Source organism: Podarcis muralis, chromosome 3 (genome assembly GCF_964188315.1).
Source record: "Podarcis muralis chromosome 3, rPodMur119.hap1.1, whole genome shotgun sequence".
Classification (NCBI taxonomy): domain Eukaryota; kingdom Metazoa; phylum Chordata; class Lepidosauria; order Squamata; family Lacertidae; genus Podarcis; species Podarcis muralis.
The window spans coordinates 50,324,792-50,613,149 of NC_135657.1; the positions used below are offsets into that span (position 1 = coordinate 50,324,792).

General features: G+C 43.1%; 2 protein-coding genes and 1 long non-coding RNA gene across 11 annotated transcripts; 2 read left to right on the forward strand and 1 right to left on the reverse strand.

The window, feature by feature from the left end:
• The first annotated feature begins 26,962 nt into the window (after positions 1-26,962).
• On the forward strand, positions 26,963-212,423 carry PDE10A (phosphodiesterase 10A). 9 transcript variants are annotated; one of them, XM_028723861.2, is made up of 24 exons: positions 26,963-27,464; positions 64,431-64,499; positions 160,130-160,258; positions 166,022-166,050; positions 170,860-170,980; positions 172,932-172,981; positions 176,111-176,251; positions 176,738-176,893; positions 177,293-177,343; positions 183,822-183,901; positions 185,587-185,638; positions 189,942-190,084; positions 191,355-191,447; positions 192,197-192,383; positions 192,806-192,948; positions 195,101-195,184; positions 197,354-197,458; positions 198,837-198,987; positions 202,778-202,933; positions 204,674-204,846; positions 205,608-205,719; positions 207,482-207,562; positions 208,478-208,566; positions 211,838-212,423. In XM_028723861.2, exons 2-24 carry the CDS (start codon positions 64,472-64,474, stop codon positions 211,950-211,952), a joined length of 2,469 nt encoding a protein of 822 aa, XP_028579694.1. In that variant the 5' UTR covers positions 26,963-27,464; positions 64,431-64,471; the 3' UTR covers positions 211,953-212,423. The 9 variants fall into 9 exon arrangements, with proteins under 9 accessions (XP_028579694.1, XP_028579690.1, XP_028579692.1 ...); XM_028723857.2 differs by lacking the exon at positions 26,963-27,464 and adding an exon at positions 27,642-28,799; XM_077925838.1 differs by lacking the exon at positions 26,963-27,464 and adding an exon at positions 27,645-28,799 and having other exon boundaries at positions 183,843-183,901.
• A 2,949-nt stretch (positions 212,424-215,372) lies between these two features.
• On the reverse strand, positions 215,373-217,730 carry LOC114594322 (uncharacterized). Its single transcript, XR_013392206.1, has 2 exons — positions 217,625-217,730; positions 215,373-216,591 (listed from the first exon to the last, which is right to left on the reverse strand). It is a non-coding gene; the product is annotated as an uncharacterized LOC114594322 (long non-coding RNA).
• A 50-nt stretch (positions 217,731-217,780) lies between these two features.
• Positions 217,781-235,302, forward strand: C3H6orf118 (chromosome 3 C6orf118 homolog). The gene is made up of 10 exons (XM_028723864.2): positions 217,781-217,844; positions 220,040-220,744; positions 223,289-223,411; positions 224,247-224,306; positions 225,277-225,401; positions 227,183-227,241; positions 227,530-227,717; positions 229,168-229,221; positions 230,481-230,542; positions 234,252-235,302. The coding sequence occupies exons 2-10, from the start codon at positions 220,055-220,057 to the stop codon at positions 234,346-234,348; spliced, it is 1,458 nt and encodes a 485-aa protein (XP_028579697.2). The 5' UTR covers positions 217,781-217,844; positions 220,040-220,054; the 3' UTR covers positions 234,349-235,302.
• Positions 235,303-288,358: the final 53,056 nt, after the last annotated feature.

The following is a 288,358-nucleotide window of genomic DNA, read 5'->3' on the forward strand; positions in this document are numbered from 1 at the left end:
CCCTGCTCCTGCCAACCTAGCAGTTCCAAAGCACATCAAAGTGCAAGTAGATAAATAGGTACCACTCTAGCGGGAAGGTAAACGGCGTTTCTGTGTGCTGCTCTGGTTCGCCAGAAGCGGCTTAGTCATGCTGGCCACATGACCCGGAAGCTATACGCCGGCTCCCTTGGCCAGTAAAGCGAGATGGGCGCCGCAACCCCAGAGTCGGCCACGACTGAACCTAATGGTCAGGGGTCCCTTTACCTTTTTTTTACCTTGTACAGGGCATCTACCAGGCTGAAATGTGGCTTTGAACTATGATCATGCCTCTTGCTTGCCTAGATGATAAAGAGAGGTAGGTGTGCATGAAGCTGTAGAAACCTCTAGCTTCCGTGTGGCTGGAATGTAGTCTACCATACACCAATAAGTGACACTCTCATTGCTCCACCCATGTTCTGCCTCTGGCCATGCCCACTGCTTACCATTGACATGCGGCTCCCAGAAGTAATGTGGCTCTCAGGGTGACATAGGTTTGACACCACTGGTCTAAATAAACAAGACGTGGGGCCTGTGTTCTCAAAATCCCAAGAGCTCAAGGGATCCATTTGCAAGTTTGATCAAGAGGTTTCGCAGTCCAATAAAATAGCTCTATGGAAGAAAGTTCCACCATCCTTTCATGTCTTCTGTTGGTGCATTTAAAGCCACACCCTGGCAGATCCAGGAACATGGAATGCTGCCTCATCCTGAGTCTGAACATTAACCCATCCAGCTCTGCCTGCACTGACTGGCAGAGGCTGTCCAGGGTCTCAGGCATGAGTTTTACCTAGGTCTATACAGAGAAACCAGAGAATGAATCCTGGAATTTTCTGCATATGAGGCAAGGCATGTGCTGTACCTCTGAGCTATGGACCTCTCAGTAGTTACAATTCTGGCCTGACCAGATCAGTTTCTTTTGTGTTCCAGATCTCTCCTTGACACATACAGTTCTCAAATCACATACAGTAACTTTCTTTTCTGCAATGCCCTTTCAATGCGGAACAGATTTAACCCAAAAGCTGCAGGGAAATTAAATGTACTACTCTTTTAAAACCTATGCTCCTAAGCCAGAGACACTCTGTCATTGCTAAAACACACGCACCTTAAATGGAGATTACAAAAGGTCTCCAAGAGGGCAAGAGGAAACAGAAACAGTACATATAATCTCTCCACCCTTATTCCGACTCTGGCAAAGAGTAGTTTGCAGGCATTGCTTTCCTTTGCTGAAAAACCACAAAACCTTTGTTAATAGGTTGCAGGCAGCTAGATGGCTCCATTCCCCGGTAATTGCATCATTCTCCATATTGGTGGAGACCTATTCAGGAAAGAGCGTTTAACTACACCTCTGCCAGAACCAGTGCAGAACCACATTCACTAGAAGGGTGAGGAAGCCGCAGAGAGGAGCTGCAGCAAAACTGAGTTGGTGCTCTGGTTTGCAAAATCTACAAGGGTTATAAATTGGTGGTGGTGGTGGGGAATTTCTTGTGTTTCTGCAGCAAAATTTCTTTGCAACATGTACTTTTTAATATTACTTATTACTATGTACTTATTTATTATTATATGTACCGTTGTTCGGTCCCTGCTCCTGCCAACCTAGCATGAAGTGCAAGTAGATAAATAGGTACTGCTCCAGCGGGAAGGTAAACGGCATTTCTGTGTGCTGCTCTGGTTCACCAGAAGCGGCTTAGTCATGCTGGCCACATGACCTGGAAAAACTGTCTGCGGACAAACACCGGCTCCCTCGGCCTGAAAGCGAGATGAGTGCCGCAACCCCAGAGTTGTCTGCGACTGGACCTAAGGGTCAGGGGTCCCTTTACCTTTATGTACTTATTAATACATATTTGTGTTAAAATATCTTCCCATTAATGGTAACAGCCTCAAACATTGTTTGATCCTGATTGTCTGATCACAGACATCTTTGGGGGAGCCTTTGTTTGTGGTCCTCCATAATTAGAATGCAAGGCTCATATCCAGAGGAGCCCTGTGTCCTCAAATTGGGTCCTCAATATTATTTCTTTATTACATTCATATCCCACTTTTCCCCCCAAGGAGCTCATGGCTCTCCCCATCCTCATTTAATCCCCACAACAACCCTGTGAAGTAGGTTAGGCTGAGAGTTAGTGACTGTCCCAAGGTCACTCAGTGAGCTTCATGGCTGGGTGGGGATTTGAATCCCGGTCTGTCTGGGTTGTAATACAACACTCTAACCACTACACCACACTGGACCTCTTTGGAGAATACCCTTCCAGTTGAAGTCAGACAGACACTTGCTCCCCACTCCCCCCCCCCCCTTGAACTTCTGATGCCTCCTGAAGACTTTTCATTTTTATTCCAGCAGGCGTTTTAGCTGAATTCTGACTGTATACTTTCTTTTTTTTAAAGATTTTTTTATTAGCTTTTCAAATTTTACATTTTTAAAAAACAAACATCAGAACATATACCTCATATCCATTGACATCTACCCTTCCATGGCATTCTTTTCTTACCTTATAAAGCTGCTGTACTACTTATATTTTACCCACTGTATACGTTAATTATAAATTATTAAACCACCTCTTCTCATCTGCTGCTATATTTCAAATCCTGCATACGTTTTAACATAACATCAAGGTATTAAGACTTTCCAAAAGCATCTGTCCATTTCAGTGATGGGAACATAGCAATTAATAAGAGTTTGGATTTGATATCCCACCTTATCACTACCCTAAGGAGTCTCAAAGCGGCTAACATTCTCCTTTCCCTTCCTCCCCCACAACAAACACTCTGTGAGGTGAGTGGGGCTGAGAGACTTCAGAGAAGTGTGACTGGCCCAAGGTCACCCAGCAGCTGCATGTGGAGGAGCGGGTAAGCGAACCCGGTTCACCAGATTACGAGTCCACCGCTCTTAACCACTACACCACACTGGCTGAGAGATGAGATACGGAAGAGAGATTCTTTTCTTTTTTAAGGGTGACAGCAGTAGCAGCAAATACTGCTGTGGTGGGTGTACTTTCCTCACACCAGAGTCACTGTGATTCACCTGGGTGGTCTAGAGTCGTAAAAACATAACAGCCTGCTGGATCAGGCCAGTGGCCCATCTAGTCCAACATCCTGTTCTCACAGTAGCCAATAGATGCCTTAAATGGCTCAGGACTGCACTACCTCAAGGACTGCCTCTATCCCTATGAACCTACCTGGACCCTGACATCATCCTCTGAGGCCCTTCTTTGTGTGCCTCTTCCATGAGAGGTCCAGAGGGTGGCAACATGAGAACAAGCCTTCTCTGCAGTGGCTCCCCATTTGTGGAATACTCTCCCCAAGGAAGTTCTGCTGGTGCCTTCATTATACACCTTTAGGCACCAGGCAAAAACATTCCTCTTCAACCTGGCCTTTGGACGGTTGACATCTGATGCCCTTTTAAATGAGGGAATTATTGGTTTGCTGTTGTTCTTATTTTTTAAAAGTCCTGGGGAAGGGATTACTTTTACATCTAACCTATGAGGAGTCTATTAGCTCATGGTTGAAACTATGGCCCGAAAAGCCTCTTCGACTGGTCTTTCAGCATCCTTTTTACATTATCTGGACTATGATATTGCCCTTAAATCCCCGAGGCAGAGGTTATGGGATCTTTCACACAGTGATCTTTGCTCTAGATCCTATGTAACCTGTGGACCGTTTGCATCTGGAATCCACCATGGCCATGATTTCCAGTTACCATCATATTTCATGACTTTGTCTGTACCTAACTATTGCCAATTATTCACCAGAGCTAGACTAAATGTATTTCCATCAGAAGTACTAAACAGCAGACTGTCTGGTATTCCCTATCAGAATAGGCTCTGCTCATGCTCTCAGGGTGTCGACTCTGTGAAGCATATCCTACTACACTGTGAGCAGTTCAAACAAGCCAGGGATCAATTAATTAAACCCCTATTGGTGAACTTAACTGGAAAATCCGAAACCTTCCACCTTAAGTACCTCCTTAGCTGTGGCTAAGTTCCTCTTAGAAGTATTAAGAAACAGAAACTTACATGCTCTGGATAAAACATAGCAACCACCTTGGAACCCTTTCCCTGCATTTCTGCTTTATTTTGCTTTTGAAAATGTTTTTGTGGGTCTTTGGACTCAAATAAAGAATGTGAGTGTGTTCTTCCTTTTCCTATGTATTTTGTGGTTTTTCTATTGTCATTTTATGCTATAGACCACCCTGAGATCTGCAGTTGAAGGGTAGTATAAAATAAAATTTTAAAAAAATAAAAAATAAAAAAGTATCAGAGCGAGCCAGGCAAACACACTCCAGAAGGAAGCAAAGCAGGGCTGGTGAGAGTGTGTCCTTGGGAGTCTTGAGGACCAGAGGCCTAGAGGGCCAAATTTGGTTTCCAGGTCTGAAACTCCCTACCCCATTGCCCCTACCAATCTCATTCTGACCCAAGGCAGCCTCTACCTTCCTGCCTGGCTGGCAATTTCCTCCTCAGTCTCAGTTTTGCCCTCGTAGAATTCAGCAAAGAAGAGGATGGGGGCGGATGGGATTAAATAGTTGGCTTTGGTCATCATTGATTCTAGCTCCACCTGCTGTTGGCCTCCGCACCTTCCACCCACCCAGCACCACCCACCACTGCCTGAGACTGTTTAACATGCACTCCTAAAATTCACTTTGTTTTGTGTGGGTGTGCACAGAGGAATATTTTCCCCTGGTGTTGTCGCTGTAGGAGTTACATTACTGAAACAATAATAATCAGGGTTCTGCAATATAACATCTCTGCAACTTTGGAAATTTGCACATTTGCAAAGTTGGTTCTCTCTCTTTTACACAAACATAACACCAAAACTCTCAACAGCTTTTAAGAATTCCCCCAGTTAACCAACTTGGCATATAGTGAGGTTATCTGGGGTCCTCTCTGCCTGGGTGTCTTTTCTAACTAACAGCACATTTGTAGTTAAACAAGTGCAGCCCTTGGACTGCAGTCATTTTGATTTATAGCAGCAGGGATAAAACGAGAAGAGTACAGACGTCAGCGGCGCTTCTGCTGATCTGGCAACAGAGACTTCCTAATGTACAAATGATGTCTTTCACCACACAGCTCCCTCTCTTTTACTAACTCAGGGCAGGGAACGTGCTGTTATTGAGTGCAAAGTGCAGGATGTGCAGTGCGAACACTGGATTTTCTTCAGGCTGCAGAATCCCAATGATGCATAACTGATCAGGCGCTCACACGCCCCTTTAAAATCTCATTTTTAATTTCTGCATGGTAACCTGAAAGAAGAGGTGAGAAAGAAACAGCTAATGTGATGGCTGAAGAAGTGCCTGAGGAATGGTTTACCTGCGAGACACACACACCCTATGGGCACCAGCAGAAGAAAAATCCTTACTGAGAACTGGTAATGTGCTCCAGTCTCAAAGCCGAGAAATCACCACTAGGTCTGTGTTGTTAGGTGCTTGTTAAAAGATCTAATGCTCTTATTGAAAGAGGATCAGACTAGCTGTGATGGCTTCACTCCTGGAGGAAGTATGCTTCTGTATACTAGCTTCTGGGAATCACAAGGGGTTGGGAAGGAGTGCTGCTGCAATCGGGTCCTGCTTGTGGGCTTCTCATAGGCACCTGGTTGTCCGTTGTCTTCTTATGATCTTGCAATATAACCATATATGGCTTAGTCCTAGGCTATCTGAAGGACCATATTCTCCCATATGAACCTGCCAAGCTCTGAGATTTTGGGGAGAGACCCTTCTCTCCCTATCACCCTCAAAGGCATGTTTGGTGGGGACACAGGAAAAGGGCTTTGTGGTGGCCACTCCCACACCTTGGAACTCCCTCCCCCAAAAGGCTAATCTGGCTCCAGCTTTGTTGCTCTTCCACTGGCAAGTGAAGACTGTTTTATTTCGGTAGCCTTTCAGGAATGGAGTGTTTTCAAAGGAAGAGCTGTTAATAGGGCAATGCTGGTTTTTCTAAAACTAGATTTGTTTTCTAGATTTTCAATCATTTTTAATTTAATATTTATTCACTGATTCAGGATGAAGCAGTAAGAGAAATTAGAAACCGCATAGAAAGAAAACGAAGGAAAGTTTTTAGCCGACATTTCTTTGGATACAATGTCTAAGTAATGTACATAAAAGAGCAGCATCCCTTACATCCAGAGTTGCATGAGATACCTTTATAGCCTGAAGAAAGCTAGTAGCGATCTTCAGGAGATGCATGCAATGAATGAATAAACAGATAAACATGTGCCTCCTGTGCATCATGCCAAGGTGTATGTGTCTTTTTCCATGGTTGAGGTAACACAGAGAGAGAGGCTGCTGTTTTTTTCTGGAAGAGGCTAACCTTGGCCTCTCAGAGAAGTGGTTTGACAGGACCCGCAATGAGGCTACCTGCGGCTGGCGGCCAGGTCTTCAGGACCTAGAACAGCAGCCGCTTAGCTCTGATGTTGTTCCAACCAGGGCTAGAGTTTTGTGGAACCCTTCGAAACTTCTTCAATCTCAAGCACTAACATCAGCCTCCTTTAACTGGAGACTTGTAGCTTTGCATTCCAACAGCACCAAACAGCCTGCTCATACGCCATCTACGGCCTCTGATCTGACCTCCCTGGGAAAGTATGGGAGTTGGATTGTTATTGAATTCTCAGAGCTGAGGATTTGAGCTCTCCATTTGTGTTATTTGGTGGCCTTGGCCACAGAGCTGGATGTCTGGGCTCCACCTTCAGGGGGAATTCTGAGTTTCTTCCCCTCCACCTCTCTTGGAGCCAATCTCTGAGACCCATGTCAGCCTCAACTTGCCCCACATTAGTAGAGATTCTTACCATATCAGAGTCTCTGTCTAGCACTAGTAATAGCCAATAGGGTTGGTTTTGTGGTAGTCCAGAAATTACACTGAAACCAAATGTTTCAATAGAGATGAACAGCACTATTGTATGCATGTCTAGTCAGGAGCAAGTGCCAGTGAGTTCAACAGGGCTTATTTCTAGGTAAGTGCATATAGGGTTGCATTCTAAATGAATTGTCTGATCTGAATGTGATTTCCATTGCTCCTCCCATTAATGTTTCTGGCCCTGCCAGTCATGGGCTTATGGCCCTCAGAAGGCTGACCAGGAGGGAATGTGGCCCTCATGCAGGAAAAGGTTCCCCAACTCTGGTTTAAGGACTCAGATGATTTTCAGCACAGTCTTTGCAGCCGATATATGGGCATCATGTTATATCCTCCAAGACTGCTCTTCACACTGCTCACAGAGGCAGCATTGTGGGACCTTTGTAGGTTCAGCACAACCAGCTTCCATTACTGAACCTGGAGGAATCCAACCTACTTGTTCTCTGCAAAGCTCAAAGTCAAAATAAAGCAGTAGTTGTCAAATTTTGGCCAAAAGAGATCCACTGCCATGCTGCCTTTTTTAGGTTAGTGGCAGCTCCAGTTCCTAAGTTGATCAGGACATATACAGATTGTAAGATCTTTTGAGACTTGGTGATGTTTTGTACATGTGAATTTCAAAGTGGCTCTTGCTTCAATCATTTTGTGATGCAGATGGGAAATTCATTGTCCACTATGCTATTTTGCATGACAAGGGACCTCATTCTTGGGTATTAAAATTGGAAGAGGGGGCATCTTGGTCATTCTGTTACCCTTGAAAGTTTGGCATGGGTGGCAGACTGGGAGATAGACAGTATTATTGACACAAAATAAAATAAATAAAATAATAATTTAAAAAATACATTCCAGTAGCACCTTAGAGACCAACTCACCACTTAGTTGGTCTCTAAGGTGCTACTGGAAGGAATTTTTTCATTTATTTTCATTTATTTTGTTTTGTTTCGACTATGGCAGACCAACACTGCTACCTACCTGTAACTAGCATTATTGATGGCAGCTTCTAAGCTATGAAATTCCCTTTCCACAGGGATGCACCTTGTATAGCCTTCATCATGTGCTAAACACGTATCTCTTTATCCTGCCTTTTAGGTCATACACACCCCCACACCCTATTCTTCTGATTATGAATTGTTTAGCTGATTTAAACATTGCATCTTTATATTGTAACATACCCTGGGATCATATGGTGAAGAGCAGGTAAGAAATCCAATCGAGCAATAATGATAAGGCCTCTCCTCCACTTTTTGTTGTGTTGCGATAACAATGGTTTACGCAGTGAGAAGGAGCAATATGGAGAACTCTTTAGAGCTAAGAAAAGTCTAAAGCAACACATAGCCCTCTCTTCATGTTCCCATTTGCAAGCCGTCACCTGGGTGGCAGGTCCATGATGCCGAAGGAGATATTCTACAACTCCATCTTTATGTCCACTGTTTGTCTCACACTGATCATCTCCTAAATGGCTACAGTCATTTGGAAACAGGAAGTCCCAGTTGGGACTCCTTGCCAAACTCTTCATAAAATCCTAGCTGCAGTGTGGAGATACATTTCCATTTGAATTACATGGGTGATCCACCAACCATGCCACAAGAAGTGCATGTGTGTTGGAACTATCTTTATGGGGGTGAAGCAGGGGAAAAAACAGCAGGGGGCAGTGATCGGAACCATGTGGGCATCAGACCATTGCTAAGAATAAGCCTCTCTAGCAACAGACGCCCTGTAAGCTATCATTGCCACATGACATGGCCGTGGTACTCCCTTGTCTAAGCAGCACCATGATGGGGTTTCTTGTGTACTCTGCTGGGTACAGTGGATTCATATTGGCAGAAGCAGCTCTCCTGGAGGGGTGGAGCCACTATGCTAACTTCCCAGCAGGTGGGTCACTGCTGATTACTTGGAAGGAGAGGGGTGAGGCAGTGGGGAGAGAGGCGTGATGCAAACACAATGGCAGAGCCAATCCGGCACTCCTGCTGGTGCATTTGCACCATGCTGCCCTCCCCGCCACCATACCCCTCCCAGTACGCAACAGCATCCCAGCCTGGCAGAAAGCTATGGTAGCTGGGCTGCCCCATCCGATGAGCTGCTTCTGCCTACTGGGCAGTCACCCACGTGAGCAATATGAACATTCATTTTTCTCCATTTGCTGCAATGGAATCGGGGTACAGGCAACTCCCCATTTATGCACATTCAAGGCACATGCAACCTCACATGTGTGCATTGCTGCAAACCTGGAATTAGCATGAAAATGGCAAAAATGGTGTGAAAACAGCATCTAGCAATCCCACGAGCCTTTGCACCAACCTTTGAGGCCTGTGGAGAGTTGAAGTTTGGGCAAGGAAGTTTGGAGGGAGCCATTGGGGTATTTGCAGGCTTTTTTATGGTGTTCCCAATATACACGCTTTCATTTCCAAGGCATGGTGCCTTGGAGCGTAACCCCTGCATAAATGGGGAGTTGCCTGCATTTCTGCACTGGCCCAAGGAAGGCTCTCCAAATTACGGTAACTTAACTGTGCCAGTCATGCTAGCACTATAATCTCCACTCCTCCCCACTCTGTGCCTGCAAGTAAACCTGGATTCAGCACAAAAGGTAATGTTATTTCAGGAGGCCTTTGCACCACAAAGATTGTTCTAATGTTTCTGATCTCTGATGTTTCAATCTATGTTGTAAATTCTGTACGTGGTTTTGTTCTTGCAAGCTGCTTTGAGAAATACAGTGAAAAGTGGGCTATAAATCCAATAAGTTAATTACATAAATAAATAAATTAAATAGTATGTGACACATCAGTGCAATTCCGATGTGGATCCGAAACCCCAGTTTTCAGAAGCTCCTGGTGTGGTGGAATGGAGTCAACCTTGGGACAGAGGCATAGAGGCAGCTGACCTGTACGAGGCAGGATGGCAATGAAATTATGGCTGGGCAGATTCAGCAGCTGCTGTGCCAGACTTGCTGCACTGGTGTACCTGCATAGCCCCAGCCTCATTGCATCGCCACCAGAGGCGGATTTAGGGGAGTGTGCCACTGGGCACGGAGCCTTGGGGGTGCTGCAGGTGATGCCACAACTATGATTTAGGATGGAGCATGAGAGGTGGGTTGGGGCATCGAGTTGCAGCGATCTGGGTGTTGGGAGCTCAGCTTCACCCTGCCCAAAATGGCTGCTCCTGAAAATCTGCCCCCAATGCAGACACATCCTTAGCCTCGGGTTCCAGTTTAATCAAACAGAACTGGGGATTCTCAGACCCTTCCATTGGCCTTGAAGGCTGCTGCAGGAACAGTGCAAATATACAACAGGCAGCCATGCTCAAACTTGCCTATAGCTTTCCTTATGTTGTTGTTGTTGATGATCTAAATCTACTTAGTTGCTTGAAGAATGTGACAATGGGCGCATGGGAGCCAATTCCTAGGGGCTGAGGGGTATTTGCCCCCCAATAAAATATTGAGGGAGTTGCCCCCCCAGTTGATGGGGACTGCCATTCAAATAGTCTTCGTGCACCGCATCATGTGATCGATTATGCGGGACGAGGCTTACGTGAGCCCCCCCCCCCCGATTTTATTCAAGTTGGTACCCCTGATGGGGAGTTTGGTGGTGGGGCAATGGGATTCTGGCACGAGCCTTCTTGAAGCCGAGACTGTGCTTATTCCTATTAGCTTGCCCCGTGGGTTTTGTTCCTGAGCGAGCAGGAGGAGAAATCGAGCCAGAAGCCTTTACAAAAAAGCGAGGAGGGGGTAAATCAAGAGAGTTTCGCCGCAGTCCTCTCTGCCCGTGTATTTTTATCCCGCATAAATATAGACACACAGAGTCGCCGTGTGGTATGGCAGGCACCAAGAGAACACAAGAAACGTTCTCTCTCTCTCTCTCTCCAGAATCTACCCAGAAATACAGAGTTAAAGAGAGCGGGGGCGGTGGTGCGGGGGGTGAAAAGAAAGGAGAAAGGGGATCATCGTTGATTCTCAACGTGCCAGCAGCAACAGCAGCAGCAGCAGCAGCAGCAAGTTGCCCTAATGGTTTGATTTATAAGCAGGATAATAAAAATCCCATTAGGCTTCTCATTGAGAAAAAACACAGAAGAAAGCAGCAGGGGGAGGAGGGAGAAAGCCCGCACGTGTGTCACTGAGGCAAGCATTGACGCAGGCAGCGCTGACGTCAGCAGCCTCAGCAGCAGGGACAGGACTGGGTGAATGGAACACGAGCGCGCGAGGGGAGGGGGGAGCAGGCGCCTCTCCATTCACTCCCGCAGCCAGAGCCGCTGCGCCTCCCCTCCCCCAGCCCCGACCAGGCGCGCAGCCTACGAGCCCCGCAGCCTGCATCAAGGGGCCAGGCACGGAGAGTAGGGCCGGGCCGGCTGCTCCCAATCTGTCCCTGGGGTGCGTGGGTGGGGGAGAGGCTTGGGCGGGTTGTCCTGGCTCCTGGAGACAGCAGAGTCCCGGGAAGAGGGATCCAAGGGAAGGATGGGGTGCAGATAGCAGGCTGCAGGGGAGGCCAGCCTGGGCTTGGAGGAGCGAAGGCAGCAGGCTTGGTTCACTTGGTGAGGCGGGAGGCATCTCAGTCAGTAGAGCATGAGACTCTTAATCTCAGGGTTGTGGGTTCGAGCCCCACATTGGACAAAAGATTCCTGCATTCTCCTCCTCCTCCTCCTTCTTTGGCGATCACTCGTAGCCGAGTAAGATTGTCTTCCATAAACACGGTTTTAACAATGAGTCCGTAAGTGACTGTGGAGGCCAATTCTGGATCCACACGTCCTTCCACAGTGGGGACATTGGTTTCTGGGCGGGAGCTGATCACGGTGTGGATTTGCCAAGCGTGCCTTCCTCCTAGCACATTTCTCCCTTGCGTCCTGAGTTCGAGTGTCTTCAAAGCCCATGACACCTTTGGTAAAGGCTGTTCTCCAATTAGAGCGCTCACAGGCCAGTGTTTCCCAATTGTCAGTGTTTATACTACATTTTTAAAGATTTGCCTTGAGACAGTCTTTAAACCTCTTTTGTTGACCACCAGCATTACGCTTTCCATTTTTAAGTTCGGAATAGAGTAGTTGCTTTGGAAGACGATCATCAGGCATCCGCACAACATGACCAGTCTAACGAAGTTGATGTTGAAGAATCCTTGCTTCAACACTGGTGACCTTTGCTTCTTCCAGTACACTGATATTAGTTTGCCTGTCTTCCCAAGTGATGTGTAAATTTTTTTGGAGACACCGTTGATGGAATCTTTCGAGGAGTTGGAGATGGTGTTTATAAGTGGTCCATGTTTCACAAGCATATACAGTGGTACCTCAGGTTAAGTACTTACCGGTAATTTGTTCCAGAGGTCCGTTCTTAACCTGAAACTGTTCTTAACCTGAAGCACCACTTTAGCTAATGGGGCCTCCTGCTGCCACCACGACACCGGAGCACGATTTCTGTTCTCACCCTGAAGCAAAATTCTTAACCTGAATCACTATTTCTGGGTTAGCGGAGTCTGTAACCTGAAGCGCATGTAACCTGAGGTACCACTGTAGTCAGGTTGGTAGTACAATAGCTTTGTAAACAAGCATTTTGGTTTCCCTGCGAATGTCCCTGCGAATGGACATGGGACATTCCTGCCAGGGGGGGTGGGGTGAACTAGATGACCCTTGGGTTCCCTTCCAGCTCTACAATTCTATGATCTGCAGCTGGGCATCCAACCATCAAGGGCCTAAAACTAAAGCAGGACCACCCCAGTCCTGAAAGCCAGTGCAGTGTAATGGTTGGGCTAGGAGCTGGGAGACTATGATTTAAATTGCCACTTGGCCTCGGAGCTCAGTTGATGACTTTGGACTGGTCACTACCTCTCAGCCATATTTACCTCACATGGCTGTTGTAGGGATTAAGTGAAGGGGAAGAACCATGCTCCTTGGAGAAAATGGAGGGATATACCGTATTTTTTGCTCCATAACACTCACTTTTTTCCTCCTAGAAAGTAAGGGGAAATGTCTGTGCGTGTTATGGAGCGAATGCCTACGGATGGCAGGGGGATCTGCAGTCGTGAGCAGAGGATCCATGGTTCCCCTTCCTTCCCTCCTCCGTGGCTCGCTTTGCTCGCTTTGAAACAGCAAAGCGGGAGAAGAGCCACTGAATGGGAAAAGAGAGGGACAGAGAGCCTGGTAATAAAGCACGGATCCACATGAATCCTCAGGATTTTTGCACTGGGTCACCCCAAATTCACCATCAGATCACATAGCATGTCCATGGCTACAGCTTGCACCAAAAAAATAATGCATCCACTGTTGCCTGGGGCGGCAGTGGTGCAAAAACATGGTTACAAAGCATGGATCCACATGGATCCTCAGGATTTTTGCATTGGGCTACCCCAAACTCACCGTCAGATCACATGTCTGTGGCCACAGCATGAACCACAAAAATCATACATCCACTGTTTCATTTAGAATATTTTTTTTTCATGTTTTCCTCCTCTAAAAACTATGTGCGTGTTATGGTCGGGTGCGTGTTATAGAGCGAAAAATACGGTAAATGCAGTAGACCAGTGGTTTCTGGCTGGTGGTCTGCAGACCTCAGGGGGTCTGCGTATTCCACCCAGGGGTCTCTGGCACCATTCACATAACAAAAACTACCATAGATATATCAGAATTTTCAAAAGTAGGGGGTCCATGGCTTGGCTTTTGAAAAACAGAGAGTCTGCAGTACTTAGCTAACTGGGAACCACTGCAATAGATAAAAGGCATAGCCACATCTACTCTCCTCATAAGTTCAGATGGGAACATTCCGGTGTTTTCAGATAAGGCAGCTGCTCTTCTTTTGGCATTTTCAGATTCTGCAGTATCAATGTTAAAAGCTTCACTGGCCGGAATGAACAACTGATTTATGAATTCTCTCCTCCCCCCCCCCCATCCTGCAGTGACACCATTCCGATTGTTTCCCCAAAGGGGCCTTTGAACATTTCATGCACAATTTGATTTGCGTGTGGTAAATGTGCATTCGAATGGAACAGAATGAGGATGAGAAGGGAAGTGGAATCTAAGTTCACCCTGGTGTAGGTTAGCATTCTCACCACAGATGACTTACAAATCTGGGTGCCCAGGAACATCCCTATGCACACCACAACAAATTGCCAGAGAGAGGTTCAAAGGCACTTTTAATAGTTGTATAGAAATAGGTCTCTAATATGGTCTTTCAATTGGAAAACCCACCCTGGTGAGAAGGCCCATTCACTTTCTCTTCGGCACACTTTTCTGCACGAACACCATGCATACAGTAGTGTGCCGCAGATGAAGAACAAAAACCAGCAAGGGTTAGCACCCAGAGGAGCCTATGATGACAGCGTATTATGCAACTCCGGCCATGGGAGTAGCTGGGGGGACAGGAGGGCAGCTGCCCCTCCCCAGATCAAGTAAATAAATAAAAATATCTAACTGAGGTTCTGCCCCCCCGAAGCCTGCCCCCCATCAATCCTGGCTACGCCCATGACTCTGGGAGAGAAACCCCAGGAAAATGATGGGACGCTGTGAGTGCAGAGTGTGAATTCCTAAGGTGTCAGTTTCACTTCAGAAACAAGACCAGTAACAGAACAGAAAAGAATGTGCTATGTTGATGGTTGTTAAGTAACACTTATTTGGTTGCACATTGTTATGGTTTACTGTTCTTTCATTTTTTGTGTGAATGAAGATATATTGATTCAACTACAGTAATGTGTCCTGTCAGTAAAAGACCTGTGCAAGAACTTCCACTTGTGCAACAGAGTTTCCCCCGCTTCTCCTTCCCCTATGGCCCTGAAACTGTCATGGGGGGGGGAGGGGGAGGGGTTGAGGGTTGCAAGAACACCCAGAACAGCATTCTGTCAGGTGAGCCAAATTCCTTGTGTTGATGGAACAATCACAACATTGAATTCCACACACACCTTATGAATAGTAAAGAAGAAACAGAAAAGAAGTGAAAAGAACAAACAGAAACCAGGTACGGTAATTCCCAAACTCTCAGAAGATATCCATATACGAATTTGAGAAGCCTTGGGGGGGAGGGGGCGGATCCTGTCACAAGGATGTAAGAAAAGCCCTGCTGGGGCAGGCCAAAGGCTCATGTAATCCAGCATCCTGTTCTCACAGTGACCTACCAGATGCCTATGGGAAACTTCTGAGTGCTGTGTATTATCTGATTTCCTCAACATAACTCTTGGCAGAAGAGACAAACAGTTCCATAGCTTAAACATATGAAGTCAATGGGAACGTGGGCCGTGGAGCTGCCTTTAAAATAATTCACCAATGCCTCACTTCCTACTCAGGACTTTTAAATACCCAAATGATTTTTGTCATGTGTGCTGTGCTCACTGAGGGATGTTGTTCTCCTTGAGGATTAACTTTCTGAATATAAAATTCTCCTCTCGCTTCTCAGGACATGAATGGAAATTTACTGGGGCTGGGGTGGCCAAGTGAAACCTTGCCCTTGAATAGTTGTGTAGAAGAGGGAATTTTCTGCTCTTCTGCAGAACTATTTAACGTCCAGGAGACCTGACCCCTATCTCACCTGGCCTCCCTAGGGAAGGTGTGCTTATACATGCTTATAAACATGGGACCCAGTGATGCTGAATTTAATCCTGTACCATGCCTCACACTGATTGGTCTCTGGATTGTTCATGTTCCTTTTTCTGCTGCGTTCATATCCTGCTTGCAGGCTTCCCATAGGTATCTGACAGGCCAAGGTGAGAACAGCTTGCTGGACTAGATGCGCTCTTACGTTCTAATGTATTTGAGATGCTCTATGTGGTGAGCATAGGAAGCTGCCTTATACCAAAACAGACAACTGATACCTTTAGCTCAGTATGTGCTGCCTATAGAAACTGGCAGCGACTCTCCAGGGTTTCAGACAGGTAACCTTCCCAGCCTACCTGGGGATTCTGGGGATTAAACCTGGGACCTCCTACAGGAAACACACATACAGTGGTACCTTGGTTCTCAAACGCCTTGGTACTCAAACAACTTTAAACCCAAACACAGCAAGCCCAGAAGTTAGTGTTCCGGTTTGCGAAATTTCCCCAGAAGCCGAATGTGCTCCGTATTGATTTTTACGCTTCTGATTTGAGTGCCACACTTCCATTTTGAGTGTTACGCTAAGGTCCGTCTGTTTTTGCTATTTATTTTGCGTATTTGTTTTTGCAGCTTTTTTGTTTTGTTTTTGTGACTGTATGGAACCCAACTCAGCTACTGATGGATTGGTTGTGTGACTGCAGTACATTGTTTATTGCTTTCATTTTATGGATCAATGGTCTCGTTAGACAGCAAAATTCATGTTAAATTGCTATTTTAGGGGTTGTTTTTAAAAGTCTGGAATGGATTAATCCATTTTGCATTACTTTCTATGGGAAAGCGCGCCTTGGTTTTGGAATGCGTTGGTTTTGGAACGGACTTCTGAAACGGATTAAATTTGAGAACCAAGGTACCACTGTACTCTACCTGTAAGCAATGGCCATTCTCTCTCTCTCTCTCTAAAAAAAACAAAAAAACAACAACTCTGTGTGGTCTCAGCCCAAGGAAGTCTCTCCCACCACCTAGTACCCAAAATGCTTTTAACTATGGGTTTTCAATCCAGGACTTTCCACATGGAAAGCTTGTGCTCTACCTTGAGCTGTGGCGTCTCCTCTGGCGTTTGATCTGTGATGGTGCATTCACCTGAGGAAGTGGGTCCCTGGTGCTGCAGCCATCTGGTGAAAGGATGTGTGAATCAGCCCTAGAGAATGTCCAACCATCGTATATCAGGCTGATTCTGATGTCATACCATTGCTCCAGTTAATGAAAAGGAATAATGGAAATGAACTACTTTTGATCACAACTAACTTTCAATGGCAATGTATTGTTCCCTTTGTGCATCAGTCAAAATCATTGTGCTTGAGAAATCTGGTCTATAGATTCACAGCGCAGCATCTAAAATTGGCACCTCTTTTGCATTTGAGTTGCAGTCGCGCACAAAACAAACTGACATTTAAAAAATAATAGTAATGAAGGTAACTATTGTTGCATAATTATGGCTAGCTGTTTTGACAAGACACATGGCAGATTGTGGTGACAATAAATGTTGGCTACATCCGAACAATTTCTCCATCCTGCCCTCTCCAAATACCTTGCATTCTTTTGTGGATGAGGAAACACGTTTGTCAAAGAAACTGATATTGTAAGCCAGAAGAAACTTCAAATGACACATCTCTAGATTATTGGCACGAATTCTTCCTCTATTCCATTTTTGTGAGGAATTTTAATTTAATTACAGGACTTGTTCCAGGCTGGTATGTCATTACCTTTACAAGAAACCCAGGAACACAGTTTGGTTTCCAAAATAGGCCCTGAAAGAGTTCCCTGGAATTGTTAAGTTGCACGCTTCTCTAGAATGTGCAGGGAGGCCTGTGCAGACAACGCTTTCTAGAATAATGAATGTTTTATTCTGGCCCAGCGGTGCTGTCAGGGCAAGACTTCAGGGCAGACGTCTTGAGCCACACTCAAGAGAATAAGCAAAAGGGCCCCTAAAACAAAACAAAGCTGGCTTCCTACATTTTGAAGTAAGTGAAGTCTTTTATTTAAATATCTTATTTTGATATTTATAAATTGCACTTTCATACTACAGTACAGCAAGGCAGTGTACACCATACAAAATTACAATAACAAAAAATTAATGAAAGCATCACTGAAAGCAACAGGAAAACATCAGTAAATGAAATAAGTTCATATTCCAAAGAGCTGTTTGAATAGTGCCATGTTTAGCAGGCATCTCATAGCAGAGGCAGGGCCCAAGCCTCAAAGTCACCCAGTGGGCTTCATAGCTGAGTGGAGCTTTTAGTCCAACGCTCTAACCACTGCACCACATTGCCTTTCATTCCTTGCAGGACAAGGAGCTTCCACAGTCCTTGTGTTGCTTTGCATCCTGGGTCAGGGCAAAATGGGTACATAAACTAATTGTGGAAATGCAGCAAACAAATATGTAGAGGTGGTTTTACGGCAGCGCGACCAATTCGGCCACACTGGGTGCTGCGCTGAGGAGGTGCCACAACAATGCTGTAGAACAGAGTGTGAGAGATGCCCTCCCCCTAAAAAGTTAGTGTCACACAGGGCACTACAGTGGTACCTTGGGTTAAGTACTTAATTCGTTCCAGAGGTCCGTTCTTAACCTGAAACTGTTCTTAACCTGAAGCACCACTTTAGCTAATGGGGCCTCCTGCTGCTGCTGCTGCACTGCCAGAGCACTATTTCTGTTCTCATCCTGAAGCAAAGTTCTTAACCTGAGGTACTATTTCTGGGTTAGCAGAGTTTGTAACCTGAAGCGCATGTAACCTGAAGTGTATGTAACCTGAGGTACCACTGTACTGAAATTGGAGAGCCCAAGGTCTGCCACTGCAAATATGTGGCCTCAGTCACAAGAAACATAAGGTATGGTCTATGTCAGTGTTTCCCAACCGGTGTTCCGCGGCACACTAGTGTGCCGCGAGACGTTGCCTGGTGTGCCGTGGGAGGGAGGCGGGCGAGTCGGGCGGCGAGAGGCGGGGCGGCGGCGGCGAGGATCCGCGTCGAGCCGGGGGCAGCTCCGCGGTGGTGGTGCCGAGGTTTCTCTCTCCATTCTCCCCTCACACACACACACAGGAAATAACACAGGATCAGCTGACAGGACCCGGCCAATGGGGCGGCGGCGGGGCAGCGCGCGCAAAAGGGAGGAGCGCGAGACAGCGGACGAGGAGGAGGCCGGCATGTCCGGGCAGCAGCAGCAACAACAGCAGCAGCAACTCCCGGCGACGGCTCCTCAAGCCCCGGGCAACCCTACTCCCTCACCGGCCTCGGCCGCCCTCCTGCTCCACCCGCCGCCGCCTCCCCCGCCGCCGCCGGCCACCTCGGCCCCGCCGCCGCCCCCTCCTCCGCCCGCTATCGCCGCCACCACCACAACAGCCGCCGCCGCCTCAGCTGGGCCCATGCCTGCCGGGAGCGGCGGCGGCAGCAGCAGCAGCGCCCCGGCGCCCTTCCCTCACGGCGGCGACCCGGCCCTGAACGAGCAGGAGAAGGAGCTCGTGCGTCCCTCCCGGCGTGACGCTGCGCGCTGACATCACGGGGCTGTAATGGTGGTGTGCCTCGAGATTTTTTTCATCAAATAAGTGTGCCTTTGCCCAAAAAAGGTTGGGAAACACTGGTCTATGTATTAAGGTTAGCACCACAATAATGATAAATGAGCTGAAATGTAATGAAAATATATGGAAACAAACTGAACCGAACTTCCTTTGGCTACAAAGTCCCAGTGGCTTTCACCAGCAGATGCAGGAAGTGGAGGAAAATGCTTTCTGGACATCATTTCCCAAGGTTTTAGTCCTAATATAAAATTTAGGGCACACGTTTTCATGCTGTGAAGACTTAGTTTTAGAGAAGGGGTAAAGGACCTCTGGGCCTCCAGCTGATGCTGGGCCCCCATCATCCATGCTGGCCAGGCCTCATGAGAATGGTAGTTAGCAATATCTGGACGTCCTTCCTCCTCCTTTTGTAGAGAGTGTGAGAGAGTAAGAACAACCTGCCCTTAGAGAAGCCCACCAGCATGGTTGAATTTCTGCATGATTCATTCTTCTGGGCATGGTTCCCTTGAGGGCAGGCAATTGTGCTCGCCTCCTGCATGAGGAGTGATTGACTGGCCTAATCACACCCAATACAGAGACATAGAAGAATCACCCACCTCCAATGAAAGCAGACTGGAAAGAGGCCAGATGTGGTGGGTGGCCTCCTCTGGGAGTGGGGGTGGGGGAGAGAAGAGAATTAGAGACTCATGGGAATCTTTAATTATTGGATTACTTTCTCACAGCACACAATTGGGGAATCCCTGTTCTAGGAAAAGGCATCAAGTAGCAAGGATGATTTAATGCTGCCGTTATAGACTGAAGCTGTACCATGCATGGCAGCTTGCTTGGCTGCCACCAGCCGAAGGATCAGCAGGTGGAATACAAGTGGCACCCAAGAAGGGAAAGAAGAGGCAGGCAGGCAGGCAGGCAACCACCACCAACACACACACACACACACACACACACACACACAGAGAGAGAGAGAGAGAGAGAGAGAGAGAGAGAGAGAGAGAGATGGGCCCCTCTTATTAATTGAAGGAAACTACATGCAAAGGCTAACAGAATCATAGCTTGGAAATTAAAATCAAGCTGCAACCCTAAGGGTGCTTACACACCCTTCAAAATCAACGGAGCTTCATTCAGAGAGAGAATTTAAAAAATGTGATCATTAATGTGAAATCAGCCACTATTTGTCTTTCAGAAATCTGACTTGTGGACAGTGGAACCTCAGGTTATGTACCGTCCTCCTTACGAATGCTTTGGGTAATGATCTCCGCTAACCTGGAAGTAGGTGCTCCTGGTAGTGATCTTTGCCCCGGGATGTGAGCAGAAGTCGCATGCTGGTGGCACAGCAGCAGCGGGAGGCCCCATTAGTGAAAGCGTGTCTCAGGTTAAGAATGGTTTTGGGTTAAGAACGGACCTCTGGAACGAATCAAGTTTGTAACTGGAGGAACTACTGTATAACATCACATGGTATTATATCATCTTTCAGTCTTAAGCTCTTGTGTCTGAACGTTTCCCTCATCTGCCCCTGGGCGGAATGTTTTCTTATGTGTCTCTGTACTGTCTTAAATTGAGAACAGGGATTGCCAGGCACTGCTGTTTGTCTCTCTTGTCTGGTTTTTAAATCTTATGCCCTTTAAAGCATGGTGCAGTCAGTCCTGCCGAGCCAGTAAATAACGTCATGAAGTGCTCTTTGTAAGTCAGACTGACACCAGCTCCTTTGATTTAAAATAAAGTGTTTGCAAATTGAGATGTGTTTATGGAGGGGCCTTGTGATGAGGCAAGAATTTGAAGACAAAAAGCTAAGGAATACCCCAGTTGATTCATGATATTAATAGCAATCACAGCCTTGGTATGAATTTTGCAAAGCCTTCAACTTCATGCCACAGGGTCTGGAGTAACTATTTGGGGCCTGATTCTGAATCCATTAAGAGGCTCTCTTTATACCTGGTTTGTGGAACATCCCCCAACAAGACCACCATCCCCGGGTACAGATCTGCCCTGTGATTTACTGTATTTTTCTGTCTATAAGACGCCCCATGTATAAGATGCCCCTTATTTTTTGTAAGGAGATGTATCAGTGTATAAGACGCCCCCTAATTTTTGACATTATTTTTAAGGAAAAAAACCTAGTCTTATACATGGGAACATATGGTAATTTTATCTTGCTCTTAGTATCTGGAGTAGATATGTGCATGACAATAGATGGTATTCTAGTAGCAAGTTGTGTCAATGCATTGATTTCCACTTGCACAGCAGAAGACTTTCCTTCTCCTTTCCTCACGCATACTTCATACCCCTTCACAAATCTGCTCCAGAGGGTTGGGGGAACCCCTAGAACAGATTCAAGGGGTGCACACGGGAAGCAGAGAAAGAGACATCCCATTACACCACAAAATACAAGCTTGTTAAAGCATCAGTGACACACTGGTCAATAGATATAGGACACAATATAGACCTAAGCCTCTTGGAGAAACTCTGGAGAAGAGATTTGAAATTTACTGTGTGTTATTCTCTGAAAGAGAACTATTTGAAAACGATTCATAGATGTCATTTAACTCTGAGTAGGTTGGCTAAGATGTGTAAAGCTGAATCAGATATGTGTTGGAAATGTAAAGATATGGGAGGAACTTTTTTCATATGTGGTGGGCATGTAGAAAGGTAAAATAATACTGGGAAATGATTTATGATGAGTTGAAAAAAATGTTTAAATCTACCCTCCAAAAAAACCCAGAGTCCTTTTTGTTGGGAATAACCCAGACAGAAATTCACAGGTGCCAGAAAAGTTTACTTGTGTAGGCAACAACAGCGACCCATGTTCTATTAGCCCCCAAATGGAAAGTGAGCGAGATCCCATGTAAAGAGGATTGGCAGCTTAAGATGTTAGAATATGCAGAACTTGCAGGTTTAACACACAGAATAAAGAGCAAGAAGAACATATATTTAAAGGAGAGTGCAAAATATTTATTGAATATATGGAAAATAATTGTACACAGCTGAAAACGCTGACAGCATTAAGAGAAATTCAACAGAGCAAACAATATTTGAATGATATAAAAGTGGGAAATTGATTTGAATGGTTAGATGTAAAATATGCAGGAATGTCTGGTATGTAATTTGAACCATGGAAGGAGAAGAAGGATATTTAGGATAGGATAGGATATGTTGAAATTTGTAAAATGTTTATTTTGAAATGTAAAAAACTGAAAATTCAATAGAAATATTTATAAAAAAGAAAAGAAATTGCAATGGTTTTTTAAAAAAAACCCCAACAACCCCAGAAGGGGAACACTTTAACCTTCCCAGACACATAGAATCATAGAATCATAGAATCATAGAGTTGGAAGAGACCACAAGGGCCATCGAGTCCAACCCCCTGCCAAGCAGGAAACACCATCAGAGCACTCCTGACATATGGCTGTCAAGCCTCTGCTTAAAGACCTCCAAAGAAGGAGACTCCACCACACTCCTTGGCAGCAAATTCCACTGTCGAACAGCTCTTACTGTCAGGAAGTTCTAACTAACACATTGTAACTAACCTTAAGGTGACCACACTGTAACAAAGAAAAGGGAAAGAGAGACTGGTTGAATTACAATATATCAAGAGCCTCAGTGCTATCAGTTGTGCAATGAATCAGCACAATGGATTTTTATCACACTACATGTATTTCTAGGTTTCCTGTACCAGGATGCCTTGGTTACAGACAAAATTGTTTAGTGTGTGTGTGTGTGTGTGTGTGTGTGTGTGTGTGTGAATAAAGGTAAAGGTAAAGGTACCCCTGCCCGTACGGGCCAGTCTTGCCAGACTCTAGGGTTGTGCGCCCATCTCACTCAAGAGGCCGGGGGCCAGCGCTGTCCGGAGACACTTCTGGGTCACGTGGCCAGTGTGACAATGCTGCATCTGGCGAGCCAGCGCAGCACACGGAAACGCCGTTTACCTTCCCGCCAGTAAGCGGTCCCTATTTATCTACTTGCACCCGGGGGTGCTTTCGAACTGCTAGGTTGGCAGGCGCTGGGACCGAGCAACGGGAGACCACCCCGCCGCGGGGATTCGAACCGCCGACCTTTCGATCAGCAAGCCCTAGGCGCTGAGGCTTTTACCCACAGCGCCACCCGTGTCCCTGTGTGTGTGAATGGCCACCATTAAATATGTAATTATCATCCTCTGTACTTTTTTGCATTTTGTTTCTTTCCGATTTCATTGTTTACAATCCCCAGGCCCAAAAACTTAGGGTGGCACTTCATGCACTTGTTGAAATGGTCTGTAGCCCTAGAAAGTTAGTGCCATAATAAATGTGTTAAGTTTTTAAGGTGTTACAAGACTCTTTGTTGTTTGTGTTTTAATAGACCAACACACCTTCCTGTCTGGAGACTATCTCAGTTGAGCATAAGCTACACATGAGCCAGGAGTAAAATGCAGCTGCTAAGGAAGTAATCTTGAGCTCAGCCTGACACCCCCTGACTCAGATGGAATCCTGACACTATGAATCTACCAAAGCTCTAGATCGATGTCTACATCTTTTGATTCCTGCTATGCTTGTTTGGGTGTCCCTTTGTATAAAGAAACTGCAAGTGTCATTACAAGGCTTGCTTGGAGTACCGTACTTGTAAGGGAGCTCAACATGTACGAAGCCCAAGACAAGGGCCCAAGCCCTTGAGAAAAAAGTTAAGCTCTGTACTACACAGGGCACACTGCTCCACTTCTTTCTATTGAGTGGGCTTAGAATACATTGGGTGTATGCTTTCTTAATTTGTTTTCTTAGGTTCTTGTACTTATGTTGTTATACAGTGGTACTTTGGTTCTCGAACTTAATCCATTCTGGGAGTCCGTTCAACTCCCGAAACCATTTGAAAACAAAGGAGCGTCTTCTGATTTGCTGCAGGAGCTTCCTGCACTCAATCGGAAGCCATGTTGGGCGTTCGGCTTCCAAAAAATGTTTGCCAACTGGAACACTTAATTCTGGATGGCGTTCTGGAGCCGATTTGTTTGACAACTAAGCCGTTTGGAAACCAAGTTACCACTGTACTATACTTTAGGAAGGCATTGTATAAATAACTTGGGACCAATTTCCTCCCGGTTTCTCCCATCCCTGCTTTACACAAACTTCTGTCCTTATTTAAACCTCCACTTCCCCCCTCTCAATGTCCCTCCGTTCTCACTCACTTGCACTGGCCATTGCTGTTGTACAACCTGCCTTCACTGCCCAATGGGGCCTGCATGATAATATGAGAGAGAGAGAATGAATGAATAACAATGCTATCACTTTATGGCACAGACAGAGGGTGAGGGTATATGTCTTGGGTGCAGGTGGCAGGTAAATGTATTCACAGCTCTGGACTGTAGTTACACATTTGATCCAGGATTCTGCAGTCTGCTGGTGGGCAATTAATGTTCTATTAGCTTTCTTTCTTCTATGACCCAGACGCTGTGGAGTGAAGATGGTTTTGCCTGGAATCCATGGCTCTGCGATATTTGTGGCAACATTTGGCTGTCTTCATAGTTAGGTCCTTGGCAGGGAGAAGGACAAGGACCCCAAGCTTCTTACTTGAAGAGCCAAGCATTCCTCCTGCTACAACATTGCCCACCCCAAATTGCCCTTCCAACATAAGAAGCTACCCTAATACAGAGTCAAGATCAGATCAAACATATCTATTCTTAAGGAAATCAGCCCTGAGGGCTCACTGGAAGGACAGATCCTGAAGCTGAGGCTCCAATACTTTGGCCACCTCATGAGAAGAGAAGACTCCCTGGAAAAGACCCTGATGTTGGGAAAGATGGAGGGCACAAGGAGAAGGGGACAACAGAGGACGAGATGGTTGGACAGTGTTCTCGAAGCTACCAGCATGAGTTTGATCAAACTGCGGGAGGCAGTGGAAGACAGGAGGGCCTGGTGTGCTCTGGTCCATGGGGTCACGAAGAGCTGGACACGACTAAATGACTAAACAACAACAACAATACAGAGTCAAACCATCTAGCTTAGTATTGTTGACATTGATTGTCTGCTGCTTTCATGGGTTTAAGACAGGGGACAAAGCTCTACCTGGGGATTCCAGGGATTGAAACTGGGGCCTTCAGATATCTAAAGGACTGACACTGGATGATGGAACAAGCTGGTTTTCTCCTGCTTTGGAGGGGTAGGACTTTAACCAATGGCTTCAAGTAACAAGAAATGAGATTCTGACTAAACATCAGGAAGAACTTTCTGACAGTAAGAGCTGTTCCACGGTAGAACGGACTTCCTCAGGAGGTGGTGGACTCTCCTTCCTTGGAGGTTTTTAAGCAGAGGTTGGATGGCCACCTGTCATGGATGCTTTAGTTGAGATTATGGTATTGCACATGGTTGGACTAGATGACTCTCCGGGTCCCTTCCAACTCTACAATTATGTGATATAGAGGCCCTTCTCTTTCCATGCAAGTGTAGGTAGCTTTATCTTTCTGGTCTCCAACCCCACACTTGACTTTGGTTGAAATTCTTCCTATGCCTGCTTCCTTGGACATAAGTCCCATCGAACTTAATGGAGCTTCCTCCTGAGTAGACATGTCTAAGGTCGCACTCTTAAAGCGTGAACACGGCTGATACGTGTGTGTTCCTCCCAAGCCCCTAGACTTTATGGACCCACGCCTGCCACGGACGCATTCCACAACAGAATGCCATGCTTTTCCCGGATTTTAAGGAGCGGGGGCGGAGGAGCGATTCCCGAGAGTGGCCCCGCTTGGGGGGCGGGGGAGGGAGTGCTCTGCAGTGGAGAACGCGTGTCTGCTTGCGTGCGTGTTTTGATTCCGCGACGTGCAATGGGAGCGCTGGGCAGCGCTGATGCGGCCGGGCTTGCTCCTATCCTGGAGCAGCGTGCTGTTGGCAGGCAGTTTCTTTGGGTTATTGAACATCTTTCCAAGCTGTCGTTTTTTTGAGAGCAGGAGAGCGGCGGCGGCGCGTGAGAGAGCGCGAGTTTGTACTTTAGCTGGGAATGACGAAGGACCTGGTGAGGGGGTGGGGCGGCCGGGGGTGGAGGTTACCTTTCTGGTTTCCCTCTTCTTGGCTGAGATGGCATTTGGTGGGGGCACGTGTGTATTCTTTATTTCTGCAGTGCGTCCAGGGACGTGGATTTAGAATTGCGATGCCTTTTAAAGTACACATACACGTCGCTAACACAGAGTAAAGGAAGCGTCTCCACCTGCGTCACACACCTGTGAAGCTTCGCCACGTTCCTCCTCACCCTGCTGCAGCAGCAGATCCATAGCCAGAAACGGGGCCATTGGTAGCCAGAAATGGCTCCTTATAACAAAGAAAGCTGCCTTATGCCGAGTCAGATCCTTGGCCCATCTAGCTTACTATTGCCCACACTGACTGGCAAGCGACTCTCCGGGATTTCAGGCAGGGGACCTTCCCAACCCAACCCGAGGATCGAACCCAAGACCTTCTGAGCTACTTCCACCCCTTCCCCTCATTTAGCCGATCACAATATGGGGCGGGGGGGGGATTGGGGCTCGCTGCTGCGCCGTTCCTCCGGGCAAACTACGTGACGTAGATTCAGTAGGGACCAGCTTCCTTGATGGGGAAAAGCTTCCCCTGTTGGATTTCTGGTCTCTTGAGCGACTAATAAGGTGCCTTGAGCCCTTGGGAATAGAAGGGCTAAATTTTAATATTAGGGAGATTTCCCCCATCTCCCAGCCTGGAAAGAGACAGAAAGGGCGTCGGATCACTTTCAGCCTCTCTTCATTTCAGCCTCATCAGGTTCAAGTTCTCAGCCGGCTGTAAGGAATCGTGTGTTTTTGTGGCTCTACAGAAGCGTCGGCGACTGCAGAGATCCCTCCCTCCTTCTATCTCTCTCTTTCCCCCCGCTCCCCAACTCCAAGCCTTTTCCAAACTGTTTTACGTTTGTTTTAGGAAGGGTGTGAGCGCTGCTGCAAATCATCTCGGCTTCCAAGTCTCTTGCTGAAAGGGTGCAGGTTGCTTACGCCCGAGCGCCCCTTATCATTTCAATAAATGCCAATTGCAGCCTTGGCGCTGTTATAGCAATGGAGCTACAGACGTCATTGCCTCCTCTTGGACGTGAGATGCGGCCAACCCCTCAGCCCCCTTCTCGCGCTCAAGAAAAACTCTGCAACTTCCAGCCAGGCGCGCAGTCTTTTGCCGAGAGATCCTGGGCACAGCAGCCCGCTAACAGACGGACCGGAGAGGGATCAGCCAGCCCAGTTCTTTCTTTCTCTCTCTCTTCGAGGAGAAAAAGAAGTAATCATGAACTCAGTCGATTTGGGGGTGGCTGCCTTGCAAAAGGGCTTTGCAGAAGCTTCCGGGCAACGGATGGAGAGGGAACCAAGCAGCCAACATGTCTTAAAGCAAGACTTGTCGAGCGCGGGGTTCCCTCCTTGGGGCGTCCAGGTCCCCTTGGGGCACCTGCTGCTCTTACTGTCTGCACCAGCAAAAGCTGGGAATTGGGGTGGGGGGGACCTTAACTTCCAGCCACTTCTCCCCGATTTCGTCTCTCTTTTGCCTTCCGGACTGAACCCCTTTCTTTCAAACTTGCCCCAGAGGGCGAAACAACCGAGATCAAGCTCGCTGCGCAGTTTTGGATGGTAAGTGTCCGTGAAGAGCGGGGGGGGGGGAGGCGGCGTGGAGAACGCAGCAGCCTCGGAGGGCAGAGCAGGTGGTAGAAAAGCCGCAAAGGTTGGCGGGGGGGGGGGGGGAGAAAGAGACAGAGGGAAAGAAAAAGTGTGGCAGCTTCTGCCAAAGCATCGAGGCAGCCTGGAGTGGAAAGGGTTTCAGAGGCATTTGGGGCAGGTGCGGGTGGTGGTGGGAGAGAGAGCGGGACAGGGCGCAGATCCTGTCCGACTGCTGGGATTCCACCTTCCGTAACCGGGGAGCGCGCGTGCTTAGGAGTCGAGTTGCGCGTGAACTCCTGGTGGCCAGCTGCGAAGCGCCGGCTGCCCGCAACCATTCCTTAAGAGTCCGGCGCAACTTCCTTCGAGGGGACTGGCTCTCTCCTAGGCAGCGTGCTTCGGCGCTAGCAAGCTGAAGGGATCCGGGATCGGAGCTGGGAGGAGCGAGCAGGCTCCTCCCACGCGCCCCGCGCCCGATCCGGCTTTCCTGCCCGCTGCCCCCCTTCCTCCGGCTGGACGGATCATCTGGTCCCTCTCCGCCCCCTGGCGTGAATTTCATCCGCTAGGACTCGCGCTCCGCGCACCCCACACCGCTTCCTAAAGCAAAGCGCCCCCCCTGCAGGCGACTCGGGCCCCTTGCAGCCCCGTGAGTCCCAGGCTAATAACTCCTCCTCCTCGCTCTCTGCAAGTCCTCCTCACCTTCATTGAGGTTCACTTAGAAACATTTCGCGCTGCACCCCGTCCCTAATATATATATGTATATTTTAATATATTTAGAAGGACTTCCCTATTGCTATTACGCAGCGTTCCTTAATTTTTAACACCCCCCCTTCCATGATCAGTTGGCCACTTTCTGAATTTCGCACCTCCACTTACTAGTTTCCCCGAAAAAGGCTATAACAATAATAATAATGGTGGTCTGGAGGAGGGTGGGGAGCAGATCCCATAACCAGGCAACCCTCCTTCGACGCGGGGCTGCGCGGATGGGCTTGTGATTTGTAGGATTGCTCCACTTAGACCCTGCCTCCTCCTTGCTCTCCAGCCACTCTAAAGTCTCTCCCCCTTTTTAAGCAGCGATTCTTTTCCATCCGCGGCGGTGTGTGTTACGCGCGCGTGTGTCTCGCTTTCTCCCTCCCGATCTCCCTGGAGAGAGAGAGAGAGAGAGAGAGAGCGAGAGAGAGCGAGGGGGGAAGGAAACTCTACTCCCAAGCCCCGTCCAGATGTCGAAGAAACGCAAAACCCCCGAGGGTGGAGGATCCGGCCTCCCCGAGGAGGAACCCAAAACCCAGTTGGGGGACAGCGAAGAGCAAGGTAGGAGGGGGGCGGAAAGCTGGTTCGCCTGCCAGGGGAAAATATTAAGAGTGGGATCCAGCATAGGAATGCATCTTTGAGCCGACCAGGTCCCCCACCAGCTGCTTGAGTTGGGCTGGCGATTGTCAAATTTAGGCCAGATTCCCTCTAGTCCAGGCTCTGTGATTGCATATATACTTCTATTGTGTGTCTCGGGGTACTGTTGAACTTTTGGGAGTGAGGGGGTGAAAAGGCAGGAGAGGAAACAAAAGGGACGATTGATTGATTGATTGGCTGATCAAGTGATGAGAGGAGGGGCTGCAGCGTGGCTGATCAATCGTCCTTCCCTCCCCAGCCTTTTTATTTCAGTTGCATATGGTGTGCTCCTTTCGGTCTGTCTCTGGAGCATTGGGAAAATATTATATGGAGATCAGTATGTTTGGCGGTGTTGTGGGAGTGGGGGTAGCTGGTGAGTGAGAGTGCATTTCTCTGTGGGAAAGACTGGTGGAGGGTCTCCTTACTTCCTCCTTTGGCAAATCCTCCATCTCTGCCAAGGTGCTAGTTGCAAGATGCCGATTGCTGCAAATATTGTACTTGCATCGCACTTGAGAGAAAGTTGTGGTTTTTTCTTTGCTGCATTCCCCCCCCCCCTTTTGTGTGGGGAGCTGCCATGCACTTTAGCAGCTGGTGTGGGAAAGCAGATCAGCCCTGCCCTCCTTTGATCTCTTAGGCACTTTTGCAGTTGTTTGTTCTTTCTTTCACCTGCTCGTTTTCTTTCTCTTTGGTGCTTATTCTGCTTTACTGGGGCCTAGGTTTCACTCCAAGCCAAGGCACAGTCTTGAAGGGCTTGTCATTACAATGCAGAGGAGGGATTGGGGTGTGTTAGGGGGTCAGTGGTCCAAGCGATGGTTGTGAAGAGCAAGTTGGAGATTGTGTGTCCCCCATGGACTGTAAATGTGTTTCTGCCCATGGCAGAATTGAGACGGTGCATTTGCCTTGTTGGCAGGTGAAAAACCTGAGACTGGAGCCGAAAGAGAGGGAATGCATGTCATCCAATATGGAGTCAGTTGTCCTTGTTCTCAAAATGTTGAGGCTCAAAATGCCGTAAAAGCCGATCAAGACTTGGGAGATTCAGTCTCCGCCATGGATGTGTTTCTGGGGGGGTGATATGATGTGGGTTTTTGTCTGTCTTCATTGCATCAAACCCGGTTCTTGGTGTGCTCTGCAAACATTTTCACAATGACGCAGTCATGGTGTTCCACCATTTGCTTTGAAGGGGCTTCTGGAAGGTGTTCGTTCTTCCTCTGTATTAGAGTCCTTCAGCATCAAAATTAAGGAAAGCCATCCTCTCCAATCCTAAATTATTTGTCTGTGTGAACAAGTCCAGTCACTTGCAGGCAAACCCAAACCTTCTGTGCATATTTCTATGCAGTTTATTTTCTTTTCAGTTGCTTGGAAGTGAATAATTTTTTTCAGAAAACCTTCCTTCCTTCATTGAACAGAGACCTGAAAGCTAGATTGCAAGTGAAGTGCTATTTACACTACTGGGTTGCTTGCAATGAACATGGAAGCTCACGGAGAACACTGGCGCGGTGCAAATGTGATGGTTTCAAAACCGCTGCTTGTCAAGAAACCTCATGTAATGGCGGACAAAAGTACATTATGTTAGCAATGACACCTTTATTTGGAAACAAAGTAGAACTGATGAGCATACTTCCCCAGATTCGCAAATGTTTAATTAGCGAGTGATCGCCTAGCCTCTGCTCTGCTCACCTAATTTCTGACTCACTTCCATTGCAGCCAAGGTATTGAGCATGGTCCAGATTATCTTTTTCAAAGCCTCAATGGCTGCTGGTCCTTTGTAGGCTGGAGGGTTCAAGCTCCGAATGCGTCAGCTCAGCTCTACCTTATGCTGGGCAGTGGTGAAACAAGTGTCTGCAGGGCACTCAGTGCCAGTGAATGCCACAAGTACTCATTTCAGAGAGCAGATAAAGCTTGTGCACCTATATTATGTGTATCCACTGCAGATTCATGTACGTTCATTGATACTGTAAAATCATGGAACTAAACTCAGAATGCTTGCCTTGCCACACTTATTTTTTACATAAACATATTTAAAAGTCTTTCTTCCCAGTTGACAGGAAAAATAATTCTGTTTGCTAATTTTGTGAAAATGTAATTGTGTAAACCATTTCAAGTATATAGGATGCCACAATATCTGAGTGTATGTGGGGGTGTGGGGGTGGCTGTTCTGTTTTATATTACCACCATGGATTATCCTAAAATGATTTGCTGTATACAGTGGTACCTCAGGTTAAGAACTTAATTCATTCTGGAGGTCCATTCTTAACCTGAAACTGTTCTTAACCTGAGGTACCACTTTAGCTAATGGGGCTTCCCGCTGCTGCCGCTGTGCCGCTGCACAATTTCTGTTCTCATCCTGAAGCAAGGTTCTTAAACCAAGGTACTATTTCTGGGTTAGCAGAGTCTGTAACCTGAAGCGTCTATAACCCGAGGTACCAGTGTACATACAAAACACTTGTGTTTTACAGAGACAAAATACTTACTAGGCTCCAACATGCATTACATTGGGATTATTCAACCCAATGAAAGTCTGCCAACAGAAATTTCCAATCTACGTTTATCCCTAGTTTTGTTTAATTTAGACAGGTGATATTATTTATTAACCCTGCTAGGATTTCTAGAAATTGCAAAAATGCAGAGGGACTGCAAAAACCTTCCTGCTTTGCATGTAACAACAGGAAAAGAATAGATGAAGGCTGGAGATTGGAGCAACCGATCAAAGCTTTGCTATTGTAATTCTTTACAGTATTTGGTAAATAGAGGGTATAATCTGCTAGTAAGCAAATTGACTCTTTGTAAGGACATGTGTGGTTCTTAAGTATCTCTGGCCAACACCACTTAATTCATACATAACATCACAATGAGTTCTCCTCTCTTTGCCATTTATTATATTAACAAGCCCATGCCGTATAATTTTGACATCCTGAATCTTGCTTTTCTGCACATGCAACAAAGCAGACGACTGAACGATGGTCTGCTGAATGCTGGTGGTGCAGACACAGAATCTCTCTTAGCGTTCTGAGCTGGAGAAGAACAGGATTTGATTCATAATAAAGCCAAACATGATGGACTGGACAAATTCATATACTGAACTAGGGGCTGTTTGATGATGATCTTCAATGACATAACTAGTTTATATACATAGAACTTATTACTAGTTAGATTTGTGTGCTCCAAATAATCCCAGGAGACTCAGCTGAATATCTGATGTTCAGATATTACTGCTTTTTTATTACTGGATATTTGCAAGTATGAATGATTTTTTCAGCTTAAATATTAGATTAAAAGTAGTGTCTGAAATCAGCCATCTATGAGAATAGGAAGGCATTAGCTAAATGAAGCAAATGTTTAAAATGAATGTAGTCTCTACTGCAGCAGGAAAACATTCACTTCTTCAAAAAATGTGCAATATTTATTTTGTGTATCCTACCCTCCCACTGTCAAAACAGTGCTTGCACCATTATAAAAAAGCATAATAATAATAATTATTATTATTATTATTATTATTTCAATAAAATCAGCTTTTTATGTGTCATTAAGATTAGACAACTCCAGTGGCAAGATCAGCTGCTAAAATTTCAACCAGGCAAGCAAAAGATGGTCAAAATATAAGAAATGTGGAGCAGGTGGTAGAATAGAGACGAAAGGAGCCAAACAGTTTTCCTGAAGATTTCCACAGTTTTGGTACAATCACACAGAATATATTATACATCTCAAACAGTCTTGCGTCTGTTTAGTTGGGATGCAGAAATTGGCCTTTCTATGGTCCTTCAGTTAAACTTGGCCCAAGGCATTTGGGAATTTAAAGGTGTTTACCAGCACCCAAAATTATTCCCAACTGGTAACCAGTGCATTGTTGCAGAATGGTGCAACCAAGCACCCGCAAACAGCTGAAACATCTGGAGACTTTTGAGAGATAGGTAGCCTCCTGCAAAGTGTCACATCTAGAATGCAAAAAATAAAATAAAAAATCAGTGTAGCCATCTGATGTTCATCTTATGTCTCTCGCGATGCAGACAAACCCTTACTGTGGTCTTAAGGAGATCAGTATATATTTAAAAAATAATGTTAGCGTAATAATAATAATAATAATATATTTTAAGGCAGCTTGTGGTTGAAGCATCTCATTTCCATGTAGAATTCGACTGGAGGAGTGAAAACAGCATTCCCAGGACAGCTTAGTTTGATGGCAGCTCTTGCTTCCTTAACACCCAAATTTCTGGAAGCATTCACATGGGTCCGGATGTCCAAGGGCTGAGCAGTTCCTGGACTGATCATGTTGTATATGGATTCACTTAGGCACCTCATCTCCCTCTGTTCCATGCAGGGCATCCTGCCTGTGGTGTTAAGGATGCAGCAAAGTCGGAGGTCTCTGGCTGCAGGCATAAGCCAAGCTCTAACACATAATGGTGGGCTTCTGAGGGTTGAAGTGGATGTGGTGCTATGTGTGCACACTTTTTAAAAATGCAAATAGAAGCTGCTGAGGGAGACTGATTATTACTGGGATCTGGAAACAGCTTTCTTGGGTAGTCTGGAGCCACTAGTGGACTCTAGTTTCCTGGAAGGTGTGTTGCTGTTACCAGGAGGGGTAGTTGCTGCTGTGCAAATGCATTGGCAACCGTTGCCTGACTTTGCTGGTGCAGTTGCACCAAACCACCCTTCCCTGGAATCAGCATAGTGGTGCCATCTCCTCAGGTGAGCTCCTTCTGCTGGGATCACAGCAGGGGAAGGGGAGATTAACGCTTTCCTTGCCTCCTGTTGTCTATATAAAAGCCACTTCTTTGAAGTGGCAATTTGCACTGTAAGGAAATCCCCCCCCAATTTTTAGTTAGTTTTTTTAAAAATCTCCCCTCATTTGATGCCACTGGGGGATTCCCACGCCAGAGTAAATACTAGCTTCAGAAAATGGGTTTTCTTCATGTTAGCAATAGAGAAAGAAAGCGTTGTACTTTTCCCAATGTCCAGTCAGCTCTGATTGCATTATTCACCAGCCTCCGCCAGAAGCTATGTCTACATTTTTCAAAATATGTTAAATGCAGAAATGCATTTAATGCCACATCTAGTCTGACCCTGACTTTTCCCTCCCCTTTCTCGTAGTACAGGAAAGTATTATGAGTACCTGAAACTTGTACGGCTTTAAAAAGGGATTAGACAGATTCATGGAGGGTAAGGCTATCAGTGGGCACTAATCATGTTCTCTTCATACTGGTGTGGTGTTGAGAGTCAGTGTCTAATGGTTAGAGTGCTGGAATATGACCTGGGAGATCAGGTTTCAAATCCCCACTCAGCCATGAAGCTCACTGTGTGAACTGCTCAGAAGCAAGTCCTATTAAATTCAGTGGAGCTTACTCCCAGGTAAGTGTGGTTAGGGTTGCAGCCTTTATCTGGATCCAACCCATGGTGTAACTGCAGCTGTGCCTTTTGGCTTGTGGTGAGAGGGTTGCAGTTGTTTGTTCTAACCTGTTGACAAAAGGGCAGAATAACTAAAATATTCCATGGCTAACTGAGCATAACCAGTGCTTTTTTCTGGAGGGACGCAGGGGTATGCATACCCCTAAACATTTTGTGAATCTAAGTTTGGCCTCATTGAGGGGCAGTATTTCAATATGAGTAGGAAAATGAGAGTACCCCTAAACATTTTTTTTAAGGAAAAAAAGCACTGTGCATAACTATTGGTTTTGTAGCATGTTTATTTATAACGAGGCTTATCCCGACCTTGATTCTTTCTCCTTTATTTTCAAAATAGTTTGCCTTATATGTATAACAGTAGCTGGTTGAATTCTGTGATATCCTGCAAGTTATCAAAATAGTGCCGATTGTTCTTGGTAAAGTAAAACTATGAAGAACACAGTCAATATTTGAATGTTGTGGTAGTGGTGAATGCAGCTATGAATATTTTGTTTATCACTAGCCTTTTAGACGAACAAGAGCAATTTACATTCCACCGGCTAGGGTTGTAGTTTTCAGTCCGGACTCAGGCACATGAGTTTTCTTAGAAACCTCATTTTTAAAGCAATCTTTGTCATCAGATCCCAGGAATAGATTGAGAGGAAGAGTGCAGTAGCCAGATTTGCAAGTCTGCTTTGGAACTGGGCAAGAAATTCAGCAGTAAGGGATCAGCTGCCTTGGACTTGGCAGTGTAGAAATTTTGCACTGGATTGCCAATAAACCAAAAGACTAAAATCTGTGTTTGGAAGAAATCATACAGCTTTGAACGAACATTTTATGCAGCATCCTGCTTTTCTCTCTCTTTTTTTTGAGGGAGGAGCTTATGTTGTACAAGATAGGAAAAAGTAGTGTAGCAGATAAAGCATTGGTCTTGATTCCCACCCCCTCTGCACCTTCCTATACAGTATCTAAAATGTTGCCAAGCAGTTTTAGTGTTCTTATTTGCTTCCTCCTTACCTTTCTTTTCATCAGTAGCATTTTAAATTCACCTTTCACCAATATACCGTATTTTTCACTCTATAACACGCACTCGACCATAACACGCACGTAGTTTTTAGAGGAGGAAAATCCGTAGGCATGCGACCTGTAGGCATTCCCTCCATAACACGCACAGACATTTCCCCTTACTTTTTAGGAGGAAAAAAGTGAGTGTTATGGTGCAAAAAATACGGTAACTATTACTACTGTTATCATCATTATTTTGCTATTCTTATTTAAAGCAGCGACAACAGTCCAGCGAGTTAAGAGCAGGTAAAATACCGGCAAAACACAAAATAAAATTTCCTGACATAAAAGTACAACCAATTAACAGCAGCAAAATGGTATCCCATAAATGCTTGGGAAAATAGAGGTTTTAAGCAGGCATCGGAATGTCAGCAACGTTGCTGCCAGTCATAATTCTGTGGGGAGGGAATACTCCAAGTAGGGCACCTTCATCAAGAAGGCTTCTGGTGGTGGGACAATGAAAATATTATCCCCGAGGTGCTACATGCAAAAATTGAGGCAGGCATCCTGTTTGTTGCACCCTAACTCCTGGGCTAAACCTCTTCACATCTTTAGGCCAAGGTCTTTATTCTCTAAAAAACCTTTCGGTCACTGAAGAAAGAGAATGGGTTGCTTTCCTTGACTTTGCAATTCTGCAATGGATTCGGATTGTTGCTTTTGACATAGTGTTGATTTTGTTGTTTTATGTAGTCTCCAAGCCATTTCAGGGCTTAGTACATGGGGCACATCTTTCTTTTTAGCTGTATTAATAAACAGGCTGTGAGGGCTCTTCACTGAAGTGTATTCACTAAGGTGAATTCAAGCAGAGTGAGCCTATAATCTGAATAAACTACAGAATGAGTCTTTGGAACACTTCTGTGTTTTGTTTCTCTTAAATCTCTGTCTACAGTGCCCACTACCTTTCCCACAAATTGCTTTTAAGTTCTTCATAACAGGAATTATATCACATTTTGTCCGAGACTCACCTTATTTGACTTTTTCCTTCTTCCAATTCATTCTGAGGAAAGGAGCTGAGTCACTGAGAGGCAAACCTAGCAACTGTTGAATAAGACACAAGCACAGATAATACTAACGTGTAAACAGGAGTACAGCTTACAGTTTTGCCACTTCACTTTTTTGGAAAATAATGAAATGTGCCTAAACTGAGATTGTTACAACTTTGAATATAAAATATGCTTAAGGTCCAACACTTAGCTACTCACCCCCTACTCACCCCCTACTGTCTGTTGCTTCTGAAGGTATGGTATATTGAGATCATCATTTTTGTGTGCTCTGTTTTCATAAACTGTAAACTGTTTTCTGACACACAGTCAAATTATTTGGTAACTTCTTGCTGGCATTGCTTTTGACACATTTACAAATTCAGGGTTACCAGACCTCCAAGTGTCCCTATTTTCCAGGGACAGTCCCGGATTTACAGAAGCTGCCCTGGTTCCTGATTTGATTCCAGAATGTCTCACTTTTCCTTAGGATGTCTCTAGTTTCATTGGAGAAATGTATGGAGTTATGTGTCCCCTGAGCCAAGGAGAGAAGTAACTATACAACCTTTAGAAGACATCTGAAGGCAGTCCTGCGTAGGGAAGATTTTAAAAAAATGTTTAATGTTTTATTATGTTTGGAAGTCACCCAGAGATGGGTGGGATATAAATAATAAAATAATCGTTGTTGTTGTTGAATAGGACATCCCTATTTTCATCAGAGAAATGTTGGAGGGTATGTATTACTTTGTAGGCTTGGGAAATGGGATTTGATTTATGAAATGGAATTTGGTCTTCAACCAGTTGGCCTGGACCGCAACCAGGCCGCAACCTGATCTAAAGTGGCTCACAACAGCAGCACTACCGCCATAAATGTACATGGCTAAGGATGGATCTGGGTTCTGAGAAGGCTGAAGATTACAGGTTTCGGTGAACAAAATAGTTCAGGTAAAATTTAACTTTAATGGTACTGATCTGTGATTGCAAATATTGCTATCTCATGAGTATTTATTAGAATGTTAGTCTAAATTTTTCTTTTAAAATGCCTGTAATTAGGTTCTGAGCCTTCCCTTTAACTGTTTTCGTTTGCCCCTGGATTTTGTATAAGCTTTTGTCAAACCACAAGGCATAGTGAGCGTGGTGTAGTGGTTAGAGTAGTGGGAGATGAGTGTTCAAATCGCTGGTCAGCCAGGAAGCTTATGGGTTGACCTTGGGTCACTTGCTATCGCTCAGCCTAATTTGCCTCATAGAATTTCTGTGGAGAGAAAATGGGGGGGGGGGGACAACGTATGCCACCTGGTGCTCCTTGGAAGAAAGGTGAGGTGTAAATGTCAGAACATTTTTTTTTTAATGCTCAGAACTATTTTTTTCTAGACTGCTCTAGAAAAACTATATTGAGAAAACTAGGATAATGAAGAACTCATAGAATCAGAGAATTGTAGAGCTGGATGGGAAAACGAGGGTCTTCAGTCCAACCCCTTGAAATGCAGGAATCTTTTTGGCCAACGTGGGGCTCAGAATTAAGACCCTCAGAAATACCCAGAAAAGAAAAGCATGATGACTGCTGGCTGGGATTAGGGACAAGAACATTATTGACGTATTGCTGTACCTTGGCTTTTGGTTTATTTATTTTGTCTGCAAAAACGTCTACACCACCAATATTAAGAAAAAATGTCATGGTGACAAACAGCATAAAATCAACAAGTAAATTGCATCCGTAAAACAAATGAATACAGGACAAATCTGTAGATCACATTAAGACATCAACATGCCTGGATCAGCTCTCAGGGCAAGGCTAGATGAGCAGCTGTGGACCAGGTTTCCTGAAAGGCTGACTTCTCCTCCAATGCCTGGTAAGGGTATTAAAATCAACCAATGAAATCTGGTTAGTCTTGTCAGTTGCCACAGCCTAATGGTTATGGAGGTGGGATTTTTCACTGGTTGGCCCTGGTGTTAAATGCATTCCCTACTGAAATACAAGAGGTCTCATCTGTATTGTCATTCTGTTGGCTTTGAAGATGCATCACTGAGCTATGGCCCTCGCCTCCCCATTTATTAGTAAGAAGGTTTGGTAACTTGGCTTGGACTGGACGTGTCCACCCTACTTGCTCATGAGCCAGTGTGATGTGAAAACCTCCATTTGACCAGGAAGTTCCCTGGGTCGCCATGGGCCAGTTGCTGCCTCTCAGCATAACCTACCTCACAGGGTTGTTGTGGGGATTAAATGAGGGAGAGAACCATGTATGACAACTTGAGCTCCTTGAATAAAAAGGTGGAATGTGTATGCAATAAGGAAATGAATGAGTTAAGGAGGGGAAAGTAAATTTGTCACCTCCTGTGGCATGACTGGAAGAACTTGTGGCCTCCCAGCTGTTTGACTCTAGTTCTTTTGATTGCAAACGTTCATTTTAGTACAGGCAGGAATTGGTGGTGGCCATGTGTCCTAGTTTATTGCTGACAATCCTTTGTTTGAAGGGCTGGTCAGGCCCAAGCCTGGTTACAAGATAAAGGATCCTAAGTAGGGAAAGCAGGAGGTGCCTTGAAGTTTCCCATCAGCTGATAGCAGCTGGACAGCAAACTAAACAGGCTGTTTCCCATTGCTATGGTAAATCATGCAATGTGCTTAAATTATGGCAATTATTTCTAAATTTGCATCTATCTCCGTAAATTAGCATATCCATGTTTTCAGGAAATCTGTATTTCCCTTAGTGGAGACTCCTAGTGGAGTTTCAGATTTTGTCAAAATGAAGCGGACAAACCAAATTTACCAAAAATAATTTCCAAAAATTAGTGTCTCGGGAGTTGGTCTTTAGCTTAACCCTGTCCCACCTCCTGGGATAGATAAGTGGAACACGAAAGTACCAGACCCAAGTGACCTGAATTTTTTTTATGGTAGAGTGCAGCACAAGATTTTCTAGACTAGATCAGAATGCCTCAATAGACCAGGTAGGTAGCCGTGTTGGTCTGACGCAGTTGAAATAAATTTAAAAATTGTCCGGTAGCACCTTAGAGAACAACTAAGTTTGTTCTGGGTATGAGCTTTCGTGTGCATGCACACTTCTTCAGATACAGTGACACAGAAGTCACCAGACCCTTATATATAGTGGGAGGGTGGGATGGGGTTTTTCTCAGAATAGTAGTAGGAGATGGGTGATTGACTCAATGGGTATGGTAAACCTGTTGTCTCATTGTCTCATTACATATGCTGAAGCTATTTTTGGTCATCTGCATACTATCCCTTTCTTTTTCCTGTAGGACTAATTGCAGTCGTTAACAGTCGTCAACAGGTTTACCATACCAACATTTGCTCTTGCTTTTCAACAGTTACATTCTGCTCAATCAGCTCTTTGAAATAAAGAGCAGTGTGCTATACTATGCGGTTCTGCATCCCCATTCATATTGCTTCCATAGAATATCACAGCACATGCTTCTCTCTCTTCAGTGTTTTGGAGCACATGTGAAAAACCTCCTATGTCTGATAATTTGACCTTCTTGTTTTAACCACCCAAGCAAGATGGAAATATTAATTAGGGAATTGTTTTTCTCAACTACAGAACAAGTTGGCTTGCTTAACTAAATAATGACTGGATTCATAGCATGTCATATGTAGGAGACTGCAGTGCTGGCAACTGTAGCTGCCCACTGATTCATTCCCATCTGTTCTTGCCTTGAAAAACAGTAGGTGAAACAGAGAAGGAAACAGAATGCAATACCTCTGCATAATATGGGATTGGCAGGTTCCTAGTGGTATAGACGAATTTAGGTGGGAGTACAGGAAAACATTGGACACGGGTGGCGCTGTGGGTTAAACCACAGAGCCTAGGGCTTGCCGATCAGAAGGTCGGCGGTTCAAATCCCCCGACAGGGTGAGCTCCTGTTGTTTGGTCCCTGCTCCTGCCAACCTAGCAGTTTGAAAGCACGTCAGAGTGCAAGTAGATAAATAGGTACCACTCTGGTGGGAAGGTAAACGGTGTTTCCGTGCGCTGCTCTGGTTCGCCAGAAGCGGCTTAGTCATGCTGGCCACATGACCCGGAAGCTGTACACCGGCTCCCTCGGCCAATAAAGCAAGATGAGCGCCGCAACCCCAGAGTCAGCCATGACTGGACCTAATGGTCAGGGGTCCCTTTACCTTTTATTACACAGAAAAGGCCACTCAAAAGTGAAATGGGAAGGGCAGGCTTGGGAGGGGTCCAGCTTTGGGACAAGCTCAGACCTGGATGACCTGGAAGCTGTACCCTGGCTCCCTCGGCCAATAAAGCGAGATGAGTGCCGCAACCCCAGAGTCGTTTGCAACTGGACTTAACTGTCAGGGGTCCTTTACCTTTTTACAGGAAAACATAGGCTTAAACTAGCTTTTAATAGAGTCCAGACTGTTAGAGACTGTAGCTGTTAGAGATACAATATTTTCTCAAATACCAGTAGTGCTATAGTAGTAAACTTTGAAGAGTACCATGACAGCCCTTAGGAATACGTGAAGCTGTCTTATACAATGTCAAGCCACTCACCCATCTAGCTAGACTGGCAGTGGCTTACTGGGGTTTCAGGCAGAAGAAATGGAAGAGAGAGAAGCTTGAATACAGCAAGAAGGGAAAAACACTGAAAGGAGAAAAAAGGTGGCTGTTTTAAATGGTGGAAAAAGTTTGTGTAAACTGATTGGAGAGTCACCGAGAGGCGAAAAATGATTGTAAACAATGGTAGAAATTTGAGTAGAGCAAGTGGAGGTGACACGGGGGAAGTGGCAGTTTTAAAAAAGTTTGAGTATGGCAAGAAGGGAGTTTAGAAAAGTATTGTGTTAGCTTTTTGGTGCTGGCTTTGTGTTGCATCCATTTCTGTTATTGGTCCTTGGACTCAGCTGCACTTGCAAATTATATTGTTATAACTGTGTTATAAACATCCGTCACCAGATGGCGATGTAGAGCTGTCATCTGTTACCATTGAGATTTTCCATTAAGAGCTTTATAATGCATTTTTCAGTAACTTTTTTTTTTATGTGTATAGATCCAGCCCTTGTTTGTTTTCATATAAAACAACCCATCAGTATTCCTCCATCCTTGCTTTTCTCAAATGTTCTTTCCTCAAGCAATGGGCTAAGGAAGGAGAACTGGAAGTGAGAGCAGTGGCTGAGTCCATCACTTCCTTCAACAATATTAAATTACTAAACAATAATTAAAACTGATCCATAGCTGTGCCGCTTTATTCCCAGGCAAATACGTTTTCTCTCTGTGTGTGTGGTGATGAATATTATTCAGGAGGACCTGAAATTCTCCAGTAGTTTGGAGGGAATTCCTCCTGCTACTGACATTTTTTGACATTTTACCTGGAAAATATTTTCTTAGACTTTTTGAGCAAGCCAACCCTAAGGAAAGTCTTGCATATGGGAACCCCATGCAAAAGGTAGAAACCTGGCCCTGGATGGCTTTGCCTCCACTGTTGGAGATCCCCTGAAAAAATGCAGTCCATCACTGGTCCTTGGATTAGAACTCCTTCTACTATACTTCCCATGAGAATGATGTGGATTTCTCTGTTTTTTAACATAAAGCTGAAATAGCAATTTTGACTGTGCTGACAGGGCCGGCCCACTCACCCATGAGGCAAGATGAGGCGACCGCCTCAGGCAGCAAGGTCCACCAGAGCAGCAGATCCTGATATTTATCTTTCTTCCATTCCTCGTTCCTGATGTAGGTCTTCCCTGACCCCTTCTTCGCTGATGGGGGCGGGGTGTGTGTGACATTTTGAAGTCTGCCTCAGGTGCCAAAATGTACTGGGCCGGTCCTGTGTGCTGCTATTCTTAGACATACAACATGCAAGTTAATTTGTGGCTAACACACTCTACCAGCCCTTATTTCAAGTGAATAAGTCTTCAAAGTCTTGGTTTTAAATACATGAGAAGTTTTGGCTAAACTGTGGAGAATGGAGATGTGCTTCTAATAGTCTGTAGCTGCAGCAAGCTGAAAAACAAAACATATATTATTGTGTTAAGCAATTTTAAAATGAACAGTGCCGAAAGAGGGAGCATATTTTAAAACAAAATATCAAAGCATAAGCTGAAAACCAGGTGGTTGTTCTTCTAAAAAAAAAATCTTAAGCAACTTTTGAATATGTGTACTATTGCCCTCTGCTGGACAACTTGGGACTGTGATCAATATTGTGCTTGATAAGGTGCTTTTTCTGTTCAGAAAATACTTTTATGATTTATGAAATAATAAGGGAGTAAAGTCTAAATGGCAAGGACAGATGGAGCAATGGGCTTCGGATCACTCAATAATAGTCCCCAATTGACAAGGTTTGCCTTTACAATAAAATAAAACCTTATCCAGGATAATGCAGCTCCCATGTAATTTGTCAATTAAAACAAACAAATAATGTAGCAGGGTGCTGGCAGGAAGGCATGGTGGGTTCTGCATTCTTCATTTGGTCCATACAGATCTTTAGAAGAGGATCCGCAGGAAACATTTCTTATGGTTCATGTGGAAAGATACAAAGGGTCACCAGGACAAAATGAAACTTAGTGGTGATGCCCTTTAAACACTCTGAAGCTTTTTCTGTTCATCCAGGCATAAAGGCAGCTTGAGGTCCTGAAGATTTGGCGTTCGGATGAATTGAAACCTACTGTGAAATTGCAGAGAAGCATGACAGATGCTGTGGCCATTTCCAACCGCACCTAGATTGCTTTCCCTATTGCATCAGGCTATGTAAAGCCAGCCTAGAAGCTATGGCATGTACTACTAATGCCACACTACTAGTGTGCACTAGAACCTAGAAGAGATGGCCAGTGTTTGGGGGCCTGTGAGCAGCTTTGCAAATGGAATAACTTGCCACAGGTACCACACACACTGCAACCTGCAGCCTTTTCTATTCAGGAATGCTACTCTGAAGCCTCATTTCAGCAGGGCAAGGGGCCCTGTGGGTGCCAGAGAAGACACCTGTGGGAACATGGGTGCTCCTGAGTGCTGCACTGATGAGCCCTGGCCTAGAGGCTACCTGTTTCAGATTGCACAGCATGGATCAGATCATTTTGGCCATCCATCTCCCAGGTTCCATGAAGCATAGCTTCAACACTTAGGTTGCAGAGGGGCAAAGGAGGTATTGATACTCACAGGATCGATGAACAGCTCTTCACTGTATGTTGCATTATGCTTGTATGGCAGTCTGCATTGTGCATCATCACTGGCATATGCCAAGGTCCAGAGGCCTCTCTCATTATCAGACTCTGGGATAACAAATCAGATGGCCAGCAGGTGTCTGAAAAATGAATGTGAACTGACAAGGCTCACCTTTCCCTTTTGTCTACTGAGGTTATACTGTCAAGAGTCCCTTTGCAGCTACTCTGGACTCTGGATGATCAGAGGTGTATGGAAGGTGTGTTTGGTCAAACTGTTCATCCTATCCAAGCACATTATCTGTATGTAATGGACCTACTATGAACAGAGAACAATATTTCACAGCCTAAAAGGGCCATAAACATGACACTAACAATGCAGCTATACATCACTGATTGGCAGTACCAGGAGGTTTGCTGTCACTGGTGGTAGAGGAGAAATTCATGGTTGCAAAGGCAAGGGTGTAAATATGAAGAGCTGCTTATTGAAAGCCAGCAGTAATCTCCTAATATGTTTCGATAAGTGGATTAGAATTTGGAAATTTTAGATAAAGCTGTCTGGTTGCAGACTTGCGCTGTAATAAATCCTGAGCTCCATTCCGTCGTCTTAAGAGGGAGAAAAGCTAGCTAGCCTTTCTGTTTCTTAATAATACCTTGTGCAGAAGAATTTATGAGTTCTCTATATGAATATGAAGCGGATGTGAAACTCAGTTTGTGGGTGCTACTTTTAAAGGCTGTGATACACAGCAAACATTGCAAACACTATGTTTTAATAATGTAGGACAACTGTTATACAAGGCTGACATCTTAGGCATGGCTGCAGTCCCACTGTATTTTTCCAAGTAACTAGAATTTGGCTATAAGCCTAAGAACCGCACAGAACATTCTTCTGAGACATACAAGGCCCCCATTCTACTTTTTTCTAGGCTTCTGATCAGGTTATTGCCCCACTCTTCACAAACCTTTCGGAGCAAACTCACTTGGTCCCTTAGACATCATCTTGCTTCAGGCACTGCCACTTCCAACTCTGAGGCACGTCAGCTTTTCCTTCTCTCTGTTCTCTCTGACATGGACGAGAGGAGTGATTACGGAGCAGTTGGTTCATTTGTCTGTAGTTCCTTAGTAGAGCTCATGCTTTGCATATAAAAGGTCCCAAGTTAGGGTGGTCACATGTCCTACTTTTCAAAATACAGTCCTCAGTTTGAAGGGCTATCGAGATCAAGCCCAGTTTTAAATAAGGGACCATAAGAAAGGAAAGCAGCTTTGAAGGTGCTCCAGAATAATTAGTGGTTGGACAGCAGACTGAGTCGATGCTCGGGTCATCTGCCCTTGCCTGCTATGGTGAGATGTACTGCATTTCTGTGCAAATTATACCAGCATGTGCAACTGTTCTGCAAATATGTCACCTTTTGTCCTCTTTTTCTGGTGATGCATGTGTGGCTGCTCTATTTCTTGTTCAACCCCTGCCACCTCCATTTTAAAATGAGTCCTATCATTGAAAGCCCTGTGCGAGAACTTCTGCTTGCACGAAGGGATTTGCCCCTCTTCCTCTGTGTGCTCCCAAAATTGACTTTTTTTCCCCAGGGTGTGTGTGTGTGTGTGTGTGTCTGGAGAATCTGCAAATTGGTGTACGGACAAGAAGAGGGAGTATCATTTCATCTGGCAAGCCAAAATGCTTGTCCTGACAGAACAATCACCTTAGGGCAATGCTGAATTCTTCTCAATGAGTGGACATCCTTATACATATGGACCTAATACACAGGCTCAATTATAAGAATGTCAAAAGCACCCATCACTTTGTCTCTTTGCTATATACAGGCAACAACCTATTTGTGTGTGATTGCACACATGCACATGGTGCTGAACCCAGAAGTGACCCTAAAATGTTACTAAAAGTGCAGAACGGTAGCGGAATGGAATGCTTTACGAGGTCACTGCTGACATGCACAGGGTCCAGAATGTAACCCCCGTGCAAACTGAGGATTGCCTGTAAAAAAATGACTCTTGACAACATGGTTGCAGTGGATTATAACAAGTATCTCCTCAAATGTTTTTCTTTGACACTTGCTCCAAACCACGTCTTCATACTGTGAAACTTCCCTCTGGCCTCTTTAGTTTTATTATAAGGCTGAGGAAATGGACACACTAGTCTTTACTGTATCCTAACTGGATATGCATGTTCAAGACTTGCACTTTCTTCATTTTCTTGAACTTCTAAGGAGCAGCCTCTGTGAAGCTCAAAATTTACAGTTTTAACCATCTCATTATAGGAAGAGAGGAAGAAACGCACACCTTAATTTTAAATTGTAGTTAGGATACCATCAACCACATGTCTCCGGTGTAAACATCTTGCTGCATTTTCCAAATTTATACAATTGATGCCAAGAAGACAATACCCAAAATAATGCCATTTTGAAGCATAAAGCTTGATGGCTGCAGGACAGCAGAGGGAGGGGACTTATCCAAACTTCCTTTTGTGCTGCATTTCTAGGCACAGATCCATGTTTTAAAACTTCATGTCCAAGTGATATATATATATATATATATATATATATATATATATATATATATATATATCCCCAGCACTTTCTCCATGGAAATCTGCTCTTTACTGCTAAATTGGAGCAAATGGCGATCCACAGAAAACTCAGAATTGCTGTTTGTTCCAATTCATCATTAAAGAGCCACTTTCCCTCTGGAAAGCAAAGTGGCAAAAACAGCACACTCAGACATACAGGTTTGAAGCACGGAACTGTGCCTCGAAAGCACAGGATAAAAGGTAAGTGTGGATGAGCCAGAGAGAGAGAAATGGTTGGCCTAGTGCAGTACAGCAGGCCAGTGGCCAGGACAGGAAAAAGATGGGTGGCCAGTTCTCTACAAAACCATTGGCACAAGCTGGCTAAAGCCCACATGAAACACCTGCTGCATGCATTGGCTGTGCTAAGCTTGTTTCATGCCGGTGTTGCCGTTGGCAGCATTACATTTTTTGTCCTCCCTCTACAAGCAATCCTCTGTGGTTTAGCAGTGGTGATCTTAAACATGCTGCACGTAAGGAGGGAGCTAACAGATAAAGCTATTCCAGAAGGCCACCACATGGCCGGATGATTGTGAGAAGTAACCTCCAGATTCCAATAGGTTTTCATACTGTTTAGGCTCAATTCACAACCATGCCTCCATTATCACTTCAAGCAATTGCAAAAGGTCATGCAGTCTCACCTGGCACTGTTTTGCCTAAGATAGTGATGGGGAACCTGTTGTTCTCCAGTCCTAGCCTGCATACCAAATGCTCAGGGCTTGTGGGAATTGTAGTGCAGCTACATCTGTAGGGACACAGGTTCTACGCCCATTTCTGCCATCATGAAATACGTAGAAACAAAGCTTTGTTGTTCTGCATATGTAAGGCTGAAACTGACTGAAATTCAATACAGAAATGAAAAATCCAGATCCTGCATGGTTGTTTCTAACCACACATAATATGTCTTGATTACTATGTTGTGTGTATATAAGACATCATAGAATAACAGTTTGATTTTTAGAATCAAGTTGTACTGGAAAAGGTTGATGCCAGTACCTAATGTTCTGTCTGCAGAACAAAAATAATGTAATGCATCAGAATATGTAAAAACACACGCAGGCTAGTCTGCCCCAACCACTCTCCCTTCTTGAGAAAGTTTTGCTGTAATGGTAATTTATGATTGCATGAGATACTTGGTTTTAAATGCCACTCTTAAATGCAAATAGTGCACTAGATCACGTATGGCCATTGCCAGGATCTCCAGGTCTCATGGTTGAAGCGTTTTACCTGGTTCCAGATTTTTGCCAGGTTCCAGATTTTTGCCAGGTTTTTTTTGGGGGGGGGGAGATCTCACACTTCTGGATCCAACAGATTGCAGACCAAGAATTGGCTGTGGTCTTCTCTGCCACAATCTGCAATGATTATTTTCTCTTGTGACTTAATTATTTATTCCCACGTTAATGTTCCCATAGCAATGTTAGCTCTGCCACAATGCACATATGTAGCATTATCAAGAACTGCTAATTTATGCTTGTCTACATGCTGGGACTCTGATACACACTGATTTCTTTTTAATAAAAAAAGCCCACTCACTTTTTTATGTGGGATACTTTTTGAGCATTGAATATGCTTATCACTGAGGTATTTCAAGGCCTGCTCTGAAGGGAATAGTGAGCAGCAGGAGGCCCAAGGTGGTGCATGAGGAGCAGAAGCTGCTTGTTCTTTCCCCTGGACTTGAAACAGCAGGCACCTCCAGGCTGTCACTATTTTCTGGAAGAATTTGACAGAGGCAGATTTAAGGCAGCAAGACCAGCTCCCCTGCACAGGGTGCTGAGCCAAGCGGGTGCCTTCCTGCCTCCTTCCCAAAGTCTTGTTAGTGCCTTTGTAGCTTTGGGAAGGAGACGGAAGGGCTCTAGGACCCTGCCAGAGCCCGCACACCCCTTCCCCAAAGCCTGGTGCCTCTCTTACCCAGCTTTAGAAGGTGGTGTGAGAGCTGAGGTGTGTATCAAATTTTGGTCTCGCATATGATGCCATATTACCAAGGTCTGCCCCTAGAATGGTCATGTGCTCAAAAATTCAGGTTGCACGGTTATAGCTTATCGGGTGGTCCTGCAAAACAAACCCCTTTCCTTAAATGAGCAGACTTTTTGTAATAAGGAAAGTGATGGGGAAATGCACAGGAAAGTGGGTGATACTACTTACTGAGACACATTCTCTAACCTCCCTGCAAACAAACCAGAAGGAATGCTCCATAAATGGTCAACGTGGTCTAACCTCATTGCAAACAAATGGGGATGCATGCTCAAGAAACAGGTTATCTGGAAATGCCCAGTATTGCTTCAAAACATCCAAAGTCCTGCCAGTCCTGAATCTCTGCAATCTTGTCTACAGTGGCCCTGTGTTTGCATGCAAAGGTTTATTATTATTATATTTATGTTCCCTATTTCCTCCAAGAAGTTCAAAGTGGCACACATGTTTACCCCGCCTCCCTATTTTGTCCTTAAAACATGTCTGAAATTTCTGCATAATGTTCATTGCTGTAGAAAGACATGATCAAGAGGCAGAAATGGCGCTTCTATGGCATGATGGGAAGATCGCGTGCTCTTCATCTCTACAGTATGCATTTTGCCTTTAAAGAATATCTATAGTACAAACTCATTCTTTAACATACTGCTTTTTCCTACTTCCCTTGACAGTTGGAGAGATGTGTGGAATAGTAAAGCTAAAGGTACCCCTGACCGTGAGGTCCAGTCATGGATGACTCTGGGGTTGCATGCTCACCTCGCTCTGTAGACCAAGGGAGCCGGCGTTTGTCCGCAGACAGCTTCTGGGTTCCGGGTCATGTGGCCAGCATGACTAAGCCAGTTCTGGTGAACCAGAGCAGCGCACAGAAATACACAGACATGGGTGGCACTGTGGTCTAAACCACAGAGCCTAGGGTTTGCTGATCAGAAGGTTGGCAGTTTGAATCCCCGCGACGGGGTGAGCTCCTGTTGTTCGGTCCCTGCTCCTGCCAACCTAGCAGTTTGAAAGCACGTCAAGTGCAAGTAGATAAATAGGTACCGCTCCGGTGGGAAGGTAAACGTGGTGAAATAGAGAGCCTAAATAACTTGTCCTCAAAGCTTTACAGAGTTCACCAGTGTTGTCACTAGTAATTAGGTGAGGACAGATGTTTCTGGACAGCTACATTGGAAGGAAACTCAACGTGTTTCTAGTGATAGTTTAGTTCACTAGTGATGACGTACTATCACTGTCACCTAGGAAATGAAACATGTTGCTATGGGAACCTCAAGGCTGCATTATTACACATTCTCAAAATGTTGACACTTAGAAAAAACGACCTGTGTGTGTAATATAAACATTCCCAATATTTGTCTTTATCAGTGTTGCAAAATAAGATGATTTCTTTTATTTGTTTATGTTTCACACAGTTGCTGGAATTTGCAGGTGAAAATGCCTAAAGGCCTCCCATATGTGTCCAAATGCTTCAAACACTTTGGAAGGTTGTGTTGGTGAAATGTATGGCATTGTAAATAAGTTTCTTGGGGTGTGTATCTTATTGAGTGATTATTTGCTTTTCCTTATTGCTGGAAAGGATGCAATGTTAAGGATCATATTTCCACCTCTGGTGGGAAAGCCTGAAAATGCAAGACCTTTGGGCTTTAGTTCACCAAATATTATTCAAAAATTACAGGGGATAATATAATTTATGCACTGGAGTTGTTTTTTGCTATCACTGTTTTGCAGGCCAAACAAAGACGTTACATCGAAGGATTTACTGGTATTTCTTTTAATTGTTGTCCGTCAAGCTGTAGTCCAACAGTTGGGGACTTTGGACAATTTGTCCTTACGGGCTTGGTCTGAGAACATCTGTTTTATTGTGATCTCAGGAAAAATAACACACAAGATACATTTGATACAAGACAAGAAAATAACACAATCACTTAGTGCCATATGGTGGGCCTTCATCTTGTATACTTCTAAACCGGATGTACAGTGCTACCTGCCAACAGCAGCTGAAGACATGTGGACAACATAACAATCCTTTGTACAATCAAGCAGACGTTGTAACATGATCCATACATAATCTCTTTGTCTCCTGTCTGATCTCATCCCCCATGTTGTGGGATGTTGTTATTGCACTGTGTGTGTGTTTTGTTCTTTTTAGACACAAACTCTTTAATAATTCAAAAAATGATGAATGAATAAATAATATGGCATAGTTTACTTGACTTGAAGCATTTATGAATTTCCACGATGCGTTTGTTAGGGTTGTATTCAACTTGGCGCTAAGTAATTCCTTGCGAAAATGGAACAGCCTTCACTTGTGCAACTGGAATTATGCCATCTCCTCCCCTGCATGCCTCCGAAGTTTGTTGTGGGGTTTCCTCACAACCCTATGGAGCAGGCATGGCTTTGGGTTGTTGAGTTGTTGTTTTAGGGGGAATTTAGGGGGGTAGATTTTGGCAGATGTGGGACACATTCCGGCCAGACAGTGCCTCAGTAGCCCTGAGAAACTACTCCTGCCTCTAAACTAGCCTTCCCCAACCCGGAGCCGCCTTCTGTTGTTGAACTTCTCCTTCCTGAATGAAAGCACTCTTGCCTCAGTAGCTTTCAAAAATACTTTACTTCCTGGGATGTAGAGATTTGGTTGTTTTCTGTGCTCATGTACAACTGAAGAAGACCAGCTAAACAATCCTTATATTGTTTCAAAGGTCTATCATCATACAAAAGTTAACCATCTGAACTGGGAAGCTTTACATTCCAAAATAGTGAATAAATCAAGAAGCTTATTTCCTTTAAAAATTATGTACAGTGGTACCTCGGGTTAAGTACTTAATTCGTTTCAGAGGTCTGTTCTTAACCTGAAATTGTTCTTAACCTGAAGCACCACTTTAGCTAATGGGGCCTCCTGCTGCCACTGCGCCGCCAGAGCACAGTTTCTGTTCTCATCCTGAAGCAAAGTTCTTAACCTGAAGCACTAATTCTGGGTTAGTGGAGTTTGTAACCTGAAGCGTATGTAACCTGAAGCGTATGTAACCCGAGGTACCACTGTATTGTATAAACAGTCACTTACTCATTTTTCATATATGGTTAACTTTCACCAATGGCCAAGTCCAAAATGCATTTACTTGAAGTGAACCTCACTGATTTTTAATGGAAACTACTGTTGCCAAGTATGTTTTCATGGGACTGCAGCCTAAAGTATTGCAAATGTCCGGGTTGATTGTCTTGTCTTAACATGAGTCAAAATAACAGATTTGAGGACCATCTGGGAAACTAGACAACTGTGCTTCAGGCAGCAGTTCACCTTGTTTTCAGCAAATGCTGAAGTTTGCCTCTAGCATTATTCTTTTGGACAGCTTGGAAGAGACAACTGTTTTGTGGGTGTGGGAAGCTCAGTGCAACAGTTCTTCACACCACTGTTCTAGGCTGTTCACTCATTTAGAACAAGCTGCCAAGCTTCTGCAAAATGTCAGGGATGGTATAGGCCCTGTTAAGGACATAAGAAGATAAAAGGAGTCCTGCTGGATCAGGCCAGTAGCCCATCTGGTCCATCATCCTGTTCTCACAGTGGTCAACCAGATACCTATGGGAAGCCTGCAAGGAGAACCCATACTGTCCCAAACATTTGTGATTCCCAGAAACTATTATACAGAGACATACTGTATTTGATGGTGGACATTCACATGCGTTGGCAAATCTGTGACTGGAATATGCAACTTCAGGTGAAGAAGTGGGGAGGGGGTCAAGGAATTTGAATGCCCCTTCATACTGAAAAAATATATATTATTGCATAGAATATTAGTATATATGGGAGAAAGGCTGTTTTCTATATGCACATCTTGTTTTTTGTTTATTTGGAAGAGCATTCAAGAATATGAGCCCCACCTCCAGTGTGAAGTGATACACAAGTTTTCCACTTTATGTACCATTTCGTTAGAACTCTGAAGAAGATTCCATCAGAATGCACTATGTCTTATTCTGTTCAGCTCTCTACTCAGCTTTGCTTGGCCCATGGAGGGACCTTTTCAGGTTTGTGTGTGTGGGGGGAGAGGTTTGCTGCCTACGGATGGGCTTTTTGAAAATGGGGTGTGGGGAGGAAAGAGAAGAAGCACCAGAATTTATGTGCCTCCTGTCCACTTTGCTGGCCTAGTGAAACAGGCAACAGGCTGTTGACCTGGCCATAGAGGAGCAATTGGAAAGTGTGTGTGTGTGTGTGTGTGTGTGTGTGTGTGTGTGTTGGAAGAAGACGTGTCAGGATTAGCTAATTTGCTGCTGTATTTGTTTTGCTGCCTACCAGTCATGTCAAACAACTACTTAAGAAGCTTTTGCGTGCATGAGAGTAGGTTTGGGGGGAAGCGCAGCTGTTTGCTTTGCTGCCTTCCAGGCACGTGGAGCAGTTGGCAGGCAGCTACTTGAGGTACTTTGTGAATATGTATGCATATTGGCCGGCATTTTAGAAATGTGGGAATTGGAGGAAGAAGAAGATACTCAAGTTGGGCCATACTGGGGCAGGGACAATACAACAATCCTTTCTTGTTCCTGCTGCCTGCTCCACAGCAGGAATTTCTCCAAAGTTGTTGTTTTGTTTTGTTTATGTGGGGCAGCCCAGTTCAGAGGCATCATTATAATCATTATCTTTTTCCTGTTGTCTTCCCCACATCAGGCTTGAGGGTTTGCTCCCAAGTTGTTGGATAATGGGGAGCAGAGTGCAGAAGCATAATCATCATCATTACTATCATCATTACTATTACCAATGATAATATGGAAGGGAAATCATCATTATTTTTACAATTTTATATTCCTGTCTCTTTTCATTTTCTCTTCTTTTGGAGGTGGTGGCCATTTTGTGTTAGGCCACTACAATATTTCTTTAAATAGTATGAAAAGTGGTGTATTAAGAAGGGCATGAGATGAAGCCTGCAGGCCTGTTTTATTGCCTGAGTGTTTCTGTGGTTTCTTATTTTCTTCTTCTTTAAAATATCCATCACAAATATTGTTGGCCTCTTTCAGTACAGCTCTTGTATAAAGCTTGACTATAACTAATCTTCTGTATTAGCACTGTCTGAATCCCAGTTCTGAGAATTTTCTCCCTCTCTGTGTAGGATTCTAAATATCATGGAATGTGACTCTAAGCAAGAAAGCATGCATGCACACACAAGGAAAATGCACAGGTGTGTGGACACAAACGATAATTCCATACCATTTGTTGTTGTTTAGTCATTTAGTCGTGTCCGACTCTTCGTGACCCCATGGACCAGAGCACGCCAGGCACTCCTGTCTTTCACTGCCTGGTCAGACTCATGTTTGTAGCTTCGATACCATTGGGCAGTTCTAAATTTTCTTTTAAAAGAGCCCTGCCCCACAAACCATATTCTAAACATGCTTTTTTGCACAGCAATTTACAGCAGAATCCTAACCATATCTACTCAGAAGGGAATACTGTTACATTCAATGAGGCTTACTCCCAAATCAGTGAGATTAGGATTTCAGCCTAGATATCTGAGAATCAGAGGAGTTTCCACTGTTCAGATTTCTCCCGTTCAGTCCGTGTGCTTTGTTCACAGACTTGCTCTCATGCGAATGATTTTTATTTTTTGCTCTGAGTCTGAAGCAGGCCAGGAAGCAGCTTTTAGTTGTTGAATGGGTTTGCGAGTGTGCCTTATTTTGTTTTTGTGTGTTGGCTCATTGTTTTTAATTTTGATTATGGGTTGAGGCCTCCAAAGCTTGAAGTGGCTGTGGCTTCTCTGGATCTCTGAGAGGCCCTGGAGAGCAATATGTGAGCATGTGCAGAAACTAGCCTGCTGTACAATGAAAACATTTGCATGTCATAGAATCACAGAATTGTAGAGTTGGATGGGAGCCAATGGGTCATCTAGTCCAACCCCCTGCAATGCAGGAATGACAGCTAAATATTCCTTTGTGGCATTGCACACTTTGGCCCCACCTGCTAAATCCATGTGGCTCCCAGAAGCCTGCCTAGATAGGAATGGAGCACTCAGTCTGACAGTGGTTCCACACCCCTGTCATAGGGTGTATGTAAGCAGACCACACAGGCCCAAAAAAAGACCCATCAGCTTTTGAGACTCTTGAACTAACTTGTGAGAGGAATTCCATTTTCAGGGGCAAAGGAATTCCCCTTGAAATAGCTTCCGTAGGTAAACTAGCATTGCAAGCCTAGTCTGATCAAACTCCCCTCATTTCTGTAGGAACTCATGAACTTTGAGGAGTTAAACATTTGCTGTAAGAGGGAGCTGCACAACCTTTTTCAACAAATCCTTTTTATAGCAGTTTCCCCTTAGTTCGATCCTTCCTACAGTCGCAGTGATCTCTCTTTCAAATAGTCACCTGCAAATGGATTCTACTGCAACGTTAGTGGGTTGTGCTGTTTCTGCAGACTGACTGCTCTGAAGGCCAATGAGAAATGAGAGAACAGGGACACTAAGAAAGAAAGAAAAGCCCAACAAACAACAACCAGCACAGGTTGCTGAGCAACAGTGTGACATCAGCATGCTTGGTCTATTTTTGTAGCACAAAGGTTGAAGAAGACTGGAAAAATCATTTCTTTCTTAGATTGCTGAGCGAAACCAAGAGAATGACCATCTTCTGAAGGAGAGACACTCACAAGGATGACATCCCAGAATAAATCCTGACTTGCCCAGTGCTGCACATTTTCTTCAAAAGTTTTGTTCTTAATCTTGAAAGAAAAATGCAAGACTGAGTTTCTCTCAAGTGTGCTTCTCTCATGTGTCTGCATGTGTGACAAAAGTACTTGCCTGTTTTATCTGGTGGAGGTAATTCCAGACAGACTGAAATCTCAAGTTGCTCGTCAAATGCGCCTGAAAATTTAGCCCCTCTTTTCTTGTGTTCTTCCGTTGCTCTTGGCTTCTCACTCCATATAGCATCACATGATGAAGCTGAGTTTAGAAAAGAGAGCCAATAGGTTTCCTAAAAGAACTCTCCCCACTCATCCCCCCCCCCCCCGTATTTACCTCCAGTCTACTGGAAAAGTCATGAAATTTCTGGCTGGTTCAGCCACTCCTTACAAGTCAGTCGGCCATCATTTAAATCAGGGATGGGGAACTAGTGGCCCTCTCTGGACATTGTTGGACTCCATCTCCAATCAGTCCCGATAATCGGGCCAAGTTCAAACCCAAAGTTTATAAACAACAATAAGAGAATGTTCCCCAGCTCCCTGTGTGATTACATATATATTTGTCACATTGTATAATGGATACCTACTCTTAAAAGCATTTTGGGGGCTGGGGGAAGCTAGGCATTCCCAAGCCTTGCTTCGGAAATGGCACTTTTTATCAAAAAGAGTGCAGCAAAGGTGCCTGACTGATGTCAATAGGCAGAGAGTAACTTTGCCATGCTATCTTATTGGTGCCAGAATACCTTTCATTTCTGCACTATGCAAGGAGCTGTTGCATTATGTGATCTGCGGTCTACTTCCTATGTTCTTAAATCTATACTATTCTCATATTTGATGTCCTTTGTTTATATCTCTGTAAATATCTTACATTGCCTCTCCTGTCAGGCATTGCCTCACTCCTCCTACTTAGAGGATGCAAGCTTAAATAAGCTGCTTTTGCAGTGGATCCACTCATCCAGCTTTATGGAAGTTGCTCCTTTTGATTTAAATCTGAATTTATAAAGGTGTCCACCTTGTCCACCTCATTAATCTCTTCTGCTATTTTTTTTTTTGGGGGGGGGGGGAGGAGGAGGTTAGAATATGAGGAAGGCACTGTGCCAGCTATTTCACATATCAACACTCCCCTTTCCCCTCTTTTATGCATAGCATCAACATGTTTGGGCTGGTTTGTGGGTATGAAGTATGCTTGTGCTTATTCAGTGCTGTAAAAAAATTAAAATCCCCGAAGCCACAATTTCGAGAAAGGAAGCGTGTATAAGTGAGGATTTTGCACAGATTAGTTCCAGGATCACAAGACGCAAGTTGAAAGGAAACAAATGCGGCAAGAGGCTGACTGGTCTAGAATACTCGAAAAAGAGGTAGCTTGGCTGTTTGGGTGCTCAAGCATCTTGAATCTACCTGCAAGCATTTACTGCCACCTTGCGGTAGACAGAGCAACAGATGCTCAGTTTTGCTAATCTGAATGTTTTATCCATAGCAAAAATGGAGCAAATAGTCTGCTGTTCGTGTGTTAACTATTGATGGGCAACTTCAAGGCCGGTACTCTCTCCTCTTATGGTTATTTAAATTGGACTTGGACCACACAGCCCTTCAAATAGAAGATGTTAGCATTTGAGTTGAATGCCAGTAGAAGCGGAACTGAAACAGAAGAGCTGTTGGAGGAGCACACATACCCTGGGTACCATCACGCTGAGACTCTATGTTTAAGAAAACAAGAAAGCGAATATTTATCACTGGAAATGCATGTTGATTTTGATTTACTCTACCTTTTTTGTTGTTGAGGCGGAGCCTAGCATCAGTCAGTTACATGGTTGACTATGCAGAGGTCCTTGCATGCAGTTAAATGCATATACTACTGCCATTATGTGCAGTGATCTATGGACTAGAGTGCTAATCCTCACTCTGGTATGAGAGAAGGAATGGAAAATAATTCCCTGACCACCGCCTACATAGCCTTATACAAAGGGAATATAATAAGAACAAAATCAGGGCTGTAACCAGCATTTCTCACTAGGTGGGGCCTGACACATTTCCATGTGGGACTAAATATATGTGGGAAACCAGCGAATCATCCCCCCCACCTCCACAACATGAATTACCATTAAAAGAAATAATACATATTGCCATATAAAGAGTAGGCCATTTAGGCCAGAGTCTAACATTTCATAAGCCTGCTAGAGTGAAATGCTGTCACTTTAATGTAGGGCACAGAGCCAAGGAGAGAGTCAGATTTCTTAATAACAGTGTTGAGAAATGTGGTGTCTGATTGATGGTTATGAAAATTCATTCTGTGTCAGTAAAGCAAATCATTGCCACCTTCTTCTTGAACTTGGCAACTGCAGTGTCATGCCAGGCATTTAATAAAGCTGAGGCTTCCAGGAAAATTGGAAAGGTGTGAGTGTGTGAATTGTGCAGTATGAATTGTGCAATAAGTGTAGGGTTGCCATATTTTGAAGAGCAAAAAAGAGGATGCTATAATGACTCTTATTTCAAATACCCCTACTCTATGTAGGCTGTAGAACTTGTGATATATTGTTTGGGGGCGGGTGGAGTGAGGAGGAGAAAAGAAGAGGAAAGGAAGTCTTCATCCACCAGTTATGTCTGTGTCTCATCCAGAAAGTACAGCCAGAGACATTTTGGCAAATTTAAAAAATCTTGGACAGAAATTTTACCCCTGAAAAAGAGGATGTGTCTAGGAAAAACAGGACACATGGCAACCCTAAGTGCATTGCAAAGGCTGGTTTCGAAATGAGCCTCAGTCTAATTTTCTCTGTGAGTACGGTATACTGGTGTTCTGGCTGTTGATCTGCCCATGCTGTTGATTGACAGGTGAGTTCCTTCCACACCCCACCTGGATCACACAGCTGGCCCTGAGGAAGAGCAGCCACTAGAAATTGACAAGTGAAACACATCTGGAAGTTAGCAGCCTGCTTATGGGTCCAGCTACTTAATATGTTACAAGTGTGCAGAGGAGGGTGACCGAGATGATCAGAGGTCTGGAAGCCAAGCCTTATGAGGAACAGTTGAAGGAGTTGTGTATGTTTAGCCTGGAAAAGAGGAGAGTGAAAGCAGATATGATAGCCATCTTCAAATATCTAAAGGGCTGACACACAGAAGGTGGAGCAAGCTTGTTTTCTCCTGCTCCAATGGGTAGGACCCGAACCAATGGCTTCAAGCTGCAAGAAAGGAGATTCTGACTAAACATAAAGAAAAGCTTTCTGACAGCAAGAGTGTTCAACAGTGGAATGGACTCCCTTGGAACATGGTGGGCTCTCAGTTGAGATTCCTGCATTGAAGCGGGTTGGACTAGATGATCCTCGGGGAACCTTCCAACTTTACAATTCTAAGTGGATAACATGACCCAAGTTCAGTTTAAAGATAAAGAACCATAAGAAAGGAGAGCGGTTGGGGGCTCCTGAAGACAGTGACCAGGTCACCTATGTTTCTGCTCAGTCTGTTGTCCAGCTATTACCTGGGGAGAGGGTCAGGTTAGCTTCAAGCCTCCCTCGCCGTTCTCTTCTTATGGTTATTTTTAGATGTACTTGGGCCAGACAACTCTTCAGATAGAGGACCCTCTCTCAGTCCTTCAAACAGAAGAGCGCCTTCTGTAAAGATGGTCAGCCTACATTTAATGTCTTGTTCCTGGTTTGGTCCTGGGTTTGTCTAGAGTAGCAGTGACGTACTGGGACTGGAAGAGACATGATGGGGAGGCCTATATGGTAACTTCCAGAATTGTTCAACCATCAGCTATCCTCACATGCAGGTTTCAGGTCTGTGACTGGAGTTTATGCTTGCTTGCCTTTTTTTTTTTTTTTTTTACAATGGTCTTTTCTTTATCTTTTTCTTGCTTATATGGCAACTCTTCAAGCTGTCCTTTTTGGTTCTAGCCTGAATCATTCTCCGGATGTTTTTCTGCATAGTGCTTGCAAATTTGAAATATTAATAATATTTGAATGCCTGGCCAAACCCATCTTTAAAAAAATAAAAACGGATGTGTTTATAAAATATTTAGTCACAGTGTTATGTTTAGGAGAACACACAGGCAAAGGCTCTGTTGAAATGTAAGCATAGCCTGAGTTATGACCAACTTCAATAGCTACCACACTGCAGTCTCTAATGAGATGAGCAACAATGCCATGACTGCTTAAGCTGTTTGGGGGGCATTGTGCACTCTTTGCCTTTTGTTTCCTTTTGTTGCCCTCTCTTGATTTTAGTTTGTACATAAAAACAGGGAATGTGTTTCTTTATTTACAAGACAAAGACCCCCTTGTTCTTGACCCCCCTCCAAATCCACAGAGCAACCCAGGACTTTATGAACAACAACAAAAATTACCAGTCCTGCAGAATCACTGAAGCAGTGTGTAAACTCTCTAAATAGGAGAGTAGAGCCAGTGTGGTGTAGTGGTTAAAGTGTTGGACTAGGACCTAGGAGACAAGGGTTCAAATCCCCAATCAGCCATGAAGCTCACTAGGTGACCCTGCGCCAGTCACCCTCTCTCAGCCTAACCTGCGTCACAGGGTTGTGGCTGGGATAAAATGGGAAGGAGAACTAAGTACGCCATCTTGAGCTCCTTGAAGGAAAGATGGGATATAATTAAGTATATTAAAACAATCTCCAATCAGTTTCTTCATGAAATGTGGAGTTCAGAATAGAACAATTGGTGATTTTAATGCTCCGTTTTTACACTTTGCCGTTGAAAATGGTTGAATGAAGAAGATGGGAGGTATGGTCTACCAGTTAAAGGTAAAGGTAAAGGTACCCCTGCCCGTACGGGCCAGTCTTGACAGACTCTAGGGTTGTGCGCTCATCTCACTCTATAGGCCGGGAGCCAGTGCTGTCCGCAGACACTTCCGGGTCACGTGGCCAGCGTGACATCGCTGCTCTGGCGAGCCAGAGCCGCACACGGAAACACCGTTTACCTTCCCGCTAGTAAGCGGTCCCTATTTATCTACTTGCACCCGAAGGTGCTTTCGAACTGCTAGGTTGGCAGGCGCTGGGACCGAACGACAGGAGCGCACCCCGCCGCAGGGATTCGAACCGCCGACCTTTCGATCGGCAAGTCCTAGGTGCTGAGGCTTTAACCCACAGCGCCACCTGCGTCCCATGGTCTACCAGTTATAGTCCTGTAATTCCAAAAAGAGAAATCTGCTACAGGTAGAATAATGGTATTTCCATGATCACCCAAAACAAAAGTGAGGATTTTGTTGTACTGAACATTTGCTTCATCTTAGACCCAGAACATGCTAATAATATAGATTCACTATAATGTAATGGCAAGCTTCCAGCAAATAGAAACATACTAGTTATGTATTTTCAAAGGAATAAAATTTGGATGCCAAAACATGCTTTGTCTTTGATCTCCGTTGGGAGGAGTAGCTGGCTTAGGAACAGCGAAGGCCTCTGTGCTATACTATATAATCTTTGTTGATGCTAACAAATCCAACAGCAAAGATTCAGAATGTTAATACACAGCCCAGCACCTTGTTGTGAGAGCTGCCAAGAGAAGAAGAAAGAGTCCACCCAGCAAGCAGGCCTTAAAACTAACGCATCACCTCTCAGCAATCCTGGGGCAACACCTTTCATCAGATGTCAGTTCTGAAGGGAGAAAGAGTTTGTGCACCTTGCAGAGGCAAAAGGCTTTTTAAAAAAAAGAACAGTAGGGTCCCTGTAGAATAACCAGCAATGTGTCATTAACAAGCAGTGCCTGTATGCTTGCGACACCTCTGGCAACTTGCTTCCTTACTCATAAAACAGAGAGGTTTTTGCTTATGAAGAAGGCATGCTGTGTATGCTATACTGCAAAACAATGAAAGTGAAGTTGGGAACTTCTGGAACATTATCTTAGAAGGATCATGTTACTATATAGGCTGCTGTTCTGCATATATAACAAGGACTCATCTTGAAGACTAGCACCTGTATTCTTGGATAAGTTTAATCAATGACACTCCATTTCTTCAGATGTATAAACATTACCTGATGGGGATAACTCTTCATGCATCTGATGGATTGGGCTGTAGCCCACAAATGTTTATGCTGAAATAAATTTGCTAGTATTTAAGGTGTCATAATAATGAGGGTGAAAGAGGAGAGTGCAAAATATGGTCTGAAGCTCAACATAAAAAAAACTAAGATCATGGCCACTGGTCCCATCACCTCCTGGCAAACAGAAGAGGAAGAAATGGAGGCAGTGAGAGATTTTACTTTCTTGGGTTCCATGATCACTGCAGATGGTGACAGCAGTCACGAAATTAAAAGACGCCTGCTTCTTGGGAGAAAAGCAATGACAAACCTAGACAGCATCTTAAAAAGCAGAGACATCACCTTGCTGACAAAGGCCTGTATAGTTAAAGCTATGGTTTTCCCAGTAGTGATGTATGGAAGTGAGAGCTGGACCATAAAGAAGGCTGATTGCTGAAGAATTTATGCTTTTGAATTATGGTGCTGGAGGAGACTCTTGAGAGTCCCATGGACTGCAAGAAGATCAAACCTCTCCATTCTGAAGGAAATCAGCCCTGAGTGCTCACTGGAAGGACAGATCGTGAAGCTGAGGCTCCAATACTCTGGCCACCTCATGAGAAGAGAAGACTCCCTGGAAAATATCCTGATGTTGGGAAAGATGGAGGGCACAAGGAGAAGGGGACGACAGAGGACGAGATGGTTGGACAGTGTTCTCGAAGCTACCAGCATGAGTCTGACCAAACTGCGGGAGGCAGTGGAAGACAGGAGTGCCTGGCGTGCTCTGGTCCATGGGGTCACGAAGAGTCGGACACGACTAAATGACTAAACAACAACAACATAGAGATATCTCTATGGAATTCTGCAGATAGATTCCTCCAGACAACCTGTTACAAGCTTTAGAGCATAATATGAGCCTGTTGGATTGGACCAGTGGCCCATTTCGTCCAGCATCCTGTTGTCCCTTTGGCCAACTAGCTGCCTATGGGAAGCTAGAAAACAGGACCCAAGTACAACATAACTCCCTGCATTTGTGATGCCTGACAACTGGTATTTGGAAGCATCTCTGACTGTGGAGGCAGAGCATAGCCATCACACTTAGCAGCCACTGGCAACCTTATACTCCATGAATTTATCTAATCCTTTTTTGAATCCATCCAAGTTGATGGCCATCACTGCCTCCTGTGAGTTCCATCATTGAATTATGTGCTGCATGCAGAAGTATTTTCTTTTAACCATCTGTTAGCACTCAGCTTCATTGGAGTTCTAGTCCATGAGTTCTAGTGTTACAAGAGAAGCATAAACAATTTCCTTCATGCCATGCAGGGTTTTATAAATTTTATCTTACTCACATTTCTAAAAAGTCTTCAATATTGCAACCTTTCCTCATGGGGAGATTCTCCAACCTGTGATCATTTTTTTATCATCCTGATTCATCTGCACAAAGCTTATGCAGAGTTTAGGCTATGTCTCGTCTTTAAGGAGCATTCATTCTGAATTTTTTGCAGGGAGGTTCTCTAGCTTGAGCACTCATCCTGAATTCGTTCTGATTTGCTTGCATGGTAGTTACGTGTCTTCTTTTCAATCATCTGTCACTTTTCAGTGCATTCCCCATCATTTTCCTCACTGCAAAAGTCTGTTTTTTTTAATTAAAAAAGTGGATCTGTTGCGCTAGAACAACGGAGTGGTTTGAACTGCCTACATTTCCAGTATTTGCTTGAATTGAATTGTTGCAAAATACTGGCAGTCTGGAGGCAACTTGCTTCAATCCCACTGAATAATAATAATAATAATAATAATAATAATAATAATAATAATAATTTATTATTTATACCCCACCCATCTGGCTGAGTTTCCCCAGCCACTCTGGGTGGCTTCCAACTGAGTGTTAAAAACAATACAGCATTAAATATTAAAAACTTCCCTAAACAGGCCTGCCTTCAGATGTCTTTTAAAGATAAGATAGCTGCTTATTTCCTTCACATCTGAAGGGAGGGCGTTCCACAGGGCAGGCGCCACTACCGAGAAGGCCCTCTGTCTGGTTCCCTGTAACCTCACTTCTCGCAATGAGGGAACCACCAGAAGGCCCTCGGCGTTGGATCTCAGTGTCTGGGCCGAATGATGGGGGTGGAGACGCTCCTTCAGGTATACAGGACCAAGAAGTCAACCAAGAGTGAAGGAGTATGCTGGATGGCAGTTCAACTGCTCAACCTCATGCTTTCTAGGCATGGGGCAACTAGGAAGTGTGGATGAGCCCACAGCCTAGCATTTTCTTCATAAGCAGATGCCCATGGGAAGTCTACAAGCAGGACATGACCATATAAGAGGAGACTGTAGTCCAAAACTGCAATCCCAAGCACACATACTAGGGAGGATATCCCATTGAATAGAGTGGGCCTTACTTCCAAGAAAACGTATGTTTAATTGCACTGCGAGTGTGCACTTAATACCCACTATTATCGCTAAAATCTGGACACCACTGCTTCATTTCTAACTATTCTTCATAGACTTTTTGCATCTTGTCCTAAATTGCCCACCAAGAACAGGCAGTCTGTTGCAACACATGGTCAATTGGAAGACACACATGTTTGTGTAGCCTAGTAGCGAAATAAGCTTTGAAGGAAAAGCAGCCTGGATTAGAGGAGTAGGGGACAGATTTGCTGTTATGCTGGCAATTTAATATTTGGCATAATTTATTGGAGGATGGATTAGCATCTTTTTAATATTTTCATAAATAACTTGCTAAGCCCAAGATTTGTTTGCTCCCAAGTCAACAGTCTAACCCAAAGTCTGGAATTTTAAGTCTATTGTATAATAATTCTGTACAGAAATCAATGTAGCTTGTTGACTGAAGGTTTTTGATTTAGTTCTTTTTATCCAAGTAGGAACTTCAAAACAGAATTGGCTGGGAACACACTATTTATGATGTGGTGCTGCAGTGGACAAGCTTTATATCCTCTCGTTTTGTTTCCCAAGTTTATGCAGTTATCTTTATGCTAGCATAGAATGATGTAATTTTAGAGTGGACCATGAGGTCATCTAGTTCAACCCTCTACTCAGTGTAGGGTGTATGGCAGGGTTTGGGAACCTTTTTGGACCAGCAGGCCAGATCTTTATACCCCCACCCCCATGACTGCCACCCCCATAAGGCAAAGGGGCAGCCACTTCAGGCAGGATCCACAGCAGTGGCAGTCTTTGGAATCTCAAATTTCAGCAAGGATAATAGGAAAGATTTGTCGTGCAACAGCATTTCAATATATTATTTATATACCCACAATAATTTTTATTTACTTGTGATACTGTATATTGACAGGACACAGAAGTTTAAAAGAAGCTATTTTGGCCACCCACCTCCCAGCCATCTGACATCCTATTGACATCACAAAATTGGCAGATGGGTCATCCCACTGGGGTGGGCAGAGATGTGGCACAAAGCAGGATTGAACTCTCCATGCATCAGCTGATGCGTGGAATGTTCAGTCCTTGCTTTCTGTAACTGTGTCTCTCCCTCTCTATCTATAGATATATGTTAAAAGAATTTAATAATATTTAAATAAATAAATACTACTATTACTGCTGCTATTATTACTACCAATGATGGTGTGATTGGTATGTGAGTCCTGCAATTCTTATTAGTATGAACTTGGCACTTGAGACTATATCCCATTCATTAGAAATTTTGTAATTTTTTTTTTTACTGCTGTAAGCTGCCTTGGACAGGCATTGCCTAGAAAGGTGATGTAGAAGTATTTTTTTAAAAAATAAAATACAAACAGTGAAGGAGAAAAACGTTTGCACCAATGGCTGACAGAAAAGGGGAAGAATAAACAGTAGAATTTAAATCTAGAATTCCCTGACCCTTTGCCTAAGGATGTTGTGACCCTTCTCTTTTGTTTGCTATCTTTGTAGGAACAAACTCAGAAAGTACTTTTGGGGCACAGAAATGCCTGATGCAGCGCACTCTGCAGCAGTTAACTGGTATAGTATATAATCATTTGCTATTTGGAAATTTAATAAAATAACAGTAATTAGAAGGGCTGAGCCGAATTTATTAGGATCATTTTCTGCAGTGTTAAAAAAAGCACTCATGTTTTTCAACAGCTTCATTGGCATTGCTTCCAAAAATGTTTGTTTTATTCTTATTGCCCTTTCTTGCTATCAGTGACATAATCACATGGCCATATCTGACTATTTTGCATTGTGACATCATCCTGTTTACTATATGGTGATTGGCTGGTGTCATGCATGTGACCAGTCTCGGAAGCAGAAGGAAGGGATAATTATCAGAGCTGAGAAACAATGTGTCAAAACAGTGGTGGGAAACAATGGTGCCAAATAGTATACAAAAGATGACTATTTGCCCAAGCAAATTATTTTAAAAATATCCCCAAGCATTTCCCCTATGATCTACTGCTTGTGGCCTAGAGAATATGGAGAATATTCGGCACAGCCCAACTAATTATCTATATCTTATAAAATAAAATATATCAATAGAAACATGCCAAAATAATTTTGAATTACATTCCTAGCTATTATAAAGGGCTCTTGCCTCATCAAGTTATCTTCTCCATATAGTGTTAATATGATGTGATTTAAGTTTTATAACCTGACGTTCTTCTCAACCTGGAATTCTTCAGAGATGCTTTCACTAAACTGCTCATTTCCTCCACAGTGATTTTGTCTTTTCCATCTTTCGGTGACATTTGTCATTTTAGGTTTATTTGAATTTTGCTGCAATGTACCATTGATGTTCTGTGGGTTGCTGGAGTTGGGGTGGGTTACTGTTGCATCTACAGTGGTACCCCGCAAGACGAACGCCTCGCAAGACGGAAAACCCGCTAGACGAAAGGGTTTTCCGTTTTGGAGGCGCTTCGCAAGACGAAGTTCCCTATGGGCTTGCTTCGCAAGACGAAAGCCCATAGGGAAATCTCCGGGACAGGGGGGAAGTGCCTCCGCTGTCGCCCGCCAGCATTTTAAAAAGCCCCGGGACAGCGGGGGACTTCTCCGCTGTTCCGGGGCAATTTAAAAGCCCCGGACCATGCCCCGATGCCGGGCGGTGGGGCGGGAATGCCTCCCCCCGCCGCCCGCCATCAGGACCATGCCCCGATGCCGGTGGACGGGCGGGAACGCCTCCCCCCGCCGCCCGCCATCGGGACCATGCCCCGATGCCGGGGGCGGGGCCGCGAAGCCTGGGCGCGCTGATCTCGGCGCGCCCAGGCTTCGGCATGCCGGCATCTCTCCGCAAGCAGCGGCAGCGCTGCCGCTTTTTGCGGAGAGGTCCACGAAGCCTGGGCGCGCTGATCTCGGCGCGCCCAGGCTTCAGCATGCCGGCATCTCTCCGCAAGCAGCGGCAGCGCTGCCGCTTTTTGCGGAGAGGTCCGCGAAGCCTGGGCGCGCTGATCTCGGCGCGCCCAGGCTTCAGCATGCCGGCATCTCTCCGCAAGCAGCGGCAGCGCTGCCGCTTTTTGCGGAGAGGTCCGCGAAGCCTGGGCGCGCTGATCTCGGCGCGCCCAGGCTTCAGCATGCCGGCATCTCTCCGCAAGCAGCGGCAGCGCTGCCGCTTTTTGCGGAGAGGTCCGCGAAGCCTGGGCGCGCTGATCTCGGCGCGCCCAGGCTTCAGCATGCCGGCATCTCTCCGCAAGCAGCGGCAGCGCTGCCGCTTTTTGCGGAGAGGTCCGCGAAGCCTGGACGCGCTGATCTCGGCGCGCCCAGGCTTCAGCATGCCGGCATCTCTCCGCAAGCAGCGGCAGCGCTGCCGCTTTTTGCGGAGAGGTCCGCGAAGCCTGGGCGCGCTGATCTCGGCGCGCCCAGGCTTCAGCATGCCGGCATCTCTCCGCAAGCAGCGGCAGCGCTGCCGCTGCTTGCGGAGAGGTCCGCGAAGCCTGGGCGGACAGCTTTTGAAGGCAGGGGGGGAGCAAAGACTTTTGCCCCCCGCTGGCCTTCAGAAGAGGTCCAGGACCTCTTCTGAAGGCCGGCGGGGGGCGAAAGTCTTTGCTCCCCCCTGCCTGCCTTCCCGGGAGAGCGGAGAAACGCAGCGCGTTTCTCCGCTGTCCCGGAGGGCTTTTGAATGCAGGCGGGGGGGAGCAAAGACTTTCGCCCCCCCCCAGCCTTCAGAAGAGGTCGGGGGACAGACTGTCCCCGGACCTGGTCTGAAGGCGGTTTCCCTAGGAACACATTAATTGATTTTCAATGCATTCCTATGGGAAACCGTGCATCCCAAGACGAAAAACTCGCAAGACGAAGAGACTTGCGGAACGAATTAATTTCGTCTTGCGAGGCACCACTGTATTGGCAACCACAGTTCCGACAGATTTAAAGAGATACAAAGCGATGTTACTTCCTCTGTTACCTGTATCCTTTACTCAACAGCAGCAAAGAGTTGAGCTGATAACAGCCTTTGGAAATAGCAATCGAAAACCCACACTTCCGCACTTGCATGTGACACTTAGATAACGCAGGAATGGGGGCACAGCAGATCTTCCATACATTCAATATTCAGGTTAGAAACAAGATGTGTGATGCGATGGAGCTGTGACAATTAAGAGCCAGAAAAGGAGCTAAACCCATCAGTTCAAAATTTGGGGTAATGCTGATGAAAGAAGCATTGCCCTCACTCTCAGGTCCAATTGGTTGCCTAGCCCTGTGATATCCTTATGTGAACTGTATGGTTCTCTATTGATTGGAATCACTGGTCCCAAGAAGCAGACCCGGCTTAATGAGAATGGCACTGAAGCAAAAGCCTATCAGGAAATGTGGTGTGTGCATGTGTGAGAGCTCAGTGAATACTGTGGCCCCGAAGCATTGCATTCACTCCCATATTGGAACAAGTGAACATTGGTGCATCCCTAACATGAATTGCAATCCCAAGAAAGACAGAGGATCTGAAAACTGTTCTGAGCAGTATTTTCGATACCCAGATAGTCCACTTCAAGAAGGGTGATACTGCAGCTCAGATCCTTGAGAATTTGGAATTGTCTTATGGATTTGCTAGTAAATGCTCTGACCATGCCTGGGTAAGAGACTTATTTAAACTAAAGCTTGTATCCACAGGCAGGCTGGGGTAGTGGAGTAGGGCAGAGCAACCCCACGTTGATTCCTACAACACCCTCCTCAGTGTATTTAATGCTTCTTCTGGTCACAAACGGGACGTGGGTGGCGCTGTGGGTTAAACCACAGAGCCTAGGACTTGCCGATCAGAAGGTCGGTGGTTCAAATCCCCATGATAGGGTGAGCTCCCGTTGCTCGGTCCCTGCTCCTGCCAACCTAGCAGTTCAAAAGCATGTCAAAGTGCAAGTAGATAAATAGGTACTGCTCCGGCGGGAAGGTAAACGGCGTTTCCGTGTGCTGCTCTGGTTCGCCAGAAGTGGCTTAGTCATGCTGGCCACATGACCCGGAAGCTGTACGCCGGCTCCCTCAGCCAATAAAGCGAGATGAGCGCCGCAACCCCAGAGTTGGCCACGTCTGGACCTAATGGTCAGGGGTCCCTTTACCTTTACCTGGTCACACACACTTGGGTAGCAAGAGCTGCATCTGAAGGTTTTTCTGACTGTTTACATTTGACATTTCTCTCTTTTCTAGCTAGGAAGGTACAGCTGTCCCTGCTACTCCTCTGTGCATCAGTGCCTGAATTTTGAGAGTTTGGTTGGGAATGTTGTGCTTTCTGTGAAGGATTTTAAGAGTCATTTTTGACATGCTCTTTCTGTTGCTTATTTTGGTTTTGACGGCTTTCCTATTGCTCTGCGATGGAAGGCAAATGTACCGTATTTTTCGCCCTATAGGACGCACCATCCTATAAGGCGCACCTAGTTTTTTGGGGGGGAAATAAAGGGGAAAAAATTATTTCCTCCCCAGGCGCGGGGCTGGGGAAGCTCAAGCTTCCCCCGACCCCAGCCCCCAAACAGACAGCTCTCTGCAAGCAGAGGGAGCACTCCCGCTGCTTGCTGAGAGGTGCGCGAAGCCTGGACGCGCTGAGCTGAGCACGCGCAGGCTTCAGCATGCAGGCAACTCTCCGCAAGCAGCGGGAGCCCAGCACTGGGCTCCCGCTGCTTGCGGAGAGGTGTGCGAAGCCTGGAGAGTGTGAGGGGTCGGTGTGCACCGACCCCTCTCGCTCTCCAGGCTTCAGCGAAAGCCTGCATTCGCCCCATAGGACACACACACATTTCCCCTTCATTTTTGGAGGGGAAAAAGTGCGTCCTATAGGGCGAAAAATACGGTAATATTGCACACACACGTACACTCACATGCTTGAAGCAACTGATAAATGGTTCGATGTAAATGCATAGAAATGTAAAACTGCTATTTATAGTTTCAGGTAGGTAAGCGTGTTGGTCTGACGCAGTCGAAATAAATGGGGGAAAAAATAAAAATTGTCCAGTAGCACCTTAGAGACCAACTAAGTTTGTTCTGGGTATAAACTTTCGTGTGCATGCACACTTCTTCAGATACTTCTTCAGTGTATCTGAAGAAGTGTGCATGCTATTAATAGTGTGCAGGAAGGATAGTCCTAACAAAAAGGGGGCCTGTTTGTGGTTTAGTGCGTTGGATGTTGAATTTTGGCTTGGAAAGCTTTGAGTCAAACCTCTGCACAACCACATACATGCTGGGTGGCCCATTTCTGTGTCTCGGGATGACTGGGATGAACAGGGAGAGATTTTAAAGGATTCTCCACATTAAGGTGCTACAGGAATGGGTATTAATAATAACAGGCCGCATACACTCCACAGAATGTTGTACAATGAGGAGATGCCTTTTATGGGTGGCAGAGCACCGCTCTCCTCACTGCTATGGCTCAGGCTACATGCCATGATTTATCAGGACCACCTCTATTTCAGCCGACTCATTGCTTCTGCACACAGAGTGACTATTATTATAAACAAATGGATCTGCTTGGTAGGTGCACAAGCCAAAGGCACAAATCCCTTCAATGAATAAAAAACCAATGATCTCACTGTGTTTCTGACATGGTTGTATAATTATTATGAAGGATTTAAAAAAGTAAATAGGCTCTTTGTGATATTGTCCATTGCAATCCAGTTGCCCTCCCCATTGCTGTGGTGCACACCATCCCGATCTTCTCTTATTTAATTTTTCTCTGCATGTGTATTTATTTTCACAGCCAGTTAGGGGTCACAGGATGAGTATGAGGTCAAAAGATTCAATCGACCCATCTCCCTTTTCGTTTCACACTCTTACTTCTGAATCTCACAATGCAATCTTAATATCGTGTACTCAGAAGAATGTCTCATGGAGTTTAATGGGGCTTACTCTCTGATAAGTATGCTTAGGATTGCAGCCCAAACAAACGGCAAAGGTAGAGAAGGGGGCATTTGTTTTTGCTTGCATGTGTTTCCTCCATGAGGATATTTTGTGAAGGGTTGAAAGACGTACAGGGTTGAAAGATGGGCGTACTGCAAGAACCAGAGCTGTTCATGAAATTTTCTCACACCACACACATCACTGAATGAAATGTCTTCACCCAAGTGATTTTGCACAGAGCCATTTTACTTGATTCCAAACGTACATTGCTGTTTTGCTTGTTGTGTTTAAATTGAGAACAAAGAGGGATCTTATAGACTAATTATGGCAAGGATGTGCCTTCATTTGTGCTTTATTATATCTCCTCACAAAAATACTTACTGTACCTTTCCTGTGCTTTCTCTAGCAAATAGCATGCTACAAATGCTGTTGTTATTTTGTGCACGAGAGGGCAGCACGACCTCTGTGTCTCTGCCTTTGCACTGTTCTCTCTTCTGGACTGAACACCCTTTTGCCTGCGCATCCATTCAGTGGAGTCATGGAAGAATAATATTTGGAAGGCTGGGAAAAATAAGAAAATGCTGTTTTGTTATGAGCGTACCCTGCACACACAGGCAGAAAGGAAAACAACGTGCTACAAATGAGAGGGAATGTGTAATTAGTTTTTCAGGAGCAGGCAGTCACTAGGCTTTCAGCTAATCGGGATGGGGTGGAGGAGGAAGCCTAGTCAAGCCAGGATTGTCTGGCATGTTTCTGGGCCAGTTGCCAGAAAAACATGATGGGCTTTCCCCCCTTAGCATGTAGTTTTGTTTGGGCTGCACAGCATTGGTGAATATAACCAACTAAATAATCCCACAGAAGTTAGTAGCCTCAAAAAAGTGTTGTATGTTGTTACATACAAGTCTCAGTTAACAGAAATGTGTTTGTGTTGGAAAGGTTGGACAAAACCTTTATCATGTCAAGTGTTGCTCTTCATAGAGCAAGATGTGACACAAAAATGGGGGTGAAGGGGCTACACACACACACACACACACACACACACACACACACACACACTGGTGCTTTGGGTTAAGAACGTAATTTGTTCTGGAGGTCCGTTTTTAACCTGAAACTGTTCTTAACCTGAGGTACCACTTTAGCTAATGGGGCCTCCCGCTGCCACCATGCGATTTCTGTTCTCATCCTGAAGCAAAGTTCTTAACCCGAGGTACTATTTCTGGGTTAGCGGAGTCTGTAACCTGAAGCGTCTGTAACCCGAGGTACCACTGTATATTCTTTTAAAAACTGTTCAATTGTCAAAGGTTTCAGTGTCTGAGGGCTCTCCCTGTGATGGCCCCAGTTGGGTCGAGCCAAACCAAGGCAGGCCAGCCAGTGGGAGGTCTGAAGACTTTTATTCTTCTCTCGCCATGAAAAGCACCCTCTTTTTTCAGTGACTCAGTGATTGCCCAGAGATAATGAAGAGAGAAGGCACCCCCTCATCACTGTGCCCTCCACACACCTAGCATTCAGGAAACAGCATCCATTGTGAATCTCTTTGCAGCTCTGATTGGCTGAAGCTCCAAACACGACTTTTTCTTTCCTTTGTCCTTTTTCTTCATAACAGCAACATAGTCGCATCCTTGACAACGCCTTTGAGAACAAATGGAGCTCATTCAGAGTGAGAGCATTTCCCTCATTCTGAATGATCTTACTTTCCCCAAGTTAGGTCAGATTGCTAAATCTAATCAGCTGTGTGATTGTGCTGCTGTTACTATCGTGACGCTGTGGTTTCAAAACAAAACAAAAACGGTGTTAGAGCAGCAGATTATCTGGAAGGAGGGCAGCACTAAAAAGATAAACTTGGAAAGCTCCTAACCTCCAAAGCACTTCTTTTGGCAAAATTAACTTCAATTATAAGATATCAATCAAATCAAAAGTTAAGAATGGAGTGGAAGTATTTTGAAGATTACATGTCAAAATATTGTTCTAAAAATGACATGCTAATAGGCTTAGAATAAAAAAAGTAAGCAATAACAATAAAGAAAGAAGGAAAAATCAGAATGTAACAAAAATAACTTATTATAGAATGCAAGGGAAAAAGGTAGAAAGAAATATAAAGAAAGTCAAAATGCTGTGGAGGGAAGTAGAGGGTGGGTGGTGGGTTTTTTTAATTAAGTGTATAATTAAGTAGCTGTTGTAATTTAGATATTATATTTTATGTGAGGGAATCATTGGGAATTTTGGTTATTATGTATATATGTTAAGTTTCAATAAAGATCTTTTTTTTGGGGGGGGGGGGAAATGGAAAAAAATAAAAATAAGAATAATAAAAAGATAAGCTTGGGAAGCCCCTAACCTCCAAAGCGCTTCTTTGTGCCAAAAAATGCACAGTATTTAACTCAGGGTAATTTCACAATATTAGTACATAGTAGCTAGGAGAAGGAAATGCACTTTTCCCAGTGACTGTATCTTGCTGATTGGGTACTGGAAAGATGTGCTGTCCTCACACAACAAAAGCACAATTTGACAGGGAAGATGACTGAACCGCCCACTAAAAATTGCAATTGTGTAGCAATTGTGGTTCAGCAAGATGATTATTCTCAGGACATAAAAGACAGTTACTTCCTCCAGCTGATTTACATTTACCGTCTTATTTCTGTCCTCTCCGTTTTGAACATCATAATTTTCCTGCAGAGATCATTGCATCTACACAGGAAATTCCAAGTCCGCCATGTACATACCACTGTGTGCAAAGAATACACTCGTGTCTCTTTGGCCATGTAAACAAATGCTGAAAAAGACAGACACCTGCTTTAAATAAAACCCTACACAGGTTTGTATAGGAAATTCTTCAGATACGTGGTGCTAGCAAAATCTGCATTTGAATAGCTAAGACATTTCAAAAGTAACTTCTATTGCGTGAGTTCAAGCCATCACAGATCTCTCCCCCACACTGGCAGAGCTGTCAAGCAGGAAAATGTTTGGAGTGCAGAGAAACTGAAATCATCTTCTTCTCCCCCCCTCCCCCATAAAACTAATTCAGAATTAGTCAGAAAGCTGTTAAGTGCTAAGAGAAAGACTTGCATGGAAACATAAGCAGCACAGGCAATTTCCCCTGAATAATTCTGGAAAGGATGTGAAACAAGGAAGATGACTTTTTATGTGTCTGCATCTTTAATCCCTGTAGATCAGAGTTATGAAACTGTGCCCTCCATATGTTCTTGGTCTACAGCTCCCATCGTTCCTGACTATGCTATTTGGGGCTGATGGGAATGGAGCCATTATCATATGAAGAGCCACAGGTTCCCAATCCTAGATGTAGAAATCGATTAGGAAAGGAATGCTGCAGGGCCATTTTTTTAAGCTGTAGAATTTAAGAAAAAACCCAACTGATCAGACCAAAGTCCAGTCCAGTCCAGTGTTCTTTTCACATAGTGTCTGTGATGTCAACATATGAGAGTGCTGGAGGTGAAATAGTTAAACAAGTTACCCAATCAGAACCCATGGGGGTGGAGTCAGAGGGACTATAAAACCAGCTCTGGGAGGGGTAAAGGGGGAGTTCGTTGGGAGTTGGGTGGCTGGTTGGAGTGGGAGTGAATTGGGATAGAGTCTGTGGGGAGGTTGAGTTACTGTAGCGAAATAAGCTGAGTCAGGAACAGTTAGGAACTAGGAAGAAGAAGAGTTTGGATTTGATATCCTGCTTTATCACTACCCGAAGGAGCCTCAAAGCAGTTAACAATCTCCTTTTCCCTTCCTCCCCCACAACAAACACTCGGTGATGTGAGTGAGGCTGAGAGACTTCAGAGAAGTGTGACTGGCCCAAGGTCACCCAGCAGCTGCATGTGGAGGAGCGGAGATGCGAACCTTGTTCACCAGATTACAAGTCTACCGCTCTTAACCCCTATACCACACTGACAAGTAAATATCTGAGAGGCAGTTTAGTGAGTGAGAGCAGGTAGCGGAAGTTATAGGACTGGATAGGCATCCCATGTTTGTAATTGACCGATACCGTTTATGAAACCACACGCTTGTAAAACTGCAATAAACCAACAAAAGTTTATGTTCCAATTTAACCCTGACTGGGCTCAGTATTGCACCAGGTAGGGCCTGGGTGGTGGCAGCGAGAAATAAAGTGGTGGCACAGGGATCAATAGACGGTGAAACGTCCGGGGACCCTGTGTGATCGCCACAGTGACCAGCCAAATTAGAAGCGGGCCAGCACAAAAAGCTGTAGCTAAGTGGTACAGTGCTGGCTCAAGCCATTTTGGCATCTGAGGCAGACCCCGAAATAGAGACTCACTCCCTGCCAGGGAAGATCTACATCAGGAACAAGGGGAAAAGAAAGGCCAACATAGGGAGTTGCTGTCCTGGTGGACCTGCCATCTGTGGCAGTCGCTTCACCTTGCCTTATGGGTGGGCCGGACCTGCTTTTAAATGGTCCCAAGTTCAATCTCTGGTACTTCCAGGTCGGGTTTGGAAAGATTCCTGCCTCAAACCCTGAGGAACTGTTGTTAGTGTCAACAGTACTGAGCTAGATGGACCCATGGTCTGACTTGGTATAAGGCAGCTTCTTCCTCTGTTCCTATGACACGACCATGACTGCACTCTTCTCCCAAATGACTGATATTCAGAAGTGCATTGCATCTGATACAGGAGGAAATATATAGCCATCGTGACTAGTAGCGTTTGCTAGCCTTATCCTCCATGAATTTGGTCTTATCACCCTTCAAAGCTGTCTGCGTTAGGGACCATCACTACATCTTGTGGCGGTACATGCCAGAGTTTAGTTACACACTGTGGGATGAAGTATTTGCTTTTCTTTATCCTGATTCCCCCATCCTTTAGCTTAATTGGGTGAACCTGGGTCTTAGTAATATGGGAGATGGATAAAATTGTATCCACTTTTTCCACACTACATGAATAATGTTATACTCATCGGCAGAAATCACCTTAGCTTTCTTTTAGATGTCTTCTGAAAATGAAATTGTTCAGATGGGCCTTTGCAATAGGAATTCCTGCTTTTTAACAACCCAGTATTTACTGTGTTGTACAATCACCTTGTTACACTTTTATGAAAGTGCAGATTATAAATACTTCAAATGATTGATTGAATGAATGAATGAATGCATGCTGGCGGAAGGTGACTTTGAAGTAATTGGCTGCAAGCTATTACTTTAAGCAAGCTTGTATCTCTTGGCCTTAGTTTGGGCTCCAAGGGTCAAACCGCACTTTCAGGCCCTTGACAGAGAAAGTCAAAAGAGTAGACCCTTTTTCTGAAAATGTATGGCACTAAAAATAGAGACAAGGCCATATTAATGGGGCAAGTAGTTTGCAGACAGAAATGTCAATCATCCTCAGATGGGGAATAATGCTTTCACTAAGGCCTCTTTTGCTGACTGGGCAATTGCTGAGGTCACACATGAGATCCCAATGAAAATGAGCTGGGAAAAGACAGAAGTGCATCCAAAGTTTCATCTGGTCCATGCTACAGACCCTGACACAGTGAGCCAGGAAAGCCAGAATTCATTCCAGCTACTGAAATGTCAGAGGGAAAATGTCCTGCATGAGTGGCTGGCAGCTGATAAGGCAATCATTCGTTTTATTGCAGGTCACACTCTCAAGGGCATTGCCTGCAGACCAGCAGTACCCCAGAACAAATCCTCTCACACATGCATAGGAAAAACCCACTGAGATGGTTTCCTAATGAGAGCTTTATGTGGGGCTGAACGTACCATTAGGTAGAATGAGGCAGCTGCCTCAGGTAAATGATAAAAAACTGTCAGTAATTTATTATTATTGCTTGTTAAAATTTTTTTACTGTTAGAGAATGAGAGAGGTGATTGTGGTGCTTTCTGACTCAGGTACCATGATAACTCGGTTGGCCTTAAGCACTGTGGGCTTTGACTTAGGGGAGGAAGCACTCTTTGCTGCTTGCAAAATGTCTTAGGTAGGCGTTGGTTTAGGAGTATCCAATGGCTGCTGGTTCAGTGAAATGGGACAGGAGGCATTGGAACAGCTCCCATGTACTCTGGCAGTGAAGGGTGTTCCTCGGCATTCTCACAAGTATTCAGACCTTATGAATAAGCACAGAAGAAGAGCCTGCTGGGCTTGAATCAGTCCAATGGTCCATCTAAGTCAAGCATCCTGCTCCAACAGAAGCTACCCAGATGCCTGTGGGAAGCCTGCAAGCAAGACCTGAGTGTAACAGAACTCTCCCACTTCTGATTCCCAGCCATTTGTCCCCACAGGATTATTGCCTCTGGAGATTTACCTCTTAGGCCTCTCCTGCCACCAAGAAGTGGAGCTAGCTGCTCCGGCACCTGGAACAGCTTGTGGGGTGGGCCTAGCCACCCGTGGGGGTGAGCCAGCAGCGGGGAGCATCCCAGGGGGGTGCAGGGAGCATCATCAAATGTGTAATAGCTAAAAGAGGTACATCCATGTGTGATTCAGTCCACAGTCTTGAATACTCTACCTTTCCTTCACCTGGGATGTATTTGATATAAAACTTCGCTTCTCAGCCTTTTGGCTAAGATCAAGTGTAGATATAAAACTTCAGAATCTTGAACTGTTGTTGCTACTGCATTTGAGTATAATTTTATTTACAGCCAAACTAAAGAATACACGAGAGACATGTAATGAGCATCCCAATCTTAGTTTACTGCTGAAATGCTGCTTTGGTGACCTACAAATTTGATTGCTGTAGCAGCTGTATTAGCTTAACTCCCCCCCCCCCCCCCGAGGTCAGGTCTGTGCTAATAATCGTGGACGAATACATTGCTTTCCTACAAACCAGGGACATTTTTTTGGGGGGGGAAGGGTTCTCTGTTTTGCCCCACTGCAAGTTGGGGGAGAACCGTGCAATATGTGATTCTGCTCACAAAAACACCCATGGGGAAAGGGTTAAGCACCCCATGCCAGCACAGTTGCTGCAATTAAAAGCACAGCCCTCCAAGCCTGTGTTCCAGTTTAAAAACAAAAAAACAAACAAACTGGAAATCTCAGCACTGGTTTCCCGTGTCACATGCAATTTCTCCCTTTGTGGTGATCACCCACCTTAACATAAATCTGCATGCGCATCTAAAGCTTTGTGGTGGAATCTTTGGAGTTGAAGCACCAATAGTTTGGGGCCAGTGTGCTTTGATGTCAGGACAAGCATGACGCTGAACTTGCCCTTCTGCTCAGTCCAAATGCTGGGCATCGTTTCCACAGCATGTAAACATTCCTTCAAATGATGCTGCCTCATTCCGAATATCCCATCTCACGTTACAGCTGGAATATGCCTTGTAACTCTTACCCTTGCACATATCCTGCTATCCTTGCCACCGCTGTAGCTAATCCACGATGACTTGGCAGGAAAACTGTTTATCCATTCTGCCGCAGGGCAAATCTCTAGGATTGTAGCCAATGAAGGTTGTCCAGATCATGGGGAGACAGCAGTACATAATAGTTCAGTTAATATGGGGCAGTTGCCGACTTGAATTTATTTGTGACGGGGCGTATTTTTACAAGTACATAATCTTTCCCATAGTATCAGGTATGCTGCTACAGTTGTTAAGGATTGCCACTATTTGGACTTTGGTGTATCTTCCAAGCAACAGTGGAAAAAGTTATCCCTTCTCTCCCCGACCACATAAATTCTATGGCTCCCAAATTCAAAGGCCATTGCAGAGCACACACATACACATAAAAGTCTCCGAATGTTTTTAATTTTTTTTTGTGTGTGTGTGTATGTGGATATATGCTGGAACAGGGAAAAATCACAAAGTATTTTTCCACTTAGGCTGTTTGCACCACACATTCAAAGCGCAGTGGGGAAACACAGAGACCCCCTCAACTGCCCCTGCTTTGTAGAAAAGCATCGTACAAGGAAAATCAAACATTACCCAATGAAGCCCTTCCTGTCTTAACGTGGATATGCTTGTGTGGCATCTTCACTTTCCTGAGCTGACTGGAGCTTACGCTTAAGCCTCCTCATTCCTCCTCAGTGCAAGGCTGCACTGAGCTATGCATGTTTGACCCCATTAAGACAATGGGGTTAAGCATGCAGAGATGAATGTCTGAGTGCCGCAAAAGGGAACAGTGTGCTGCTGGCAGCTTCCTCCGCTCGAGGCTTCTGTCAATTTAAGGAAGCCGGGGAAACCATTTTGAGCAGCTGCTTTAACTTTCACTGCCTTATCGATAACTTGAAAACCTGGAAAGTGTCGGGAATTGCGTCAATGAGGTCAGATTGAGGGCCTTATTTGATTCCACCGGACGGAGCGGGTGCTTTTGAGGACAGCGTGTTTATGGCCGCCTTATCTCACTTTCCCTTAATTCTTGCTGCCCTCGTGTTTATTTTGGCTGACCCGGGCCTCAGACAGCAGCATACTTTGCTGCCACATAAGTTGCATAGCTCCGCAATTAAGGAGGATGTGAAGCAAGTCAGACAAAAGGAATGTGCCACGGTGACAATGGTCTTCCTTTCCTTCCAGCTTTGCCTTGTAGAACAAACAGGCCATTCCAAATAGTCAAATATAATCAAAATAAGGAGGAAAAAACCCTGGATCAACGGGGGTGGAGTTTGATTGTCACCTGCTCACACCCAAAGACAAGTATGGGAAATTGGAAAGTAATGCTTGTCACTTTATGAAGCATTATCACCTAGTTCCTAAGTACATTCATGTTCAGAAGCTCTACTTGGTTGTAGATAAAGCCTTCCGAAAGTCAAAATCCAAGTTTTTCTAAAATTTACTGCCCCACCTAAACTAAAAAAAGAGCACCGTTTCGTAGAAAAGCAGGATCTAAATGTAACAAGCAAACCAATCGATCCAATAATCCTAGAATTTATATAGGTGTTTTATATTTGAAGTGCTTCACATTACCTCAGCAGTGCTTACAGCAACCCTGAAAGGTAGGTCAGCAGTATTATTAGCGCAATGCAAGTGGAAGCTGAAGCTGAGAAAATAGCAGCTTGCCTAAAGCTTATTCATGCTCAAAGATATTTTTTGTGTGTCGGTTGGTTGATGGTTTTTTGGTTTTTTTGCATTTTCAGACAAACAGTAAAATTAAATTTCAGTAAATACTTGAATTTTCACACAGTTATTCTTATCTTTTAAAGAGACCACACTCTTTTTTTGTGCAGTTAAGAGATGCTAGCATGTGATCTTCACAACTATCCTATGAGGAAGGTTAGGCTGAAAGATGGTGACTGGCTGAAGGGTGCCCAGTGTGCAGAAAGATTGGTTAAGGATCTGAAGCCAAATCTCCCTAGACAAAGTCCAATACCAGAGTTAGCCAGCATGGTGCCCTCTAAAGGTGTTTGAACTACAACTCCCAGCGTCCCTGATTGTTGCCCACACTGACTGGGGCTGATGGGAGTCCAAAAAATCCTGGAGAGCAGTGTTGGTTACCCTGCCCTATACAACATGACTGTTTGGCACCTGTCTTGGGAGACAATGGAGGAGTGTGCCTTTGGGGGTGAGGTCAAGCTCACATGACTATCTACCATAAAGCTGTAGGAGACATCCGTAGTGTAGATATACCCTGAGCTTTCAGCATTTGTGTTTATGTCTAGAAAAGCACATCTCATTAATTTCCTTTCAAATACTGATATTTACATAACCCTATCTTTTATCACACGTGAAACTGCTTGCGCTTGTGTGTGTTTTTATAGTCCAACTGCACACTGTGGGAATCTTATTGTTATCCTTCATATTTTTTAGCTATTTGTGTCTCATTATTCCGTTATGCGCTTCAAAAATCATCTTTCCTTTCCTTCTGATGTTCCTTTTAAAGCTAACAATACTGTAGTTTTCACGTTCTCTTCAGTTTTAAAGAACTTCATTTTTACTTGCAATTAAGTTAAGCAGCTTGTCACTCAAACACTTTGGTTGCGAAGAGTCTAAGCTTAATTTCACATGAAGCCTCCCCCGAGTCAACTTTTCGAGCTTTAGCAGCTGGTTTTCTTCTATGTCTTTTGCTCAAAATATTCCTTCCTTTTATTCCTCAACTTGTTGCTGGCCCTGTTTGCATGAACATGTGAAAATCCCAGTATGTGACAATCTATAACCTGGAATCTGTATGCAAAAACCTGGGGGCAGCTGTTTCTAAAACTGCTCTGATATTCCATTCAGACCCCCATGACGCCACCCTTTGCACCTTTGGGAGGAAAGGCAGGATATAAATTTAATAAATTAATAGTTATAAATTAAAAGAGGGAATGGTTAATTATAATAAACTCTGATTATGAATTGATTCCTAATTTGCATCCCACTTTTTCTCTGAGGAGATCGAGGTTGTGTTTTAGGCTGAAACCATGACTTCATGGAGGAGAAAAGCTATCAATGCCTATGTTGTTATTTCTCTCTAATCTAGAGGTCTCCAGTCTTTTGGGGCTTATAGATATATCTGAAAATCTAAGAAACTGTTGTAGGTACCACAAAATACCTATTTCAAAGAAAAACTGATGGTGTTCAGACACCCCTCCCCCAAACTTTCAAAACACTGAAATTTGTTTTACAGTAATGTAATTCTCAGTTTGATTCTTAACTGGTTTTGACCCAGGCCGAGTCCGTTATCTGAAAGACATTTATCTATGATTCAGTCTCATTGAACTCAGTGGGGCTTACTTTTAAATAGTCAACTATAGGACTGACCTGCAAGGTAGATGGACTTAATTAAGCAAAGTCATCATGACTAAACTTGTCCTAAGTAACTTCTGTGTGTCCTGAGTTCAACCAACTTAATTTGGAGGCAGCCCACTGTTTTTCAAAATGTTGTTGTGTTATCTGTCAAGAAAGTGCAGCATATTATTTTTAAAAAAATAAATACACATATTTTTTAGAGGTATTTAATTTTAAAAAGTTCAGCTTGGATCTAGCTCATCACAGAAAGTACCCCTTGCTCCCTTGTGACAGTGGGGAAAAAATGCCCCAAAAGTAGAGTTATGGCCACTTGACTTACTACACAATGACAGCCTCTTGTTCTCTACTACATATTCATGCAATTGGGAGACATGCTGAGCCCTAGGTCTCTGCCACATGCACCTGTGCCATGAACATGATGTTCAATGCACAGTCATCACATGCGCATGCATTTTAAACTGTTAAAATTTTCCATTTCCCCCTCCCCATGAATGCTCCTTAGACTTGGTATTGACAGGTCAGTGTTCAAATCATTGTCTAGTCCTGAGCAGCTTTGACCATGGCACTCTCTCTTTGCTGCAGTTCCTCCACTTTGTAAACCAGGAATAATCATGAATATAGGAAGCTTCCTTATACCAAATCAGACCATTTGTACATCTAGCTGACTATTGTCTACACAGACTGGCAGCAGCTCACCAGGGTTTCAGATTAGGGATATTCCCAGCCCTAGCTGGAGATGCTGGGGCTTGAACCCGGGACCTTCTGAAATCAAAATAGATGCTCTACCACTAGGAACAACTTCCTAGGGTTGCTGGTGATGGTGGTGAGTTATGAGATGTTGTTGCCAGCCCTGAACTTCAGGATATAAATAGCAGCAGCAGCAACAACAATCACAGAAAACCATTTCATTCTGGTAACCCTTAATGCCTTCTTCCATTCTTCCTAGTGATCCATCAGCACTCTGTCACCTGCTTATTCAAAAGCGCTTCTACGATGCTATTTATTGTTGTGCCTAATAAAAGTTTTTATTAGGTTCTAAGTAATTGGATACTTCAGTATAAACCACAGTCATTTTGTGTGTTGTTTTTGGCAGTTCAGGTTTAGCAACAGGTATTCCAATATCTAGAAGAGCTTGCCTGTAAAATTCATTTTCCATAATGTTTGGATGATGGACCATTCGCCTTTTGCCTCTCGAATGTTCCTAAAATAAAATAATTTCTCAAAGTTATGCAATGATCCTGTTGAGTTAAATTCCATATTTGGTCTTCCAATCCATGCTAATGGAAGCAGTATTTTTCCAGTAGCGTTGAAAGTTCAGAGCCACCAAAGTTTTCACAGCAGTTCAAGAAAGAAAAATGACAATGTAGCTGCATTAATTTTCAAAGCATTATTAACTGGATAGCTTTTTAGCAGGGCCGACTTAGTAAGATTAGGATTTGTGTACCAAGCTGAGGGCTTCATTCCTCGCATCTTCCCCAATATATGTATTTACTGCCTGATGCATATGCTCATAACAGCAAAAGCACATATACGCTGCAAGTCAGATGTTATGCCGTGTACATTTCCTATATGGAAATTATCTCTGCATTGTGGGGAAAATGTAATCTCAAAAGCAACCTGGAGCCAAGTATCTGGACAAGCCATCCTTCAACCATCTCAGTTCCTCACTTGCTAAATGAGAAAGGTGATACCTCCCCTTGGATGGTTGTTGTGAGGGCAAGCGAGGGAAAGAAACATTGTCACCCACTCTGAACAATACTTGGTTCATATTGATATAGGAGGACACACATGTGATACTGCAATTATATGAAGGTCAATTAGAGAAAAAGTGTGTGTAGAGTGTGCATTTATTAATTTGCATTGGTTTGACTCCAGGGCTAGTCATGCCCAGAGTAGACCCATTGAAGTTAAAAGACATGACTTACTTAGGCCTATTCATTTTAATGGGTCTACTCTGAGGAGAATTTAGTTGGGTACAATCTATTGTTTGCAAATACATGTTTAAAACAAAGCCTCCAAAGGCATCGTCCAAAATATGCGTAGTATAAACCTGGTACAAGTTTAAAACCATACCATATCATAAAAACAGAACTGATTAAAAAAACAACAAGAACTGACAATAATGCTAATCTCAAAGGCTTTGAAATCACACCTGCAAGCTCCTTTAGTACACTTAGATGCAGCTTATCAGGCCCTGGAGATTTGAACTCTTTTAAAGTAGCTAAGTCACTGGCGGAGGAAGAGGAGTGCGGGGGGAGCGCATCGCCCCCGGCAGCATGATCCCGGTAGGGTGCCATCGCGGCTGCCCGTGCTGGGTGCCACACCCCCACAGGCGGCGTGTCATGCCCCCAGGACATGCACCACATCCCTGCCGGTGGCACGCCACGCCTCCAGGATGTGCACCAATCCCGCCCCCACCTGCTCTCCGCCCCCTGGTGCTGGAGCATGAAGTTCTGCCACTGAGCTAGGTGTTCCCTTACTACCTCTTTTTCTATCTTGGGCTGCAGCTCCCTCCTTACATCATGTATTCTGTTATTACCAGGTTGGGCATCACTTTCCTTTTGGGTGAAGACAGAGGCAAAGTAGGTGTTGAGTAGTTCCATCTTTTCTCTGATCATCCCTAATCATCTGTCATGGATGCTTCAGCTGAGATTTGCAGGAGGTTGGACTAGATGACCCTTGGGGTCCCTTCCAACTCTACGATTCTGTGGTTTCCCTTATTGTACACCAGCGATTCCCAAGCTTGGGTTGCCAGCTGTTATTGGACTACAACTCCCATCTCCCTAGCTAGCAGGACCAGTGGTCGGAGAAGATGGGAGTTGAGGTCCAAAACCAGCAGGAGACCCAAACTTGGGAAACACTGCTCTACATTAACTTGCTCTAACCTGGTGCCCTCCAGACCACAACTCCCATTAGCTTCAGCCGACATGGTTGTGCTGGCTGGGGTTGATGGCATTTGTAGTCCAAAACTTCTGAAGGACACCAGGTTCAGGATGGCTGTTCTGTGTGTATACCTCTGTTTATGCAGAAGGCTCCTTTCAGACCTTATGACAAACCTGTGAAGATCAGGCACATGCAACCTTGCCTCTTCAGCCTCCGTATCTTCATATAGTATCTGAAGGGGGCTATTGTTTTAGGCAGTGTGTGAATCATGCAGCACTGAAAGAGTTGTTCTCATTGAAAGATGTATTAAATAGTTTGGAGACTAAGCTGCGTGACCAGATTTGTGGGGACAGAATTCATAGTTCTGATTGTACACTGGGCTTGAGAAAGGACAGCTCTGCATTCTCTTGAAGTTAGATGCAACATTTCATAGTATCCAGTAATAGAAGGTGACGATGCAAATGTGTTGCCATGGTTTGTAAAGTAAATCTGATCAGGTAGGGTTTGTCAGGTCTCCAGAGGTTGGTCTGTGTGGGTGTTGCAAATGTCACACTGAAGACATGTCTAAAATTTTCAAGGGAAAAAAAATGCTTCTTTGAATATGCAACCCACCCACCCAGCCTTACATTAATTTGGAAGCTTTAATATTATTATGAAAATGAATAATTCCCAGCTGCAAGCTGTTAAATGTTCAAGGCCTATTTCTGTTTGCTCTTTGATTATTCCCGTCTCATTTTTAGGTCAGCTTTCCCTAACCCTATGGCATTGCCTAATACATTGTTTTCAAAAAGAAATTTATTTTAAACATAAAAAAAGATTCCTTTGAAACACCAAATCCAATCCCCTTATTAAACAATTGCACTTATCAGTTTTCCTATGCTACTTTGGTGCTTGCTGCAGTGAAGATGTGGTGCCATTGAAGTTACCCTGCCATGAGTTAGACCAATGGTCTATTTAGAGTCCAGGCTGAGTAGCAGTGACTCTCCAGCAACTTAGCACAGGTCTTTCACATTGATTGCCACACAATCCTTTGAACTGGAGATGCCAAGGACCAAACCTTCAACATACAAATCATACCACTTAGCTGTTACCCCTCCAGCAATGTTTTCTGGACATTTTTTCCTATTTCCCCAGTGTTTTACACTAGTGGTGCAACAGTAAAACTGCTAGCACATTTGCAGAGCTAAGCAGAGTCCAGTATGGGTTCAAATTGAATGGGGGACCTTGTGCTGAGATTCCTGCATGGCAGGGGGTTGGACTACATGACCATTGGGACCCCTTCCAACCCTACAATTCTATGAGTCTGTGTTTTCTTAAACATGCAGTAGACATGTGCCAGGGAGCTGCATTCAGCCAGTGCATGCTGACAAGTTGAGAGGGGAATGTGTGTTCCAGTTGTCCATTTTGGCAATATAGTGACTGGCAGTAATGAAGCAAACAGATTTGGTCTCCTGGTATGGAAGGAGGCTTTTCTACCTGCTGCCCCCAGACAATAAATGGTCATTGTGTGGCGTTTGGGGTCAGGGACAAGGCTGCTCCCATGATCCTTCTCCAAATGCTCAGTATCAGTGCTATGGACTAACAAACTAGATTCTTGAGGTTTGTGTGGGGGGGTGTACTTTAAATTTATGGTGTGTACACAGCCCAATACACTGACTGTGGCACAACAAATGAGCTCCCACCCCTGGCAAATGAGGGATACAGCACCTAAGGCCAGGCATATTATTTTATTTTTGGCAGAAAACCTTGTAGGTTCCACTCATCCTCCCTGGCAGTGAAAATGCAACAATAATAACATAGCTAACTATTTGCTGGCCTTTCATGACACTCGAAATCAGCTGCCAGAGGCAGCTTCTTCAGTGTGTCTAATGATGGGTCCAGCCATGCTTATGTCCCTGAGACTTTGGAACACTCCCCAACCCCATCCGTCTCAAATCTCTTGTCCATCTGTCACAGGTCAGTCATTTTTATATCATGTTGCACATAAATGCTGTGTTATATAAGAGTTGCTGCAGTAAATGTAAGCATGACTGATACAATTCACAGAGGACCCTGCAGGATATATATTTTTAAAATTACTTAACAGAAGATAAAGAGCTACTTGTAAAATGAAACTAGATGGCATGTCACTTCATTTAACATGACGCCTACAGTTAGCATTTTAGATCAGTTTGGAACAGAAAGTAGAGAGCAAACTAATTCAGCTTGTACTGCAGCCACATTATCTCGATAAATATTATTAGGAGTTTGTGGGTGCCAGACCTCTCCAATCCCTGGATCCAGTAAGTGTTAGAATTTAATCAAGGCTTGGGGGTGTTACCCTGGGTGTCAGACTTCTAATCCCTGGACCCAGCAAGTGTTAAAAGCTAATCAAGTCAGGCTAGCCTCCAAAGGAAGGGGCTCTCTGGGAAACGTCCCTCAACTCACAGATAGTGAGAAGGAATAAAGCCAGAGTTGAGAGTTTGGAGTTATGTGAGCTAGAAACGGAAGGTGAGAAGCTGCAGGCAAAGAGAGTCATGGCTGATTTCTGCTTGAATCTAAGGCTGTGGCTATGGGAGAAGCAAGACCCATTTAGGGTGTTGATGCTGTGAAACCTCTCCATCATAGGCTCAGGTTGTATAAACAAAATATATATCCTAAAGACACCACACCACTGTCTCCACTGTGCCTCCCTCCAAAAGGAAGCATGGATCCTGAGTAAGTGCCTGGAATCTCGTATTGCTCAGAGATTCGAGAGGCGTGCAACAACATACAAAGGTAGAATAAGAATGAGTAGAGGAACCTCTGGTCAGACAGGTTTCCCTATGGATTCTAGCACAAGTCTAGCTGGCCATATATTAATCTTCCTTCCACCCACCTGCACTTGTTCTCCTTGTTCCTTCATAAAATTCAGCTGCTTGAACTACACATTGCTATTCAGTAAATGAAACAAAATTGTTCATTTTAAAGTTCTGTATCCCCGTCGCAGAAGCTCATCATTCTGTCAGTAGAACAGCTTTACTTTCCTCTAATACACAAGATTATTAAATCCCTGAAAGCCTGAATTAGAATTAAGTCACGACGATATTCCAAAAGCTCCTTCGATGCCGATTCTGTCTTCTGCTCAAATGCTTCTTTTGTGCTCTCATTGTCCAGGGAACAGCTCAAGGCGAAAAGGGGCTAAATTTACACATACAAGAACAAACTGTCACCAACAGATTGTCTTTGTCTGAAGTGTTGTGCCCAGTTACTCATATGTAAGTGTTATTGATTTAAAAAATGGACTTTCTCGTGGAAAACTTGTATGCTAGACTTTTATTGTGGAAAGTTGTTGACAGATACAAGGAGAGAGAGTATATTTACAATGGAGCAGAGGAAGAGGCAACAAAGGCATCACTGCCCTCTTTCCCAGAGAGTTCTAAGCTTCGGCAAGAAGGATGTGGTCCTTCACCTTTCCTTCTCTATTCTCCCCACTTCCACTTGTCAAAGCTTAAATTGTAAACTTATCGGGGCAAGGATCCTTTTATTTTTGCTTGTGTTATTCTGCGAAGCATTGCAGCACTGTATAACTGAACAATCCAGTCTACACATTCACATTAACAACTCTGCAATAAAACATGCAGGGAAGCCTAATTTTTAAAGGAAGATTGACAATAGTTTAATTTTTTAAAAGAAAAAATATACCCTATTGTCTGTCAAAATAGCAATCTCCACCCACCCACCCACCCACAGCACAGCCATGAGATCATTCAGACATCCAGTAGCTTTACTTTGGGCAAGAATCATTCTCTACCTGAGGTTCCTCTGACCACCACAGCTGACATCAAAAGCAGTCTACAAGAGCAAAACTGCAAAACAGTCAATGTGCAATCAACTGGCCCCCAAAAGTCTCTTGCATGGGGCTCCATATTACCAAAATGGAGGACACTGTAGTCCTCTCCTTGCAGATAGGGCAGGATTCTATGCCTTTAAATGTATAGTAAATGTGGATCCTGAACCAAGGAAAGGCATAGGATCCACATTCAGGCCCCATCTGAACTGTATGTTTAAATGCAGCTTGAAGAATCTGCACATGGACACAGGCTTCTTGTACTTGCATTATCCTTCTAGTTTGGGTCCTTGTAAAAAGGGTGGGGTGGGGTGGAGGACTATCTAACATTTTGGGAATGCCAGGTGATTCCATTGCATCATCTGTATGATTGGTACTATCCTCTGTCCACCAGCATTGGTAATTCCATCTCCTTCCCTTCCAAATACCAGCTAATCCTCTTCACCAGAGTGCAGAATGTAAGAGAAAATGGGAGGTTCTCTTTCAGGGAGAGGGGTGCTTTAGAGGTCAATTGAAAATGATCTGATAGAATCTGGCTGGGTAATGAATGGCAAAAAATTAACTAAAGGGTGATCAGATGGGTTTGCGTTCTGTAAAATGGGTGTTGTGATGCAATTGTGGGATCAAAGGAGTACTTTAAGTTTCAGAATCAGTGCCTTATATTCTGCTTGTGGCTTGTCCTTGATCTCCAGCACTCTCTTTGCTACAGTGGTCACCTATATTGCCTCTTGAGAAGCTTACGTGAACATCACGAGTGCAACAGTGTTCATTGTTGTTTGCTATCTCTCTCTTTCAGAGAAGAGTGTATAAGCCATGCCTGTGTCCATGAGATACATAGGATAACATGAAACTGCCGAATACCAAGTCAGACCACTGGTGTATCTAGCTCAGTCCTGGCAACATTGCAGCTCTCCAGACATCTTCCCCAGCCCCACCTGGATAGGCTGCAGACTGAACCTGGAACTATTTACATGAGCTGTTCTTCTTCTTTGGCAATCACTCGTAGCCGAGTAAGATTGTCTTCCATAAACATGGTTTTAACAATGAGTCCATAAGTGACTGTGGAGGCCAATTCTGGATCCACATGTCCTTCCACAGCGGGGACATTGGTTTCTGGCCAGGAGTTGATCACAATGTAGATTTGCCAAACGTGCCTTCCTCTTAGCTTGTTTCTCCCTTGCATCCTGAGTTCGAGGGTCTTCAAAGCCCATGACACCTTTGCTAAAGGCTGTTCTCCAACTGGAGCGCTCACAGGCCAGTTTCCCAGTTGTCAGTGTTTATACTACATTTTTTTAGATTTGCCTTGAGACAGTCTTTAAACCTCTTTTGTTGACCTTCCCCAACCACTGAGCTATGACTTGTTCACAGACCTCCTCCACGTCTTTGTACTTATAGGTCAGGGGTCGGCAAGGTTTACCTCGCCTGGGCCAGTTCACTCCAGCGGAGATCCCTCTGTGGGCCAGATCGCTTGTGTGCATGAGCAGGTGCAGCCATGATTTCCAGCGTCTGAGCATGCGCAGCCATGATTTCCGCCACTGTGGAAGCTAGTCCTCATGCTGCACTGCGCCGGTTTAGTGCAATACACAGGGACTCGTTGAGTGGGCGGTTCAGTTCAGGGGCGGCTCGTGGGCCAGTTAAACGACCCCTGTGGGCTGCTTGTGGCCCATGGGCCTTAGGTTGCCCACCCCGTTATAGGTAATGCTCCCCATCTTTATGGGTACATGTTATTTAGAAAACCCTTGACACGCTTAATTCTGTGATCATTAAATATATGGCTTGGTTTCCTTCTTTGATGTGTTTGTTCTACAAGTAGTTTATTTTCTCCATTCTTATTGTGGCACAGTGGTAATTTGGATTCTTAGGTTCATCTGTAGTGGCCTGATTTCAGGATTTCATGCTTGGGGAACAGGGAGCTTGTGAGCCCCTGCAATTGCTGAATGTGCTACCAGGTTCTGGCTGGCCTCAGTTCTTAATCTGCCAGGCTCTGTTGGTGGGGGCGGCTTAGAGGAGTAGGTGGCTTTCTAGCAGTGGGTGTGTCTATCAGTACATGGCTTCCTTTGAGAAGTGCAGTGATTTTTGTGAAGCTTCAAAGCTGCTACTGAGGATGACAAACTCCTGGAAGTTGATTATCTTGTCAGTAATTCCCATGATAACTTAATCCCTTCATTGTGTTGTTTCATGCTTAAACTTCAGTCGAAGTTGAAAATGAGAGTTAAAATGTCTGTTCCAAAGTAACATGTAGACTTTTTTGTTCTTTTTTTGCTTGAAGGAAAAAATATTGAAAGTATTTGCTCAAGGACCACAGGGAAACACATTATTCTAGTTTGTACCTTTCTGATGCTTCTGAGATAAACATTTCTTATTGCTGTTTTTGGCTATGAAAATAAAATTAAACTTGTAGTTCTAAAAACACATTTATTAGGGAATAAACCCCAAGGACATGATCTACAGAGAGCTGGCTTCAGGTACCAGGCCCATTGTCAGACAAACTCTACATAACAAAGATATCTGCAATTGTGACGTGTAGGCTAGCAATGTTAACTTCACTGTGTGGGAATCCCTTGCAGACAGCTGCAGTTCCTGGAGAAAGACAGTTAGATTGTGTATCCAGAGCAGTGACCAGAGGAGGAATATCCTCTGGGAGAAGCATAGAAAAAAGAAATGCCATAGTACACCTGCATCATCAGCACAAGTGGATGCCTTCATCTGCCCCAGCTGCAACAAAACATGTCTCTCCAGTATCAGTTTTTATAGCCACAGCTGAAGCTGTAACTCTCCAACAGTTTGACTTCAGCCCTGGAGGTGCACACTGATGGATGCCAACCACAAACCTCATTGAGCACACTGGTATTTGCTGATGCATAGGCTTCTGCTGTAAGAGATACATAATTTTAGGGGAAAGGTTAAGATTCTCCTTACACGCAAAAAATAGATGGCTGAAATGAACTTACAGTGGTACCTCATGTTATGTACCGTCCTCCTTACAAACACTTCGAGTTACGCACTCTGCTAACTTGGATGCCCCTTGTTGCGAAATTTGCCCCATGATGTGAGCGGAAGTTGCGCTCCGGCGGCACGGCAGCAGCGGGAGGCATCGTTAGTGAAAGCGTGCCTCATGTTACGAGTGGTTTCCAGTTATAAATGGACCTCCAGAACGAATTAAGTTCATAACCAGAGGTACCACTGTAGTAAGAATTTTTGTAGTACAGTGGTACCTTGGTTTACGAACTTAATCCGTTCCGGAAGTCCATTCTTAAACCAAAGCATTCTTAAACCAAGGTGTGCTTTTCCATAGCAGTGGGGGACTCAATTTACAAATGGAACACACTCAACAGGAAGCGAAACATGTTCTGCTTCCAAGGCAAAGTTCACAAACCAAAACACCTACTTCTGGGTTTGCAGCGTTCTTAATCCAAGTTGTTCATAAACTAAGCTGTTCTTAAACCAAGGTACCAATGTATATGGCTGTGTAGATGGTAGCTATTGTATATTGGTTTATGAATCCATTAGAGATCAGTTGACAGAACAGAAATATAGAACAGAAATATATAGAGAAATCCCATTACGGGCCTTTTATTGTCAGAGATGGAACTTTGGGAACTACATGCAGAGGTAGTTATGTGTTAAAAATTTCCTTGTGTGTTTGGAATAATAGAAAGATGAGTCTCAGCTGAAATCTATTCAGTATTACTGTGATAATAGACTCTTCTGAAAGGAACTCCATATAATATTGTACATCAAATAATCAAATAATGCATACAAGCATGCATATATTAGGAGAAAGTGTGTCCAAACATGAAAAATTCCTTCCAGTAGCACCTTAAAGACCAACTAAGTTAGTTCTTGGTATGAGCTTTCGTGTGCATGCACACACAAAAGCTCATACCATGAACTAACTTAGTTGGTCTTTAAGGTGCTACTGGAAGGAATTTTTTTTGTTTAGACTATGGCAGACCAACACGGCTACCTATCTGTAACTGTCCAAACATGTACATTCATGGAAATAACATGCCAAAATGCATCACATTGGGGAATATTGTTTGCCCCCAAAATGTATATTCATAATAGTTAAATACATTAAGAAACTACTTCTCAAACATTATAATACAGTGTTTACATATACTGTAACATTTTAAAAGCTTTTAAAATGTATGTAATAAAAAGACTTCAAAAATGTGTGTATTAGGCAGAACTGTGAACAGAAATTAGGAGAAAAGCATGAAAGTGCATGCAATTCTTTGTGCAGACTTAACAAAATAAAAATTCACACCCTGGTATGGATTTCGGTGAACTGAACTGAAGATTGGGAAAATGCAAAACTAAGAGAAACTGAAATGAACTGATTTGTGCATCACGACCTCAAAGTGACTCTTGTACTTCAAAGATGCCTGTGTCCAAGAATTCCAAAATGGAACAGAATGTTGTACAGAGGATGTGTTGGGTCCAGCAATAGTAGGGGGAAATGTGCATAACAGATGAGAAACACTGAATAGGCATGAAGGGGTTTTTGGAGGGACCAAAACAAACTGTGCCCAAAAGTGCAATCCTGGCTTGACCACATTTAACCACATACTCCCCCTCCGCAACCTTCCTTTACTGTCACTCCCTGTCTTTTTTTGGCTGTTTCTGTTGTTAATGGGACATTGACTTATGGGAGGGGAAGAGAATATTTGGGAGGGATAGGATAGACCTGATCTCTGTGCTTCAGATATGTAATGGCTGATTTCATTGCATTGCTATATTGGGAATTAGTAACATTTGCAAATAGAAAAGAAAAGCATTCCAAGGGTAGCTGGAAGAAGAAGCATGAGGCACTTCCAACATACCACCCCACTTTTTCTGTCAAAACATTTTTTACCCTCCAGGAATGTTTGCAACAGTAAGGGGGAGAGGGGAGAAGAGCTTCCCCACAAGATGGAACTGAAGGATAAGTCAGAATGGATGAGTCAGCTGGATGACAATCTAGATTCAGTCAGCAATTGACTTGGCAGCTATCTTGAGAGTTAGAAATTCTCAGCAACTCCTTGTTTGATGCTTGTACTTCCAGACATTTTTCCAATCCATATTTGGGTGTATTTTGGTTCATTCATACAAAGTTAAGATTTTCAGTTATCCTCTGGGTAAGACCTGTGAACAAATGAACTTTAACATTTATGATTCAGATGGCTCCCCTTTCTCCTTTTAAAAATGAGAGCTTAACATCTTGGAATTGAAAATAGATTTTCCTAGGGCACTTCCAGGCTGTCACTATTTTGGGATGGGATTCAATCACATACCAACAAATTTGGGTCACATGGTTATAGTTGATTGGGAGCTCTTGTGCAACAAACCCACTTCCCCCAAAGACAGGACTTTAAAAAAAGGAAGTGATGGGAAATTGCACTGGAAATTGTGGGATAACACTTGCCTTGACAGAATGCCATCTCATCTCCCTGAAAACAAATGGGAATGAATGCTCACTATACAATCAACATCACCAAACCTCCCAGCAAACATACCAGGATGAATGCTCAATAAACAGGTTGTCTAGAAGCACATTTAGAGAGAGTGAAATTCTCACAAAAACCCTTTGGCCAAAATACTTTCAAGAGTATTTACCAGCTGTTTTTATGGCACCAGTCACTCTACTGTGGATTTAGCCTTAGATATAAATTAATAGAGTGATTTAATATTCTGCCTACAATTTTGTGATCTATATTTGGTGACTGGGGGAGTTTTTTTTGGGATGCTTTCTTCAATAGCAATACATTTCTGATATCTTGGGGAAAGCATACGGAATATGTTCAAGAAAAAACAGACAAAGACTGTCAATATTTTATGGTGTGGATTCAAACTCATGCCAGAACCTTGGACTCACATCCACACCACATATTTAAAGCAGTTTTATACCACTTAGCACTCATGGCTTCCTCCACAGAATCATAGGAACTGTATTTTAGACCTCACGGTTAGAATTGCCAGCACCCATAACAAACTACAATTCCTGAGATTCTTTGGGGGAAGCCTTGTGTTTTGAAAGCAGGAGTGTGAACCTCCAGCCCCAGGTCCAATCTTGGCCCACCAGGTCATTTCCCCCAAACCATGGCCACCTGCCCATCAGCTGAAATCACTGGTGACAACAGCAAGTGGGTGGGAGAACAGGGTTTAATCCTGCCTTGGCTGTGCCGCCCTATTCCCAGCATCATATAGAATCTGAAATTCCAAACAAGGCCTTGGCATAAATGTTTGGCAGTCCCTGATTTTAAAAGGTTTCATCAATTGATTCAGTGAATTTGGTGCATCGTGAATGTAGATTTAGTAGCTGTAGCTTTATCTCATTTATGGTGCAGCAAGGTTCGCTTCACACACTCAAAACCACATGTGAAATGCTTCTTTGTGATTCCATCCACTGAGGCTGTGATGAATGTGTGTCTGTGTGTATACTTCAGTCTCCTGGATGGGCTAATCACATGGGCTTAAATCCCTGATCTTGTCAGGGCTAGCAAAATCATGCTTTCAGGGAATCAGGGCAGAAAGATTGGCCAGGATGCTGCTGGAGGCAAGGAAGTAACGGGCAGGCAGACTTTGGAAAACTGGGAGAGGAGCAAATGGAGACCTGTAGAAAATCCAGGGCTCTTTGCTGTGTAAATAAGCTCAGCTAGGAGTGTGGGATGTAGCAGCAAAAATTAATTCAACATGAAACCTTTTCCCCAGGTTAGTAGTTACTAAAGTTATTATAAATTTAATAAATAAAGTATAAGTAAATAGCTCAAAATCATATGAGACATTCACACCATTACCTGACACTTAAACTAAATAGAATAAGATGTAAGATTATTTATTCTGCATTCTTTTATCCCCTTTAAAAAAGAATTGTCATTGTCATTGCTTGTGGATTTTTAGCATGTCTGAAGTCCTTGTCTCTTTTAGAAATCAGGAAACTGAATATTATAGGCAGGTCCCCCACCACCATGTATAATGACTTCATTTCCTGGGTTATATAAGCTGCAAACCTCCAAACAAGTTGACTGCAGGAACTGTTTACTGCATTACTATATAATAATTGTATTGATGGGGAAGACTTGACCTGGTTGGAAAAGTACTTACATTACAGTGAAGTAGTAACGTTAATTGGCAGAGCCTTTTAAAATATTATAGTAAGGTAGCTTAGAGTCTTGACAACCTTCATCCTAATGTTCCTACCTAGAGCCTTAATTTATTGGGCAGGAACTGAAGTATCAGAAAAAAACATCTTGTATTAAAGTTTCCAGTCTGATCAATTATTACTGAAGTGTTATTAATTTTCTTGAAGAAAAGGAGGCCACAGACGACTTTGATCCACCTTCACAACCCAGCAGCTATTTAGATGGTGTAAATGAGATGTTGTTTTTCTGTAATACACTCCCATTGGCTGGCTGTAAAGGGCAGTAAAACAAGCACAGAAGACCTGGGAGGCTGTGGGGTGTGGAGAGAGCTTGCCATTGCCTGTTCCTCAGCATCTTCTTTTAGCAGCTGCTGCCACCACCACCACCAAACTTATTTGGAGGAGAGATGAGAGAGCCAGCTGTGAACCACATAGCCTGGTGATAAGACCTCACTCCTAAAATAATCTGAACTGTATTTAAGCCAGCTGCTTTGGTCTCTTGGATGCTAGAAAGACTACTACTTGAGAGTGTGTGTGTGTGTGTGTGTGTGTGTGTGTGTGTGTGTGTGTGTTTGTTTTATAGCCTGTTGCATAGGCCCCAGTTCTTAGGGCCTGAGGTATTTTTGTCCCCTACCCCATGTTTGTTTGTTTTTTGAGGCTGGGCTCTCTCAATGTTAAGAGAGTGTTTCGCTCCACCCTCAGCTCCTAGTGGCATTGCATGTGTTGCATCAGGATATTGTGTTGGGACCCTTCAATCATCTTGAGAAGATAGTGCCTCTGGCCTGTTGGTTTTGATCTGGGCACACTCCACTGTGGAAAAATGGCATATCACAAAACCAAACCATAATGGAACATATCTACCATGAAACTACTGGGTAAGATCATCTGCATGTTTGGAGTGCAGTGTTATCAACATTCTGGTGGCACCTAGCTCTATTTCCATTCTGCTTGGATTCGGGAATAATGTTTCCCTCAATAGAACTTTGAAGGCCGTTATGGGCTAGATGGAGGCAAATAATCAAAATGCTGAAGATCGTGGTCAGTGTGATTCAGGAATGCTTGTGGCATGCAGTGGTGGTGGTGTCACGGCAAGACTTTGGGAGAGGGTTCCAGGTGAGCTTCCTAATGTAGCAAGACTGGCTTACAACATTTTGAAGTAAGTGAAATAATACACATTGCCATCCAAAGAGGTGGGAAGACTGTTAAGACCAGTGACTAAAATTACCTAACTGCACCACTGAAGATATATTCTAGATGCAATTTCATCCTCTCCTTGTCAAAATAATAATAATAATCAGACTTTCAGTATAGAAGGTAATTTTGGATCTGGTTTTACTCCTGGATGTGAAGGTTGTTCGCATGGGGTTGTGTCAGCTACATCCCCTTTTCTCTTGGAAGGTGAGGGTTTCACTTACCATCAAAGATCCCCTGGTAAGTTTGGCAGGAGCAGGAGAGTGCCTCTGTGGGAAGTAATCATTTGTCCCACCTGGTTCCAGTTTAAATGAAGTAGCATGAAACTAGACCAGGCACCCCCAAACTCGGCCCTCCAGCTGTTTTGGGACTACAATTCCCATCACCCCTGACCACTGGTCCTGTTAGCTAGGGATGATGGGAGTTGTAGGCCAAAAACAGCTGGAGGGCCGAGTTTGGGGGTGCCTGAACTAGACAGTACAGAGGTGGCTTCCAGCCTTTAAAGCAATATTTTCATTGGCTGTATTCTAATTGGCTTGCTGATCAAATTGCCAGTTTAGAAAGTGCTATGCAGCTTGAGGGTATTCTTAAATAAGGCACACCTGCAATGCTTTATGCTAACATAAGGGGTAAGGTTAAGGTAAAGGGACCCCTGACCATTAGGTCCAGTCGTGGACGACTCTGGGGTTGCGGCGCTCATCTCGCATTATTGGCCGAGGGAGCCGGCGTACAGCTTCCGGGTCATGTGGCCAGCATGACTAAGCCACTTCTGGCGAACCAGAGCAGCGCACGGAAACGCCGTTTACCTTCCCGCCGGAGCGGTACCTATTTATCTACTTGCACTTTGATGTGCTTTCAAACTGCTAGGTTGGCAGGAGCAGGGACCGAGCAACGGGAGCTCACCCCATCGCGGGGATTTGAACCGCCGACCTTCTGATCGGCAAGTCCTAGGCTCTGTGGTTTAACCCACAGCGCCACCCATGTCCCTATAACATAAGGGGATTCCCCTCCAAAATGAACACTTTGCTCATGAGAACATTGCTGGCAACCCTCTGTCTTAAGAGACAATGGAAGAGTGCACCTTTTGGGGTAAAGTCAAATCGTTGAAGAGATACAGCACCTGCTGTGGTTGTAGAGACCGATATGAGAGACAGATGTGCAGGTGGGCAGATGAAGGTGTCCATGGCAATTCTTCTGTCTGCATTCCTCCTGTAGTTCTAAAACAGAGTATGTAGTTAGTTTGGGACATGCACAATTTAAAATATGAATCTTACACCAAGAGAGCCTGTAATGAATTGTACCCTTTAAATCTACTTCAATTTCACAAGTACTAGTCTTGCACATTGTTTCAAACATGGGAAGAAATAATTGAGGCAAAATTAAAATGATTATAGAGATGCCTTCAAAACTAGAATGTTTCACTGCACAGAAATAAGCTAGAAAGATGTTTCACTGTACAGAATTACACTACATTATGTGAGTTGAATAGCTGGTTAGATGTACACAGGCAAGAACTGCCCCTCCCTGCATAGTGTTTAGAGATAGTGTTTGAGCTGCTCATATATACAGAACAATGTACTGAGATTCTCCTGTGTGTGACTTTGCCATAATTATCCATGATACTTTGTGGATGAGTTCATAAAAAAGGACTGCACTATTTTATGACAATAACATTTATATTTAAAACTGCTGGAAATGGGCATTAATTTTCAAATACAGGAACTGGGAAATGACAGTTAATTCTCTTAACTACATTAAGTGGACACAAAGTATACTATCTTGAGTAGATACACACACACACACACACACACACACACACACACACACACACACACACATTTTAAGGCTTCCTTATGCTGGGTAAACAGGCTTTCTCTGGTGTTGTAAGTTCAGTTGTTGAAGCTCCTTCACATATTTAAGGCTTCCTACAAGTTATTAAAGTCATTACTGCCTAGCATCAAAGCTCCCCCCCCCGAACTCTGCCTCTTTCCCAGTCTTGTGAAGAGTTAGAGAGCTGTTTTGCCGAAGACAGCAAGCATGCTTTCAGGGTCTGTTCTGGCAAAAAAAAAATTCTCTGTCATGCACTTGACATGAAAACAATGGGAACTAGCTGGAGCCAGCTTGACTCTGGCATGCGCTGCCCAGAACAAGTTTGGAGAGGGTGGGAGGGAAAGATGCACGGAGTCAGAGGAGGATGTTCAGCAGACTATTTGCATCAGTGATGCAGGGCCAGCACAATAAAAGTGATAGCATAGACAGTGCCGTAGTCCAGCAGTCTGTGATAAACTTACATTGCTGGAATAGGAAATAAATTTAGTTTCAACACTATCCAGGCAGTGAGGTCATGGATCCTTCCTCTCTTCCGGGGGTGCTGACATGCCAAGGGGTTATTCTCTGCTGTGTGACAGATACAGAATATACAGCTTCTGTGTGTGTGGATATGGGGCAAAGTATGTCTTGGTGGCATACCTCTTTGCTTTTTATCCTCTGTTTATCTCCTTTGGCTGTACCTACTCTAGGTTCCTCTCCAATATGGTCCTCTACAGGAAGGAGAGGGGCGTAGACCAGACAGCTATTGTTGAAATACCACTGTTTGTGCTCTGCTTCCATTTGCTAACGTGAAACAGAATGCCTGTTAAAGTGGTGCACATTTTGTACACTTGGTGCAGACTAAATCTCACATAATGCCTTCCTGGCTATTGTCCTTCCCTTCCAGAGACGAGAACCTTTCAACCCTGACTTTGCCTTTCAACTCTAACATTGCTTTACTTCTTCTGTGTGTCTTAATGAACAAAATGTATGTAGCCAAAAGCTTGGCAGCCCTAATGTATTGTTTTGTACTGTTGCCTTTATTTGTACAGTGGCTAAGAGAGCCATTTCAACGCTAGTACCACTCTGCTCTGCCTTGGTCAGACCACACCTGGAGTACTGTGTCCATTTCTGGGTGCCACAATTTAAGAAGGATATGGACAAGCTGGAATGTATGCAGAGGAGGGCAACCAAGATGATCAAGGGTTTGGAAACCAAGCCTTATGAGGAACAGTTAAGGGAGTTGAGTATGTTTAGCCTGGAAAAGAAGAGACAGAGAGGAGATATGTTTGCCATTTTCAGATTTCTAAAGGGCTGTCCCATGGAAGATGGAGCAAGCTTGTTTTCTCCTGCTAGGACCCAAACCAATTGATTCAAGTCACAAGAAAGGAGATTCTGACTAAAAATCAGGAAGAATTTTCTGGCAGGAAGAGCTGTCCAGGTAGTGGAACAAACTCCCACGAGACTCTCCTTCCTTGGATGTTTTTAAAGCAGAGGTTGGATGGCCATCTGTCATGAATGCTTTAGTTAGGATTACTGTATTGCACGTGGTTGGACTAGATGACTCTCGGGGTCCCTTCCAACTCTACAATTACATGATTCTGTGAATCAAATACAAAACAATATCCCAACAAGTACCCCAAAGTGAAACAACATAATGTTCCAAAAGCCTGTTGGATAGATGTGTCTTAAGTTGATGATGAAAGCTAAAGAAGAAACCTGATACAATTCCAGGGGTAGGGATCTGCACAAATGGGTGCCACAACAGAGAAGATCCTGAAATGAGTCACCACACAACAACCCATGTCTAGTGGCAAAACCACAAGAAAGACCTTGCCTGCAGATCTCAGAGACCAGGGCAGAAGGTAGAGGGTGAGGTGCTTCTTTAAATATTTGCACCCCAAGCCTTTTAGCGATTTATAAATTGTACTCATACGGACTATAGCATGTCTAAGTGTTGCAATATCTTGTGAGATTTCCTGGAGCTAATCAGAAACAGTGTCAGAACAGAACAATGATCTGAACAGTGAGCTGCCACAAGAAATGTTAAGATAGTTTGAGAGATGACTCCCTATGTGATATGCTGTATTGAGAAATCGGCTCCACCTCGTTGTGGGGACACTTTGCGGGTGAGCCGCCAAGCCTCCCCACTCAGCGTGGGGGGCGGGACTGTGTCCCACCTTACCCTGGGGAGGCCCGGTCGCGCCAGTTAGCCAAGCAGCCAATCAGGCAGCTGGGGGGGGCGTGCCCGGGACCAATTGAAACCACGGTGCGACGCTGAATCACCCCTTTTCAGCCTTGTGCCACAGATCTCCCGCCCTCCCACCCTTTGTTCAGGTTGCATCACTGGCCTTGCTATGGACTTTAGTTGGTCGCCATTGAGGGCCTGGTAGGACTTTTTCCACTTGGCAAATTGGCACTGGCCGCTTGGTTTTCGCCTACTTCGTAGCAATTGTCGCAACTTTGTATGGTTTGGCGGTTAGGCATTGGAATAGGAATGTGGGGGGGAGGGGAGGTGAAGCCGTCAAGGGTATTCCATTAAAGGAATCCGGGGGTGTGGATCTCGTCTGAAGCCCGGGGAGGGGCTAGGCCCATGCCACAACCCCAGTGGGAACCCAGGGATGCTCAAGTCAATCCACATCAGCGGGGCTCCCCCTACTGGTGGTTTACCCTTACCAGATTCCCTGCAAGGCGGGCAGGAGTCAGATACTGTATAGTCTGTTGATGCCAATGCCTAAGCCAATACTGCTCACATTCTGTAACCAATAAAGTTGTGGCCGAAATTTTGCCCATTAACATTAACCTAGAATTCTGTGTCCTTGTGTCTTTATTCTCATGGGGGTGGCTTGGGGCTTTGACATGCAACTATAACTTTGAGTTCCTTAGCTCCTGTTGTCATTTTCTGCATATGGAGAATGAGATTGCTGGACCGGGGTAAATGTGAGCCATCCCAGCAAATGTGAGTAAATGAATTAGGCTCCTGATCCCCAGAGAATACAGAAAAACCTGATACTAGATCCCAGGGACGGGAAATAAATGGGTATTTTATGAGTAATGAATATACACCCATGGCATCCTGCTGTGTGAGAGTATAAATACAAGCCAAGCAGCCCAAAATGTAAGGAGATTAAGCAAGTGGACCTAAAGAAACTTAAGGACACAATTCAGCGCTCCAGTTTCTGAAAAGAGCTTTCCTTGGGCAGGGGGGAAGGGAAAGTGGTCCATGTTGCGTATTTGTATGGGCTCAGAGAAATAAGGCTCTGCTAGCAATATGTTTCCTCTGAATAGCCAATATGAGAAGAATTATAACGTTTCGCCAAAGCTCAGACTGCATCAATATTCTTCCCTTGTACAAAGATATAGTTCTGAATAATTTAGCACTGAATACTGCAGGCAACAGGTGGCAGTTTTATTTCGAATCCATTGTTTTTCAGAATGAAAACTTTATGTTGCTCAGATTGGTGCTAAGAAGATTGGTGCTGGGTTTATTTTGAAGAGCAGCATTTGCTTTACATAAGTCTCTGTTTCTATGGCACTCATAAGCAAACAGTGAACTAATGTGGAGAAATGCGGGGCAATAGATTTTTTTTTTTATGTAACATCCTTTTTGATGTGCTGTGCTGCAGAATATTTCCATGTAAAAAGCAATATAAAAATATGGGAGTTGGGTCTGGTCCCTTGTTCATTAACAACAACGATGATGTTCTACTATACTACAGTAGAATTCCTTTTGCTACACCTAAATGCATTGGGGGAGTGCACTCATCTCATGAATCCAATACGAGTGAATTACTAGATCAAATAATCATTTTTTAATTGTCTTCATAGGGTTGTCACACTCAGAATAGCCTCATTAAAATTAATGGGCATGACTAACTTAGATTCCAATGCGTCTACTTCGAATAAAACGTAGGCTGTGTATACATCATACCTTTGAGGCACATTCAAACCACATTCTTTCCCCCTCAATGAATTCTGGGCACTGTAGTTTGTTAAGGGCAGCTGGGAATTGTAATTCTGTGAGGGTTAAACTGCAGTTCCCAGAATTCTTTGCGGGAACTAATGTGTTTTGAATGTGCTTTAAAGCTATACTGTGTATGCAGCCTATGCTGAAGACAACCCTCATAGATTTTAACTTCCCTGGGCAATGATCTCCCCTCCTTCCTGGATTTGTAACACACGGAAGAGAGCAGAAAGTTGTTCTCAACGTTTTAAATTTCTGAGATCTGAGATTTTCCATTTGCTCACCTCCTCCCCACCATAAAAAAATAAAGCAGGCTATTCTGCGGAATTTTCTCTGAATGTTCTCCACCACCACCCTTTTCTCCCTATGGCCTGGAATGATGCTAGGGCGTTGCAGGGAATGCAAAATGGCTGTAAGGTTGCTAGCATCAGTGCTGCTGCTACTACTACTACTTGCAGCCTAACAAAACAAAGCACCTTAAGCAAAATGAAAACAACTGTGCTATTGCCACTGTGAATGACGAGTAGCACACTTGAGAAACCACAGGAAATGCCCCCCTCCCCATAGCCCAAAGCTCCGCTCACTGACAGGGTGGATTATTTTGAGAGGCCATTTGCACACAACACTAAACATATTTTCACACGGGTATCTTTGCTCTGGTTTTTTTAGGTGTAACAACTTAACAAGTGTGTGGAAGGTTAGAAGCAAAGCATCCTGCTAGTTTGTTTTTCGGCAGGGATTTTATTAGCTTACCCACCACCACCAGGCGGAAAAGAAAACCCTCCCTGTCCTCCTGTCACATTTTAGATTTCCCCAAATTTGACAAACATTTCATTTGAAACTCTGCAGGAAGGAGCTTGAACTTTTGGGGAAAGACTGTTTGTGTCTCTCCTAATGTGACGTCTGAGTTGATTTATAGCATGCAGAAATTACGCAGCCTGTTGAACAAATTTTACTTCCACGTTAGTGATCCCAACCAGATGCACATCTCCAGTTCTGACACTGTGCAGATGTAAACATGAAAATACGAAGCTCAGCATTGCCAGAGACTTATTTGTTGGCTCCATTTGCAAACGAGTCATTTCCATCCACCACCCAACTTTGTTACTGTTTGTGTGACAAATTATTGGGGATTACTTATGCTGGCTTGATGCTTTCTGTGACAAATTATTGGTAGTTACGTATAGCAAGCCAATTAATAACATGACTTTTAAAAAAATATATAAAAAGAGATATTCCACTTCCAGCCTCCCCTCAGGCTTCGTTTACACAGGCTAAACTGAGAGACAGTGATGGATAAAGGAAAAGTCGCACAATAGACTTTATGGCTGAGTGGGACTTGGATGAAGACTAAGACACAAATACAAGATACAAGTCCAAGTCCCAACACTCTCTCCTGAGGGTGGGGAACATTAGGCCTGGGGTGGGGGTGAATGTGGCCATCCAGGCCCCTTTATTTGGTCCTCAGGGCTTATTCTAAGCCATGCCTCCTCCCTAGTCCACACCCATGGCAGATTCTGTTCAGCAACCTCCTCAAATGCTAGAATGTGTCCTTGAACTGTGACAACACTTCTTGCATGCCTGAATGGAGAGGGACATGTGTCTGAATGGAAAAGGGTGTCTGACTTGAGTGAACTGTAGTCTGCTATACAAAGGTAGGAGTCCCATATTAAATATAATGGTTTAATTGGCACAGAAATGAAAAAATGGCTGAAGGGTTGCTAACATGGGGATTTTCCATGGGACTATATTAAAACCAAGGAGAGGACTCTGAGCTCTTGCTGAGTTGATAATTAACTAATTGTTGTTCTCTGGTAACTAACATGTGAGTGTTGTAACCTTAGATCATGTGATGAAGTTATTGGGTTGCAAATCTTCATTTTGAAGGGGCCTTTGTGCCTTTTGTCTCAAGGCTCTGTGAAGTAAGGACGTGCAAAAGACTTTCTCTGAATGAGAGAGAGAAAACGGTTCCAGGCTAAAAAATAGATGCTGTGGGAAGAGACAGACCTCTGCTTCTAGATCTGTTGGAATTATTTCACAGTTAGTAAGATGCTGAGCACAAGACTTTGTACAGATATTTTGGATGTATCATTTGATGTTTCTGTTTTATTTTGAAGAGTTCTGCTAGTAAAGTTTTAATAATATTTGTATGGGTCTGGATAATGCTTCATTTCCAAAAGGAGTCAGTTTTCATGCACCTAGGCACTTCAAACTGTGTAATATTAATATCTGCAACATCCCAGTCATTTTCCCATTTAGATTTTGCCTCTGGTCCCACTCACTGGTAAGCAGCCTATGATCTCCCTCAGACTGAAAAAAACTTCCCCATCTCTGTGCTATATTAACTAGTCTTAGGTTTAGATGCATTCAGTGGTGAGTGGCATGGAGGTGTGGTGGGGTACACATGGCCTCCTGGCAACGTTGTCATTGTAGCTTACTAGGAGGGGAGAGCTGATGTGGTGAGGAGGGCAGTACTGTGTGGCTGCACTGGTGGAAGGATCAGGAGGCCAGGCATTCCCCAAATCCACTCTGAAGGGTTGGGAGAACCCCTAGAACAGCACACAGGGGAAGGGAAGGGGAGGGACCATTCTTTCTGACAAGCAGAAATGCTAGCACTGATGGAACCATCATAAGGGTGTGATATTGAATTCCTCCAACTGGATCAATTCATGCAGCTGAATGAGTTGAGGTGGTAGAATGGTCTTGACTGTGCCACTTCAGATTACAAGTATGGAATGCCACACAAAACCAAGTGAAAATAGAAAACTAGCCCATGGGGGAGGGGGTTCCTAGTCCAGCACTTAGCCTGCTATGCTGGTTTTTCTGCTTTAATATTGGGAAGCATTAGAAATGTAGACCCTGCAGTCTGAAGTGCAGCAGCCCAGTCTACCACCTAAGAATTAATCTTTCAATAACAGTATCCTGTTTTAAAGCACAATATGTTTAGAGTTGAAGGGTGTCTTTTTATGTTTGGGCTGGTTATTTGGTTGCCGTATATCCTACAGTGGTTTGGCAATGTTTGATTGCTGATAACAATGGCGATGAGATGAAACTGCAAAAGAAAGTGTGAGTGCTGACAGCCCCACCGTCTGGTCAAAAAGGCATTTCCTATTGAGAGTATGTTTATTTCTCCATCTGATAGCCTTCCACTTGAAAGAGCTGTGTTTGGTCTAGCTGGATGCTTTTCAGTGAGGGAAGAGTTAAGCCAAGTGACGCACAGTTCAGCTGCCTCGGGTTAAATCCCATGTGCTCGTTTGTTTAGCGAGGCTTGGCTAAATATCTTCTGATGTCTGCAAATGTTGGTTTATACTCGCAGCTTTCATATCTGGTTTATAGTAAGCTCAATAAATTAAACAAAGGGGGAACGTTTCGGATGAAATACAGGGAAAAACAAGTTATAAATGACTCTTGATATTATCCATATGCTTCAGTTAGCCTTGGATGCTTTCACCTTTTACAAGATTTCTGCCTACTCACCTTGGGTAAATACATGCTCAGAATTGTGGGCTTTCAGACATTAGGAATGCTCCACCACATTCTAGCTAAGTTTTCTCCTTGGTTCTTTTCATTTCCCAATTAAGCCCTGTAGCATCTGCTGTGCTCACACCACTGTGGTGTTGGCTCAGAATTCACTATCGGAGAGAAGTTTGTGATTCATTTTCAAAAGATCCGAGTTATAAAATATAGCTCTTTTTTTGCTGTATGCAAATATATATTTAGTAGTTTGTTGTGATGTTAACAGATTTTTAAAAATCTTCTTCTCTGATTTTCATCATTATGATAAAGCTTTATGAAATTTCCATGGGAGTTTTTCTTGGCTCTCTAGTTGGGAAAGGGTGTGGAACACCGTGTCTTTAATTTCCCCCTCCCCGCATCATACAATGAACTTGAGAGTTCCCACAGTTGTTTCAGAAGCAGCTTACGTAACTCCTGACATGCCAGCCATAGATGACACTATGAAATAGTTGAGCATTCCTTTCTTGCTGTTTTCTCTCCATGGGGATTGCATCATTGGAGCAGGTTTTACAAAACAAACTTCAGGGAAAATGATACATCAGCACTTTTTTGTTTGTTCATTTAGCTCTTCTGCCCTCATTTCCCCCTGCCCCACAACCCACTCCAACTTTACCAATTGCTCAAAATTTATCTAATCTTCCAAAGACCATTATTGCTGCACTTTTCCCTTCTACACCAAGTCCAACCGTTACCATAAACTATACAGCTGTGAACATGGTTGACCAACACAAGTGCACATGAAAATGCATAGTAAAAGTTTTGATGCAATCCTGTACTTAGCAATAAATTTTGCACTGTGACCTGCTGTAACCTAAAAGACTGATTGATACTAGTGCAGCCATTAGCGAAGATATTTTACCATGTGACAATCTGATGGTTCTAAATCTGGTAGTAATTTTGAAGTTGCTGAAGGACTTGTGCACTAAAATGGCATCTGTCTACCTACATATTTATTTATTGAATATTTTTGTAAGCACATCATCTGAATATATTCAAAAAACCAACAGTTCCTTTTGTAGATGGAAGGGTGAACATTTAAATGACATGTCACTCCTCCATAAGTAGTGAAACGTTCAAAAATGCAGTTGATATGTTTTAAACTATATCACGAATCGCAATGCTTCAGCTCCAGAACAGTACAATTAATTAGTACATCAATCTTCCAGTCCAATCCACAGAGACGTGCATATATAGATGCTCAAGTTATTTTCTGAGTTTCCATTCAGCCGCTCCCCCAACCATGCCTCTAAACTGCATTTTAAACTCCCTTGCGGGTGGTGCTTAGGACTAGAGCTGCTTGCTGAAAGGACACCATGAGTTCACCGAGAAAGTTTCTTTAACAGTTGTTCATGTTTGCAACTCCTTAACTAGTTTTTAGCTTTGGAAACAGAGTGCTGCTAAATTCAGAATGCACAAAATAAACTAAGTTCTTGCATCTATGAATTTATGCCTGCTGTAAGTCCTACAAGTAAGTAAATTGTGCCTCACAATAAGCAAAAATAATACAAATTGCACCAGTATAGGATTGCCAGCTTACCTGGGATTGATCATGTTGTGTCCAGTGCTTTCCCCCCTAAAATAAAATGTTTAGGGGTACTCTCATTTTCCTACTCATATTGAAATACTGCTCCCCAATGAGGCCAAACCTAGATTCACAAAATGTTTAGGGGTATGCTTACCCCTGCGTCACCCCAGAAAAAAAGCACTGGTTGTGTCCATAGCTGTTTAGAACAGAAGCGGCCCTTGCTAGGCCAAGATAGATGTGCCAGCATAGGTTGGTAATCCTAGAAATGGTGGAGGCCTGCTATATTATTTTCAGACAGTCAGTGAAGTCCAGCAAAATAATCCAATATATCTGAGTTATTTCTGCACAAGAACCAAAGGAATAGTGGCATTCCTATAGTGTTGTCAGGGGTCTGTGGGTATGTGCTGGGTGCTCCTTTGGATGCATGTGGGAACATGACTATCTTCTATCTGCACTGTGTTGCTTTCAGTGGGACGTATGCTTGGCTGCACATTGAAATCTGCATCTGCATTCAGATTCTGGTGTGACTAGAGATGGACTTAGGTACTGTAGATTTTTATCCCTGGCAGAAGGCAAAGTCAGAAAGCTCCAACTCCTCTTTTGGGAATATCTCAGTTTGGGCTGCTCACTGACCCTTCAGAGTGGATGAAAATGCTGCTGTGCATTTGATGGGGAGTTAGTCTGAAGGTCAGGTCAGGGATTCCTTATAGCCCTGTGACTCTTGGTTCTTCGACTAAAGTTTAGTAAAGAGAGGGTTAATGAGATTGGTGGAGGTTATCTTGAAGACTCTGACAGAGTGGTCAAGTGGTCTGCTTCCAATAAGGAGATATCTCAACGAATGGGAAAAGATGTCATTGTATTTGGTTTTGGGAACAGCCTGAATAAAAGGTGAGAGTTGTACAATTTCTTGGGAGCTCTGAGGGACCTTGTGTTATCCCTAATGGGGGAGCAGGTTCTGTTGGAATGTTAACGTGGTGAGTCTTCCACTTTGTTGTTGTTGTTTAGTCATTTAGTCGTGTCCGACTCTTCGTGACCCCATGGACCAGAGCACGCCAGGCACTTACGCTCAGCCTTTACGGATGTGTAAATAGACTTTATAGCAAAAAAATGCCGGAATCCTCCAGTGACCTCATTCCTAATGAAATGGAGCCCTAGGTGAATTCTTCCCCCCTCCCCGAAAATTTTCACTGCTCAGAAGTAGGGTGCACACGTGTAACAATGCTTTCTGATTACTGGCAGTTAATTTAACCCAGTAGTAAATATATAGGAAGTTTTCTTACAAAAACAAAGTCATTAAAAAAAATTAAAGTCATGCCCCAATAACTATCAATATTTCTGGCTGGCCCATCCATTCTGGTCTTGGCTGCTGCCATCTCAGAACCTGTCATTCTCTGCATGCTTTCAAAGTTGCTTAAGATTTTGTTGCTGCTACTCAGGGCCACTGCCTTTCTTATTATTGTTGTCACAGTCATGCCCCATGAAAATAGTGAAATCTATAGAAAATAATGTTAACATACAGCTAAACAACATCAAACATTTATTTAAACCCCTCACATATTTTGGGGTTAAAGTAGGTCAGTACCTTTTCCCTATAGAAATGTAATTTTATATTTAATAGTGTCAGTTGACTATACTGCACTAATTTAAAATGGCTCCTGGGCCTGGGTAGTTTAGATATTTCAGATGCCTCTTCTCTTAATCATTTCCCGCTTAGAATGAAATTGTTTCATTCTTCTGCATGCAGCTCCCTTGCCTCAATTCATCATACTAATAGTTTTAGGCTTTACTTTCTAAGGCTTTTATTTCACAGCTCCTTAAACAATGTGGCTCAAACTCAAAATGGCTTCTCGGCTGTTCTGGAAAAGTATAAATGTATGTCCTTTGAAGAAAGAAAACCTATTTATTCACCAATTATATTTATTCCACTTTGGACATTGAATTGTAATGTCATAATTGTCTGTGTACCCACACTATCTTTATTCCTTTATTCAGGTTTTTTTTAAATGTTAATAATATATGTGTTTTCTCTGCTCAAGAGAGTTTGCTTTTGTCTCTCCCCACCCCGGGAGCCATTGTTTCAATATAACATGTATAGGGATGAGAGATATGACTGTGATGTGTTCTCCCAATGATGTAGACCTCTTTTGACAATTCAGCTGTAGCAGCACTCTGGGACAGGGAACTGCGTAGGCCTGTCCTGTGTAGGGTGTCACAAAAGAGATATCGTTCAAAATAAAAGGACAAAAAAGGGGTGTTAATTGGCATAAAATTTCCGTATATTCATTTATATGTATTGGTGCATATTATATACAGTGGTGCCTCGCAAGACGAAATTAATTCGTTCCGCAAGTCTCTTCGTCTTGCGGTTTTTTCGTCTTGCGATGCACGGTTTCCCATAGGAATGCATTGAAAATCAATTAATGCGTTCCTAGGGAAACCGCCTTCAGACCAGGTCCGGGGACAGACTGTCCCCGGACCTCTTCTGAAGGCTGGGGGGGGGGGACAAGGGCTTTTCTTCCCACCCCCAGCATTTTAAAAAACCCTGGGACAGCGGAGTACTTCTCCGCTGTCCGGGCGATCTTAAAATGCTGGCGGGCGGCATTTTAAAATCGCCCCGGGACAGCGGAGGACTTCTCCGCTGTCCGGGGCGATTTAAAAGCCCCTGGGAAGGCAGGCAGGGGGGACAAAGACTTTCGCCCCCCGCCCGCCTTCAGAAGGTGTTCCCGCCCCCCCCCCGCCCGGCTTCGCAGCAGCGCTACGAAGCCCGGCGGCTGGGGCAGGTGTTCCCGCCCCCCCACCCCGCTTCGGAGCAGCGCTACGAAGCCCGGCGGCTGGGGCAAGTGTTCCCGCCCGGGGCGATTTAAAAGCCCCTGGGAAGGCAGGCAGGGGGGACAAAGACTTTCGCCCCCCGCCCGCCTTCAGAAGGTGTTCCCGCCCCCCCGCCCGGCTTTGCAGCAGCGCTACGAAGCCCGGCGGCTGGGGCAGGTGTTCCCGCCCCCCCACCCGCTTCGGAGCAGCGCTACGAAGCCCGGCGGCTGGGGCAAGTGTTCCCGCCCCCCCCGCTTCGGAGCAGCGTTCCGAAGCGGGGTGGCTGGGGCAGGTGTTCCCGCCCCCCGCCCGGCTTCGCAGCAGCGCTACGAAGCCCGGTGGCTGGGGCAAGTGTTCCCGCCCCCCCCACCCCGCTTCGGAGCAGCGTTCCGAAGCGGGGTGGCTGGGGCAGGTGTTCCCGCCCCCCGCCCGGCTTCGCAGCAGCGCTACGAAGCCCGGTGGCTGGGGCAAGTGTTCCCGCCCCCCCCACCCCGCTTCGGAGCAGCGTTCCGAAGCGGGGTGGCTGGGGCAGGTGTTCCCGCCCCCCCACCCCGCTTCGGAGCAGCGTTCCGAAGTGGGGTGGCTGGGGCAGGTGTTCCCGCCCCCCGCCCGGCTTCGCAGCAGCGCTAAAAAGCCCGGCGGCTGGGGCAGGTGTTCCCGCCCCCCCACCCCGCTTCGGAGCAGCGTTCCGAAGCGGGGTGGCTGGGGCAGGTGTTCCCGCCCCCCGCCCAGCTTCGCAGCAGCGCTACGAAGCCCGGCGGCTGGGGCAGGTGTTCCCGCCCCCCCCACCCCGCTTCGGAGCACCGGGAGAAGCGATCTCCCCGCAGCCCCTTGCTTCAAAAGAGGTCCGGGGGCAGACCTCTTTTGAAGCAAGGGGCGGTGGGGAGAAGCGATCTCCCCGCCGCCCCTTGCTTCAAAAGAGAAGACCCGCTGTCCCCGGGGCAAGCTTCGTTTTGCGAAGCAAGCCCATAGGGAAATTCGTCTTGCGAGGCAACTCCAAAACGAAAAAACCTTTCGTTTTGCGAGTTTTTCGTCTCGCGAGGCGTTCGTCTTGCGGGGTACCACTGTATATATATATATCACAAATAAATAGTTAAAACAAAAGGAACTAAACAATAACCTCTGTCATCTTGCATATCTTACATCAATAACAATATTGCAAAATACAGATGGCAACATACTGCCATAAAGAAATCAAAGTTAGATTGCCTCTTTTTATTAGCTCTGCTCCTAAACAATGAACAGCAACTTCATACACAAGAGTCTAGCAGGTAATGTTTTTCGCACTACTTATCTCAACACCAGGAAAAGTGTCACTAATTTTCTGTTCTCGGTTTGCTCCTAACATCACAGAAGCAGGGGCTGTGAACAAATAAATAAAATGTGGTGGTGATGGAATAATATCTTGATGGAATAAGTGTTTTAAATTGATCAAAGGGAAGTGTCCAGTGTTGGGGGCCTCCCTAGGGACAGAGTTGAAGTTCTATTGGAGCCACAACAGAAAAGACCCTGTCTTACATACGGTACTTGCTGATTTAATATTATGGAATGTAAAGTATGTCTCTTAATGGGCAGGAGAATGCAAGCATCATTTTCAAATAAGTATAGCTTTTCTGCTGGTGCATTCTTGCATGTAAAATCCATCTTTCTGGTGAAAATATTCATCTGTTTATTAACGTCACTCTTAATTGCTTGGAGGATTCACTGCTGAGTAATGCAAGGCATTTCCTTCCTGCTTATGAAAAACATATAAACAAACCTTCAGGGTGTTCCCCCCCCCCCATTAATGGATGAAAACAGGCATTTAAAACTGTTTTTCTGCTACAGCTTGTTTGAGAGAAGCTGTGCAAGTCTACCATTTAATTTCTCAAAGCTGTCTGTTCTGTTGCCAAACATGTGTGCTATGCAAATGCATACAAACAGAAAGCATATTTTCCATAGCTCTGTAGTCATCTCAGAACAAGCATCCCGCTTTCTCATTAAAATGGCACTATGTGGACTGTTAGTAGACGAACAGAATGGATTTGTTTCCTTGTGATACCAATTCTTTCCAAGCGAAAAAGATCTAGGAGGCAAAAAGTGTAACAGTTGCTACTTGTAGTAAGAGCGTTGACAAAAACAGGGGGCCAGACTTAGCTAAACTAAATAGTTCATGATTCAAAGCATTTTCCCACCAGAGAGCCAGCGTGGTGTAGTGGTTAGAGTGTTGGACTAGGATCTGAGAGGCCTGGGTTCAAATCCCCATTCAGCCAAAAAGCTCACTGGGTGACTTTGGGCCATCCACTCGCTTTCAGCTAAACTTACCTCGCAGGATAGTGTTGAGGATGAAATGAGAAGGAGAAGTATGTGTGCCATCTTGAGCTCCTTGAAGAAAAGGTGGGAAATAAAGGCAGTAAACAGTAGAACAAATCACAGCATGATATGAATTGTCGCCATCGCTACCACCACTGAGGGTGGCTGGGGAAACCTTCCAAACCTTCCACTACCACTAGAAGGAAGAGTGCATTTCAGGAAGTGTACTTCTGTGAACAGCAATGTGGGGCGAAGGGGGAGAAAGACTTTTTTCTCTTCATTCCTTTCTCCTTGGTGCGTGGCGGCAGCAGCAGGATCTTGGGACCGGGGCGAGTTGTGAGGGGAGAGGAGATTGGCAACGTGCCAATAGTGGGGTAGATGGTGTGAGGGTAGTGGGTAGGTGGGGATGTGGGAGGTAAAAGAGCTGTGAGTTACCTTCCCACACGCATAAGTGAAATTGTGTAAAGTGAGGTAAAGGTAAAGGTACCCCTGCCCGTACGGGCCAGTCGTGTCCGACTCTAGGGTTGTGCGCTCATCTCACTCAAGAGGCCGGGATCCGGCGCCGTCCGGAGACACTTCCGGGTCATGTGGCCAGCGTGATATCGCTGCTCTGGCGAGCCAGCACCAGCGCAGCACACGGAAACACCGTTTACCTTCCCGCTAGTAAGCGGTCCCTATTTATCTACTTGCACCCGGGGGTGCTTTCGAACTGCTAGGTTGGCAGGCGCTGGGACCGAGCAGCGGGAGCGCACCCCGCCGTGGGGATTCGAACCGCCGACCTTTCGATCGGCAAGCCCTAGGCACTGAGGCTTTTACCCACAGCGCCACCCGCGTCCCTTGAGGGGATGGGGTTTTGGGGGTGATCTGTAAAGGGAGAGGGTGGGTGGTTGATGGAGGGTAGGCAGGTTAAGCGAATGCAACCCCTGACAATAGTAATGTTTTTAATATAGTGGCATCTATATACATGGCACATTACACTGAAAAGATATAGAAGGTCTGTACCCACAGGATTACAGTCTATAATAGAGTGGTCCTCTGGTTACGAACTTAATTCGTTCTGGAGGTCCATTCTTAACCTCAAACCATTCTTAACCTGAGGTACCACTTTAGCTAATGGGGCCTCACACTGCTGCCGCGCCGCCGCACGATTTCTGTTCTCATCCTGAGGTAAAGTTCTTAACCCGAGGTACTACTTCCAGGTTAGCAGACTCTGTAACCCGAGGTACCACTGTACAGTGAAATAACAGAGGAAGGAGGAAACTGAGGTATGGGTAGGCAGGGGAATAAAATTGCAGGCATCCCTCCACTGGCACTCAATCAACATGCACATGACTGCATATATGTGCAGCACTGGGAAATAAATAAATAAATAAATAAATAAATAAATAGAATTTGACCAGGATATGGCGGGAGAGAGCTGGAGAGTCCTTGTGGCTTGCAAGGAGACCCTCTCTGGAGCCCAAAGGGGACATCAGTGATGATGGAGGAAGTGCCAAAGAGATCTGAGGTGCACCGGGCTTTGTTTAGGCTGCTCAGCATCTTCACCTAACAGCTGATGTGCGGGCTAGCGCAATGGCAGCTGCCGCTTTCTCATGTGTTCTCTAGTCTCCAGCCAGCCTCAGAGCTCAGATATTTTGGTCTGGAGAGTGGGAGAGAGAGCTGGAGAGCAAATGAGTGCTCGAAGACTTTTTAGAGGGTGCTCCTCACTTTACGCGGGTGGCGCTGTGGGTAAAACCTCAGTGCCTAGGACTTGCTGATCGTAAGGTCGGCGGTTCGAATCCCTGCGGCTGGGTGAGCTCCCGTCGTTCAGTCCCAGCTCCTGCCCACCTAGCAGTTCGAAAGCACCCCTAAGTGCAAGTAGATAAATAGGTACCGCTTTATAGCGGGAAGGTAAACGGTGTTTCCATGTGCGGCACTGGTGCTGGCTCACCAGTGCAGCTTCATCACACTGGCCACGTGACCCGGAAGTGTCTCCGGACGGCACCGGATCCCGGCCTCTTGAGTGAGATGAGCGCACAACCCTAGAGTCGGACACGACTGGCCCGTACGGGCAGGGGTACCTTTACCTTTACCTCACTTTACACAATTTCACTTATGCGTGTGGGAAGGTAACCACCATATAAGCGGGGGCGGGGGGGGGAATGAGACACCTGTATGTGATTGCTTCAATTAATGTGTGCTTTGGCTTAGTTACAATAGGAACTAAGGGTTTTGAGGCTGGACTTAAAAAACAAAATGAAAGAGGTGGTCCACGTGGAGGCAGTTTGGTGGGCAGTTCTTGACATATGAAACTGCAAAGGGGAAATGGGCAGAGTCATTTCAGGGAGGAGGAGATCTTTGGATGGATGAAGGAGCTGGATGAGCAAAAGTCACAGGAAGCAGTAGGAAATATGTGCAGGGAAATAAAGGATGGGCAAAGCCACAGAGGGTTAATGCTGTATTGGATCAAGTCCTCTGTGCAGAACATAGATGGTCTTTTAGGACTCTGATTTCATAAGTCAGAATTTCCCACAGAGGATCTGCTTGTGCCTTTTACCAAACTGAACAATGCACTGAGCAACAAACCAAGGATGGACTGTTCTTAAACCATTTATGGTGTATTATATTTAAGGGGCAGGGGAATGCAGTACCTAGGGAGGGGGGAAGACAGAAACAAGTACCAAAAGTTCCTTGCTCATATTGGCCTCACATTACATGGAGAAGCATAAAAGTGGGAAGCCTGTTTGCTTTGTACATCTTCTGGCACGTCCCATGGCTTGTTCATTTGTAACTGAACAGATCAGTAAGCTGTAAATATAGCAACAGTGCAACAGAAATCCTCCTGCTTCTTTGTTAAGCATGCCTCATCATCTGGCAAAGAGACAATGGAGATTCGTGAAAAAAGAAATTTCATTCTGACATTCAGCATTTAAAATGGTAAGTGATTTTTTGTCAGGCAGAACAATTAACATGCAAGCCCTTGAGGAAGAACACCCCCCCCCCCACAACCTTGGCATAGCAACTCTCAAGCCTCTGGCAAGCAGCGCATACCAGGGAGAAGATGGACAGATGTAGCAGCCAGGGCCATAATCCTGGAGAAATGGAAACTTGGCCTAGACCTGGTCTGCCTTCCATATTCTTAGGCCAATGGAGCTAGAAGAAGTTGGGAAGGTATACAGAAGGTACGGCCCAGGAGGAGGGAAGGGCAGAACTTCCATCTTCAAAGAGAACCAATAGGTCCCTTCTTTTGCTGGACAGGCAAAACAGTCAGTCGACGCAAGGAAGAAATGGGGGCACAAGAGCTCAGTTCTTCTTGGAAGGCTGAAACTCCAGACAGAGGGAAGGTATGCAGGTAGAGAACCAATCTCAGAAAACTGGGGGTCTTGGAGAGGAATCCAGAGCTCCCAAAGGAAAGCAGAACTTCTTGCACTTCTTATGTTTCATTTGTTTGTGGAGACACTACTGGGTAGAGGGCAGGGATGGGCAAATCTGACCATTTTTCTTTCTCATTTGTAAAATTTGTCCAACAGTTTGCTACATATTGACATCATTTTGTTCACCATGAAAACCAAACAGGGCTTTAAGTGTGAATTTTGCCTAATATAAAACAATTTTGTGTGCAAATCTGCACACTATTCACATTTTTGCAAAGCACATTTCACATTTTTGTATGTTGTTTGCACTAATAGCTGCGTTTCTAAGCCAGGGGAGGGTAGCAGATGGGTTTCAAACCCTTGGTGAGTTAGGGACTTCCTTTGTGTGTGAACACTGGCTCTGGCAGACTGAGCAGATGAGACCAATAGTGGGTCCAGTGGTCAAGAAGGTGGTTTCTGCACTTGCTGTAGAGGGAAGTGCATGGCAGATGGGAAACTCTGATCCTAAACCTCCGCTGCCTTGTGGGACATATTTGGGATAAGAAAAGGCTAAGGAGTAAATTATACAAATCTAGAGGGGAGCCCTAAGATGTTTGGATGGCATCTTGTACGCCTTCTTCCGGCAACTGCTGCAGCCAAGCTGGTGCCAAACGTATTGCTCTGCTTTCCTTTGGGCCATATCAGTGAGGCCAAGAGAGGGGTCTTGTCGTCTGGGCTGCCCAAGACCTCCATACACACTGCCCTGACTTGCCTCCCAGAGCAGTGCCGGATTTACGTATAAGCTAAACAAGTTATAGCTTAGGTCCCACTCTCTTGGACCCCCTGGATGTACATTTCCAAAATATAACAATTACTTTGATAAAATACATATTTTGTTATGTGCAAATGGCTGTAGATACCTATAAGGTCCTTAAATTACCATATAGAATATATTCAACAACAAAAAAACGGCGACAATTTGTTGTTGACAGAGGACAGCTGGACATATAAAGGGCCCCATTACTTTCAGTAGCTTAGGGCCTCATCAAACCTAAATCCCAGAGTGGTCACTTTGGTGCTGCTAATACAGCAATTTGACATCAACCCCAGAGGTGGATTCCATTCTCTCTCTCTTGAGACAGACATGTAATAACAACAAGAATAAGCTGCATTTTTGTGCACATTTAACCTAAATATCTGCATTTTTTGTACACACTACCTGGCTGGAGAACTGCATCGCAAAATTCAGATAACTGCAAATTTTGACGGGTTTCTATGTTTCACATCACATTTATTTCGGAAAGTGTGAATTCCTTCAGAAAGTTTGCCTTTAAATGCAAATTGATTTGAATTTCTCCTCCTTATCTAGAAAAGGGCTGGTATCTAATCACTGGTACCTAATTTTGGGGATTAGTGTAGGGCCCTGGGTGTCTTTGGGAGCCCCAAAACTGCCGCACAAGAGCTATCAGATGTTTTTCTGCCTCTTATTCATTTGTCCCCTGTAATGCTTTCAGCAAAATATAGCCAAGTCTGAGCTATATATACAGAAGAAGGAGGATGATAGCTTTACAAAAATTAACAAAAACATTTTGATGCTACATTTGTGTATGAAATCTTTCTGTAGTTGCTTAGATGACATAGCAAAATTCCACTCAATTTACTTATCTAAAAATATATGGTAGTGTGTTGAAAGCCTGTTTTTACCAAAGCAATACATAAAATTTGCCATTTGAAACAAGATACATTCCACTGGGACCATGACTAAGGATGACTTCACATGACCACTTTGTACAATAGTTGATTTCATATAAAATAGTTGACTTGTATAAAAGTAGTTTGAAACGAGCAGATTTTAATGTGCATTAAAAGCATAGGTTGAGCACCAATGTTAGTCATTCTCAGAGTAATCCCACTGAAATCATTGGGTCTACTCTGAGTATACCTTAATTGAAATAAATATTTTAATTATTTCTTATATTAATATATGCAGTTTTACATAATGTAAAAGCAGAAAAGTAGCTAATCTTACTAATACTGACTCCACTTTACGTAGCTGGTAGACTGTAATGGATCCGAGCTGGTATATATTGTTTCCTTCTTAAAAGTGTTTCCAGCTTCTTGCCATTTAGCCATAGTTAGGATTAGTATTGTACTGGCAGGCTCAGGTGGAGGAGGAAAAGGAAGAAATTGGAGGAGAGAGCTGAATGGTAGGAGCTTGAGTTGGAGGAGGGAGGATCTACTCTTTCTGTCCTGACTTCAGCTGCTTTGGAAGGGGGAGCCGAGAGCCTCAGTCAGCACTAGGGAGGGCTTTGGTCAGCTGAATTGGAGGCTGAACAAGACACAGCAGTGACTGAACAGGAGTCTGAAGGTGAGGGTACAGCCTTGTCACTTAGAACCATATGCCATCTATGCAGATGGGAGCAGAGCCATGCATCCTGATGAAGCAGGCACTTCATCTACAAAAACTTGGCAAGATAGGTGGGGAAACTCCTTGGGACATCTTCATTGCTTCCATCTAGTTCTGAATATCTTGCCCTGCTCTTGAGCTCCTGAATCGTGACTCCTGAGCACTGTGTTTGCTGCTGAGCCCATGCTGCTACTTGCCTGAACAAAGAGTTCTTTCTTACTTATGAGTAAGGTCCTTTGCCTGTGTGCTTTGAATGGAAACCAGGACACTTCTGTTCAGAATATGAAACCTGGGATTGAGTCCCTTCTTCTTGGGGAACAGTGTAGGTAGTGGAGTAGGGCAGATGAAATCAAATACTTTTCATAATTAACACAAGTGTTTTGACATACTGTGATTATAAAAGGAAAAACAGTTTTATTTTGCTTGCCAAATGTCCTTGTTCAACACTAGTAATTTGAGAGCAGTACTCATGATGAACAGGATGAACTCAGGCCATGCTCATACAAACTAAAAGAAAACAGGATCAATATTAAAGGGTGATTTAGAACAAGTAACACTTCAGAGCAGTGTTTCTCAAGAGTGGGTTTTGTGCCACTTTTAGGTAGGCCTCAGTGCTGAGGGCATCCTTACTTACCTGCCTTGTCCCCTAACTGTACTGAGGCTTTTTGGCTGAACTAATGCCAGCAGCAGCAGTTTGTTGCCTGCTGAGTAAAGGTGGCCAGGAGACAGAGAAGATTTTTTCCCCGGGGGGTGGGCATTTCTCTTATTGGAGGCGAAAGAACCAGGAGAGTTGTTGAAAGAAATTAAAAAGTGTACTTAAAAATTAATATTAAAGATTAAAATATTAATAAACTGGAAATAGAAAGGATGGGGATAATAGAGGAAAAGTGTTACAAGGGGAAGAAAGGAATGTAAAAGACCAAGGGAGGAGGAGCAATATAAACTGGCAGGGTTTTTTTGGGGGAAGGAATAATTTATAAGTTTAGTGTGAATGGAGAATTGGTAAAAATGACAGGAGATGGGTAAAAAATACTTTGAACAGACACCTGGGATTTGGAAGGGGGAAATGTGAAAGGAAAGCCCTCCATTTAGAGTCTCTGAATCAACAATTTATGCCTAAAATGGGGGTAGGGGCCTGAGTCATAATAGCTCTAGAGAAAATGTCTGTACTTTGAGGAAAGCTGAGCTATGGAACTCAGTGTCACAAGTTCCAAATAAAAAACAAAAAACAAAAACACAATTTCAAAAAACGGATTAGATATCAGTAAAAAGTGCTGCCAGGAATTGCCAGTTGATTATGCTGAACTCTGCTTACACCTGCCACCCTTTTGTGATTGGTGGACCTCACTAACTTTTAAACATGTCAGGTATATGCTGGAGGCAGAAGGTTTGAGAACCCCTGCTTCAGAACAATATGTTGAATAGGTGCTATTGATGAAACACAGTGTCTACATTAACTGAGTAGCTAACGTCATTTGTATACCAGCCAATAAACAATGTTCTCTGGGTGATTAACAATAAAAGATAAAAACCATAAAAACAAACAGAATCCTGAAAACCAAACATTATAAAATCCCAGCAGAAAACTACATAAATGAGACCACCACCAGCAAAACATGCATAGAAGCAGATAAAAACTCTGAAGGTCTTAAATTGATATTTAAAATGCTTGGGTTTTCACCTGGTAATGAAAATGCTATATACCTCGGTTTACGAACCTAATCCGTTCCGGAAGTCTGTTCTCAAACTGGCATCGTTCTTAAACCGAGGTGTGCTTTCACTAATGAGGCCTCCCACTGCCGGTGCCCTTCCACCATTCGGATTCTGTTCTTAGACCGAGGTAAAGTTCGCAAACCGGGACACTACTTCTGGTTTTGCGGAGTTCATAAACCGAATAGTTCGTAAACAGGGCTGTTCTTAAACTGAGGTACCACTGTAGTAGGTGCAAGGCAAACCTATCTGGAGAGGGTGTTCTATTGTTATGGTGCCATCACCGAAAAGGCCGTTTCTGTAGCAACTTCCTGCTGTAGATCATTTGCTGAGGGCGCCTGTGGAAGGGTCTCTGATGAAGACCTTAGGGTCTTGGTAAGGTCGGATAACTGGAAGGGCATGTTTAAGAGCATTCCCAGCTAAAGAGGTTAAGAGTGTTATATATGGGAATGGGTAAGTTAGGGAGAGACAATTTTACTTGTGTATAACCAGTGCCATTTTTCTAGAAAAAGAGGTGCCAGAACTCACCATGAGACCTCCCTTGTTTTCTTAGAATGGCAATAGGTCCCATCTGAGAGGTGCCAGAATTGAGTTCTGGTGAGTTCCAGCTGAAATGAGCTCTGTGTATAACTGTCAAATTCCTTTATAACAACCACAAAATTGGTTTGGATTCAGATGTACAAGAGAAACCCCCAGCAACAGGGTTTACTGTCCCCCTTTCCCTTCACCCCCCCAGCTGAGGTCCATAATGGCATAGAATAAGGTGGCTTATAGTGGGTGAAGGAAGTTCACATATAACATGGGGAAACACCTTGGGTGAACCTTCCACTTGTCTGGATCCCAGCCATTATAAATGTAAAAACGATTTATGTATGGATAGGAGGTATCTAATAGAAAAGTGAAATATTAAGGGGAATGACCAGTGCTAAATGTAGGTTGTGTAGTTGGGCTCATTTATTGGTGCTTTTTTCATTGAGATGTTTCTCCTTTCTTAGCAATACATGCTAAAGGCTTATTCATAATCACTAGCTGATTTAATTTTTTGTTTTCTTGTCAGGGCATTTAAGGGACTAGGAGGGTGACACTGCAAACATTGCTGGAGGCTCTGGCATCTATAACTGTCTGTCAGTGGTGGAGAGAAGTATTCTGAGCATTGGGAAGTATCTGGAATGCAAGGATGTGATGGGCCTTTAGAACACAGAAATGTTGCTTCAGTCATAACCCAACCTCTTCTGCAGAAGAGCTAAAAATAATATCTTGTAGTTCCGCTATACTCCCTGTATGTAACATTCAGGACACCTCCATTTCATTTCTACTACTTCAGTTCTTATTGAGTAGCTGCTAAGCCATTCCCCAGGAAACTTAACCTTTCACCAGTTGGTGTCTGATGAAATCAGATTGTTCTATTCATGGACATAGCCAAGGGGGGGGGGGCAGGTGCCCCCTAAATCAATACAAATCTGAGCTTCTACCTGCTCCCCTAACAAAAATCCTGGTTATGCCCATGGTTCTAATTACAACAAATTTTGTGTACAAACTTGAAAATGGAGATTTGCAATTCCATAGTTCCATAAATGTACAGTTGGCTCTAAAAATAAACCAAGCTCATGCTCAGTCAATAAATTATTTTATTCTTATTTGTCATTTTAGACCCATTTTATTATGCTTAGAGGAGTGGCTACTGTGTCTTTGATGTTAGGAATTACAAAACATACATATTCGGTATAGAACATGTACAATACTAAAAATTACTTAATCTCAAAATGATTGTGTAAAGTTAATATTAACTGGCACATTCTTACATAACAGATTTGTTTTCCTGAACCAGCTTTCCATGGCAGGGGTACCCAACCTGTGGTCTGCAAGCTCCAGGTATTCCATGGCATATCCATATCAAATATTCCTATTGATTTTTAATTTTATTGTTTCTTTTATTTCTCATATTGTATTTTATTGCATTACAATTTGTATTCTATGGAATGCAAATTTTAATATAATTAAATACAAAATAAGAAATTGAAGGATCACTAACATTACAATTAAAAACACAGCACATAAGTCAATTGCATCTGCAGAAGTAAGCTGTAAAGTTAAGGCTGCCATCTGAAGCACCCTCAGAAGTGCTAGTGAAATTAGTATCAGGCTGTAACTCATCTACAAAGCAAATGTAATCTGTGCAAGATGTTGTAGTATTCAAATGAATGTTTTAGCTTATTAGGCAATGGAAATTACATTTTTAAAATGTTTTGACTGAAGGCAAATTTTAGGAATGGCAAAGTTATGTAAAATCATAATAAAACCAACGTTGGACTTTGTTGTTTCTTCTTTTTAAATTCCTAAATATAGAAGTAAACCAACACCTTATGAATAATATCCATAACTCTTATTTTTCTCCCATCTGCTTTGACAATTTGATTTCAATAACTGAGTAATTGACAAAAACATGTAATGGAAAGATTGTGCATTCTCATGAAATGAGCAAAATTATTTAGTTGTAATGTTGGATAATAATGAATGCCTTGTTCTTAGTACTTAGAGGAACACTGAAGTATGCAGAAATGTTATTTCCAGCTACAAATATGTTTTGCACATCTAGTGTCTGAAAATGTAACACGGTTAAACAAATAAACTGAGCAAATTATACATTTAGTTTGAACTGGATACTTGATAGTTTTCCTGGAATGTGTAGCTGAAAACACTGTTTTGATAAGGGTATACATAAGTCACAACAGTTATGCTGTAAATCTGACCAATTCAATTATTCTTTAGAAAAAAGTAGGAAAAAGAAGCAAACAATTTTGCAGATTTCAGGTAGATATGTGTCAGGAGGAGACAATAAGATTTTAAAACAAAAAACTGCATGCCATTTTTAAAGTCATCCAATCATTTTAGTTTCTTCAAATTATTCAAATAATGTATAGAAGATATCTGTGCATGTGAATAAGTGACATGCAAGCTCTCTGTTTTATAAATATTTGTAAATAACCACGTGCACTGTTTTACTAATGCCAGCATTAGATTCCAGGAGGCATGTTAAATGATGCTATTTACCAACGTGACAAACGATTATGGAGACAAAAATCTGCCCTCTTGGTAAGTTTGGGTAGCCTCCCGTTCTTTATCACAGCTGACTGAATAAGGAAAATAAATGGAAAGGCTTTCCAACGAGACCCTGTGTGTATTTCTACTGAGTGCCAGTGCCCACTGCACAATTTTAAACAGAGCACCAATTACTGATTGAGAAAACAGATGAAATATCTCGTTTTCAAAACGGTTACAGACATATAACGCAAAGGCAATAACAGATCCACCCCCCACCCGTCAGTAAGGAAAACTTCAGGACTGAAATCAGGTTCATGAATGTACCATAACAGATAAAAAAGAATTCTAACAGTTATCTTCCAGTCATTTATATAACGCTGTCCTTTTTTCATTTCAAAATGTCTCTTTTGTCCGTATATACCAGTAAGGATCCAGAAATCAAATAGATGAAACCTTACAACTAAGATCGGACCAGTTTTAATGAATACCAAATTGTATTATTATTCTTCTTTCTTCTTCTTCTTCTTCTTCTTCTTCTTCTTCTTCTTCTTCTTCTTCTTCTTCTTCTTCTTCTTCACAGAAACTAAGTGATCATTGGGATGAGGAAATAGGGCAACTATTCTCATCAAAGGAATGGGGGATGTAAACCGCTACCATGTGAAGATCGGTGCCTTTCTTCCTTTGCGACAGGCTTTGGCACCGTTTGTGGGCGAGGTTCTTGCCCTTAAGGAGCCGCCTTGACGCCGGGCACCGTGGACTTCTGCGAACGCGATCGGCTTCGCGATTGGTTTGCTCCCGACGAGCCTCCTTTTAAAGCACCGCTCCGCGAAAGAGTCGGCGAACGTTTTTACCGGGAGCCGTGGGCTCCCTCAGAGAGGAGCCGCCCGCGCAGAGAGGCGGCTTGCCAGGTAATGGCCGTTTGAGTCCCACCTTCCAGGGTAGCCCTCTCCTAGCGCCCCTCTGAGCGAGAGAGCCGGAGGAGGAAGGAAGGGAGCGGGAGCCAGGCTTTTCAGTCCCCTTTCCTCTCCCGTTGGTGCTGAAACGTGAGCTTGGGCGCGCGAACGAAACATACAGTTGCCAGCCTACGCAGCCAAGCGCCCCGCGCCCGCCCGGAACTCTTGGCCGGAACTGCGTGGCGAGCGGCTCCCCCTGGACAAGCGCACCTGCCGTGAGGCGGGCTGCGCCCCGACAGACTGAGCGCTCAGGTGAGGAAGAAGGACGCTGGCTGGGCCAGCCCCCTTCTTCCCTCGCAGTCGCGTTGTGGGCAGGGCGCGTGGCCGCCTCTGGGACCCCCTCAGCCACGAGCAGCGAACCAGACACGTGTTCCCAAGTTGGGAAACGGGAAGGAGCGCAGGTGCCTTCAGCGCGTGGCCTTGTTTCTCGTCGTGGGCGGGAAGTTCGGCGCCAGACTCTCTTCAGGGCGGAGTCCCGAAAAGCGCGCCCCTCACCAGTGCAGCACGTTTGCCTCAGAAGCTAGTTTGGTTCAAGGCGCCTTCCCGCCAAGATAGTGTGCGCGCGAAGGCAGCCTCAGCCTGAATGCCTTTGGGGACGTGCAGAGTGCTTCCCGCCCCTCACAGGCCGAAGTTGTTGGGAGCTCGCTGGAAGCCCCTTCCCTTCCCAAGCTTATGTCTTTTTAGAAACTGAGCGCTGAAGTCAAAGCGTGACACAAAGGCGAGCAAGAGAGCGCTCCTGCGCTTACGCTCGTGGGCTTCCCAGGGGGACGTGCCGGGCCTTTGGGTCGGACCCAGCCGGGCTCTGCTTAATACGCTCTTCAGTCCTGTGAAGGGGAACTCTGGGTGTTTGTGAACTTGGAAGTGCTGAGAGGGCGCAGAGGCGGCTGAGGGGCAAATCCCTTCGCTTCCCGCGCTTTCTTCAGGCGGCCAGTCCGCTGCTTGCCTTGCCTTCGCTGCGGGGAGGTGAGCAGGGAGGCGGCTCTGAGGCACCAGGCTCCGCCAGTGGGCGGTTTTTCTGGCGGCGAGCCGGGGTTGGAAATTGGAAGCAGCACTGCAGTGAACTATTTTTTTCCACGCTCCTCGCTCTGCCTTTTTTACAGACGGAAAGAAATGTTTGCATTGCTGAGAAGGAACCAGAGGAAAGGGGTGGATTGTGTGTATTTGCGCGCGCGCGCTTTAACGCCAAGGTTTGAGGGGTGGGGGTCGCCAGCAGACTCCTCGTTCTCCTCAAAGGGCAAAAAGCAAGATATTAAGAAGATTCTTCACGGCGGATCCTAAACCCGAGGAAGGCGGCCGGCCACCCTTCGCGTGAAGGGAAAGGGGCGGAGCAGCAGCAGCAACCGAACCTGCCCCTTCGCCTGCCTCTGCTTCCCTCCTCGCCGCCCCGCCGTGTGACTCTCGGCAAAAGTCCTGCCTTAAACTCGCGCGGAAAGGGCAGGAACGGAGCTCGACGGCCAACCCGGAGAAAGCGCGCTTAGCCCGCCCCCAGACCCCCCCCCCCTGGCTGCAGGGGCGGGAGGGGAAAACCCGGGCTCCAATCCTAGCCTGCTCCACTCCCTCGGCCAGGAGAGGGGCGGAGGCGGCGGGGGGCTTCCTTCCCCGGGAAGGGACCGGGCTGCTTGCGGCCGCACTCGCATCCTCGCAAGGAGCCGCGGGGACAGGCTCCTGCAGCCTCTTCTCCAACCCAGCAGCAGCAGCAACTCCTCCAGTCGCCTCCGTTCCCTCCCCTTCTCCTTCCTTCCACTCCTTGCCGCCACCTCCGTTCCTCCCCTCCTCGCCTCCCTTCCACCTCCCCAGTCCCCGCGGGAGGGAAGGAGAGGGGAAAGCAAGCACGGCGTCGGCAGGAGATGTGGGAGCAGCAGCAGCAGCAGCTGCCTTGATTGCCTTCCCCGGCAGCGGCGGAAGCAGGAGGCGGCGGCGGCGGCGGCGGCTCTGCCTCCCCTTTTCCATCCTGCTCCCATTTCCCAAGAAGGCGCCGTCGGGCAGCGTCGTCATCGGCAGCAGCGGTCGCCCTCGGCTCCTCGCTTCTTTGCCCGGCTTTTTCTCGCTTGTGGTCCTGTAATCGGGTAGCTACAGGAGGAGGAGGAGGAAGAAGAAGAGCGGCCGCCCGCGGCGACGGCCCCAGAGGCAGGAGCCGGGCTTGCAGGCAGCGGCAGCAACAAAGAAGCGCCGTCTCCACTTTCTCCCCGTTCTCCGCTTCGCTCTTGTTAGGGCCAGACATGGAAGATGGATCTTCTTCGGGCAGCTGTTTTAGGCGGTTTACCGAGTGTTTCCTGAGCGCAAGTAGGTGGCTTCGCGTTTTGTTCTACGGCTGATTGCTTTTAAGGGCGAGGGCGAGGGGGATCTGGATGCGGGAGTGCCCCCCCCCGTATGTGTGTTTTGTAAAAGAGATGGGGGGGTGCTTCCAGGGAAACTTGGTCTCAGGCGCCGCTCTTTTTAGAAATAAAGCACTGCTGCCCCTGCGATGCGAGGGTGGTACCTATCTATTGATGTGGAATGGGATAACAAAAGGAGGAGGAACAATTGCTCGTCAGAAGATAGTGCGAGAAATAAATGGGTTTAAATTCCAGGAAGGTAGAGTGAGATCAAACCACCGCCAGAAGCAGTGTGCTAATAGATTAGCTAGGGAGGACGCTTCTTTCAGGAAAGTGAAATCTTCCTTCAAGAAAGTGAAATCGTCTTCCTTGGATACTTTCTGTTCAAGACTGCATAGCTGTCAGTTGAAGATGCTTTAAACATGGGATGTCCTGTTTCAGAGCAAGTTTGCTTATTAACGCTGTGGCAAGTCTTTACTAGGGCATGCTGAAAGCAGCACAATAGATTTCAGAATTTTTCTTGTTGGAAACATTACAAGAAGAAGGAAAGCACACCAGAGTACAAATGCCAGAGAATAGTTGGTTACGGGAAGGAATAATGAAAAAAGAAACAATCATTTGTTACTTTCTGTTGCACTCACTTTCCCCCTTTTGTTCTCTGATTCGCATTTCAGTAGAATTGAACACATTTGTGATGTGGTGGTAAATTATTTATTTTTTAAAGCTATTTCCACAGTGTCCTTCACCAAAAATAGTCACAGGTCAGTTTACAAAAAATAACGTACTCTAAAACAATAAACATGATAGTAATTTGCATAATTACATGAATAGCATAATTAAAAACACCATAAGAATTGTTTAACCCATCAGCCACTAAAAAGGTGGGTTTTACTTGGCACCTGAAAAAAACATCATAGTTGGGGTGAAATGCACCTCAGTGGGGTGGTCATTCCACAGATGTGGAGCCACCACTGAAAAGGCTCTTCCATGGGTCCCATCACTACACTTCTTTTAATGCAGGAACTTGAATGGCATGGAACCTGAAGTAGACAAATGATGTGGAATAGTCTTGTCAAGTGACCAAGATTTATTAGGACTTAGGACAGTCGTAGGTCTTGGAAGTTAACAAATGAAAAATGGATGAACATGGAATAATATTAACCTGCCACATACTAGCAGAGACATATAAAAACAAAATTTGTGTTCTACCATTTAACACATAATAAATCTTCATTCTTGAGTAATTGTTGTAGTGTATTGTTTCTATTTCTATGGTAACCTGATTCAAATGTATATTGGTAATTGTGGTGAAAACAGAATTAGGGGGTTGTCATCGCTTCACATTAATACAGCACAGGTGCGTGATCTGTTGAATGATCGTCTCATTGTGAAGATGTTGATACTTCATCTTCATTATTGGACCCATAACGTATCCCCCATTTATTTATAGTGACTAGATGGCTATTTAGATAGATCTCCCAAAGTTTATATGGAACACAACTTCCCTTACAAACTTCCCTTAAACACAACTTCCCTTAAAACCCATTTTAATGTTTATTTATTTGTAATTGGGAAATGTGTACAAGTGTTCGCTCACCACTTTAGGGAAAATGTAAATGGGATTATTAGTTTGCTTCTGACCTCTCAGGCTCTTTGGAAGGGTGGCAAATAGTTGCATATTTTTAAAAAAAGTTTTGGGGGGAAAAAGCCTGACAGTAGAGCTACCATAAAATGTGATGGGCGGTGGAGTGGGGAAGAAGAGTTTTGAGGGAAGAAGAGCACATGGTGTGACAAAATAGATGAATTAACAAGGTTGTGAAGGGTCCCAGATGCATTTGGCTGAAAAGCCACAAATGGCCACCACTTCTTGCTTTCCCACCTCCCTTCACCGCCTTGGAAGTGCTTTGCATGAGGGTTAAAAGGAATGTGTAACTTCAAATGAGTTTCAGGGCCATACTGGACTTTCAGGATTGGGTTATTCCGGATGCAAGTTTATGTGTGAATAACCCTTTCTCCCATGTTTCCTTCAACTGCTTTTTAAAGCTATTTTCCTCCTATGAGAGGATTGGAAGTTACCCACCACAGGAGAAAAACCTGTTAAAAAGGGGAAGAAGTTGGGAGAAATGTGAGTAAAGGGAAAATTCGGCCTCCCTGTTTCAGTCTCTCCTACCCCACAGCTTTGTAGGGATTCAGCACAATAACTTGTGCTGGGTCACAAGGCTTTCTGGCTAATTTGAACCTTTCCTTTTTGCTTCCAAGTATTTGCTTACTTGTGGGGGTTGTGATAACTCTGCAACCATTGGTATATTTTCTACACTGTATCTACACTGTGTCTCTTACTACACTTCTTTTTTCTTTTTTAATGCTTCATGTAATAGCAAACGTTAACATTATAAATACATTCACTGTATTCAAATTAACTTCTTTTTATAGAATTATGTTCCTTTAATTCTGTGCTTATAGGTTTATGTTAAATGTGTAATAGATCACTTTAAATAGGTAAAATAATATTTAAACCCTTTTACAAAATCTGTATAAGTAAAATAGATAATTGATTCTAGTCATTTATTAGCAGTGAAAAAGTGTAAAATAATTCCAACTTAAACATTTATTTCACTTTACCAACTGGGGAATCATGTTCGTTGTCCATCTTTTAACTTTACTAAATCTGAAAGTTGCTGAATCATTTTCTTTCAGTGAGAATTTTATCAGGTTGCCATTTCATAGCTGACAACATCTTGGTTGCTCTTAATAACTAAAGGAATATGATTTGGTTGAGATATCCCAATAATACTTGGATGGAATTTAATAGTACAGAATAACTTTTCACATTCTGCATATCTCACCTTCGGCATACATGCATGTAATCAACACCTTCTTTTACATGTCCAACATCTGTTAACAGGATAGATTTTAGCTAAATTTTACTGTATTTTTGGTTTCTATGGAAGCCGCCCAGAGTGGCTGGGGAGGCCCAGCCAGATGGGTGGGGTATAAATAATAAATTATTATTATTATTATTATTATTATTATTATTATTATTATTTGCTTCAAGTGTTAGGTACCAGCAACAAAACCATCTTGAAATAATTTATTATAGTTTGTTTAGTTGCAGTTAGCCTCCCCTTATTCTAATACTAAGTCATTAAGTAATATATACAGGTGTACAAATAACAATAATACTTGTCATTCTTTAAAGAACCAAATGCTGAATAATGTTGTGAGACTGGGGGATTTGGACAGGAGAAGATACGTGGAACCAGAAATGTAGCTGGAGACTCTTTTAGCAGTTTTGTTAGGGAGATTTCTGGATTGTATATGTTGATAATTCACATTTTCCTTATATTCATATGTTTCCCCTGTGTCCCTATCAGCTAAAGATGTCTGTACATATGGGACAGCCTGATGTTTTCAAGTGGTACACAGAGGAAGAGGCAGATATTTGAGGTTTGGGCTCTGTAAGCACGTGGGTGGGTTGTCTGTTGGAGTGTTTAAGGTCTACCCCTATATGTGTCGCTGTTTACCTGCAGATAAACTCAAATGTTAGGGAACGCGGGTGGTGCTGTGGGTAAAACCTCAGCGCCTAGGACTTGCCAATCGCATGGTCGGCAGTTCGAATCCCCGCGGCGGGGTGCACTCCCGTCGTTCGGTCCCAGCGCCTGCCAACCTAGCAGTTCGAAAGCACCCCCGGGTGCAAGTAGATAAATACCAGTGGGAAGGTAAACGGCATTCCGTGTGCTGCGCTGGCTCGCCAGGTGCAGCTTGTCACGCTGGCCACGTGACCCGGAAGTGTCTGCGGACAGCGCTGGCTCCCGGCCTATAGAGTGAGATGAGCGCACAACCCTAGAGTCTGGCAAGACTGGCCCGTACAGGCAGGGGTACCTTTACCTTTACCTTAAACTCAAATGTTATAGAACACCACCCTCCTCAACTGACCTCCTTCCAAAATAGACTAAGTCTGGGTGAGGTCTGGGCCCCTGGAATGCACCACCGTCCAGAGAAGCGTGGAGATTGTAGCAATACATTTTAAGTTGAATAATTGTCTTCTGCCACTGTTGTTTTTGCATTGTTGATGTGTTTTTCTGATTGTTTTATTTCATTTTAGATCTGTTGTGAACCCCAGGAGCTCAGCTGTAGGGTGGGCTAGAAATGAAAGAAACACACGTGTAGATGCAATTTTACCAGTGTCCCCTTTTCACATGCACACATCAAATAATTTGGTGCTTTTCATAAAAACTGAGCAGAATCTTCAGATGCCTCTTTGAGATTATAGTTTTTTGTAATGTTGGAAACATCTCATTTCCTGATCTCTTCTTCTGAAAGACAGTCTGATTAAAGAGATCCCAACTTTCCCATAATATTCCTTGCTTGTATTTAAATAGATATTTTCCCTTAACCTAACCACTACCATACCTCCCTGCTTTTTTATATTAACTATAAGGTAAACATATCTTCCTTAGACACTGTACTAATTTGTTTTGGTAAACTGGTGAGGGTTAGTTTAGTGCTCAAGATACATTACTTTCAGTGACAGAGCATGTGAAAATGAGTGATGTAGCTATGCTCTTAAAATTGCAACATTTTAAGATGTTGTTGCAATCATTTTAAGATGTTGCACAGTTTTACTTCTGTTGTGCCACGCTGAGCAAACTATTGATGGTTGTCTTCCCAACAGAGTCACTGTTTTGAAAATGTCTCTTATTTCCTGTGGGCAGTGCATTTGGAACTGCTGATACTAGATGCTCTACAGACAGGGTTCTCACATAATGTTTAACCATAGTTTAATGCTATGTGGACAAGCTGCAGTGAGTCCTATTATTATTATTATTATTTATTAGTTTTATATACCACTCTTCATCATAAGTTCTCAGGGTGGTTCACAGAATAAAATACAGGATAAAAAGAAGTAAATAAGTAAATCCAAACAGTAAAACAATAACCCCCCTTTCCACAGATACATTTAAAAGGCCATAGCAGTGGTTTTCAATCAGTGTGCCCTGGCACCCTTGGGTGCCTTGAAAGATGGTCAGGGTGCCACGGGCAACACTGGCTTCTATCCCTCTTTCCTGCCGTGCTCTGATGCCTGGTTGAAGAGGAATGTTTTTGCCTGGTGCCTAAAAAAAGAAGATACCAAGCAAACATCCCTGGGAGGAGCATTCCACAAATGGGGGGGGGGCACTAGAGAGAAGGTCCGTTATCGTGTTGCCACCCTCTGGAACTCATGTGGAGGTGCACGGACAAGGGCCTCATATGATGAAGACAGAGTTCAGGATCGGGAGAGGCAGTCCTTCACGTATTGCGGTCCTAAATTTGGCTTGTTAGCAACTAACCATTGCTTATCACACAACTTGCTTCTTGAGTTATTTTGCTGTCCAGGTGGTCTGTGTAAAATGCCCAGTTTCCATTCTTCTGCTGAAAATTAAATCTCTGAGTTAAAACTTGCATAATATAAAGTACTGTTAAGTAAAGTAAAGGTAAAGGGACCCCTGACCATTAGGTCCAGTCGTGGCCGACTCTGGGGTTGCGGCGCTCATCTCGCTTTACTGGCCAAGGGCGCTGGCGTACAGCTTCTGGGTCATGTGGCCAGCATGACTAAGCCGCTTTTGGCGAACCAGAGCAGCTCACGGAAACGCTGTTTACCTTCCCGCCGGAGCGGTACCTATTTATCTACTTGCACTTTGACGTGCTTCCGAACTGCTAGGTTGGCAGGAGCAGGGACTGAGCAACGGGAGCTCACCCCGTCGCGGGGATTTGAACTGCCAACCTTCTGATCAGCAAGCCCTAGGCTCTGTGGTTTAACCCACAGCGCCACCCACGTCCCTAAAGTACTGTTAAATTAAGGCAAATTTGACTGTATTTACAATAACATTAAAAGATTTCAAGTGAGTTCCATAAACATTTCTGTGTGATTGGCACATGCTCCTTTAAATGTTGTTAAAACAATAGAGTTAAATTTGACACATAGAAGCCATTTCTTTATGAAACATTTATGGAAATCTTAGGAACTGGATTATTGTCAAGCAATGATTAACTGCATGGATGTTGAAGCACACTAATTTTCAAAAGATGGCTCCCCCCCCCGGGAATTAAATGCCATTTAACTCTTCCCATATGATTTAATGATGATCTTGCTTTTTAAATAAGGTCGGCATTTACAAAGACAGAAAGAGTGTTTCACTTGTTTTATTCATTTTTAATTTAGGGCATGTGCAGAAGAAGTCCACCCTGGTATTGACTCCATGCTGTTTCAGTATTTCAAGGTGCTGCTGTTTTCTTGCCTAGCAGTGCAAGCAGGGGACTCTGGGGCCTAAGGCAAATCACGCTAGTCCTGCTTAGGTATTTGCCTGAGCACAGGTGGGCTTAAAACTGGTGGCAGAACAGGGGCATATGGGCATGTACCACTCCAAGGTCTGCAGGATTCATTTTAGACCGTCATATGTTTTTAACTGAAACTTTGCCTTATCAGGTTTTTGGTTGCAAATAGATTTCTAAGCCTGTTCAATTGAATCCACTTAGAAACCATTCCATGCTATAATCCATGCTAAACACAAGGTGGTCTCAAATAGAGCCCATATTCCGGGAGTCAAGGGTAGGACTTGTGTGCACATCCATTCCCTGTTCACAGTTTTAAGCCCAACCATGTTCAGGACCCCCAAAGTGCAGGCCTGGGGTGCGGGGTGGAGGCTCCTGATCAGCCCCTTCCCAGGGATGACTCCTAATGGCAAACTCTTCAGTTGCAGTGCCTGGCAGATTTTACCTTTGCATACTGACATATGAGAAAAAAGTGGTGCAACGTGTCACTTAGATTCAATCTAGCGTTTGTCTGATTTCTGCTGATTCCTTGTCCTCCTGCCCTGTCCTCAAATGTTGCAGCCTTTCATGGTCCACAGGTAACTGCAACACGAAGGAGAAGGTTGGATGTCACCGTTCCACAAGCCATACTCTGCTCACGATGCTTAAGAGTCTGAGTAATAAAAAATAAAGATGTATTGGCAAATAACTTGCAAAGTATTTAGAGCAAATAATTGCACACAGATCATTTCATTTATTTATTTAAAATTTTACTTAAAGTGTGTCACTTTTCTGTACATTTTCGGGAAACTGTTTCTGTTTTATTAATAGTGACATAGTGCTTGTAATCTTCATTTGTTTGGGGAAATATTCACTTTGACTTCCAGATGCTTCAAAATTGTTCATGCATGTTATTAAACCAAAAACAAAGACTACAGTTCTGTGCACAGAAATTTGTTCAAAATCCTATTGAAATGTTGGAATTGTGAATTTCCTGGTGTTTCAATCCTATGCACACTTACATGGGTGTAAGTCCCACTGATTTCAATGTGACTTCTGGAAAATATTGCATTAAACCAGGCTTAATAGGACTTTTAATGTATGCTGGATTCTAGATAAAGCATATAATCTGCTAATAGTCCCTGCACACACACTTTCCCTAGTTCTTTCCCCCCCTTCAAAACAGCATTTTTTCTTAGAACGCTCTCCATACTTTTGTACATTGTGTACAAAACATTCTTATGTTTATTTCAAAATGCCAGTTTAAACAAATAAGTATAATTTAGACTTTTGTACTCCCTCTGCTGGTTGCTGAAATGTAAACAATCCAACCCAATCCTATTCTTATCTCCTTTTTCTGATCCGCTTCTGGAATTGCATGATCCTTCAGAATGGTGTGGCTGCTGATGCTATTTGTGTTGACATCAGAGCAGAAATGTTTTTCCACTTGGACAAGTTGCTTTATGGATCCAATAGCTGGTGTAAAAACAGACCTCACTCACACCCACCCACACCCACCCATTTTGCTGAGAACTAAGCAAATTGTAGGAAGGAGTGACCACATGCTTTTCTTCTGCCTCTGAGTTAATTCTTTCTCAAACAACTTTTCTTTCAAACTGGTTTTGTAAATCATTTCTGCAGGTGTTTCCTTTAGTATATTTACTCTGTTCTGTGCATTATTTAATGCTAGGTAATCAAATGTGGATTTGTTTAAACCACTAGACTGCTAAGGATTGCTGCTGATAAGGATTTCTTACTCCTTGCCAGATTCTGCCCGGGCCTTGAAACACTGTTTCTAGGTATAGTATCATTAAATCAGAAGAAGAAAATATGGAGCTAGGTTTCTTGTACAATTCAGCGCCTGCTATACAGTTCTACTCAGAAATAAATCCCTTTGCATATGTATGTATAGGGTTGCAGCTTCAAAGTATTAACAAATTCAATGGTTCTTTAACAATTTGTTAAAAGGGATGTTTTTCCTTGGTTGCTTATTTCCAGGGTATTTTTCCTTTGGCAGGCAGTTTCATTCCTAAAATAAAGCTGCTAGAACTCTACCCATGGATACCAGTGTATTTTCTTCCATGGATGGGAATGCACCTTTTTAGCGGTGGAATTTTACCACAAAAATAGCTTGAAATGAAAGGGGTTGTTTTATTTATTCAGAAGTATGGATATTTCACCTCTCCTCCAAGGAGCTTCAGACAGTATATATTGCCTTCTCCCTTTTGTTCTCGTAGCAAAACTATGACGTAGGTTTTTTTCCAATGTCACTATCCCCCAGCCAGAGCAACTCCCTCTGACTTCACTGTTATGGTCAAATGAGCAGTGCGCCACACTTGCATTCCCTTTAATGAAAACTTACTGGTTTCAAAGGGACTTTGAGGAAATCAGCTCCAAAGGATTCATTATAGTTCGCCATGCTGATTACAGTTGGATTATATTAATGGACCTATCTTCCATGCAGTACACAAATTACTGAGAAATGTTGGCTGTTTCTGTTCGATCTTTCGTCTAATATTTTCACACTCAGAAAAGTGTGTGTAGGAGGGTAAAACCCATCCTTTACTGTCATTGGCAAAAATCTTTTTTTTTGGGGGGGGGGGCGAGGGAAACTTCAAATAAATACAGGTACTTCAGTTCTCCACCAGGAGTTTCTACTCACAACTTAACCAGTTGTGTTGAGATATTTAGAAGGTACTCTAGCATTGGTGTAATAATACCTTGTTAGCATATGGCACTGTTATATCAAAGCACCAGTGTAAAACAAAGATAGAATCATAAATGAAAGGCTGTCCTCTTAAACCAAATGCTGTTTTTAAAATGTTAACTTCAATTTCTTTAAAAAAGGCCTTTCCTAATAATACAGTTACAGTTCAGCTATATATTAAGTGTTTATTCAGTGTACAAAATGGCATACAGAAGGTACTTCCACATCACAGGACTTACATGCAGAAAAAAAACCAAAGTTTTCACATACATGATGCACATGAAAAGACGCCACACAATATTCCAGCGTGCCTGAGTATCAGAAACCCTCATAAAAAATTAAGATAGGAGGAATTGCCTTTGATCTGTAATGCAGAACAGCACTTGTGGAGATGTAATGCTATTAGTACTATTAACAAGGAGCTTTGACTGGAAGGTTGAAAAAGGGCCTTTCTAACAACAAGCTATTAGGCGGAACATACAGTACTACCATAAGTAATCATAGTCAGACCTGCCCCACAGGATTGTTGTGAGGATCAAATTAGGAGGGGGAGAACCAGATATCCTGTGTGTCCTTGAGTTTCAAGGAATAGAAATGTAAATGAATAATATAAATGCTCAAGTGCATTAATATTGGCACTTGAGGGTTGGATGCAATTATTTGCTCAAACATGCCTTTTCCGTCTGCATATAGTGAGGGACAGGCATTCATTAACAGAAAAATAGAGCATGCAGCTGAGTGGGCTGTTACACATATAGGAAAATAGTAGCAAACCACAAAGTATAAAGAATTTACTCCAGGAAAGATGGAGGCAATTTAACTAACTGAGAACAAAATATTAATTTTAAACCACTGATTTAAACTGAGTTTCCTGTTTTATGATTGTTGCATTTCTTGAGCAAAGAGCACATACTACTTTGTTGCTGAAACAATTCAAACGTAGAGGGCTGTGCCCACTGCTGTGCAGGTGGAAGCCTGCAACCTTGGCATACCACACTCTAACCAACTGAGCTATCCATACATACACTGAACTGTAACAGAACTCAGGGACAGTAACTATCTGGCCATATAAAGGTGGTGGTTTTAGGTACCAACCTTGTCTTAAACGACCTCGGGTTTCTTTTTGTAAGACATGAGTAACATCTTAAGAGTTAAATGTTGTGAAGAAAACAAGGGAGTTTTCAGCTGCTTGGTGAAGGCAGCCGGGGTGGGGTAGGGGTGAGAAAGCAAAACCCAGCTAGTGGCAGCAAAAAAGTAGAAGGAAGGATAGACAAACACCCACAAGGGGGTGGGGTGGGGGTGGACCGACTGGCCAACTCTCCCTTCTTCACCTACCACTGGGAAGCTCTGCCAGTAGTGGTCCTCTCTACTGATGTAATTCACTTCCACTTTGGCATCAAACCTTTTCCCCTGGCATGTATTTAAAGACCCCTTAAGAAAATGAGGGTGGACTTCTCATGGTCTTCTCTTCCATATTTAATCACTGCAGTTCTTTCTGTAACCCCATCTCCAAATATAACAAAAATAGTTGGACCTTTTCCATTCTTGCCTGCCCTATTTAGCTGTGACCTGTTTGCCTCTAAAGTGGGTGATGGAGACCTATATTTTATAGCAAAATGAGCATGAGGGCAACTTAATTAATGCTTTCCTCTCCCTTACCCCCCTGCGCTTTGTTGCTGCAGGAATGTCTCCTGGCTTAGTTATTGAATCATAAATGAAAGTGCTACAGGCAACAGGGTACAAAATTTATTTATTTTATTGTATTTCTAACACACCTTTTTCTAAAGGAGCTCAAGGTAGCATACACGGCTCTCCCCCCCCCCCCCCATTGAATCCTCACAACAGCCCTGTGAGATAGGTCAGGCTGAGAGGCAGTGACTGGCCCAAGGTCACCCAGTGAGCATCATGGCTGAATGGGGACTTGAACCCTGGTCTCCCAGATTCTAGTCTGAGACTCTAACCACTATACCACATAGAGATAAAGCCCGGGAGTTCCCTTGCACACACATTTTAATTGTAAAAGTCAAACCACCCCACTTTGCTTTAGACATGAATGGGTCAGGCATATAAATAAACAAATGTGGCTCCCCTCATCAAGCTCTTGTTAGTTCTTAAATTAAAGCACTATAGGAGCTCTGGTTAAATTGGAACTTTGTTCTTCATAGTGAAATATTTAGGCTTCAAGTTATGAGCACAGTATAAGGGACATAAAACTTACCTGCAATTTGTATCTAAATTGAGAATTGCTTTAGTGTCCACTTTTTAGATCCTGAAGAAAGCCTGAGAGGAAATTCATAGTTCTTATTGGCCTGACATTGAGACAATTTTTGGGAAAAGAGATGAGTATCCTACGCTCCACAAATTAACATAGTATGAAAATAAACAACTATAAAAAGCGGAAATAATGGTGTCCAATTTGGCATTCAAGAATGTTTTGTTTGTGGTTATGTGATAATGGCAATAAACACAGTAGAAAAAACCAAAACAAAGGTAATTAACATTCCATAGTACTAAAAGAGCCAATAGCTATAAGTCAGGCTTAATTTGCATTTTTCGCAACATTTATAAGCTTCTGCCAGTTGCAACCCTCCCACCATGCAATTGAAAGATGTAAGGAGCACGCTCAGTTTATTTATTTATTTGTAAATATAAAATAACTGTGCTTGAGCTGGAAACAAGCTGTCAATTTGGTTTTCTCAAGCGGTGCTTCCTGCCTAGCTAGGGACAATGCTTATTTTACACTAGGTGAGAAAGCAAGTTATTTGCACGTTTGAGTTTATGTGTTCAAACAAGTCAAAGCTTACATCTATAGCTAATTGTCAGCATCCATCTATCTCAGGAGACTATGGGAGATTGAGCCTTTGGGGGCAAAGTCAAACTGTGGAAGAGTTATGGTGCCTGCTGTGGTTGTAGAGATGGATATAGGACAGACATGTGCAGGTGGGGCAGATGAAGGAGTCCGGTTTTGCTACTATGGGTGCACCATGTCATTTCTTCTCACTGCACTCCTCCCAGTGGTCATTCCTCCTCTGGTCACTATTGTGGATACAGAACCTGATAGTCTGTCTCCAGGCACTGTGCTCATTTGCAATGGATTTCTATACTGCTGGGTCAATGTTGTCAGCCTTCATGTCAGCTCCCTGTAGAACATGTCCTTGGGGATCCTGCCATCTTCCATTCCGTGCACATGACCAAGACAGTGTAAACATTGCTGAGACAGAAGTTCAAACATGCTGGGAATGTGGGCTTGGGAGAGCACAGCTTTGTTTGAGACTTGGTCCTGCCATGCGAGGCCCAAAATCTTCCTGACACAGCCCACATGGAAGGCATTGAGGGATCATGCCTGGCAGCTGTAAGTTGCCCTTGAGTCACTTCCATAAAGCAGTGTGCTCAACATGCAAGCCTAGTGGACCTTCATCTTGGTATTGGTCATTAGTATCCCATTCTACCATACATCATATTCTGTATGGCTAATAACATTCAGTAATTGGTTTTGTTGAAAACAAAATTGTAGATCAGTTCAGAGGGCAAAAGATCAGTTCAGAGGGCCATGAGACTAGAAGCGCTAAAACTCCGAATTGAGAGTGATTCCTTAACCATTTACCCACAGACAGTGTGTTTGCAGCAATATTTATTGTAGAGTCAGACAGGCAATAGACCACAACAGGCTACCTTCTCTGGCTTCCACTATTTTGCAGTCATGCAAAAGTTCTGGGACCTTTGATCATGCTGTCTAACTTGGCAGAGGCTATAGTGAGGGGCCATAACTGTTAGGTCTGAATATTTCTGTATTGGCTGTTTTGTGTGTGTGTACATTTGGAGTCAACCTAGCAGTTCGAAAGCACTCCTAAGTGCAAGTAGATAAATAGGGACCGCTTTATAGTGGGAAGGTAAACGGCGTTTCTGTGTGTGGCGCTGGCGCTGGCTTGCCAGATGCAGCTTCGTCACGCTGGCCACGTGACCCGGAAGTGTCTTCGGACAGCGCCGGCTCCCGGCCTCTTGAGCGAGATGAGCGAGATGTATAACTATTATTTTGTGGTAGTGGACTACTTAATGTGGGAATAAGTACAGTGGTACCTCGGGTTACATACGCTTCAGGTTACAGACTCCGCTAACCCAGAAATAGTGCTTGAGGTTAAGAACTTTGCTTCAGGATGAGAACAGAAATCGTGCTCCGGCAGCACAGCAGCAGCAGGAGGCCCCATTAGCTAAAGTGGTGCTTCAGGTTAAGAACAGTTTCAGGTTAAGTACGGACCTCCGGAACGAATTAAGTACTTAACCCGAGGTACCACTGTAGTCTTAAAAACTTTCTGGATTGATTTAGAGTGATATAGTGTTGAGAGAAGATGAGTAATGACTTACTGCATTTGAAGTGATGTCATAGAGATGAAGGGGTGAGAGTTCCACGAGTCACTTTGTCAGTTGAAGGCATCTGCTGATTGTAACTTTATCTGTTATCTGGAATGCAGTGAGATCATAACTTCCTTTAGCCCAAAACTGTTTCTGGGCACTGTTTTGAGGTAGCATGAGAATATTAGATGTCTTGTGCTCTACTAAACTTTTGTAGCCCTGCCAGCATTGTTACTTTTCAGGGTGCTTGTTATGAGAAATATGGATGAATACTTTCAGAACCCAAGTGACGCATCATCTAGAAGAAATTCATCGAAAATACCAGACAACTTAGCAGCAACAGAGAGTAGAGCCAGCCTCAGAGGTAGAATTGAGAACTGTATTTCAGTGGCAGAGAAAAAAATTGGTGAGCATTTTTCAGCTGAAATTGTGAATGTTCTCTTACAGGAGCAGCAAGCTGCTTAGTGAAATAGTAGCTTATTCATTTATTTTAGTTAGTAAATGTATACAACATACCCGATTCTCTCCCAGTTCCATTTTTTGCCTTTCAACAACCCTATAATGTAGGTTATACTGAGGGTGACTTAGCCAAGGTTACCTAATAATAATAATAATAATAATAATAATAATATCTTTATTGTCATTGCCCCCTCTCGGGGACAACGAAATTACTTGGCTGCTCCATCCACCCAGGTAGGGGGCACTCCACACAAAATCAAAACAATGAGATGGTTGCGTAGGGATTTCAACCTGAGTAGTCCAACACTCTTAACTTGTCTTGGTGCTTGTCTTTTAGTAGTTAATCCTTATTTAAGTGGTTGTTATGTAGGTTTTTAGAGTTACATTTTTAAATCTTTGTAAATTGCTTTTAGACTTGCTTTGAAAAAGTGATGACTAAATTTAATAAATCAATACATAATAACTAAGCATAGTTCAGACATTGCACTCTTCTGTGGTATGTGAATTATAAGAAAAGTTGGCTGTGGTGAGTGAAGTCAATGAGATTTATTAAAAGCTGTTCATAGATAAATCCTAGTGCTAGTTTTTCACTTCAGTCCGAGATGGGAGGCTGCTGTTAAGGAAAACAAGGACAGAGTGCAGAACTACTTGTCTGTTTATTTGGATTGCAGCCAATACAACAAATATATTTTGAATGCATAAACGTATCAATGCAATGTTTACATATTACTATTACTGTTGTTTGTTGTTGTTATTAAAGTGGTACTTCGGGTTACATACGCTTCAGGTTACAGACTCCACTAACCCAGAAATATTACCTCGGGTTAAGAACTTTGCTTCAGGCTGAGAAAAGAAATCGCATGCCGGTGGCACAGCGGTAGCAGGAGGCCCCATTAGCTAAAGTGGTGCTTCAGGTTAAGAACAGTTTCAGGTTAAGAACGGATCTCCAGAACGAATTAAATTCTTAACCCAAGGTACCACTGTATTGAGTTTATATGCTTCTCGTTCAGCCTGTTCTGCACCAGTTTCATTGGATACTAATATTTGCTTCTGGGAGCAATTAAAGGTGCTGGTTTAAACCCTTTAAGCTTAAAATGGCCCGGGTTTATCAGTAACAATTTCTCCCTGTATGAGTTCACTTGGCTGTTAAGATCTAGTCAGATATCAAAGAGTGTGATATTGAAAGTAACCCCCCCCCACCTTGCATTTTGTTGGAATAATTCCATTCCATAGACACCGTAAAGACACTTTGCTCACTTGAACCATAGTGATGTACAGTTGTACTGCTGGACAAATGATAAAAGTAGGTGTAAAGTTTAGGGAGAACATTCTTCATCAACAGCTCTATGCACTTTAGATTTCCAGAGTAGTAATCATGGTAGTCTGTTGCAGGAAAAACAAGAATCCTGTGGCATTTTTAAGCCTTGAAATATATTATGGCATACTCTTTTATGGACTAGGGCTCACATCATCCATTCGTTTAGATTAGAATTAAGTCTAGTAATCCAATCCAAGAACTTCGCCCACTTGACAGCGCCCATCACAGATTGTCTCAGTAGCAAGAAGAAGTTCGCCTGGACGGAAAGTGCCCAGCAATCCTTTGAAAGACTGAAGGAGGCGTTTGCTTCGGAAGAGCAGCTCCTGCACATTGATCTGGGGAAGCCCATGAGGCTGGAGACCGACGCGTCCGACCGAGCCATTGGGGCGGTACTATTGCAGCCAGGGGCCAAGCAGGGATGGAGGCCGTGTGCCTTCTTCTCAAGGAAGCTGAGCAAGTCGGAGCAAAACTATACGGTGTATGACCGCGAACTGCTTGTGATCTATGCGGCGTTTCGCCGATGGAGACATCTGTTAATAGGGGCGCAGCACAAGATCCAGGTTTGTACTGATCACAAGAACTTGGAATACTGGAGGACCGCGCGAGTACTCAACCAGAGACAGATTCGATGGGCACAGGAGTTCTCCAAGTTTTCCATCGAGATCCGATACGTGCCGGGAGAGGAAAATGTAAGAGCAGATGCGCTCTCCCGGAAGCCAGAGTACATGGAAGGAGAGGGACCACCGGAGATACGGCACGTGATCCCTGAGGACCGATGGGTGTGTGGGGGAGCGTTGGTTGGGAAACGAGAGCTGGGCAGGCTCACTAGAAACGACGTGTTCGCCCAAACTAAAATCAGGGAACTCCGAGACGGAAGGGAAAACCATGGAGGGTTTGAGGAAAAGGAAGGGCTGCTGTACTATAAAGGGGCGCTGTACGTACCGGGGGAGACCTTGAGGGGGAATGTACTCAAACAACTCCACGACAACCCAACAGCGGGGCACTTTGGACAGCACAAAACCATGCTGCTCGTCACCAGGCAGTTTTGGTGGCCAAGGGTGAGGGAAGATGTACGGGAATATGTACGGGGGTGCGACCGCTGCCAAAGGGCAAAGGGGGAGAGGGCTGCCCCCGCAGGGTTACTGGAACCGCTACCCACGCCGGGAAGACCCTGGGAGGTGGTGTCCATTGATTTTATGACAGATTTTCCCAAGTCAAGGGGGAAGACAGCAGTCATGGTAGTAGTCGATCTACTGACGAAGATGTGCCATTTCATAGCTTGCTCACATGCGGTGACGGCAGAAGAGACAGCCAGGTTGTTTGTGGAGCACATCTTCAGGCTGCATGGGGCTCCTTCGAGAGTCATCTCAGATCGCGGGAAACAATTTACTTCCCGGTTCTGGAGGAAGCTCATGAGCTAGCTGCAGGTCGAGGTGGGCTTCTCGATGGCGCGACACCCAGAAACCAACGGGCAAGCAGAAAGAGCGAACAGTATACTCCAGCAATACCTACGCTGCTACGTCAGCGAGAGACAGAACGATTGGGTAGAGAAACTAGCGCTGGCGGAATTTGCGTACAATAACGCTGAACATGTATCCACAGGAATGAGCCCGTTCATGGCCAATTATGGGTGTCACCCCAGGGCCTTCCCGGGGAGGGGGAAGGATGGAGTGTACCTGCGGCAGAGCAGTTTGTGGAAGAAATGGAGGCCTTGCACCAGCAACCCAAGATGAACTTAGAGTGGGCCAAGGAAGTTTACAAGAGGCAGGCAGACAAGCACCGTCGGGAGGGGGAGGCCATATGGGTGGGAGACCGAGTGTGGTTGTCAACCCAAGGGTTACCCCTAAAGGGAGGGTGCAAGAAGTTGCAGCCAAGGCGGCTGGGACCTTTCAAGGTAACACAACAGGTGAACCCTGTGGCATTCAAGCTCAAGTTGCCTGACAGCATGAAGATACATCCGGTGTTCCATAGGTCCCTACTCTCACCGTACCGGGAGGGGAGGGAATTTCCGGGGAGGGAGGGAGGAGTCACCACCCACCCGCGGGTAGAGGAGAGGGAACACCACAACCAAGCCACGGAAATACTCGATTCAAGGTGGCGAAGGTGCCAGGTGGAGTACTTGGTGGCTTGGGAGGGAGAACCCGAGTCAGAAAACACGTGGGTACCCGCTAAGGCGATCAATGATGAATATCTAGTGGAAGAATTCCACAGCCTGTTCCCAGATAAGCCAAAACCACTAGCGAGATTCTGGGAGGAAGAATTTGGAACCACAGACGATGAAGAGGACTTTGTGGGTTTTCCTGACTCCGAAGAGGAGGGAGGGGAAGTGTCAGAGAGGGAAGAATCAGACTGGGAGGCCCACCCCGCGAGAAGATATCGGAGCGGGTGGGAAGCGGATTTTGAATCCTCAGAGGATGACGACAGCTCCTTCAGGGGATTCCCCGCATCGTCGGCCGAGGAAAGGGACGAGGTTGGATCAGAAGGTCGGGCCGGGGGTGGAGGGGGTCCTGGGGGGGAAGTGGATGTCAGGGAACTGCCATTGGAGCTAGAGGCGGAGGGAGGGCTCCAGAGGGATGCTGGAGAGGGTCCTAGTAGGGAGAGAGGCAGCCCATCTGCTGGGGAAGGAAATCAGCGTAACACCAGTGGAAAAGGGGGGCAGATGGGGGAATCGGAGGGGAGGCTCCAGGACTCTTCACCGGAGACCAGCGGAGAGAGTACGGGTACTGCGCTGCCCACACCCTCCCTGCGCAGGAGACTTCCGCGCAGGGAGAGTAGGAGGAGACTTGGCGTCAAACAGCTTTTATGCTGGAAAAGGTTCAAGAGACGCCCACTGACAGATTCTGCCAGCGACTGAGACAGCCACGAAACTTGAGGCTGTCTAGACAGAGAGGGTTCAACCAGGCAATCTAGCCAGGAGTGGCAGCAACTTACGCACAAGCAACCCCTAGAACCATTACAATATGGAAACACAACATAGTCATGATAATTCAAGGACTTGCATAGGCATTTTACCCAGCTCTTCAGTGAAGCTTGGATAAAACAATTCTTTTCATGTGGTGTAAATTTGTGGCTAAGTGAACTCTGGTATTCTGATGAGCTGTGCTAAATTTAAAAAGAAATTTCATTTTTAGAGCACAGCCCTGCATCCTCACAATTTCTAACACATACATAGCATATAAAGGAAACTTCTTATTTAGCAGTGTATGAACATTTTCACTAAATTTGCAGTTAGGGTAGCTGCTATACTGGGAGTGGATATACTTTTCTTTATTAAACAGAAAAGGCTTTTCTTTGTCATTGTACTTGGTACATATGAAATATAAAGCTGCATTAAAATATTAGTCTGTCTGAGCCAAGTACTACCTATTCTGATCGGCAGCTAAGACCTTGGGAATCACTGGGACTTTGTTGTTGCTGACAAAATAAAACTTCATGAGCGAATGGAATTTTAAGAACTTGCTATTTGAAACGTCATTCTCTATGGCGAAAGATCTGTACTTTACCTTTCTGACAGGCAGTGGCTATTCAAGGTCTTCAAGCCCTCAGACTATAGATCTTTTTAACTGGAGATGCCACTGTTGGATCCAGGAATTTTGTGTTATGCAGAAGTTCAGTATTTGTGGTCCTCACCAATCCCCTCCCCTGCATTTTCTGGTTTACCTAGAGGGTTTGAGGAGAAGCAGAACCTTTTCTCTCAATTATGTGGTTTATATAGAAGATAAAAGAGCAGCAGCAACAACAGTGGTAGCCTGCCCTATTTGGAAAGGACTCAAGCTGTTTTGTACCTGCTCAAAAACTGCTGTGGAAATGAGACCACTGGGGTAAGAGTGTATATGATGCCTGCGGTTCTGCTTGCCAGGTGTCTGGGGGGTACTCACCTATGGCAAGCAGACTTGTGGATGCCTGATTTACATATGTAAACCCAATGCTCTTTTGCTAAACTATGGCTCCTTGTCACTTTAGGTAAAGGGACCCCTGACCATTGGGTCCAGTCGTGACCGACTCTGGGGTTGCGGCGCTCATCTCGCTTTATTGGCCGAGGGAGCCGGTGTACAGCTTCCGGGTCATGTGGCCAGCATGACTAAGCCGCTTCTGGTGAACCAGAGCAGCGCACGGAAACACCGTTTACCTTCCCGCCGGTGCGGTACCTATTTATCTACTTGCACTCTGACGTGCTTTCGAACTGCTAGGTTGGCAGGAGCCTTGTCACTTTAGGTGGGGGCTAAAACTCATAATATTGGTGTGGCCCAGAATTTTTACTAGTAGTGTTTATGCAATAGTCATAACATAGTTTATAATTATAAGGAGGTATTTCCATTTAGAGTCAAACTCTAATAAGCATTCTTTTTGTCTTCAACAGCATTTCTTTAAACATGCCTTGAAGCAAAGAGATTACATAACTTCAACAAAATTTTCTGAATTCATACTTTTTGTGTAATTGTATTGGTCTCATAGAACCTGCAGTTGGGAAGAACACCCGCCTTTTTGGATGAACTAAAGTTGCAAGTGCTGCATGTGTGAACTTTGAATTCCTTTGTTCTTCAAGTATAGGTTTACAGAAGCAAAGCTAGACTTTTTAAAAGTGAAGCTATATGACAGATAATGTCATCCACCTCCTGCCAGTGGCTTCTGAGGGTTCCCCAGCCCTCCGTCACAGATTAATGGAGGGCGCAGGCAGCTGCAGGAAGGAGGCAAGAAAGGGTAAAGCCTTGTTGAGGAAGCAGAAGTCCTTTCAGCTTGTACACAGGTACCATTCAGTTTCACTCATCATCTGTAAATATTTAAATGGAAGTTAAAGAATTCCAATTGAAATGAGTGAAATTACTTGGGAAGTAGAAGGTCTGCCTAGTTTGATTGCCAACAGATTCTGACAAGGCAAATTCCATGATAGATTTTGGGAACTTGCTCAGATGACATATCTATAGACATTTCAATGAAAGCTAAAAACAAGTTAATAATTTAGCAAATAATTCCATTAAAAAAAAATTGCAGCAACTTTTTTTTTTTTTTTTTTTTTTTTTTAGCAAGCTGTAGGTTGAAAAAACATTTCTGGAAGTAAATTGCTAACGTTTCCCTTCCATCTCCAGTGGTGCCTATCAGCATGTGTTCTAGGCTGAATATTGCTTCAGACCTTGATACAGTAGTTGGAGAAGGAACAATTCATACACTTCCATGCTGCCTATGGATTCTTCCAGGGTTGCAAACTAAGCTGGCCCTTACATTAGAAACTAGCATGAGGCAGCCTATGAAGAAATTCCACTGAACAAGCTATTTGCTGCAGAAGACAGAACAGATAAAACACATGCTATTTTTGGTGCTCAGAAGTAAATGCCAGACCTGACAGAGTATTCACAATGTATGTGAGTATTATTGAAATAATGAGGATGCTGTTTAACAGTCCACCTTGTATTCCACATCCCAGGGGTACATACTCTTGTTTCTTTGTGAACAATCGATTCTGGAAACAGGGCTCCTCCTCTGCTTTGAACACTTTGTCCTTATGCAATTACTACAGGAGGGAGGTGAGAAGAGCTTAAACCAAAGAAGTTTATTCATAGTGCTACTTGATGCAGCACACTTAGCCTGCAATAGCCTGGGAAGCCTTCAAGTCTTCACGTTTATTTAAATCACCTTATTCTCCTGCCCCTCCTTTTCTCCCTGTACACGCTGCAGTAGTTGAAGTGCAAGGCTTTACAAGCTGATAAGAACCACATGGTCCATTGCCATAACTCAGGAGTCCCCACTGGGCCTTCTGACGCACACAGTCCTCCCCTGATGTCAAACAGCTGATAAGTAGCACCTTGGCACTCTTCCCAAACATGTGCGCCAGAGAGGAAGAAAGGTTCTTTGTCTGAAAAAGGCAGCTCTGTTGAAGCATTTTTAAAAACATCTTATTGCTTTCCTTGAAACAGAGCCAGAATCCTGTCTGTTCAAACTATTTAGTATTATTCCTAAATTACTTGGCAAGCACGAATGTCCACCAGAAAAGTGTTTAAATCACCGTGTGCAATATTTACTTCATTGTGCTGTTGGAATCAGATACGGAATGCAACATGCAGTGTTTGTAAAATAGGAAGACTCAGCTAAATTCTGCATGGCTTAAGGAAATTGTTCATAAGTTCTGAAGTTTGTCTTGCAAAATAGTCAGAGCTTTGATCTTCAGTTGCCCTAACACAAACAGAAGGGCTCCGTCTGTTCATGAAAAGCTTATTTGGTATAATGAATGCTCCTACTGGTGAAAGCAGTGTGTGTGTGTGTGTCTGTGAGAGGGGGGGGGCTATTTTCACTCTCCTTTCCTTGGAGTCTCCAGCACCACCTCCTGCATTGCTCCAGAGCATGGGTAGGCAAACTAAGGCCTGGGGGCTGGATCCAGCCCATTCTCCTTCTAAATCCGGCCTGTGGACGGTCTGGCAATCAGCATGTTTTTACATGAGCAGAATGTGCCCTTTTATTTAAAATGCATCTCTGGGTTATTTATGGGGCCTGCCTGGTGTTTTTACATGAGCAGAATGTGTGCTTTTATTTAAAATGCATCTCTGGGTTATTTGTGGGGCATAGGAATTCATTCATTCCCCCCCCCCAATATATAGTCTGGCCCCCTACAAGGTCTGAGGGACAGTGGACCGGCCCCCTGCTGAAAAAGTTTGCTGACCCCTGTTCCAGAGAGTCCTCCAATCTTTTAGAGCAGGTTGTTTGGGAGTGGGGTGGGGGCAGGAGAAGTAAGTGAAAATTGCGCCTTTGACCAGTTGGAGCATTCCATGAGTGGACTTCTCCCCATAGAAGCTTAGGGTGCAAGTCCATATATTGTGCCAGAAAAGAGAGGGTACTAAATGCAAATAACTTCTTAGAATTTGCACATTATTTCAATACATTACATAGCCCATAGTTTGGAAATAGGTTTTTTTTTTTTTAAAAAAATTCACATACTCCAATTTTTTACTTAGTTGGAGTTCTTGCTGGCTGGCCCAAGTATGGCATAGTGATTAGAGTGTCAGACTAGGATCTGGGAGACCAGGGTTCAAATCCCCATTTGGCCACAAAGCTCACTGGGTGACTTCGGGCCAATCACTGCCTCTTAGGCTAACCTACCTCACAGGGTTGTTGTGCGGATTAAATGAGGAGGGAGGAACCATGTATACCTCCTTGAGCTCCTTGGAAAAAAGTGTGGGATGTAAATACAATAATTAAATAAAAATAACAGTTTATGTTGCATTTCAATTTTGTTTAAATACGTTTAGATATACTCCAAGGATGGCTGTATATATATTTCTTTATTTAACTCAGAAATAATTTCTTTACTCAATATATCTCTGTTTAGAATAAAAAAAATAATGTTCCTACTCTGTGCATTAATTTTTTAAAGCTATTTGGACACTCATCATGCCTATAGTTGGTTGTTACTGAAATGTACGTACATTGCAACAAATTATTACATAGTTACTACCTTGCCTCCCCCCCCCTTTCCCTTGAGACTATTTGTTTAATTATGCAACTCAAATAATTCTGTTTCAAACTTAAGACAGTTCTGCCTGTGTTATGCCTCTGGGTTGTTATGAAGGACAGTTTTGTGTTTTTCTATTTGAGTTTTTCAGATTTATCAGCTGACAGTGAAAAACAGTTTTCTATGACATGAGGACATTTTTGTTAATTTGTCAGACATTTAAGATTCAGCAACACAGAACAGTTCTTAAAACGTGTACTATAAGACTAAAAGAACCTCATTGGTTCTGGCTGAGGTTCCATCTAGTGCAGCATTCGTTCTTTAACAGTCACCTACCAGGTTCTTCTTGGGTTCACAGCACCTGTAACTCTGCCTCTGGACTTGGAGGTTCTGTGTTGCTACCATTGCTAACAACTGTTGATAGATCTGTCCTCCAGTAATTTGTCATACAGTCGTACCTTGGATCCTGAATGCCTTGGTACTCGAACGTTTTGGCTCCCGAACACTGCAAACCTGGAAGTGAGTGTTCTAGTTTGCGAACTTTCTTTGGAACCCAAATGTCCGACAGGGCTCCCGTGGCTGTAACTTCATGTCCTTTTATAGAAGTAACTTTACTTCCCTCAATATTTCCCACTCTCAAATAGCTCTTTCAAGATTTCTCATGTGAAATGGAAATTATGAAAACAGATGGATAATGAGCTATGTTTAAATGAGTGTTATTTTTGGTATAATTTTTACATTGCCATTACAAAGTACCTTGAGAACAGTGAATTATGGCTTACTGAAAGAAAGAAAAAAGATACTAGGTAAGACGTGCATAATAATTACTTAGAGAAGAATGGAGAAAATTCTTGGATTCTTCTGGATAAATCAGCAACCCTTTCTCTCTTTACTGCTGGGGAGACACCCAGTGGACCAGGCTAGGCAGTCAGGTGAGGCTACCCACTTGTCAATCACCTGATGCCACAGTGACATCAGGTGACCTCTTTTCATCTATGTAATTTGAAATCAGACTGGGGATAAAGGCACAGTGCTTTGCAAGGCATGACATACAACTGGCCATTGGTGCTTGCAGAGCCTGGCGTGTGGCGCTTTGCAAGGCCTGAGGATCATATGATGTCAGGTGCAGGGCAGGTGGATGTGGCTTGGTCAATACTGCCTTGTATGCCAAATGGAGAGGCTTGATGGGATTAATTGGGCCTGAGGGCTGGTCTCCACCCCTGTTTTAATGTGCATGGCTGTGGAAAGAAGCAAAATCAAAGGGCATAATGGATAGATGAAGCAGAGCCATGAGAGATCTAACAAGAATGTCATGTACGTTGGAGACAGATGTCACTTTAGGAAGTTAGTAGAAGAAAACAGTATGAGTAATGTTAAGCCTCTGTTTCTGACATGAAAATAGATTTGTACAGTCATACCTCAGCTTGAAGTTGCTTCAGGTTGAGCGTTTCCGGGTTGCGCTCCGCGGCAACCCGGAAGTAACGGAACGTGTTACTTCAGGGTTTCGCTGCTTCAAATGCGCAGACACTCAAAATAACGCCATGCGCATGTGCAGAAGCGACGAATTGTGAATTGCGCACAAGCAGACGTGGGTTGCGTTCTGCTCTGAATGCGAACGGGGCTCCGGAACGGATCCCATTTGCATCCAGAGGTACCATTGTATTCACAGCATGCTGAATTTCCTGCATTGGAATCTATGGATTTAAAACCATTTAAGGAAGAGCTGCAGCATTGGAGGGAAACCTGCAGCTCATGGACCTAATTAGACCCATCAGAGGTTGGTCAGCCAGGCTGTTTAATAGCAATGATAACAATAATAACAGCAGCAGCAGCAGCAGCAGCAGCAGCAACAACAACAACAAATTATTTATATGCTGCCCATCTGACTGGTTTCCCCCAGCCACTCTGGGTGGCTTCCAACAAATCAAAACATCCAACATTAAAAACTTTCCTGTACAATTGTTTACGGCAATTGATGCCCAACTTTTCCAGACCTGTTGCCATATATGGCATGAGTTATGGGAAGGCTCAAACTGTGACGCGAGACTTTAAGCCAGGCTTCCTCAACCTCGGCCCTCCAGATGTTTTTGAGACTACAATTCCCAGCATCCCTGACCGCTGGTCCTGCTAGCTAAGGATCATGGGAGTTGTAGGCCAAAAACATTTGGAGGGCCAAGGTTGAGGAAGCCTGCTTTAAGCTGTGACTAAAAAGGAAAGAAGATTTAGGATGGATTGTTATTGATTTTCTCTTTGAATTCAAGTCAGGGATACAAAGGAACACGTTTCCTTTTCAGGCACAGCTTGAATGGCATGGATTGCACCCACAGCTGCCTGCAGGGAAAGCTTGTGAGGGCTGCATGCAACCCATATGTGCTTTGCAGGGAGTTCTGTGCTATGCATTATTACCACACTGTTTCAAGTGTAATGCACACTCATATGACCCTTGTGCAGAAAGCAGTTCTGGATCTAAAAAGCTGTTGACTTACACTCAGTACTCGGGTTAGGTAGGTGCAGTAGGTAGTAGGTGCCAGATTCTGCCTATTCCCTCACCTTCCCTCTCAATTGGAGATAAAAGCTGCCAACATAGATGGTGCTGATCTTGTATTGGCAAGGGGAGCCCCTTGTAAGTGCATGAGCAGGTACTGTGCACACACTTCTCCAGGTCCATTTTTTATTTTATGTTAGAAATTCTGTGTATCCTCCTTTTTTATGCTGTTCTAAGCAGTCATGATCTGCCAAAATCTAACATTAACATGAATGCTAGCCTGTATCAGTGAGAAACGATGCCTTATGAGGAACGGCTAAGGGAGCTGGGCATGTTTAGCCTGGAGAAGAGGAGGTTAAGGGGTGATATGATAGCCATGTTCAAATATATAAAAGGATGTCATATAGAGGAGGGAGAAAGGTTGTTTTCTGCTGCTCCAGAGAAGCGGACACGGAGCAATGGATCCAAACTACAAGAAAGAAGATTCCACCTAAACATTAGGAAGAACTTCCTGACAGTAAGAGCTGTTCGACAGTGGAATTTGCTGCCAAGGAGTGTGGTGGAGTCTCCTTCTTTGGAGGTCTTTAAGCAGAGGCTTGACAACCATATGTCAGGAGTGCTCTGATGGTGTTTCTTGCTTGGCAGGGGGTTGGACTCGATGGCCCTTGTGGTCTATTCCAACTCTATGATTCTAAGAAAGGTGTCTGTGTGATATTTCAGCTATTATGTGAGGGAAGAGTGATAATACTGGTTTTATTTGAGTAATGGCTGTCTTCACTGAAAGGTATTAGCTTTAAAATTTAATACAGTACTGTGATATTTGGCATTACCCATACTCAGAGTTGAGCTACTAAAATGGATGAACTTAAGTAACATAAGCATATTGATTTCAGCAGGTGATTTCAGCAGGTCTACTTGGAGTTTTAAAATCACCCATAATTACTGATGCTATTCAGCTCTTAAGTGCCACATCTAGTGGATGCAGTGATGATTCCATGCAAATATGGCCTAATTATGTTTGCAACTGCATAAATATAACTGAGGTTTCATTGTATTTGCTGCTTCTTGCCATATTTATGTGTGTTCCTCTTTCAGAGTTGCATGGCCATCAGTAATTTAAAAACTTCAACAACCCATTAAAAGATTCTGTAGTCCATAGCTGAACCATGATTTGAAAGTTTCTACTTGTGTGCCCATTCCTTAAATAATGAACTGAATTTGCATTCATATCTAGCTATTACATACCTAGACTGCAGACATTAGCTCAGGGGCGACTAAACATTCTTTTGGCTCAAAGGCCACAGTGAGGATTTGCCACCTCTCTGAGAACCACGTGCCAACCTGAGCCCAATTTATATGTGCACATGCACACTCAACCTCAGGGGGGGACAGATGAACACGGACACACATGCACATGCACATATTGACATACACACAGAACCCCTTCTGCCTCTGGCACATCATCATCACCAAGGTTTTGAGATAGGAAACAGAGGGATGCTCTTCTGTTTCTTAGATCTAAGAATGGTGCTGCAGCAGAAGGAGGAGGGACTCTTTTGAAAAGGTAAGAAGCTCTGCTGTCAGACTGTTGAAGATCTCTCCAAAACAGTGTGAGGACAACAGTGCCACCTATTGTTAAAAAACAAAACCCTTTTTCTGAAAGGCTTTGTTTGCCATCCAGAATCACCTGGGGAATCAAATTCAGCCTGCAGACCATAAGTTAGCCATCCCTGATTTAGCTCATGTATGAAATCACTAAAGTCAGTTGGACACTCTTGAATATAACTGATGGCATGTGGGATAATATCCTTAATGTGGAATCTTTGTGTTGATGGAACAAGTTGGTTGGATACCATTCCTTGGACTGGCAGGCTTAATCTACTGTTGAGGGGCTCCTATGCCTTGCTTGAAAGTTAAGGATGGTCATGCAAGGGGGTTCTGGCATACAGGTTTTTGTACAGTGGCACCTCGGGTTAAGTACTTAATTCGTTCCGGAGGTCCGTTCTTAACCTGAAACTGTTCTTAACCTGAAGCACCACTTTAGCTAATGGGGTCTCCTGCTGCCGCCGCTGCACAATTTCTGTTCTCATCCTGAAGCAAAGTTCTTAACCTGAGGTACTATTTCTGGGTTAGTGGAGTCTGTAACCTGAAGCGTATGTAACCCGAGGTACCACTGTATATGTGCACCATCCTCGGAATGTAACTCCTGTGCAAGATGCAATCGTACTACATCAGAAGAAATGTAACATCCTTGATGTTAAGTGAGCCCCTTGTATTGGTAAAAAATCTTTGTAAATTGAGCTCATTAATGTAATGCTACGTTGGTTTTTGTTTTTTCCTGGAACGATTAACTTACAAAATATTTTAGTGAAGAATTTAATTAGTGATTTTTAAAGTAGGATTATTTTTCCTTTATCGTCTAGCGTGTTAAATAACTTTATTTTGTAAGCTAAGTGTTCTATATGTTCCCACAGGGTGCATCAATTTAATGGCCTTGGGTTTCATTTTGCTCAGTTTATATGAGCTTAGCAAATGAGACGGCACTAGATCACATAAATAGAAGAGAACATTATGGTTTGAAACTGATTAAAACTGTATTTGGGATGCGAGGGTGGGAAATTAAAATAATTAATCCTGTGCTAACAGATTAAAAAGTCAGTAATGTCCACTGGCGGGAAATGGGGGAATGTCAAAACAGCAAAAATCTTAGATCATGAACTTTTTGAAATAACTAATGTTAATACAGTGGTACCTTGAGTTACAAATGCCTCAGGTTACAAACGCTTCAGGTTACAAACTCCGCTAACCTGGAAGAGTTACCTCGAGTTGAGAACTTTGCCCCAGGATGAGAACGGAAATCGTGTGCCAGCGGCGCAGCGGCAGCAAGAGGCCCCATTAGCAAAAGCATGCCTCTAGTTAAGAACAGTTTCAGGTTAAGAATGGATCTCCAGAATGAATTAAGTTCGTAACTAGAGGTACCACTGTATTTTAGTGTTCTGTGTATGGAGTGCTCATGGGCAGAGAGCAGTAAATGGTGCCTTTGAAAGTTTTTGTGGGCTAATATTTGGATATGCACAATTGAGCATGAAACTTTATTGCATGTGGTTTCCTGTCAATCTTCTTCAGTAACAGCAAACCAATGAATAGAGGGAGCTAATATATCTGATTTATAAATCTGAAATTGCTGTCAAATAAATTTAACAAGAAGTTCAAATGATAATTTTGTTGCAGTTGTGCTGAAGGAAGCCGCTGGTTTTCTTTAGTCTAAGCAGGGAACAATCCATAAAAACCTCAGGTCTGCTTCTCCTAATGCTTATGCAGAGTGATCATAATTAAGGCTGAACTTTGTAATTTAGCCCATAGATTACATGTAATAACAGTTATCACAGGAAAAAAAAATGTTGGTTTTGAAGGCTTAGATTATCGTTAACAGATGAAACATTTTCTTGGGAAGAAGTATCCATCTTCTTTCTAATCATGCCTCTTAATTAAAGGTTTCCCTTGCCTTGCTCTTATTTACTGTACTTCCTTATTTCCCTTTGAAAATAGTGGGAATGCAAAGATTGAAAGCAGGTAAAAGGAAACGTAACAAATGGGGAAAGCGGTTGTGAGATGGTATTGCCTTTTGGGTAGTAGATAAAAGATCTATATCAAGGTAGCATGTGACAAAGGTTTATTTTTAAAATGGGTTTTAAGACTATATGCTGCTCACCCTTCAGAACTTGAGGTCTCTCCAGTCCCTGAATACCCTCTCTGCTACAGGTAACTCACATCTTGCACAAGGGTTTGGTTCCAGGGGTCCATGTTTGTATGCAAAAAAGCATAAAGCCGTGAACCCCTGGAACTGGCTCCTGTGCAGTGTGCAGGACTGCCTATCTGGTTTTGGGAAGGTAGGGCTCTGTCAAGGTCCTAGAGTCCTCCTTCCTCCTTGCCCAAAGCCTAGTAGGTGCTTGCTCAGCTTTGGGAAAGAGAAGGGAGAAGTCTACGACGCTGCCAGAGCCCTTGCGCCTGATGCCCTGTTTACCCAGCTTTGGAAGGGCTGTGTGAGGCCTCTGAAATGCTGAAATGCTGACAGAGCCCTTGCAGCATCTTCCCAAAGCCGGGTAAACCGTGATCACAACTTTGCGCATGTGGGATGGGGGAAATAGATAAACGGAGACTGGGTTTCCTCCCTCTCCATTTATTTATTTATTTCCTCCACCAACCACGCAACGCTGCAATCATGTAAATAAAATAAGTGTAAGATGCATGGGCAGTTGGAGAAGGTATAAGGCAGGCATAGGCAAACTCAGTCCTCCAGATGTTTTGGGACTACAACTCCCATCATCCCTAGCTAACAGGACCAGTGGTGAGGGATGATGGGAGTTGTAGTCCCAAAACATCTGGAGGACTGAGTTTGCCTATGCCTGGTATAAGGGCTTTTTGGTGGGAAAACAAAGCTTGGATTCGATGGGAGAATAAATCAATTATATTCTCTGTAACTGAAAATGATACTTTCAATTTGTTTCCACTAAAACACATTCTGTTTATTAGTGGTTGACAGATTTTGTCCAAGCACAACTGTTAGGTACTGCTTAGGGCTTTTTTGTGTGCTGTGCATTCTTCACTTAAATGGATTGTGATTCTTTATTTTTATTTTTTTTAAAAAAGGTCTGACTTGAAAAGGATATTATAAAATTACTGTTGAATTCTGATGTTTTGAACAAAGAAGGGATTCATTTAATGGGATTAGCTTCTAATCCAAATGAAGCAGTGTACACACATGCCATGGATGCCTTAAAAAATTACTATGAAAAGGGATTTCTTACCTGTGGATTTTGTCTTGATAAGAGGCAGGAAGGTATTCTGTTATGATTCACTCCTCTTGCATGGACCATAAAGGCATGGCTAGTCCTTCTGTCATCCCAATAAACTGCAGAATTCCCCCCCTTTTGCATGCTGAAACAGGAATTCACAGGGTAGGAATTTCCTGTTCCCAGGATATGCAGGACATTATTTAGCTCTTTGGGATGTACCATCCTGTCTCATAGTGGATATTTTTTTTAAAAAACGGTATTGGAGCCTCATGTGGTTTCCCACTTCAGGGTGGGAAAAGCTTTCCCAGAATGTAAAGGCCAATTTAAGGTCACAGCTTTGCAATCAGTCTAGACTCTGAAGTAAGACTTATTAACAGGCAGTGCTTGGGGGTGGGGTGTAGGTTAGGATTAGTACAGTTGTGGATATCTGATTCTATCATTGGTTTTTAGAAACTCATATATTCATAGTTCTACAAAATTCATTTTTAAAAAATGATTTACAGTAATGCATCTTGATCTATTGTGCTCTAACGTACTCAGGGGTTCTCTGTGAACATAAGAGCTGGGTGAACCTATGGATTGTGTTACTTGCATCTATATGCAATGTAAACAGGACTGTGTTTTATGATGCTGTGCACTTCCAGTTTGTCTCTATTTTTGGGTGGGATCCAATTGGCCAGTTCAGGTTGCATAATTAAAGTTGGTTTGGAGCTCTTGCCCAACCAACCAGTCCTGGCACCAGACTTTTGCAAGAAGGAAAGTGACAGGACATAGAAACTGGAAAGTGGGACAGCATCTGCTTGGTGTAATGTCACCTAACCTCCCTGCGAGTTAATCAGAATGAATGCTCAGTAAACACCCAATGTCCTCTAATCTGCCTGGAAACAATAAAACAAACTCTCTTGAAGCAATCATGGGTGTTCTTAGCACTAGATTCCATCATTCAGCAGGAATATTAAACGGTGGTATACACATGCTTTGGCTATAACTTAAAAGCAGAAGAGATTTCACTTACATTTATATTCTGCTCCATAACCAAAGTTTCCCTGGGCATCTGACAATGATCAGTTAAAATATTCTAAAAATACAATTTAGAAATTTTAAAATGCAGAATGTGGCATTGAAAAGTATTAGGCAGCATAAGAATAAAACAATCCAACAGAATTCTCAACCAGTGCAACAGATCTAAAAGCAAAAACATTTGACTGGATTCAACTAGCCTGGCGTGTTGGTGAAAGCCAGCAGAAGGACTCCAGCTAGTGCACAAGAGCTCCCCCCCCCAATGTTCCCTCCCAGAAGAAAATCTGCTCTGGAGGGTCAGGAGAACCAACAGAACAATGTGGGGGTGGAGAGGAGACATGGTTCTGTCTGACAAGCAGAAATGCATGCATTGATGAAAAAACCCTCTTAGTGCCATGTTGAATTTCATCCATTAAATGCTGCTAAAGAGCCATTAAAAATGCTTAGAATTCTGGGGAAATAAGAATGTCCTCATATCAAAAAGGATATAGTGGGCACCAAGAGAGCTTCTCTGAAGAGGACATTCCATCATCAGGGTGTTATAGCCAACAAAGCCTTCTTCCTGGTGGCCAACTGCTTCACCTTATTTGGTGAGGGCACCTGGAGAAGGGCCTTCAGAGGTGACCTCATTGTCTGCGTAGCTATATGTGGGAGGAGGTGATCTATCAGCAAATGATGCAGGACTTAACCAGCACCATGAACTGAGCCAAGAAACACTGGGAGGCAACTCTCGGAGGACAGGAGTAATGTCAGATCCCCCAGTCCCAGTTAACAAGCTTGCCACCCTATTTTGGACTGACAAAAAATTCTAGACTGTTTTTGAAGCCAGCTCCACACAAAGCGCATTGTAATAAAATATTAACAAGAAGGTAGCAAGAACATGGATAACTGGCAAGGCTATCTCTACCTAGTTAAGTGTGAAGTTTATGACCCAAAGCTGATAAAAGGCACTGTGAGCTGGTAAGTCTATAATTCAAAGCTCACTAGGTAGGTAGCCTTAGGCAGACCATGTATCCCTGCACATGTGTAACTTGCTTACAGGCCATGTTCACAGACCAGAGTGGGGCCGCACCTTTAGTCTTACTCCTGACAAACATGCATTGTGAGCAATTGTCTGAATAGAATGGCAGAGATGCTAGACGCTCCTTGTGCCTAGATGTTACTTCAGGATGGAATCTACACACATATAAACAATGCTGTGAAAATGCTTTTTTAAAAAAAGTTTTGAAAAATACATTGAATTTGGCATAGCTCACTGTCGCCGTCTTGTGTCACATTTGTATATTGCACTTTACAACACATTTAAAACGTTTTATTTGCAGCTGTGTAGCTGAGTCCCCTGACACCCAGTTGTACTACACATGAGCAATGCATAAATAAGGTACATCTCTCAGCCACAATACCCCCATAAGAATAATACTGACTTTACAAGTCAGTTGTTATAAGGATTATGAGTGTATATGAAGTGTTTTGAATGCTTTAGAAGCATTACATAAAAATATTATTATTGTAGAAATAATGATGATGAAGGAATAATTTTTTCTTATTTGTGCTAAAACAAATGTTTCTTATCCACGCATTCACAGTGAGAAGCAGTAGTTAAGGAGTTATTCTAATTAGTTCTGTCCCCAGCAGAACTAATTATCACTTTTGTATTCAGTGTGTTTTCTGTTTGTGAAAACATGCAACTTACTCCCTCTAGGCGATTTGCTGCACTTGTTTCCGACACACCTTTGAAAAATATTTGTATCGTATTGCTCTTGCAACGTGAAGATAGGAAATGGATTTTTGCAGTGAAAAACTTGTAAGATCAGGAAAACCTTGCATGCTAAACTCAAAGTTATGAGGCGACCAGAGCTGCTTTTTGAAAATTATTATTAAATGTAAGCTGTTGTTTTTCTAGTACAGTGTTTTGAAGATACTTGTTTTAGTCTCAGTGACTGTGATCCTGTGATTATTATGCATAAACAGGACCGTGGACATCAATGGGCTTTAAGTAAGGGTAAGTGAGGACACAGAAATGACTCTGTCATGAATAATGACATTTTGTCATGTATGTTAACATTTTCTGTTTAAAATTCTACCATGTCTGTCAGGCTATTATTATTGCTTTCAGTTTATTTGTGTATTTGATTACTTCAGTACTCTCAGAACTGTGCTATTGTTTGCTGCTGTTACCCGCTCATTATCTTTAAAGTGAGAGTCTTTATTTTCATGCTGTAGAACAGGGATAGGGAACTTGCAGCTTTCCTGATGCTGTAGGATGCTAACTCACATTTTGGCCAGTATGATGGGAGCAATAGCCTCAAAACGTCTGGAGATTTCCCATTCCTGCTGTACAAGTTGCAGGCATGAAAGACAGACATACTTGCTGGTTTGTCTATTCAAAGCAGGCAAGAAACATTCCTAGTACAAACTTGTTTAGTACCAATTTCTTTAAGTTTGGTATGCTTCAGATGTTGTTGGGACTACAACTCCCATCAGCCACAGTCATCATGACCAGTGGTCATGGATGATGGGAGCTGTGGTTCAACAATATCAACAATCAAGCAGGGATGAATCGTGACACACAAAACAGGTGGACCAGCTTTAGGAGGTTTGTCAGTACTCGCATGCAAGATTTTTGCCTTGTGTTTGAAACTTATGAAGGGAGCTTTTTGGCCATTTTTCTCTGGGAATAAATACTGTTGGAACTAGCACCTCTGTCTTTGTGTAATGACTAGAAGATGTGTGAGGCTAAGTCAAGCATGAATTATGCTGGCAGAGATTTGTTGCCCTGTTTCATTTTTGGAACTTGTGGGAAAGTCACATTTGAACCATTGAAGAGCAACAACGGTTCAAGCTCAGAATTGGGCCATGTCTGCTTAAGTAGCCAACTACATGTGTACCGTTTGCAGGCTTTATTTGTTTTTGCCAATTGTAATTCCAATGGAGTGAATCTGGTGACATTGCAGTGGGACATGGTATATTTTCATTAAGTACAATTCCTTTCCTTTGAAAAAAAAATCATCACAATACCTCCTTTATAAGATTCCACTTTCTCTTTCCTTTCAGTGCAATAACTTGAGGTCTGTGGTTATATCCAAATCTTAACTACTCTGCGTGTGTGTGTGTGTGTGTGTGTGTGTGTGTGTGTGTGCATACTTGTCTCTATTCGTATACGTATGCTTTTCTTTGGAAGAAGAAATATATTTGGAAATAGCTCCTATTTTGTTTTGTTTTATGAGATGAATAGGGTACTCTCCAGGTCATGACCTTGCACTGTGCTGCTGAGAGGAGTCCTAGTACATGCCATCATTCAGTTGCTATCACACAGTGCTATCTGGCAATGGCAATTTCTTCGCTCACCCCGCCCCCCACTTAGCAGTAGAGACTTGTGTATTGCTTTCAACCCATGTGCATCCACTATTGCTTCTTAGATCTATATCAATGGATAGCACACACGCAGGTGAGGTGGGGTGGGAATAGGGCTGCCATACGTCCGGAATTTCTTGGACATAACTGGAACACAGCAGTTGGAAACAGTGTCCGGGCAGAAATTGCTTAAATGTGTGGGAAAATTTGGCAACTCTTATTGGAAGCTCAGCACCTTGTGTCCTGATTTTCACTTTTTGAAATATAGCAAATGTCTGGTAATCTTTATTTTTAGATCTGCCCCCCCCCCAGATTTTTCATGTGCCATCTGAAACTTGTTCAGACACATGTATCTGAAATCACTTAAGTGTTGGTTTGTCAACTCAGTGCAATGTTTCCTCAAAAGTCTGTTTCTACTTTAACAAAATGCACACTAATTAATGCATGTTTACATTAATTAAAGTTGTTGCTTTAATTTTTTTTTTTAATCCATTTAGTTACTTGTCTACTTGGCTCTCTTTCAAGGTCCTCCAGACACTTGGCCCTTCATATTTACACATTGGTTTTCATTTGCCAGTGGCTCAGCAACTGTTTGCCTACCTTTAGCTTTCTGCTCATAGGTTGATTTCATAGTGGTCAGTTAGTGGACTTTCATGCAATTTGTTACTTGCAGACTGCAGGCCTCCATTATATCTTTCTGTTATCACCTTTTGAATTATTGCAAAGTTTTCAGGCCAGGTGATTCTGATGTACATGGCACAACAGAGCTCATTCCTGATTGTCTTTTTTGTTATTTCCATAACATTTCTCATTAAAATAGTCATAGTATAAACAGCAATGTTCTCTTTTTCAGGTTTGACAGATGAAAAAGTGAAGGCCTATCTTTCTCTCCATCCCCAGGTACTGGATGAATTTGTGTCAGAAAGTGTAAGTGCTGAAACAGTGGAAAAATGGCTGAGAAGGAAACACAACACAGAGGAAGGTAATATCTCAGTAACTTTTGGAATCATTCTCCTGATGATTGGGCTGATTCTGGAATTGTATTTCCATACATTTTTTAACATGCAGTTGTAGGAATAGAATCATAGAATCGTGGAGTTGGAAGGGACCCCAGGGGTCATTTAGTCCAACCCCCTGCAATGCAGGAAACTCAGCTAAAGCACCCATGACAGATGACCATCCAACCTCTGCTTAAAAACCTCCAAGGAAGGAGAGTAAGTATGTCTTCTCCTCCTCCTTTCTGAGAAGTTATTTTGACTTACAAGCACAGCCATAAATCAACGGAGTTGGGCTTCCTTGTGCCTCTAGTGGGCAAAGGCAGGAGTAGCTATTACAAGGAGATAGGCTGTCCCTTCTTCAGTTTTTTGCTCTTGCCTCGATAAAGCAGTCGCATTGCCTTTGGCTCTTCTTATTTCATCATCTTGGGTTAGCTTATTCTTCCTCACTTCACTCTTTAACCCTCTTATTATTCTTATTCTTATTTCTTAAAAAAAGAAAAATTCTAGATCTCTCTTCCCCCTTTCCTGTTTCCCCTCTTCAGAAGAGGGAGAAGCAGGCAGCTTGCCTGGGGCGTTTACTCCTGGCTACAATTTTTATCTGATTTCACCGATCATGGCTGTGGGCTGAGCTTGGCAGCAGCTAGGATGCTAGAAAGCTTCCTGGAAGCTCTGCAAGTGGCTGTGGCAGTGCTTGCCCCCACCCTGGAAATCAGAGCAGCCCTTTGCAGCTTTGGTTACAGATAGCATCCCTTTGGTACCAGAGGATTCTTACAGGCACAACTATGTTTGTCAAGATTCCCCCAACCCCCCCCCCCTGCAATCCATGACAGAAAGGGTTTCCTGACAAGGCCCAGATGGGCCCAGTGCTCCTGAGCAGGCAAAATCAGGCCTTTGGGACCCACTGCTTCCTTGCAGCAGTTGTGTGTGGTGACCCTCTGTTCCCTCATAAGACTCTGCCCTCCCTTAAAGGGTGAGATGGCCTCTTTGGGCTCACAGCAAGCCCTGATGGGCGATTGTGAGACCCAGCAGCCCCATAAGGCTTTGCGAAACACGAAGCATCTACAGTCTACTGCCAGTGTAGTGCAGAAGCAGTTTAGGTGGGAAAATCAGGAGAAGTGGACCCATCGTTCTAGAGAGAACGATGGGTCCACTTCTCTTGCTTTCCCCACCTAAACTGCTTCTGCACTACACTGGCAGTAGACTGTTACCCTTGTTCTCCCTGCTGTTTCCTGGCTACTGCATGTCCAGTTCAGTGCCCCAGAGGAAACTAGCTCAGCACAGGTTGTGACATAGGCTTGTCATTCCTCTCCTTCCTGGGCTTTGAGGATTATCCTTCTGCCCATCCTCCACTTCAACACAGGCCCAGAGATCTTCCTCTCTCTACCCCAGTCAAGATTAAAGCTGATGCCAAACTATTGATATTGTCCAAGAGGATGGACATCATGTTGTTAGCCTGTATCCTGGGTCTATGCATGTTGGCCTCACAATTCACTTCACAGGCCCAATTGCATGTGAGACTGCTTCAGTGGTTCCTCTTACCACACCAGTGGTTGATTATCCACAGCAATCATCTCTATGTTCCAATCCCTCCCATTTACAAGAGTGCATGCACTGGTGGACCAGGGAGACCAACCTTTGGAAAGGTTTGGCTACCAAAGAACCATAACATCAGATACCAAGCCTACAAGACTGGGGAGCACATTGTGAGGGACAGTTAATCTCAGTGGACTGGACAGCCACCAAGTTCCAACACAGCGTCAAGTGGCTCAAACTCTCTGTAGCACAACTAGCCATTCAGTACTTCTGCTGCGGGTGCCTGCCCCATGTCTTGATTAGAACAGACAACACGAGTGTGCAATCCTAGATAAACAGAGAAGGAGGGACCAAAACAGATCTGCAACAAGAGACTACTTTGTTCCTGTTCTGGGCAGAGAAGCATCTCTTTAGCATCTCTCTGAAACACATCTCTGGTACATCCAACACACAGTCCAATTGTCTGAGTTGCACCAGGCTGGATGCAAGGGAATGGATGCTTCACAACTTGGTGTTCAGACACCTTCAGGGAACCCTGGGCCCTTCAATGTAGACCTCTTTGCCTCCCATACTACTACTAGAGGTTCCAGGACCCAGGAGCAGAGGCCTGGGACATTCTGATATCACCATGGCCTCTTGGATTCCATTATGCTTTTCCTCTGGTGGTGATCCTACCAAGAATTCTGTACAAGATATGGGAACAGGCACAACTAGTCCTAGTGGTGCCCACCATTGGCCCCAGCGTCTTTGTTTCTTTGAGTTTCTAGTTCTGACAGTGATCACTGCATGGACACTCCCAATCCTACCAGACCTCATATCCCAGGGACCAGTATTCCACCCAGATCCGGCTTTAGAGTTTACTGGGATGCAATAAAAACAATGTGTAATTTAATATATTATTCACCACAGTCAATGTGATCTCTGTACTTGCTTGCCAAGACCGTTGATGTCTGTTTTCATTTTATTGACATTTGCTCTTAAATTTTGATACAAGAACTTCATTACAAAGTGGGGGCGGTGGGAGCCTCTTGGACCTTCAAAGGTGACTCATCCGCCTGCATAAAACAGCCTCGCTTCTTCAAGGCTGCTTTCTCTCTGCAGAGGTGAGCACACCTCTATTGTCATAGAACAAAGCACTGTGATGAAACAGCCTCAGAAGATCCCTTGAGGGAATTCATCACTGAATGTTGAGCTGAGCAGCCTGCAGGAGCAAAGCAGGCACGGCGCAAAGTAACAGTTCGGGTTGTCCTGTATATAGAGAGTCTCCTCGCTCCTAAACATTTTAAAGGCTTTTGCCCTTTCTGTGTTACAGTAAAGTGAAAGCTCTTAATTCTGTTTGGAGAGGTTGCTGCTATATAACATTAAATTCAGGGAGTTGTGGCAGGTATAAATTCATTTGGAAGAAAAGATAGGGAGGCTACAGAGAAATGCGTGACGAGAAAAAGATTTTAGAGTTGCATTCTTTTTCTTCTATGTATTTCAGAGATGAAATGAACATGTCACATGAAATAATATAATTTTCATGCTTTTTTCTAGTTACATGTTTAATTATTTTCTCCACTGAGTGTTTTTTTATTATGCTGATAGCTCAGTTGGTTAGAGTGTGGTGCTAATAATGCCAAGGTCACAGATTCGATCCCCGTAAGGGACAGCTGCATATTCCTGCATTGCAGGAGGTTGGACTAGATGATCTTCAGGGTCTCTTCCAACTATCTGAAGAAGTGTGCATGCACACGAAAGCTCATACCAAGAACTAACTTAGTTGGTCTTTAAGGTGCTACTGGAAGGAATTTTTTTTTGTTTCTTCCAACTCAGTTATTCTATTCTATTCTGTTCTGTTCTACCATGAATCTTTACTCCACAGCATTCATCCCTTTGTCCCACACCTTTTCCACTCTTTAGTGCTAAATGAGAGCAAATCTCAATCTGGAGAGAACCTGAATTGCCATTTGCTCTGAATGAGTGCTAAAGAGTGGTTTTCCCTGGGGGGGAAGCAGCAGGACAAGAGGAAGTGCAGATAAGCCCTTAGGAAAAAGGTAGAGTATTATTCAAAACAGATTTGTTCAAATATCCTGAAGAAATAAAGGAATGTATGTTCTTGTCATTTTTCCAGTGCTCGTGTTTGTCCAGAGGACATTTGAACATTTGCTCAGTGTCATATTTTCAGTCCCTAGAGTACAGTGCATAAAATACATCTTTAGTACAAATGTACGTATGTTGTAGTTACAGTAGGGTTCCTTCGGAGAGAATGAAATAGTTCCCTTGACGTAAATCTGTTCTACATTGGATTCCTGCTCTCTCCCATGTGGTAACCTATCATTTCTACTGCTAATGATCCCCTTACCCTTGTTGACGTTAGCAGACAATTCCCAAGGGGTATTTCCTTTTGTTTCTCTTGTCAGCTGGTCTGAAAAGAGGGAACTGTTCAGTCTTGACTTTTCTGCAGATGTTGAGGATTGCATTGCAAAGTTCAGCAAAAGTCTGTTTGTTTTCAATGTACTCAAGAACACAGAAACCAAGTGAGCCAGTGAGCCAATATATTTTATATTCTGTGACAGATTAACATTAGGAGGAGAGAAGTTACAGGAATTTACTCTCGTTTTTAATCATGCAGGATTATTGTTTCATGGTTATTTTGTTTTGGCTTTTTTTGTATAAAGGAACCTCAACGCATACAGGTGAAAAAAAAAGATACATCAGTCAGAACATCACATTGATTAGTGAGGAAAAGCAACCATTTGCATTCAGCTTGAAATCTTTCCAAACATTGTACAGTATAGCGAAAACAAAACACAGAGACTGTTACAATTTGTTCTTATGTGACTGAGCCAAATGTAGACTTTGGCTGGTCTGTAAAACACCAGTTCTTAGCAACTTGAAACTCCCCTAGGTATTGCCCCATCCCATAAGCATGTCCTCAATTTTAAAATTCATAATTCCATATATATGTGGTGGGTTAGTAATCTGGCAGGCAGGCTCCAAAGAGTGTGCAGCAGAGACAGAGGACCAGGGGAGTGACTCAGGAGAGGGGGCCAGTGATTTATGGGGTGTCACACCACCTGCAAGGCAGGAGCCAGGGAAGTGAGACTCAGGGCATTTGGAGATGGAGGAAGGTGCACAGGATGTGGTGGAGGAAGAAGGGATGGTTCTGGTGTGGATGAGTAGATTCTTCACCTTCCCCCATCCCACTGTCTCCTAGAACAAGGAGGGGCTTGAAAAGGGAAGAGCAGCAATGACTTCCATGCAGGAGAAATCTCAGGCTGTGGGCATGCAATCTGTCAAAGGAAGGTATATAAGGCAGGGGAGGGGAGTGGCCCCACTGTTGCTGCACCTGCTCCATAGGGCCAGACCTGTGGACAGTTGCCTAGAGGCTAAAAGCGTGTGTATACGGAGCACTGTGGAAGCTGCTGTAAGTGCTTCTCTTGCCAATAAAATTATTAGACGTGTGTCTTCCTTCTCTGGACCAGGCTGTGTCAGCACTCAGTTGGTGCAGTGTTGTTAGAGAAGGCACAAGAAAACTTCTCAGCTCTATTCCACCAATATGTTTCATGTGTCTTGTTTAAGGCAGAAGGTTAAAGAGCCAGACCACCCCTAGCCTGGCACTCATGGTGGCCTAGGCAGAAGGTGGGCAGGGAAGAAAATGCCCCTTCACTGTGCCAGTTCCCAGAATGGGGCAGCAAAGAAGTCTGGATCAGAGCCACTGATGTCATATGATGGCAGCATGCCCTCCCACAAAATGCCTCAAACTGGGAGGTTTCCTATGCCTGCTGCTGGTGGGGCTGCAGCCTCTGGTAACTTCCACTTGCCCATTGTTTGGCTGGGTGCACCAGGGAAGAATGTCATGGGAATTTGCAATTCAGATTTCATACCTTCTTACCAGCGCCTTTAGTAGCATTGATGTGCCATAAGATGGACATGTGCCCAAGGGTCTGGCTTGTAGATTCAGGGAGCATATAAGTGTGACTTTTCCCCCAGTGCAAGCTGCAAATATGAGCCATAGATTAATATGTTGAATAGATTTGAATTCTTAAAACTTGCCAAAATTAAGTATTCTACTGAAAATAAGGATGTGGAATAAAACAATTCGAAATATATTGTGATGTAATAGACACTGAAAGCAGCAGTAGGATTGTTTAACGTTGGATTTTTTTTGAAAATTAAAATTATCCCGAACTTTCCAGGAGCATCTAATTGTTTGCTTCCTTTTCTTACAGATGTTTCAACTCCTAAGCATATCAGCAGGGTAAGTACCGTACAGGTGTGTCTCTGTTCCCCAGAACATAAAACTGTCCAAGCAGCCTTCTGTTGATTTGAAATGAATTTCCTGATGCGTTGCACTTCATTCATTGAATTAGCTCCAGAGAAATTGCTGGTGAGCACACTAACAACTTTCAGACCAATTAAAATATTATTCAGAGCCTTAAGAAGTAAATAAGGACATGGTACATTGCAACCAAATGTATTGAAACTGTGATTCCCTAATCACATGTGTGAGCCCTAAACTGTGATTCCCTAATCACATGTGTGAGCCACCCCCAGCTTGCCCTGGAAATTAAGCGAGTTTGAAAAAACAAAAATCCCCTATTACTTAAGTTTCATCACTCTTTCCATCCTCTTGCCTTGCATTGTGAAAACTTCCTCCTCCTCCCTCCCTCCTTCCAACCTGCAAAAAAGCCTTCCTTTGAGGAAGGGGGAATGGCTAGCAGGTGTGGAGGGCAGAAAAGGCCCATTGGAGGCTGGATCCTAGTCTATTTGAGTGCGGAGTGTGCATTTCCATCTCTCACCTTTCAGATACTTGTTTTAGCTCTAGCTGTGGCAGCTGGTTCTCTCTTGCTAAGTGTTTTCAAGAGGAAATCATTTGCATTGTAGAAGGAACATGAGGTAAGGGATGGCTTAGGCAGCCACCATTTCTCTAGGGCCTTTTCAGTACTGGCCCTGACTTGGTGGAACGCTCTGTCACAAGAGACTAGGGCCCTGTGGGACTTGACATCTTTCTGCAGGGCCTGCAAGATGGAGCTGTTCCGCCTGGCCTTTGGTTTGGACTCAGTCTGACTCTTATGGTTTTGATCTATGGGCTACTTTTAGAATGAAGCTGCATTTTAAATTGCATTTTAACCTGTATTTTAAATTGGGTTTCCCCCCTATTATGTTTTTACTGTAATTTTACTGGTGTTAGCCGCCCTGAGCCTGGCTCTGGCTGGGGAGGGTAGGGTATAAATAAAATTTATTATTATTTATTTAAACTGCCCTGCTCAAACCGTTGTACTCTGGATCTGTGCATACTTCACAGGCACTAGGTTGGGGCAAAAGCAGCTGGGGGAGTTCCAGGGGTAACATGCCTGGTTAAAAACTTCATTTCCCCCCTCCCAATCCCTTGTCAGCAAATCACCCCCTTCCAAGAGCATTTTGCAGTATAGAAGGAATGTCAGGTTAATGTCACACATGGCTGCAATGTAGTGTGCCGTTTTCCCCTAAATAATCCACACTGCTTTTGTTAACTTTGAATGAGGCTATTGTGTGTTCCAGAGTGCTGCTGTGAATACAGAAATCCCAGTGTATAATTCAAGGGCTCTCTGAATCTCAGCCAGAAGAATTAATATTTCCAGATTTCTCATGCAATTGCATATGGAGCAACATTTGAATCTATTAGGCTTAGCTAAGGAATGAGTGACACCAAATAGGTACCCAATCCTAAGTGATCTTCCTGAACTTTGTAACAAAGAACTGTACAAATTGTAACATTGGAAGGGACCTTGAGAGCCATCTAGTCCAACCTCTTGCAATGCAGGAATTCTCTGCCTATTGTTGGGCTTGAACTCAGAACCCTGAGATTAAGCTATCCTGAATTGCTTATAATTGGGTATCTACATTATATATGATTTTATGTATACTTGTGAAGGTAAAATTGGTGCTGATCCTTTACCATGTAAAGGTCTGATTAGTTTCTGAACTGAGACTTGCTCAAGTTATTTTTGGTTGTTGTGATTTACAGAACATATTCCTTTCAAATGCCAACTTGAAACATTGAGAAGAAGAAATGGTATGCTGGAAATGTTGCAACATTGTAAACCATTTCCCAAATTATGCATATTGTGAGCAAATCACTGAATAAAAAGCATCTTACTGTTTTGAAAAGTAGTTCATTGATGGAAATGCCTTAAATTATTAAAAGTTTTAAAATGGAAATGTACTTAAAATTTTCTCACTAAACCATTTCCCTGTGTGCCATAAAAACCTGACTAACAGTAAAAAGAAAAACTAGACTCTTAGTTCTTATTAAATCAGAGTGTCCTGCCATAATTTCTGGAGTGAGTTTGTCCAAGCAGTCTTTGTTCTACTGGTATGATATCACTGTCAATCTGAGCTGTAGGAGTCCTACTGTACGAATGCGCTTAATCACAATATAAAATGCAGCCCCTCAAAAATGGAAAATACTTTCATGAGATTTTCTTTGCAACACACCTCTGCTCTTTCCAAGTAGAATGTTTTTGCATTTTCTGATTGATGAGTCAGGGAGTGGAAATTGCAGACATTTTCCCTTCCTTTCTTACCATGCTATAATCCCCTCTCTTTATTTATTTCTCCCATTTTAGCACAGAGCTTTCTAGACTACAGGTGGATCTCAGTTCAGGATTAGTTAGAGAAATATCAACATGAGGTGTTATTTTTCTGTAATTTTTGCAGTCGTTTTAAGAAATACACATCCCACCTGATGCTGGTAATTTGAGATGCAGCTGTGTGAAATTCAGCCATTGAATGCTGCATGTATTTTATTTCCTATAGTTCCAGCTCTTTCCCCCTATGCCAAACTGAAGATAGCACTAGGAAAACTGTTGAAATACTTCACTGATTGCTGTGGCATGCTTTCAATAAAACATTGCCATCTGTTGCTAGTAGTTCTCTCATGCGTTGCTGCTGTATCTCTTTAAGGGCACATGGACACTATAAATGTTTACACTTTCTGGCTTCTTCAGGGGATCCTGGGAATTGTACTTCTGTGAAGTGAAGTGTTATTGTTTCCTTACTGTTGTGATATGCTGTGTTGTGCTGGAGGAAATTACAACAGTGAGGCTGAAACATTCACAACAACTGACTGCAATCCTATATACACTGGTAGTAACACCCATTGAAATTTATGCATAGGATAGTTCCATCAAGCAGGCTTAGGTTTTGCCGTCTTTGTGAGAAAACATTGAAGACATATCATGGAGGAGAATGCATATATATTTTGAGAGAGACAAGTTGCTCATTTGGCAGTATGTGCTTGCTCACATTTCTTCCTTGGCATTCAGCCATATTTAGACTTGGTTACATGTGCCCTGTGGGTGTAGAATCTTCTGCTGTTGTGTATTATACATTAGAAGATGTGCACTTTTAAGTTATACTTGTCATTCAGCTCATCATCCTCAGTAAGTTATCTATAATGCATTTACTTGGGGTTTTCTTCCATAACTTTCAGCTGGTTATTTGTCTAACTCTTAATCTGAAGCTGAAATGTGAGAGCATAAGGCAGGAGTGTGTTGCCCTAGGGCTTCATGTGGCCTCAGTCTAATTTCATGCATCCCTTGACATGGCAGGAAGAGAGAGAAAAGGGGATGAAAACAGAGAGGAATGGAGTGTCCAGGGATTTGTGTTTGACCCCCCCCTCCACCAACTGAACTGGGAGGAGAAGGAGTGGTGACTCTATGGCTGGCTGATGGGCAAGTCATAGACAGAAAGACGTGGAAATTATACTTTACTAATGTATTGCCTTGGCAATATGGAAATTTAAATTATGGTATTTTATTTCTCAGTACTATATATATATAAAAGTTGAAGACCATTTTCTGCTTTATCTGAAAATTTATCCTAAGCTCTAAATTTAGAATTGCAATAACGTTCCCTCTGTCTTGCTCTCATTAGCCTTTAAATGAAAACAGCACCTTTTTAAAACTTAAAAATGTCACTTTTTAAATACTCTTTGTTCTGCTGTCAAGTGTAAAAAGCACTCTTAATTTCATTTTATGATCTAATATTTCAGGTCCTTCACTCCTTTATCACTGTTAAGAAATGCAAAGAGGAACTTTTTCATGTAGTTATGAACAGCAAAGAAATTACCCTGAAAGTGTGGTTTAAATCATCTAAAAAATGGAAGCTTTTTTAAAAAAATATATAAATGTTTTAATACACACACACACACGCGCGCACATGCACTCACACACATTTAGGCTGTTTAAAATTGAACAAGTAGTTTAAAATTTTGTGCTCAGAAAGAATACTGTTCTTTTATTCTTTTACATGGATAGCTGAATTAGTTTAAGAAATTTTCACTTAATTTACAATTAGTTTTGACTATATTTGTTCATGTTAGATGTTAGTTTGCAGTTGAACCATGCACAGTTCAAAGAATTTGTGATCCTTGCTTTTAAAGGATCATAGGTTAATAGTTTTCAATATAAACCTGATATGGAAGTTCTGCCATGTAAGAAATCAGTATATTGATTCTTCAGTTAGCATTGCCAAAATGTTTATCTGTGTAGGGCCTACACACTGTAGGCAAACATAATTGGTTGGATCCAGTCTGTGGTCTACACTGAGCTAAGTGCAGTTCTGCAGGGTTTTCAGCCTTACCTGGAGATGCCAGAGATTAATCCTGGAATATTCTGCATGCAAAGCATGGGCCCTGCCACTGAGCTATGAGAGTTCTTTCTTTCTTTAAATAATAATAATAATAATAATAATAATAATAATAATAATAATAATAATAATAATATACTTCTGTTGTGCTAATAGAAAAGGAGAGTATCTTTAGGTTGTTGTGCTTCACTATTCCCTGACTTCCTTCTCCTTAAGCATTGACTTCACTTTCCCTTTTGGGTTTTCTGTTGCTTTAGATTAACCAACTACTACTGCTGCTGCTGTATTAATAATTTTTATTAAAATTTAAACAATAAGAACACCAAACCTATTTCCAAAATAGGAGCTGTAAAACACCAAATCAAATAACGTCTGATCATATTGATTTTTCATAAAAGTTTTAATAGTTCTTCAATATGTGCTTGTTTTTCAATAGTACCAGAATCCTGATATCCAAGCAGTGGTATATGACCTGAACGGCTTTATAGAGCAGCGGATGGATATAGGAGGGCACAATCAACTGCTCTTATATGAATTGAGTAGCATCATTCAAATGGGTAAGAAAACATTTATTATGTTTATTATGTTGGATCCAAGATTCAAAGGCAGAAATATACAGTAAATGCTTCTGTATTTGACTGAATTACTAAACAAGCAGTGCACTTAAGGCTTAATGCTGGAAAGGTACTTTCAAATGTTTCAGAGTATAGAATATCTTCCAGTATTTGGCCAAGGAGTGCAGTCTGGGATTCCCCCTTTTCTTCCTAATGTCTCAACAAATGAAACTGATTTGTAAAAATGTTACATGGAAAAAATGCGAGAGAGAGAGAGAGAGAGAGAGAGAGAGAGAGATTACATTTAAATACATTTAAAAAAGACAATACATTTAAAAAAGAGTACTTAAGAAAACAAACACAGTATTGCAATTTTTCCAGTTTTTCAAAAAAAATCAGTCCCTTACCCACTGAAACCCCTGGAAGAAAACTATTTTCCCCTCATATAATAATAATAATATAATATAATATAATAATAATTTATTATTTGTACCCCACCCATCTGGCTGGGTTTCCCCAGCCACTTTGGGCAGCTTCCAACAAAGATTAAAAATACATTAAAATGTCACACATTAAAAACTTCCCTGAACAGGGCTGCCTTCAGATGTCTTCTAAATGTCAGGTAGTTGTTTACTTCCTTGACATCTGATGGGAGGGCGTTCCACAGGGCGGGCGCCACTACCAAGAAGGCCCTCTGCCTGGTTCTCTGTAGCTTTGCTTCTAACAGTGAGGGAACTGCCAGAAGGCCCTCAGTGCTGGACCTCAGTGTCCAGGCTGAATGATGGGGGTGGAGACGCTCCTTCATGGTTTCAAAACTGCAAAAAGCCAAAACAACCCCATCCACCCACCTCTCCCTCTCAACTGATGACTACATATCTACAGAACCTCTTGTCTATAGAGGCTACATGTGCATTTCTCCCTCCTCTCCTTGGTGCTTCTCACCCCCCCTCTCTCACACACATGGGTGTCTACAGGAATTTTTCAAGCAGGGGTATTTTCAGCAGAGGATAAAATGAAACACTGAAAGCTTGGATCAGGCTGATTTCCCATGGAAAAAATGTGAAGAATGGTGTCTGCGTTTTGCCTCCTATCTCAGGTTCTAAAAATAATAGAAACTTACATAAAGGAAATAAAAGAAAGCTTGGCACCTAGGGATTATGCTTTATCCCAGGGTCACCAAAGAAAGGCCTTCACCCACATGCACCAGATCAGCAACCGCTGGTTTAGAGGGCAGTTGTGAAAAGTAGTTCATTGGGCGAGGTTGAAGATCATTGCATTGCACTTAAAGGAAAAAAAATGGAATACAAATGTAAACGATAATTATAATTAATAATAGGTGGAGCAAATTATTTTTGCATAACAGTTTTGTTCACATGATTCAGATTTTCATCTTGCTCTTACCTTTTTTCCGGCAATGCAAAGAAGAATGAGAATCAAGGCAGGTTGAAAAAGATTGCAGGTTTTTAACAGGAGCTGGTGGAATAATTAGTGATACGACAAGACTGATGGCTTTGATGGTAACTATACAAGACATTGAAAATCTCCCCCCTAGACCCGCCCCCACCACTGGAAGCTCTTTCTAGCTTTCAAAGTTTTGTCTTGTATTTTCAGTTTATACTTAGATATTCGCTCACTGAACAAAACAAGATCATTGTATAATTTGTTGTGTCCATAGCTAGGAGCTTACAAATAGAATGTTTTAACATATATTTTATGCCAGATTCCATTGAGAACATATTTTATGTAAACAGCATCACAGATGAATGTAATATGAATGTAATATTATGAATGTAATAAAGTAATTTTGTGTTATTCATAAACTTCGTTTTTGGTGAAGTATAGTTTAGTATAGTTCTTCATAAAAGATTAATAAAGAAAGCTAGCTGGGCATGCCCTATATAACCTCAGCAAGTATATCAGTCTTTTCCTTAATGTTTTAATTGTTCTTTGGCAGCTACAAATGCTGATGGATTTGCACTGTATTTCCTGGGTGAATGCAATAATGTAAGTATGTAAAGAACTCCCATCTGCAAGCCACTTAATGCAATGTACTGTAGAAGGTTTAACAGGGGTTAACCAGCTATGCATTGATTATGAGATGTGGTTCTGTAAATGCAGCTAACAATCTGTATTGATGAACAAATTGTTCTCTGCTGACCTACCAAAAGAATCTCCATTAATTAATAGCTTTGTTTAAATTTGTATTACTAAACCGGAAAAGGTCATGGGTTGACTTCTTGCTGCTGCCCTAAGTACACATACTTCCATTGAACTCCTTGGGATAGACCTCTGAGTTTAGGACTACTACTGTTTTCCTTTGATTGTGAAAATTGCCATTTTTTCCATTTCTTTTCTTCATTAACATGATCCATCCCTTATCCTGGGGCTCATAAGTTACCTTAGGGGTATTTTTTGAGAAAAGCTATGAATTGTTTTTGTGAAAGACCAAGCACGTGGTTTTCTCTGGATCACTTTGTCTACATCCTTGTTGATATTTTCAGGTAATGTTAATAACCTACGTAGCATGGTCTTTTGCAAAAACCATGTTTCCTTTTATATACCCTATTTATCCACAGAGCTAACAATTCTGCGATCAAAAGTGCTTTCCTCTAATTAAATTATGTTTCATAGGCCAACATCTTGTAGGAAGGCTTATTTTAATTTTGTTTAATCCCCTCCCCCCATGAATTCACATTTAAGTCCTTGAAGAACTATTGGGTATATGCCCTCTAGTGACACCAATCTATTGGAGTTTGAAAGTTGATAACTTCTTCCTTTCTAAGAATTATTGTGAGTATTACCTCCCTGACAAATGGATGAGAATAGCAATGTAGCTATGAGATGGGTTCAGTAGTGGCTGGCGGGGTGCTGTAGGCATGACTATCTTGCTGACTTGGCTTCTCAACACCACATGTGGCTGCCAGTTACTGAGATAAGGAGGGGCCAGGCACTGTGGAGTTTAGCAGAGTCAATCTTAAGCTCCTACTATTACGTTCACACTGTGCTGAGCTCCCCACTGCCTTGGTCCTTTCCCTCCTAGTGATGGGCAGCAATGTGTGCCATTGGGAACCCAGATCAGCAACACAGCCCTGTCAGCCACTGCTGGGTAGGTTTCTCCTTTCCGTACGTGTTGACATGATACATTTACTCTGAAAATGGTAGTAAGAAGCCAGAGAAACAATACATGCTTATGCTTTAAGGTGAATTTATTATGCTCTTATTCTAGAATACAAAACATTGAATTCTTACTTAATTCTACACAATGCGCATGCCACCTAGTGACTCTGCTAAACATTTTATGGCATGGAATAGCTTATAGCTGTCCCTTACTGAACCTAGTAATGGGAATTACTGTATTTCTTATGGGTTGAATTCAGAGAACTGCAAGTGGAACTCTATTCATATAGCAGGACTTTATTGGAAACTCCTCTGCATTGCAACCTTCTGCAGCTCCCCAAAGCCACTCTTGGGGGCTTTGGGGCTTTCCAGGATGGTGTGGGAAGAGGCATTGGGGATGTACATAATGGAGAAATCACCAGAATTTGGGGGGGGGGGCTGCCTTGGGCAAGTGAAAGTGTGTTTCCGCCAATTCAAAACACCCTTAGACTCAAGCCAGAGTTACTTACTTTTCATGCATTTTTTGTCGGGGAGAGATTAGATGAGGCAAAACATTATTTGTTTAAGAACATAAGAAGATTCCTCCTGGATCAGGCCAACCTGGTGCCCTTCAGTTGCTTTGGAATACAAACCCCACCAGCCAATGATCAGGGATGATGGGATTTTCGCCTGGAAGGAGGGGTAGGCTAAACTATAGTTGGGCATAAAATTGACACATAATAGGCCATTGCTGCACTTCTGAAATCTAAATCTGAGGCATACAAGTACACTTGCTGGTGGTTTCCTGATCATGCCATTGTCAGTGCGCCAATCTACTCACAGCCGCATTCCTTGCTGACAGCCCAGCTCTTGCTGACGGTTTCTTTTATAGCAGAGCTTTCAGAGTAACTCACAATAGCCACATTCATATGTAATACTAAGTTATGGTTTGTGCATGGTGTTTGTTAATAAACCATGTTTAAAGCTCAAGGTGACCCACAGGCAAACAGCCCTTAGCTTGTTACATCAAAAGTTGGTTTTTCTCCTCCCTGCCTATTCTGCAGTTCCCAGTTGATATGCCATATGCCCTGGCATTATCCTAGTACTGGCATTGCCTCATTGTGTTGTCATCCCCATCTCCATGTGTTGGCTTTGCAAATGGGCAGGGAAACCCCCTTGGAACTCTTCAGCTGCTCTTGGCAATGGCTGCAGTCCACCAGAATCCCTCCTCTCCCCCCCCCCCCCCCCGAAGACACATCATATACATTCTCTTTAGCCAAGAAGCTCATTTCCTTCTTCCTTGCATCACACTGGGGACAAAGTTTCTCCCAGCACAAGATCCAAAGTAGCATTATTCAGTACCATTCCCCCATCCCTCAGTGAAACAGTGCTTTTCTATGCAAGATTAAACCCTGCATTTCCCCAAAGTCTTTCCACCTCACTTTTTATGTGTGAAGGGAATTGCTGGACCCAAGTAGTAGTTTGTGGTAAGAAAGCAATAGGATAGAAGCATATGTGAGTAATAGTGTACTTACCCCCTAAGTATCTTAGTACAGAGGATGATAATCATCTCCAAAAACAAACAAACGTGGAGCACAGTGCTATTTCTACCATGTTCTCTTACCTGACAAACTGTTTGGGGAGTGGGAGAAGTTCCTTTACAACTCAGCCTGATTTTATTATAAAAGCAATGGCTGGGATTCTGAATTTGCTCCCATTGGCAAGAGTATTCCTTAAGCAGAATTCCATTTACATGATGACCCCCATAGCAATTTTCCATCCATGCTTATTTTCATTTGGAGCGTTGTATCATTTAGCAAAATCAGTTGAGTTGGAAAAGTTTCATAAGGACAAAATAGTGAATTAACCTTCCCCTGCCCCCAAATAACAATGCCGTCTTTCAGCATTTCAAAATATGTAAATGAATGTAAACTACTGATTTCAGGATTGTTCTAGTATTGTATAACATTGTGATTACTATGGAAAGAGTCAAACATTTAAAATGCAGTTTTCTTTTTTTGTACTTCCTCCCATTAGAGCCTCTGTGTGTTCACGCCACCAGGAGTGAAGGATGGACAACCACATCTTGTTCCTGTGGGACCCATTATGCTTGGCACCACAGTATCTGCATATGTAGCCAAATCTAGAAAAACGTTATTAGTAGAAGATATTTTGGGGGTAAATTACTGTCTTTTTAAAAAATAATGTCAGTCTGCAAATGTTTTCATACCTATGTGGGAGTGAGTCCTGTTCAGGCAAAGTGGATTGATTTAAATCATCAGTTCAATCAAGAAAAAAGAGGTTTCAAACAAGTTTCCCGGTAATTCTTCTTCATGTATTTCCTAAACAATGGTGCAATTTCTTTCCTGAAGTGGACCTAACCTCAGACCCTGAGCTGAATCCGGCAATCCCCAAAATGCAGGCTGTTTCAGAAGGAACAAAATCAATCCAATTATAAATCAACATGACCTAGCATTGATAGTGTGTTTATACACCCCTTTGCCAATGTTGAACAGAATCTGTAATACACCTGAAGGCTAGGCTGTGAGTTTGTCCTCAAGATTTCAACAAAGATATCCCAGATTTATAGGCAAAACTGACATAACTTTAGCGATAAGGGGAAAACACACACCATTAAGTTTAAAACTGTGCTTGCCTTCCTAGGATGAGCGGTTTCCCAAAGGTACTGGACTGGAATCAGGAACTCGCATCAAGTCTGTGCTTTGTTTGCCAATAGTTACTACACTTGGTGACTTGATTGGTATCCTGGAGCTTTATCGACACTGGGGCAATGACACCTTCCTCCTCAGCCATCAGGAGGTAAAGCCTAAATGTGACAGTGGGTATTTGAATGTTGATTTGGGGAAGGGATGAAGCCAATTTCCACTGGGCCAAATCATTGATCTGGTTGACGTGTCACATCAAGTTGAAAATAAACTATGGTTGAAAGTAAACTGTGGTTGAATGTGAATGAGCAGCATGCTTGCACATACTGGTTGAAAGTTACCGAAGTTCTTCTCTTGTGTATTGAGGCTCCTGCTGCAGCTTCAGAAAGAGGAGTAGAGGATAACCCTACAGTTCTACGATTCTATGTAATGCTGCTGCCAATTATGTTACTGTCAGCTGTAGCCAGTGGAGGACTCAGAAACGGGGCATTGCAGGAGCAGAGTTGCTGGTCACAAATACAGTTCAGGAAATAAGGATTTTCTTTTGTTTCAGGTTGCAACAGCGAATCTTGCATGGGCTTCTGTAGCAATACATCAAGTAGAGGTAAGACCGTGGAAAAAGTTTTAGTTTTTTAAGGAAAGCAGTAAACAGATTCTAGGAATATAAAACATGATCAATCAGCTTTGTAATATCTGATTGATGTAAACTGTTTGACAACATAATCAAGTTATATTTCATTATCTGTATTTCAAAAGGGTGTACAGATAACTTGCAACTTATGTGCATTTAATTTATGTACATTCAGCTTTACGCGCTTGGCAAATTAGGGGGCGGGTATCCAGGAAAAGGGTTTCAGCAATTCCATCTGCCGTTGAGACCAATTTGTTTTGACTACATCTAATTTTGGCTTTAGGTGCTATCCCTGGAATGTAACCCCAGCATAAATTGAGAGTCATTCAATTACTTAATAATTACTTTTTGACTTGAACCCAGTTCACATCAAGCTCTCACCACATGAGATGCAAGTTTGGATGTGGACAGGTCAAAACATACCTTTCTATGAGCATGGCATGTGTGTGTCCTAAAGTTCAGTTTGAGCCTCCATTTTCCCAAGACCCACCCAATACTTTAAAAAATATTTTGGGTGATAGCCAGTGTTAGTCATACTCAGAGTAGACCCAAGGGTTTATGTTATTGCAATCCATTGATTTCTGTGTGTCGAATCTGAGTATGAAATCCTCCAGATTCAGAGTCTTACGCCGAGATGGGGAACTTTTTTTGGCTGGTGGGCCAGATATTTATCTGCCAACTGCTCGTGGGACAACTTAAAAAACCCACAATGTTTTATTGATTTGAAATGAATGGTACAACAGTCAACATAACAGATGACAATGTATATATATAGCCAACAGATACAACCAGGAGAAACTCGCAAAGTCAGTTAAAATGCACCTTTAACATAAAGTTTTTACAGTACTGCAAGAAATATCCCCTTCATAATGTAAAGTGTGTTGCCAGAATTTGATAGGAAGTATTGTTCCTGTTAATAAAGCTAGGTTCTGGTGGGTCAAAACTGAGATGTGGGCAGGGTCGTTGTCTGTCCGTCAGACAATCTGACATAGTGACATCAGGTGATGCTGTGCTTTGAAGCCCCACTTGTCAGGACTTCAAAGAGCAGCCCTTTGCAAGCAGCCCTGTTCTGCTCCTTAAACCTCCAAAAAATTGGAGGTTTAAAGAGTTTAAATTGTAGGTGGGTAATTCCATAGTAACTAACATAACATTGTAAACTTATTTATATAACATTATTTGGGTTAACATTAAACTCTTTGTGTGCTTACTGGAATGATTTTCCCTACTAAAATAATCAAGAAGCCAGGAAAATAATGGTAGATGCTGCTGCTAAAAGATTTTCTGGCAAATGAGCTGTGGCCAGCATAGAATCATAGAATCATGGAGTTGAAAGGGATCCAAGGGTCATCTAGTCCAACCCCCTGCAATGCAGGAATCTCAGCTAAAGCATCCATGACGGATAGCCATCCAACCTCTGTTTATAAACCTCCAAGGAAGAAGAGTCCACCACCTCTTGTGGGAGTCTGTTCCACTGCAGAACAGCTCTTACTGTCAGAAAGTTTTTTCTGAATGTTTTGTCAGAATCTCCTTTCTTGCAACTTGAAGCCATTGGTTTGAGTCCTACCCTCCAGAGCAGGAGAAAACAAGCATGCTCCATGTGACAGCCCTTAAAATATTTGAAGATGGCTATCATATTTTCTCTCAGTCTTCTCTTTTCCAGGCTAAACATACCCAGCTCCTTCAAGCGCTTCTCATAAGGCTTAGTTTCCAGACCCTTGATCATCTTGGTTGCCCTCCTCTGCACACGTTCCAGCTTGTCAACATCCATCTTAAATTGTGGTGCCCAGAATTGAACACAGTATTCCAAGTATGGTCTGACTAAGGCAGAATAAAGTGGTACTATTACTTCCCTTGATCTGGACAATATACTTTTGTTGATGCAGCCTAGAATAGCATTAGCATTTTTTGCTGCTGCATCACACTGTTGACTCATGTTAAGCTTATGGTCCACCAAGACCACTAGATCCTTTTCACATGTACAGTGGTACTTCGGCTTACATACGCTTCAGGTTACAGACTCTGCTAACCCAGAAATAATACCTCGGGTTAAGAACTTTGCTTCAGGATGAGAACAGAAATCGTGCTCCGGCGGCACAGCAGCAGCAAGAGGCCCCATTAGCTAAAGTGGTGCTTCAGGTTAAGAACAGTTTCAGGTTAAGAACGGACCTCTGGAATGAATTAAGTACTTAACCCGAGGTACCAGTGTACTGCTAGTAAGCCAGGTCTCCTCCATCTTATATTTGTGCATCTGGTTCTTTCTGCCTAAGTGCAGAACCGTACATATGTCCCTACTGAAATTCATTTTGTTAGCTTGCACCCAGTTCTCCAATCTGTTCAGGTCATTTTGAATTCTGATTCTGTCTTCTGCGGCATTAGCTACCCCTTCCAGTTTGGTGTCATCTGCAGATTTGATGAGTATCCCCTCAGTTCCTTTATCCAAGTCATTTATAAAGACATTGAACAACAATGGGCCCAGGACAGAACCCTGTGGCACCCCACTTGTCACATTTTTCCAGGATGACAAAGAACCATTAATGAATACTCTTTGGGTTCGGTCAGTCAACCAGCTATGAATCCACCTAACATTTACCTTGTTCAACCCACATTTTACCGGCTTCCTTGCAAGAATATCATGGGGGACTTTGTCAAAAAGCCTTACTGAAATCAAGATACACTATGTCCACAGCATTTCCCTGATCCACCAAGTTTGTAATTCTATCGAAAAGAAAGAAAAAGAAAGAAAGAAATCAGATTGGTCTGGCATGACTTATTTTTGAGAAACCCATGCTGGGTCTTAGTAATCACAGCATCCTTTTCTAAATGCTCAGGCATCAATGTCAAGCTCACTGGTCAGTAGTTACCTGGGTATTCCCCCCCCCCCCCTTTGAAGATAGGGACAACATTTGCCTGCCTCCAGTCTGTAGGGACATCACCCCTTCTCCAAGAATTCTCAAAAATAATAGACAAAGGCTCTGAAATTAAATCTGCAAGCTCCTTTAGTACCCTTGGATGCATCAGGCCTGGGAGATTTGAATTCATTTAAAGTAGCTAGGTGTTCCCTTACTACCTCTTTCCCTACCTTGGACTGCAGCTCCCTCCTTACATCATTTATTCTGTTCTCACCAGGTTGGGCATCGCTTTCCTTTTGGGTGAAGACAGAGGCAAAGTAGGTGTTGAGTAGTTCCGCCTTTTCTCTCACCCAATAGCATTTCTCCGTCTTCCCCACACAGAGGACCCACCACTTGCTTCTTCTTCCTACTTTGGACATAGCAGAAGAAACCTTTATAATTATTTTTAACCTCTTTTGCAAGCCTGAACTCATTCTGAGCTTTAGCCAGCCTGACTTCTCCCCTGCAGCTGTTGGCTATTTATGTATACTCCTCCTTTGTGATTTCCCTTTTCTTTCATTTCTTATAAGTGCCCTTCTTAACTCTCAGCTCATCTGTATGCTCCTTATGCAGCCACACCGGTTTCCTTAGATGCTTCCCACTTTTCTTTCTTCTTGGTATTGTCTACATTTGGGCCTTCAATATTTCTCCTTTTAGAAACTCCCATCCTTCTTGGACTCCCTTCTCATTAAGTATTTCTGAGCACAGGATCACACCCAGTAGCTCCTTCAGCTTTTTGAAATTGGCCTTCTAAAAGTCCAGAGTGCGTGTCTGACTACACTCAGTTTCCCCTTGCCTCTGTATCCTGAAACCCAGGAGAACATGATCACTTCCTCCCAAGTTTCCGAGCACTTCCACTTCATCAATCAATTTCCCCCCTATTGGTGAGAACCAGGTCCAAGATCTCTTTGTTGGTGATGATTCACTGTCTCACGCACAAATGCCTTATAGCAAGACCCTGTGAAAATGACACTTTATTGCGCATTTGCTGAAGGTCAGTAGCAAGTCCATATGAGAAGTTGTAATGCCCATTGGAATTTATACTTGGCTGTGGAAACCCCTCGTGATTCCCCCCCCCCTTTCAACCAACTTTTATATTTATTTGTAGGGAAGACAAATGTTAACAAAGTCCTTTTTGTGTTTTAAAGAAGAGGATTCTATATTCATGAACATAATATTGCCAGCACCTGGTCAACAAATTTTCTTTTCAATTTCCCTCAAACTCAACAACAACAAAGTTGCCCAGTAGGCACCAGTGCTTCAGTGGCTGTTTCTGCTTCAGTGCTTTCCTTCAGAATAATTACATTTACCATAGGGGCATCATCCCCTTTGTCTCTTCAGTTTAAAATATTTGAAAAAACCCCACAAACATTTACACTTCTGTTCAAAACTGCCTTCAGCCTTTTACAGGGTTGTACTGTTAACCTGAGGCTCAGCAAGAGACCTTTGGTCCTGAGGAGAATATCTGTATGTATAGATGAGTCTGGTTATTCGGTTCAGTTTAGCTAGGGAGATGAATCAGAATGAGACTGGCTCCTTGATAAATCTGAGAGGAAGCTGGTAGAAACTTCTTCATGCTTCAAGAAAGTGGGTGAAGTTGGGGGGGTCTAGTAGAGAAATGCCAATTCTGCCTTTTCTAAACCACACCCAGATTGAAGTTACTTAGAAAGTTTAAACATACAATTATATTACCTATCTTCTAAAAGCATTAACATATGTCCACCTTCCCCTTGTCTGACTTGTCTTTCAGAGGGTAAGCTTCTTGAGGGTCGGGACCTGTCTCTTTTTGTAAAACTCTGTAAGGTGCCCTGCATTGATGGTATGGTACAAATAATAAGGCCTAATAATTATTAAACTCTTAGGAAAACAATTATGACAACCCTAAAAAGGGATTTAAGTGACAAAATCACAACACATATATTCTATATAAGTTGTGCACATTGTGGTGTTATGTTGCTCGTAGGAATTGCTGCACATAAAACATCTGATAGGTAACATCTCAGCACATTTTCTTCATGTTAACATCTTAAGGAAGAGCATAAAGTTATTTCCATTTGTTGAGGGAGGAGGGAGTATGTGTTCTTCTGACTACATACCCAACCAATATAAGTTTTATTGGTTTAAGTTCATCTGATTTTATTCAGTGCATGAAGTTTCTTCTCAGTTGAGAAGAGAATGAGAAAGCAAAACTGTCAGTACAATAAAAAGGTCATTAACTTATTGTCTATTTTCTTGGAGAGGTCTTTAACTGAATATTTGGGGGGGGGGAGAGAGAAATTCTGAGTCATCTTGCATGTCATGTTTCTGGTTGTTTTACTCACATGTAAAATGCCATTTTGAAAAACTGTTGTCAGACAATGAAATTTTGGAAAACTATCTTTAAAGTGATATAGAACATGTTAACTACATATGAAAATGAAAGATAGGTCTGTAAGTTGACATTGCCATGGAATTACCCAAGTTTAAAGAGCAGGGCAGGCTGTTTGCAAAGGACTTTCAAGCAGCCCCATGCTGCTCTTTGAACCTCTGGCTTTCAGAGGTTCAAAGAGCAGTTTTGGAAGAACAAAACAGATTCTGTTGAGCAAGGTGCTCTCCCACTGCACATTGGTTGATGGGCAAGTGGAAGTGTGCCTTGCACCAGCAAAGGAAAAACCGGAAACTCACTTTAAGTTCCTGTTTGTCCCTTTAAGCACTGCCCATACCAGCCTCACACCTGATGTCACATATGATTTCAGATGCAGGGCAGATAGGTATGGCTTCTCCAGAATGGCTGCACAAACTAAATGGGGAGATTTGGCAGGTCATGCTAGTGTTTCCCCACACCTAGTCTTTGCTTAATCATGAACTTAGCTCTCTGCCACTGAATCAGTGAGATTTAAAAACCCAAATGGTTCTTAACCCTCACAAGTGCTTTCCTCTTAGGGACAATCAAAATCCTTTGCCTGCACCATGAAAACTTCTGTAACTCACTTTTCTTCCCAGCTACTTCCACCAGTTTAGTATATATATTTTTTGTATAAAATCCTCCAAACTCAGTTTTTAAAAATCTAACAAAATCTGAGAGAGCTACCATGAACTTGGCAATGGTGGTAAGTGATGTAGGCCTGAGTCCGCCTCTTTCTTTTAAGAACCCAGAACATGTACATACTACTCAGCCAAAGGTAGAAAATAATATAGCTTATTTACCTCAGTTATTGCTTGTCTTAGATGTTGTTTATATAAGATGAGTAAATGGGGGGAAGACAATCTTTCTTAGGCAGAAAATTGAACACTTTACCTGTCTGAGCAGGTTAGTAGAACTGACTGTGAGCTGGTATCCTAGGTTTCTGCATTCAGAGTTTATATGCAGAGGAGGGCACAAACAGTAAAGTCTTCAGGCTCAACAGTGTAAGAGCTGCCATTTTAGACAATTAGAAAAATACAATAAATCCGAGTTAGCATATCTGTAAACACAATAAATCTAAAGCTAAAGATGTGTATATGTATGTGTATATATATCTAATTTTAGATAGCATATATACTTCATACTTTTGAATGTAACCTTTTGCTTATATAAGCAATAGTATTTCAAATGTTCTGGTCAGGTATCGAAGGGCCTCGCTAAGCAGACTGAATTGAATGACTTCCTGCTTGACGTTTCAAAGTAAGTCACACTTACAACTCATTCTCAGTTAGTTGCATGAAATATGTGTGATGGAGAATCATGGAAGGTAGTTAGCAAATGTCATGTCTTGTTACTGCCCTTAGTATATTACCAGCTGGTATAGAAAGATAAGCACTGAAATCTTATGCACACTTACATGAAAGTAAGTCCCATTGAACTCAATGGAACTTACTTCTGAGTAGGCATGCATAAGACTACATGTAAACTATGGTGGGAGAAACATTAATTCTAACTTGTTATTTATCCTGGTTTCAGTAACGGAGTGCATCTATCTGCAAAAGTCTTAGCAATAAATAAATAAATTGTACATAAACAGCAGGAAAATATAAATTCTTCATAAGAATGATTTTGTGCACTATGTTACTCTTGTGGAAAGCAAATGTATGCATTCGGCATTGACCTCAGGATGTTTTCTACAAGGTTTAGGAATGGATGTTAAATGATGACAGTTCTTACCCAGACAGAAACACTGTCTTACATTTCTTCTTTCTTATCAGTCTGAATGTCACACAAAAAGGTACACAATTTTTGGAATAATATCTGTCTCTTGAAAATAATGAAATCTAATGGCCAGCGATGCTTGAGAATGTGGAACATTCAAAGCATATTTTGTTAATACATCTGGTGCTTATCTGTTAGTGACTTTGGGTGCCTGGGACAGCTACTATATATTAACCAGGGGGAGAGAGCTGCTGTAGTAGCTTGTGGAAGCAAGGTCAGCTTGTTTTTCCAGTCATGCTGCACCTGGCTTTAGGAGGGAATATTTGCTGGTGTGCTCACAGAACCAGGTATAGAGAAGCCTGCTATCAGTGTCCTGCTGCCAATGCAAAGAGGAAGAGGATATTAAAAATGAAATAAACATTGCCTATATTGTTGTACTAAAAAAAAGCCATTTAGAGGTGGTGTAATTTGGAAAAAAAAATGTTATAATAAGCCCAGCACATGGAAATTGCTGAAGGCAGCTAAAGCAGTTTCTTTAGCAATATGAAAGAAGATGGATAGCTTGGTCAAGTGTAGCTTATATGGGTGAAATGTTAAAAAGAATCACATATATTTGGCTATCATCTTATCTACTGGATTGTATGATTATACATCTGCTCTGAACCTTTGCTTAATTGAAGGATCCCCCATCTAGTCTGGTACAGAAGTTGGAATTTGCAGCTTAGGCAAGAGAGATCTGGATTCAATTCCCTGTTCACTTAGTTACCTCCTTACCTTTTAGTTTTTACATCATAGGATTGTTGTAGGGGCAACATTTTTGCTGCTATGAGCTTCTTGGAGGAAAAATAGGATACATATGTGATAGATAAGTACCCAGATGTAGAACAAACAGGTGATGGGTTGTTTGGCCTTGTCAGCACTGGCCATTTTTATAGCACTGCCAAAGATGACAAATGAAGTTTTCTGTTAGTTCTGTCTGCATGGATCCAATCCAGCTTAGAATCTACCAGTAAAGCTCCAGTTGCCATATGTGGTCCTTGAAGGGGCACATAGGGCACAGTCAATGCATACAGGCCTATTCAGGGAGAAGATTCATGTGGTATGGTTTCATAAATAGATGATAACCTATTGTTTTATCAGTAAATGAAAACCAGCATGGGTCATTGTGGTAGTGAAATCTATAAATGATGTTATTAATAAGAACTTCACCTATTATCCTGCAGAACCTATTTTGATAACATTGTGGCAATAGATGCTCTACTTGAAAATATCATGGTAATGTATCTTTTCTCTAATGTCAACATTACATCTTACTTTTCAAGTCTTCCTCTTTGAAATCTAGTTTATATACTGTGTCCTGATTGTGTGTCTGTTTCAAATCAGTGCATGTTCAAAGTATTACTTTTTAGAAGATTTACATATAAATTATTTAAAAATTTGTTTAGTGCTATCATAAAATAATTTGATTTGCTAATTGATATTTTTTCACTGCCTTTACATAGTGAGATCTCCAAGAGAATGTGAAGCATGCAATCTTGGTGCTAATTGACAGTTGTTTAGCATGAATGTGTGAACATGCAGGTTCCTGGGAAGGAGGTTGCAGATGGCTTGCTCCAGTCCTACTGCTGCTGTGAGATAAACCATGGTTTGGCTTGGTGTGTTACCTGAACCTAGGCTCATGGTTTGTCTGGCAGAGACAAACTATGAACCACCAGGGGTTCATACACTGCACCAAGCCAAACTATGGCTTAGCTTCCAGTAGCAGGAGGACAAGAGGAAGAGCAAAGCAGCCACAATCTCCTCTCCAGGAGCCTGCACCTTTATGCTCTGCCATGGTTTGGCTTTATGTTAAGTGTGAACTGAGCTGGTGGCTTGTCAAATGCCACTTAAAGAGCTTTGGTAAACTTTATAGCTCACATTCTCAGTGCCAAACTACTTATGGTGCTTAATACATAAATTATAGTTGCATGGATCTTTTAAAAATAGTAAATAGGTGCTGCTGTGGGTCCAATCGGGGCAGACTGTGGGGAGGGGTGTTCTCCGCCACAATCTCCATGAAAATTCTCCCTTTGCCACCCAAATGCTACTAGTATCAGGAGGAAAACTTGGTTTCATTTTGAAAGGTTTTTGTGTAGAGCAAAACAGTTCCATTCTGTGTTCTGTCAAAACTCTGAATGTAGTCTATCATCTGCTCTGGGCATGCCACATTTCTTCGCATAGGCTCTGAGTTTTCAATAGCAGGCGTGGAGAAAATTGTCACTGCCACATCCCTGCACCAGAGGCATTGCCCATGAAAAGCCCTGGCCAGCCTGGGTATGTTTTTCCAAGGTAATATTTTAAAACCACAAGTCAAAGAGCCAATCCTTAGGGAATACCTTACTGAAAACTGAGTGTTCATGCCTACAGCTTGTTTCAGATTGCATGTAGCACCCCACCCCCTTCCAGGCTGCTAATGTCAAAAACACCACATTGTCATGTCAGAGGCCTCAGGTCATGCAAGTCACCAGCCTCATACAGCTCAGGATGTCCACCTCAGATGCTCCAGAAGGCATTAGTGATTTGTTATGGCAACAGTGACGGGTGGAAAATAGTGTTTGTGGATGAAATAAAGGGGCATAAATCAGATTGATAACATGTTGGCTCAGTTTAGTGTGTGTTTATTTGTCATATTGAGTGATATAGTTCTGTCCATGGCAGCTACCACAATGCACCTTTAAAGACCAAGTCATTAACAGTAGTTCCTTGAAAAATCAATCTTTCTTTTTTTTAATCGGAAGGCTTTATTAATGATTATTTCATCTTAATATGCTAAATCTCAGCAATCCATAGTTATTTTAGGTTTTGCTGTTTGTCACGGAAATAAGTCATTTATTTTGAAGGGACGCTATACGTGGAGCACAGCTGTGTTGCCTCACTGAGTAGCTGTAAGTGTAAGTTAGAAACAAGGCTGAAATCCATTCCTTTAGAAGATAGGGAAGAAAACTGGATCACAAGTCGTTTGAGCAGATTTGTCTGGGACGGCAACCCTGTGTGCACTTGAGAACTCACAACTGGGTAAACATAGACTTGAGCTGCATGGCTGATCTAGAAGTTCTAGAATTTTTGCAAAGTGAGGTCCTCAGCTAAGAGCCATTAGAAAGTTAATCTTCAGCAGCAACTCACTAATTGCTGTCAGCTACTCTACGGCTCCAAGGGAGGAGAGGAGAGGAAAGATATCTTAGCCTCCCCTCTCTGCCAGGACTGTGTGTGCCTTCATCCAAACAAAATATTCTATTGTAGTTGACTTGTACGAAGCTTGCACATTACATGGGAGATCTGTGACTGGAATGGCTTTCACTTTTTATACTGAATTGCACCTAGCAGGGTTTATAACTTTTCTTGAAGCAGTAGAGTTGGGGGAGAGGAGTTGTTCAACATTTTTCCTCTGTGCCATTTCCCCAGTTATCCCATGATGTTCCAGAGAGCTCTCGTCTTGGCCCCTGAGCTGTTTTAACATCTTCATGAGATTGCTAGGTGAGGTTGTCCAAAGTTTTGGAGTGAAGTGCCAACAGCATACACTGAGGAAACTCAGTTCTATTCCTTCTAAGGCTTGGCCGTGTATCTTATTTTCACAGAACCGTTAATGTGCTGTGAAAGTGGGGTCAGGCATATTCAGTGGCTTTCAGGGGGTGAGAGAATTATAAGAACTTTTGGTTGGGGTGGGCCTGCCTTTTAAAGACAAGGTGCCCGAGGGTTTTTTCTTTTTCTTTTTTCCAGAAAAAATGCTTTGTTGCCGCTTCACGCGGTGGTTTGGCTGCCCTCAGCAGCCTAGTGGCATTCCTTTTGTAATTTGGGACACAGTGTCCCATGGGAACGATGTGTCCTGGTGCTTGTGACGGGAAAGAGGGCCTTTTCAGTGGTGGTCCCCTAGTTGTGGAATGTCCTTCCTCTTCAGGTAAGGAAGGCACCAACATTATTACTATTCAGAAGACAAAGCAAAACCATGGGTTTTAGTGAGTGGCCATTGATATTTTGACTGCCTTTATGAAATCTTTTGCTGCTGTTCTGGTTTTATCTAATTGAATGACTACACAGCATTTTCCTTGTTCTCCTATTTATTTATTGTTTTGATGCTCCTTTTGATTGTTGTACTTTTTTTGTAAACTGTTTTGGACAGGAATTAATATGCAAGTGGCCTAAAACAGTTTTAAATAAATAAAGGCAGAGAAACAGCAACTAGGCATAAAAACTCACTTTCAACATAGACCTTCCCTGAGGATCTGCTTTCTGACTTGTGTTTTATATATTACTTGGGGAAACAATGGCATAATTCACTAATACTACAAAACCTGGAGATGAGATGTATAGCTAGATAGTATTTCTCTCTGAAAAAATACTCTTATGCTCTTCAAATTGACACTGATAACTTCTTTGAGTGGCCTAAAAGTATACTCAGGTTCATGCCACAGTGGCCTGAATCAAAAGATCTGTAAGCAAAGTTCTACTCATGGAAATCTGCTGCTTCCTGAGGGAAGAGACACTTTTCACCAATTCCACCCCCAACAACTGTCTGTGCCCTCACCCCAATCTTCTGTGGGGAGATAAGAATCCCTTCAAAATAGCATGGGGAGTGGCATAGAAGTGTGAAGAAGAATCAACAAAAAATGCCTCCCCCAAATTTCATGAATGAAAGCCTTTGCTTGATATGCACTCCATCTATTCACAGAAATTGTTCTCCATATTGAACCCAATATATTTACTATTCTCTAGATAGTAATGTTAGAACTTTCCTGTGTTTTTGTCCAAATAAGCTGCCTAAATGTAATAGAAAATAACTTTTTAAAAATAAATAAAGCTTTCTACTAAAGCAGACTAAAATGACCAGAAGCTAGGATATCATACAGACCCATAACTGCTACTTTTGAGTAGTTCAAGCTTCTGGAAGATGTACCAGTTTTGTTCTCCACTAATAATCTATAGAAGAGTCTTTATTCACCTCTAAATTCATCCCAGATTTTTAAATTTGTTTTGTGCTTTCTAAAGCACCTATCTTTTCCTCTTGGAACCTTCCTTTCCCATTCTCCACAAACTCGAATATCCCAGGAGGTGCTTAAGAAAGAAGTTACTCCATCTTTATTGTCAGAAGAAGAAATAAATATATTTTAATTATTTTTATATAACAATATTTATATACCACTTAATGATAATAATTCTTAAGTGGTTTCCATAAAATAATGTAAAGTATTTATAGGAAAATCCAACAGACTTTAAAAGCAAGTAGAAACAATAAAATTATGATTATTTAAGTAAAATCAAAATTTCACATCTGGATAGGCTTGCATAAAGGATTTTTTTAAATAGCAGACATCAATGACAATACAGTGAAGCTTCGGGCTATTTTCATGAGTAGAGATAAATTATTACAATCAATGTACGAAAAGAAATATGAGTTACAAATTACTTAACTTTATAATTAAAGTAGCAACAACTATGGCTTTTTATAGGGTTTATTAAAGTATAGTTAACTAACTTTTGAAATATAATACAGACTTTGTCTAAGCCCACTGTGATTAATATTAGCTCTGTTCTTTATCTGTAGATATATGCAAAAAACTTGGTGAATGCAGATCGCTGTGCGCTTTTCCAGGTAGATCACAAGAACAATGAATTATATTCAGATTTATTTGATATTGGGGAGGAACATGATGGAAAACCTGTCTTCAAGAAGACCAAAGAAATACGGTAAGACTAGTGAGTTGACTATTCTTACATGCCAATATTAATCTGTTCCATTTCTGTGTATATTTACAGATACTTTAACAATTTTTGCCACACTGATATTATTCTCATGAGGATTTGCCTCTCCAGAGGTAGTTCTTCTGCAGGTGGCAACTGCAGCGCCATCAGAACAACATCTCTGATGCTATAACGTCATCATGAGTTTTGAATGACCACCTACCAACGAGGAGAGGAGAGGAAATTCTTATGTGGTGAATTCCTGCGCTTTGGCCTATGCCGACTTGTGTAGTCACACAGATCCAGAGTAGCTCAAGTTTTTCTTCATCACCAAAAGTCAGTCTCCTTCGCTGCTCTTCTGCAGTATAATTAGGGATTAGGCCTAATTATAGCTAGATGTTAACTGTGTTGTAGCTATGTTTTGTGGCTGCTATCCACCTGAAAGTTAAGAGGCAGTCCACCTTCCCAGGAAATGGCTTTAGCCATGTATTTTGGTCCCTGTTTAGGAGATGAATTAACTCTTTATCTACAAGAGAAGGATGTATGGAGTGTTAGGGGAGGAGTAGTACCTCTAGAGGGGGACACATTGTGCTCCTTCTGGGGTAGTTTGCCCACCTTTGGTCCCTGCCCTGCACTCATCCCTCACCTGTAGCTCCTTGAAGCTGTCAGCATGTGACAGTGGCCAGACCCCTGGAACAGCTTTGACTGGCCAGCTAAACCAGGTGAGGGTAGCTGATGGGTCTGATACCCTGGGTGAGATAGGGACTTGAGTGGACAAGACTAATAGTTGGTCCTGTTGTCAAGAAAGTAGTTTGTGTATGTGTTGTAGAGGGAAATCAGGGGCAGTTGGGGCCACTGAGAAGGTACCTGGGAAAGTAGCCTATCTAGGAGAAGGAAAACTCTGGTCCTAAACCTCCACTGCCTTGCGATATACCTTTGGGAGATGAAAAGGCTATGGAGTAAACCCTACACAAATCCAGAGTGCAGTCCCTACCTATTACTCTGCTTTTCTAGGACCACATCAGCGAGGCTGAGAGTGGGGTCTTGTTGTCTTGGTAACCCAGGACCTCCATACACACTGCCAGGCTTGTGCCCTGGAGAGGTCACTCCAGTGCTGCTAAGGCAGCAGTTTGACTTCACCCCCAGAGGTGCACTCCATTGTCTCTTGAGACAAGACAGATGCCAATAACGGGAAGAGAAATTTAGCTGCTCAAATGTCATTTTCCTTATAAGCCTATTGCTTTAAGATGTGCATATCTCTTTATGTCCCATGCAGATTTTCTATTGAAAAAGGAATAGCTGGTCAGGTAGCAAGAACAGGTGAAATTCTCAACATTCCTGATGCCTATGCAGATCCACGTTTTAACAGGTAGGAATCTGATATGTTTACCACCCAAAGGAACTTGGCTGGTTAGCAGAACGGCAGCCCCTGCAAGTCCTGCAGCTAAGGTGTTGTGCTGGCAGTAGTTTGCCCCCCAAAGCAACCTAGCTGATGTATTCTGCACCAGCTGCAACTTCCAAACCAACCTCAAGGGTAGCCACACAGAACAGATTTCAGTGGTCCCAGGTTACCTGTCCATTGGCAATTGTGCTCTAGCTGTCCTGATTCAGGAATGGCCATAACCTCTCTTACTGGTGAAAGCTGGTTAAAGACATTCACTCTTACCCACCAAAGAGACCTGCACCTCCATTGATAGAGCTGGATCGAGGAGCACCCCCAAACTACATACCTGCTCCATCAGGGAGAGTGCACCCCCTCTGCCCTACCATACCGTCCACTATTAACTCCAACAAGCACTTCATGCACACTTGGCATCCCTTGCATATGGAGGTTTGAATTGGCTGGAATGCTTGTTGGGAATGGTGGCTAAATTATTTATCAGATAATTTATTTATTTATCTATCTATCAGAAAGCTCCAGCCTCACATGTGTTATGAATTTACCAGGTTCTTCTAGCCTTTATCCTGTATTTGCAACATGGAGATGATAATATTAACATTACAGGCTTGTTGTAAGGATTACAACTACATAACGCACATGAAATGGCTTTGAACATTATTGTTAGATGATGTCATGTTAAGAAAGTGAATGTTCACCCTTTTCCTTTTTTCCTTCAGGGAGGTAGATCTCTACACAGGCTACACCACCAGGAATATTTTATGCATGCCTATTGTGAGCCGAGGAAGTGTAATAGGTGTCGTGCAGATGGTGAACAAACTAAGTGGATGTGCCTTCTCTAAAACTGATGAGAACAACTTTAAAATGTTTGCAGTCTTTTGTGCTTTAGCCTTACACTGTGCTAATGTAAGTTTTGTTCTACAAAGATAGCCAAGTGCACAAAAAATGAAATTAATTAATTTTATAAATTTATATGATCAATTTTGGATTTGTATAGCAAAGTCAGTTGTACTAATTTAATTGTTAAGGGTGGTGCCAGAGATTAAACTGATTCAATTTTAAACTTCTGCGATTAAGATTTGATTGTTAATAAAATGGTTACGATTAAGCTGATTCTATCATTTACAGCTTTGTTTAATTTTTTTTAAAAGTCTTCAAATTCTCATGATAGTGACCATATCAATTTATTCTCTTTTAAAAGTATTCCTAATTATCCCTCAGAAATATCACCTCTGTGAAGCTAGACACAGATCTAAGTATTTGGCTTGAGAAAGAAAGTTTAGACTGTGCAAACAGCCATATCTTATATAATAAAATGCTTTATTTAGATGTACCACAAAGTTCGCCATTCAGAGTGTATCTACCGTGTTACTATGGAGAAGCTTTCCTATCACAGTGTTTGTACAGCAGAAGAATGGAAAAACCTCATGGACTGCAGACTCCCACCACAACTCTGCAAAGAAGTAGAACTGTATGTTTTTAATGTGATCTTTTTGATACAGAAGTAGGGTATTCCCCATGAACACTGGCAGCTCAGCAGCTGTTGCTGTTGCGATTATCAAAGAGCCACACTGGACATGGCAAATGTATCTTTTCAATGAGTATTCAGGTTTTTCAAAATACAAATAGCATCAGCGTAAGGAGGGGAGGTTGATGATTAACTGGATTTGAGTAGGCGTGGAAGGTTAACGAATTCACCCCTTTCTGCCCCCTGCTTATAATAATGAGGAAAATCTGAAGCTAGTATATGCATTGGGAGGAAATCCCCCATTGGTCTACACCTGACCAGGGAGTTAATGAGAAAGGTTCTGTGGATAACACCATCAACCTCACATTATTATGGCCAGCAGAGAACACCCAATGAAGTGTATGACCTCACATGGGTATAGGCTCTGAAACACTCTGGGACAATCCTGTGGTTGTCATGGTAGCCATGCTTCATTAATCATTTATATAAACAGAGTGGTTACTTTCAGATCTAGCGTATCTGCTGTGAAATACTGTGTTTCCAATGCACCCAAGTATTTTACTGAAGTCAGTGACAGGGAAATAAAACACCTGCTGCATTCAGCTATGAGGCAGGGCTAATTGATAATAAAACAACTAGCAGTTCTGTCGTTATGAGCCTCAACATGAGATTATGAATATTGACTTCAGAAGAATATAACTTTAAGTAACATGATAAAGTGGAATTTTAAATGTTTGGATTGCATTATTTCGTTTTAGAATATTCACTACCACTCAGGTAGCATACAAATTTGTCATAATCAAAAATCCATTATCAGCAACATTATCATTTCCTTTCATTATTCTAATTAAACATTCATGTACCCAAAGGCTTATCTGTTACATCTAACAATCATAGTATTTTCCCCCAGAAACTTGAGACCTATTTTTCCTTGTGAATATTCTTTCTCAGGGTACCTCCTAATGGGCTCTTCTTGGTCTAGGTAGTACAGCATCAAAGTTCTGGCAGCTGGTGCAGTGGTAAACCCAGTTGAGAACTGCAAAACTTGCAGGAGAGAACTTGCATGTTAAATAGATCTTGACCCCACCCTTCAAATGAAATTGAACCAGTGTAACTTACATTATACTTTATTGTGTTAATTATATGTAAGACCATAAGACTGTGTTCAAGGGAAATTAACAACATAATGCCTATCAAACATTTTAATAATGAATACCTCAGGTAACAAAACCCTCATTCATTCACCTGGACACAAATGGCATCCTGTAGTAAAATTCATAAATGATTGACACAAAACGCCTGTATCCTTTATAAGGATGGCAGAGAAGGAGGGGACCACACAAACTGCTGAGAAATCAAAGAAATGAAAGTCATAAACTGCAGCGCGACCCAGCAAAAACAGCAATTGCCTGTCATTCTTAACTCAGCTGCCAAGAGTTCTCAAGTTAATTCTGTCTTCTACCAGGCCTGAGGCAAAATCTACCCATAATTCCACACCTCATTTGCAGGTAGAGAACTGAGAACAGTCATTCTAGTGTCATTTCAACTGCCAAGATTCAACACTCCCCCTCAATAATTTGAGAGGTGGGGACTTACCGTACATAGGGGTGGCAAGGCTGCATCCTCTTTTCTTTTTTTTTAAAGGTTAAAAGCCACTGCTTATGGTGGCAGTTTTGGCAGCAAAGCAGCAGAGGTGGAACTATGGCTGTTACAGCAACTGGATCTCCACTACTACTGCTGCAAATATTTTGAACCTATTTTAAAAAGGGGGAGGGAAGCCTGCTGCTGCCATGATAAGCACTCCCCATAAACAGCACACAGTAATCCATGCCACCCTGGGCTCCTTTAGCCCATTTCAAGGCTCACATATTCGTATTGAACAAAGTCTGAAGTGAGCAAAAGGAGCCCATCCCTGCTTTTTACGGGAAATCACTCAGAAAGCTGTTTGTGAAGTGATGTCAGGCACTGTCTTAAGAAGGATAGAGCCTTGAATTATTATACCAGAAGCTAGTGAGAATAAATCAGCACTTTTTGATTTTGAAGTTGATGTTCAACAGAAGAGATTCTGGTGCAGAAAGCTTTTATCTGAACTAATAAGCATAATGTACATCCAAGAGTCTTTGGTTCTCTTAACTGTAAATTTCCTTCATAACAGATTCCACTTTGATATCACTCCTTATGAAGATTTCTGGCCATCCATTTTTATCTATATGATCCATCAGTCTTGTGGGTCAGGCTGGTATGAATTCATTTTTTTAACCTTTAATTTTACAACTATTCACACTGGTTTTTATATAATAAATGTTTTATTTGATTACCATGAAATGATCTGGCTGTGTAGGATATAGGATTATGTAAAATACTGTATTTGAAAATACTGAAGCAGGAAAGAGGATTTGAGATCTGTACATGTCTATACTATACAGAAATAGTGATTGCCTCATACAGCAAATTTATTACAATATTATTAGAAACAATTTTGAGGTAGTAAAGTGCAGCTAAAAAAGTTTAAATGGGGGGGGGGGGGAGAGAAGCTTTGCCTTTGATAGCATTTACTTACAACATAAAATATTTGCCAAAAAGGCTTTTTGAAATTTCTCCAGAATTTACAGTTTTTCCATTGGAAAATAAATAGATCCACCCCCTGCGAGTTTTTATTTATTTATTTCCCTAGAGCCTTCACATCTCTAAGTGTGAGCAAGGGCTGTTTCCTTATTTAAATCTCTAGAAGACTAAAGTGAAAGGGGCAGTTTTGGCTTGTGTAGATCTTCATGTGTGCCTCAGAGCCCTGCAGAGCTTTTGACTGGGAGAGTTGTCGTATCTTGTTCAGTTCTTCCCCCTCCCTTGAAAAGTATTTATAGTCTTAATTTCATTATGTTTTGTGTTGTATCCCGTGTGTGTGTGTATGCACACAGATATGCACCCACCTGGTTATATTTTAAACCAACATAAATATACTCACACTGAATTCTAGTCACACTGGAGGAAGGGAGTGAGGAGGCCATATTCTCTGATTCCCCCTTCCCTCTGCAGCGCCCTGCAAAGCACACCTGGAAGGGGAGAGGGCCCTCCAGAGCAGCATGGTAGCTGGCAGAAGAAAGGTAAAATCCTCTCTGCTACATCCATCCTTCAGTGGAGAGCCTCTGTTGCATCTTGATTCCCTGAGAGAATTGAAAAGACAATGGAGTGGGAATTGTAGGTTCAGCCCACAATTGTTTTTATAATGGAAAATCATGTTTATGCTTCTGAATTTGGGGCTGCATTTCCCTCGGAATGTGTCAGTCATGCTTCTGGCATTGGAGGCAGCAGTTAGGTGGGAAAGGGAGCTTGTTGTGAGCTGACTATCCTGTTTGGAATACTTCTACCTTGAATAATGTTATCAGAAGTTTCTGATGTTAGGCTAAACATTCTGCAAGCAGTATAATATTTACCTGTATTTCTAGCTTCACTTTTGATTATTTATATTTTACAACTTCAGCCTGTCTTGTATCACAAGTATATCACAAGTTCTCGGAAGAATTGGACCTACAGATAATGGCCTGGTTCGCGTGCCACACTAAGACAAACCATGGCTTGGCTTAGTTCAAGTGTGTAGTTAGTCTGGAGAGAGCTAAATCAGGAGCCGAGGTTGGAATGGCATGCTAAGCCAAGCCATGGCTTAATGCAGTGTAGCTGCAAAATTATCAGGAAAGAATGAAGACGCCACAATCTCCTCCCTGGAACTCAACCCGTGGTATGGTTTAGGATGATGTTTGAGTCAGGCCAATGCCATATTAAAAGTTTTCCTCGGACCTCTTTAACAGTTTTTCTGGAGGGAGCAGGGTGCTTACGTATGTAGCGGGGAGTTGGTGAAAAACCGTGTACTATAATTTGGGCAATTGGAAGCACTTACTAGTGGCAAATCCACCATTGGAAATAGTCCACCTTATAAACGTATAAAAGTTCACCTTTCACTTACAAGTTTTCTTAAAGCCTGCATGGAAAGTTGTGCCTTTTTTCAATGCAGGCATTTTTTTTTTTATGCATCAGTTAATCAACCTGTATATTAGGACAATGTGGATTTTTTCATGAATCCTGGTACAGGTTGCGATAATTGTCAGAAGGCCCTGTAATTTGAGTAGAAGAATTTAAAGGTACAACTCAGTCAGGTTGTTTCTTTAAATAGTGACTTGGCTTGTGATCACAAGCATGCCTTCTTGGAAGTAAGTACCCCTGACACCAGTGGGGCTTCTCAATAAACATGCATACGGTTGAGATGTAAGCCATAGATAGTGGCACTGTTCTAATGCTCTTAAAGCAGATTTTTCAGTTTTGAATTTTAAAATGTCTTAGTCAGATGTATTGTAACTATAGAGGCAAGGTAGTTCTCTTTCCTGCCTTGTAAGTCTGCCCCATTTTGCACATGCAGGCACAGAAATGCAGTCAGAAAGGAAGACAGGTTGAAAAAAGAAGATTCCAGTGTTTTGCTGTCAGCCTTGAGCCTTTATGTGGAATCTGATGTTTTGGAGGAAGGGTAATTAGAGCTTTTAGCCTAGACACCAACTTTGAACAGGTGGAGTGTGGGGGTGCAGGGGATATGTAAATATGATTTGCAATATGAGCCAAACTGTTATAACTTAACTTGAATGTACAGGCGGCATTAGCAGTGGTGCTCTTGAACCACTAGAAGTGTGTTTTTCTCAAAATAATTACTCTTTAAATAAATAAATAAATAAATAAATAAATGCAAAGTAGGCTGCTGAGAAATTACTTGCATATTTTTTTTTTTTAGCTCATGTTCCAGGGTCATAGTTGGAAGCTCTGTGGGACTCTGATGTGGACATGCAACTCTGCATGTGCAGAAGCTGTCCTACCTTCTGTGAGTTGGGAAGTGCATCCCTAGAACTCTGCAGGGAATAAGTGAAATATTGCCCTTCTTTGTATGTGTGTCAGCTTCTACACGTGTGCTCTGGAGCTGCATTATTACATTGTAAACAATTTCTCTTGGAAGTGGAAATTTGTACTGCAATTTTGCACCCAGGGCAAAATGTTAACAAAACATTCACATGTACACTTCCAGCGAGTAAGGGTGACAAAGCAAAGGGGTCAGGAGTGCTGCTTGAAGCCTGTGTCTTTCCTACCAGGATATGAGGCAGTAGTAGAAATGGACCATCACAGCTCCCTCTGTCACTGTAGAGAAGGACCAGCAGCAGCAGAAGAAAGCAGTGAGAACTGAGGAAGGAATGAGAGTATAATCAGTTTCTTTAGTGGTATTTCTGTACTAAGACACTGAAGGGAACCTACATTTGATATCCAGGCAGAGGTGCATCTGCTTTCCTCTTTTCAGCTTGGCCTCCATTTAGATGTGAACTCAACTTGTGTGTGGAATTGTATGCTAGACATTGTTTGACCAACATTATTCATTCCCTGCAAAAGCCAATGGCATTGAATCTGCCATTGACCTTTTTTCTTTAACCAGAATGTTTTGAAGAGCTGGACAACTTTCAGTGGCCCTCAGTTAGCTAACTTATTATTACTTTTTTTTGGGGGGGTGGACGTGAAAATGTATTATTTCTCTGCAGTACAGAAATATATTTACCATGGCTGTTAGGGCAGAGAGAAGAGAGGAACTTCTGCGCTTGCATGGCAAAGCATAAATTCTTGTTGAATAGATTTTTTCTTATATCATTATAAGCTGTTGCTTTGCATTTGCAATAGATTTTAAGTAAATAAGGCCAGTAATTTTGAGGAGAATTAAAATAAACTAAAATGCTTCTGCTAATTTTTGCAACCTTATCAGTGGAGCATTAAATAAAGTTTAGTGTAAAATCTCTTTTTATTCTGTTTGGTTAAAATAACTTACGTTTTTTTCTTTCACTTGCTTTATCTCACCATTCTATTTTTTTTTAAAGTTTTGAACTAGAAAAACTATGTCGATTCACACTGTCTGTAAAGAAGAATTACCGCCGTGTGCCCTATCACAACTGGAAGCATGCAGTTACAGTTGCGCATTGCATGTATGCTGTTCTTAAGAATAACTACAGGCTTTTCACAGACGTAGAAGTAAGTTTAGATTTTTTCCAGTATCAACATTCATATCTCAGACACGACGTGTAATTTCATGTTTGGATCAGTGTAAAATTATATTCAGCATGGAAAGGGATTTTAAATTTAAGAAATTTTTCATTTATAGTGCAATACTATACGCTATATCCCACTGAGTTCAATGTAACTAAGGGCCAGGCAAATGTGTATAGTATTGCAGCCTTAATCAACTGTATATTCTGTATACAATTGCAAACAGAGCATGAAGGCAGGACATGATGTGGTTCAGAAAAAGAACATTGCTGGTTTGAAATAAGGAATGTCTGCACTATTTTAAAAAGCCCAGGACATTGGCCTTACCCCTCCCCACCTTCTCACTATATAGAAGGATCTGGCAACTTCTGTTTCAGTGTATCTGAAGAAGTGTGCATGCACACGAAAGCTCATACCAAGAACTAACTTAGTTGGTCTTTAAGGTGCTACTGGAAGGAATTTTTTTTGTTTTGACTATGGCAGACCAACACGGCTACCCATCTGTAACTAGGTATAATAGTGATACATAAAATCAGAAATAGTTTGAGAAAACCCAAAAGGGCACAGCAGGGTTAGCTAACCTAGTGCCTTCCTGATATTGCCAGACTGCAACTCCCATAATCCCTGATCATTACTAGCTAAGGCAGATCAGGAGGATGTTGTATTGACTACCTCTGGGGTACAACTTTGGATAACAAAGGACATCTGGTTAACACACAGCTAGCCTTTAGACATCTCCATACAGATTGTACTATAGTAAGCCTGCAGCTTACGCACAATTAATTTGTGCGCATTCAGCTTTACACACAAGGCAAAAATTAAAAGGGGCAGAAAGGGGGCAGTTTCCCAGGGGAAATGATTTTGGCAATCCTACCCATCGTTGAACCCAATGGGTTTTGACTACACACGATTTTGGCTTTAGGCACGATCCCTGGAATATAACCCCCGTGTAAGTAGCAGGCTTACTGTACACTGACCTTTATTTTAGAAAACTTTATTTTAGAACATAAAACTTCATTTTAGAACATGGTAATTAGACTCATTGCGAAAATGAATTAAAATAAGTAGTAGAAATCCTGGGAAGTTGCTCGTAACTAAGAAGGGCATAACCCTCTCTCTGGAATCACCCCAAAATTAGAAGGTGGCCAGAAGGAACTCAAGTATTCTTCTGTGAAGGATCACCCATTGGTGTCCAGAGGCTGGGCTTAGCTTTATTCCTATAATAACTACGATCAGTGAGAGATCACCACCCAGTCCTCATTCTGCTTCTGCCGGGACAGCAGGGTTTTCTGTTCTAAACGCCATGCAATACATGATGACCCTTAGCCTACTCTTTCTCTAGATTCTCTTTCCACCTCCTCTGTCTCCCTCCCACATCAGGAAGGACAGGGAAAGGGGGGTGAAGAGAGAGAGAGACAATTGTACAGTGGCAAGACCAAAAAGCATTTAAATGTGAAAATAGTAGGAATTGTGCAACCAGATATTCTGCCCATTGGAGTATGGAAAGGCTTACTGTTCTCATTTTGCGTATCCTGCTCCTATGAACAGGCTTCTGAACCCTGAGGCTCACACTCTGGTTGTGCCTGAGTCCAAAGGAGAGTCTGTCCCTTTCCAAGCAGTTTTCTTCCTCTCTCGTAGCAATTATCTAGTTACCAGTTCAGTTTTCAATTGATATCTTAGTTGGGTCCTGGTGGCTTGGGGACTCATCCCAGTGGAGATGGGGAATTCAGCAAAGCCGGTAAGCCCTGTGCTGCATTTTTGTGGCATCCCATACTATTATTTGTTTCCTCTGTATCACGCAGTACTGACCACAGCCTGATACAATATATGCGGGTGCTCTGACCCACTAAATGTTTGTAAAATTCATGGCAGATATAAAAGGGTTCTCTTCTGTTGTTTTGGAAAAATAGCTGAATGTTGAAAAATCAATGCAAGTACTATTTAAGGCACTGTACAGAACATAGCAGTGACACGCTCTCTGCCTAAAGGACTTATAATCTATTAAGGCGGATGTCAGGTGTCTGGAACAGAGTAACTGAATATTTGCACACAGGTGACGTGCAGTTTGCTCTGGTAAACAGTACATACAGCATACATGAAAATGCCTCCGTTGTAGTTATCGTGTGATTTATTATCTATATAGGAATATATATAAACAAAGAAGAATCTTGTGGCACTTTAAAGATTAAAAATATATATTGTGGCATGGCCTTTTGTAGACTATAATCCACATATACAGATGCATGAAGCATTATTCAGTGTGGGCATAGGGGTAGAGCAGGGGTAGCTAACCTCTGCCCCGCGTCCCAGAAGGTGCTGAACTACAACTTCTGTCAGCCTCAGCTAATGGTTCAGGGATGATGGGAGCTGTAGTTTGGTGACATCTGGAGGACCACAGGTTAGCCACCTTTGGCACTGAGAAAAACAAACAAACCAGTGAGGTCAGAGGGAATAACATTCAAGAAATATAAGCCATGGGAATTACACTGAATCTTAAATTTAGGTAAAATTATTACAGTGATCATTCACAAAGCACTATTGATAGTACACACTTCCTTACATAGGTAAAATAACATCTGTGGAAAAAACCTTCTCTCTTCAGGCCACATGTTAGAGCTGAACTTTTTTTCAAAGTTTTAAATCAGCCATTTCCTCCTGGAATTTTGCTTTAGAGTTGCTTTGCTCAAGAATGGTTACTTACATTTGCAAAACATCAAGTTTGAAAGCAAACAGAAAAACCCAATTAGCATTGAGGACTAATACTGAAGTCATTTTTGGCAATGTATGATTTCCTAAATTTATTTATTGCACTTTGTACCATAGTGTGAAGCAATGCCTTGCAGATTCATTAGGCAGGAAAGATGATGAGATCCTAAACAGCTGCTGCCAGAAATTTGATAGTAAACAAATGTTCTGTCATGTATGGGCTCAACACGGTGCTCCTGTTTTCAGTGTCAGCCAGGTGTTTCTCATAATGCATTGGCTTTCTGTTTCAAGCCCAAGTCAAGATAAAACCCTAAATGGCTTGGACCAGGTTATCTGAAGAACGGTCTCCTCCCTCTTTTACATGTCCATCTGTTACAGAAGCCCTGCACTGACAAGGGAAGCACACTTGAGACAGGCCTTTTTAGTGGTAGCTCCCTGGTTGTGGAACTCTCTTCTGAGGAAAGTTCTGTGGTTTGAAGCAGGCAACCAAGACATATATTTATTCTGCTGAACTTTTAATGGCTTTTAAATAGCTATTCAGTTTTAACCTGAAGATTGCCACTTGTCCAGTTTTAATTTTAATTCTAATTTATTTGAATTAATTGTGGGGTGTATCTTAATTTATTGATCGCTTGTTTTTATGCATTGTCTTACTGGTATGATGTTAACCGCTCTGAGCCCAGCTTTGGCTGGGGAGAGCGAGATATAAATAATAATAATAATAATAATAATAATAATAATAATAATAATAATAATAAATGCACTAAATAGTTATTCCATTTTTGTATGCTTGCTTTAAAGAAGCGATAAAACCATAACATAAAAATGGAATTAATTGCATCTAATTTTTAGTATATTAAGTTATATGTTTTGTGGTTGCAAACCACCTTGAGGGTCTTTTGAGGGCCAAAGGGTGGGATATAAATATTTTTTTAAAATATAAATAAGGCTTGAGTGTGTTTTACCTGTTAATGGAATTGTTGGAATGTTTGGAGGGAATAGACTGACATCTAGTGGTACAAAATTAATCGGAACACTGATTACATATTCTGTCTGCTTACTTATCTAGCGAAAAGGACTTATGGTTGCATGTTTATGTCATGACCTGGACCACAGGGGTTATAGCAACAGCTATCTTCAGAAGTTTGATCACCCATTGGCAGGTCTTTATTCTACTTCAACAATGGAGCAGCACCATTTTTCACAGACAGTATCAATATTGCAGGTAAATTGCATTCCCAGTATGTTCTCTTTTTGAGCAAAAGGTAAAGGGAGGCTTTGATGGCACCTTGGATAGCTCCATGCATGGCTCAGGCTGGAGATTTCATAACAGCAGACCTCAAATGTTGTTTCAGCAGCAGTCATCTTTAGGCTAAAACATGGGCGGGCAAACTAAGGCCAGGGGGCCGGATCCAGCCCAATTGCCTTCTAAATCCGGCCCGTGGGCGGTCCAGGAATCAGCGTGTTTTACATGAGTAGAATGTATGCTTTTATTTAAAATGCATCTCTGGGTTATTTGTGGGGCATAGGAATTCGCTCATTTTTTCCCCTTCAATAGTTTGCCCCCCCCCACAAGGTCTCTAAGGGACAGTGGACCGGCCCCCTGCTGAAAAAGTTTGCTGACCCCTGACTAAGCCCTAGGCAGGAGTTTCAGCTCAATCTCAGTAGCCTTTTGTGATAGGAGCCATTTCATTTAAATGGGCCCAGCCTGCTCGAACAAGACTGGCTGCAAGCTCTGCACCTTTCTACAGGTTTGCAAAGAGTTCTTGGAAATAAAATCTTTCCACTACAATTTTTATATTTTCCCTTTATTTCATGGTTTATTGTAGAATATTTATTTATGCTTTATACCTACCAGTCCTCTTGTGATGAGGCCCTACATGCTACATTAAATAACTGTATAATTAATATTTGTGAAACAATGCTTGAAACCAAAAAGGAAACATAATTAGATTTAAGGAGAAATATTGGCATTACTTGTGTTTATTTATGATTTCTTAAATTTACATTGTAGTTCTAAACAGTGTTTCAAATCCATGCTTCCCAGAAATTTACCTAGAGATGATATGAAGTAATGTGGTGCAGTTAAATAACAAAAAGTGTTATTAAGGTATTTTCATAGATCCACACTGCCACCCAATCCAAACTTCAATCCAACTATTTGTTACAAACAACGCAGAGATGTTGCTAAAATTAGCAACCCTGTATTGAATTCTTCCCCCTCACCTGTTATGTGTATTGTGCACTTGTCTGCCCCATAAACACCAGCCAATGATGTAGAGCAAGAAAAGACAGCATCCTGATGTTACAGCATGGGTTATTTGGTGGCATCTCTGCTTCTTGTAATTCATAGTTTCAACTTGGAAAAGGTGTGGTTTGCACATAAGGCTCAGCCAAACAATATATTAACATTAACAAGCAAGTACAATATGTCAGTACAAAGAGTGGAAATCACAGTCTTTTTGCTCCTCTCTGGTCCAGCCATGCTACCTGGAAGTGAACCATGATTTGACTTAGTGTTATATGTGTACCCAGGCTTGTAGTTTGTCTTGCTCCAAACAAGCCGCAAGCTCTAGCCAAGGCTTGTTCTCAGCGTATCACTTATTTTGGGGAGACAAACCATGTCTTAGCTCTGGGTAGCACAGATGTAGTAGAACTAGGGAGGAGCAAAGTGGCCCTGATTTTCATTCTGTGCACCTGACCTCTTGCTCATTTACATTTAGCCATAGTTTGGCTTAGCATTACATGTAAACGAGGTTGGTTTCTGTTAGTTTCTCTTCCACAAAATTGTTTTTGAAAAGTTAGTGTGCCTAACTAAGCTTTGAAATGCTGAATCTTGTGTTACATACAGCAGTGCTGTATGTTTGAATGTGAATCAAGTTTAAAAGACAGTTCTAAAACAATGGTTTAAAATAGTTCAAAATAATATATTAGCTTGTTCATTTTAAAAATTCTGTTTTCATAGCTGGAAGGCCACAATATCTTCTCTAATTTGAGCTCTAGTGAGTATGAGCAGGTGCTGGAAATAATTCGCAAAGCCATCATTGCTACAGACCTTGCGCTGTACTTTGGAAACAGGAAACATTTGGAAGAGTTGCACCAGTCAAGATCACTAAATCTTAAAAATCAAGCACATAGGTAAAGAGCAAATGAATATTTATAATTCACTTTTAAGTCATGTTGTTTTAGCAGCGTCCATAGTTTTAATTTGCATTAAAGGTTTGGTTTACTGTGTATTGATGTCCATATAAATCTTCAAAAATAAAGGAATCATTAGAAGAGTCAAACTGTTAGCATATGTTGTGCAGTGCCTTTAAGCATGAAATCTTACATGAACTTGTTTATAGAAGTATAGTTGCAGAAACAAAATCTGAGCTACTCTGTGACATGCCTTACACAGACAAATAGATAATCAAAACTTGAATGCGTAACTCTGCCACTTTTCTTAAGAAAGTTTTAAAAATGAGATCTGTGAAAGGTTACAGCAGGGTTTGGGAACCTGTGTATTTACATATGTTTCTGGACTACAACACCCATCATTTTGACCAGGCATAGGCAAACCCGGCCCTCCAGATGTTTTGGGACTACAACTCCCATCATCCCTAGCTAACAGGACCAGTGGTCAGGGATGATGGGAATTGTAGTCCCAAAACATCTGGAGGGCCGAGTTTGCCTATGCCTGATTTTGACCATTAGCCAGACTGGCTGAGGCTGCGGGGATTTAGAGTCCTGCAACATCTGAATATTAATCAGATTAATATTAATCTGAACATCAAACTTAAGTTATTTCCGTAGCAATTTTAACTGCTGCTACATAAATATAAGAATATATTTTTAAACAAAATAGCAAATGTTACCTCTTTAAAATGCACAATAGCTTTCCAGTTGTTCTATTCTAGGGATCGTGTGATTGGGCTGATGATGACAGCTTGTGACTTATGTTCTGTGACAAAATTGTGGCATGTTACCAGAACGACAGCCAGCGATATATATGCAGAATTTTGGGCGGAGGTACGTGCATTTTATTGTTTATATGTTGGCATATGCACCGGTAGGCATGTGCATCATTAAACCTAATTTTATTGGAGGCATCAAGTACTTCTGTTTCACAGAGCAATTCTACCAAGTTGTGGAAGGGAGGAGTTGGAGTGGACAAACCACAGAATCCAAAGCATTGCTGGGCTCACACTGGGGGTTTTATTCCCTCCTCCACCCTTTTCTCAGCTTAAAAAAAAATATGCAGTGGATTATTATAAACCCACTTTAATAATATTTTTTTAAAAAACAACAACAACCCCAAAGAGAAGTGCAATAACAATATAAAACAATTATCATTAAAAGCATCAAAATTTATAGAGAAATACATGGGGCTAAGATTGAATGCCCTGATGGACTTCCTTGAACAGAAAGGTTTTTAGCAGGGGTATGGAACAGTACAACAAGGGTACCTGTCTACTGTTATAGGCAGGGAGCAGCAAAGCACAGGAGCTCTCACACTGAAATACTTATTACATATGTGGCGCAAGTTCCATAGAGTGGGTGTTCGAAGAGACACATAGGAAGCAAAGCAACCTTATGGCTTTATATATTATATAGTAAAACTTTGAATCTGGCTTACTAGTGAATCAGCAGTCAGGGTAGATCTTTGAGTAAAGGTATAATGCTGACTTAATCCCACTCCTGTCAGTAATCATGCTGTAGCATTCTGCACTAACGGCAGCTTCCAAACCAAGAGCAAGGGAAGCTCCCCACAGAGTTTATTTTCAGGAATCCAGTCTTGAAGTTACCACTCCCTGGACTACTGTGGTCAAGTTACCTTGGTCCAGGGACAGCCTCAGCTTTTGCACCAGCTGAAGCTGAGGAAAGGTATTCCCTGCTACAGAGGTCACCTGGGCCATTAGTGAGAAAGCTGAATCCAAGGGAACACCCAGACCGCTGTTCTTTTTGGCCTCACCCACACACAGCTATTTGGAAAGAATTAAAGCAGCTGTTTTAAGCCTAGTTCTTGCAAACAAAGAGCCTGTATGTACCACTGCAGATTGCAGGTGGAGGCACACGTTTGAATGCTTCTCCTCACAGAAAAGCTTCCTACATATACAATACTCACAGCTCAGGGACAAGATGAGACTAGTACCTTCCTCACTGAGATCTAGAGTTTGTAGAATATGGAAGACCACTCATCCATATCAGCCACCCCTGGCAATTTGTGAGAATCTGTGAGAACTATGTCTTCGCATTGGGACATGGAGATTTTTCTTCCTGTTTGATTTTTGTGGGACATGGGAGTTGCAGAGACTCTGTTTCTCACACAAAAATTCCCTCTCCCACCACCCCAGTGCTGTCAAGGTACATTTGAGCCCATCTATCAGGTTCAACATTCATGAAGGACAGGACTGTCAGCAGATATTGGCCACAGTAGCTGTTTGATATGGGTAACGTCAAATTCAGGGTCAATATGGCCCTGAATAAAAACTCCAGGGTGTGACTGGACTGGGTGGTGGGCAGGATGACTACATAGGAGGGGCTATTGCTTTCTTGCCTTGCTTGTGGGCTTTCTGGAGATAACCTAACTGGCTGGACTAGATTTCTCCTTGGTCTGATCCAGCTGTGATTTTCTGTGCTGAAAAATCATTTCCTTCAGTTGTTTTTCTTAATCCCAAGCCACTGATATTAATATATTGAGTTCTAAATACCTGTTTGTATATACATGAGAAACATTTTTGGACCAAATAACCTGGAATAACCCATTCTTTGGTCTTGCACTTTATTTTAGGGTGATGAATTGAAGAAGTTAGGGATTCAACCTATTCCTATGATGGACAGAGACAAGAAAGATGAAATTCCTCAGGGCCAAGTAGGTGTAAAAATGTTTGACCTCTCAAAAAGCTGCTTCTGGGGCTTGAGGGATCCTCTGGCATGGTGTGGAATGAGGAAATCGGAGAATCTGGCAATGTTAGAGCGAAGCCAACAAAACTAGAAGGGGCTGCCAAAGCTTATGGTAATAAGCAGGTACTTAAAGATGGCTGGAATTCTATGGAAGTCTGGTCATTAGTTCGTGGGTGAGTCATCTCCCCTCTCCCCCAAAACCCAGAACAAAAAAACCCAAGGAAATTACTTACTTGCTTATCTTCTGTTGACTTTGTGACAAACCCTAGTAGGAAATATCAAGATGGTTTTAAGCTGGAAGCTGGAAATACTGAAAAAAATAGGTCTGGTGCCAACCTATGAGAATAGGGAAGGGTCGGCCAAACTAAGGGCTCTTCTTTTGCATTCAGAAGGTCACTGATTCAGTCCCCAGCCTCTTTTGTTAAAATTATCTCAGGTAAGAGTGCTAGGAATGACCTCTCTGTATCCAAAAGCCTAGAGAAATCACTGTCAGTAAGAGTAGAAAATACTGGGTTAGATGGACAGAGTCAATACATGGACAGATAACCATATACAAGGCTAAAAGAGTGTTAGAACACTGGACATTCTCTTTTAAGGTTCAGATTTTTGAATCACTACCATAACTTTCAGTTCAGGCTTCAGAAGTTGTACAACTGCTGTACTTACTTGAGCTCTGTTTTTCTACTAATCTTAGTAGCAAGCTTGTTAACATACCCATGAGTAGTTATTCTAGGGGTCCCCCCCCCATTTATAAGACTGGTATTGCTAATAACAAATATCCAGACAATTTTCCTGCCAAGTAAATTTGTTACAACACCTTTCCAATTTGCTTAATACAGCTTATGTTGATTTTTATTCTGTTCTATTTGATTTTTTTTTCCAGATTGGGTTCTTCAATGCTGTAGCCTTGCCCTGCTATAACACCCTCTCACAGATCCTCCCTTCCACTCTGCCACTACTTCGAGCTTGCAAGTAAGCTATAAAAGTTTGCACAGAATCCTTTTTCCAGCTGCAGACCACTGCACATGCTATCTAGATATTCTTTCTGAAGTACAAAAGTTGAATGGGGGAGAGGTAGCCAGTCCTCCCTGGTGTTAACTAGATACCGTCTAGAACTGAGTAATTGTAGTGCATGTGCAGATCTTTGACTTGATGCAGAAGCAGCTCAGTAGATGAGATGGGCCCTCAACACAAGCTTCCTGGCAGGTACGTCACAGCTGCTTACTGGGAGGGAGAGGTGCAGTCATGGGGGAAGTCAGTGTGGGTGCTTCTGCAGGAATACCAGATTGGCTCTGTCAGTTTGCCTGCACAACACTGACCTTCCCTCTACCTTATCCTCCCTTTTCCCTCCTGAGAAGTTAGTGTTGCTGTTCTGCCCCACCACGGAAACCACTTCTGACTTTATTAATGCTTTGTCCTATGCCTCATGGTGGTTTTATCCTTCAAACCCAAATAGACAAGCTATAGGCATATTAAGAATGATTAGCTACTTAAAGGGAATATGGAATCGATGGAGGCACAAGAGAACTGGCCAGCAGTATCAGCCATCGTGTTTTATTTACAAGTTTACTTGAACACCACTCTTTGGGCAAATAGTTTATAAATCTTCTAAATAAACAAACATAGAACCCATCAAATGTGGCGAGCATATCCATGTTTTAAGCAGATAAATAAGCATGGAGGTTTTCTTGTGTGTCCCACCAGCATCTAAGGATGGAACTAGGGAGATGGCCTGATCTGCTTAGGTCTAGTCTCAGGAACACACTGCCTAGGGCAAGAGGCTCCCTTGCTCCCTCTCTGATGGTCTTGTGTGAGTGTTAAGACCTTTTTGTTTTAGAAAGCTTTTGGGCTATAAGAAGTCATTGTGACCCTCTTGGATTTAGATTTTGAAGTTGTTTGTGGAGAATTCCTTTTTACTTTTTGCTGGTCTGTTTTAATTGATTTTTTAAAAAGAATATTTTAGTGATTTGTGCTTCTGCATTGATATCCTTATTGCTGTATTGTTTCATTGGTTTTGGGTGTGGTTCGCTGCCTCAGACATGTTATGGAAAGGTGGAGTAAAAAAAATAGCTTAATCAAAAAATAAATATTGCCATCACTGCCATCTCAGCCCAGACCTTACTCAGTTAATGTCAAACTTTTCCATATGTTTGGTAGGTGTACTGATTACATGTCTTAAGTTAAATGCCTTCACCAGACAAGTCACACTTCTCAGCCTAACTTGCCTTTCAAAAATAAAGAGGATTTGGAGATGTTCCATAGTTGACTTTTTGTTCTTTTTTTCTTGCATTTCCCTGTAACTTCTTTATTTTTGTGTGTGTTTGGATTATACAGTTCATTAAATTATAATAATATAGTTGTACTTGGGGCTGTAAGCCCTGCTTACTCCTCTCACCAACCCTGCCTACCTGCCAAGGTCTTTGCCAATTCCCCTCACTCACACTTGGCCAGCCCCCTCCCTTGAGACACACACACACACACACACACACACACACACACACACACACACACAATTACAGCTCACTCCAATCCTGCCCTCTTTTAAAGGAGGAAGCTGCTTCAGAGGGTGATTTTCCAAAGAGCCTCCCCTTTCTCTTAAACCTCGCTGCAGCTGCATTTAACGGAGGGGAATAGGTGTTTCACAGAGCAGTTTGCCAACATACACCTCATGACCCTCTGATCTATCCTGGTGTAGTACCGAGCACCCAGGTCAGGCCCACCCACCTCATCCATCTAAGTTTTGGTAATATATATGTCAGGTCAGCCTCTTCATTCATGAACAAGTTGTGGATGTGCATGGTCTTATTGTGCAATGATCTGGCATTCAGTAGCAGCAGCACCAAACCAGAGCACTCAACGCATAAACTGCCAGTAACTTCTAGAAGAGTGGCAGGGCTGAAATGCTTCCACCCCAGCAGGAATAATATGCTAATTTCACTATGACAGGCAGCGACAGTTTAAGGCGTGTCCAATATGTGCATGACCATGCATATGTGCATCACACCAAAGACAGAAGTGACACGAAAACATCACAAAAAGAGGCAGGGCAAGGGCGGAACAGGGTGTTTGCAGGCTTTTTCAATTGTGCTTCAAATGTGCATGATTTCACTTAAATGTGCCTCCCTAAACTCGCAACCTAAAGGTAAATACCCTTTAGTGACACCACCACCACATGTGCCAGAGTTGCTGTTACAGTGAGTCATGCTCTGAGCCATGCTCCAGCTGTATGCATTCAGGCGGCAATCAAGCAGTATCACTCAGTGCAATCAGCAAAAACACTCACTTTTCCGCAGGCAGATATCTAACACGACAAACAGACTGATAGCTAAATTCCAACTTGATTCCCCAGTTAAATTGCAGTTTGATTTCCCAGCATGTGATAGCTTACTCATTAATTTGATTAGCAGGACTCTCTGTACATGGTGTAGGGGGAAAAACATATTTAAGAGTGATGGAAAATAAAACATTTAAATTTATTATTCTTGGAAAATAAGGTGAGTGAAAGGCAATGATGGGTTCTGTTCAGTCTTAGGGACTTCACTCTGGATTTGTGTAGTGTTTGCTCTTTAGCCTTTTCTTCTCCTGAAAGTATCCCCAAAAGCAGTGGAGGTTTAAGATCAGAGTTTTCCTTCTCCTAGATGGGCTACCTTCCTATGTTGTCGAGTCCTATCTACCCCTCATTTCCCTCTAGAGCACTGCCTTCTTAACCGCTGGACCCACTATTGGTCTCATCCATTCAATCAGCCAGAGCCTGCCTTTGCAGGCAGGGGAAGTCCCTAACTCACTGATGATTTGAGACCCATCAACCACCCTTACCTGGTTTAGCTGGCCAGTTGAAGCCATTCCTGGGGTGTAGCCACTGTTGCATGCTGATGGCTTCTAGAAGCCACAAGTGAGAGCTGAGTGCAGGGTAGGGACCAAAGGTGCACAAACTACCCCAGAAGGAGCACAACATGTTCCCTCCCCTAACACCCCATACACCCAGGTATTAGTAACCTAATTAGTACTTACAATGAGACAGAAACCCATTCAGGCCGAAGGCGACAGATTTGAACTTCTCAGTAAATTGTAACTGAGTGGTTTCATTCCGGAGTCTCCTTCTGAAGTTTGACAAAAATCAAAGGGCCTACGAGAGATCAAGCCCTATAAAATATTATTGTTGCTGACTTTTGTATACCATAGATATCTTATTTTGGAAATAAAGTAATTTTATGTTGAATGTTGACTCTTTTTGCCTCTCCAGGGAAAATCTTAAACAATGGGAAAAAGTGATACGAGGAGAAGAAGCATATGGATGGATGCCAGCACAGACAAATAGCCCTTCGACAGATGTGCTACCTGTGGAAATTACAGACTGATTCACATTTTAAAATTTCTTTGAGACTCCCACCACCTTTTAAGGCTTTTAAAAGGATAAATACTGCAAATTCTAACTGGGAAGACTTGTGCACCTTTCTTTTCTTTGCTGATCCAGTGTGTACAGAGAGACTGATGGACAACTCAACTATTGCAGAATCAGCTATCAAAGCAAATGCTTGGCTTGTAAATATAAGACTGTCTTTTTCTCATGGGCTACTTTGCTGAGGCCTTAATTTAAAATTGTTGGGCAAGGAAGGCAAATCTTGGGTGTTGCTTTTGCATTTTGTCTTTGTAGCAGAGATTTTCAGTGGTACTTACAACACTATACTGTGGCTGGCTTTAATGCCAGTTTCACTTGGGGAGTTCTTGGCTATACATAGGACATTTCCACATTGTTATTGTAAATGTTTATGTTTGATCTCTGTGCAATCAGCTCAGACGCTACCAGAAAATATCTGGGACTGAAACTATCTTTGAGTTTACAGTACTTGAATTAATCTTGCTGCAAATGTGTGTGGGGGAGGAGGAATTTAACATCCAGATAGAAGACTCCAGAAATTATTCTGTTTACATCATGGAACACTGCTCTACTGCAAACATGTTAAACATTTGAAAGGTATAACCAGTGCTATTTTTCTAGAAAAAGAGGTGCCAGAGCTTACCATGGACACCTCCCATGTTCCCTTATGATGGCAATGTGCCCACTTGAGAGGTGCTGGAACTGGGTTCCTGTGCACTCCCTGAAAAAAAGCCCTGGGTGTGACCTATGGTTCTTCAAAGCGATTTCATCAGCTACAATATGTGCCCATTTTTACAATGGAAATAATAGAATATGTGCCTCTGATAAGTAGATATGTAGTTGTCCTGTAAGGTCCTAAGAGGCCTTCCTGTCAACGTTAGTAAGAGTAATGGGCTTAAATTTCAAATTTGGCAACAGAAATCTGCCAGGTATTTAAATTTATATTTTAGCAAGTATTAGAGACAAGTCTCCAAATCCCAACTAATCCACAAAAAAACAGGACCTTCCAGACAAAAGTTTTCATGGTACCATCACAGTAAATGAAGCTAGGTTTTGTGTTGCTCACTTGTACTGTGTGCGTTCTGTTCTGCCCTTCCATTTGAATTCCCAAACAACAGAGAGTTTTTAAAAAACAAAACAAAAAACAAAAACAAAAAACACCCTCCTTAGTATTGTAAGCAGGTTGCCTTCTTAACCAGAGAGTGATTTGGAAACCCTTGCACTTGAATACTGTGAATGAAGGTCTGTACTAACTTGGGCCCCTATTCTGCAAATAATTACATTATGTGAAGTTAGTGTATACTTCTTTGCAGAATTGAGTTTCAGACCTAGTGCAAACATTTTAACCTTAATAGGCATGTAGGATGTATAAATAAGCCATTGAGTTTAATCCTCACTCCTCTGACCTCAACAAGTTCTGTTGTTAACTTGAATGAATTTTGAGCTAGTATATCCTTTTCTTTTCCCTTTATCTTACACTGTTCTCTCAAATCTCCCAGGTGTGTAAAGTCTATGAGTGGTGAGGGAGCAAGATTGCACTTTCCTATGGGCCTGGCTGCCATTTATGTACTGTATGTAACATTTAAATGACTGTACATAAAATGTCCACCACGTATAGGCCTGATCTGCACAAATCACATGCTGTGTGTGGGGGGGTGTGTGTGTGACTGTGGAATGGCCATGTCCATGTTGGCCTGCTTACTTTTGTGGCCATGTGCACCACTGCAATGCAACCCTTCTAGGCATGGCCAACAGGAAATGCAGCTCTCAAGAGTCACCGCCCCTGATTTAAGACATGCATGTGAAGAAGCTGTAGGGGACACTTTACTAGTGCTTTTTCTATTGCTGCTTAGATGTATCCTCAACAGTGTGACAATGAAATGAAAGGTACTGTGAGAATATCTTTATGCAGGTTGATATCTGTGAGATGGTCTAATAACCCTGAAAAGAACTGGTGTGCCAAGTTCATTACTTGACAATAGAATCACATGCTACAATGTTCGAAGTACTTTTTTGTTGCTGCTGTTGCTGGTGCAAAACTTTAAATATAGCACAATCAGTAAGAGTGAACCCTTGCCGTTATGGAGGACTGTTAGAAGCAGACTTCGTTCTCACCAATGCCCTGTACAGAATAAACTACTCTTTTTACAGTTCACATACATAGATCCTATGGTAGATTTGAGGCAATGTTGCTTTAGCATAATATCTGTTAGTTTTATCTGACTAATAGACAGTGCTGACTTTTTCATTGTTGTTCAACATTTTGTACAGACTGTACTGTCAGTACATTGTTCACAATGCTGCATTAGCCCAAAAATATTTATCTTTCCCCCCCCAATCAAATGGGTCTCCAAAAAGATTTGCCTTAACAGCAAATACTGTTACAAGTTTGTATGTAAATGTGCACTATCTGGTCAGAAATATAATTACAGAAATATGTTTGAGCCTTTGTCTTACACAAAACATTTAAATTTAAATCTGTGCTTTGGCAGGTCTTTTTAAAGACCCAGTTTGTTGAATGGATCCAATTGACTTCACTGCCCTAAGGGTAAAGGTCTTCTGCTGATTCACTTTAATCATTCTTATAATCATATATGGGCATTGCTGCCCAGCAGAACCGAGTCCCTGTTAAAGAAAGAACATAACCTAATATGATCAGATTTTTTTCATTTGGACAACTGCATTTATGTGTCTATGTATGTCTTACATATTTTTTCTGATTAATGCAAAGCATTCCTATGCACAGTATGCACGCACACACCCTAGAAAAATGACAGAGTTAGTAATGCAAGAAACAGTTCCAGATATGTGATATTTTAATTTTTTTTAATTGCCAAATATTCAGACTTCAGGCTGGTTCACACTGTAGTGGCAATGGTACATATGGTGCAGCTTGATATCTATGCACCCGATGACCATGTTAGGAGTTGTTTGGTATGTGTGGGCACTACACAAACCATCTGCAAGTGAGGGCAACCTATTTCCATAATGATGACTCACATTTGAAAGGAGGGGTTATTGGTTTGTTTTTGTTCGTGTCTATTACGTATTTTGTGTTTTTTTCCTGTATTTTTAAGTTGTGAACTGCCCTGAGATCTACGGATGAAGAGCAGTATACAAATTTAATAAATTATTATTATTATTATTATTATTATTATGGAAATAGGTTGCACTCACATACGCAGTGATTCCATGGATGGCAGAATCGCAGGCTGCCTGCAGATGATCAGCAGATGCACTTTACTCTTGTCTGCCATTGGCACTGAAATTTTTTAACTTATGGTTTAGGTATATATACATATATCTATCCTTTTATGTTCTATCCCTTCCTCCACAGCAACTTTTAACCAGAATTGAGTTGTATTCCTTTTTACAATATAAAAGAGTCTCAGAAGTTAGGTAGATTGAAGTCATTTAATGTTCTTGGCAGTATTACGTAACTGCTATCTTTTTACAGTGTAAAATTTACATGCTTATATTAAGTACATACATAGCCTTCCATCACCTGGGATTTTGTTGCAAGTAGGCGTGTTTTTGGGTCACATGGCATTGTCCCAGTCCAAACTTCAGCCTGCAAGTAGATGCTTGCTCGTCATTTGTGTCACATTTGGAGCCACCCTGAATCATTTCGCCTAAATAAAAGTTGAAGGAGGCCGCAAGCTGTTAACCTTTTGTGGAAGAAGTTAGAGGAAAAAGGGTTACAGAGGCCACAAATGCAAATGGATGGTGCAGTGGATGACATAATGGGGCAGGGCTGAGGAGCTGCCCCTCCCCACACCAATGTCACTGCAGCTTACATGGTTGACGCTGGGGGAGCACAGCGGTTGTGCCAATGGAGTCGATTGTGAAGCACATAATTTGACAAAATTCTGTATTCTCTGGTTTGTGTTAACGGGTCGGCAAGTCACTTGCTCAGTCAGTGCTAAAGCTATATAGAATATGTAAGGCATTTGTTTTCATAAAAAAGTAGATGACCTGTAAGGCTCCACGTGGTTCTGGCAAGTTTTAAAAGCACTGTGATGAAGTCCCCATGTTGTGCAATGTGTAAGGCAACTACGTTTGTTCTGAGGACAACAGTTCATTCTCTCTAAATTGGCATTAGGAGACACAGAATATAGTTCTAATATAACCAATCAAAGGCAAACCAGAGTAATTTTCATTGTTTGCTGACCAAAAAACTGTGCTTGATTGTAATATGGGAGTGTATTCCATACATTGGGTACGGGTGGCACTGTGGGTTAGACCACAGAGCCTAGGGCTTGCCGATCAGAAGGTTGGTGGTTCAAATCTCCACAATGGGGTGAGCTCCCGTTGCTCAATTCCTGCTCCTGCCCACCTAGCAGTTCGAAAGTACGTCAAAGTGCACGTAGATAAATAGGTACCGCTCCGGAGGGAAGGTAAACAGCATTTCCGCACGCTGCTCTGGTTCGCCAGAAGCGGCTTAGTCATGCTGGCCACATGACCCGGCCAATCAAGCAAGATGAGCGCCGCAACCCCAGAGTCATCCGCGACTGGACCTAATGGTCAGGGGTACCTTTACCTTTACCTTTTACTCCATACATTAATAAAGTAACTGGTTTGTAGATTTAGATCCATGTATTTCCAGGTTCTGGTGGGTTCTGGGAAGAAAAAAAACTTCAGAGGCAACACTATCCAATTTTATTATATCTAAGGAGTTCAGGTGGGATGTTATGTATAATGCTGAGGAAACTTTGTAAAAAATATGCAAGTGCAATAATTTAAATAGGTCTTAACTTTGCATCTATGAATTATAAATACTGTATATGGTATGTAATATTTTCATGTATTCATTTGCAGTCTTTGTATTTAAACGATCTCAAATCTTTACAATTATGTTTGTACAATAGAACATAAATGGTTTATTATGGTCTAGATAAGTTGTAAATAAGTCTGCAAAACCAAACAGCCAGAACATATGCATATCTGGAGTCCTATAGTGAATCCTATTTCTGCTTTAACAGCTGGCTGTAATGCAGCAAGGCATCTTCTGTGGATATGTAATTATACATATAAATATATGTATGATACATTAAATATTTAGAATTGTTCATAATTTTAATTGAATTATACAGACATATACATATATACATGTTGTGAATATTACTGAATACAGAGATTTTTTTAAAAAAAGCATCTTGTGTTCATTTTTATTACAATTTCTGGGGAGAAGTGGGAACAGAAACCTCTGCTCAGTTTGTGTAGTCTCCCTCTCTATGTGTCTATAGGGGGAGCTGCATAAATAGTTCAATAAGGGTGCATAATCGAACTCACTTTTCTTGCTAATTTGAGAGGACTGCTGTATGATGTTAAGCGCACAGAAGCATTTTTGTGTTTTCAAAAAATCCAGCATTAGTTTTGTTCTGATTGTTGATCGTAACAATATAAGCAGCTTGGAAACTCTTCTTTCTGCTGCTGTGGCATTTTTTGGCTCTTTTGACCACCATCCTGCCTCTCATTCATCTCTACCTTACTTTGCACCACACCTTAAAGTTACTGTGTTTGATGCACACATATTGTATATTATGAATTCAGAACTTGAAAAAACTACCGCAGGCAATCCTATCTTGGAAAGTTTGCTATATTCAACACTTTTCAACCAGCTATCCTTTCAAACAAAGAAGTTGGACTCACCATTAAGAAGTTGAAATATCCTCTGTTGCAAATAGAGATTATCTCGTGGAATATCCAGGAACTGGGATTTTGCTTCTGATCAGGCCTGGTCACGCATGCATTGTTGTTTAACAAGCACAGGCAGTTTAAATAGAACTTGGAATGTTAGACTGGTTTCCTTGGGAACGAACCAGCATAAAAGCAGCAGTTAACGTCTTATACTTTGTGGAGTTTGTGAAATGTAAGTTAGTGCGCAGTTTAAATGCATTTTAGTAATCGGGTTTGTTAGATAATTGTTGGGAGTCCCCCCCCCCCCCCCGTTTTGAACAAGTAAGGAATTGTGTTGAATGAGTAAACAGTAAAAGCAAGATGCCACAAAAAAACAACACATATCTTGCTTACTTGAAGCTGGAATTTCTTGAAAGACTGCTACTTGTTAATTTATTTTTCTTCCATTATATTTAAATAAAAAAAATAAGTTTCTTGCACTTAGCCATGCTGGTGTATTTTAAGGTACCGGTAATTTCTTACAAGATGACCCAAGCAATAAATGTGTAGTGTTTTGCTATGTTTTGAACCTCTGCTGCTTTCTAAGTGATTGAAAAGTGTTTATTGGTAGGAAACTCAGAAATCATGTCGAAGCTCAGAATTCCAACATAAGCTCAGAATTCCAACATAACATGTGGCGGCCACATGGACCAAAAGAGAGCGGGTGGCGCTGTGGTCTAAACCACTGAGCCTCTTGGGCTTGCCAATCGGAAGGTTGACGGTTCAAATTTGTGTGACAGGGTGAGCTCCTGTTGCTCTGTCCTGGCTCCTGCCAACCTAGCAGTTCAAAAGCATACCAATGCGAGTAGCTAAATGCAGTAGGTACCGCTGTGGCGGGAAGGTAAACGGCGTTTCCGTGCGCTTTAGTTTCCATCACAGTGCCCCGTTGCGCCAGAAGCGGTTTAGTCATGCTGGCCACATGACCCGTAAAGCTGTCTGTGGACAATCGCCGGCTCCCTCAGCCTGAAGTGAGATGAGCGCTGCATCCCATAGTCACCTTTGACTGGACTTAACCATCCAGAGGTCGTTTTTTAATTTTTTTACCTTTGCACATGGACCATTTCTCAACCAATCCTTGGCCAAGAGGGAAAGGATCATCTATGCAGTGTCTGGAGGCAATGGAGATCATGATCTAAGCAGAAAAGGAACTTTGGTCTTTCCACTGTGGAACACTTCAAGCCACAACACACAGGATGGGCAGGCAGACCCTGTACCAGACAGTGGGTGCTATTTAGGGATCTAGCAGGCTGACTATAGGATATGATGGGTACACATCCCCACCCTTCCACTTAGAATAAGTAATAATATTTTTATTATTTATACCCCACTGATTTGGCTGGCTATAAAGACTTTTAGAAGACATCTGAAGGCAGCCCTGCATCAGGGAAGATTTTAATGTTTGACATTTTATTATGCTTTTATATGTGCTGGAAGCTGTCCAAAGTGGCTGGGGAAACCCAGCCAGATGTGTGGGGTATAAATAATAAAGTTGTTGTTGTTGTTGTTGTTGTTGTCATTTCCATTAAATCCTATAACTTGATCCAGCCTTCATTCCCAAGGTGGATGTTATTTCCCACATAGCACAAGTAGTGATTCTTCATTTTGCCCAAACACCCTACACCTTGAGAAATGCAAGTAGCATAGCTGGCATGTTAGTCTGAAATTTAAACAAAAGGCATTCATTTGTCTTTGCTTTTTTCAAGTAGCCCTTCTTTGAATAATAACAAAAATCTAGCTTTACCACCTGAAAGTGCATTTGGATGCATGTCATCCTACTGGTCCCTAGTAAAATAGCCATCTTAGCAGGACAGGCTTAAGGACATATACAAACCATTCATGCGGTTCTTATGACATGTATTCACTAAATGCAATAGCTCTCTGCAGATGACAATATAGATAGAATAAACACATGGAAAGTGGGGCAACCATTGGCCATATCTCAAACGTCTGTGTTCATACAAAGCTGTATATGGATCCTATGTGTACAACAGATCCTACGGGTACAACTTATATGCAAGCAACCTGTACTCTGCATTTTTGTTTTTATGTACATAGACTCTGTGCACAGGTTTGGCCAGTGAGCGAAAACCTTTCTTCTCACACTCATTCTGACTGCATTTCTGCCTATATAGTCCAGTGTGACAAACAGTCCTATGGAGAATGAATTGGGGAAGAGAGGTGCAAAATAAAGGGAGCGTTTGATTTGGCTGGGAACGGTGCTATTTTCCTAAAGGAGAGGCATTATGGTGTGGTGGGGTTGGGTCAACTGCATCCAGATATCCAGTGTGAACCAAAGTACTTCTAGAACTCTTGACGGAAGACAAGAGACACCAAGATGAATGTTTCGCTTTCTTTTGCTTGACTTGACCATTCTGTTTGTATGCACAGCGGTGAACATTCCTCATGGCAGGCGAGAACCAAAAAAGCAGTCTCAAGGACCTCTTAGACAGAATGGAAAAGGCCCACAAAGCTGACATTCAGCTTTACACTTCTGGCCACTTGAACCATGACAAGCTTTACAAGCCCCAGCAATGGATCAAGAACAACTTTTGGGAAAGTGCCAAAAAATCTGCACTAATTCTCACAAAAAGAACCAATTTCACAACACCCAGTGTGGTATCCAGAAAGACACAAGCTACCTTGAGCAGCTTTGTGGACTCAACACCCACACCCACCCGTGCCAAATCTGCTTCTCAGTCATGTTTTCAACCTCGGGCATTCAAGGCCAGCTACAGATCTCCAGTGAGCACTTCCCTCAATTCCACATCTTTCAAACAGCAAAGAAAGAAGGATGCTGAGGAGGCAAAGGAGGAACTGGCCATTTTTCAAGAGCAACTTATTAGGGAAGAGCTGGAGGTTCCAGAGATGAGAACGTTGAAATACAAACCGACAATCAACAGTCGGCTTTGTGCCATGGAGGAGACGAAAGATGAATACCAATTCTTTCCTTCTTACTTGGCTGGTGTGACCAGAACGGACCAGTTTCGCAAGTTCATGCAGTTTCAGAAGGATGTGATCGCAAAGCAAGATTTGCTGAAGAATGACTTTATTGGGAGCGATTCAGCAGAGCACCATGAAAGGACGTTGGCTCAGGTAAGTAAAGGGTAGTGTGGAATGAGAGAGGAACACAGTCTCCCAACACATGTAAAACTCTGGAAAAATGATAAGTGGGGGGGGGGGGATCAGTGTTGTGGGTAAGCCATGTATTCATCTTGAGATGATAATTGGTTGTCTATTAGAAGAGTGAGAAATATCACTAGGCCTCAGCTGGGTATTCAAGCTCTCAAACCTCTCATCTGTTAGAATGGGTTCAATTAACCAGCAGTGGTTGGTGGAGCAGGGTGGAGTGGGTTGGCCCTGCTCACCCGGCTTCCAAAGGTGGAGGTTGCTGAGGGTAACCAAGAGGACAAAGGTGACGGACAGACCCCACTGCTCTTTCCACACTACACTGACCCCACCACTTCCTCTACTCTCCCCCTCTTGGTTACTAGCAGTGATCTCCACATTGGGAAGCCAGTCTTGAGCAGTGCCACTCCACCCCACTCTGCACCACCAACCACTACTGCAGCCCACTTTCCCCCCAAATTCTGAATTAACCCTTCAGCTTTGTAGGAACCCAGTTTAACTAGATTGTCTGGAAATGCCAAAACTGCCACAAAATTCTGCTCAATATTGATCCAGAGCAGATTCCAACGTATAGTTAGCAGAGTAAAAACTTAAACATCTTGCAGGTTTCCCCAAAAATAGACCAGAGGCAATTGTATTTCATAGGACTAATTTAGCCAGCTAGCCCTAGTGATCATCTAATGTTTATTGGATGGATTTTCCCCTAAATTGATTTTTTTTATTTTTGAATTTATTGTTATTCACACTTTTATACTGTATTTTATGCTGTTTTTTGTTGTATCACAATTAAGTGTTTTAAATTTGTTGTTAGCTGCTCTGAGCCCGGTTTTCTGAACAAAGAAGGGCAGGGTATAAATAAAAAAATATTATTTATTATTATTACTATCTAGCAGAGCTTTACTGCTACCAAAGGCAAATGAGCATAATGGTCACAAACCCAATACATTCCGGATCAGCACTGTCCATAAGAAGTCCAATTGCTGCAGACTTGACTTAAACTTACAATAACTTATAGTAAGACTAAACCTTAACACTATATACAGAGCACCACACCAGAAGGAGAGATAGAAAGAGAAAGTGAAACCTAGGCTCCTTCTGACCTTACTATTATAATAATCATGACCTTAACAGACAAGATAACAGAACCAGTTTAAGCCAGCTGTACTTGGCTTCTCTGAAAGAGTGACCCAAACATCCTGAACCTTTTGCTTGTTTCTTTCACACGGAGAAGCTTCCAGAACCCTCTTGAATTAATTAGAATAGGAAAGATCTCTACACATCAGATCAATACTTTCTGTACCAAGAAATGTAAACTGACAAAAACTGCCGCAGACTGTGGATCAGGGCTTTAAAGGCCAAAACAACACTTTAAATTGCGCCCAGAAGCTAATACGTAGCCAACACAACCGGTATAGTATCAATGAATTATATTCTAATTCCCACAAGCATTCTAGTAGTTGCTTTCTAGCTCTTGTGGCAATCTGTCCTGACTCTCACCCAAAACACGAGGACAGAGTGAAGAGTTCTGGGCCCAGGCAGGAAGTTCAGAACAGAAAAGAAGCAATGAAGATGTCCCAATAAGTTTCCAATCCCTTCCTGCAAAACTTTCAAAGATGAGACATGGTACACTTAGCCGCAAGAGTATCTCACCTTATGAGAAGGCTGAGTTAGTAAACATCACCTGGGTGGGTGAGTCTGTTCCTACCTACAGAGGTGGAGTCTGGTCCTTGGTGGTGAGGCTCCATCTTCCCCTCCTGTTCAGCCTCTGCTTCCTCTGGCTCAGCCATCCTTGGTGGGTGATCAATACTGTCCTCAGCCCCAGTGAGGCTCTCCACTGAGCAGGAGGGCTAGAAGGGGAAGAACCTCTACCCCCAGTTCCCATGATTCACCCCTCCATCTGCTTTCTTCTCCTTAGCCTGAGCCTGCCAGTCCATGCCTGATCCTGACAGGGCCATGGGGCTTATGGACACATTCACTGTCTGCTAACATCTAAGGAGTCAGAATAGGTGGTTGAATGAGATGTTTAGTGTTGTTACTGACATTCCAGCAACTTTGTCCCTCCCTTGACTCCCAAAAAAGTTTGCAAAAATTGAGAAATTATACAAAGAAACAGTTTGCATAATTTAGGCAGCAGAATCCAGCCCTTCTTGGCTTTGAATTTGTATTGCCCAGGGCATGAAGGACTTTATTGGTTGTATTTTTTTTTAGAAAACAACAAGAACAACAACCATGGAGTATACACAGCAAGGGAGAAGTTGGGTTCCTGGAAGAAGTAACATGATATTTGGATACTACAGGATATAAATTGTACAAATGTTCTCTTCAGGAACTTGCTTGCCTTTCTATGAACCAAAACACCACCTGTGATAGGGCTTACAGCTCTTCCCTATTTGGAAGAGAAACTGGTTCGGAAGTGCTTGGGATCTGACTGTCTGAAATTTATATTTGGCCTGCATGCCAAAGGGATCAGATCTGAATAAACCTTATGAATTTCCTTCTCTTCCTTTCCAGGCGCTTCGGAATATCTGCGACTGCAGCCGGCCTCATTTCAACCGGTTGCAGGCTGTTGGTGACGTTTTTGAAGATATCTGCAACAGTTCTTTGATATTTGGTGACATGCTGAAGGAAGTGAAAGTATGTGCTGTTCCTAACATTTAAGAAGGGATATCCTGAGCCCCGGGCGGCTTGCTTTGGCACCTGTGATACCTTTAACACCTAATTCATTTTCAACTAACAGTTGCTTAGTTAACAACGTCATTGTGGCTCTATGTAGCTCACACAACCTCTCAATCACAACACAGGATACAAAGGGACATTTGTACAAAGTTATGCTATGAAGGATGTGCATGTTTTCTCTAGTAAATGTGCTGGAAATTCCCCCCTTCTCTAAAAGAAAAGAAAAAAAGAAAAGAAAAGAAAGCCCAATTTTGGACAATTTATGAAAAAAGAAACTGCATTTGTGAATTATCAAAGGGAAGGGAAAATTTCAGTGAAATTCTCATTGGTGGCTGCAGGTTTTTTTATTGTGTTTAACCTGCTTTCAATGTGGCCAATGGGTTTCATGAGTGCCCATTCATTCTATAAATAATATTTGGGGCGGTCTGCCTTCTGCAGCCTCCCTGAATTCTCACACTTCCTGAAAACTGCATGACCTCATCAGCTGGGCTTTTCTTGAAGTGCAGGAAGGCAAGGAGGGCTGCCTAACATACTAATAGTCATTGTCACATAGAATAAGTGGTAGTTCCCAAATAAAATGTACAAACTAAAATTCTGGGTATCCTTTGCAGTTGACCACTAGCTTATCAAGTTCTTTCGCATCTTATAGGAAATTTTAAGTGTATTTGAAGATCAGGAAGGAGTGAGATGTCCTGCCTTTCCAAAATCACTGTGTGGGAACAAAGAATATCTAAGTGCCATCTCTAAGCTATGTAGATATCTGATTGTCTAACTTTCTTGTTTGGCTTTACAGACTGAATATGAACTCTACATGCTGATCCTGCTGGAATCTCTCCCTACAATGCAGTACAGAGTAAAAAAATCATTGTTTGTTTTTCAATATAATGCAATGTATGAATCCGTCTGGGTCTGTCCCAGTGCTCCTTTGTTGTAAACGTAATGGATGGCACTTTCTGCCATCCACACTTCACATAACATGTGTCCCCAGTTTCAGGCAGCACAGAACTCAAGCGTCCCTTACATCTAATGGTATAGCTGGGCTAGCCTTCTGTGTGTGCTCTATTAGGCCTCCTTAGCACTTGCAGTAGAATGACCTTAATTTATTTTATTTATTAAACTTGTATACCACCCTGTACCCATAGATTTCAGAGTGGTTCACAACATTAACTTCAGTATGTGTGTGTGTGTGTATAATACATAATAAAAATAAGAACAGAAACAAACCAATAATTTCCCCTTTCCACAGCATATTTGAAAGGGCATTGAATGTCAAACAGCCAAAGTCCTGCTTGAGAAGGAAAGTTTTTGCCTTGTGCTTAAATGTGTATAAAAAGCAGGCAAAGAGCTGAGTTAGATTTTTCTTCTAGGACGTTTCTAACACAGGGGAGCATTCTATCCCTCGCCTGTAGTTCAGATTACAGATTACTCATTCTGCTGTAAGTTTGGATCTGGCCTGTGTATTGTTGTCCCGTACTTGATGTTGCTCAGTATTTGTAATTGGCCTTTATGCAGCGACATGAATCATAGGCAGTGTACACACCACACATTTAAAGCAGCCCCCTCCCCGAATTCTTATAACCATAATTGTAAAAGGGCTGCTGGGAATTGTAGCTCAGAGAAGGGCAAAACTACAGTTCCCAGGATTCAGTAGTTTGTGTGTGTTAAATCTATGGTGTGTCAAATGTATGCACATAAACACAAACTCAAGATATGTTCTGTCACCCCAGTTAAGAAAAATAGCGCAAACCGGCTTTGCTCACAGCTATGCTTCCCTCCTGCTGGAATGTCCTAATGGCTGTCTTTGTCGTTCCACCACAATATAGACCTTGCAGAATGAAGTCAAAGGCATGGAGAAGAGGGCAGCGATGACTCATGAAATAGAAGAGAATAGGCAGGAGGTACAGGATCTTGTGCAGAAATCCAGACTGGCTTTAGCAAGAAACGAAGAGTAAGTTGTGTAAGTGTGAAATGTTTATACAACACACACACACAGAGCCTTAACCAGGGTAGCCAATATTCTTGTGGGTTTGGTAGGCACAGCACCAAGGCCTAGACATAGATTTTGCCAAATGAATTGGCCTGCAGGGATGTGGGTAGGTAATTCAATTGGCACTTACAGGTGAACATACCCAACCTGCACTTTCTGAAACAGGATGCGAAGAAAACTCATCCAACTTTTGAAATTTGCACTTCTCTGAATTTTGCGATGTGGTTCTTCAGCCACACAATGTGTTGTAATATGCATATACTAGGGTAAACGGATTGGTGAAACTAGCATATAAAAATACATATAATAAGGGGCCATGGCTAGGCAAAAATACATAGAGTTGTGTATGTGAGGAGACATTTGCATGAAAATGCTGCTTAATTTTCAAGAGGACCTTTTTATTATTAAAAATAATCAGAAACTGATGTGGAAATGTGCAGAACTGAATTTAAGGGTGGAAAAATGAAAAACAGAGAAACCAAAAATGGACAGATTTGCTTATATCCAGAGTTCCACACCTTCTGAATGTTCCATTATTGTCCTTCAATAATGCTATTAATGGGGCAGAAAGAAGTAACTGGTACAGACAGAGAGGTGTTTTTGGTGGTTGCTCCTGTTTCTGTCTTTCTTCTGTGGCTCAAAAAGTTTCACCCGTTTTACTTTCTTACTTATCACATCATAATCCACTTGGCACAGAACAAAATTTTTCGGCTGTGAATATATGTGGTGTCTTAGGCTCCAAGCCTGCACACACTTAGGCAGCTTAACCCCTATTCATGCCAATGGGATCTAAGTACATTTGTGCAGTGCAGTTCCAAAATTACTTACTCCCAGTTGCATTCAGTTCAACAGGACTTGTTCTCTAATAACAATGTTATGGACTTGCAGGCTTAATCTCTTGCCAAAAGTCCTGGAACTTATTGGCCCTTTTCCCAGTAAAAGCAGGATGTGAACAAAGTCTGTCATGCTTTCTGCTTCTCTGTTATATCCATGAATATTCATGCCCTCAGAATGATATCAACAGTATATTATTAAAAGTAACTTTGAAACCTTGAAGGAGACTTCTTGGTTGCCTGCACTAAAATCTCGTAGGGCTCTTAAAATGATTGTGTAGACACATCCCTGATGAATCAAGGAACTCACTTTACTATCCGGCATTGACAAATGTTCAGAGCTGTACATGTGGATTTACAAATTGTCCCATACGATAGAACTGGGGAAAAACTATGCATGTTGCTAACCCCAGAAATGAGCACCTGCAATTTGTAGGGCTGAGTGAAGCCAACCTAGTTTGATGTGCACTTATAATAACGTCAACCTTTGCAAGGAGTGCTTCCCCCCCCCTTTGTTTTGTTTGTCATTCATTCATTCACTGATATCCTGCCTTATGGCTTACGCCTGACACCCACAAAATAAAATACCCACAAAAGGTAAACATGGAAATGACTGGAGAATATGGCCCTTGTTGTTTATATTTGAGAAAAGGGCAATCAGGAGAATCTGATTGCTATCCAAGGGCTTCTGCCTTTCATTCATGCAGCTAATAAACTGGTGGGTGAGCAAACACACAGTGCACATTTGGAGTCATCTTGCATTTGGAGTAATCCTCATGTAAACACATTCAACAGGATCAGCTCTTCCACTTTTGCTTGGGTCTGGCGTATATTGTGCAAGTCTTAAAACACTGCCACTGCTGGACTGGAATGCATTAGAGGCTTCGTTTTCCTTCTTTTGCATTTCAGATTAAGAAATGAATTGGAAATGGAGCTGTGGATGAGCCAGTCTTATGAAAAAATGACAGGTGAGTGGTAGCTTTGCTTTGAACAATGGGACTGATGTGCTGGATGCTTTATGGATCGGACAGAAGAACTGTAAAATCAGTGGGCGTTGTCCAATGTTGCACTCTGAGTTTGACTAATATTGTGCCGTAGTTCTCTACAGTGTCAGGCTGCTGAGAGAGACATCCTGCTGAAGGAAAAGCTACTTCACTCCTTTTCTCTCCCCAACCTGTTTGGCTTTTGCCTTTGGATTGCAAGGTTGCAGCTGCAATGCTCCATTCCAAACCACCATCATGTTTTTGCACCTGCAGAAAAGGAACGGGAGGAGGCGTGCAAAGCACAGACTCCTGTCCTTTCCAACGCTGAGCTACTTGCATCCTTGCGATGCCAAGTTATCACGACATGGGAGGAAATCCAAGCAATGCAAAAAGAAATTAAGGAAACGATGGCCGTTGCTGGCATCGCCAACATCCGAGAAAAGACCGTGAAAGAATTAGAGGTAAGATCCAAGGGTATAATGAAAAGGTAGGTGGGGATATCACCATGTTCCATTCTGTTGAAGGTGGTATGCCTTAGTTTTATGTTCTGGGCTCTGTGATTCCGTGCAAGGTTGTGATCTTGCAAGTTTAGCCTGAAAACATGTGTTTGGGAGCTCTGTGAGCTCACACAGGTCAATTTGACTCACACAGGAGCACAGCTGGGAAGACACACACCCTGATTTCCAGCAGCAACAAGTTGGAGAGTGTTAAGTTGTGGGCGAACATATCAGACGACACAGCGATTCTTCCAAAGCAGCTCTTTATTTATAAGCTGGAACTGAACTGAACTGAGGAGCTCAGTCAGCCTGCTTATATAGAGCTCCACTAGAATGCAACAGTAACCATTTTCTGTAACTAGCCAATCACTGAACGTCACTTTCAATCCTTCATTTGCATACAAACTATCCAATCACTGAACGTCACTTTCGACCCTTCATTTGCATAACTATCTACAGTATCCTCCTGCTGGCCCAGGGTGAGAACTTCAGTACATAACAGAGAGTATGCAATTAAACACACACACACATCCACTAAAACATGCAGATTGTTAAAATAAGAACAGCACAGCATCAGTCCTTTCTTTAAGAAACAGCCACTTCCCAAAAGCCTGTTTGAACAAGAAAGTCTTCACCTGCCAGAAAATAACAAGGAGAGAGCCAGTATAACTTTTCTTGGAAGGGAGTGCCAAAGTCTGGGAGCAGCCACCAAGAAGGCCCTCTCCCGTGGCCCTACCAAGCGTACCTTGGTTAAGGTTAACCACAGCTTAGGGTTTGGATGTACTGCTAAACTGTGGCTAGCTGAAATCAGAAGCAAAAGTGAAGCAAAAGTTTACAATCTTCTCATTGGAGGGAGAAACTCGCAAACAAAATGAACTGTGTCAATATTTCAGGGCATTCTAGTAAAGGAACAATGGCTAGGAACAGTGAATGAATCCATGACAAAGGAAAGGGGATGATCATCTCTTTTTGTTTTGTTTTTTACACACTTTACATATATCTGAGCAGATATCAATGTATGTAGGTGGAAAACATGAGCTTCCTGTTATGTTATTTGAACAGTGACAAACTGCCCCTCAAGATTTTATTCGCCTCTTGTGCAATACCAAGCAAGATGCTAATACCAGCTCAGTCAGAGCTTAGCAGCGTCTCCCCACAATCCGGAAGGTCATTTTTTAAAAAAAGTGTAAGGGATTCTGGACAAACTTACAGGAAGCTTGAAAGTATAAAAAATGGTTTGAAAGTATTAAAAATGGGGGGGGGGTGTCCAATATTGAATTCGTAGTGCTGCTCTTTACTATTTGACATTCTTATGATTCTATAGGATTATGACTTTAGCAAAATATTACAGTCTTTACTGATCAAAAAAGATGGCAAGACATTTAAGAAGGTGCACATTTATGATTTTTTACAGGGTGAAGCATCAAAGCTCCAGGCATCTAACAAGTTTCTTAAAAGACAAATAGGAGTAAGTTTGATTCATTTTTAGTCAAATACATCCATTCAATACATCAAAAACTGCATCATTAGAAAAGGTACTTGCCCTAAGGCTACTAAATGTTTGGGAGAATGGTTTATCTGTCTGTCTGTTCTTTATGGGTTCAGATACCTCGTGAGATATCATAGTTTGGTGTGACTGATCCCAAGATGGAGGAGTGGGTTTTGGCCCATGTTTGGACACTACTGGGTGCCATTTTGAATCAGGATGGTGGACTGAAATATTCCAGACTACACTGCAGCAATCTGGGGTTTTGTCAGGGGGTGAGGCATTGGACAGGAAGAAGGAGAGGCAGGCAGACTCTACAAAGAGCAGTGTGGGACTTTTTGCTAAAGGGCTTTCAATCAGCCCATGCTGTGCTTTCTCACCAGGATAATTACATTATCCACTTATAAATTTCAGGCCGGGTACTTTTCACAAGTCTGCTATATATTTTCTGCCCACTATGCATTTGGACAACGCTTAACTAGCATGATACTTCCTGAAACAAAAAACAAACAAAACAGATTTCTATCTATGTTTAGATACAGTTGGATGCCATTTTGAATCAAGATGGCAAGCTGAACTTTCCAATACTGCACTGATTTTAACCACTGAGTTCAAAACTTTTTTGGTTTCTTAGAATTCCCGAGCTGTGCCATGTGCAGAGCTGATACCACCAACATTTACATATATAGACATATATATATGGCACCAGGGACGCGGACTTATAAAAAATATTGGGGGGGCCCGGGAAAGCTCATGAATAATAAATAAGCTCATGAATATGCAAATAAAGTGGCGCCGCCTCCTCGTGAGCGAATAGGGGAGAGCGTGCTGCGCCTATTAATCAGCTCCAAAGGAAATTGGGTGGAGCTTTTGCTCGGGAGGGAGGGCAGGAGGCATGCAGCCCGCCCCTCCCTGTGCATTTTGGGCTGGGGGAGGGGCGGCGATGGCGCTCTGCTGGAGGGGCGCCGGAGATTATTGGGGGGGCGGAGCCCCCCCAAACGAATTTTTGAGGGGGCTCGGGCCCCCTCAAGCCCCATGGAGTCGGCGCCTATGTATGGCACTCATTTCATCAGTCAGCATCATTAAGTCACATATATAAATATCTATAAGTTCTATATGTAAACAAATAGCTATGAATAAACATTATATATCTGTATCAGTCATCTGTGAATTGCATGGATGTATATTATATCAACCAATTTTTTTCGAGTAAAAAATCTGTCTCATTTTGTGTTTCTCAGGATGCTGAACAGACAATCACAAGTGCATTACAGAGGCAGAAGTTTAGTGAGAAAAGCCAGCGGTGAGTCTGAACATTCTAATAATAAACTAGGCGAGGCTTAAATTGTGCCTGAGCTCACTCAGAGTCAGAGTAACCTAGGGCTTAACTATGGAGTGCATTCAGCAAGAGCAGATGAGAGTGACCCTGAACAACTGCATTTCTCTCATTACTGAGTAAATGTAGAGTCCCCCCACATCAGGCATTGGAAAAAAGGTCCCTGGATAAGAAGGGGGTGCTTCCACATAAATCTGAGTTCCATAAATAAATCCGAGTTCCACATAAATCCGAGTTTTTTATACTACCTGCCACAGATTGGTTATGGAATCCCCCTTACATTATATTTATATCGTGTACATGCGCACAAAAACATCAAGCAAGGCTGCAGTCTTCTGGACACTTATCTGGAAATAAGTCCCCTTGAACTCTGTGGAGTTTACTTTGAGTTACACCTACATAGGGACATGTGCCATGTTAGGGAATGTAAGGAGAGCATGCATGATGTATTCAGTCAAGGGACTTGTGCCATGAAGAATCGGCCATACACTTTTGAGTGTCAGCCACCCAAACTGCAGCAAACAATCACTGTTTGTGACAATCTGTGGTGATGACCCTATGAAAGGCCTTATACCAACATAACTGATTCCTCCACAGTTGTGAGGTGAACAAACAGTAGCTCTCTCTGGGACAACTGGTGTGAGAGCTTTTGGTAAGTGCAAAAAAACAAAAAACTAAAACAACAAAAAACTATCAGAGGATGGTCACCAAAAGATTATTTCTAGCCAAACTTCCATTCATCCATTTGTTAGTCACTAATAGTCAGTGAAGGGATTTTGTAAAGATGGAGAAAAACATGTGCTGTTATTCAGCACCATGAAGAGAAAAGCTAAGCCTGCTCTGCCTTGATGACATCGGAAAAGGGAAATGCAGAAGGATATGAACAGCTCATTTTCCTGCAAGAATAATGAAATTTGTTATGTCAGAAGTTAAAAAACCCAAACCAAACCACAGTGGTGTTATTTTAAAATCATTGAAATATGGCTATCCTAGAGGTTATTGGCAATAAAATATTAAGGCAATTAGCAGCTGATAATAGTGGGATACAAGGTTAATTAGTCTCTTTTATAGGCTGTTAATTATTAAAAGTAATTAGCCGGGAGACAGTTAAAGAAATGCCCTTACTAAATATTTTTTAATGTGTTAAACTTTTAAGACGATTTCCAATTTTGCTCCCAGTGAAAGTGCGCTTTCAGATTCCTTTAAATTGTACCATGCCTTGGAGATATTTGCATAATAAGACAGTTTATAAATGAGGGTGCTCCCAAATTTTGCCCTCCTTTTATTATGATTCTCATTTTGGGAGCTGGCGTCAGTCTCCTTCATTATAGATTAGGGAATTTGAAAGGCTGTGAGGAGCCTGAGAATCAAAGTCTGTCTGGGAGGCATAATTGAAGGAGGGCGTCTAATTGCGTGAAGTCAGAACTGGATCATCTCTCCCCCCCTCCTTGCCCTTAGTGCTCAGAAGCTTATTTAAATGGCATTAATTAGCGGCAAGGCACAGATTAATAACGAGACTATTCAGTCCCCAAAGGAGCAACTTCTTGGGTGCTGTGTGATGTTATCTGATGACTGAAGGCAAAATGTGTGACTAAGTCAATATTTACCTGCACACAATATACCCAGCTGGCTTAGCTCTTGTTACCAACTCTCCGTAATATAGAATCACACATAGCCCAACCCACCCATGAACCTAAGCAAGAACTAGAGGAACGACTCAGATGCATATCCAGATGTGCATTGGAATGAATGTGCATGCATGTATGGATACTGCCTGTCCACACTGAATTGCTTTCAGTAGCCCACACGTTTGAAACACACATCTCCAGCCATATTTTGATGCAGTGGGTTATGCATAAATCCTGTATCTTCATTGAAACTGGGACTAGATTAGGATATTAGAGTTGGAATGGACTACAGAGGAATATTCTTATATTTCTATTCACTCCCTAAATCAACATATGTAAGCTCGAATGTTGTTATTATTGCTGCTGCTGCTGTTAAATTTCTTTATCCTCCACTGTCCCTTTGAGATGTCCAAAGTAGTTTTCATTGGGGTCACATGCAATCCCTCATCCAGTGGCTCAGGGGACATACTAGACAGAGAAGAGGTGCATTGCAGAAAAGTCCCTGCTAACAAAAAAGCTCCTGAAGACTTTGTCAGCTTCAACCCAGGTAGGAGGAATTAGCACTTGTAGAAGATGAGCACCCTTGACCTCATCCAGGCATGCCATGTTTCTAAGCACAGTCTGTGCTTTAAAGCTCTGTGTCTAAACACTTTTTTTCTTTTATTTTTTTGCTCCAGCGCTTTCCCCATTGAAACCCACTCTTACCTACTCTTACCACTGAATCAGAGCAAATGACAACCCACAGAAAACCCAATTTTGCTGGTTGTTCCGATTCAGCTGTGGAAATCAGCGGGGAGCAGGGGAGCTGTCCAACCCAGAGCTTGAAAGTACAGATCTTTGCCTAGAAAGCAGAGACACTGAGTTCCACCCAGCATGGGGGGGGGGAGCTCGACGTGTGACATCACACATGTGATGCACACATGTGATGTCATGCGTGTCAGGAGGAGCCTGCGAGTCCTGATGAGGCCCACCACCACTGTGAGGGGGGACAATGAGGCTCGCCACCACTATGGAGAGGCCCAGCAAGCCTGCCACCATCGCAGGAAGGCCCAGCAAAACCAAGCCCCTCAAGATGGGGGGGGGGGGGGCTCAACTCCACCCAACATACTTGGGGGGGGGGATAGAGTTGGTGTGGGGCAAAAGGTAAGTATGGAGGAGCCCTAAGAGCCCAACTCCTAAACATGCTCTCACTATAAGGAGAACTCTCTGTATAGATGGCATCATGACAGGAACATTCTGGAACAGTCTTGGAGACCACAATAGACACAGAACATTGCTTCTCCACAGAACATTGCTTCATATCCTATGAAGTAAATGAATGAAAGAATTGATTTCTTATGAACACAGACCAGAAATACAGACATATACAGCAACAGAGAACAGGTAAATAGGTTAAAATTAAACCCTATAAGCTAGAACACGGTAAATAGTACAGATATAAAACAATCGAAATATGTACGATAAAACCTTAACCGCTAATTTAAAATATGTGTGCTAAGACATTGACCTTTGGGTTCATTCAGGGCTTTTCACCTTAATTGTATAGCAACAGCAGCAGCAGCACAGAATTTAGCCACTTTTGAGGTAATCTCTGGTTCCCTGTTCTCTATTAGAAATTTTAAGTTGTGGTCATCAGATCTGCTTGGGATTCGCTGCATGATTGGAGTGATAAATACTGAAAGTATATCTCTGTAATAATGGCAGTATAGTAGGACACGAATAACAGTTTCAACTTCCTTCCAACTGCATGAGCATATTCGCTCTGAAAATGGGAGGGCATTGAATCTGGCAAGGGTAAAAGATCTTCTAAATTTGAGTCTTTCTAGCTTAGATAAATGAACAGTTGACCATTTTTCCCTTGTAGATTGTCTAGTGCTAAATCAAGATGGAATAGTGAGAAGATGGGAGAGCAAATTACTCTTTCCCCACAACATTTCAGGCTACTCTTTAATAAAAAAGTAGAAAACAGTTTGGTGGGGTGCTTCAGCCAAATACTTGCCACAGTGGGTTTTAGCCACAAGTGTGTTGTTGTTTTCATTTGTTTTTAGGCATCTGTGGGGGATGGTGGAGGACTTCTTGACACCTGAAGGAACAGAAAGATGCTTTGTGCCACTAGAACAATCATCTTCTGATGATTCTTTGTGATAAGAATGAAACAGTACTGTGAAAAATGAATGATGAGAGATATTTGAACTTGTGCATTGTATGCTACTTGAAAAAACAAACATACCAGAAATATGTCTCTATTCTTTAGCATATGTGAACATGTATTATGACTCTATAAAATGCTAATTCGGTTTCCCATAGGTTGCTTCTTGTTCTGACAGAAAATTTCCCATCATACTTGAAGTTTGCTGTGGCAAATCTGGGTTCAGTTGCCATAAACAACTGAAAACTGATTAATTACTTTCCTTTACCCAAGAAGTAAAGTGAATGGCAGATAGATGATACAGCAGTTACAAAATATGTACTATTTTCTACTTCAAAATTAAGTCTAGAGTAATCTTTCAAACATTTCAGTGGAGTACTTGGATGGTTTGACTGTAAGGATATTTTCCACTGTGACTTTGATTTATTCCCCTTAAATGGCACATATAAAATCAATCCACTGACTGTGTCATTAAAATCACACACTAGCCCATCTTCTTCCAATACACGTTCTCAATCTTCCATACAATTAGGTTTACGTGTGATTTGATTTTGGAAATATTTATGTGCCCTCCTCCCCAACCACTGTACAATTATGTTTATGCTACTGCCATTGTTGCTGTTTTTAAAAAACCAGCTGGTGCAAAGGACCAATTTACTAATTCATGTGGCATAAGTCTCAAAGTAGTTTGTGCAATTTTTTGTTTACTGGAGAGTCTATCAGAAAAAAAGACTAGCTCACATCCATTACAATTTCTTTGATAACCTCCCAAATCCTTTGTACCATTATAGGATTCAATGTTTATTAGCTTCTTGGAGCAAATCATCCAAGACACTGCAATAGAGATGAACAATTCCTTTTCCTGATAGACCCCTCACAAAGAGCTCATTGCTTGAAATGCATTGTGATTTATTTGAACCACATTAATAAATTGGCCTCTCTTCCCTGTTGCCATTCTCTTTGTTTCCGCTTTGTAGTGCTCTCCTTTTGATACATTTTACTGTTTTGGTTACCTAGTCATAGCCTGTATACCAGCAATGGATATATAAAGATGAAGGCATTTTCCGCATTTGCAGTCTGATCAGAATTATTTGTGACATGCGCCTCTTTGGCTTCAAATGAGGTGTAAGGCTTGCCTTAGTTAATTCCACTTCCAGTGTGGAAATTTTAATAGAAAAAGAGCTTTTTGCTGTGCCCATAGGAACGGCGGGAAAAAAATTCATCAGGTCCAAAGCCCATATGGGAACTCATATTTGGGGGACCAAGGGCTCTGGGTGGGAGGAGGGAGAAGATGCTGTTATCAGTCAGTGAGTTGGTGTAAGACAGTGTTGGACAGCCTGCCTTTATCAGGTCCAAAGCCCTGCCTACACGGCCCAGCTAGGATTCAGATCAACAGATGGCAGGAAAGCCCACCAATCTCCAGTGACTGGCCTGGGAATTCCCCAATGGCCAACCACCTAACCTTGGCAATGCACCTGAGGGGAAGGAGCCTGGCATGATGGGCCACAACAGCTGTCCACCCTGTGACCAGGTAAGCAGTCATTATCATTCAGTGAGCTACTGTAAGAGTGTGTAGTATTAGCTACCACAGACTTAACTCTAATGATGCCATCATAGATGGAGGTGTACCTAAAAATGTAAGAGCCCTGCTGGGTTACCTAGCCCACATTCACACCATACATTTAAAGCCCTACGATAGCACTTTAAACAGTCACGTCTTCACCCAGAGAATTCTGGGAGCTGCAGTTTGCAAAGGGTACAAAAAGCAGTTAGGAGACCCCTCTCCCAGAGCTACATTTCGCAGTTCCTTGTGAAGAGGGGTTGATTATTAAACCACATATATATGATTTCATCTAAAATTGCTAGGCACTTTTCAAGAATTAGAAAACACGGGCTTCCTATCGAAATATAGATACTGTAGCCATCCGTTGCATGCCACGTCAATGGTACTGGCTTTCCCCAGAGATCCTGTAATTGCAGTTTGGTGAGGCAGGCTTTTAAAAACTCCCAGCCTGCCAAACTGCAGAGCCTAGTGTTCTCTGGGGAGAGGAATCGACTATCAAATCCAGTCTGAGGCCACAATCCAACAGGGTATTACGTGCACTGAAATCTGCTGCTTTGAAGTTTGCAATGTAGATCTACCCAAAGATAATCCCCCACCAAGTTTTGTGGACCAGTCTAAAATTATCTAACTGCATTGCTGGATCCAGAGAGTTTGAGGCAACTCTGCACTCCTATACACCTTCAAGTGAGTCAGAGCTCCCTCTCCCACCCATTCCCTCCCTCCCTCCCTCCCTCCCTCCCTCTCTTGGCTCGCTCTCTCTCTCTCTCTCTCTCTCTCTCTCTCTCTCTCTCTCTCTCTCTCTCCATGCTGCTGACAGCTACCTGTCAAGACAGATCTCCAGGTATCTCTTAACCATTATCTCCCTTCAAGAGACATCAAAGAGCATTCTGGACTATCAACCTGCAATCTGTCTGACAAAGAAATGCCTCACAATATTACAACATCTGAAGGCACAGTCCAAAGTACAGCACTTGTAAGTCCATTGAGTCCAGTGGGGAAGAGATTTTAGAGAACATTAACTTGCCCATTGAAATCAAGCAGATTTTTAAAATGCTATATATTGGATCATATCCAGAACGAAGCATTGGTGTGCCTGTGATATATGCTTAGAACTAAATGGCCAGGACTGATAAAAGATATTAACAGCACAATGTGTAATCCCTATATTCTGCAACCAAAACAGCACCAGATTTGTAATAAACTATGCAAATCAGATTAATACCCATAAATTTAATAAAGTGATTTGTTTCCATTATATACGTTTTTACTTGGCTCACCACAGCCATGGCTTACTTGAAAGTATAGAGCAAAGGTCTGGATACTGGGACAACATGTGAGCAGCCACAAAGTTGGGCAAAGTGGTGTCCAAGTGCTGTTCCTGTCCGTAACTCATAAAGGCCACCTGAGGGAAATCTAAAAAATTTGGAGCAGCTCCTGTCAGATGCTGAGGAAGGTGAGTGGATGGGTGGTGAGGACTGGGGAAGCCACCACAACCTCCTTTCTTCACTTCTTGTCTGGATTAAGCCTCAGCTTTTTTCCTACATCCAGGCCTTTGTTGATTTCAGAGACAGGTTTTGGACTTCAAGTGCTTTCCCAAGTATGATGGAAGGGAACTGGGGGCTTCATCAGCGTATCAACGGCACCCAGCACCCAACCTGTCAGACAACCTCTGTCTGTGGTTTCATGTAGCTGTTGAATAACATGGGGAAAGGCAAGATAAAGCTTTGCATAGCCAGTGTTTACATTTTTATTTTTATGTAATTGTTCCCTATCATATGCTCTAATGTAAACAAAGATATATGCAAGCATGTTAAACAGTTCAAAGAGGAAAACGTGTGCATTATTAACCAAATCTCTGGCACATGGGTCCCTGCTGTGTCCCAAAAGTGTGGCCTGGGTGATTTGGTTAGTTGCTGCTGTGTGCAGGCTCTTTGGCCAAATCAGGAAGAAAGTTTGTTTAACCACTAACTCAGCTTATGGTGAGTTTCTACTGGAACAGCTGAAGACAATACAAAGGCAAAAGCAAAATTCCTCTGTTGGGTTCCTTTAATGAGATACATGCACTCTTACTTTTAACAGACACAATCCTACTTTTGATTCTCCTGTACTGGATTCTGTGATGCACCATGTATAACAAATGCATTTCAATTGCATTTCATCCCATTTAGGCATTACAACAGCTCTGGCTATGCTCAGTTTTTTCTGAAACAGCTCATTTATTTTCAAATATCCACTAGATGGCAGTGGAATCCAAGTGATGGCAGAATACACAGATAGAAAAAAACGATGTTAAATATATAAAGAAACTTCTAAAAAAGGCAGTAGCTCTCATGAAATTTGAACTGATATGTTGTTACTTCCTTACTTGTAGTACTTGGATGACCTCTGAGTGTATAATAAGAGAAGACTGTGTAAACATTATGATTGTTCTAATGCGGTGCATTTTCATGGGACTGACTACTATACCAACTGAGGATGTGGATGGAGGTGGGCACATTTGAATATTCCTTGCATGCGGGAGGCTGGCAGATTGTACAGAAGGTTAGGCGGCAACTCTTAGGTCTTGGTTATGCTTTTTACATAGGCAACATTCAAAAATGCAGTCTGTGCTGCCTGCATCCTGAAGTGATACAGTCCAGGAGGACAGCTGTCACTAAAGTGACAGAAGAATGCACTGCAGTGCCACTTTGTTCCATTAGAAATGCAGAACGGAAAAGCTACATCGTTTTGTGAGCTCGAGTAGTCATTCCACTTCTGGGAGAACTCATGTGCCTTCAGTTGCTTTAGGGCTGGCAGGAAAAGCTTCTCCCACCTCTTTTTATTTATTTTTTATTGCATTTATATCCCATGGTGGCATCCATGGTCTCTCCCTCTCTCCATTTTATTCTCACCACAATCCTGTGAGTCAGGTTAGGCAGCGACTGGCTTCATGGCTGAGTGGGGATTTGAACTCTTGGCCTCTCAGGTCCTGGTCTAACACTCCACCCACTATGCCACCCTGCCTCTCTCAACACCTGGCATCTAGCTTCAGGGTGGCTCAGCAGTTTACTTGAGCCAGAACTCAACAGATCAAGGATTTATTTGTTCTTTTTTTTAAAAAAAAAAAGAACTGAAAGGATGTTTGCAGCTAGGATGACCTGACTTTCAGATATTCTCTTGTAAGCCTTGAAATTAACTGATGGATGTAGGCAAGCTGCTGCACTACCTCAGCCTAACCTACCTGATAGGGTTGTTGTGGTGATTAAATAAGGAGGGGGGGACCATTCACTCCACAGTGAGTTCCCTGAAGACAAAGGTTGACTGTAAATTCCATCAGTCAATATCTGCTGAGGTTTGAGTTGGGAACCTTTGGATCTGTCTGCTGCACCACTGAACTGTGTATTACAGTAACCGCCCATGCAACTTGACACCCTCAGGGGGGCAAAAATCACTTCACAAAATTGGCTATCAAGCATTTAGGGGTGGTGGATCAGGAATACCTGGGGAGTAGGGGTTAGATTTTTTTTTAAGCCATTATTAATCTATTGAGCATTAGTCTCCTAGAAATAGCTTTGTGAATGAGGTTTGCTTGCAGTCCTTGTTCCTCCCACATCATAACCTAGAACATTACCTAGAAGCCTAGAACATTACTTAGAAACCTAGAACATTACAATACTTTGAAAGCTGAGGTAACTTTGGTATGTTTTTGAAATATACTCAGAGTCAAGAGTGGATTTCATGCTCTTTATTCAGCTCATAGCGGTGAGGAGGAATGAAAGTTCCCCCAAAGTATCTGCTTTATATACATTATTTACACAATGGGCTGCATGTGATTGGCTAATTCCGGAATTCTCCTGTAGGCCAATCAGGTTGTGTATTCACTTCCATCTGGAGCTGGATTGGGTGGCTCCTGCAGACCAATCTTACTGCTGCATTGTTCTAGGACAAATCAGACTGCTGCATTCTGAATCCTATTGTTCTAGGACCAATCAGGCTGCTGCATTTTGGATTCTATTCAACTCAGTACATAACAGTTTTATGGTTGTGGTTTTACCTTTTTGTAAAATGCTTTGAGGGTTTTTTCTTTTTCTTTTTTATAATCAAACGGGAAATAAAATTAATAAATAAATAGGGTTTGCCAGTTCCTTACCCAAATGAAGTCAGGCACGGAGAAGAGCTCACCTGGTGCTATTTTCTTTGGCCTCTTCCTCTTTTCTCACCTGTGGGGCAGGGCTGCATCTCTGTGGCAGAGCATCTGCTTGACCTGAAGAAGGCCGCAGGTTCAATCTCTGGTATTTCCAGGTAGGGCTGTGAGAGAACTGTGACTGACTGGAATCCTGCTGCTATTCAGTGTGGACAATACCAAGCTGAAAGGATTGACTAGACCAATGGTCTCTGACTCAGAATAAGGCCCCCTCCCATGTTGCCTGTGGCTCCCGCTCTGGATGAGAACTTGAAAAACTTATCCAGATCACAGCTCTGTATGCTCTTTGTTCCCTGGTCCCCATTTCCCACCTGCAAGCAGCCGTTTCCGCTCTAACTTCTGGCTTTTCCGACTGCTGAGCTCTTGTCAGCAAACTTTTTGCTCTGCTAAGCACCGAGTCAGCTCATATTGAGTGAGCAGTCAATAAGAGGCCTTTTCTTTCATGATATTAACTGGTGAGTTGGGTCTGCCAGGCTTAAAGGCTAGTTCATCAAAGCGAGACCGAAAAAATAAAATTAAAAAGCATCCGCATTTAGTTATTCTGCACATGCTGGTTGCCCACACAACTAGGAAATGTAGAATAATGTATTTGATGCAGGAAACAGCCAAAGAGCCTTATAACTCCCCAATCAGACTTTAAAGAGATCTAAACAGCCTGCTACTTGGTATAGTAAAATAAATTATAACAACAAAGCTTTAATAGAAATGATTAATCTCTATAACATTCTTCAAGAAACATAGCATTTTTTTTCAAAGGGCTTCTCTTCTTTTGCTGTCTAAATGTTCAGCACACCATTTAATTATTAAACATCAATGGCAAGGAAAAAATATATTAATTATGCATTTGCTAGACCACAAAAGCTATTTTAACTGGCTACAAAATGATTTAGTATGCATAAAAGTTAACATTTAATAATACCACCAAGAACATTTGTTTTAAACATTTCCATGTCCTGTTCTGGTCTAATTAATATTTAACTGTTCAAGAGATTAGTTATGCTCTTTCAGTTTCTTACTGTGTTCATCTGAAGTTTTTATTTAGCAGTCCTTGGACTGGGGTTGTGTAATACCTGCAAGGAGAAATTCCTTTATTTCATGGTATTGAAATGTTGTTAGGTATGGAAATGTTTGCAAAGAATCGTGGAATTTCTCCATATACTCAATTAACCAGGATGCTACAGTTTCTAGTTCCTTGTTGATCATGCTTAGAACCTGTGCTGCAGGCCAATGCCTAAAAAATATGGATGTGATGGAGACTCTCACAGATATCATAGGCATCCTCCCAATGGAATGAGAACAGGAAAGGGCCATGATAGTAGAAGAACCAGTAGAAGCCCATTAACTTTGGCCAATGGACATCCACAGACACTGGTTGGATTCAGTGTCCCATCTATGAAAAAAGGGGTCTTTCCATTTGTGGAAGGGAATGCGACCCAATGGAGGCTTCCTCTGGAGGAAGGTGGGAGAACATAGGCGCTGGCTCCAGGGGACTGAAGCCCTGTGGGTTTAGGACCAGGAAATGGTCTCGGAATTGTTAGAACCCAATACCAAGAATCTGTCAAGAATGTATAACTTGCTGTTGAAGTGGAATACACAGGATGAAACAGTTAAATCAGCTATGATTAAGTGGGCACAAGATATTGGTCATGACATTATGTTTGCTGACTGGGAACAGTTATGGACCACCGGTATAAAGTTTACGGCATGTAATGCCTTAAGAGAGAATATTATGAATGATTTATAGGTGGTACATGACCCCAGTCAAGCTTGCAAAAATCTATCATTTGCCCAATAATAAATGTTGGAAATGCAATGAGACTGAAGGCACTTTTTATCACCTTTGGTGGACGTGCCCGAGGATTAAGGCTTTCTGGGAAATGATTTATAATGAAATTAAGAAGGTCCTTAAATGTACCTTTCACAAGAAACCAGAGGCCTTTCTCCTGGGCATGGTTGGCCAATTGGTGTCAAGGAAGGATAGGATATTTTTCATGTACGCCACCACAGCAGCAAGGATTCTTTTAGCAAAGTATTGGAAGACACAAGAACTACCCACGCTGGAAGAATGGCAGATGAAGGTGATTGACTACATGGGACTGGCTGAGAATCCGTGACCAAGGAAAAGAGACGGTGGAAGAAGATTGGAAGAAGTATAAAGATTATCTTAAGAATTGTTATAAAATTAATGAGTGTTAAAATGTCAAGGGTATTGGAAAAAATAGAATTACAGCTGTAAATGATTGGGTAAGAGAGGTAAGATTAAAGAAAGTGAACAAATATGTTAACGAAGTGATGGGTTGTTGAGAAAATTTAAAAAATGTTAAAAAAATTTTTAAAAAAGGGATGCAGAAAAGGGAGGCATGGGGAAGTCGGCGAAACAAGCTTAAGAAAAGGAGGTTATGAAATTATATGTGTTTATATGTTTTTTGTTTGTTGATGTATTGTGAAGTGTATTGTGTTTATTTTATGTTGGAAAATCAATAAAAATTTTATATATATAAAAAAAATAGGACCAGGAAATGGTCTCATGCAACTTCCAACAGGGTGCCTGCGTTTTGTTGGGAAAGGATGAAATTTCCTTCTTTCATGTCCCTCTGGATTCACTTTTATTTTTGTAGGCCGCTTTCAAGTTCAGTGAACTCAGATCCCATTTCTTGTGTTGACACCGTTTTCTCTGCAGACAGCCAAGCTCAACTTCGTGAGATCCTGAAACGGTTTTCAATAAATGTGTAAAGGCGAGAAATGAGTGTCTCTTAATAAAATACATGTTAACAAGTGCTTCTCGCCTGCCTAAGACACACTCATGCGAAAACCTGACAGTAGCAGTGAGCTTCTCCTTTCCCCAATGCAAAGTTTTTCTTTCCTGGAAATACATGCCACATTCCTGTAACGAAACAAATACATGTTGCACACTGTTTGTATGTCTTTCTTCCTAGACGAAGATGATCAGGCTGCAAATCCATTCTTGAAGACTAGCTGTATCCTGAGTATAATATGTTGCCTAATCCTCCTGAACACTAGGGTTCAGTCTTTGATAAGATTTCACATACAGCTGAACATCGTCTTCATCTTGCTAATCCAGAATTTAGGGCCCTGCAAACGAGGTGTTGCCCTTCCTAGAATTAACACATTTAAAAGTCTAAAACGATGGTGTTGGCGTGAGGCAAGGAGTATAAGCATTGACCTAACTGGAAGCGTGGAATGCAGTTGGATTTAATAAAGGCTGTGAGCAAAGGGACAGGACTTGATCAAGAAGAAAGCCTTGACGGCTTTGACAAGCCTTTTCTTTAGTCTCTTGAGCTAATTGTGTCAGTTGACAGGTTTGCATCAGGGTACGTTGAAATTCTGACAGGCTAATTTGAGCTTGCGGTTCCAATGAAACACACATACGGCACTCGTTATATTTAGTGACAATCAGTGTCATTTTCTGCTTAAATGCAAGCGGCTCAGTACAAATGTTCAGCTAGCTGCCTATCAGCAAATGTGAACCTAGTTTTTCAATGGAGCTGAAGCAAAAGTGTGTGTGTGTGTGTGTGTGTGTGTGTGTGTGTGTGAGAGAGAGAGAGAGAGAGAGAGAGAGAGAGAGAGAGAGAGAGAGAGAGAGAAGGTTTGTAAAAGGAGACTGGGAAAAGAAATGAATATTAAGCTGCTCTGATTCTGCATAGAAAATTATTCCTTTATTTCAGCTATTTCTAAGGCATCTTTCAAGACTATAGCATTTTCCAAGGCAGCTTATATTTATAACAACTATGCAACAGGTTAACAGTTTCCTTTGGGTTGAACTACTGGCTACCTTTGCAAAATCCTGAAAAGAAAGTGTAAAGGATAAAGAATAGAAATAAAATATGAAAGTGATGCAGTCAGGACTTAGTAAACCTAAGGATAAAGTTTAAAGGTATAGACATTAAAATGCTTTCCAAAATAACTTTAAAAAATACAATAATGAAGATTGTGATAATGTCCTCTGCATTGGTCTACCCTTGGGGACAACTCAGAAGCTGAAGCTAGTGAGGAATGTTATATATTGAGTGGCATGTAGTCAGAGCCATATTACTCCTGTATTGGCTGCCTGCCAATTTGTTTCTGAGTCCATTTTAAAGTATTGATATTGGCTTATAAGGCCCTCAATACTTGGTGGAGTTTCTCTTTCCTGGCATGTGCCAGTTCAGCTACTAAGATTATTACATTACCCCAGCACTGGAATGATGATCTGAGCCAGAGTTTTCTTGGTTGTGGAACTCCTGGCCTCTGGAGGAACATCAGCCATCTTCGGTTTTTTTAGTTTCTCATTTTGCCCCAAACATCTCTTTGTGTCTGCATCAAGTCCTCTTGACACTATAGTTCTAATCTGGATTTTTGGACCTTCTGACCCTCTGGGCCTAAGGTTCCCCACTTTTGCCTTACTGTTGGAGAAGTAAATCTCATTACTACAATGCGCCTGGAAATTGATGTTTTAAAAGATTGCCTTTGCTTCGGAGCTTGTCCTGGGAATAGGAGATGATGGGATTAAAATGCTCCCCAAGGGTACATAGAAAACCATCTTTTCCAAGTAAAGCTGCCCTTTATATATATTTAGTATTTAGCTCCAGTCATTCAGTTTTAAAGCTTGGTTCTCCACTTAGTTAAGTCAGTTTTATGCCTGATTAGCCCCTAGCTCCAGATTTATGCTAGGACAAAACTGGTGAAACTGTGTGGAGAATCATGGCTTTGTTTCCCTAGGTTTGCTGCCGTTTTCTTGTACACACCCCAAAACATAAGAACCCATTTTGAAGGGGGGGGGCAGATTCATCCACCCATCCATCGTTTTATTTGTAGGCTGCCTTTCCACAGTTCAAACCATGCTCAAGGCAGCTTGCAACATGGGAAAAAAAAATACTTCACTACAATGGAACAAAAGTAGGCATAAACAATAAAACATTTAAAAGAATGCACAACCGAATGAAACAAATTCCGCATAAATCACACAAAATCTAAAATAAAGATGGAAAAACCAACAGCAACAATGCTCCCAACAAACCCCCACAAACAACACCCTAGCCATGGCATCTGTTCAGCAGCCTCAGCTCCAGGCCAGGTGGAAAAGGCCTGTAAGGCAGGGTGCAGGTGTACTAGGACTCACAAAACCAAGATGGCAACTTTGTGGTTGTCTCAAAGGAGGACAAACCTGGTTTTGTGCTTTTGATAGTGTGTAGAAGAGGGAATTGCAGTGAGCACAGCTAAGCTCGCTATGGCTGTACCTGTCCTTAAAAGAGATGAGCAAAAGTTTGCCTGCGGTCTTTTTAAAGCTCATCTCATGAAATCTGGCCTGTAGGATACCAATCTGGATTAATACCTCATTTCTGTATAACTGAGTCTTTAAAAACATACCCATCTGCCTAAATAATTAATTGTGTTACACACTCTGGTGATGGTGATGATTTTGGCATGCTGCTTTGACTTTATTTTAGACAACAAAGCGAGAAAACTATCCTGGCAAGTTTAGCAGGAAACTTTGCACCCCACACCCACCCACTCGTCACCCCATTCAGAAAGCGTCAGTGTAATTTATGCCAATCAGCATGTACTTTGATAAGTCTGCTGAATGGTCTGCAGCTGTTGGAGCAAACTCTTCCCCCTCCTCCGCATCCTTTTCAGGTTCTTCCAGATGCTGCCTTCATCTCTGGAGTGACAGAGCACTTCTCAAGTAGACAAGGAGGCAGCTCAGCCAATGATGATTACCAGGCTGTGTGGGTGAGTGGCAGAGAGGAGCACCCCCATCACACTCATCACAGGAAAGAAGCAAACAAAAGGGTTTGATTAGGACCGGAGGGGGAGAGAGGATGCTGCTCTGCCAAGGATAAGACATTTTGCTAGGGTGGCAGGGATTTCCATGCCGCTTACTCAGGATGCTTCAACGGAACTACTCAGAAGTAAGTGGTTTGAAGACGGATTAGATTCCTGCTGATGTTGCATTTGATTGATGCATATATTTTTTTAAGAGCGGGTAGATTTATCAGGAGAAGGGAATGAGATACATATCCAGTCTCCTAAGGCCAGGCTGGGGAACCTTTGGGACATCAGATGCTTCTGGGCTCCACCAGAGCCAGAATGAATCATAGAATCATAGAGTTGGAATAGATCACAAGGGCCATCGAGTCCAACCCCCTGCCAAGCAGGAAACACCATCAGAGCACTCCTGACATATGGTTGTCAAGCCTCTGCTTAAAGACCTCCAAAGAAGGAGACTCCACCACACTCCTTGGCAGCAAATTCCACTGTCGAACAGCTCTTACTGTCAGGAAGTTCTTCCTAATGTTTAGGTGGAATCTTCTTTAGAATGAAAAGGCAAAAAGAGTTTGGCATGTCACTTATAGGCCAAACCCACATAGATCAGCACATACCATGGTGCGTTATAAGCAGACAGTCTGTGCACTGTAGAAAGAAGGCTTAAAAACACGCAGTGCCTCTAATACCTCATGAATTCCACCCTACAAGGGGTGATTTTGTTTGTCCTTAGTGTAACAGTGGGGAACTTGTGGTCATCTGGATGATGCTAGACTCCCGCTCCCATCAGCCCTGCCCAGAAATGGCCTCTAGTCACATCAGAAGGAATCCTCACTAAGAAGCCGATGTCCTATAAGTTCTCCACAGACAAATCAGGACGAATGTTGAACAACCAGGCCGTCTGGAAGAGACTTGGTTGTGGTGGGAGTAATGATGCTGATTCCCTCACTAATCGAGCTTGCACTTGAGCTGAGCCCCATCGCCGCCTCGCAATCATTGTGAGTCAGTCAGGTATCCTGTGTGTTAGCGATATTTAGCAGAACAAACGTCAAGGAAAAAACAACACATCAAAAGGCAACTTATCAAATGCAACCCATTTCAGTGTCTGCTCTGTCAAGCTGCTGAAATGTGTATCCCCTTGAATTCTGCTTAACTGGGGTCACTGGCAGAGGAACAGGAGTGCGGAGGGAGTGGACCGCCCCTGGCACCATTGTTCCAGTAGGGTGCCATCGCAGCGGGCCCCCCGACACGCGTTACACAGACCCCTGCGCTCTGGGCGCCATGCCCTCGCGGGTGGTGTACCATGCCCCCGGGATGTGTGTCATGCCCCCAGGGGGTGCCAGCCACGTCCCCTCTTGCTCTCCGCCTCCGGTAGTGGAGCATGCAGCTTCGCCACTGACTGGGGTGATGGCAGGAGCCATTAACTTTCATTGTTATGCTCCTATTCCTGTGGCCTACCATGATTATGTGGGGTGGTGGGGAAGGTAGTAATGCTGGATGGGATGGGTTTTGAGGGAGTGGGTAATTATTATTATTATTATTATTATTATTATTATTATTATTTATACCCCGCCCATCTGGCTGGGTTTCCCCAGCCACTCTGGGCAGCTTCCAACAAAACATTAAAATACAATAGTCTATTAAATATTAAAAGCTTCCCTAAACAGGGCTGCCTTCAGATGTCTTCTAAAAGACTGGTAGTTGTTTTTCTCTTTGACACCTGGTGGGAGGGCGTTCCACAGGGCGGGTGCCACTACTGAGAAGGCCCTCTGCCTGGTTCCCTGTAACTTGGCTTCTTGCAGTGAGGGAACCACCAGAAGGCCCTCAGCGCTGGACCTCAGTGTCCGGGCAGAATGATCGGAGTGGAGAATCTCCTTCAGGTATACTGGACCGAGGCTGTTGAGTACTTGAGTTAATCCTACCATTTGCAAAATCAGGTTTGCTTAAGTCTGTGGGCTTGTGAAGAAAAACTATCCAGGTCTATGGAAAGAAAAATAAAGAGAACACAGTACTACCATGATTAAACCGCAGACATGAGAAAATGTACAAACCTCAGGCATGATGTGACACTTGTTAGTGCCATCCCTCCCACCATACAGAAACAGGCCCAGCAACACAGTTGAGGATCAATGAATGAATAAACTTTAATAATAGCCAAATAGTGGTGATTTTTTTTAAAAAAGAACAACAACAAGCTCACCATCCCATCCACTTTCTTTGGGGTTCCGCTTCTTCAGAGAACTCACAAGTCATTGCCAACTTCTTTTGTTGACAAAATAAGTATTTGCAGCTTGATTTAGAATGGTTGGGACAGTCTGAAGCACAAACTGCTTTGTCGGCATTGCAAGAAGGTGAGAGCAAAAACACCCTCAGACATGCAAATTACAATACCCCTGGGGGCGATCAAATGGATACTTGGTGAAGGTCAACAATGATTAGCAGTAGCAGAACTGCAAATAGCCAAATCCATTGCGTGAGGAGTTCTCACAACACAATCTGGAGGAATGAAGTCAATTACTTCATTTTTGCAGAATGTGGAAGCTGGTCAAGCTGACATGTGTAAGGACACTGCAAGAACTGCCCCCTGCCCGCCCCCTTCCTGAACAGGTACATGATTGCGAACCCTAGGTAGGAGGTACAGTGACTGTCTCCTCTCGCTATCATGGGACATTTAAAGATATGCAGATAGTCTTTAAGCTACAACCTGAGAAGATTATGCCCTGCCATAACAGCATATTCAGGCCTGTTCTGCCTTTCTTGTGGATCAGCTAGGCTGTACAGAATGAACATTTCCCAGGTAGTTTCAAAGGTTAATTCAGTAAGAGGTCCCTGGCACAGCCTGGCTCACTGCCTCATCCTTTGTAAATGTGTGTCTTCCTAGATAGGGATATAATGACTCTCAAACAATCTTTCTTTTCCTGGTGGATTTTTGGTGGCTGCCTTTCTATTTCTTTCGCAGCTAAGGAGGACTGTTAACATGTAGGTTAAAGGCAAACGTTTTCTGTCAGTCAGGTGTAAATGAAGAAAAACGGATCTGGGAGATGGTGGCTATAAACAGTGGAGACAAATGAAATTAGAAATTGCGCTATAAGGTATTATACAGAGGACTTCCTCCTACCATGAGACAGGTTGCGGGATCTTCTCAGAGTCACCTAGTAATTCATTGGGAACCAATCCTACACCCATGGATATAGTCCCATTCTGGGTCCTGTTTCTTGGTCACACTAGAGTGTGACAGAACCTTGAGGTGCACCTGACACCAAGATCTCATATGCATACTGCTTTAGCCTTTTTTAATATTCTGTTCTGTTCTGTTCTGTTCTGTTCTGCTATTCAACAGTAAAATGGACCCCCTCTGAAGGTAGTGGAGTCTCTACCCTTGGAGGTTTTCAAGGAGAGGTTGGATGGGCATCTGTCAGGAATGCTTTAGCTGAGATTCCACATTGCAGGGAGTTGGACTAGATGACTCTCGGGGCCCTTTCTACAATTCTATGATTCTTCATCACATTATACTATTTATTTTAAAAGATAAAATAAAGCCGCTTTTATTTTTTTCTAAATAAAATAATCCCCTCATTATGAAGGCTTACCACCTTATATAAATTTAATGAATGTACCTATTTTTATCATGGAAAAAAAGTGCTTAGGGTCACCTTGACACTGACACAGGCATATCTGATCACCACTGCACTGAGCAGTGCTTAGATAGTACTCACTAACAAGGCAGGCTGTGTTTTGTACATGGTTGATTTGGGCTTACTTCCTGCGGCATCCCAATAATTTGGAACATCCTTGCCAACGCTGCTGTTCCTTGGCAGTGGCTTGCAGTGATATGGAGGTGATCTGCTCAACTGAGATGCTTCACACAGCCATCCCTGTGCAAAATGATACTTCCCACTAGGTGGAGTACTGCCATGCCAAAGCATTTGTGAGCGAGGACCACCACATGGGGTAAATAATATGCCAAGATTGGCAATGGCCTGGATCCCCTTGTTTCGTATGAATTTTTGAACACTCCATTGTAATACGGGCCACTACTGAGCTCTGTGCCAGTGTGGCCCACAAATCAATTGTACACTTCAAGGAAACAATTTCCCCCTTCTCTCCCTCTCTTTTTAAAAGACCTACATCACATATCCTCTGGCTCCATCGTAGTGGAAATGTTAAAGCTGATAGACTGCAGCTATGAGGAATCCTTCCAGCACAGAGCAACACATGCTGAGGATCGTCACCGATTCATCTCTATGTCCCAGACACACACTGAAGCCCCTCTAGAGGGTGGCATGTGACTGGTAAACACAAATAGTATGAAAATAGGCAACAGTAGTAGGAAAATAGCCTGGGAGTAACTCTTGGAATGGCTAGGAAAGATCTCCAGGGTTTGGCCTTGGAAGATGCTCCTCTCATAATAATGCCACTGGGAGAGCTTTGCAAGAGAGAGGAGGTAAACTTGCAATGCTATAACCATGTACGGGAATGTCTCTCTTGCACTCCAGTGACATGTGCTTCAAATGGGTTGTGTGATACACAGGAGGAGTTTGATTAAGGCCACCAATGCCACACAATTTAAGAAAAACATAAGCCCCAGAAGATGGTAATGTTAAATGACACTTCCTTTGAGCTAGATTTTGGTATGTGGTCCAGGGCAAATCTATGAGCCGTCTAGCCTCCCATGACCTTGGCCTCATATTCCCGGCAACAGTGTCTTGGGGGCAGATGCCCATGTCATCTTGAAACATTGTTAGATTTTCTCATCACCTGAGAAATAACCACTCTGCTCATTTTTTAAATGTTTTTCTTGACAAGCCTCTAAGACGTTGTTCATCCTTCATGATATCCCCATTCTCCTTCTTCTCACACTTCACTGACTCTTTTCTCCTTGCTGCCATCAGAAAACCTCGACGAATCCTTAAGTAAGCAGCACAATATGGTACGAAACTATCGCTTCAGAAGCAACAGCAAAGGAGAGTCTGGCTGGAGTTTCGGCTCCCAAATTAAACACCATTTCCATGGTATGGATTTCAGCCCCGGCGATGATCTTACAAAGCAGAATGCCCCTTTGCACAATTTTTTTTTTTAAAGCTTCAGATAAATGCACTGCTTTCAGATCAACAGCCAATCGATATCACATTCTTTTGTTACTGTTGCCTGCAAGGAAGATGTTAAGGGTTGTGCTTGCTTATGGCTGTGACCCCACAAGATCCTTTATCAGGATAACTAGCTTGTGTTTGCCGCAATCCATCTTGATTTCTCCTATGTAGTGCCCATTCCTGAAAAATGAAGTGTCTGTATGAGTTAGGTTTTCAGGGTGGCAGGAGCAGAAATGAAATTGTTTGCTGCTCATTTTATTTCGAGAAAGCTGTGCTCTGAATCTTAGGATCAAGGATGAACTCTGTTTGGAGAGGCTGCCTATTGTGCTTAAAGCTAGCAGACGCAGAGGCCACATCTGTGTACAGAGCTGCATGTCAGGGGTGGGAAACCTCAGGCCCAGGTGCTGCATGCCACCCAACGCCTCTGTATCTGGCCCTCAGGACTCTCCCAAGGTCATACACCCAGTGTCATAGTGTGTGGGGGGCCACAGGGGCGATTGCCCCAGGCGCAAAATGGTTAGGGGTGCAAAATTTCAACACCCGGTGCGGCCTCAATACAGCTGTGGACTTACTTGTGTCACTGGGCTCCATTGGAAACATGTGAGCCAAGAAGTGACCTTTCCAGATAACAGAGCAACTCTTCTTTTCTTATCCCTGCGGCTGCAATCTCCTGGGTGACACGGATGCTGTTAGGCAGTTGAATGTGCATGTGTACTCTGTCCGTTTCTCTCCCTTCCACCCCTCCACGTGGCCCCAGGTGCTGGCAACCCACGCTACACCACTGAACCCTCCCTCCCAAACCATGCCACTTAGTGGCCCTGGTTTGCAGTTTGCACCCTCCTTGAGTGCTAAATATGTCCACAAACTCTGATCATGCTTCTTGCTTGTCTAGATGGAGGATAGAGAGGGATGTGTGTGTCTGTGTGTATGATAGAGCCTACTGTGTGAAGGTAAAATTCAAATGTGTAGTGTCCCCTCTCCTACATTTGCTTCTGATCTTGCCCACCACTAGCCTGTGGTCCCTGGAAGGTTGCTTAGAGATACATGTGGCCCTTTGGCTGAAAAAGGTTTCCCATCCCTGCTGTATGTTATGAAAACTAAGACAGTAGGCAGATCTGCCTTAGACTAAGCTTGGGCTCTCAGTACACAGCCACATTCCTTGTCAAATAGTGTTGCATCAGTGGCTAGAAGACAGCTCCAAGCAGGATGCTACAGTTAATGATTCTCCTCCCTCCACTTTTCTTTATGCATCCGTGCCTAATTTAGTGAAATTTTGATCCAAATTAACTGGTATTGTGTTGAAGTATGTGTCTTAAATCCCAAGACACATTGAGCCAGATGAAATGAATGTTTATTCCCCAACATATCATTTCTTAACATGAGGTTGAGCTACAAAGTGGTAGCTAATATTACTATTCTTTTCGCAAAAATGACACAAGGTTGCTTAAGAAAAAAAAACTGCTGTTTGCTCAGTTCGGAGGTTTCCAGCACACACTAAAGCACGCTGTGTTTTTTAAAAATGTAATATGCCATGAGATCATGAATACAAAGGTTTTCACTTTCCTTTGGCTCTTTATAGAAACGCAAAACCTTGAGATATGTTCATACATCAGCACAGCATAACTTTGTCAATAGTGCAAGAGTTCATCTGAATAACTTGTTTATTCATTATCCATCATCCTGATTTGCTTACACAAAGCTTACAGGGAGGTTAGACTACGTCTGATCTTTACTGAGCATTTGTTCTGATTTGTTCACAGTATTGTTTACAGTATTAATCCTGCACTCATCCTGATTTGCTTGCAGGGTGTCTACAAGTCTTCCTGTTCCTAATTTGCTTAACTATCCCACACTTTTTGATGCATTTCCCCAACACTTTGCAAACGACAAAAAGTTTATTGTGCTTGGACTGGGGTGAGGAACCTCCAGCTGGCAGGCTAATCCTGGCCCACCAGGAGGCTCCAATATGGCCCACAAGGCCATTCCCCTCAAACTATACCAGCCTGCTATACTTACTCCTGAAGTCAGTTGGCTGAGTATGCCTGTTCTCAGTAGGGAAACGCAGGAAACAAATACTGCCAAAGCAGCAGGATTTAACCCTCTGCCTTGCAGCTGATGCTCAGTTCAGTAGGATTCCATTCAAACCCCATGGGGACTCTCTAAGGGGAAGAAATCCTTCATTTTATCAGCACATTGAAAATGACATTATTGTTACATCTGGTGATGGGGTCTGTGAGGTCAGTCCTGATTAGAATCTGTCTCGCAAAGCTGATAGGTTCCCCAGCCCTGTGCTGAGGCAAAACAGCATTTAAAATCACTTTAAAACTGAGCAAGCCTGAAGTCCTCATATGTGTTTTAATCCCTTCTGCAAAATGCTGGCAACCTGGAGCCATCCTGAATATGGCAGAAGAACCCACTCTTTCCTTCTAGTGTAGGGGCCAGATGGAGAGGGAAGGGAATAAAGTTTCCATACTGAGCCCTCTTCTGCTGGTTTATTGAGCAGTGCCTCAGCCAAAATAGGCATCTTCTGTACAAGTTCAATTCGCATGGTCTCTTAGGGCGCCAGTAGCCATTAAGACCATCCATGGTCTTCTGTGAATGACAGATATCAACTACCAGCTGGTTCACAAATCTGTAAACCCTTTTGTTTATGGCTCCCTGCGGTCTTTTCGCTTCAGATAATTCATTACTCGTCTGCCATGGAGCTGCTCATAAGCTGCAAAACACCCTACTCAGAGAAGCTTGAGACTGCACGATGGATTTTACACAATGTATCATGTCAATCAGTTATATGGAGATGTTAATAAGCGGATCTTGCAGACAAAGTATCTTGTCATTCCATAGCTTGGAGATTTGCATAAGTCGAGCTTTTGATGTGATGCTTCGGAGTGGCTTTACAGAAGCTATTTTACTATGCCGTGTTAATCTGCTTGAAGACCTTTGTGGCGAACGATTCTGTGTATGGCCCAACGGAGATCAGTGAGTGCAATATAGTTTTTCTGCTTGCAAAAAAGGCAGTTGTTCACTGGAAGGACAGATCCTGAAGCTGAGGCTCCAATACTTTGGCCGCCTCATGAGAAGAGAAGACTCCCTGGAAAAGACCCTGATGTTGGGAAAGATGGAGGGCACAAGGAGAAGGGGACGACAGAGGACGAGATGGTTGGACAGTGTTCTCGAAGCTACTAACATGAGTTTGACCAAACTGCGGGAGGCAGTGGAAGACAGGAGGGCCTGGTGTGCTCTGGTCCATGGGGTCACGGAGAGTCGGACATGACTAAATGACTAAACAACAACAACAACAACAACAGGCTTTCATCTATAGTTTCTTTCCATTTAAGTTGACCAGAAACATCATACAAAATCCAGCAAATGTGCAGCTGATGAAGATGCACATTGCAAAGCTTTCCTAGTCCCCATTGAACCTAATGGACATGAGAATGGACATCCACATTCAGGGATGCCGGTCACACATACCAAAGGACGGAGAAAAACTATTACTGTGGTGCCAATATGTTATTAGCTGATACTGCCTTGGAGTTAGGAATATTGTGCTCAAGATCATTCTTAGGCCATTATTTCTAAAAAGGTCACAACAAATTATTCTTGGATGTTTACAGCAATACTAAACATTCCTATTCCCACTAGTGATATTTTTCAGCTACCAAGGAAGTCACATTTTATCACCCCACTAGTTTTGGAATCCCCTTTTCAAACATATAAAACATCACTCCTTATTTTCCAGTTATTTTTCAGGTTGCACAGGAGTTATTTACACTTAATTGAGGGTACAGATTGTTTCTCAAAATTTAACCAAAATGGGTCAGAATAACTCTCATACAAATTTAGAGATATTTTCTTGTCTCCTGAACAATTGTAAATGGAATTTCTGTCAAGTGACAGAAAATATGGGCTGTATTTCTGTAGTTATTTTCTCAGGCCGAAGTTAATATCTAGTAAGAGATGTGAGGAAAGTTAAATATGATCTGAGTGCAGGTTTTGTTAGAGATAGGGTGAAACTTTATTTTGGATCAACAGTTCAGATTTAGACTTAGATTCTACCCCTTTTGAGAATTTCATTTTGATATAAGCAGAGTATACAACCAGCAGTTCAAGCCAGCTTCCACTATGCCAAGTTTGTTTGGGGTAGGATTATTTTGTGGGTTTTCTTTGACAAACAAGACCTGCAGCGCAGACTACTAGGTGCACATGTACTTCCAATTGTTGGCTTTATCTGATGGTCCTCCTCAATCACACACCAATTTTAATCATAGAATCACAATTCCTCCAGGAGCTAGTACCGAGAAACCAAACAAATGGGAAGAGTGCTGTTGTGATCACATTCTGCTTGTGAATTTTCCATAGAAATCTGGTTGGCCACTGTGAAAACAAAATTCTGGGCCAGATAGACATTTAGTCTCAGCTCGCAGGGCTCTTCCTATTTTATGTTTTTGGTAGCTGACCTTACAGTTAGTTCTGAAGCCTGCTTTAATTCAAAATGCATACAGAGTGCAGCATCTGCATGCCTGTGATTTGTAGCCCTGAAGTAAAAAATGCTGGTCTCAGAACACATGCATGGGTTTCTCATCCAACAGTATTTTATTTAAATCAGGCTTCAATCAATGTAGTTTTATTTCTGAAACAATTCTGATCCAATTGCACAGTTATACGATGCCAGATTTAAAATAAGGCAAATTAGAACAATTTGATTAGTGGAGACTTTCAAAGATTTGCCTCCCTTCAAGAAGCTAAACCCATTACAGAAGTTTGGCCATTTCATTCTCTGCATGTCCTTGTTTTCTGCTTTCAATCATGTTATATCAGAATCTTTTTAATTGGATTAAGCTGACAGCTTATTATCCAAATTAAGTGGACATCAGCCATCTCAACTAAATAGCTCTGTTGATTAATAAAGGGCCATTTAAAAGAAAGCCAACTTGGGGGGGGGGGAACAAAAATGACAAAATACTAAGTAAAATTGATAGTCACTCTACTTCAGTTTATTCTTGATGTTTTGAGAGAAAAAATCAGAGCTGGGCAGAAACTCACTAATTAAAATGGTCCCAATTAAATGGTTAGGAATATCTAGCAGATGCCAACTTTGTTAAAGTAATTCACATTGCTTTCAGCCTATTTGAAAGACAAAACAAATAAATAGTTATTACAAAGTAATCAAGTCAGATTTGGAACATTGTGGCTCTGCTGTACCACAGTGTGTGCGCGCATGCACATGTGCATATAATCAGAGGCGGAGCTAGCTGCTCTGGCACCTAGACATCCTGTGCACCTGGGGGTGAGGCCATGGGGGCAGGGCGAGCATCCCAGGGGGCAAGACACTTATGGGGGTGGAGCGAGCCGCCCATGGAGAGTGGAGCGAGCTGCCCCTGATGGGCTGCTTCCTGGGGGGGGGGGGGAGCCGTGCTGCTTTGCCAGCAGGCTTCTTCCCTTCCCTCTTCCTTTTGACAGCTCAGGGGAGGCTCCCCCCAGGAAGCAGCCCGGGAGTGAGGGGCAATGGCGCGCTGCCCACCCACAACTCCCAAGCCTCCCCCAAGCTGTCAAAACAAAGGGGGAAGGCCGCTGGCAAAGTGGCGCAGCTCCACCCCTTCCCCTGAAGGCTCGGGGTAGGCTTGAGAGTCGCAGGCAGGCGGCGTGCCAAATGTCACCCCCCTCAATGATGACACCCACGGTGGGTCACCCCCACCACCTCCCTCCCTCCACCCCTGCATATAATCCCAGGGGCTAAAGGATGTTTTGGGTGGAGATGGAGGTTAAATAATGTAATTTGGCAAATCAATGAATTTGAGAAATCCTCTTTGAATGTCGTCCAAGATGGTGGCCAACTTATCATTGCCACTCAGCTGTGTATTCTTGATGACACCTGCACCCCTTGATAAGTTTCTGTTTGGTAACAACAACAACAACAACAACTTTATTATTTATACCCCATCCACCTGGCTGGGTTTCCCCAGTCAGTCTGGGTGGCTCCCAACAGAAAAGTAAAAACACGATAAAACATCAAACGTTAAAAACTTCCCTAAATACGATTGCCTTCGGATTTCTTCTAAATGTCAGATAGCTGTTTATTTCCTTGACATCTGAAGAAATGGTGTTGCACAGGGCGGGCACCACTACCAAGAAGGCCTTCTGCTTAATTCCTTGTAACTTTGCTTCTTGCAATGAAGGAACCAGAGGAAGACCCTTGGAGGAGGACCTCAGGCTCTGGAATGAGCGATGGGGATGGAGATGCTCCTTCGGATATACTGGGCTAAGGTCAAGGTAGGTAGTCATATCTTTCTTTAGCAATCACTTGTAGCTGAGTAAGATTGTCTTCCATGAACACAGTCTTAACAGTGAGTCCGTAAGTGACTGTGGAGGCCAATTCCGGATCCACACGTCCTTCCACTGCAGGGACATAGGTTTCTGGATGGGAATTGATCACAGTGAGGATTTGCCAAACGTGCCTTCTTCTTAGCACGTTTCTCCCTTTCGTCTTGGGTTTGTGCTTCTTCAAAGGCTATTCTCCAGTTGGAGTGCTTGCAGGCCAGTGTTTCTCAATTATCTGTGCTTAAAAAATTTGCCTTGAGAGTGTCTTTAAACCCCTTTTGTTGACCACCGGTATTTCGCTTTCCATTCTGAAGTTGGGAATAGAGTAGCTGCTTTGGAAGACCAAAATCAGGCATCATTTGCACACACACACACACACACACACACACACACACACACACGTGCAAAGAGAGGGAGAGAGCAGGGCAATATAGTACAGTGTACCTGCTTAAAGTTTACTTTTTTGAGAGAGAGAGCCTAAGGGGTAGTGAGATGTGGTGATTAATTTTTGGAGGGAGGGGAGGAGTATTCAGCCAGAATCGTGTTCTTTCTGCTAGGTCTGCTAAGTAGCACTGCAGAGGCCCAGACACTCCACATCCATCATTTATTTGAAATGTCGCTTCTCTGCTTAATGACGGGTTGTCTCCAGCTTTCTGTGTCCCACATTTTCCTCTTCCCCTATCTTCAAGAACTGTATAATGTTCTGCTCTTCTCTCTATTTTCCTTTTTTGCCTTTTTGTAGTATCGCCCGCCTAAATGATTGTAATGGAACAAGTCGTTCCTGATGCTATCTGGCAAGGATTGAAGAACAAAATATTTTGATTGCATTTTGTACCACTTCAGGGAGAAAGTGAGCCAGGATGATGCCTCTGAAGCATTACCTATTGAAGAAACAAAAGGCCCTCGTTTCTACAGCACTTATGTGTCATTCTTGATGACTAGGTGTGATTATTAGCTCACCTACAAAAATTGCTGCTGCTTCCATTTTTTTTTTAAAAAGGGCTGGCATTTTAAACACACCACCTAAATACAAACAGCATGATTACAGGGCAACATCTTCTCCTGCAAATGTACCATTGAATGACTATGGAAACTGTGCATGAGCACCAATGTGCTGTTCCACATATCCCATGAATTGTACTGGTGTTTAGGCAGACGTGTCCCTTTGTCTGTTCTCTGTTTCTGTTTTCACTATAGTTAATAGACGATCAATAGATTGTCACAACTTATAGTTTGAGTAATTTAGATGGTGTCTGAAAGAAGGTTATTTACCATAGCTCCATTCTCTTTCCCGTTATGGATTGATCTTTTGGCAAAAAAAAAAAAAAAAAAAAAAAAAGGGACTGCCCTGTGACATTCCTCTTTAATTAAAGAAGAATGAAACGCTCCATAGAACCTCTCTTTCATTTTTTAAAGAGGCATTGCTGAGCACATGTTAATGAGCAAATATTCTTGCCATTTCAGCAAAGGCAGAGGTGCATGTCATTACAGAGCTTAAAGGTATGGCATCTGTTATACTAATAAAACCGGAATACAAAGTACTTTCTTTACTCTCCCTCTTCCTCAACCTTGACTCCTTTGGAAGATGGCAGATTCTCCTTCCTTGGAGGCTTTTAGGCAGAGGTTGGATGGCCATCTGTCATGGATGCTTTAGCTGAGATTCCGGCATTGCCGGGTTGAACTAGATGACCCTTGGGGTCCCTTCCAACTGTACAGTTCTATGATGCATGGCTAAAATTTGAAGAAAAGGGAAAATGTCAGAAAGCAAATAAGTGCCATGAAGTCCCTTTGTGACCTGCTTTATTTCTTCCGCATTTGCTTGATTGGTAGCAAAGCTGCACATTTGCTCCCATAATAGAAAGTTAGCCTCACGCTCAGGGCCATGCCTTTCTTTACTGAAGATCCTATGTTGGGCAAGGCCTGCAGCACAGAGATTGAAATCTGTTCTGTACACAGAAGGTCCCAGTTTCAATTCCTGGTTGTTGCAGGTAGTGCTGGAAGAGACCCCAGCCTTAAACCTCCAACAGTCAGAGTGGTCAAGGAGAAACAATCAGGGATGGCTGCTGCCTCCTCCATAACGCAGCAACCACTGCCTGAAGCGGTTGCCTAACTCTGCCTAATGGCAGAGCCGGTGCTGGAGAGTGACATGAAATAAAGAAACAATCCCAGGACCAAGCTGTGTCGGAGGAATATATTCAGTTCCTATAGCCAGGGGTGGATCTACTATGAAACTAATGAAACTTAAGCTTCAGGGCCCCTAATCCCAAAAGGGCCCCACATGCAACTTTAGTTAACATTATTTTTAAAAATTGGGTCCAGTAGATCTGATCTGAGTCACGTGACTCAAATTGATTATTTTTTTGTTGCACATATTTCAACAAGCCCAACGTCTGAGAGTCAGTAGCACAGATGCTGTAAAGGTGTGGCGATCTGTCGTGGAACAACCCCATTGAAGAAGATAATGGTGGTTACCCAGAGCTTGTTGCTGGTTGCGAAGGAGCCCCCATGACAGAGCCCCCAAACTGTAGGTTCATCACTGCCTGTAGCACTCAGTATCAGCTAGGTGACAATGCTTCTTATAGTGTGGGTAAGTGCTGAACATATTAAGAACAAAGGTAGCTGCCTCAGGGCTTATCCACACTTTTATTTTGTCCTGCTCTTTCCAGTCACAGGTCCTCACTTAAAAGCTCTGTGTTCAAGTGGGTTTATTTTTTGCTACCAGATTTCCCTGCAAAAACTCACTTTTTAAAGCTCAATTGGAGGAAATGACCATTCAGGTTTTCTGCTGCTTGCCATTTGCTCTGATTGAGCTTTAAAGAGTGGTTTTTCTAATAAGGAATGCTAAAAAAGCCAGACACTCAGAAATGGGGCTTTTACGTATAGACCATGCCTAGAAAGAGTGGAGGAAAGGTAAGTGTGGATAAGCTCCCAAGCTATTTATGCATCTAAGCTCAGCACTGTCTACAATGAATGGCCAAAGATCTCCAGGGTTTCAGGCAGGATTTGTTCCCAGCCCTACCTGGAGATGCCCGAGATGGAAACTGCACATAAAGCATATAAAGCAGATGCCAAAACATGTAAATAAGGCAATGATGATTCTAACAAGGAAATAAAAAGGAAGAAAACTCAAACTCCTAACACAAACAAAACCAAAAAACTTCATTCTCTTCCTAACTCTGCACTGTGTTTCTTCTTACAATCTTTATTTTATGTAGGCTTTGTACAATTAAAAAAAATCCCAACAAATTCAACATACTGCATGAAAGCAGTTGTTGATCAGAAGGTCAGCAGTTTGAATCCCCATGACGGTGTGAGCTCCCGTTGCTCGGTCCCTGCTCCTGCCAACCTAGCAGTTCGAAAGCACATCAAAGTGCAAGTAGATAAATAGGTACCACTCCGGCGGGAAGGTAAACAGTGGTTCCATGCACTTCTCTGGTTTCGCCAGAAATGGCTTAGTCATGCTGGTCACATGACCCGGAAAAACTGTCTGCGGACAAACGCCGGCTCCCTTGGCCAGTAAAGTGAGATGAGAGCCGCAACCCCAGAGTCATTCGCGACTGGACTTAACTGTCAGGGGTCCTTCACCTTTTTACTGCTCAGGATTTGGGAGCATCCAGGTCAGGAGTCCTGCCTTTCTTGGGGCATTGTAATGCACCTCCAACCCTTTCCACACCACTATTTTAAAAACAATGCAGGAGTGACTTGCAGTTGTCCCATGTCACTAAAATCTAATGCTAGATGCTAAGTAATGTGACTGCTGGCCAAAGGAAATAATTGTTAGAGATGTGTCTCCTGACCTTGGACAACATGATCACATTCTTCCTGGAATGCAGATAATAAGGACATGATCTATGCAGTGTTTAGAAGGTTGAATGGTGTAACTGAATTGTCATCATGAAGATAAAGTATCTTGTTCTGGTAAATTGGAAGGGCCTTCGGTACTGGTGGGCAGTAAACTCAGACAAGCACTTTTAAAGGCTGTGAATCTTCCTTAATTTCTCTGGTTATTGCTTTGTATATTCTCAGCAGAAGAGCAGAGCTGGAGGACGAGGAGAAGGTACCTTCCATATTAATACCACCGGGGATATTTCTCACGCACACTAACACAAACAACGCAAGTCGCTGAAAGGGGCGACTGCCAATTGATGATTCATTCACAAACAGACCCTCCAAGACATTTACTCTGCTGCAACCCTGCATCTCAATACATCTCTCAGCTATTTGTAACACTGAACGCAAAGAAGCAGCTGCTTCTTAGAATATCTCTAGGAAAACAAAAGTATTAGCTTTAGTGCAATATGGAATTGGCCTGCATCATCTTTAATACACCATCTACTGTTTGCTCTGTGTTGAAAGCTTACATAAAAATAAATAAATCTTTGAAATGTGCCTTATACTTTTAACTCAGCCTTGTATTATTCTGTGGTTCCTGAGCTATAAACTCTCTTCCATAAAGTGTGAAGAATATCAAGTGTATGAAAGAAGTTGGACACAGGAGGGTTGGATATATGAGACTGCATAATATTCTGCTCAAACGCCCATGGATCACAGGAATGTTCACTATCAGATTAAACTTTTGTTGTTGCTGTTGCAGCTTCCAGGGAAATGGGAATGATGAGATGAACGCTTGCTTCTCCAAAGCACTGTTAAAGAAATGAAGGGTCTTACTGTCTAATTTGAACAGCATAAACCATCAATCTAACACAAAGTAGTGGGATTTTAGGATGACCTACCCAGTTTCATTAAAGTGAATGTGGAGGTGCTCATTGCCTTTCTGAATGTCACTCTGCACATAGGTGGCACTGTGGTCTAAACCACTGAGCCTCTTGGGCTTGCTGCTCGGAAGGTTGGCGGTTCGAATCCCAGTAACGGAGTGAGCTCCCACTGTTGTGTCCCAGTTTCTGCCAACCTAGCAGTTTGAAAGCATGCCAGTGCAAGTAGATAAATAGGTAGTGTTGTGGCGGGAAGGTAAATGGTGTTTCCATGCACTCTGGCACTCATCACGGCCCTCTGTGTGACAGAGGCGGTTTAGTCATGCTGGCCACATGACCCGGCAAGCTGCCTGTGGACAAATGCCGGCTCCCTTGGCCTAAAAAGCGAGATGAGCGCCACACCCCATAGTCACCTTTGACTGGACTTAATGGTCCAGGGGTCCTTTACTTTTACATGTAGGCAGATGGTGCACAGAGATGGTGCACTTTGAGATGCACCTGCAGTGCGCATGATAGATTTGAAGTCACACAAAGAGCATGCTTGCTGGAATGCAGTCTAAGAAGGACAAGATCTGTGCAGTGTTGAGAAGGCGGAATTGCACTGTCTAGTGTGAGGTGAAGAATCCTGACTGTTTTACACACAGGCAAAAGCAGAAGTGAGATAAGGTAATAGCTCACCTACAATAGGGTTTCCTTTTCTCCTGGTTCACTATGTGTGTCTTAGCGGGGAACTCGTAGAAACAGTCACTGCGGTGACCTTTTGGGATAGACTGTTGCTATCCCCTCACTTGGGCCCTGTATTTGCAGTGACCTTTTTTAGCCCCAAGAATCTATGTATTTACAAATGCTGCAAGGACAACATGCGTATGCATTCAGCACTTGATGGTTGACGCACATGCTCTCTGACACTGCTGGCGACTTTGAATGCTAGATTGCCCAAATGTGGCCCCTGTGCTGGAAAATGTTTTTCCATTCCTGGTTTAACAACCTCAACAATGAAACAACAAGTGGCCTTCTGAAATGAAGTTCATTGCTAGTGGGCTTTTGCATGAAAGCACTCTGAGTTCAGTTCCAATCCTGAAACAAAACTCCCAGGCTCAGAATATGCTCAGAGGCATCCTGCTCTTCAACCCTCACTCTTGTTTGTAGGTCTGTGGCTTCTGGTAGAAAACAAAGGAGACCTGACAAGCCTGATGTCTACTCAGCCCTGCTATACAAGATAGGCACTGGTCAAAAATACTGCATATTTGTTACATATTTACATAGAGATCCTAAGAAGCAGGTGCAGTTGCCTGCCTCTTTACAAAGCAAAGAATTCAGCTTTTTGAAAACCCACGAGGTTGTGCTTCTAGGGTCTTTTCCATTTTAGGGGGAAATGATGATGATTATTTTTTTACTCTTTATCTATCTCATCCCAGAAGGCTACTGAACTGACACTCTCTGCGTTGACAACTGTGTATATTGCGTGTAGTTGCAGAGACCTCTGTTTCTCCTTTAGTTAGCTGGGTTACTTCAGTATTGAGTGCTTTTCCTTTGTTCCCCGTGTGCCACTAGTCAGTTCTTCAATAAGTCGGAGGAGATGTTTTCCCTTGCGATGGGCAAGGGATGTGGAATCCAATGTTTTCAGCAGACCTGTCACAGCTAGTGAATTCATTAAGACAGGTAGACCTCTATAAAAGGTCAAGAACGGTAACCTTTTCAGCTTTGCTACTCCTTAATCTCATTAGCTACTTTTAAAAAGTTATAGTGTCTCTTTTCAAGGGATGAGGTTTGCTATACCAGGCGGCCAGCTAAAAATAGCACTTGGGTTTGGCCTCAGACCATTTGAAACAGCTTCCCCAATGACAGAGTGGTTTTGTTCAGTTTCTGAAATATACATCTTTTGGCTTGGCTTTCCAGATGATCAGAAGAAGGGCAATAACTAGATCATAGATGACGAAAGCTTATGGTGGCAAAGATCTTTGCACATTTTTTAAAAATAATAATTTATTAAGTTTTCAATTTAACATTTCAAAATAAACATTTTACAAACTTTAAAATATCCAATGACTTCCCTTCTTCTCCTTCCATGGTTCATTTTACATATCAGACATTCCTGCATATTTTACTATAACCATTCAAATCAGTTTTCCACTTTTACATCCATCAAAAATTATTTACTCTGTTGAATTTATCTTAGTGCTGCCAGTGTTTTCAGCTGTATACAGTTATTTTCTATATATCCAATAAATGTTTTCCACTCTTCTTTAAATATATGTTCTTCTTGCTCTCTTATTCTGTGCGTTAAATCTCCAAGTTCTGCATATTCTATCAACTTATAAGTTGCCAGTCTTCTTTAGTTGGGACCTTGCTCACTTTCCATTTTGGGGCTAACGAAACACAGGCCACAGTTGTTGCATATATAAATAACTTTTTCTGACACCTAGGAATTTCTGTCTGGGTTATTCCCAGCAAAAAGGACTCTGATTTTTTGTTTGGAAAGTAGTTTTAAACATTTTTTTCAATTCATTATAAATTATTTCCCAATATATTTTTACCTTTTTACATGTCTACCACATGTGAAAAAAGGTTCCCTCCACTTCCCCCAAACGCCAAAATCAGCAGCCGGTTCGCTGAGGTAGTGACACTGGCTTCCTTCTCCCCTTGTGGCAAACCAGAAGTCAGCAAAGATCTTTGCACATTAAACCAGGAGAAGTACCTTCATGGGTGATGTTACAACCATCAGGGCTAGGCAACATGGTTCCCTCCAGATGTTTGGGACTACAATTCACATCAGCTTCAGCCAGCATGGTCAGTGGTCAGGGATCATGGGAGTTGTTCTCATCGGAGAACACCATAATGGCTGCCCCTGGTCTATAGTATTCTTGCTGTGATTCAATGTGAACTACCAGTAATAACTGAGGAGAATAAACGTCACCAGCACATTGCATGGGAGGTGATTGATTGGTCGCCCTGACATTTTCTTTTCATTTTAATGAAATGTAGCCATGTGGCCAGGCTGCGGGGCGGGATTGCCTGTCTGAAGTTAAAGTTAAATGGGCCAATCAGAGGCCCCCTCTAGTGGGCACCTTACTTTAGTCACTGCCTAGGGGAAGGTGGAGCTGGGACTGGGACTGCAATGATTCTATCCTTTGGATACATGCTAAAAACACACAGGTTCTTTTTATTACCCCTAATCTTTTCCTCAGATTAGTCAGATATGAAGCATACTGCTGGTTATTGTTGGTATCTGAAATTATTTTAGTTTTATTGGTTTTATGCTATTTTATTCTGTGCTGTTCTTATATTTTGCATGCCACTCTTTCTTTTTTTAGGTTAAGCATTTCCCGCAAAACCAAACTCATTATATGTGCTCGTTTTCTGGGGACCAGTCCTTATGTTTACATCACATGACTGGGCTTGTACTAGGTGACTTCACTTTGCGAATTTAGAGGCTGATGTTCAGCTCAGCAACATGAAATAAGAGAAGTATGTGAGATACCCAATAAGGTACTTTTTTGTTAGATTTTATTAAGTGGGACCCCTGCTCTGAGATGTGTGGGGCTAGGATGGTTGACACAGAGAAGTGTAACAAGGGCACTCTTTTTGACTTTTCTGAACACCTGCCTAAGACTGGGCTTCAAGGACAAAGAAAAATGAGTATTAGGCCTGAAACGTATAAATATATATATTCCATTCCATTTCTTTTACCACTTCAGAAGGGAATCATAAAATATAATTTTACACTGTGTTTTCTTCTCAATAAATGGCTTTTTAGTTCCTCCTATGATTTGCTCTGTCAGATTTGCTGAATAAAAACTCTTGATGTAGCCCAAGGGCAGCCTTAGAAATCAGTGCGCCATGAGTTTTCCTGTAGCTGAGATACTGAGGATTCATCAGTATGTTCTATAAATTCTTGAGCCTTCTCTTCCTCTACCATCTCTAAGAGTTCTTGCTCAATTTCACTTTCTAAATACCTTAGGGAGACTTAGCATTGGCAGAGTCCCAGAGAAAATTAACCAGCAGATCACATTTGGGGCGTTTCTCTTCAGATCCGAAACACTACACAGCTGATCCATCCAGTGGCGTAGCGTGGGTTGTCAGCACCTGGGGCAAGGCAAGTAATTTGCGCCCCCTAACCCGTGGATTTGCGCCCCCTAACCCGTGGATTTGCGCCCCCTAACCTGTGGATTTGCCCTAACCCCAGATGTTGCGCCCGGTGCGGCCGGCCCCCCCTGCACCCCCCACGCTACGCCACTGGATCCATCTAAAGGTTATTCCAAACGATGGAGGATACCAAACCTACTGTAGAAGAGTTCTATTAGCATATCATGCACATGGATCTAAAGCTCTATTTTCTGTCCTGGTCATGGCTCCAGATTCTGATAAACTGACAGGGAGCTGGGCATGTTAGCCTGGAGAAGAGGAGGTTAAGGGGTGATATGATAGCCATGTTCAAATATATAAAAGGATGTCATATAGAGGAGGGAGAAAGGTTGTTTTCTGCTGCTCCAGAGAAGCGGACACGGAGCAATGGATCCAAACTACAAGAAAGAAGATTCCACCTAAACATTAGGAAGAACTTCCTGACAGTAAGAGCTGTTCGACAGTGGAATTTGCTGCCAAGGAGTGTGGTGGAATCTCCTTCTTTGGAGGTCTTTAAGCAGAGGCTTGACAACCATATGTCAGGAGTGCTCTTGTGGTGTTTCCTGCTTGGCAGGGGGTTGGACTCGATGGCCCTTGTGGTCTATTCCAACTCTATGATTCTATGATTCTATGACAGCTCTCAGAGAGTAGCACTTCAGATGGACCAGGTTCCTTCTAAAGGAAAACTCAGTGCACTGGATTGGAAGGTGATGCAAAATGCAGACTTCAGAGTTGTTACTGTTTGCAGCGTCCATGTCCTCACTGCAAGTTCCTCCATGCCAATTTCTTGGAAAATTGTTATTGATGGGTCCAATGTTCTAGAAATTTAGTAAAGGGCCAATTCTGGTTTCTGAATCAGTTCTTAATCCCTTGCTGTGAAGCTCTGCTCCCACCCTCTTCATATAAGGAAACAATCTCCCACATACAACAACAACCACCACCACCACCTATTATTTATACCCCACACATCTGGCTGGGTTTCCCCAGCCATTCTGGGTGGCTTCCAACAGAATATTAAAAATGTGCTAAAAACACCAAGCATTAAAAACGTCCCTAAACGGGGTTGCCTTCAGATGTCTTCTAAAAGTCAGGTAGTTGTTTATTTTCTTGACATCTTATGGGAGGGTGCTCCACTACTGAGAAGGCCCTCTGCCTGGTTCCCTGTAACCTCACTTCTCGCAGGGAGGGAACCGCCAGAAGGCCCTCAGAGCTGGACCTCAGCTATTAAAGGAATGAGAGGTTTAGAGCGCGCAGGCGCAGGGGCACGTGCGGGGGGAGGAGCCTGTGGCCCTCCAATGTGGCCAATGGTGAGGGATGCTGGGAAATGAAGTCCAGCAGTGTCTGAAGGTTCCCTGGATGCCCACCCCTAGTTCAGAAGGAGCCAAGCTCCTGGAGTATCACATGGGTAGTTAAAGAGACTTGGCAAGGAATCGCTGCAACACAGCAATAGCCTACAATCCCAAAGCAGTGCCACTGTACAAAACAGAAAAGCAGTGTATGATGGTTTTGCAGCCTGACACACTGTGCATTGAAGGTACAATTGATGCAGCCTGATGCTAAGCATATTTACTAAGCAATAAGTCCCATGTAGGCTTGGTCTACACATGCAGAAGAATAATGTGGGGATGAGACAAAAGGCTGAGATGATAGAATGATGGTGGCTTCCAGTTCTGAATGCTTCTCTCCAGGGGAAAAAAAACTACCCTATAAATAGAAAAATAGCACATCAGGTGTGGAGAGATTCCATCAAAGCCTTTTGCCAGCTGTTCTCATTTTCTATTGATAGGGCATTTTAAAAACAACTACAGAGGAGACTATTTTTTAAAATGGGATCACTCTGCAGCAGCTGGACATATTGCAGACAGAGGAGCATCCAGTGATGGCCTGGTGCCAGTGAGAGTCATCCCAAGGGGGAGACATCAAAGGGTCTTAATCCCTTTGGTTTTTCTCCTTCTGGGTGCAGTTATGGAGTAAAGGACTGCAACACCTTGAACAAGGCAGAAGGACCCAGAGTGAGAGGCAAGGAGGTGGAGGTCCCTCAGGATGAGAGGAAAGGAAAGCTCCCAGGTGAGAGGGTTTGTCATTTTTTTTGAGTAGGAGGTAAGAGAGACAATAAAAGCTACTTTTTTTACAGAGAGAAGTCATTCTGATTTTAGTATATGTGCTGCTGAAGTGAGCACTACAGAGAGAAGTATATTGTTATGAGTTTAGCGGGGTCAGTCTGGATGATATCCCGAGTCCCTTCCACATCTGTAAACCTCTGTATGGAGGCTAGAAGTGGTAGGAGGAAACTGGCTGAGCCAGTCAAGCTAGTCACTTTGTTAAGGTAACGATTTCAGCTGCTCACCTAAGACCGCAGCACCTGCATCTTAAAAGAATGAGCTAAAATACTACAGTCTCCATTGATCTTCATTCTAAGGAAACTGAGGCCCAGGTAAAGTGCAGGCACCCAGGTGTCTCTCAGTGCTCAGAGTTTGGGGTGGCACGTAACAATATGTACTTTGTACAGTTTCTGCACTTTAGGTATGTTGCTGCTGATTTCTTCCTTCCCTTCTTTTTCAAGAGGCTGCTGTTATTGGATATGTATTACGTTTTATAGTTGCACCCGAGATATATAGGTAATAATTTACGTTGTGACTTATGAGTCTCTGTATTTCGCAGTCTGAAGTGGTGGAGTCCATTTGGCCACTTCAGCACTTTCTCATCTATTTTGCTGCTTGTGTAGACCGGGCCTGAGTCCAAAGGAGATTATTCCCAGGTAAGTGTGCATAGGATTGCAGTTTTGGAATAACAATAACACTGCACATTTCAGAGTTCATACACAGAGAAACTGTCACTCAGCAAAAAATCATTTTCCCCCTATTGGGCAGAACAAGCACTATGCATATATTTAAAAGCTCTTGGATTCAAAATGCAATCATGTGGAAGGTTTAGGAAATATGGTTTTAATGTTGAAACAGCAGACTGGTCACAAGGTTCATGAGTGTGGCTATATCTATCCTTGGCTTCCCAGGCTCAAAACTCCATCATTAAAGGGGGGGAAAGTGTCATGTAGTTTAAGCTTCCCATTGAAATGCCTAAGAAAACATTAAGCCAGCAAAGGTGGAGAAGTTGATAGAAAAGCAGTGGCTGGAAAAGATGAGAGAAGAGCATTAGCAACTGACTTTAATTTTCTTTTCACGCATTTACAATATTGCTAAAACTTCCTCATTCGGGGTACTTTGAGGCTCACGAAATTGGTTCAGAATAGTGCCGAGTCCAAAATGGAGAGGGAATTAGTTAATAAATGTACCTGACGGAAGTGTGTGCGGCTTTGAGAATGAGGATGAAGATAAGCACACCTAGCAGACACTCTGCATTGACCAAGGAACTATTTTAAGGCAACGTTTCTCTCTACCCCACCCTGCAGTTTCCCTCTGGAAAGCCTTGACTCACCTCTGCATTCAACAGCATGCTCAGTCCTGCCCAAATGTGAGGCTGCAGCAACTATTCATTCTGGCTGCTGCTCTGCCACAGCTGAAGAGCCTCAACTCACAGAGCAACAGGACCCAGAAGGAGATTCTGGGACGATTCCGCTTATGTATGCACATCATCTGATTTTCCGTGCGATTGTGGCACCCACACACCCCATAAAACATTGTGACACAAAAGCTGGGGTTTTAAAATGGCATCAAGCATATCAAATTATTTCAACTGGATCTGCACGTGAGTAAAACTGTGGTGTGCACTTGCTCAAAAAGTGCAGGCTCCTAGAAATTTGTGGGGTGGGAGCATAATCGCTCAATCTCTGGGTCATCAGAGCATCAGAGTAGTTAACTCCCTCCTCCTCCAATGGTGCTGAGGGAATTCTGAGCTCCTTATGACTCCCCCCAAGCTATGAGGCATTAAGCAGTTGAGCCGACTAGTCCTCAAGTATGGTTCCTGTCCCTGCCCTTCGTGGCGTTGATGGGCAAGTCTGAGGAAGAACCACTTCATCTCCAAGATGGAGTCACAAGCTGCTCAGCAATTGTTTTCCCTTCTATCCTGATTTACCCAACCCCACACTGTATCTGCCCAAAGAATGGCAAACAAAGGCCTTAAAAAACCACCTGACGACCAAAGGCTATGTGACACCCAATTAGGACCTGAGTGGGAAAATTCCTACATAAATGGGAACCATGTCAAAACCCACAGTATAACAAAGACCAACCAAGTCACACAGGAGCAGAAGGAGGAGCTTGTGTCATGCTCAAGTAAACTAATTTGCAGCTGGCCCCAACAGTTGTCTGTGTCTCAGGGTGCAAAAGTTGCTTCACCTCCCACAAACCAGGCCACGGAAGGAGATGGAGCAAGAATCACTACAAATGTGATGATTTGCACTGATTGTGTGAACTCATTCTTGAGGTGGGTGAATCTGACAATTTCAGCTTCTCATTTCCCCAGTTTTAAATTATGTTCTCCGCATTCCCGCATCAGTTTTTTAAAAAGCCCTCATCAAAATTTAACAGCGTTTGGTGCATATTTCTCCAAATACGCAGGTTTTTTGTAGGCGGTTTTGCCCAAGATACAGATTTTTTGCAAAATAATTCTCCTCATACAAGACATTCTTTGTATGATTTTTTTCCCCAGAGGAGAGTCTTCAAGCTTTGCTGCAAAGTATTTTCTTGCCTTATTAGCCTAGAAGGTGGACCTTGGTGGCTCAAATTTCAGCAGTGCCCTGTGCGACGGCAAAATCTGGCACCCTCTTTCTCTCACCTTCTGTTTGACGTCATACGTAGTTGCAGCACCTGCTGCAGCACCCCAGAAGCTCAGCACCCAATTTGACGGCACCTGTCAGGTTCCCCTAGATCCGCCTTTGGATTACCTTAAATGTTTTGATTAGTGAAAGGATCTGCAACTGCTCTTTCTAATCTCATACGATCCAGTTCTCAGTTCTGGAGAACAGGGTTACAGTAGCTTTACCAAACCTTGCTGGAGCTGCTGCTTGTTATTTTGGCCTGTAAAGTGACAACGGTGGCATGATGCTTTATAAAACCGAAACATTATTTTCTTTCTGCCAAAAGGAAGTTCAGCTCACATAAATTTTACCGGTTTATTGGTGCTTTATCTCTTTGCCACTGCCGCACAAATGCAAAATCTGTTCCCTTGCCAGGAGATGCCCGTGTTTCTCTGAGAAGGCAGAAAGCAGCTTTTACTAGCGACCCCAGACCTTTCCTTCTAATTATCTTTTGTGTCACATGGATGCATCTTTACAAGCTCCATGCACCCAGGCCTATTGAAATTAAGTGATAAACCGCACCTAAGGACATCTGTGTCAAAATGTGGTGTGTGCGCGCCGGGAGGAGAGAACAAATAAGAAAACACAGCAGCAGAAAAGGGTAAGAGAAGCAAGCTCAGACGCAGCAGCTGCTAAAGAGCTAATCTAGAACAAAATATTGGTTGAATGTGTCACATTTACAATTTACGAGGGGCCCGGAATTCAGTCCATTTCCCGATAATGCAAGTTTTAACTTATTTTTAAATAGTTTGCTGATATTCATGTTGTAGAGCTGGCATTAGAAGGCCGGCATTGTCAGGCACCAGGTAGTTGGAGTCTTTCAGGAGCTCATGACTTCTGTGTGATGCTGCCCTGCCTGGCATAGGTGCCAACTCCCTGTGGCACCTATTTTTGGTGCTGGGGTCATGCATGCTGCATGGCACCCTTGGCCTCGGGCACCCACGGGCGCTGGGCCAAGCTGGCACTCCTGCCACCTGGTAAACCACTGAACTTCAGAGGACGTTCCTGGATTGACTCCACCTACCCAGACCGTGGTGTGGACTCTATTGCTGGCCGGGTTGCCCCAGCTATTCCCTCCAACATTTCTCTGATGAAAATAGGGACGTCCCAAGGAAAAGCGGGCTATTCTAGAGTCAAATCAGAAACCAGGACAGCTTCTGTAAATCCAGGACTTTCACTGGAAAATAGGGGCACTTGGTGGGTCTGCTAGCCATTTAGAATGGCTGGGCAAGAAACTGCCCACAGCAGTCGCTTGGATTTCCAAAGGAACCCCTGAACAGATAAAAAGTGGGAATAAGAGTTCCAGGCTTCAGCATGTGTGTGAATGGGGACTTTTGGTGGGAGGAAGAAGCCAGATGCAGAACATGGGAAAGAAAAATAGGATTCTGGCCACTTTGGCAAAGAAGAAGGGGGCGGGGGGAAGAAAGCTAGGTTTGAATATTTTTAACTAGATAAAGGCGGGACGCGGGTGGCGCTGTGGGTTAAAGCCTCAGCGCCTAGGACTTGCCGATCGAAAGGTCGGCGGTTCGAATCCCCGCGGCGGGGTGCGCTCCCGTCATTCAGTCCCAGCGCCTGCCAACCTAGCAGTTCGAAAGCACCTTCGGGTGCAAGTAGATAAATAGGGACCGCTTACTAGCGGGAAGGTAAACGGCGTTCCGTGTGCTGCGCTGGCTCGCCAGATGCAGCTTGTCACGCTGGCCACGTGACCCGGAAGTGTCTTTGGACAGAGCTGGCTCCCGGCCTATAGAGTGAGATGAGCGCACAACCCTAGAGTCTGGCAAGACTGGCCCGTACGGGCAGGGGTACCTTTACCTTTACCTTTAACTAGATAAAAATTGAGAGAGAATGTGATAGGGAGAAAAGGGGAACTGCTATGTTGCTGTTGGTGGGAGATAGCAATACCTGTAGGTTATTCATCTGCAGAGAATACCTGAACATTTAATTTGGTTGCATGGCTGACATTAGGGCAGAGGCACAGTCATCTGCCATGCATTTCCCTCCTCATAAAGTAAGCATAACCCCAGGAAAAAATAACGGCTATTAAAGAACTCATTGACTCCCCCCCCCCCCCCGCATCTCAGATTCATACACAGACCTCAAGAGACTTATTTACTTAATTCTCTTTCTGTCTCCACTTAGATCCACAGATTATCTTCTTGTTTTCTAGCTTCCTCACAGAGGTGACGATTCATGGGTTTCCTCTCTCACTGAATATGCTGGAAATGACAACTGGGTAGCACCAGCATTCTCACGTGTATAGACCTGTGATTATGAAACCTATACAATGAATATCTATGGATTTATCTATGGATTTATCTCAGGGGCCTACAAGTCTGAGAGTGCCTAGGAGCTAGTTGATGGAACCTTTGAAGCCCACCACGCCGCTGGGCCGCAAGGTCCTCTTTTGCATGCAAGGAGCCTGTAAGTTGTAGAATATTATGCAAAGGACGTTATCTAACAGCCAAGTGAGAATAGCGAGGTTTGGTTTGCTTTCTCCATCTTTTGTCATGTGCACCTTAGATTCCATCCCTCTCCATTCAGTGCATATTTGGGTTCCTTGACTTAGTTTGACTATCACAACAAGCTCACTGTGCAGCTAAGATCATGAATGTGGGGTTTTAGATATTGAGTGGCCAGGATGCAAGGCTTTGCACTGAGTTCCAACACCTTGTTTGTGTATTTTCACACAAACTGCCTGTTTGAGTCAAACCAGTTTGGGCACCATCATAGACATGTGATCATGCCTGACCTTCCCTCTAGCAGCCTCTCTCTCGACCATGCTTTGCAGCACAACCTAAGCCAGGCCCCAAGGCAGCAACAAATTCTCTTGGCTTTTACGCAAGCGCACATAGAACAAAGTTTCATCTCTTTCCAGTAATTCGGCAGATGATGATGAACGGTCTTCTCCAGTGCCAGCAGACAGCACACGAGCCTGTGCTACAGACGGCACACACACAAATCACCCGCTAAGGTCAGTGTTGACAGGGCCTGGCTACTTAAGAGGGGCATCAGCTTACAGCTCCTCATTTCTCAAACAGGAAAAAATGAATTAGATCCAAGTCTATGATCTCTTTGTGTGGGTGCTTCTGTGTGCATAGAAGCATTTCCTTTCTCTCTCTTTAAACTCTGCTTGCTATCGTGAGCTCCTCCTTGCTTTGGAGATTTGCCTCGTTGTGGGCTGTTTCCCCCCCTTGTAAGCAAAGAGGATAAAACCCCATTGCCAAAATGTGCTAAGCTTAGTAAAGTACACCCTCTGGCCTTCTCCAGCTCCGCATGGTCATAAGTATGAATGTTTAATGGATATGGTAGAGAGGACTGGGCCAAAAACAAACCAATCATCAGCTTCATGGTCTGCAAGGAAAATGCAAGACGGATTAAAAGAATCGAAAATATTGAGGGTACTCATTTGGAGAGCATTTAAAAGACTTCTGTCACTGCATTGGCCAGAGTGCAATTCCAATTTACCCAAGGAGATGTAGCTGGCAGCTTCTGGGCTGGACTGTAAGAACATAAGAGCCTGATGGATCAAGTCAATGGCCCGTTTAATCCAGCATCCTGTTCTCACAGTGGCCAACCAGATGCCTGTGGGAAACCTGCAAGTGGGACCCCAGCACAAGGCTATTTCCCCCTCCTACAGGTTCCAGCAACTGGCAATCAGAAGCAGAACTGCCTCCAACTATGGAGGCAGAGCATAGCCATCATGCTGTGTAAGGGCACGCAGCTTACCCCAAAGTGTGGCTGTGGCTATCGAAGGACCCAGTGACAGGCAAGGAAGTATACTCAATTTGACATTTCTGAAGAAAGTTAGAGCACAAAATGCAGAGGCAGCTCTGAAGGTTCAGCACTCAGCGGGCAGCACCCTTGCTAAGGATGGCTAATCACTTTATCACTGCTGCAGCGAATGCTTTGTTAATGGATGGATAGGTGTGTATCTATCCATCTATCCATGATCTGCAAGGACAGATCCTGAAGCTGAGGCTCCAATACTTTGGCCACCTCATGAGAAGAGAAGACTCCCTGGAAAAGACCCTGATGTTGGGAAAGATGGAGGGCACAAGGAGAAGGGGACGACAGAGGATGAGATGGTTGGATGGTGTTCTCGAAGCTACCAGCATGAGTTTGACCAAGCTGTGGGAGGCAGTGGAAGACAGAAGTGCCTGGCGTGCTCTGGTCCATGGGGTCACGAAGAGTCGGACACGACTAAACAACTAAACAACAACAACAACAACACCACTATAAAGTTCAACAGTGGACTGCAAGCAATGAGTTGTGCATCTGGGAACTAGATAAAGGAAAAAATGGAGAGTACACATATTGCCCAGAGAATGCACAAAAGCCTCTTAAGATACACACAAGGCCTATTTGCTACTGACTGAGGAACGCATGCACAGCGTGAGTGATGATTTACAGAGTAGGAGAGTCCTGCCCCAGGGATCTGACCGTCAAAAGCACTGGGCCTGTCACCACTGCTTAGCAATTCACATCCACCCTGTTCTCTTTGCATTGCAGATGGCGGGTTTGGTTTCAGCTCAGAGCGATACGGAATTGTACCTGGCCAAAGAGACTATTGTCTCTTGGAAACTATCCTGATTCTCAGTGGGGAGGAGTTGCTTTCCTTTGATCTGAGCACAAAACTAGAAAAGGTACTGACTGTAATTTATCTCCTTTCAAGTCATGGGGAAGAGAAGGCTTCTCTTGCCCCTCACTCCCCCAAAAGGGTGGTGGGAATAGCAGAAACAAAAATGGCAAGAACTGGCTGGGAAGATGCACTCTGTTTACAACACATTCCCTTTGCCTTTGTTCTGAGAAAGCAATACCACCCCAAATGGAAGCACATCAATTTTGTGGTGCTGCAGACACACTGCAAAGGAGATAAAAGATTGTGCCCCTTTCATGTCTCCTAAAGCAGAAAGCTTTGAAAATACAAAACAAGAAAAGTGGTGTCTTCCATTTTTACCCACCTCTCTGCTTTCTGCTCATTTCCTTTTGCATAAAAGAAATCACACTGCTTTTAAAGATGAACATTTAGATTACTCCTAGCAGTTTCAAGTGCTTTGCCCTGAAAAACATATATATTCAATTACCCTTCACCTTCTTTTGATATACTATTAGATTGCTTTTATATGAATACATATATGCTACAGTGTCTTTTCATTTGAAAGGAGCTGGAGAGCTTTCAAACTTTTATATACATGGAAACCACTTTACTCAGCATTGAAATGCATTCTCTGTAGTGCCTATATTTATTCTAAAAGTATAAAATATCTTGAATACAGGAAATGAAGGGGAGAGAGCCTCAATGGAACCCACGTGCAGTACCGGCGCTTTGTGCATTGCCTGAATTTAACAGGAGATGAGATTTTTTGTGTGTGCGCAATTTAACCATTTAGAGTGTGATCCTGTATCACTTAGTTCAGTCTCCACATTTGCATGTCAGTGTGTGAATTTTCTTTTTTAGGAAGTCCTCATAAAAATTCATCAACATTTTAGTGTGAAATTTCTCCTAAAATACACATTGTTGTAAGCCGTTGTCTTAATACAGTGGTACCTTGGGTTACAGATGCTTCAGGTTACAGACACTTCAGGTTACAGACTCCGCTAACCCAGAAATAGTACCTTGGGTTAAGAACTTTGCTTCAGGATGAGAACAGAAATTGTGCAGCGGCGGCGCAGTGGCAGCAGGAGGCCCCATTAGCTAAAGTGGTGCTTCAGGTTAAGAAGAGTTTCAGGTTAAGAACGGACCTCCGGAACAAATTAAGTTCATAACCTGAGGTACCACTGTATGCACATTTTTGCAAAGCTATTTTCCCTAATATAGTTTTGTATGGTTTTGTTTAAACTAATATATGTGCATTTTACCCTAGTTCCCTGGGGAGGGATTGACTGTTAAACCACACTGCAGATGGGGAATAAGGGTCTCCTAACAACTCTCAGCTCCCAGAATTCTTTGGGGGAAGCCATGATCATTTAATGTGAATTGCATGGTGTGAATGTGGCTTTAGTCTGGTCTGTTGACTCTGATTAGTTTACAGGGCAGTGATATAACAATGGGCATCTATTCTGGATCCATCTTAATTTGCTTACAGGCTGTTTATATGTCTTCCTATTATGGCTTCCAGCAACTGGTATTCAGAAGCATAGCCAGCATGGCTAGAAGTCATTGATGGCCTTCTCCACCATGGAACCAATATTCTCAGCAGCAGACCCATAGGTTTTGATTGTCTTATCCCTGGCTCTTGATGTCAAGGTGCAAGTCCCACTTTGCTCTTGATGATAACCCTAGCCCATTTATATATTTATATATATAGCAGGAGGTTTCTGCAGGCTTCTCACTTCCCGTAAATCACTGCTAATAAAAGTTCATTGTCGGAAGTGGCTATGCAACTCTGAGAAAGTTAACAGATGGGTCAGAGAGGGCACTGATGCTACGGCATTGTCATTTGCCTATGCCTGTTGCAGGCACAGGCAAAACAAATAAGCCAAGTATCATAATGGGACATTAAAGGCCCTCATTTCCTCTCCTTTATTCCCATTCAGACCAGCATTTCCGATCGCGCAGCCTCGGCCTCTCTCCTTCCACATCCCACCATTTCAGCTTATCTATGTCCCAGGAAATTGTATCCTTGTGCTTTATTACAGCAAACAGAAATATTTCCAGGATATGTACAGCTGTGCTCTTGAACCTGTGACATTTAAAGGGCAGTAGAATACTAATGAGACTAATAAAATAGAAAAACGGTTCGAGATGAGAGGAGCTCTTTTTTTGAGCAAAGTCATTTTGACAACGGCGCTCAGAGCAAATGAAGTGGCGGGACAGAGATAAGAATTTTAAAGAAAAAACAGTAAAAATAAAATGACAACAGAGACGCAGGTTTTGACAGCGCGAAATAAGCAGGACCTGACTTTTCTTTCTGACCATCGGGGTTTTTTTCTTTTAAATTCAGAGTAAACTCCTACTTTAAAGGGAATTATTTCTTCTTTTTTTCTAAAAGTGCTTCCGGACTAGAGATTTTTGAGCAAATCATCCTTAGACCTTTCTCAGCTGTTGCCGAGTGGGAAGGAAGAACAAGCTAAATGCACTTCCTCTTCCAAGTGGAACCCCTGCATCTGTTTTTTTGGGTGGGCGGTGGTATGTGTTTGTGAAATGTGTGTTCCCCGTACCTAAGTCATGGGAACCACTCTGCAAGGGCAGGGGTGAGGGGTTACAGATTCAGATGCTCTAAATGAGAGCGAGACTAGGAAGCACATGCCTTGCCCTTTCATGCTCTCCTTCCCCATTTAGAATATCCAAACTTAGGGTGTGGCCACCCAGCATAGCTGAGATCAGCCTTCTTCAGCCATGGATACCCAGATGTTGGACTACAATCCCATCCTCCTTGACCATTGGCCAAACTGGCCAGGGATGATGGGAGTTGTAGTCCAGCAACACCTGGAGACCCAAGGTTGCTGACCTTAGATGTGCTAGCTGCACAACACCCCTTTGCAGCCTGCCCTGATTATTCTGTGCCTGTCAGCTCACAGGGCAAGCTAAGCAGTGCTTTGGGGACTAAGATCACTTCTTCTTGCTCAAGCAACTGGGCACTGAAGTTGCACCGAGACTAGTGGAAGGGTGGGGTTTTTCCACACCCTGAGCAGCAATACAGAAGCAATACAGGAATGCATGGATTATTATTACTATTACAGTGGAACCTTGGGTTTCGAAAGTCTCCGTTGATGAATGTTTTGGAACCTGAATGCCCAAAACCCGTAAGTAAATGCTTCTGATTTTGAATGCACCTTGGAATTAGAACTTCCAAGGTGGCTTCCTGTTTGAGTTTTTCTTTTTTCGTTTTGAGGCTTCTGTATTGAGTTTTCAGTTTTCAAATGTTTCGGAAGTCGAACGGTCTTCCAGAACAGATTACGTTAGAAAACCAAGGTTCCGCTGTATTTACTTTTAAATAGAACAATTGTTTTGGAACTAAGATTTCAAGAGGCATTAGAAGACTTGCGCAAAACTACAGCTGTTGGGCTGCACTTCTTTTCTTATCCTTAGAGCTGAATGGGAGGATAAGGTCAAAAAGGGTATTTTAGAGCTGGGGGAAAATGCAGAAAGGGACCAACTGGGGGTCTCCCCTGAAAATAGAAGCTTTAATGTCTGTGGTGTCCAAGGGTAGTTTTTCATCCTCTCTGATAATTGTAGAACCTGGGTCATGCAATGAAGCTGGATGGTGGGAGATTCATGTCTGACAAAACAAAGTTCTTCTTTACACAAGGCAGAGTTAACACTATGGCATGTGCTAGCGCAAGGTACAGTGAAGGCCATGACTTGGATGGCTTTAAAGGGGCATTATGCAAGTCCACATAAGATCGGGCTTCAGTGCAGAGCCATCTTTCCCATTGGTCTTAGTGGTTCGTTGCGCCAGGGCGCTGGCCTCTCAGGGGCACTTTAGCGAGTGGGGGAGATGCGCGGCTTTGCCGGCAGCCTCCCCTTTCCCTGCACGCCCGCCAGCTGCTCTGCGCCAGCTATATGGCTGGTTGGCATGCAGCTTCCTTCTCAAGCCTCTGCAGGAGGAGAGCGATCCCCGCAGAGGCTTAGGATGGAAGCTGTGCGCAGCTTCCCTCCCAAGCCTCTGCATCTGCTAAAGATGGGGTCATTGTCTTCCTGGCAAACGGCGGTGCGCAGCCTTCCTGGGCTGCCTTCTTGGGCACCCCGACGCCGGAGAGCAGGTCCGTCACCACGTTTTCCTGCTTGATCGCCGCCGCCACGCTGGGGATCTGGGTGGTGGGGGAGGTAGAAGACATTCCCCCCCCTCTGTTTTGGAGTTGGGGGCACGCCAGAGGGATCTTTGCACCATGGTGCTGGATATGCTTAAGACGGCTCTGCTCCAGTGACTATTAAGCTATATTCTCTCCAGTATCAGAGATGGTGTACTAGCTGCTGAGAGTCACAAGCAAGAGAGTGCTGTTGCCCGAACTTGTCTTGGGCTTCCTGTAGGCATCTGGTTGGCCACTGTGGAAAACAGGATGCTGGACTAAAGAGGGTTTTGTTCTGACCCAGCAGAGCTCTCCACCTGTCCCTAGCTGAACCTGTCTCTATCTCATTTCCCCTATAGTTATTTAAGCTTCGGTGTCGTGACCTCTGCTGCATCCAGTCGCCCAACTTACACTTGACTTCGTTGACGAGCACTGCTGAACTGTGAAATCTAAAGTATCAACAACCACGACTGCTCTTTGAATGCAGGCCAAGCATACCAAAATGGCTGAGCTGCTTTGTGTGAACCGGGCAGCCTGTTCTTACGTAAGGCTACATTGTGGTGTCTGTGTGAATAAACTCCCCCCACTGATATTTATTCAAGGAAGAGATTTGATACACAGAGGTGTAGCTGGGGGGGTGGGGGCACTGGGCACTTCACCATGGGGGTGGCACTTACCACACCGGAGCCACACATCTCTCCTGGGAGTGACGCAGTGGTTCTGGCGCCTGCAGGCTCTGCGCTGCCCAAAAAAGCAACATGGGCCTGTAGGGCGCCGGAGTGGAGAGGGGCTCGGGCAATGGGATTCTGGCGCACCCTGCCCCGTCCTGCCCCACAGGTGCCTCACCCCACCCCCCAAGCGCGTAGCTACGCCGCTGTTGATATATTCAACATACATTTAACACTGATGTAGGTTCTGCTTTCAAAATGATTTCACGTGCTTTTGTTCCATTTCAGAGGAAAACCTCAGTGAACATGCTCACACATGAAAAATCTCAAATAAATCTATGTATGAACAAGTAAGGTGAAAGCTCACTCTTAAATGTTCTCCTTTTTTATATAAAAAAGAATCTGTCCTGTGAAGTAGCAGGAAATTAATACATAGCCATAAAGGCTGATTTGCTGTTTTCATGCTTGACAGCAGACTCCCAAGGAGAATGTTGTAAACCGAAGTGAAGTTGACACGATCGACTGAAAAACAGACTCGTTGGGGCACAATCACAAAATGCTAATGCAGTGTTGCTTAAAAAAAAAAATTCAAGTGGGGGGATATACTACATTTCTAACAAAATAAAGTACAGATTTTATTCTGGTTTTTCAATCCTGGCCCAATGAAATCTCCTAACACTTTCTTTATCCCTTTGTTTAATCTCCCGTTAACTACTGACAGGATTTTGAATGGTATGTGTGACCCTCTGCCTTTAGCAAATTTTCCCTTGGGAAGGCTGGAGAGATGGCTTTTCCTTGTGTTCTGGGCTTGATTAGTGGGAAATAATTGATTAGTGCCTGGGTGTGCATTTCTTTTATTGCCAGTGGAGCATGTGACTTGGTTCACTGACTTGGACTACATAAAGATATTAAAGCTGAAGGCAACTTGCTGAAAAGGTTTTGAGAGGTTTTGGCAGGCACCAGGATGTCTGGATGATGCTGGATGCATTTTATCTGTGTATTTGCTTGAAGGGTTGTTGTTGTTGTTGTTGTTGTTACCTTTTGGTGTTTTTCAGTGCATATTTCCAAAAATATGCAGAGGTAATAATGGGAATGTAGAGGTATTTCCCCCTCCTTTTGCTATCCAGAATTACAATATCCCCCCCCCCCCTTTAAGCATGCTATGTTTAGTGGGGCTACGTAGATTTCCAAGTAGGATTTATGTTTTGTTATCAATCCAGGTGATGCTTGTACAAGACTTTTATGTTCTTAAAACCTCACTTTCTTACCCAGAATCTCATACAAAATGGGGCCCAGTTACCTACTAACAGTGCAGTCCTAACCGCATCTATTCAAGCAAAATTCTATTGATTTCAGTGGTGCTTGCTCCCAGGTAACTGGTGTTAGGACCGCAGCCTTACTAACTTTTCATGTGACTTAGTGGTGCAAGCCACTAAGTCACATGAAAATTTTCTGTTTTACAATTTAAAAGACTCATTTTACATTCTTAAGATATCAATGACGTCCCTTCTTTTCTTTCCATGGTTCATTTTACATATCAAAAATCCCTGCATATTTTACAAAAACTATACCAATCAGTATTCCATTATTGCATCCATCAAAACTTATTTACACTGTTGAATTTACCTTAATGCTGCCAGCATTTTCAGCTGTACACAATTATTTCCCATATATTCAATAAAACTTTTGAAATCTTTAAATGGATGTTCTTCTTGTTCTCTTATTTTATAGGAAATGTTTCTTACCGTCCACAATTTATTCAGTATTTACAGAGAGAATCTATAGAACCCAGCCTCTTGGATAATGGTGTTGTCCCGAGTGAATTTCCACGCCCCCCCATCTCTCCCACTTCTTCATTCGCAAATCTCATCATCTCTACAGGTGCTGCTAAGTGCCCCCTGTCTTTGAGCTCTTTGCTCTCCTACTTTCATGGCTCGCCGGGTTCTGGGAGAGGAGGGGTCTGGAATGCTTTCTAAAGACACTGTGTCTATCAGCTGTCACCCCTCTGATGCTTCCTCTTCTTCTTCCTCCTCCTCCCCCTATTCCCAACTCTTCCCCTCATCTGCCTCTGAGCTGTTACCTCCCTCAAACCGCAGTTGTAAATCTAAACTGTCTTCCTCTTCCTCCTCCCTGGAAGGGTCAAGCTGGAGAGGAGGTCACCACCATTCCTCCTCTGCCCAGTTTCCTGATATTGGGTGAGCATGGCTGCATCTCAGCCTAACCAACGCCACAGGGTTGTTGTGATGATAAAATAGGGAGAACCATGTACACTGACTTGAGATTTTGGGAGGAAAGGTGGGGTACAGACATAACAAATCAATCAATAAAAATATATAATTTAATTTTTAAACTGCATACATTTAACAAACTTACTCTGTAGATCAATCCTAGGTGCTAGGGCAGTGATTTGGCTCCTAACTCTCATAGGCTTGTATTGTCCTGCAAATATTTTCCATGTATTTGTATGATTGTGTGTTTGTGCATGCATGAAATTGTCTGCATAAAGTAGCAGCTGCTGTTGCCAGTGGGTTTTCCTTTTTGGCCTTCCCCGGTTGAAAACACCACCTAGAGTAATTCATTTTGAATCAACCCTCCTCTTGAACTGGCTACTCCATTCTGTTGGTTAGCCACCTAATCACAAATGAATGTAGTCTTATTTTTATGTCATATTAGGGCCCTAAAGCTCCTACAGCAGTTATTAATTACTCAGTATTTGATGTGCAAGTTGTCAGATGATATTAATGGGTGGAAAATCATAACACCCATGAATGATTATTCATCCTCAAGCACCTTTGCTTCGGGCCTGTTCAATCTTTCAGAGGCACTTCAGGCATATTAGGCGCTTGCTAATGACCTTCCACAAATGATGTAAATCTCCCCAAAGAGTAATTGCAGTTTCCTTAAAGGTCTGTGATTTGCTAAATCCATCAAAAGTGGATGGCACCAATGGAAGTGTGATTGGAATGTTCTTATTTGGACTTGGGTACAACAGAAGTAGGGATTGAATTCCTGGATCTGATCAGAGTCGCCATCTTTCCCATGCATAGACTGGCACAATGAAAATGTGGAGTGAGACAATTGTATCAAGCAGAGGGCACAGGAAGCTGTGGCTTCGCTCGACCCCAGATTCTCCTCCCCATTTTCCCCTTTATCTGCTACTTGTCCTGCTTCCGCCACCAGTGCCACCACCTGCCTGGTGAGGCAAGGGTTTCTATTGCCCCCTCTGCCTCATTTTCCTTGCCTGATGCTGAGGAAGGGACAACTGTGTCCCTCCTCACAGTGAGGCATTCTGGGTGCAGTGCCAGGACAGGTCATGTGCCACCATAGCAGCTTGCTGCAGCAGAAAAATACTGTTTACACAGAGAGGAAAAAAAGTTAATTGAAAAACCTGCTGTTGAACAGTTTCCCCTACTTTTAAGCCAAAATCTGCTTCCCTGTAATTTCCTCTGTGTTGTTTTAGTCCTATCCTCTGGAGTAACACAGAGGAGGTTAAAACAAAAAAAATTCCTTCCAGTAGCACCTTAAAGACCAACTAAGTTAGTTCTTGGTATGAGCTTTCGTGTGCATGCACACTTCTTCAGATACACAGAGGAAGTTGACAGCCCTTCAGATGTCTCTCCTTCATGTTCTCTTTGGTCACACCTGGACCTTGGATTTAAATTATACCACTTCAACAATCATTGTTGTGGTTGTTGTTTAGTTGTTTAGTCGTGTCCGGCTCTTCATGACCCCATGGACCAGAGCATGCCAGGCACTCCTGTCTTCCACTGCCTCCTGCAGCTTGGTCAAACTCATCTTTGTAGCTTCGAGAACACTGTCCAACCATCTCGCCCTCTGTCGTCCCCTTCTCCTTGTGTCCTCAATCTTTCCCAGCATCAGGGTCTTTTCCAGGGAGTCTTCTCTTCTCATGAGGCGGCCAAAGTATTGGAGCCTCAGCTTCAGGATCTGTCCTTCCAGTGAGCACTCAGGGCTGATTTCCTTCAGAATGGATAGGTTTGCTCTTCTTGCAGTCCATGGGACTCTCAAGAGTCTCCTCCAGCACCATAATTCAAAAGCATCTATTCTTCGGCAATCAGCCTTCTTTATGGTCCAGCTCCCACTTCCATAAATCACTACTGGGAAAACCATAGCTTTAACTATAAGGACCTTTGTTGGCAATGTGATGTCTCTGCTCTCCCCCCCCCACTCCCCCCTGCTTTTTTTGGTGCTCCCCCCAAAGAATCCTGGGAACTATACTTGGTGGAGGATGCTGAGAGCTGTTAGGAGACCTCATTCTCCTCGCACACAGTAGTTACAATTCCCAGAGTAGTTTAACAATCAACTCCTCTTACCAGGGAACTCTGGAAATTGTAGCTCTGCAATTAAGTGTGGCCTCTTCTACAACACATTTCTCAGGCATGGGACATCACAGCAAAACGGGAAATGCCTCTCTTACCATTCATGTTTTTGATGAGGGGTCTTGGAAGAAGGGGCCAGAAGCCTTGCCAATGGGGGAAAAAAGGTTCAGTAAAGATGGTTTTTCCCTTTGCAAATGGCTGCCTGATGCCTTAAGGTATGGAGCTATTGTTCAACCCTTTCTAATGCATGCAGCACAGCACTCCTTCAAATTATTTTTATCACTGCGAGGAAGGTTTTAAGAAATACAATGAACACTGCAAACATTCCTACAAGCTATGCTTTGGTAATTATCGCTTGAACTCCCGAAAAATGGCAAGAATAATTTAACTCCTTCTCTTGGCATTTTAGAGCTGTGTTATTTGCTTCCTTTCCCAGAAACCTGTTTCAAAGGATTTGCCTTCTCTGCCGGAAGCTGCATTTAGACAGCGTTAATGAGAAGGAGCCAAGCCACACAAAATCTTGTGATTTCAAAATCTAAAGTAACCCCTACATAGTTGGTCGGGGAAAGATTTCTAGACAATCAACTGGCAAATTATCGTAGTAGTTTTAAGCTTTCTCTCTGTTTGTGTTGCGTGCCCAACTTAAAACAGTATAATGCTTGTTAAATTTGCTTGTAGAAGTAGATACCAGAGCTTCCACCAGGGGGAGCTTGAAGATCATTCATCTCCAAGGAGCTTATGGGGTGGAGCATTGATGAATCCATGGGTAGAACATCTGTAGCTTCATACATCAGGTTTTCCTGAAAATTCATTGCTGGAAAACAATTGCCCTGGCTTCAGTATGGCCTTTTGCGATGTCCCTACCTCAGATTCATCCCATTCTCCACTTAAAGGACACTTTTGTACCTGTCTCTTCCCCTTGGGAGCACTGGACAGCATCTTCCCATGTGACACCTTCTAACGCAGGTAAAGCTGTAACACCCTGATCCAGCATGCGAGAGCCACATCCACACACAGCCTTCTGTGCTGCATTGCTGATGATAGTTGGATACCCTTCACCTTCCACTTTGAGATGCTCACACCAGCTTGTTGAACTGGCTGCATGCATCTAGGAATGAAGATTCACATCTGGATCTAGTGCATCTAGCAGACATACCTTGCATACCTAGTTGGCTTCAGTTGGCTTGGAGGCAGAGCCATTCACTTTACCATGGCTTCTGAATAAGCTAAGTAACCAAGCATGGTGGGGCTGTGGTCCCAGGGTTGCCAGTTCCAGACCCAATAGTCTAGCCTCAAGGTAGGGAACCTTTTTTTGAGCCTGTGGAGAGCCTGAGTTGGCAGTGGGAGGGCTGCACTGTTGGGATAACAGGGTCTAAATTACCTTCTGAAACCCTTTAGTATGCACTGAGCAGGGTTTAGCTAGCGAATTTTGGTTAGAGAGTAGACATTACCTGTTGCAATCACACAAACCAAAGATGCTTGCAGGTAAGAAAACAATGGAGCTCTTTATTGTAGAAAATACATAACTTGGATAGAAAAGTTTCTTGTGCTAGTCTAATCAGTCTGGAGAAGAACAAGGCAGTCATGCTTGCTTCTTTCTTCTCTTACAGCATAGTTAAAACTTGAGGTCTGAGAGACAAGTGTGAGGTGGAGGAGTAGGAAGCAGTAAACAGGATGCAACCCTGAGACATATCATGGGGATGGAGAAGTATGCTGCTAGGTTAAAGGTACATGCATCCCCAGTGATAGGTGTGACTGGTGACAAAAGTGGGCATAGGAAAAGTGCATGGTGCAGTGGATCACAGTGGGAGGCATTATCACAGGTCAAGGACACAACAATCTTCTCAGGGAGAAGCACTTGAAAAAGGCACAGAGCAGAGCTGGGGTTTGTGTGTGGCAAAAGTTTTGAGGGCCATATAAAGAGGCCCAGAGGGCCACGTTCAGCTCACAGGCCTGAGATTCCCCAACCCATGACACCAAACAGCTTCTCAGAATTAAGAGATCAAATGAGATCTTATCCAGTCATTTATTTACTTTGGACAGCAGTGCTCTTCATCCAAGAAGGCTCCCAGCGCTGCTTAAATAAAATCCCCCAATAAAAAATAATAACAACCAATAAAAGGTTTAAGAGCAGGGCTAACAATCATTCTGTGATAAAACAGCATTGAAATCAAATCTAAATGGTCTGGGCAAATAAAGGCATTTTTATCTGGTGATGGAAAGAAGAAAGTCTTCACATCAGGCAAATCTCCCTAGGGAGAGCATTCCATAACTGGGGCATCAAACTGAAAGGACCATTCTATGATTCTATGATCTAGTGCTGAGTGCATGCTCATGAGAGTATCCCTCGTGGCTAGGAGCCATTGATAGAAGCCATTGTTGGAAGGGGCTCCGCATATGCATGTAGACCTCTTCTATCCAGGAGGGAGGACTCTAGTCCAGCCAGGGTCTCATCTCACATGAAGGAGTGCTAGTGTGTATATCATGATGGAGAGAGTGGGGGTGGGACAGAGCTGCCGTGCATGTTGGGGGCACATGCCTCCCCTGTCTTCTTCATCCATCCACATATGGATGTAGGTGTGTGTGTCATCCATGCTTATAGTTCAAGTAGCGAAGGCGGGTATTTTCAGGATCAAGTAAGCATGATAAAGGTGACTGTGATCTTGCAAAATATTGTCCTGGGTGTGCAAAGCTAGACTGCTCAGGTGGGTAGATTTTATACTTGTGGAGGTATTTGCCTACTGCAAGTGATTAAAAAACAAACCAACCAGAAATGTTCCTTTTAAAAAAAGAAGACAAAACAAGCTTGCATCCTTCAAATGGAAATTTGCCTTTCAGTTTCAAGCTGTCGCTATTTCCTGTTTTCTGTGAGTGCTGAGATGCAGCCTTGAAACTCTTACACAGCCTAATTATTATAATCCTCTCAGAGCTTAATTATTGGGAGCTGATGCTGGTGCAGGCAAGCTTAGTTGACAATCTGGCTCCATGCAGCTGGATCCCAGCATTGTGCTTGGCAGTGTCATGCAAAAAGAATCCACTTGGTGAAGTCATCTAAAATAATTATGCCTTAAATATGCACTGTTTCTGCCAAGCCATGTGCTACTGAAACACAGAATCCAGATGCCATGAATTTTCTATTCTCTCCAGCTTCAAATCTGCCATGTGCAGGAAAGAGGTGCATTATAAAACTTCCCCCTTGCCTTTTCCAGTGCAGGAAAGCTTTAATTAGGCATAAATGAGTTTGATCAATGAATCATTAACTTCCATTAAACTTTAAGTAGATTTCCTGACCCGGCTACTTCATTTTGAATTTAATCTGGTACACACTTGATAATTAGAATGAAAGGGGATGAAAGCTGGAGGCTATCCTCAGTCTTTCACACAAAATAGAGTTGAGTCAGCTAATAAGTTATGTTATAGTCAGCTTATAAGGGCAGGAATTAGCCGTAAAGTGTGATTTCCCTAGGAAAAGTGGAGGGTGAAGTGAACTGGCTCTTTGTTTTGATTTTGAAATTCGTTCCGGAATAGCCCATCCTGAGGCTTTAGAATTCCTTGCCAACCATACCCTGCCAGTGCAACAGTTATTGTTCCAGATTATGTGCAGAGGGTTGTTTTGGAACCGTGAAGCTGCAGAGTTAATGTCTCACTGATGGCTCAGTTATCTTTAGGATGAACCAACAACATGTTTAGAAGATCCCAGCCTATTCAAAACTACAAGCATGCCACCATTGGTATTTTCCAGCAGTCCCTATGA

Excerpts from the sequence above, each read along its gene's own strand:
- PDE10A (XM_028723857.2), top strand. The coding sequence starts at position 28,709 with ATGTCGAAGAAACGCAAAACCCCCGAGGGTGGAGGATCCGGCCTCCCC. Across the intron at positions 28,800-64,430 it reads GGGGGACAGCGAAGAGCAAG|GAACAAACTCAGAAAGTACT; the intron begins GTAGGAGGGGGG and ends CTATCTTTGTAG. Across the intron at positions 197,459-198,836 it reads TCTGATGTTTTGGAGGAAGG|TTTTGAACTAGAAAAACTAT; the intron begins GTAATTAGAGCT and ends TTTTTTTTAAAG.
- C3H6orf118 (XM_028723864.2), top strand. The coding sequence starts at position 220,055 with ATGGCAGGCGAGAACCAAAAAAGCAGTCTCAAGGACCTCTTAGACAGA. Across the intron at positions 227,242-227,529 it reads GTCTTATGAAAAAATGACAG|AAAAGGAACGGGAGGAGGCG; the intron begins GTGAGTGGTAGC and ends TTGCACCTGCAG. Across the intron at positions 230,543-234,251 it reads TTTAGTGAGAAAAGCCAGCG|GCATCTGTGGGGGATGGTGG; the intron begins GTGAGTCTGAAC and ends ATTTGTTTTTAG.